This window comes from Strix uralensis, chromosome 11 (genome assembly GCF_047716275.1).
Source record: "Strix uralensis isolate ZFMK-TIS-50842 chromosome 11, bStrUra1, whole genome shotgun sequence".
NCBI classification, from domain to species: Eukaryota; Metazoa; Chordata; class Aves; order Strigiformes; family Strigidae; genus Strix; species Strix uralensis.
The window spans coordinates 21,725,999-21,959,652 of NC_133982.1; the positions used below are offsets into that span (position 1 = coordinate 21,725,999).

The 233,654-nt window shown below is 37.3% G+C and overlaps 5 protein-coding genes and 1 long non-coding RNA gene across 16 annotated transcripts; 3 read left to right on the forward strand and 3 right to left on the reverse strand.

Moving 5' to 3' along the window:
* Positions 1-9,454: 9,454 nt before the first annotated feature.
* Positions 9,455-26,947, reverse strand: DTWD1 (DTW motif tRNA-uridine aminocarboxypropyltransferase 1). 7 transcript variants are annotated; one of them, XM_074880902.1, is made up of 6 exons: positions 26,843-26,921; positions 26,270-26,405; positions 24,054-24,335; positions 22,842-22,985; positions 21,287-21,563; positions 9,455-15,623 (listed from the first exon to the last, which is right to left on the reverse strand). In XM_074880902.1, the coding sequence occupies exons 3-6, from the start codon at positions 24,327-24,329 to the stop codon at positions 15,394-15,396; spliced, it is 927 nt and encodes a 308-aa protein (XP_074737003.1). In that variant the 5' UTR covers positions 24,330-24,335; positions 26,270-26,405; positions 26,843-26,921; the 3' UTR covers positions 9,455-15,393. The 7 variants fall into 7 exon arrangements, with proteins under 7 accessions (XP_074737003.1, XP_074737002.1, XP_074737004.1 ...); XM_074880901.1 differs by having other exon boundaries at positions 26,270-26,462; positions 26,843-26,908; XM_074880903.1 differs by having other exon boundaries at positions 26,821-26,843.
* On the forward strand, positions 23,222-32,755 carry LOC141948457 (uncharacterized). The gene is made up of 3 exons (XR_012630480.1): positions 23,222-23,279; positions 23,925-24,003; positions 32,704-32,755. It is a non-coding gene; the product is annotated as an uncharacterized LOC141948457 (long non-coding RNA).
* Positions 32,756-48,201: 15,446 nt separating this feature from the next.
* On the reverse strand, positions 48,202-77,496 carry FGF7 (fibroblast growth factor 7). Its single transcript, XM_074880908.1, has 3 exons — positions 76,968-77,496; positions 49,741-49,844; positions 48,202-49,336 (listed from the first exon to the last, which is right to left on the reverse strand). Exons 1-3 carry the CDS (start codon positions 77,251-77,253, stop codon positions 49,142-49,144), a joined length of 585 nt encoding a protein of 194 aa, XP_074737009.1. The 5' UTR covers positions 77,254-77,496; the 3' UTR covers positions 48,202-49,141.
* A 37,174-nt stretch (positions 77,497-114,670) lies between these two features.
* On the reverse strand, positions 114,671-164,755 carry GALK2 (galactokinase 2). Its single transcript, XM_074880900.1, has 10 exons — positions 164,305-164,755; positions 161,644-161,732; positions 160,130-160,253; positions 154,479-154,569; positions 151,501-151,647; positions 138,663-138,761; positions 135,785-135,937; positions 130,651-130,861; positions 121,861-122,062; positions 114,671-115,154 (listed from the first exon to the last, which is right to left on the reverse strand). Exons 1-10 carry the CDS (start codon positions 164,355-164,357, stop codon positions 114,947-114,949), a joined length of 1,377 nt encoding a protein of 458 aa, XP_074737001.1. The 5' UTR covers positions 164,358-164,755; the 3' UTR covers positions 114,671-114,946.
* Positions 164,756-165,901: 1,146 nt separating this feature from the next.
* Positions 165,902-188,848, forward strand: COPS2 (COP9 signalosome subunit 2). 2 transcript variants are annotated; one of them, XM_074879889.1, is made up of 13 exons: positions 165,902-166,076; positions 175,929-176,042; positions 177,119-177,196; positions 177,637-177,762; positions 179,138-179,248; positions 179,360-179,437; positions 180,253-180,427; positions 181,501-181,679; positions 181,821-181,873; positions 184,171-184,268; positions 186,111-186,193; positions 187,251-187,309; positions 188,093-188,848. In XM_074879889.1, the coding sequence occupies exons 1-13, from the start codon at positions 166,023-166,025 to the stop codon at positions 188,235-188,237; spliced, it is 1,353 nt and encodes a 450-aa protein (XP_074735990.1). In that variant the 5' UTR covers positions 165,902-166,022; the 3' UTR covers positions 188,238-188,848. The 2 variants fall into 2 exon arrangements, with proteins under 2 accessions (XP_074735990.1, XP_074735991.1); XM_074879890.1 differs by having other exon boundaries at positions 165,905-166,076; positions 179,159-179,248.
* A 7,237-nt stretch (positions 188,849-196,085) lies between these two features.
* On the forward strand, positions 196,086-226,839 carry SECISBP2L (SECIS binding protein 2 like). 4 transcript variants are annotated; one of them, XM_074879866.1, is made up of 18 exons: positions 196,086-196,331; positions 206,707-206,885; positions 208,267-208,591; positions 209,103-209,238; positions 209,620-209,849; positions 209,934-209,958; positions 210,733-210,866; positions 212,741-212,872; positions 213,420-213,503; positions 214,582-214,749; positions 214,923-215,064; positions 216,705-216,874; positions 218,077-218,209; positions 219,179-219,341; positions 220,032-220,252; positions 220,893-221,047; positions 221,510-221,729; positions 222,293-226,839. In XM_074879866.1, the coding sequence occupies exons 1-18, from the start codon at positions 196,314-196,316 to the stop codon at positions 222,964-222,966; spliced, it is 3,309 nt and encodes a 1,102-aa protein (XP_074735967.1). In that variant the 5' UTR covers positions 196,086-196,313; the 3' UTR covers positions 222,967-226,839. The 4 variants fall into 4 exon arrangements, with proteins under 4 accessions (XP_074735967.1, XP_074735968.1, XP_074735966.1 ...); XM_074879867.1 differs by having other exon boundaries at positions 210,751-210,866; XM_074879865.1 differs by having other exon boundaries at positions 209,934-209,957; positions 210,729-210,866.
* The last annotated feature ends 6,815 nt before the right edge of the window (positions 226,840-233,654 follow it).

The window sequence follows — 233,654 nt, forward strand, 5'->3', positions numbered from 1 at the left end:
ACTCTGGCGGGTGCATCCACACTACACTCTCCCATACATAAGAAACAGTGGCTTCAAAAGAGCTGTTCTGGCTCTGTTTCTTACAAGTTGTCATCCCAAAATGTTCTAGCTCTGTATTTTTGGAAAAGACTTAAATTAGGTTAAAATTTCCTATAACTATTATATTTCTATTTCATTGTACGAAAAGGAAAACAACATTAAAAAATAAACAGTCCTTTCTTGCTCAATGGTCTGTTTATGCTTTCAGTATGAAACACAATGTAATATTTTATTTTGGATCTAAATAATTTAATTTAAATAATAAGGTCCTACCATTGCAAAATGAATTGAAATCTCTGACCTTCCTCAGCTTGTAGCTGCATTTCACAGTCTAGTTGGGTTGGCAGCAGCAGCAGCTCTTACATGTATCCCCAAGTACATAATTGAATATCCACACCTTGATGTTCACCCTTCTGCCAAGGTTCTCAAACCTGTGCCGTATCTGGGCACTATATTGGGATATAGCTTTCAGTGCTTCTCTAGCGACTTACAGAAAACTGCTGGGTACTCTTTAGTCTGTCATATGAAATTTAGGATGAAGTTCACTAGAAGCCCTTTCTTGTTTTCCTCAAAATACAGTGGAATCCTAGGAGGAATCTAGGGCTAATTCTCTTAAGTCCTTTGTGAGGGGAGGGAAGTAGCCTTATACAATTTAGCTTAACAAATTTGGTAGGACTGGAACACAAGGAGGAAGAGGTTAGTGACTTTGGCTTTTGTCTTGATTAGGAGAGATGTTGATGTTGGTCTCAAGGATTTCTTTTGCTGGATTTGCTAGAGAGTGTTTAACTAAGAGTCTGACTTGGATTCCATAGACCTTTGTTCCTAAGATTCTGATATGAACAACTAGTGGCTAGAGGAACTGTAGTAAGTGATCTTTTAGGTCCCTACATGTCAATTATCTCCTACTGCAATGATATACAGCTATTGAAGCTTTGTGTTTTGAATAATTACTGTGTCCTATTTGCTACTACAAAGCAATCATATATTGAACTGCTTTTGTTTTCCCATAATTAATTGGGCTGAAATAGGAATCACGGTGTATGTCAGGAGCTGAAGCATGTCCATTTCTAAGAATTCCCTCCTAAGGTATTCCTAAGTTTTTCTTTTATATCTTCAACAGGTGGATCCTTCTCCCAGCTAAACTAATTTCCAAGGAGACCAGTGTCTTTGGTATTTTTATTCTATATCTGTAGCCTGTCTTAATTTCTAGTGCTTTAGCATTAAAAATGTTTTAGTGCTAAAGTCAATACAGTGTTAGAGCAGCCATGCTTGCTTCCAGGTTTGCTGAACTCAGCACCATTTCTAATTGGGCACCACTAGTTGAATCCTGGCTTGCTGACAGCATCCATGGCTAGTATGATAATTTTTACATTGGATCCAAGCTACAACCCTGGATTAGTGTGCAGTCTTGGTGTTGCAGGACTTTACTCAGTTATGTTAATAGTATCAAGAGAGCAATTCTTGAACCTCTTCGCTGCAAATAAATGTAAGGTTTTTGCACGCACATCCAGCACTTGCTGAATGCTAGCCACAACTTAGTCTTGCATATTAGCTGAAAAATTTGGCATAAATTATGAGGAATCAACAAAGCACTCTCTAAAATGTTTATCTAGCCCTATAGAAATTCCACAACAAGTCTGCAAGACCCTGCAGGATCCCACAAACCACACTGCAAGAGATCCAAAACCTTTTAGCCAGCAGCAGTGCTGTAAAATAAGTTGTGGATGTTTATCCAGTCAGATGTATATGTAATCCTAACCATTGCTGTAACTGTGGAGTAGTTTTGGAAAGAAAATAGAGAGTAAGGGTCTTGTCCTGCAAAATAACAAATTATTTCAGCTCCTATTATGCCTGTGTAATCCTGCAGCAAAAATTCTAAAGGCATATCTGCTTACGTGACCAAACCCAATAATGATAGGTAACAATCTTGTGCTAACTAGATGCTTGAATGAACTTTTATTTGCCTTTGTTTCACTTATTTAATATTTTAGGAATGATATAATTTTGTGAAATGTCAATCTACTTTTTCTTTCCCTTATGTGGTGTTTACTAAATTGCAGGCACTGATGCTGACAGCTGTAGGTGGGGCAGATATGCCTGTTACTAACATACCAAAGAGTTACTCTGGCTGAGCCTTGTGTGCAGGAGGATTTCTTCTTGACAACAGCCTTGGCAATTGTGGGTGCATTGGTTGGTTCCTCTGGATGGAGCTATCCTGTCACGTGTTGTGTGTGCAGTAAGGAAATACCACTAGTTTGTCCCCTTTTCTCTGTGAAATAAGACTAGGGCATCTACTTTGGAAACTTTTAGAAATAAGATGTTGCAGGAGATTGGATGACTGGACTGGCTTCCTGACAGAATTTTGCTCATAATGGTAGTAAGTAATGAAAGGTTATGACAACCGGATAAATGTCTGGTGGGTTTTCTAGAATTTGGATATGGCAAATGAACTCCTTAGATGCCAAGGACAGCAAAGAAATCAGAATATGTCTGGGTTGCATGATGCGGAGCTATATAGAGATACCCAGCCGGCTCAAGGATTGCAAGCAGTATATATGTACTAGGAGAACCCTTCCTCATTTTTACCCTGCTTTTCAGTAGTTCCTTTACCCATAGCTCAAGTGCTTCCACATGGCACCGCACTGAACAGTGTAAATATGCTAACAATTCAGTTCCGGGTGGTCACAGGCATGGTGGGGTGGGCACTGACTGGCGTGGAGGTTAAACTACTGGCCTTGAGACAGTTGATTCCTTCGGATCAGAGTGGTGGTCTTAAGATGTAAGAGAACTTGCATAGCTTTGCCCGGGTTCTAGCCTTTCTGCATGTGAACAGTTCCTAGTACACTAAATCTGGCAACTGAACTTTAAAAACAACTAGGAAAAGTAATAACAGCAATGTGATTTACTCTCAAACCAACAATGTAAGTTAATATTTTATAAAACACTGAATGGCCTTCACTGAAGGATCTCACCCAGCAACTACTTTTAAGGAAATAGGAAATGTGCTGTTTCATAACAAGCAAGATGGGAGATGTTATTTAAACAAAGAACATCTTTGTTTTGCTAGGGAAAAATGTGAAGGTAGTTTAGGAAGGAGAAGAAAAATTGTTTAAAAATGGCTGAAAAACAAGATTTTCTCAACGGCATATCTGAAAATCTGTTTGAAATGTGTGATTTTTATGCCAAGTGGGATGCTGAAGCTCTCAAAAAAAAAAAAAAAAAAGCAATACTGAACTGTTGAACCATTGCTGTATCAGCTTCACAGCTTGTTAAAGTAAACTTTAATGAGCTGAAGAATAATGTAGTCTGCATTCCCAAACAAACTACATGGGAATTTACAGCAAATGAACTATTTATTTTGGGACTCTTTTAATGGACTTGGAACTGTTGTTTTGACCAATATGCTCATTTAATATGTTCACATTTAGGCCATGATCAGATCTTTGCCAAATGTCATTTTTGGGTGGATATGGCACAGCATCTACAGCAGGAAGGAAACCTATGGAAATTGTTGGAACTTGTACTGGAGCTGGATTAGACCAAGTTATTGCAATAACAGAGTCTAATTCTATCATTACCCATAGTCAGAGTTCAGATGTTTGTTGTTCAATTACTCAATAGTAGGCTTTTCAAGCTACCTCAGGTCTTGCATAACATTCTGTGTATTTCATTGTTCACTGTCACTTTAATCATGTCAGACTCTGGGTTGCACTTCCTTTGAATCTATCCAATTCATGCTTGTTATCCAAATATTAAAACTGTTAAATACCTCTTCTCTCCTTATATGCCACCTGTGTCTCATCTGATGTTAGCAGCTATTCCTGCCCGGGCTTTGCCCATAAAAGCAGACCTCTACAGTCATTAGTCAACTTCATGCCTAATCATCTCCGTTCCTATGTATGTGCTGTGCTTCCTTGGAAGCTGGAGTGTCCTGAGATTTCCAGCAGAGTACCATTTTTCTTGACCTTGAAATCTGCTCTAAAAGCCTAAGCCTGCCAAGTCATTTACTTGCAGACTACTTGAGTGCACACTATTAAAGCACTGCCCAGCTTCACCTTGACAAGTCTACTCTTCAGTCTTTGCTTTTATCCTTGATTTTAAGTGTTTCAGGACACAGATTTTTGCTTTCTTGTGTGTTGCAGACTAGTGCTAAGTATTAACTGTTAGTTTAGTGATGTACATATATGCAAGAGACTTGAAAATTTGCGTTATAGACATTAAAAAACCAATATAAGCTAGGAAGGAGGTTATAACAAATGTTTGGTCACAAAATATAAGGCTGTATTTCTTCTTTCCTATGTTTGCAGTGAAACCTTTTGTTCCGATGTATTTAAAAAGTACATTTCTGGGAGTCGTTGCCTACTTGTCACCAGGAAACCCATCTGATACAGTGTCCTGGATGTATGTGACATTAGTGAAAGCTGAATGCTTCCTGATGTAGTGAATTACAATTATAATTAATGTTATAGTTCTAATGAAAAACATTGATTAGCTAAAAGTATCCCACTTGATAACACAGCATACATCTTGGCAGTACTACAGTCCTCATCGTTTTGTAATGATACAGCACAGGGCAAAAGGTTCCCAAGGCCCTAGACCTAAGATTACACTAATCTTAATTTCATCGGGTTTACACTATTTGTCATATCCTGGACTTCTGAGGTTTTACTATTGATGTATATTCCAGCTATGATGTAAGTCAGACCTGTCCTTTATGATTAGACCTGAATGAACAATGCCTCACTTTCTGTACCTGTGAACTCTGCTGAGGTTTTTTCTCATCTTAAAAAATAATGAAGGCCTCTAGAACAGAGCTGGGGTAGTGGAAATACAAAGAATTTGAGCATGAACCTTAAACGGAATTTCTTTTTTTTACCCTTTGGTACTGGTTTATAGCAGAGAAATATGAGATGAAGTCACTGAAGTTATTTCACTGGGCCTCCCTCTTTGTGTTAATTCTCATAAAATAATAAATTTCTTGTTTTTCCTAAAAATGGGTAACCCACCACTGCCAAGATTTATGCAGGGTAATCAGCTATTCACTCTGAGATTTCTCTAAGAATGGCAAGCTTTGGCCAACATTCATTTTCAATTTGCAACAATAACAAAGTTTGTGTCATGGTATTTTAGGAGAGTTTAATTTCTGTAGGATAGCTATACATGGAAAATATTAACAGAGATCAGGAAACATTCAGTTTTCACATAGCCACTGAGTTGAAATGTGTCAGCTAATCATTCTTTCTTCATTATAACAAATTGCAAAAAATTATAGTATTTTATGAATGCATGTGAACAAAAGACTATGGTTCCAAATATGTAGGAGAAAATCCTTAAATACAACAGTTTTTATGCACTGGACTGCCTGAAGCTATGAAGCACTTGCTACATATCCAGTTGATCTGTTTTTCACCTCTACTGAAAGCTGAGGTGAGGCCGAAGTCTTCTCTCCCCTACATTACGGGCGTTAGAAGCGCTGTATATACCTACAGTTGTAATCAAGCAGATTTCTCCAGCTGACCCAAGAATACAGTTGGCTTCTTTCAGATGCAGCTGCATGCAGCCCTTAGCCAAATGGATGGGTCATCATGATGAGGGGCCTCTGAAAGGAGAGGGATATGGAAAAAAAGGAAGAGAACTGCCAAAGTGCCTCCCCCAGCAAAGCAGGCTGCTGTATTGTTAAGTGCTGTTGTTTTTGTATAGTCACATTAAAAAATCCGACAGAAAACACTCAAAGTCCTAGAAATTTGTATTAGTCAAGAAGTTTATGTACTCTTCCCCTGAAGATTAAAGAAATTATTTTTAAAAGGGTCAAAGGCTTTAGTTGCAATAAAATAGTGGATTCCAAATAGAACGCTGCAGTGTTAAAAACACACACACTCACAATCAATGTTAAGGGTGTTAATGATTTGTGGTTTTAATTTTCACTCACTTAATTGTCTCTTTTGGATTTTTTTTCTGTATAAGTGCTAAGTTTGTGAGGATGGCAAATCTTTCCTAATATATTCCCCACTGTGTAAGTAAGGAAGGCCGTAACAGCTGTGATAATTTCTCTAAGAGATGCATATGATCTGTAGCATTAGGAAGAAAGGCAAAAATGGCTCTACACTGCCTCTAGGCCTTTCCCCTCCTTCTCAGGCTGCCAACTATTAAACCAGAGACTACCAGATCCCCAACTGTCAGTGGCCTACGTAATTTCAACAACACCTTTTCAGATCTTTGTATCACCTTGCACTGGCCGTATTTCCTTCACATAAGAATTTTTCACTGCTTTATCTGTTTTAGAGCTGCTTTGCATCACTGAACCCAGCTTAATGGATGGGAGTCAACTATATCATTTTGTTCCAAGCAAATATGCAGGTGATAGCTCATAAAGGAAGGTTTACAAGCTAAATTTAGTGCTATTGGATCTTGAATTTACTGCCTCTGAGAAGACTCCATGTCAAATCTTTTCAGCTGACAATCTTAAAAGGTTTCTGACTCGCTGTCCATCCTATAAACTCAGTTTGGAGAAGCAAAATGATGTATCTACTTCTCAGAAATGTCTGAAATAGGTGTACCTTCATTGCTGTTAATGAGGCTAATCTGCTTGGATTGTTGTATATGATGATGTAAATTTGTTGACATTATATTTGCATGCATTTTAGGAACTTAGAAACAGCAGGGACAACAGACATTTCTGTATCAGACTGCTTTTATTCCCTTCTTTGCTCAAAGTAGACCTATGGTTGTCTTACACCTGGAGGCTGCTTGCTGTGTAACAGTACACTAAATTTCTTTGGCTCGTGCATCTGTCACTTGGAGGGCTATTGCAGAAGATATAAAAATGGTACAGCCAGAACATCGTTGCCTCCTCTGGTTGCCAGGCTCCTGGGAGGCATAGCCAGCCCTGTGGTTAAAAAGGTTAAGAGGAATGGAAACTGGAATGTGATGCTGATTTTAATAAGGACTCTAAGAGACTAAACAGATGTACAGACCATTAAGCTTGACTTTACTGGGCAAACTGTGAACAACTTTTTTTAAAAAAGAAAAGAATTGGTAGGCACACGTTTGGCAGAGGAATCACTGCTGCTCTTGCAGATGTCACATTTCACAAACCCATTAAGAGTTCCTTGAAGGATTCAGTAAGCATGAGAGTAGGGTCATCTAGTTGATACTGCTGCTGCTACAGCTCTAAACTAAGCCCCATTTCTTTATCAGTAGAGTTACTCTAGAAATACACCATTTGGGAGCACTGTGACTAGAGGTTTTAGGAATTATCAATTTTTAGAGCCGTGTTCTACCATCTTAACCCCAAGTTGTGGAATTTCTTGGACTACTAAAATGTTAATTCCTGGACCTACAATGGATTGTGCATAAATGGAGTGCTTCTTGAATGCAGAGCCATGGAACTGAGGAACTGAACAGAACAGAGATTTTAGATTTGGACTGTGAGTGGTGTTGAAATAAACTATATGGTATAACATAATGGACGTCATCCTCAGTTTCCACATATGCGCTCTATTTAGCAACCTCACAAGGGCCTTGTGTAAGACTGCCTCTTAAATCTTAGGAGTATTTATTTTTATGATATCTTACACAGAGAATGCACAAAATTTTTTTAATAGTTTTCATTAGCACATGTAACTGCCAAGATTCGATTCTAGGTTTGAACACCAACAGATGGACTTAATTTTTTCATTCAGATGAAGCAACAAACTGTCATCGTTTATTGTATGCTTGATTAATGTGCTTTGGTGTTGTCTTGATAACTTAAAGCAGTGGCTTTTCCTTTCATAATAACACATTTTGTAATATAGTTCCTTTTTGTCTCAGATACAGACTTGGCTCTGGCTGTTGGTGCAAATGACACAGTAAACTCAGCAGCCCAGGAAGATCCCAATTCTATTATCACTGGCATGTCACCACTGGAACTCTGGAAAGCAAAAAAAGGTACTAAAAAGCAATGACAGAGTTCAACAGTGTTAATTATGGTAGGTTAATTTCTCACAAGAAAAGTGCCAACAGATAGAGAGGAAACGTCTTTTCTAAATTGATGCCTCGCAAGATGAATGTACGTAGGTGCATGTTTAACTGAAAATGGCCACTGCCTATATGGAGAGGGCAGAACTTTGCAGGGGCCTAGAAAAAGAAATCCTGGCCATTTCCATAGGACTATCCATATGCTGGAACCTTGCTTGCTTGAATTTACTGTGTTAGTTTTCGTGGATTTCAAAAGATTCAAGATTGCTTGTTTCTTACCCCATTATATGTTTTCAATGAATCCTCCTTTTAAAATGAGCAAAATCAGTTAGGCTACGCCTATGTTAGAGATTATTCTGCATTTAAGAGTTCGGTAGTATAGTTTTGTTGGCAAATTCCCTGGCAGCTGCTTCAGGCGTTGATTTTAAACCAGTTCCCCAGATAAAATAAGCCATACTCAAGGAAATGAGGAAGCTTTTGGCAATGTAAAGGTTTCTACGTTATATTTTTTGCCAACGCAGTCATGATAGAAAAGAATGCAAGCATTTTTGTACCCTTAACTGACATAGGTATGCAGATTGAAACCAATATTCTAAACACACTTAGACATGTGCGAGGTTAAAAGGGGAAGTAGCGTGATCCAACTGCTTCAAGTAGACTGAGGTGCTTTACATGTTTCTGAAAATTGAAGCTGTATCAGGTTGCTTCCTTGTCTGCTGTAAATATGAAAAAAATTGACTCTGCAGATTGATTCGGCCCAAAGGAAGCCTACGAACAGAGAAAGATAGAATGTTTCAGCTGCACAGACTAATCACTAGAAAATGCAGGTTCAGGTCAGCTGGAATTCATGCTGCATTTGATGAACAATTTAGTCATGACACTGAAGCTCCAAAAATAATTTTTGAAAGAAATAAAGCATTTATGATGTGCTTGAAATACAGAATGTTTATTTAGTATTAGCAGCAACATTTGAAATTAAATCTGTAGTTTCAACTTGAGTAAACTTTTTTGCTGGAACACAAAGTATTGTTCTGTAGAACAGACACTAAGGATGCTTCTTTTAGACTTGCAAAGAGTCTGATTCTGCTCAACTCATTAACATCCGTCTCCAAAGCAAATAGCTTCAGAAATTGTACTAAAGCAGATCTTTTAAGCTGTGAGGGTGGCATTTATTGAAGTATGGTTTAAAAAAAAAAGACTCACAATTATATGAGGCACTTCAAAATGGAGTGCATCCCAGCAATGTTTTTTTATACCTCAATTTTTAATTGAGTAGAGGTACGGCTTTCCCTATGAAAACCAGCCTAAAAAGTCCTAAAGTATGTTTAAAAGCAGGACTCGTAAACATTAACAGATATAGACATTAATGTGACTAGAGTTTGTATCATTGTTGATAGCATGTCTATTGAAGATGATACTGAGACACAAAATGCCACCAAAAAATGAAGAGTCCATGTTATTTACCTCACAGAAAACTTGTTTTATTAAAGTTACATATTATTCCAGATCATATGCACAAAAATGTATTCTCACAGAGTAAAGGCCAGGTCTTATCTCACTTTGGTAGGACAGAAGATATATTATAAAATTTACAGTTACATTAATAGGTTTACATGCTGTTGTTTGTAATAAAATTACATGAAAATATATACTAGCATAAACCGAGGAATTCATAAACTAATTGCATATTATTAATAAAAAGCCAAAACACGAGAAACACTGACTCTGGTTTGATTATTTCATTCTCCAGTAAGTAATTGAAAGACAGCAAAGAAAACATCATGTTGTATGATCTATCATACGAGTTTTCCATCAAAGCTCATACACGTGCGTGTTCAGCACAGGCGTCCACGCAGGCACTTTCCTTAGTACGGGTGGGTGCGCTCCTGCTCCTTCCTCCCCTGCTGAACAAATGGCGGAGCAGGATCCATGGCATTTCCTCTGTGCAGGTGAGTCAGTTTCTGTGTAGTTCAACGCCCTAAATTTTTCTTTGTAGTTTTACATTTTTAATTGTTTTAGAATAACCTGTTTACCCCTTTGGCCTCTCTCAGCACGCCCTGTTAAGCCTGGATGGATGTGCTTAATTTTCTTTTTTTAACAAATCTAATACTTCACTGCTTCTTGGAGATGCAAAGAAAACATGGTACTTGGAGACAAGTAGGAACTACACTAGACTCATTAGCAGCGATATTCAGAATGGTGAAAAGGTACGAAATATTGTTTTTCCAATGTATTGTTTGGAGGGATAATGCAGCACTTGTGCTGGATAGTGCATCCAAACCTAACAAATGAATTCCCAGTCAAACTATTTATCTGTGTACATTAACAGGATCAGCTATATGTCTGTATCTGATTAAAGTATATATTTGCTCTGTACATAAAACAGTTTATTCTTTAATTTTGTAAACTCTGATACCACACTTAGATTTTATTTGTCTTTATGTTCTCTAAGACAGAAAGAGCATAAGAGAAATCTTTGGCTTGTGTCCTAATGCCTTTATCACTAGGAGGGAGGTACACATTTATTGATATGTACACATACTTCTGTGTAGCTCTTCTATCCCTGTTGCTGGAAAATTTTACCACCAGAACCTTTGAAGTAATAATACTCAGCCTTTGGATTTCATGCTGAGTTCAACTGGCTTATGGGCCCAGTTTCATATGTAGAGACATGTTATTCAGGGGCAGAAGTTAACTTTACAGGTAAGGGAAGTGAAATGCACAGGATAGTAGGTCGAGTAGGTCTCAATCTTGAGTATACTGGTGTGGAGCATTCTCTTCTGCTCACTCTTCTGTGGTATGTTTCTAAACATCCTATTGCAACACCAGTGGTCTGAAAAGTCAACAGTAAAATCATAGTTGATTTGAATGTTGTAACAGCACCAGTATTGCTAAAGTTAGACAAAAATTTCCATTTTCAGTGGGGTGAAAATATGAAGTCTGTTTTGCATTAGAGAAGTAGTTCCCACCTCTGGCTGTGGGACTCAAGAACTATCTGAATTTTTTTCTGGCAGGTAATAGTGAAGAAACCACACCACTACTGCGTGTTTTTAAAGTTTAATGTGACACACTACTTTAAAAACTCTACAGCACCTGATTTCTCTTCCATAAAATGGCAGCAATGTATTATCTTTCCCAACAAGTGAACAGGAAGAAGGCTGTAAATTTTTCATATAAACACTTTGAATGGTGGTATTACTAAATGTCACCAGTCAAAATTTGCATTTTTACTAATGACAGCATAGGAATTTTACTAAAATAATGTCCCAAGAGAAAGGACAACAGGTCAGGAATTAATGCTGAGTTGTTCAGTACCTTAATGGGTGACCACATATTCTGGTATCAATAGATCTGTGTCTTACTGCCACAAGATCTTTTCATCCTCGTGGGAAAGCTTTCCTGTTCTAACATTGCTGCAGTCACCATTAAGTTTTGTGTCATGAAACAAGATTGAATTCAGCCGATGTGCAGCTTTCTGGCATGCTTTGAGACACAAGCTAATGGTACTTGGGAGTGTATTAACTGCATTATAGTAAATGATGGTAAAGTAATATGAAGTTTTCCCCTCTCCTTATTTTGGTATTTTCAAGGATAGGGCTAGGTGGTATGGATTTTCACATCACATAACATTTTATATAAGTATGCTGGAACCATCATTTATGAAGACAGACTGATTTTTAAAGCATTCAGGCAAAATACTGAAACTCAGTGCAAGAAAAAAGCAAGAAGAGATCACTACAATACTCTGCAACTGGGCTTGAAAGAAACCTACGTGGAAAACCAGATGGACTCAAACTGAAAAAAAAGTGCAAGAAGCAGTGGCAAAGGATTTAAATCAGGTGAGATTACAAGTGCTTTGGAAAGTTCTGCTGTAGATTCCAAGTTGCCACCTCAATGGTTTTCAATCTCCATGTATCTTTACCCAATGTACTGACATGACCCTTTGTTCAACCTAGGCTTGGATGACACTTGTCCTGTCTTCCAGGAAAGGAATTGTTTTTTGCAGCTCCCTCTCTTACTCATTTTGAGAAGAGGATTAAACACTCCCTCTGACCAAGCATACAGACGTGCTAAAGTGAAGCCACTTCATGCTCCTGGCCAAACAAAGAACAAAAATACCCACAATAAGCAAAAGCAGATGGCTTCAGTGGCAGGAAATGAATGAGCCAGACTGCAGGTAAAACGGTTCTCTGAACACATCGTGGAGGTTTGTAATGACAGGTTCTTTGTTATCTGGGGCCTCCCCACAGGAGGCCAGATGTCTTCTGTTGTGAAAGGAGATAGACAGAGATGCTCTTCCTTTTCCTCCCCCTTTAACTTATGGCTGTTTAAGTTACAGCTAATGGAAGTGGAAGCCTGTTTTTCCCCTTGCTCTCTGATGTTTTTGGAAATGAGATAGTTAGTGAAGGGGTATTCTGATATGAAAGAAAAGGCCCAGAACTGGCCTTTACCTCCCCATGACCCTCATTTTAAAGAACAGGGAGGTCAGTGCTGCTAATTGCACTTGAAAGGATTAACCACTTGATCGCTTTCATTTGGTGGAACAAAATTATTGTTTATTCTCAAAGCTGGAAAGATGTATCAGTGGTATTGAGACATTTTCAGTGTGAGGTGGATGACTTTTTATATGACTTCTTGGCTTCTTATACCAGTACTGAAATTAAATAGAGGATTTACATATTTTTACAGAGGGGAGAGCAGGAGATGGGAGAGAAGGGGGAACTACATCTGCTGCTCAGACTACAGCAGAAGTGACAATAACCTCCTTCCTGCTCTCATAAAAGGTTATCATAGGAATATCAACAGACCATAATTAATTACAGATATTAGATGTGCCTCTGTCACTTGGTATAATAATGACTTTTGCATTACACTGAGGTTGCACTGGAAGAAAAAGAATGTGAACCCAATTCCTGGACACAGTGTTCCAGATTTAAAGTCTTTTCTGTACATTGATTTCACCTGAGAATTAAAATTAATTTACTTTTGGAATAGATTCTTAATTCCCATTGTTCAAATAAAGTGAGGTACAGAAAACTTAAATTTGGAAACCATTTTTAACCTTATGAAACTATTTTCCAAAAGTAACAAAGAACAGCTTATATAAGCTTTTATCTGACCTCTGCTTCTTAAATAAAAAAACATGTTTTCAGGGAAATGTGTCTTGGAAGTAACTCCCCCTTCCCCCCCAGATTTTTCTCTCTGGTTCTTGTAAAACATTAGGTCAGTGGTTCATTTTATTTTTGTTTGTTTAAAGTGGGTGAAAGTTTCCTTCTCAAGCTATTATACTTGTGTGATTTTTAAAAAATATTACAACAATCTTTGTTTAAGAAATACAAGAACAGATGGAAATGTCAAAAGACTATCAAAATCCATACCAAAGGAAATAGCATTAATCATTGTAAAAAGCCAAAATAACCTCTCAATAGCAGTAAGAACCAAATGAGTAAGAAATGTGTTGTTTCAATAGCATCAAGACATGACTGATGATTTTTCTCATTGCCTGGCACCTGAACTCAATATATATGTATATTTAAAAACAATCTTTCTCATTCTGACTTCAAGCCTGTGTTTCTCGTGGTGCTGTTATAGTTCATGCACACTTTATGTGCACTCATGTAACTTAACCAGCGCTTCTTTCTGCAAATGGAGGAGACATGGTTTGGTTGTCTACTGAAATGCATTCTTATATCATTCCCTTGTGCAGATAAGCATACAAATCTGAAGATAAGTATGACTTGCAGAGAGAGTGTATTTGTATCTTGTGTTTTAAGCAACATTAACTTTGATTTCAGTATCTTGAAGCATTTAAAAACTTAGTACAAATCAGTTATTTGAGCCTGTAGGGACTGCTGTGTAAGTGTAAAAATATTTTCTTGAAGTAGGCACTCTTTCTATGTTCACCAGGGTGTGAGCGTGCCTTCCTGGAGAGTATGCTACAGGTGATAATTTAGGCAGATTTTTTGAGGAAAAGCTACCACAAAAATTTTGGAACTTTTGTTTAAATAATCTATTATAATTTTTCAGTTTGTGTCACTTTGACAAGATTTGAAGTCACACGCTTCTGAGAATATTCAGAAATATTTCTCTATCTTATACTGTACTTCTAATGAAACATTAAGACTATAATTTTTACCAACGTGAATTTTTCTGGCAGAACATTGTCGTATGATAAAAATATATTCATATAACTCTTGTATAAGAGTTATAAGTCCATATAACTGTGTAAGAGTTACAGCTTAGGTCTATTACCTCTGCCAGCATTAGCTGTACTGGTACAGCTTGGCAAAGTCACATTTGTATAATTACATTCACATGGGATGCCTCTGCCAGCAGTGCTACACATACAGCAAAAATTTCATCAGCATAGGCAAAGTCTTATTTATGTTGCTCAAATTTGCACTATTATTGGAAAAGAAAAAACACAGCAGATTCACAGTATGCCTAATTTAAGGAAGTCTTGTGGGAAATGTTGTGGAAACCACCATCTTCCCTCTTTCTTGTCTCTGCAAATTACTTTGTCTTAGGTCCTGCAAAAAGATGTACGTTTTCAGACAACTCCTACAGTGTGATGAGCCCCTGCTGCTGTTTAGAATACATGTGGCATCTACAAAATTTTACTATGATATGCCATAGTGACATCTGTTAAGTTAGTGTTCACCAAAATAATATTATAGAATGATAATAAACACTTAACTAAATTAGTTTGAAGGAGTCTAAAATTATCGAAGAAGTTGAGAATAATCAATGTAACACTGTGTGAATGGTGCTATAGAAATCATGCACTGTTTAATGATGTTTAAACAGATCACTCTATTACTAGGACAATTTTCCAGAATTTATCTTGAAAGTACAAAATTTATATTTTGTTCACTTAATGTGGTCTTTCATTTTGTACTGCTGCCCACCATTAAATTCCATCCTAATAATTTCAGTAAACTTTTGATGTTATGAAAGTGAAATCAGTATTACTGGGTAAAACACAAAGAAAACACCTGAAACAAAGCATTAACAATAATAAAAAGCTATCATGCTAATTTCTTGTTACAGTTAGAGAGATCCATGACAAGAGGGGCCAAGTCCTCCTATCCCCACCTCAGGAAATAATCTCACTGTGATGAGCATATCAGGTCTGTAGGTTCAAACACAGCAGGATTTAGCAAAGCACAACTGTTTCCAAATAAGCCATTCTACTCAGACTGTTCATCTGAGTAGTTCTACAACATCAAGTGTGCAGGACATGAGGTCTGTGACTTCCTTTTGGACAAACACTGTGACCATTATCAAGAGTACAATCTATTTCCAGATTTCAGTTAGAAAAAAAGTTACGCTTGTGCAGTTCATCATTACAAAGAAACAAAATAAAATGCAGTTACTTACCTAGAAGCAGACATCTTACTCTTTTCCTGCACAACACTTGGCATTTTTAATCAATGTGTACATAAATGAAAAGAAAAAAAGCAGATTATCATATTGTCCTTTGTAGTTCTCTTTCAAAATCTCCTGATGATAGTCCACAAGGAAATAATAAATTGCTTCTATTGTGGAAAGGTATGTATCTGGCTTTCCCTTCTGATGACGCCAAAAGCAAGTTTTCCTTGTCTTCAACTCAATTTGCAGCAGCCCTGTCAAGAAAAAAAGGTAACATAGATTAGACAATGTGGATTGGTGGATGGGATGCTGTTCTGCTGATCGAGGATGCCAATTAAACTCAGACACCAGAGTGGAAAGAGTAGGCTGATTTTACTGTTAATAATCAAAGGATATAACTAAGTAATACAGAAAATAAGCAGTAAGAAAAACACAGAATAGTACACTTGCCTTGCTTAACTGTATGTAGTAAACGCACCTAATCATTACTACACAATGGGGAGAACAGCAATCAAGAAAGATCCCTCACCACCTGCATACGTTACCAACATCGAGATTCGCAGTCGCTGGGGAGCCCTGGCTGCAGTGAGGATTTGGAGTACCTCTCCCTGCAAGTGGGAAGTCCTACATGGTGCGTCCATCCCTAGGTGAGGCATCCAGAGTCGTGGCAAGCGGGTCCAGCCTTATATACCAAAAATCAGCAAGCCAGAATAGCTTGCACCTTTGTTTTGAGCAGAAACATCTGGTTTCATCTTCCTGTTGGATTCCACCCAAAGCCTGGCCAGGGCTCGGGGGGGAGAACCAAGGGAGTTTCTAACAAGGCCAAACACTTGGGTTCTCAGCCTTGAACAAGGCTGAACAAGAAGTTGGATACATTCTCACAGCATTTCATCCTCACTCCTGATTATATTCTGTCTAAACTACATCTATTCACTAGTGATCAGATACTAATAATTAAGGCTAATGGCAATACAGATTTTACTAATTAACAGATACTAATAATGGATAATGTTTGGTTGTGAGGTTCATCTAGAGGTTAACTTTGTTTCAGGGCCTATTATTCAGGCCCTAGCACTACAGATGCCAAACAAGTCTTTAGCTCTTTCTGACTTTGCTGCTAGCCTACTAGATGCCTGCATTTCTCTTCCTGTACATCCATTTTTCATCTGTAAATTGGAGGCAAGAATTTTATCCTCCTTTGTGGACCACTTTGAAATTTCATGGGAAAGTGGTGGAAGTTCTAGGTTACAATCCTCTTAATTGCAATTAAAACTTGTAAGTTATCTTTTCATTCATACAGACTCATAGCCCTCAGTAAACTGCAGGGTCTCTTCAGATGGGAAGAGTGAAACCCACACCTGCAAAGACTCCTCAATGTTCATAAAATGATTAATAAATTTCACCTTTTGCAAAGCTAATACCTTTCAAGTGTAAACCAGAATCCCTCACACTGTTAGTTTTCCTGAACCGAGGAATATTTGCTAAGAGCCAGACACTTTTCATTTATGTTTGTTAAGTAACTGAAATCTCACTGGGATTACTCAGGAATAAGTATGAGAGAAGCTGGTCATTAATTTTATTAGAAACTAAAAGCATTCCCACTTGAGAGGAAAGAAAGAAATTTGGTCTCTCTATGGCACATGAAAATCTTTTATCTACTATAGTCTCTGTAACTATTTTATTATTCAGATGAATTTTAAACATGTATCTTGGTTTTTATGTTCCTTAAAATGCACAAACTACTTGAAATTAAAGCCTTTTATGCATAAGCACTTTGTAAACAGGATAGGCAGTTGGATTATAAATAATAGCGTATATACCTGTCAATAACATCAAGATCAGGTTGTAAAATTATATTTTTCTAAAAGCTAAAATCAGATACTACATGCATGTCATGGGATAGTTTAGTACAAGTGATAGTATAAATAACAATATGGTTTAAGAATTGCTTGGAAGTTATGGACAGAGAAGCTGGCCTATAGCCCAGCACTTGTAATTCTGTACTTTTTACCTTCAAACTACATTTAATTCTTTCTAGTGTAATTGCAAGATGGATTTAGTTGTTTACTTTGCAGTTAGTAATGTATGATATCTCACATAGTAAAAGAAATCTCTCCTACAGCGAGGGTTTAAAAAAACTGAACAGGAGATTCCATCACTGAATTTAAATGTTATTGTTGGCATTTCAGAAAAATTCAAAATAACATAATCAGTATCTCTAATAATCCTATACATGTCTATTCAAAATAGTAATAGGAAAATGCATTAATCTTGCTTCTCTCAAGAGGTTTTAATACTTGAATACTCAGCCCAAACCAAAGTGAAAACTTTCATCGAATTCAGTGATGTTTCCACCTTAACAGCGGTGAACTAAGTTTAAGGGACAATTCCTGCAATGTAAACTCCCACCTATTTGTGGTCTGAATACAAACAAAAGTTCACTGAAGGCAAGACCACTGACACTGCTGAGCTTACCACAAATGCAGGAACGTTTAATTTCAAACACAGAATTCTAGGAGTTTCTTCACAAAAAAAGCTTAGAGGAGGTTAAGGGTTACAGTTTACCAAGCATGTTTTTATCATCTGTAGTGTATCTGTATCTATACAGCCAAAGGCAGGGTTTTATTACAAATACTGATTGTTCACGCAAAAGCTTACAGTACTAAGGAAATCAACATGTTGGGTTTGGTTTTCTTAGCATCCACATACTTCTGAGATCATTAGAAAGAAACATTTCTATGAATCTGGGATCAAGCACAATCGAAATACAGCTACCTTTAAATCTGCTAAGGTAACCCAATTTCCCCTACAAAAGTTATTCTCCTGTATATGTATCTTATGGTGCCTTTCAGAGATCTCCCACCTTTCCTTAAACCTCCTTTTTTCTCCTCATATGCTACATCCTATTATTACAGCACAGTCCCTGTGTTCCCTCCACTATAATAATCGAATGCTCAAACATGTAGGATTCTATATTAATCATGTTTGGTCACTGATGTTACATCTAAGAAAGATTCACAGTTCTTATATCAAGAAGACATAAGTTGTAAAGTTTATGCACATGCTGAAGCCTGTTGCTTACTCTGAGCCTTCCATCACCTCTTCGTACCTATAGTTTGTATAGTGAACTGGGAGATCCACCACTTCAAGAAATACTAGTGCTGAAAATTTTAAGTAATGAGTAATTATGGTTTTGCACCTATGGTAGCTATTAAGAGTCTAAGTTCTGCTAAAAGCCTATTGTTATCTTAATTATACTGTTAATTTCCTAAAGAGGTAGCAGCTTGAAAATGCTATTTCAGGCAGGCATTCTGCTCCTTTCCTAATCTTTTAGATTCCCAATGTTTAGGAGTAATTTAAGGATTTAGGCTGAGGAAGAAGGGGTTTACATACCTTGGATTCACCTTGCCTCTGCTATGGCCCTCTGAATGATGTCAGCATATATTATTTTAGAAAGAATGTGGAAACTCATGACAGAACTCCTACTTTTGCTTTGCATTATAACTCCATGTGATTTTGTGGGAAGAAGAAAGATGAAAATATGAGAAGATGACAAAAGATTTGTCAGAAAAAGAGGATCAGGGGAGTTTGCCTCAGAGAACATCAACTTACTGCTCTCAAATACCCCAACTGTGCATAGGCAAAGGCTACTGGTTTCTTGTGGAAATGAAAGGAAGCACAGAAACTAAAAAAACCCACAACCAACCAACCAAAAAAATCCCGACTAGAGCAGATGTATGATTCAGCCTTGTACAGGAGAATGTGTAAGCTAATAAAAGAAGCCATTTGGCTAATACAAAGTGGATCAAACTTACAGGAAAAAAAACCCGAAGCAATCTGTTTAACAACCATGTTGATGTTGCCAATAAGCTGCATCACTCATATGAGAAAGTAATCATTAACACTAGATGCAACCTTTCTGATCTAGTGATCACTTTTAATGTTATCAATCCTAGACATTGCCAACTTTAAAATATTTCCTGTCTTCAATACAACTGTTTTAGTTTTGCTTTCTAAAGATATATTACACTACTTTTGCAAGAAGATATAGAAGTATTTTTTTTCCAAGTTTTCTAGACTTTTGTTTTTAAAGACTGATGTACCTCATTTGCTTTCTCTTGCAGTACAATTAGTTACATTTACCCTCTATATAAATGTAGGCTTACAAAACACAAGGCTTTTCTCTACATTTTCTTGGCTTCATTAATGTTTCCATCCAGTATTTCTTGTAACTTAATCTTTCTGAATAAGTATGGCAATTACTTTTTATTTGGAATTATGAACGCTCCTTTTTGAACTTTAATATATGAGTAATATTTTGTTGGATTACTTCCTTTGCAGTTGAACTGAAAAATGACAACAGTTCTCTGTTTTTCATGTGTGTACAACATAAAAATGTCATCATTTTTTGCCTAAGTAAACTGCCCCATTCATCTCGGAAGTCAAAATTGCAATCTCTAAAAGGAATATTAATGCAACTTGGGACCTTTATGACAGGCACCAAGAAAAGCAATGAATCTAGGGGCTGTGCACACTGTTATGCCTGCTGTAGGGAGGGTAAAAATCTCTCCTGGGTGTGGGTAAGAGACTGACTTGCATGACACTAGTCACACCTTACAGCAATCCTGAAAGGTGCTCAGGGAAACAAGAGGACTGGAATATAGCTGGAACAGAGATGAAGTTCTAGAGAGGACAGAAGAGTCAACCAGATCAGCATTCACATGGGGTAACTGGAAAACGTTCTTTAAGAGCTCCACAGTAACACCAATCGTGATTTTTGACTAATATACTACATAAGCTTCCACAGAAATCTTCAGTTCCCCTGGCTGCCTGCTACTTTTCTTAAATTCATCCTTTTAAAATAAATTCCAAATCCTTTACAGTAACTTGCAACATGCAATTACTCTAATCTTTATTTGATAGAGTATGTTTTGTGTTAAACTAAATACTTAGTAACAGATTTTAACTAGCCAATAGATTATACTAACATGTGGGATTCTTTAATAATCTGACTGACAAAAAGGCAACATTCATCTTGCATGTAAGAAGTCTGTGAAACTCCTTGTAGGGCCCAGTGCAAAGCAGGCACTAGTAAACAATTATATAAATTACATATAAACTTGATAGCCTGCCTCCCAGCTAAGTGCCCTTTTTTAACTAATGAAAGTATTTTCAAACTCCTATTTATCTCCAAGGAAATGGAATGCTATTGCTAAACTGGTTTATCTTTCATGGGTTTTTTTAGAATACTTAAATGTAAACGTCTTGTAATGAACCTAAGACAAAAAAAACTTTGCATAATAGCAAGTTTTTGCTTTCAGAGATGAGAGGGTGCAGAGGGCAAGCAGGCATTCCCCTTTTGTCTGAAAAGTAGTGAGAGGTCATTGAAATGACCATGAACCAAAGACCTTTACTAGAAAAGAAACCAAGCCATGACATATGTGTGCTGTATCTCCTAGATCCCTCATTTCCCTTCTAGTGGCCTGCCTGCCACTATCATGTACAAAAATGCTTCCCTGGGTCTCCTGAAAAAGCAGCCAGCCACCTGCAGTGGAAATCTTTCTAGCTTCCTTCAGAGGTCATTCAAACTACTGTTCTACTGTCTAACATGACAGCTTCCATTCTGTGAGACTGAGGAAATTTGCTCCAATAGAGAAGTGGGAGAAATAAATGTAAATGCTTTCTTAATACCAGGGTTATTATTTTGCAAAACAAATTATATGACATGAAAAGTAATGGAGTCTTTGGCTCAGGAAGGCTTCTACAGCACTGAAACAGGCTGCTGAATCTTTCCTGTATACTCAGTTATAGGGTTAGTTATACACTTGTATCACACTCAGGTCTGTTATATAGACATATGTTTCCCTTAATCATTTCTGTAGCAATAACATCTCAAGATCAACTTTTTTTTTTTTACCTTGAAGTCGTTCATCAGTTATTATTTTGTTAGTTTGATTCCAGGTACTGTCAATAAATATTATTTTCTTCAGTCTAGTGCCTTCACTCTTGTTGCTTGAGATGCGTTTATTTACATTTTTTTCTTCTTCTCTAGGTTCTATTTTTGCTTGCTTAACAAACGGCTCTCTGGAACAGTCATCGTCATTATCACAACCACTTTTCTCAGTGTGCTTTTGGAGATGGGAAGCAATATCTTTTACTGAAACTGAATTGGGGCCAGGAAATATAAGCGCTATCTAAATGAAGCAAAGAAAGAAATGTGAGTGTCAACAAAATCTAATAAAACACCAGGAGCTGGTTCATTAAAGAACAGAAATTTTCTATCCCCACCCACAAACATTTAAGTCAGGACAAGACAAAAAATTATCTCTTAAAAACCATTCTACTATCTAAAGGGATAAAATACTATGTTAAACTAGTGAATAAAGATATTTGAAATATTTAATTTAATGTCACCTCCATGCCTCCATGCAACTCTAACAGTTTTGTAAAAAAAGCTTTTTCAGCCAAGAGAATGGCATCAGCCCTGAGGAAGTTCAAATTTCACTTGACATTGCAGTATATGGGGCAGGAAGGCCATAAAGAATAGTTTCTGATTTCATTCACAAATTTTAGATCAGAAGAAATAATCTCTTCTGCCCTTGTGTCTATTGCGGGTCCCACAAATACCTTGCATGAAAAAGACCAGTGATGGCCTTATTTAGTAGTTTTTCAGTTGCTTATTGCAGCATTCAGAATCTGTGACTTGGAAAGCCTGGACAATACAGTGTCACTGCACTCTCTTCTGACTTTTGCCTGCCTTCCCCAATGCTCTTTCTGCTTTTTTTCAGCTTTCTGACTCTTTGCCATCTTGCTTTCCTTAATTGTTCGTTCCCTGAAGAAAATAACGTTTCTATGAGATATGTGTATTACCCTCTTCTTCAGGTAGTCGTACGATAATGAAAGTGTTAATTATGACATCCAATGTGTAAATATTAGATTTCAGATTAATCACACCACTTAAATGCACATGTGACTCCAAGTTCATTGCTCACTTTTTTCAGGCTCTGTGCTGACTGTGATAGACAACAGTTGAATTTTAGTAGGTTTTCTCTGTAATAACAAATGTTGAAAATTCTAAGGAAGTTTAAATACTGCAGCTACTGAATATGATGAGCACACCACCAAACTGCTGTTTAACTTGCTGTAAGTCAGATACTTTCATATGTTTGGGCAAAATATTTCTTATGGTACACAATGAATCAAATTATCCATTATCTCAGGTGGTGAACACAGGAAATTCAAGGTGGTTAAATAGTGCTACAGGCTTTTCTAAGCTTTGGAGGACAGTCCATAACCACTGTACATGTGCAGGCCCAAGCTTTGCGAGAGCACAAGATTGAGTGGACTGGATTAACAGACTAGTGTTTTCCCTCTGCTCCCTCCCAGCAGAGTGCAGTACCACTGCAGAAGTACAGAAGATACCTCTGCATCTCCCCAGCACAAAGCCCAGCTATCTATATAGACTTTCTTACTTCATGTCTTTTTTCTTCATATTCTGGAATGCAGGGGTATTTATAAATTGTAACATCATCAGGTGCCAGGAGCTTAGCATGCACGGCAGTGCTTTTGCCATCTGTTTCATTTGGGTGTTTAATAATGTCAATCTTCAAAGGTAACTACAGTAAGAAAGAAAGAAAGAAAAAGAAATAAGCAATAGTTGTGATCATATATGCAGGTACAAATATTTATGCAAAAGCTAGGAGAAATCCCTATGGGCATGTAATTAAGACATATTTGACAATTTTTGACAATGTTTTTGTTTTAATAGGTTTAGAACTAAAGGAGAGACAAGTGACAAGAAGCACCTGTTACATTCTCTCAGTTCATGTAAATACTGAAGTATGCAATGAATGCAATTTGGAATGCTGCGGTACTAGTGTGGTAAAACCTCTAGAAATCCTATCAATAAGGTAAATAAGATGTGGTCTTAATTTGAGCAATATAACAGTCCCAGATATGAATACTTATCTGTATTAGGTATTCACCCTATTGCAAAAATGGCCATTTCAATGAAAATACACCTAGATCAAATTTCCAAAGTACTTCTAAAGTATTTTCAAGATGCTTTCAAATTACAGAGCGTCTTCAAAATGCCTTTTAGTTCCTAGGTGATTTTGCAAAATGTCTCAGTTCTCTTTGATGGTTTCTCCAAGTATTTTGGCTGAAAGGCATTATGCTTTTTGTTCTTTATTTATGTTTTAAGAGTAGTTATCTGAATTATACAACCATGACATTTAGGAATGCGTTTTAGCTCACGTTTTATGTAAAATTCACTCTTGGTTATGAACAAATCGTATTTTTTGTTCACAATATACTCTGTTCTGGCCAGAGTTCTTAGAAGCTGAAGAATGAAGGCAAGAGCACTGTAAAGAAGCTTTTAAGAACTAAGTGAAAACAGTAATTTGCATGAGAAGCTGAGTGACTTCAGCTCATCTTCTCATCTAGTAGATACATAAATGTTTATGTGAGGACTAGAACGTTGTCAGTGTTTGTACATGTAATTCCTCAAACAAGAACAATAATTTTGTCTAACTGTAGTTTATTCATAGTTATAGCTGTGTTAAAGATGACGGTCCAAAAAGAATGAATCAGAAAAGAAATGGTCACGGACGGACTGTCTGTTCTCTGTCCCCAGTAAGTAAAAAGCACAAGAACATTATAAAAAATCCATAAGAAATATTAACCTTCACAGTCGGAATTTCTTTGGTAGGGACAGTTTCAACAGGAACAAAGCATGTATAACAATAAAACATCCTTGAACTACTGCATCGGGGGCATTTTGATCTCCCACTCTTTTTTGCCTTTTCAAGTACTTCCTGCGATGCTAGCTGTAATTGTTGAAGTGGGTTATCTTGAAACGATGACGGAGTCTGCAATTCCAGACTTTCCAAACACTCGGTATTTCTTTTTGGTCCTTGAGAGTTTTCTTCATTTAAAAGTGTAGATGAATTTGAAGACATGGTTAACTGAAACAGACAATATGTTGTAGCTGTTAAATACAATCCAAAATATGACAAACTAATTTACTGGAAATGATTCTGTATGATCCTATTTAGCAAAAAAATACTCATCGAAGAAGGTACTTCCTATAACCGAAAGAATAATAAAATAATCTGATTTAGTTGTTATAGCACAAAGAACTACAAACAGATTTCAGGAGACCATGAGATAAACAGCTAGAAAGAACTTGAGCTCTGTATCCTTAAGGCACATTCATCATTTTACTAACGTGAGTTATCCCACTCACTTAACTTGTGCAGAATTGTATTTTTTTCTATTCATAGGATCAGTGTCTAAAAGCTTGTGAAAACACTGGTAGATGCTATTTACCTGGACGAGCAGTCCCATTATTCTTCAACGTAACTATTGACAATGAATTAAATGTCTACAGGACAGAAATCCCTAAGAGAAAAGTTAATTGTTACAGATTTAGATCTCTGCCCTGAAATTATTGTGTATGGGCAAACCAAACTACCTGAATGAAATCCCTGTTGACAGAACTTTGTGATAGAAGAAATCTTCCAAGAGCAAAGCTTGAGGCTGAAAATTTAGTTTCAAGAGCTAAAACTGTTTTGGTGCTCCATATACCAGATAGCAAGGGCTGACCCAGTCTAGACTCATCCTGCAAGTTTGTATTTATTTAGTAACATTGATGGATTTTTTTTCAGGCTTTCTTCAGGACAGATGTTGTCTCACCCTCTGCAGCTGGCATGAAATTTTCACTGTGGACTCTAAGTAATGTATCAGGCCCACACACGATCCAGACAGAATTAGTTTGTTGTGTGCAGAGGTTCATAGTCATGGTTTTAGTGAAACCCTTCTGACTAGGTCACACAGGGTCCTCTCTGGTCTTCAAAGCAACCCACAGGCTGGAGCCTGCACAGCCCGTAGTAGTTATAAACTGCCTTTTGCACTCTGTGCTGCATCGCTTAAAGTGAAAAAAGTCATTCTCAGTATTTACTTTCAGCTAATTTACATTTACTTTTCCATGTCAGGGATCACACTTGTGAAATGATGTAACAGAACAGCCACGTTTAACAAAAACAAACAAACAGTAATTCTTGAGATGTGGTCCAAAGTTAAGTGTTTAAATAAAACCAAGTGTAATTTAATTGGGAAATAACAAAAACAAAACACTCTGCTAACTGTCCAATAAAAATTTAAAATTAATCCCAGAAAAATTAGTTGTTATTTTCTGGTAAAACTAAATACTCATGCATGTTATGATACATTCCCCTCCCCCACCAACAAGCTCTAACTTTTGAAAGGTCAGGGACGTCCACTCCAATAAACAAAATCTAATAAGCACACAAATTTTATAGTGCAATTTGCTTTTAAATAGCTCTGAGAGAAAGCAAATACACCCTTCATCTCAGACTAACCCGTACTATTATCAAGTTTCCTCAAGAAGCAAGGAGGGTGAGAGGCCCTGTAATTTGACATGCATTCCCAGCCTACAAACTGATTCTTTTCAGTATAATATCTTATGGCACCGTGGTGTTCAAATAAGACACCCTGCAGCACTTTCATTATTGATACTGACAAGAGATACGCTGCTCTAAGGGCACAGGAGAACCTTCATGGTATCAAAATAATAGCTGTTCCCAAAGTTACAGCAGTATACGTGCAGTATACGTTTCAAAGAAAAAACAGTGAGTTTACACAACTTTAAGATCCAAATCTCGATTCAGACATAAAATTTTAGGACTGTAAGTAACAACTTCACCTACACCTAACCTCCAAAACCCAGAAGAATCACTGCCGCTGGAGGGTACCCTCCACATGCCAACGGCAATTCTAAAACAGCTTACAGCCTCAGTCAGGACATAGGGGGTTTGTGTAAAGTTCACGAGGTGTCAGGAAGCACGCTGGTGTCAGTTACTGCCATGTGCTCATGTACCTCCGCTCACTGAGCGATGTGGAAGGAACACGGTTAGGGCTCAGCCTCAGCGGTAACAGTGTCTGAGGAGGCAGCCGAGACCATCAACAGCGAGAGAGGGAGTGCGCGGCCTGGCCATCTGCAGGACTGGGCCTTCCTGCGGCAAGAAAGCCCCAGGAAGCACAAAGCAGGCTGTAGGAAACGCGGCGTAACTCTGAGGGGCACAGACCTTTGATGTTGTGATGTCTCACGGAAAATAACAAAGCAGTTCTCCTGCCTAGGCGTGACTGAATGGCCCCTGACACCGCAGGGAGACCGAGGCCTCTGCGGGCGGAAAGCCGCCCTACCGCGGGCCGGCCTAGCCGGCAGCCACCGCGGAGACAGTGGCCAGGCCGCCCCGCACACGGCCCCGAGGCCCCGCCGCCTGCCCCTCACGGGCCGCGGGACTGCCAGAGATGCGTTGGCTCCACGCCCTGCTCCCTCTTCTCTCCTTCCCACCCCCCCGCCCCAACCCCCGTGGCCTCGACGCCGTCGCGGCGGGGAGCTCCGCTCCGCTCCGTTCTATTCCTCACCCGCGCAGGCCCCACTCCTCACCCGCTCCCCCGGCTCCAGCCCCTCGGCGGGCCGGCGCTCGCCGCAGAAGGCCGCTGGGCTCTCCTGCGGCCCTCCCCGGCCCCGGAACGCGTGTGTCGGGCTCGGCGGGGCGGGGGAGGAGGGGGCCGGAAGAGCGCGCCCAGGAGAGCGCGGCTCGGCGGGGAGCGGTTGCCAGGGGCCCTTAGTAACGGCGCGCGCGGGCCCGCAGGCAGCGCGTGACAGCCCCGCGCGAGGCGGGCGGGCGGGCGGAGGGCAGGCCCTGAGGGCTGGCCACGGCTCGGGGCTACCCCCGGGAGAGGAGGACGGCTCGGAGCAGCCCGAGGCAGAGAGTGCTTCCTAACATTGGATTTTTGTGTTTGTTTGAGGGCTTCCCGCCCCGAACCGGCTTTTACGCGTTTTCTGTCACAAAAACCTGAGCGGAAACCACATCCTGGTACCTGCAGGGGAGAAGCCCGCCCTTTCCAGCTGGTCTCCGCTCCAGGTTTTCCCAGCCCGTGTGAAATGTCCCCAGTGCTTCGCTCTGGTTGAGGCGCTGCCCCCACGGGAGGGGGGTACGGCCCTGCGGGGTCTGTCTGCCCGGTGGAAGTACCTAGAAACCAGGGCGATGGGAGACTGAAGGTTTTGTTTCACTCCCTCGTTAACTTCAGCAAAGCTAGGTCAGAATACTTTACCTGGGTTTTTTGGTTTTGTTTGTTTTTTTTTTTTTTTTTTTCCCACCTAGTAGTATACTGCACACTTACAGTTGACACCAAGGGCTGGAAGAATTATGTTGCTGTATTCCTTCCTTCTTGTTTTGTATTTCTCTTTATAGGACACTGGATCTTTTCTGTGGAATTCCTTGGCCTGGTTGATACTGCTCTACAGTAGTATTTACCCAATATCCAGCGTTCAGTAACTGCGTTTTTAGGTTGAAGTGACTAAACTAAACCAGTAATTTTGGTATAGAGAATATTTCTCTCGACTTGGTGAAAAAAAGTCTGTGATATATTAGTTGTAATAGCCTTAGGGGAAAAAGTTGACATTGTAGGCAGATTTTATGCCAAACTTTGATCTCAGTTACGTCCCAAAAACCTCACTGACTTCAGTGGTATTACATTCAGTGGCAGAGGATTTCTACCACTATTCTGTTGTTGCTGGGTTTGTTTTCACTTGATCTATTTTTCATGCTAGCAGTATGTAATATATTGCAGTAGTAGGAAAAAATGGCTACATTTCACCATCTGTATTTTCTTGTCTCCTTACGCTGTGACAGTACTTCTTGATGCGCAGTGGTTGTGTCGAAATAACGAAATGTTTATTGGACACAAAGAAGACTTTTATAATAGCTTCTAAAATTCTTGCCAAACTTAATTATAGTAGGTTTTATTAAGTGTACTATCTCTTACTTTGTTTGAGTGAATTCTTGGTGCTTAATCCAGAGTTTGTTGTTTGGGAACAAACAGAGCCTGCTCGTTATTTAAAATCAGGCTCTGAAATCTGCATTACTTCTTTGTATGCTTTTATCCCATAGAGTTATTTGTACAAAAGCTGTGATATTAACAAAACCATTTTTAGGAATGGTTGCTATATAATTTTTGTTTGGGGTTCTTAATTTCACAATTTGCTAAAAAGAGAATTTTTTTCTAACCAGTATTTCTCACACTTTGTTTCTGCTCATATGTAACAGTGTGAAGTTTTTTTAATTACACTGGACTCAGAAGATAGCAGTTGATTGATTTCAGTAAGACTTTTGCTAATCTGCAGCCCTCACATTTCTTCCAACTTCTAAAAAAACTCTGAATATGTAAGAACAGAGCAGATTTGCTAGGTGATTGGACACTCACTTTTTCTTCAGTATGTATTTTAGAAGCACATAAATAATAGTATAAATATTTTGTATGGAGGTACTGAGAAGAAAATGCAAGTTCTGACTTTATGATTAAGTGTCCTTACATATTTTTCACATTTTTAGCATGTTTTTCGACATATAAGAATGTGTAGTATTCTTCTGTTTATTGGAAGAAATTACAGTGAAGATGCTCTATATATGCTCTATTGATAGCTTTGTCAGTTTTCGTTATCTACAGTTTAAGTGTTTGCTAATATATGTTATCTTAGGGGGTTTTTTAAGACATTCTGGTGAGAACAATTATTACTGTATGTCAGCAGAAAATGTAAAAGCTTCCTTACAGGCTCAAGATTTGGTGAGTCTGACTGCTTATTATTTTAACTACCCATGTGTATGGTGAAGTGAGCATGCAGGAGTCAGATGCTGAGCGAAGCCATGTGAGTGTAAATATTGAAAATTGAGTTTGGCCATAGATTGTATTTCCAAGACCCTCAGGCACTAGAAGCTAAGAGGTTTTGTAGAAATGGCAAACCTTTAAGAGAGCAGCATCTATTGCTAACTTCCCTTTTTCTCAATGCTAAACCGTGGAGGAAACTTTGTCCGCCGTAGAGCAATTTTCTATTGTTGGAAGCATGCTTGAGTGATGACATTGAATCAAGCTTTGTTTAAAATACTTGATCGGTCCATGGCATTACTGACATAACAGAAGGTCCTGAACCCAGAGGCAAAAAGTTGTGATGAGTATGAGAAGGGGAATAGCTAGTTTTGCCTTTTAATAAGCTTGCTTTCTTTTCTTATACTGATAAGACTGGTATGGAAATCTTTGAATATACCTGCCAGGAAAATCTCTGCATATACCTTTGTATTTTGTTAAAGAATCTAATAGAATGGGGTTACCAGTGATTTGTCAAAATGACATTATTTTTGGAGGAAACGGAACATTCTTTTTGACCTGCCTACATTATTTGCAAGTACTGATTCACTCAAAGCCTTTAACTACAGAGCTGTAAGAAAAATTGCTCTTTTGCTTTGAACCAGAACTTTTTCTCTCACAGCAACAAAGAAACAAAAAGTGTTTAAAAGTGTTTTGATGGGTGGAACTCTTCATTATAAAATTTAATTTTTTCTTTAAAAGGTATATTTTTAAGAGGAGCAGACATAAAAATGCAAACATTTTAATTTGGAATAATGTCAAACCAAAATATTAATATGTTTTATTTTTCTACTTGGTTTTACTCACCTTTTCCCTGTTTATCCTAAAGTAAACGTATGTGCATTGATAGTTTGCATTTAATTTGGTTTTTTTAAAAAAGAAATAATTTATCTTGCTGTCCTGCTATTAAGATAGAACATGTCATGGTCTTTCAGTTATACTAGAGGGTTTAAAAACACATTACTCTGTATTAATACTTACTAACTTATTTCAGGAAAGTGAGCAATTTGATGATTAACTTCAAATGACTACCATTGGTTTCAACAACTTTCTCAAATATTTAAGCTACTAGTTTAAATTCTTTGCTAGATCAAGGCACAGAGTTTCCTCCTACGCTTCCAAGGCTGTTCTCAACAGATGGAAGATGTTACTGTCCTTTCTGAGAACTTAAATTGCACATGATTTTATTTGTCTCTTTAGAAACATAATAACCCTTTTTTTTCTTGAGTTATCTCCTTCTCTAACTAAAAAGTTATAGTCTTTTTAATTACTCTGTGTATGCTGTAATGGGCCTCCCTGGCCTATTTTTGTTTTTCTGTCTTTTTGAGATGATGTAATCATCTCTGAATGCAGTACATGGGAGAGGAGGAAATTGCAGTCTACATTTAACAACGTTGCCAAAATTAGAGATTCTTAGAAGGTATATGTAAAATGCATTTATACTGGTATTACAAATCTTTATGCAAAATAAAGTTCACAGATTAGCTAATTTAATCTTTGCATTTGTATCATTTTCAGAAATAACTATTTTTACCATGTACTGATTGCAGAAGGAGTGGCCAAGTTGTATCTCTCTTGATGAGCCTTATTCTTTGGTAGATAAGTTACAAAAAAGATTATTCCTTCAATGCTATATGTAAATATCTGAACAAACGTTCCATTGAATGACAGTCCACTCTCAGATTTGCAGGAGAGAATAAGCACGTATGATATCATTGAACTAGAGAAACATGCTGAAAAAATATTTTCATTACACTGTGGACCAGCATATCTGGAGGAACATCTTACTGCCCTTGAACAGAGTAACTGACAGACATTGGCCCAGATAGGTGTTTACAACTTTTCCTCAGTTTGCAATTGTGAAGTGTCAAGTTTATAATTTAAAAGATTCTAATAAACTAATAAGCTAAACTTCCAGTTCTGCCTGGGCTTTAGGAACATTTTGTTTCAGGCCTAAACAAAGTGCAGGCAAAAGTCTACAAAAACATGTTGTTCTCCACAGAGTTTGGTATTATAAAAGAAAAAATGAGACATATAAAAAGACCAAAATGGTGATTTTTAAGCCTTCCAATCTTTCCAGTGATGCAGTAGGACTGTACAGTGTTAAGTTCCCGTGTACATACACATTTAGATGTAGATCTAGCTATAGAAGAAGTCTTTACCCAGTTAGAGCTCTTAATCAATGAAACCATCAATCCAGCCTCTGTTTGTAGCTAAACCTTGCTAATTTTTTTAAAGACACTTCTACTGAGAAAATTGTTGCAGAGGAAGTTCTGACTTGGACAAGTGAGATGGGGAAGACAAAAGCATGTTACATATTTCTAATTCTTCTTATGGATTAGACCAGAAAGACCAGATTTGCAAGTTTTTTCCTTGGATCCAGAAGTGGGATTGCACCTATATCTGTATGTTTGTTTGGGGGAAAAAAAAAAAACAACCTTGAAAAAGTACTTTGTTTTCTTTGTATCGCCAGAGGTATTTTGTAGTCACCTAACATCTCAATTTTGGACCTTGCTCTTTATCTGAAGTATATTTACAGACAATTCATGGTATGAATTGTCTTAGCTGAAAATATTGTTTATATCATTGTGTGAACTAGCATTAATTATGAATTGTATTTAAACATTTTTCAGGTTGCCAAATACATTGTTGCGCAGTCAAAGGGTAGAAATGTAGATATGATCTTATTTATGTTATATGTAAGAAAGCACACAGCATTCTATCTTATGAATATGCTTTGAATTATAAGTCAAATAATTACCCCTGATACCAGACCAAGGGAAGGAAAAGTTTTGAGATTCATTCATTCAAGAGCCAGTCAATTTTTCTAAGACTACATGATAGATATATTGGGTAATGGAAATCCCAAATACAGTGTAAATATGATGATTAATTTTATTTATCTGGTGTATTATGGTCAAATATTTGGAGCCTAGTGTCTGGGATTTTCCAATGTGCTAGATGAAGGACTTGAAGGAGAACAAATGTGTCTCTGGTAGTTTGGAATGTCTCAATCCTGGTATTTCTTGGATGTTGGTTAGACTTCAGGCATAACCAGGCATGAACAGGTTCTTTATTTGAAATATTAATGTGAATACTGACAAAACTGGGTCCTAAATTATTAATAAGCCATTGAGTTAATATGTTAAGTGATTCAAAATTTTTAACATAAGGCTATGTTGTATTTTTAATGTGGCTTATTAAAGGTCAATTAAAGTTTCTGTTGAAGAAAATATTGAGATATGCAAAAAATAAGAAAATCTTTGTTAGATTCTTCTGAGACATCTTGGAAATTTGACATGACATCTCGGAATTTTTTGAGAAAGTAGAAACAGAAAAAACAAACGTCAAAGATTGAATTGTCATTTCATGTACTTTGACAGACTCTTAGGGTCTTTAGCAACTGCTAAAGAAAGAATTTTTGTAAAATGGTGTTACTGGGAAGTGAACACATCTATTGTAGAATATTTTTAAAATTTTGCTTTATAAAAAAAATTGGTTGTATGTTTGATACAGTATTTTCTCACTGGAGCAGTTGTTTAACACAAAGGGAACGTAATAATTAGCTTTACTTGCTAAATGGTTTTATTTTCCTTTTAGAGCTATAACTACCCTGGTTTCAAGGTAAAACAACTTTCAGAATTACCAAGACATTTGGAAGCTCCAAAATTTTGGGACTTAGTTGTAAAAGCTCAGCATTTCCGAGTACATACTCTCTTCCGGTATCCTAAACTGAAGCTGCTGGTACAAGGTATTGCTAATATTTTGACACATTCATCTTTATGTTCTGTTTTCATACTCCTTTTAGTATCACTATTAGCATTTCTTGAAGCTACAAAATAGAGAAATCTAGCAGTCATTTATTGTTAGGAGCCATTATTGTTGAAGGATTCTTCTTGCTGCCCTGTCCTTATGGCCCAGAGTTGACCAATGGTTAAAGTACTGAAATAAATAATGTTAAACTAGTGTTAAACTTGGAAAGAATTTTAAAAGTAAGGTAAACCCAGAATTAGAATGTAGAATATGTAGTTTTATTGCAGTCCCCTTTGGCATATATGTTACACATCATCTTAAATTACATGATCAGGTTTTTTTAATGTATCATTGAGTAGACAAACCTGACATCGCTGAGGGAGTGATTTAAGATTATGCAGTGAGATGATTGTTTGTAACAGCTGTATCTGATTTGCTGCAGGAATTGTAGGATCAGTAGAGTCACAGATTGCAGCAAGTATGTAAAACACTTGAATGCTATTATGCAAATTAATTTCAAATTAATTTCTTCTGTGGGTGATGATTCATTTTTACTCTAGTGTAAGTAAGCATGAACCTCAAGGCTGTGAAACTGAAATTGCAGCAGCAGTGTCAGCAGTGGTATGTACATACTCCAGTACATACTCATGCCTCTCACCTGAGGGCGTAAAAAGTGAAGACATTCGTTATTTCTTTCATATGACCAACAGCAGCAAAATGAAGCCCTTACATTCTCAGCTACTTCTAGGTGCGCTAGTAATTAATGCCAGTTAACAGCTCTTTTTTGTCAGTCAAGGCAAGATTTTTATTTGATGATGTGCTAATTCCCTCAGTGTGCATGCACCCATCTTTTACATGACTAATGTGGGGTACTACTTATATGTAAAGATAACGCTTTTGCACCTGCCCTTGACTTAATTAACCACAAAAATTGTAAATGACAGTTTAGAGTATGATGGCAACCCTAAGCTTTCTGTTTTGATCTTTTTACTCACCTCAGTGGGAATTAGCTATGGCTTTAAATACTTTCATTACTTCACTAGCAGACAAACCAGAAGTCATAGTCTTTCCATGTGAATTCAGTATTTTAAGTAGCAGTTGGAAAAACAGGGCTGATGTAGAGCTATGTCTCTCCTGTCTTTGTAATCTGCTTCGGGCAGTGATCCCCATTCCTGTGGCTCCTAAGTTGACAGGTAGGTCAGGGTAGCTTTCTCCTTGGGAAAGTCAGTTTGGGTCAGAGTCAGGATTCATGACACTGTGAAAGGGCAAGATACAGTACATTAGAGTCTTTTTATAACTTCCAATTGAAGTGGAAATGTGTAAGCTTTCATTAATACTTACCTGTAAAAATGTAAATGTTTAATGTAATAAGATACAGATAGATAAGTATACATACTTAGAGTATAAATTAGACCATAAGGAAAACAGTGATTTATTTTATGAACAAATTTGAATTCTCACTATAGAAACATTTTTAAAATTTGCTAAGTATCTATCCAAAATTACTTACTTTGTGCTGTAGGATCAGTAGGATTGCATTGGTACAGAAATATATATAAACAAGAGGAACAGATTCCTAACAGTAATGTGGTCATAGTTGTCACCAACATAAAGTAATCACTAATTTGTTACTGGTATCAGATACTTTGAAATCCTGACTTTTGATCCATTTTGCATATTACATTGTTATTATCAAAATAAAATCTATTTTAATGACTTTTTTTCAAATGAACCTATCATTAAATAGTATTACACAGACTGAATTTCACAATCTATGTTAAAACAGTTACTAACTGGTAAGACTGAAGAATATTGCAAATGTTGTGTCACGTACTGCATTTTTCTGAATGAATTTTGAGTGCTTCAGATTTATAAAGGAAGGAAACTGTTAATTCCTGTCATTTGTCCAAGTCCAAATACTGTCAAGCTGATAAAAACAAGTTGTGCAGAGTGAAGGATAGATTTAAAATTCAAATTCTTGAGCAGCCTTGATAAACTATGGCTAAATAGTGACCTGTTGATAGTATTTGCTGGAAAACACATGTGCACGAATGTAACATTTTTGAGAAGTGTTTAAATACAAACAGAAACGTGCTGGGTGAAGTTGACAGTGAAATATCAATATACAGAAGTAATCGCTAGTCCTACAAAACATGTCATAATTTTTTTGCATAAAACCTAATGTCTTGGCCCTTGAAGAATGGCTGTAGATCTTACTACTTCCACTGGATGAAAATTCATGTGAGTTTATAATCTACAGCTATTCCTATTAGAGGCTTTTGTAATACACTGCCAGAACCTGGTGTAGCTTTCTGAAATGCTACATCTGTGTTTTTAAAAAAAACCTTTGGAGGCCTGATTTTTAAATTCTGTTTATTTGTGCTTAAATATATGCAAATGTACCCAGGTAAGCAAGGAATATGGAAATCCTACTAGCACTTCTGCAGACAGTTCTTGCACAGTTTAGAATCAATGCTTGCCTCCTAATATGAAAGGAAATAAATTAGTGCAGTGTCTTCATCTGCTTTGTTGTGGTTATTTACAATATTTCTGTCCTTACATGTTTTTTAATTATTTAATAAATTTAATGCAACAAGTGTGACTTGCTGTCTTACAAATTTTGTATACCTTCATTTTTGTATTTTAAACTTCAGATATTTAGACTTTTAGATTTATGAAAAAGAATAACAAAAAAAAACAGTAAAAAGTTGAGAGAGTTGCAGGTAGCCAGCAAATGCAGATCTGTCCCTACTTTTTGATGACCTGATGTTGAAATACCCAAAGAAGCTGCTTTTGTTCTTCTCAGTAAAAGCTAAGCGTTTCCCCTTCAAGTTTTTTTCTCTTCAGTATTTCTGCAAACTGAAAGAAGTTCCTATTTACTTGTGGATTGTGTTCCAAATGAAAAACCTTGTACTTTTTACCTTTGGCTAGTTTCGGTTTGTGTTGTGGTTTTAGCATTTTTTAAATCTCTGCATTCAGTGTAATAAATATTTTATTGCTGTTTTGACACAAAAATGTTCTCAAAGTTTGGAGAAGTTTGTTTCTCTCAAAATCTTCTATTGCAGTGTTTCAGGATTCTTTTTGGTGGTGGTTTCTCCAGATGTTTAATGTATAAATTAATTTCAAGCATTCTTAGATCTGTTATTATCAAGCAAACAAGCTGCATATTCTGCAAGCACAAAAATGCAGGTGTTTTACGGATTAAGCTCAACTGCACTCAAGTGTAGGCCCAAGACTAACTTTTAAAGCGGCAGTAGTTGAACATATGAAGAACTAATTTAGCAGGTTTATACCATGAAGCTTAAAAAACCCCTTTAGATCAAATTGACAATTTTCCTTTGCTTACTTTGTGTAATGGTTCTAGGATTTCTAAAAGGTATGAGTTTGGAATATTTAGGTTAAGAACATAAATCAAAAGTGTATGGGTTCTGTTACCTCAGGTGATCACTGTGTTCTTTATTAAGAAGAAAAGGAAAATATACATGTGGCAGGAGATTGTGATTATGTACACTGGCTTTGATTCAGTACAGCACTTAGATTCCATCTTAATTGTTGGCTGATAGACTTAACATATGCTTCAAATAATCCATGTTCTTAAGTGCTATTCTGAATCAGAAACTACTGCAATATACTGGAAAAAAAAATCTGTTAATACGTTTAGGAGAACTACCATATTGGAGTAAGAGGTGGAACTAATTTAAGAATATGTGTTTCAGTGGTATTCCTTTGTGTTGTCAGTGCCTCACATCATAGGGTAGATAAACATGAGCTTTAAAAATGTCATGCATCAGTATATTAGCACACAGCTATATTTGAATTTATGCTGATACCTGTTTCCTGATTTTTTTTCCCCTTGAAGCCTAACCAAGCAGATCAAGACCACTTGTTTGACAGAATTGCAGATTCTGTGGCACATTTTCTTCTTGTTCCCAGGGATGCTAAAGATGCTTTTTTTGAGGTAACAGTACAATTAGCGTTTTCAGTAATATATGTGTGGGTAGATGCTGTATTTCAGCTTATAAAAGTATTAACATGTCACATAAACTAATTTACATGTATCCAGATTGGCAGCATTTGGCTCCAAAAGAGAGCTGGAAGCACATGCGTGTAAGTGCCAGAGAGAGACCAATCACAAATGGTGAGGAAAAGCTAGAAATTATCATGGGCAATCAAAAGTAAATTTTTTTGGCTCATATAATGTGTGAATAGTAAAATTTAATGAGAACATTAAAAGATGTGATTTTTTTTAAAAGTCTTGGTTTTCATTAAGTATGATGATTAGTTAAATATTAACAAATAATACTTTATTCTGCATCCTAATTTTAACCCAAGTGACTTGTTCAAAGTATGTAATTTGTTGAAATTGGTATCCTCCAATTCAAGTTTAACTGGGAACTTTGATTTATACATTGATTAAGCAAATTTTTGCAGAGTGAGTTCCCCTATTGTTGATACAGTTGCCTAATGTTTCACATAAATAATAAAAGGTATAATAAGCACCTCTATGCAAACACACGTAGCCTGGGGAATAAACAAGAGGGGCAGCACACACCTGCTGGGCTATGATCTTATTGGCATCAGAGACATGGTGGGATGGCTCCTATTATGGAAGTGTTGGAATGGAAGGGTACAGGCTCCTTAGGAAGGACAGGCAGGGGAGATGAGAATGGGGAGGTCACCCTCTATGTCAGGAGCTCTGCCTGGGGGTGGGTGAGGAACCAACTGAGAGCTTATGGGTCAGGATTAAAGGGAAGGCAGGGACAGGAGACGTTAGAGTGGGGGTCTGCGACAGGCCACACAAACAGGAAGACTGAGCAGATGAGGTGCTCTGTAGACAGATAGGAGCAGCCTCACGTTCACAAGCCCTGGTCCTCTTGGGGGACTTCAACCACCCTGGTGTCCGCTGGAGGGACAGCAGAGCAGGGCATAAGTGATCCAGGAGGTTCCTGGAATGCGTAGTTGATAACTTCTTCCTTCAAGTGATAGAGGAGCCGACAGGGAGAGGTGCTGTGCTGGACCTTGTTCTCACCAACAGGGAGGGGCTGATGGGGAGTGTGAAGCTCAAGGGCAGCCTTGGCTGCAGTGAGAAAAGCATGTCAAGCAAAGTATGTAACCTGCTTTAGTTGTTAAACTATGCTGTGTAAATCTGTCCTGAGAGACCTGTTTAGTATCCCACAGCTGACACAGTGGAAGGGTACTGCATTCTAATTATTTGTGTAGCAAGATTAGCTGGACTGGACCTCCCAGTGTTCAATAATGATAAAGTCTTACAGCAAATATGAGACATTTCTGACAACTTGCTTGTGTTTCTATCTTTCTATCATGATACATATTAGATCCAGTTTTGGAATTGTTCTGTGTAAGGTGACTGAGGATGAAGCTAGATTGGCATTTTTCAGCTGAGTTTAATTAAATATTTTTCCCTATTAAATTAAGCTCTGATGTCACTCTATTTAAAAACTTATATGCCTCAGGCTTTGAGTGGATGGGAACTGATAATCTCTTTAGTGTTGGTTTCAGGATGATACTGAAAAGAAAGTACCGTATTTTTAAGGTTATATGTAGGTGCTAATCCAGTCCAGTCATTGCCCTATTGCAGTGACTCTGTTCTGTAGTAGCTCTTTTAGCTGTAAAAGTACTGAACTATTGCAGAATTAGTACTAAGGATATAATCATATCCAGAGACATAACTTATAATTGAACTGATGAATGCAGATTTCATTTTACTGCTTTCTTTGTGCTACTGTGTAGAAGTATTCTAGAAGAATCTATGGTAAGCACATAAATGCAGTCAGGAAGGAAGCTTTAAAATTCAGTTCCTTAGCAAAACTGTACTAATTCCTGGAAAAGCTGCTGAACATGATGAGGGTTTTTTTTTTTTTGGTTAAAACAGAAGACTAGGAGATCTTCCCCGGTGACTATTTGTAGGTGGCCTTGAAGGTATCTCTCTATAAAAAATGGTCACTTTGTATAAATATTCTTACAGGGTTCAGAGCCTACCTGTCCTAGAAGTTTCTATTGGAAGCAGTATTATATTACCATTAAATATCTGCATGTTTTAACAGTAACAGTTTATGATTTTTAGATTGTATAAGTCATTTAATATCCATTCCAAAACTTAGATTTAGAGCAGATTTAGTGCTCATTTATTTAGAGTTCATGACAATGTGGATTTCATTATCTTGTATGTTGAAGCCGATTGACAAAAGCAATAGAAATATGTTTTTGAAGTAGATATAAAATACAGAAATATTTTCTGAAAAACTTTTTTCTGTGTCAGTCACTGTTTGTTGGGCAGAATTTTCTTTTTAGTTACAGACGGAGAAAATTGTATGTAGAAAAAGATCACCCTGAAAAATTTAATTTAGAGAAGGTTTGCATACTTCAAAGTTATATATGCACCAAACTCCAAATGGGCCTTTAACTTGGAAGAGCTGGGTAAACCCACAGTATACTCTGTAATGTGTAACCACTATAAATAGATAATGGATAGAATTAACTGAAATTTAGTCAGACCAGAAAAATATTCCAGGAAACTAGGAGACCACTGCTATGGCATAGATTCTGCATCTGCATGAAACTTACAGTGTGGGAGCTGTGCAAAATTCTACTGGGATGACTATTGAAAACCACTGAATAAAGTAAATTATGTATTGCTGCCAGAATAATTCACAACCTCAACAGAACATATGCAAATGTATTAAATTACCAGAATTGGAACAACCACAAAGTAAGGATAGTCACCTATCTGCAAAACCAAGCAGAAGGGAGATAACAAAAAGTGCCCTGGTTGACTTTAAGTATATGAATATAACTATTTTCGTTAACAGGCTTGAATACCAAGCCTGAAGTTGACCATGGGAATAAAAATCTGCCCGTTGGGGACAGGAAATAAAGCAATTTTAATTTCATTTGGCAATATTCATTGGGTGATTTTCAAAATTAACATAAACATTTTTATAAAGTAAATTTTTCATTTTCAGGTCTAAAACCAAGGAAATGTGTATGGAAGAAATGGAATCTCAAAATCTTTAAGGCTGCCACAGTAAATCATACTAGTAAAGATGCTAGTGCAAACATACAAGCTAGTGCATCTGCTAGTTCTACAGCAGCCAGTAAGTCTTGTAAATATTTCTAAACACATAATGCACATTATTTTATGCATTTTGGAATGAAACTTACAGTACATTGTAAAATCTAGTTGTCCACATAAATAATTAGTAATATTTTCAGTTTGTTTTGCACAAAATAAAAATGTAGCAATTAAAAATGAATTGTGGATTTTGATCGACTCTAAACATATATCCTCCGATATATTTATATTTCCATTTGATTAAGCTGTAAACAATATTACAAGGTAATTAAAGAAGCTGATGATACTCTATCTAGTAAAATCTGATGGTTTTGATACTGGTATTAGAGGAACTGACATGACAGCTACTCTTTTTTCTACTCCTCTCTGGCACCTGGCTCGCATTTTCAGTATGTCTTGCATTCTGGCCTCTAACTTACAGCCCTTTGTCTTCGCTGTCATGATGGATCAGATCTTGACTTTTATTCTTTCATACTAGCCTGGTGTTCTTTCTCATTGCCACTATTTTAACACTTTTTTTTTCAAGCTTTTTGTGCTGATTTGCTTCTAGCTTGCTCCCTTTATGAATGTTATCCAGCATTTTGTTTCTTCAAGCTAGCCAGCTTCTTCTCTTTTCCTTCTGCCTGAAGTTACTGTTTTCCTTCTAACTACAGCCATCATTTTATGCCACCAGTCTTCTCTTACTCCTTTTTATCTTCCTTCTGCCCCCACCATAACAAAAAAACTTTTCCCATCCTTACCTTTTTTTCCCCATCCTTTTTTCCATGGGCTCATATGCTTTTTCTGGATTTAGATCATTCCTTAGTCACCAAGGTAGGCAAGCATTAATTTTGTTGCAGAATAATTCAGAGGAAAGTATCTGGGAGAAAACTCATAAATTTGCATCATAGGTGTCATGTAAGGCAGTGAAGTCTGTGATTCTTTGATTTTTCCATTTTCCTAGTGTATAAAATAGGGATATTCACTGTCAGTCTTAAAGATAAGCAGAAGAATTATTTTACAAATTCTTTAGTGATGGAATCTACCTGAATGGGAAAGATATCTCTCTGCAAATTTTCAAGGCTACTCACCCTGCTCTGTTGACAAGTCTTCCCACTCCCCAGCCCCTACCATTTTCAGTGATACCACTCTGACACATTTTCTCTACAGCTATGTTAAATGCCTAGGAAAAGATAGAGGGTTGTCTCCTGTATCTTTTAATGTTAAGGAGAGAAAGTTTGGAACGTGCTGTACTCAGGAAATCCTGAATTAGTGAAGTACTGCAGACATGTCAGAGGAAGGGAAGTGTTCTGGCATGTGCCATGATTCCTACAAAGCTTTCTCTTGTAACGTAGATGTAAGAGAACTGCGTGGGTTTTTCCCAGTGGAACAGGCTATCTAAGCAAAGAGGGGAGTTGCTCTTGAGACCTAGCTGAAGGATTTGGTCTCTACAAATGAATACAGCTTCGTAGAATCTTTGTATGGATTGGCTTTGCACATCTGTGGCTTAATGAAGTGAACTATCTTACTGTCCTTATGTATTGCCTGTAAGCTTTCCTGAATAATTTTCTTTTTTTACTTTAGTATTTCTTTCCAAGTACAATTAAAAAAATGAAATGTGGTTTCTTTAAAGTTGAAAGTCAGTGTTACTCTCATCAAGTTACAGTCTTGAAAGGAAACTCTTGTTTACAGAATCCATTTTTTGTGTGTTGCTCTGTTTGCAGTACCGTTTTTAGAAGCAGAAATGTATCTATGTTTTTGAACACAGGAACATTTGGGTTTGAAAAATAATATACTTTACAAAACCTAAAACCAGTGGAAACATTTGCATGTTTTTTATAAATTCCAATGGCTTTGTTCTGATATAATGATATTTCCTTTTGGATCTTGGTCATTGTAGTACTTTACTAGTATATGAAAACAAGAACATGAAACCGAGTAGAAAGTGATTATTTGTGAAGCAAGTTCAGTAAATCACCTCAGCTGTTGATTATAATAACACTTTGTACCGAAGGTAGTCTGTTTTAGTGACAGCAATTTCTGAAGTCACTAAAGCTATTGTTATCTTGATGTTTCTTTCCAAGATACAATGATTTGTTTTTTCCTATGACCATAAAATAAAAGGGAGAAGCCTTACTATTTTAGCTCTTCCTGATAATATCCTATTCTGTGATCTGCCTGATTGCTTTAGGCTTGCAGGATGCTCACAGTTTTGTTCAATAATCACTTGCTCTCTTTTATGATCACTGAGAAGTCAGATTCACCTTGGTGCCCAATTTTTGGTGAAATCGATAGTAATGGGGTGTATAGGCAAGTTAGCTGTCATATTAATGTGTTGTGTCTTACACTGGAATTGAGTGTCCGTGGCTTCCAAATGTTCCCTTTCCTCTAAAGGTCTCATCTGGTGTTCCTGTACTGTGCCATTGTATCACAGCAACTCATATAGACATAAACCAGCTAACCTTGTTAGCTAGCTTGAACAGAGGTAACAATCTAACTGTGACAGTGTGGGGTCCTGTGTAGCAACAGAAGTTGCTATGAGTGTGGATAGAAACAGCTCCATGTCCTCTGCTGACCTGTGCCCTGTTGTGATATCTGGCAATTTCAAGCTAGTGTGGGTATATGTTTAATGTTTTAGCAGCATGTACCAGACTCAAACTTCCTTTTCTTACTTATCAAATAGGACATTGAAAGTGGCTTGCTTAAAGTTATGTGAGAAATCTGTAGCAGAACCAGGTTTCAAAGGCCAGTAGATGAACCATGAAAACTCAGTAGTCACTAGCCAATGACTTGATTCTCGTCCATCAAAACTGGTGCTGTCCAAGGTAATAGTAAATTGTGTTTATGCTTAGAGAGCCAGTTGTAATTGTAAAGGGAGTCAGTCCTGAATTCTGATTAAAATTATACCACATAATATTATTAGTATGAAAACATTTCTAGTGGTAATAAAGATATTACTGAATTAGTTGGAAGAGTAGAGAGGGGTGATTCTTCCCCTCTAGTCAGCACTGGTGACACCACACCTGGAGTACTGTGTTCAGTTCTGGGCTCCTTAGTACAAGAGAGACATGGACATACTGGAGAGAGTTCAATGAAGAGCCACGAAGATGATGAAAGGACTGGTGCATCTCTCCCGTGAGGAAGGGCTGAGAGAGTCAGGACTGTTTAGCCTGGAGAAGAGAAGGCGCAGGGGGGGATCTTATCAATGTATATAAATACCTGAAGGAGGGTGCAAAGAGGACCGAGCCAGGCTTTTTCCAGTGGGTGCCCAGTAACAGGACAAGAGGCAACGGGCACCAGCTGGAAGACAGGAAGTTCCCTCTGAACATCAGGAAATACATTTTACTGTGAGGGCGACCAAGCCCTGGCACAGGTTGCACAGAAAGGTTGCGGAATCTCCTTCCTTGGAGATATTAAAAGAACATCTGGACATGGTCTTGGGCAACTGGCTCCAGATGGCCCTGCTTGAGCAGGGGTGTGGACCAGATGACCTCCAGAGGTCCCTTCCAACCTCAACCATCCTGTGAATGAAGTGATACAGAGATTCTTTTAAATAAAAGTTGGACAATGAAACATCTCGTTTGGGCTCTTCCCTTCAGGAAGAGGGATATAGGCTAGAAGTAGCACCTTTGCTGCTGTATAAAAACCAAAATATAGTAATAAGACATTACATAAGGATTTGCATAAGTTGTTCAGTTAACACCACACCATAGGTATGTCAGTCCATTGTTGGCACACGGTCAGAAAACAGAGGTACAAACCAATGAAGACTGGTCTGTAGAATGAGCTGGTTTCAGATTTTACCTTGCAAAGCCAAAAACCAATTTTTTTTGGTGTTTTAGTCTTACAGAATTCTGAACATGCAAGTGACACAAATGCTTCCTAATTTCACAGACTCCGTTAGCTCCAGAAAGAGCTTAGTCTTCAGAGGACTTAGCCCTTAAAATTAACCAGCGTAACTCCTCAAAGATGGGGACACTGTTGATATATGTAAAGTGAACTTGTAATGAGTTTCACAAAGCTATCTGGATACTAGGTGAGGCAGATACCCACTTTCCTTATGGAGGTGAGCACACCAGATATCTACTTCCTATTGAAATCCATTCAACTTTGGCAGCCTACTTAACCTGACACCTTCAAGTTCTCTCTAGGTACCAATATCCACCTTTTAGGTACCTGGTATTGTTTAAGATCTATACTTCATTGGAGAATGCTCAGTGCTCAGATCTTTAACCGTCTTTGCTATGACACTATTTTAGAAATTATCTTAAAAGTAAGGATTCTTATTTGATATTGAACTTCAGTCTGAAAACACTGTAACCTTTATGTGACCAGTTTATGTATCTTCATTCTAATTCCTCTGCTTTTCTGGTTAGCACTGAAGGAAAATAGTTCATTCTCATGAGGAAGTAATTTCCTCTGAATTGAGTTCTTTTTCCCCTCTGTGTTAAGAGTTAATCTTTTCAAGTGCCAGGCCTCTAAATAAAAGAGTTTTCTTAATGAAACAACCAATCTCGGTGAGCTTTCCAAACAGAATTGAAGGAAATCTCCCTTTTTAGGTCTGGAATGTAAGCAGTTATAGAATTTCCGTGTCTGGAATGCTTGAGATTTACAAGCAAGCTTTTCTCAGCCAGGTATTGTGAAGTTATTTACAGAGCTCAAGTTTTAACACTTGGTAGTTTTAATAGTACATGAATTTTTTCTTTTTTGCAAATATTTATAATGAAATTCTGCAGTTGTGTTTTATGTAAGACTATGAGTTTAAATGTATGGTGTTAAAAAGCTTGTTTAGAAATTTAGAAATCATTGAAATTAATATAAATGTCATGTTGAAAACCTCATGCAACTCCTTGAACATTTTCCCATCTGAGTTTCTGCTTCAAAGACAGACCTAATCTTCAAAATTATTCTATTAACAGCACAGAAAAGTTAGCTTTTTTTCTGCTAATAAATTCACTTTCTCCCCTGTTTTAAGTAAACATGATTTAAATAACTGTTACCTTTTAAAACTCATCCAGTGATGTAAACAGTTGAATTTCTTTTTTTGTTGTTAATAAATATTAGTTAAAATAAAGTATAATATCAGTTCTAAATATGGATCTCAACTCTGATGATGACCGTTTCCCTGATTTGGGGAAAATCATCTAACCTGTCACTTTCATTTTCTACATATGTTAAATGTTATGAAATTATTATGTTTTTTAAAAAGTTAGTATTGAGGAGTTAGATTGCATAGTTTTATGAAGTATTTAGATTACTCTGACACTGGTCGTTGAGTGCAGTGAAATACTGCTGTTCTCTTATTATTTTATTGATTTAACGTTAACTTACATTTTGCTTCAGCTCATTCAAAAAGTATATACATCTTTTCAAAAAATAATTTAAAACAGACAAGTGTATTTTAATAATTACTCGATTAATCATTTAATAATCTGATTATTAAAGATGCTATGCACAGTGGTGTTTTAAAGTACTTGCAACAGAACTAAAAGTGAGACCGTATTGTACCATACCATGTCTTTTAAAGGTCATGGAAATTGCCCAATTGTCATTTTTTATTGTTTTATGGAATATAATTACACCATTTTGCACACTTTTAATGACATACAAGTTATTATAGATAAACTATGAGGGAAACGTGTAATTATCCCCCTAAAATGGAAAATGTGTTTTGTGTAGTTGTTCAAAGAGGTTGAACTGCATTCTAAGTGGTTGTTTGAAGAAAAAACAGCTTTCATATGGAATCATAGTCTCGTTTGGGCTGGAAGGGTGCTGCAGGCCTCTTGTTGTATCTCCCGCTCAAAGTAGGGCCCACACTGATTTTAGACTGATTTGCTTCTGGTGTTTTCCAGCCAGGTCTTAAAAACCTCTGAGAATGGAGATTCTGCAGTCTTCTATGAGATTCCCCAGAAATGGGACTAGCTCATTTCTGTGTCACAGAGTATTTATCAACACTAGTACAAAAGATAAGTCTGTAGAACTTTGTTAATTAAATTTTAGAGCCTGCGTGATGGAGCAGTTTCTGGGAAATGTGAATGGTTATTGAAGGTGGCTAAATAGAATGGCTTTTTAAGCCACAGGAACTTATATTTCAGTTCTAAACCACAGTCTATTTACACTTTGTAGTATCTGTGGTGAACAAAGAAGAAAGCTAGATGAAAGCCAACGCATCTGAAGGAAAAACAAGGGAATTAAAATTGAGAGTAGCTTTTATAGCCCACTTTGTTTGGGTTTTCTTGAACCCTTAGTATTATGAAGGTTAGTAATGAGCCATGTCCAAACGGGTATATGTGTTTCTTTTTATACAAACACGTTTTCCTCCCACATGATGTATTGCATGATTGATGTTAAGATTGGATTGTGATATAATTGATGTAAAAGGCTTTTGTGAGGATTTCTGACATCTATTTGAATAATACCTCTTAAAATCTAATAGATTCTCTTTTTTTATCCTTATCTTTTAATAGTTTGCTACTGTAGATCATCACTATAAATTTTCTCATTGTTATTTTCTGGTTTCTAGCACTAAAATGATTTTTTTTGGAGACAGCTGAAAAGCAATATATTTTATTTCCGGAGAAACTTTCTAAGTTAAAGAAGCATTGAAAATTGCTCAACTGGATTGATCTGATCTTGCTTTTCTGTTCACCTTTTTTCCATTATGTACTGCAATAGAACAACCCGGGATATGTTCTAACTTCCAAGTCTGACTATTGAAATGCCAGAAGAAATGAAAGAGAAAGCATAAAAGAAAGGCAAAATTCTGATTTTTCTCAAATACAGCCTGTCCTGTGCTAGGTCAACGTAAGGAGAGTATTGCAACATGTAAGGCCACATGACTGTGCTTCAGTCAGAGGAAGGATTGTATCAGTTGCAGTCAGGTGTCTTTTTGTGAACCCGTCACCCACGCGATGCATTTCCGATAGGGCAGCTGTAAAATGTAAAGCAGCTTTGGCTTACCTGATAATGACGGTAATATAGTGGTGCATTAGATAGAGCATATAGTAGTAAGGGCTGATTACCGCTGCGGTTCAGGAATTCTTTGTATTCCTATATTCTTGAATTACATAATCAAAAGATCTTTACAAGAGCTTGTCTGTATCTGGATTTAATTTTAAGCTTTTTTTGCATATATATTCATATATTAATGTGCATATTCATATTTGAATTCAAACTACAGTAAAGCTTCTAAGCATAATGAGATTTTGTTCTTTTAATTTTTATTTCAAAGCTTCAACTAACCTAGTTTAGATCTAGAAACTTTTGCTAGTATGTAAATGTTGATCATGAGTGTGAACTTTGTTTCAGTGTTTATATATTCACAGAAAGTAGTGCAGGTAGTTATCAGCAAAAAAAGTTTCTTTGGTAGTATAGTCTGTTGTGTTCAGTGAACAAATAATAGATAAACTAACAAAAGCACAGTGGAGGTTTACTGATACAGCTGTATTGACAAATTTTTCTGCATAGACCCATTTATATCTACACGTGATGTTTGATATTAACAAGTCAAAATCATAAATGATTTAGAAATTATAGTATTTGCCAAACAAATTTATTTGAAAAGTATTTGTTGAAGAGATTTGTTGCTGTTTTCAGTGAGTGCTGTTATAAAGTGTCTCACGTAGGAAAAAATGGTTGAGTCTGGATACTTGTAATGAAAAGTAGAGCATTTAAGACCATTAGTAGCTAACTTGACTCCATCCCAGTCATCTAGCAGCCGTTTTAGCTAACTTTTTGTTGATCTTCATCTAAGCTGTTATCACAATACTGAGAAAACCTGTAGGCAAACTGAACAGAATTAAATGATATAATACATTAGTCATGTAGGGCTTAGTTGAACACTTTAATAGCTAGAGAATGAAGATGTCTTTTCTTCATCAGGTCACATTGATTTTTAGCTGAAGGTTCAAACTAGTCATGTAGGCTCTTACATATTTCTGAATCTGTGAGTATAGGTTCTACCATCTGAGGACTAGTTCCAGCACCTGCTGGAACTGTAACCTTCTTTCACCTGGTGTAACTCTGAGCATGTTAGTAATTCAATAAGCAAGAGTATGTGGCAAAGATTTTTTACATTTTTGCATTGTTTCTTTTGCGATGTCCATTGTGCGATTTGCTGCAGGCTGTCATTTTTGTCTGCCATCCAATGTATGTTGGCAAGAGGGTTGTGTACTAGTCTTTGTGTCTGGTCACAGAAAAAAATTCATGCATCTCAGCCAGACCATGTTGTTATTCCTTTAGAATTAAAAGCATATGAAACAGATGCAGCTTAATAAGTTTTTTTTTTTTTTATAAATAACATTTAAATAACTTAGAACAATAAAGTTCAAATACAACTTAAAATAAAGTTTAATGCTGTAACAACAGAAAAAGCATGTATAAGGATGGAAAAACAATATTGAAAGCTGTATGCCCTAACAGGAATTATACAAAAGATAGGATATGTTACATAAAAAACCTTAATATGTCTGAACTTTTGCTTCATCGTTATATAAAATGTTAATTTGTGAAAAGTGAGATGAAGTACATTATTCCTATTCTTATTTTACATACACTATTTGAAACATCTTTTAGAGCAGCATTAGGTATTTGTTTCATTAATAGATAGGAACATTTTGTAGTAGAGTAAACTTAATTTTTCCAAACTAACTCTTTTATCTGAATACAACAATAAACATTTACAAGATTATATTTTTTTTTCTGATCATATAGTTTATGTATAGGATACCAGTTTCTTGGGGGAAGTATTTAAAATACTGCTCAGCCTCCACATTTACTATTGACTTGATAATCTGACAACTCATTCCAGCAGCCTTAAAGTCTGACATATTTTACACAACATTATCATCTGCTTATTATTATTATAGCAGCCATATTTAAAAAGCAGATAGGTTTTTTTAAATAAAATATTATCAGATAATCAAGTAATGACTTATTCTTCAGGGTAAATTAATTTAAGAAACTACCCAGTTACAATGACTAAGATAATGATTGTACAACTCTTTAGAATTTTTTACAACTTTTAGTTAGTAAATCTGGTTTTGTGTATATTTTCAAATCTTTTTCATGTAGTCTCTTAAAAATAAACATAAATGCGCAAGTCCAGCTTGTTCAGTTTCTCAGTAGTATTCCAGCCTCTCTTGATACCTTGTCAAAAAGTCGTCTTAAAAATAATCTTCCTGCTGGAACTAGTTCTTTATAGATCATTTGTGATTAGGATATTGCCAGGGGAAGAAAGTGGGATGCTCTATGTTCTTTCTTTGTTTTTTTACCTTTCATGGGAACCCCTTTGTGGTTTAATGTAACAAACATCTCCTTTCCTTTGTGTGTCCATTTTGCAGAAGCGTATGTATTATAATGGTTTTCTTCAATAAGTTCTATGAAGTTGCAGTCCTCATTGCATACTTTCTGTTGAGAGTAAATAATAAAATAGGGTAAAATAAGTACGAGTCTTTTTTTAAATACTTAGATTAGGGAAGGTGAGAGAAGAATATGCATTATAAACCCTACATGTTATTAACATTTTTAATAAATTTGACTTCTGAAATCTGAGTATTGAATTTTTTGTTTTGTCTATTCCCCCTTATTATTATTCCACTTTTTAAAACTTATATAAGCTCTAATCACTGAATTTATTAAATGGACATAAAAATCTAATATGTGATGTAAGGGATAAGTACAGGATACATCTGAATTTTTTAGGAATCTATTTTATACAAATGATACAGAAGCTACATCTAAAAATAACCTTTATTTTTATCTTTAAGATTGTATGTAATGATTGTACACACAAGAAAAGTTTGCATCCATACCTTTCCATAGAGTCTTCCTGATTTGTTCATTGCCAGAAAGTATTCACTTTCCACTCCTTTGATTGCCACTATTCCAACTGCCACTGTTCGGATTTCTAGAATACCTGCAAATGCACAGAGTAAGGGCTGTAAAATGGTTGTTTGTTCTCCAGTCGACTTAGAAGGTTTAGTTGAACTAATATTCTATAATACTTCTGTGTTTATTGAAAACCTGCAACAATCATTCTTGGAAAACAGAAAAAATATGTATTCACATGAGGAAAGGGCTAGACTTCAAAAATTGTCTGTATGTGATCATGTCTGCACAAAACCACTTAAAAAATTGTATGGTGATAATTTTGAAGCGCATACCGAGGTTGCAGTTAGTATAAGTAATTCTTCTATTTTCAAAGAATCAGCCTATCTTAGAATTTATTAGGCTCAGAGTTTCATTTGGAAGAATTATATACACAGCCATCAAGGTTCACAGAATTTGTGCAAAGCCTTTATTTTGAAGACTTGTGTAGCAGTATCATCTCCTTGAAAGAGTGTAAACCTTAGAACTTGCAAGTGATAGAAAACAGACCATAGTGTCTTAAAGAAGATGAAGTATTTGCTTGACCTTTGTATGCTTTTATGACTGATCAGAGCTGTAAAGATATGTGTATTTGAAAATCATTAAAAGCTGCTCTGAGAACTTATTTATTCAAAACCAGAAAACATTTAGAGTTGTCTTCTATAAATTACTTCATTTTCATCTCGCTGATGTATATTTGCAATAGCTTTCTGTAGTCACTATGATACATCTAAGTTACCTGCAACATAAAAAATATTCTTATGTTAACTAAAAAAACCACAACTGAGCAAAGGCAGGAAGACGGTGCAAGTTCAGAACACCAGGTTCAAGCTTAAATATTATTATTGTTGTTTTAAGTAATAGTTTAGAGTTATACTTCTGAGTCTGAGCCGTTTTCTGCCATAGACATTCTACAGACTGTGTGCAGTAGCTTCTGTACTGTGACTCATTCTCCAAAACGGGGTCTTTCAAGGCCAGCCAACTCTAGGCAAATTCCAATAGCTAAGCATGGGGGAGACAAGTGAGGGGGGGGGAGAGAGGCTTGTGTTATATGTCACCTGAAAGATGACCTTCCTCTTGAACAAAATATTTCCTTTTTTTCTCTTTCAAGTTTGTATTGACTCTTCACATCCACCACACATGATAATAATTTTTCATTAATTAGTTTAGAAAGGCATTAAATATCTATTATATTTCTCCTCCCCTACCCTTTTTTTCTATCCTGATGTCCTTTGCTTTCTTTACTCTTCTGTTTTGCTTTCTTCCTTGATATTACTGATACATCAGTCCTAGTCTGCAATGCTTACTTTTTTCTTCCTATTTTCCCTACCAGTTACCTCTTCTCATGGTGTGTGCCCTGCTGGGTGTTCATCTCTGCACACATATTTCTGTATTTCTCTATAATGCTAAGCCAACTTTTGGTAAAGCTTTTAGAATTCTTTGACAAGTTCCACTGCTGCAGGCCTAGTAACAATTCTTACAAAGGGTAGTTTCTAACTTACAAAAATTATATTAACTTTCATTTAAATTTCACTTTAGAAAAACCACAGTGAGGCTGAAAAACAGATGAACATCTGCATCTCGCCAAACAAAGAACATAGCAGTGGAAGGGATCTCTGGGTCATCAAGTCCAGTGCTCTGCTAGCCTGGGAATTGCATCAGATAATTCTCTTTTCATAAACTTTGCCAATACTAAATTAGAGTTGTTATTTCTTTGCCCCCAGTGTTTCTGCCGAAGGCTGTTCCAGAGTTTGATTTATTTTAATGGCTAGAGTCTCTGTAGTAATTTGCAATCTGCATTTTTTCAGTGACAGCTTATATCCATTTGTTCTTTTGCCTGTGCTGGCCATTAACTTAAGGAAAGGGTTTTTTTAAAAAATCTATGTTTGAGTTTTCTATTTATACAGAATTTAAAAAATGTAAGATTCAAAATGACTTTTTAAAACAAATCATGCTAGTAGGAATTGAGATTTCCTTGAGTAAGCTGATGTTGGCTGAAGTTACAGTAGTAAGAAATACTACTACTTTTAAAAAGGAAATGCCAAAAGCTTTTGTCCAAGGCAATATTATTAATAGAATTTTTACATTATTTTCTAGCCTGTTTTTTTTTTTTTTTTTTTTCTGGAGTAGATGGTGGCATTCATACTAACTTGGAATTATTTTATTTTGGTTTTGGGTACTTGTTTTTCTGCTTTATTCTCAGTTAAGACATAAATGTCTTTCATGTGGAAACTTTACCCTCATAGAATTTGGTATAGGATAGAAATTGGGGGTGTAAAAACATTTTATAAGCCTCCTGTATAGCAAATCTGAATGGCAAAATAAAATGTTATCTGTCAAAGTTATAGGCTGCTTATAATTTACAAATGCACTACATGTGATAGATTTATTGTGTTCAGATCTTTACATGGCTTTTCCTCTTATTTGTTAAAATCCCATTGTGCATAAAAAGCAATGCATTTTAATTAAAGACAGATAATTTGAGATTCACAAATTGTTATGCATATTCAGTACTAGTTGCTATATTTTGTACTTTTCACAATTTTAAGGCATTATGTACCCCCAGAATTAGGGCTAGTTCTCTCATAAATAAAATTTGACACCCTGACTCAGAGGTGATATAAAATCCAAAGAATGTTTTAGGTCTTTGAATGGCACTTTTCTAAAGATACTGTGTCTGTGCATCTCTCCGTAAAGTTTAGTGAGGGAACACCACATGAACCCTCCAATAATTATGTCGCATTAAAAATGTAATACTAACAATGTTAAAGAGAAAGAAAAAAGACCATAGAGAATTCAGTGGAAATAGAGCTTGTATATTCTCGATTCTTTGTTCAGAACATGTCTATCTCAGAATTAAATGGCCTATCATAAACCGCACGTGCTCATTTTTCAGTTCCCTGTTCTAGATCATGTCTTGTCTGTTCTGATGTGTCTTTATGTAGCCCTGAAGGAGGTCAAAGCATGAATTTTTCCCTTATCAGCAAAGCATCTATGTGATTTAGGTCTCTGACGCAGCAGTTCACATGCAGTTTTCTATTTGATGTGCAAGTGATTCATCACCGAGCTTCTCCCTTCATTTTAAGGTGTATGACACATGTTCTGTAAGCTCCCTTTTCTTCTTCTAGAAGCTGTGCCTCAGTAATTCTGTTCATTTCAGAAATGTAGTATTGCTACAATTAATTGCATATTTTTTCTTTACATAGATTATATAGGAAATGGAAACATGATTTCTAGCAAACTGGGAAAAGTAAGAATTTACTGTGTAGTTAGAACAGTGATAGTTGATTTTAGCTGAGAATTTAATTTACAATCTTTCAGTGTATATAGTCTTTTGTATAGACCTCACTTGTTTCGTTAATTACAAAATGTCATGTGCATGCATGAAGTTAAAATTTCTTCCTTTATGTACAGAAACTATGGAAAGAGACTATGAAGGTTGAGAAGTCATACACTGAAAGTTTATCTGTTTACCAGTGTCAGCATTGCAGTGTATCACATGCTTAAATTTAGTATCCAGTATCAGAGGTCTCTCTCACACCAGGAAGAATTATTTTTGAGTAATATTCAATTTAATGCAGACAGAGATTTGAGTACTTTAACTGTTTTACAAGGTGCTTCTGAACATACAAGATTTGTAAGGTGACCAGCTTTTTTTCTGCACACCTGTTATGCGCTGCATAATTCTCAAAGCACAAGTTCTTTGATTAACTAGTTAATGAAATCTTTAATACTTATAAATAATAAAATCTCACTGTGAAAACATCTAAACTACTTTTCTATTTTTTTTAATAATCATCTTGATATATAAACACTCAACACAGACTTTGAAGTTAGAGACGTGGACAATGAAAATCACTTTCTCTTCCAATTATAATTTTATAACATATTTAAAATATTAAAATGAGATTTTATATTATATCATAATTATAGCACCAAAGCAGGAAATTCCTAAAGGATATACCAAGGAATAAAATATTAAATCCATAAAATAGAGAAAGTAAGTTGTATTTTTCCCTCTGTTTCATTTCCTTCCAGTATCTCTATTAAGTCAGGATACCACATTATATTACACTATATGACATTATAGTCATATTGGTCTGTCTTTATTTTGTGTGTGTTTCTGGTACTCAGTCACTCTAAGTGAAATTACATAATGGTAAATAGACACAAGGATGTGTTGCTGCAGATAGGAACCTAATCCATCAGTAGTTGTTGAGAGGTGATAAAGCTTCAACCAGAATTTTGGCCAACTGAATATATTTCCTGTTTCTTCTATACTTTCTGTAATCATCTGGTACGGGCAACTCTTGCTGACAGGATGTAGGGCTAAATTAAATTTGGATCTCAGGTGATATGGTTATCTTTGTGCTCTTGGTGTATATGGTCTGTTACACAGTTGTTACTGTTACATTCAGCCAAGTCTGTGAATGTGATTTTTTTAGTTATCTTGGGTTTTTTTTAAAAAAAAACCTCTTCTTTTTTCTCTTCTCTTTCGTTTTCAAATTCTGCATCATTGCAATGTATTTAATAAGACTAGCCAGGAACAACATTTGGTGTATTGAAAAGTAACCCAATAATCTAGTTTTTCTATAAATGTAGGAAGAGCTTTGATTCTGAGTAATTGATGGTATTAAAATCAACAACAAAACAGTAATATACTCTAAAGATTGGCTTTACGAGATAAGCTTTATGAGGATGGTAAACTGAGTTAAGCAAAACTCACCAAAGCTAAAGAGTGTGTTTTCTAGCATATCATTTTTGACTGCCTTTAAGAGATGAACTGAATGAAAATGTGTTAGTTTCATACCTCTTCTACTGTGAACCTAAGTGTAGCTGAGCTTCAGTGTTCATGCTAAGTCTTGTTAGCTGATTCACTGGAAGCAGGTAAATCTCTATATCCATAGAAAAATGCTAATAAAAGTAAACCTAATATGTTTTGTTATGTTTGTAGGCCATTTTATACATAAAGGCAAAAATGCTGTCCTCATTAAAGTGAATAGTAAGATTTCAGCTAACTCAGTAGAGCCAGGATTTTATCCCTAAGGTAGTTCCTTCAGTGAGGCAGGAGACGTACAGTAAGCAAAAATCTTTTCAGAAAAAAAAACACAAAGAAAGAGAGAAAAATGCTGAACAGGCACACATGTGAGATTTGTCTGTGCTGGATTCTAAGTGTTAGTTTATGTAGCACCAGATACTTCAGGTATAAATTATAAAGAACTAAAATCTACAGTCAGAAATTCTACTAAGGAGAACCTCTTCTCCCCAGTCTAATAGTATATCATTCTTTGTCTTATGTTAGCAAATTCATTCTTACATGCTTTGTTTTGAAGTAGAAAGTTCTAATACTTTCAATCGCTATTCATGAAAAGGAAAAAGTCACCAAGCTAGGATGGGAAAGAGAAATTTCTTATATGTAGATTGTTTCATTGAAATACTCTTTTAATACTCTAATAACCAAAATGACTTTAAAGACATGCTTAAATTGATAAGATGCTGATGATAAGTTCAGAAGGCCAAGCTTCAGCAAGGTCTTGAATATCCTCGGTTTAAAAGTGAAAATGTAAACTATGTTTTTCAGTTACTTCATCTAAAGCATCCACGTAAAAGTTCAGAACAGGTTATAGAGAAGTCTGGACTGTACCACAAAGTAACCAGGAAAGAAATCCGATTAAAGCCAGAAAGAGGAAAAAAAAACCTGAAAATGGGCATACAAAATTGAAAACAACTGTAATTTCTATAAAATCAGCATGAAATTCCAAACAATTTTATATGGTTCCATGGTCAGTGTATCAAATGTAGCTTATAATTCCTGTAGTGAAAGAAGTTACTACAGAGCTGAAATTCTGTCTGATGTACGTAAAAGACACTCAACTGAGATGGGCTATAGTTTCTCTTTAGAAGAAGATGACTGTGGATGCTGGCAGCAGGTTTTTTTAACCACTTGGTGCAAATTCAATAAAATCCAGTAGAAAAAAACCCAACAAAACAAAACAACCTTTGAGGTTGACACAACAGTTTTAGTGCATGAAATATATATCCTTTTTTTGAGACAATTTGCATAATAAATGAGGTGAGTTTCCTGCCATTCTGGTCTAGAATGACAGTTGCTCAGTACTTTACAAGTAGACACTTCTATGTCTGGACTTATTCCATGACTGTGGCCTGGAAGACAGGACAGTACCTCAGGCTGGAAATTTATGTAGAAAAATTGGTATTTAGCTACGTCATTGATACAAAATTGAGCATTCTTTTGTGAGATAATTCTTTCCTGGCAAGTGGTGTTTGAGAATTGTGTTTTTAATCACTTGATATTAAGTATCTTTTTCTGATTTAATTAATATTTTCACACTAACATTTTCATCTTCTTTTTATTTGTTAAACTTTTTTTGCTTTTACAACATAATAATACTGTGACATTTTATTTAACAAATCTTTGCTTTTATTGCTACACAATCTATTATATTAAACTAATTTCTAACTGTATGCAGCCATAGCTGAATAGGCAGAGTTTCTTTGAGTTTGTCCATAGTATCCTCAAACAACAGTATCCTATCTATAACAAAGTAGTGAGAGCCTTGTGGTTTAGCAAAATTGGAGCATTTGTCTTTAATCATTTTGCAGCCAAGAGGCTGAAAGAGCAATTGCAATTCTTCCTTCTGAGAGCTATAAGGAAACCAAAAAGTGCAGCCCATTACTGCAGGTCGAGCAGGTGGTAACAACCTGTCCAATGAGTCTTTGGAAGAGAAGAGAGCAAAACCACCAAGCTAAATATCTTCTCACACACTAGAGAACTACCCCAGTGCGTTGGGTGATAAGATTTTGCGGGGAGATTTTGGAAGAGGTTTTAAAGTACACGTTGTGTTCAGTCCCTCATCAGCTGGCTCTTTTTCCAAATGTTTCACATGTTGCTGATATCCCCTCAATTTCTATTACATAAAGTTTCCAGTCACTGCTCCTCAATTTTTTAGTATCCGTGTTTCTGTAGACATTAATTCAAAGAGAAATTTTGGTATCCTTTACATTTCTCAGCAAGGCTGACAGCAATTTCATCCCAGTATTTTTCTGTCAGGTATATATGTTATGAGAAAATGTTTAAGGGTAAGAAGGAAACTCCTAAGAAGACATCTGTAGTCTTCTCAATGCTGGAAAGAAGGGAAGAAGAAGAAAAGTATGGTTTTTAAGGAAAGAAAAGCAAAAGCAGATGTCCACAAGCTAGTTTGTTATTTTACATTCTTATTTCTTTTTAAGAAAATAGCTAACAGATAACACATCTAATGCTGATTTTTAAAATATTCTAAATGCTTTACAATACCAAATTTTGTGTGGTATTTACGGCACTTTATTTCTTGTGGCCTCTCTGTGCACTGAAATTGAAAAAACCAGTCTGTTGCTGATTTTTAGGGGTAAGGAGGCTGGCACTGACAGTTAAGCACTTCTGAGGAATGTGTTTGTGAAACACCCTTTCCTAGGCAGAATTGTCTGAAGGTAAAGTATGTGGAAACTCAAACAGGGAAAGAGGGGGCAGAAAAGACTTGGATGGAGAATAAGTCAAAAAAAAAAAAAAAAAGCTCTAAATTTCACTGACTTGTGTTTCTAATTAATTAAATTTGGAGCACATATTTATGAATTCAAGTGACCTTTGCAGATGATTCAAAGCCAAGAAAAATGCTCTCGTCATTGCTTACAAGACAGTGTTTAATGGTATTTAATGTAATTTGTTCTTTTGTTCTGGATTTTAATAAGTTAATATTTGTGCCTCTTAAAGCAAGAAAATACAAATCATAGTGGTCAATCATACAGTATTTTGGAAAACTTTCATGGTGGTGTCAGTGCATGTGTGCATTTGGTGAGCCAGCACAGTCAATACATTCATTAGCTGGCTTTTTGCACTTGAAGTGTTTTTCCAGAGGAGTCTATCAGTATTTGTTTTCTGAAAGTAAATTAATACTTTCATTGAATGGTTTTGAAAGTGACTGGTTTCAGGAAACATTACCCCTTTCTATCTCTTTTTTAAAAATAGTGTGTATATTGTGAATTTGTGCTTAAGTTATTTTGATTCTTAATAATATTTTTAAATGGATGCATCTTAAAGTTCATTTTTCGGTAGAGCAATTTGTGTGCTCATTCTCTTTCAAATATAAAATCCAATGGTAAAAAATTTACTGCAAATAAAGGTATTTAAGAGACATTGTAATATGATTTAATTCTTTTTTTTACCCTTCCTGTTATTAAATTACAATTGATAGAAAGTAGAATTTGCATTTGTATTTTGTACTTTTCCTTAGTAAGAGAGTGAGTTTCCCAGATGGTACTTCATAGAACTTATGTTCATAAGCTTTGTAAGTAGAAAGAGATATACAGTATATGTTATAATGGTTTTCAAAGCAGAGATGAGATTGTCTACACCCCAAGAATTTTCTGTCTATGGATATGAATTTAATAATTAATTAAGGTAACAGAAAACAAGCTGGTACATACATTCACTATCACTTTCTTTCTTTAACTGTCATATATTTGCTTCTCCTTGTGATACTCAGAATTTGGATTTATGGCATAAACACATATAAAATATGTTATTTGCGGCATGGTCCAATACAGAAGGCTAAAAAAGCTTTTATTTAGAGGCTTTGTGCGGTATCCATGCATGCATTTGCTGTGTGTGTGTAAACTATCTGAAGCACTCTAGATATGACTGTAAAAAATGATCTGCACATAAACAATGGATCTGTCAAGGATTTTCAGTAGAACATTTGAAGCTACTTCTTCAGTGAGGTGCCAGACATCTGGATATTATGGACAAATATTCAAAGCACTCAAAACTCCTGGTTTTGTCCCATGTGTAAGTTCGAAGCAGGAGGAATTTTAGTTGTCTGAGGAAACATGATTAACAATAGAGAGATATTCCTTGAGGACTTGATGCAGTATATTATTCTTCAAGCATCTTCAAGTAGTAGAATTTGCATATAAGGCTTAGTCTGTGTACAGAATCTGTTTGATTAAGCATAAGTAGCTGATATTTAATGACCTTTTTGCAATTCATTTGGCACAAAACCAGCAGGCATACTGTATTAAAAAAAAATCAACTAATTGTTAACAGAAATCCATCAAAGTATTTTTTGTACTTTGGTGGATTTTCATTTATTGGTCATTTTAAAGATTCCTTACTTGACATTACATTATCCATAAATTTCTCCACTGTTTGCCAATCCTACAAACCGATTAATACATGCATTGCTGCTAGATAGAACAACTTTATCATAAACCATTGTTTTCATGGTATTCAGTTGGCAGATATGTTAGTTATGGAATCTGAGCCATGTCAAGGTTTCTGGAAGAAACTGCTAACTTGATAACTCTATGAAGATAGTATGAAAAAAGTAAGATGAGAACCAAACGGAAGTGAGACAATACAACAGGGAACTAAAATGGCTATTTAGAAATGCTGTTATTTTACTTACAAGATCTGTTCCTTGCATGTGTACATGGACTTGTGAGTGTTTATGACAGAAAAGGAAGGAGTAAGTGGAGTTCCACTCTTAAGTCTGCATTGTTCCAAGTATTTATAGTTTCATGTGCATCATCAAATGTATAATCTGGCCTTCTGAATGTGTATTACTGGTACCACACCATGAAAAGAAGAGTCTGGTTTGAACTTCCAAATTGATGTTTAAGAAATACACCTTCCTTTTTACTTACAAACTTACCATATTACATCTGCAGTGGGAAATATGAAAAGCCATAATACCTTTTCTAGTTGTTTTTCAAAGTGAATAAGTGTAAAGCAGTGCTCATCGGTTTACAACGGTCAGTAAAGCTTACCTCCACTAATTACTGTAGCGAGGATTTCAGTGACCATATTACAATGAATTATTGCTGAAGAGAAATAGCTTAGAATTTCTGAGTATTTTTCCTTATTGTACAACCTGTTTGGCCTCAGTTTTGTATTAACTCTGCTAATGTTGGTGAGTTAGGTTTGTAGATTGAATGCTTCATTCTTCACTGAAAATGGTAGCGTAATAAGAATTGGTCTGTGATATTCTGAATCTAAATTGCCTTCTCTCCTTCTGTCTGTATCTCTAGAACATTAGCACTTTGAACCACTAACTTTCCAATATTTCTCTTGATTTGGTCTTCAAAACCAAAAGGGTGTGACATTTTTCACTGAAGTAGACTGTAAAACTATGGAACTTTTCAATTTAGAGCTCTGACTTGTGAATACCAGTATATAGTAATGACTGAATAACATGCTGCCCCAGGCAGTCATTCACTTGTGACTTTCTCATTAAACTTATTAGAACCCTTCACTTTGCTGATCTGCACTGTGCATTTCATATAAATATTTTCTTGATCAGCCTCTTATACGGCACATAGTCATTTCTCATTTTTGCAGGAAACTACATTTCCCTCCAATAAAAATTACCTTGGAGCTAAACATATGTTTATAATGAAAAATAATATTAGTTTTTAGAATTAATAGTGTCATGTAAAATCCAAGTCTTAATCCTCAGTCTGAAAAAGTACTCTACTATTACAGCATTAATACTTTACTGGTATTAAAAATGGGGGGGAAAAAGGGTAGAATGACTGATTACAAAATTGTTTCCAAGCAGTAAGAAAATTAATGATTTAGAGCTAAACTTGTACAACAAATACTTTCTCTACAGCTCAGATGAAGCATATTTCTAGTATTTAAATCTTTTGTGCCAGTTTCACTAGAATAAATGATCTTTTCAAGCTTTGTGAGCTTTTAGAATCTAGTGTAAAATGCTGCTAATTAACCTTTTCACAGCAAAATGAGAAACATCCATTTAGTGGTGCAAAAATTCCCAAATTTAGAGTTTCAGTGCCTATAGCTATTTTGATTATCTGAAACTTGGAAGATTCTACATAGGACCAGAGCCTCCTGTCTCTCCAAATTCTTCTGTAATGCAAAAGTCTATAAATACATTAATTTGTTTTTTGATATTTGTTACTATGCTATTTTGTGTTTTCATCTAGTAAAGAGCTGGTGTTTTGATGTCTTGCCCCAGCACCATTGCTGATTAAATTTTCTTCCCCCTTTCCTAGGCAGGATTAGTGATCATAGTTGACATAAAATTAGTCATGTCAGTTCTATGGAAGACTTTTTCTTCTGTTTTTCTAAGGAAGACAGGAGTGCATATTCACAAACCTTTTCTGTGTATAAAAAAATCAAATGATTCATTGTCTGAATCATGTTCTGAAGAACTTCAATTCCAGGTGCATTTCATGTGCTATTATGGGTTATCACCTGTATAAGCTGGCTGCAGGCAGTTGTGAAGATGGTATAAATATAACATGGCACTGTGTGCTGGACTTACTCAGTTAAAGAGGGCAAAAATACATCTAAGACAGAACCTGTTCTTTTTCGTACGAAGTATTTCCTCACCCTCAAGGTCTAGCTGGTTTGTTCTGCATATTTTACTGTCTCCAGCTGTTCCTGTGGCAGCTTTTCTGGTCCCAGAAACAAGCTTGACAGAAGGAATAGCAGAGCCATATTCTGGGGACAAACTGAATCTAAGAACTGACTTCTTGTTCTTTCAGGATAATTTACAATCATATATCATTGACAAACATTACTAAAAGCTATTATTGAATGCTCACAGAATGATCCTAATGACATTCTAGGTGCTGAAAACTGTATTATCAGTTTATATATAAAGTAAAATGTGTTTTTAATAGTGACAGTATTCCCAGATGTAGCTAATTGAATTATGTAAAATAAGTAAAATTCAAAAGTGGATGCATAAGAAAGAAGGTGGCTGCAGAATTCCAGAGCTTGAATGTATACTTAGGGGCCTCTGGCATAAGAGCAAATAGTTTTAAATGGTTTGAAATTTTGGACAGTAAAATTTTGTTTTACACAGAGCATTTCATTCATAAACACTGCAATCCCTATTACAAGAGATAGACATCTTTTCCCACTCTAAGTAGTTATGTAAAATGTAGGGCAAGCACTACCCAACTTGAATACATTTTAGTTCGATCTCCAGATCAGATCTGCCACTTGTCTGGTTTCAGCTGTTCCTGCACCATCTAAATATATCAATTACAATGTCTATAAGAACACAAGCAGGCAGCACGTAATTCCTTTCAAGGTACAAAATGCAAGAAGCTGTTAAGAAAATCATACTAACCCCTTGCTGCACCAGAGTGGGAATTGATAGAAACCATCTGGCTCACTCTTTCTGCCTTCAAAACACTATTGGACATATATTTATGATATGGTCTCTTAAATTGTTCTGGTTTCCTACTGACAAATAATTTAGATTTAGTTGACCTTTCAAAATCTCTATTAGACCAAACACTGAAAAATACACTAATAGAAGGAGAAAATTTAAAAACCCTGAAATTCAAAACCAATCTAATAATTTCATCCAATTCTGATAAATAAATTAGGATTTTTGTACCTGATGTTGCTCCTGTCTTGCTCAGGATCAAAAATTGATCAAAATGTGTCAGTTGTCCAACAATCTTTTTTTTTTCCCCCAAATAGTTTAATAATTCCTTGTCTTAATTTTGCCTAGTGTCATTAATTTACTTCTAGTTACACACTGGTTTTACCAGTCTAAAAATTTTGTCTAAGATGAAAGCCTGACTTTAGGGAAATCAACAGAATATTTGCCGTTATACACCGGTAGCACTTTGAAACCTCTCTCTTCATTTACGTGATCAAATATTTATAAATGTGTTACAGTCATCCAGTTAATCTTTAGTTGTCTTCTAGCTTTACAATTCCATATCAAAACTGAGGAAAAACAGCAGCAGTGGAGAGAATTATTCCTCTGATTCAGAACCAGTTGGTAATAACCAGAGCAAATATACTATGGAAGCTGTAGCCAAATTTCTCTTTTACTTTGTGTTTATTTGTGTGATTTTTAATCTGCCTTTTTTAATTCGGCTGAATTATCCAGTTTGAAAATCGGGGGTAGGGTGCCAGTTTTGACTTCAAATGCTAGGATGTAGAGGAAATCAGGTGTTAATGATTTTGAGTTTGATGATACAAATATCCATGCACACACTTAGTTTTGCCCATGTTCATAATATCAGGAAGTCAGTGAAAAAACTGTTGCAACTAGTGTCATGTAAATATTTTCTAGAGTCCACAGCCTTTCTGTGCTTTGCTTTTCTTAAGTGTTACATAGAAATAGTGTTGTGGCTTTTTAGTGAAAGCTACTTGTACCCTAAAAGCAGAAAGAAGGACTCTAGAACTAAGGGCTGCACACATTCCAGTGTTTTGTGATAGAATAGTATGATGTTATCTTCTGAAGAGAAGTTACCAGTCATAGCTAAGATGTAAAAAGTCATGGAATATAGATAACAGTACTGAACAGTTAACAGGGCATAGGATTAGCCAAATTATATGAAAAGTTTATTTAAACTTTTATTTAACACATTTTTGTTATGTTACTGGTTTGTACACAACCCAGTTTGCCATTGCTTTTGTTCTAATTTTTATATCTCCATGTGTAAATCAGTGCAGTTATGTTTATTTCAATTAAATTATCATTGTTTAGATCAGCTAAAGATATATAAAGGGGACATATAAAAGGGAAAACTATGAAGTTAGAAAGCTGCCTTGGGTTGTTAGCTGCTGTTTCTTTGCAGTATCACCAATAACCCCACTTACAGGCTAGTTTAAAAGAAAGATTTTCTAATGTTGCTTAACTCCACCTTTAGTTACTGAAACGTTCTTAAAAAACTAGCCCTTAGTGACTTAGATCAACTCTCTTAAAAGATTCTTCAAACATTTTGACAGAAATTCCCTTAAAAAATTAAATTAAATTAAAAAACATTAGTAAAACCAGTATGCCATAACAGTCGTCTCTCAGTTAACCAGGGGAAAGTATTTAAAATGTGATAGAAACTACTTCACTTTCTTTACCAACTAAGGGAAGTTTCTTGTGGTCCTGAACTGCATAGGGAAGGATGCAAGCTCTCCTGTGCCTGTAAATTGCAGTAGTTAGTTTTCTTGGCTCTCAGAGCACACAGGTACTACTATATCACTATATGGTGACTGTTTATTACAAAGTTATCTGTGACCAGTCTGTTAAAGGATTTAATATCTTAAATTCAGATCCATCCTGGCAGCCATATCATTGTATTGGCAGAATTCCAAATTTCCATCTCTGACAATAATCGAACAACCTGTTTGATAGAGTACAGTGCAGTGCACTGACATAAGTATAAAGACATCCTTTCTTCTTGATCTTGAGACAAATGGAAGATCTCATACCACTGAAGCATTTGATAACAGCTTCAGACAGGGGCCTTTGGGAATGCTTCATTTTTCAGTTTTTCTGCTACAATTCACCTAATTCTTGTTTTGCTTTTATATGTATTGGTGTCATGAAGTTTTGATGAGCTCCACAGAAGTAATACATAAGCAATCTGTAGCAAAATATACGAACCCCTTAAAAACCTGGAAAACAGCTCATCTGTGATTTGTAGATGTTTGAAAACATGCATTTCAGCTAATGGACTTAAGCAAGGACCTTGATCAAGAAGGGAAGAGAACATTTGTCCTCTGTAAGAAAGCAGAGTAACATGGTAGAGATTTCTTTCATACGTTCATAGAACTAGAGGACTAGATAAAGTTTAGTGGTTTTTTAATATTAGACTATGGGCTGGGTAGCAGAAGCTGCATGTGCAAATAAAGCGTTTGCAGTCCTTACATTTTTATTTTGTGGGGGATTTGCATTAAGCTTGTATAATTTTGTGATTGGCAGAATCAGTTTGCAGGCCTTTTTTGATTCTGCATTGTATTTATGATCATTTCTGCTCCTTATGGTACTGTTCTCTCCTGGTGTTTGTGACATTAGAGAAAAGTTACTGTGTAACACTGAACTCAGCAGGAAATTTTAGAACTGCCTTGAAGACCATGAAGTTACAACAGCAGAGAACTTGGCTGTACCTGTAGTGGTATGTTCTAAAATATATAAGAAACCCCTGTTCTTGGTAAAGAATTAGCCATGCTTTTTGCTCTGACTGTGGTTTTAACAGAGCTCCAAAAAACTTAGAATAAACTTCCATTTATATCTTTCATACAGAAATATAAATTTGCACATATATTTGAAAAGTAATAGTTAACTATTTTTCAAGTTAAATATCCTAAATTCGGTATATTCTGGTGTATTGCACTCTTAAGCTCATGTCTTGAATAGAATAAATAGAGATAGCAACATTACTCCTAGGTAGATGTTGGTAAGGTGTAGATAAGTCATCCTGACTTGAAAGTCAGGAAGAGATTAATGGTGGAACGGGAGTTTCATTTTTCTTTATGTCTAGTCTGTATTACCAATGTTATGAAACCGTATCTTAAAGTAAAAGCACATGGATTTGCAGAAGCAGTAGTTATTATTTGGCATCTTTTTTAATTAACTCCTTAAGCCACTGATAGGTATCCGTAACAAAACTCTTACTGATTTCAGTAGAGCCAGGCTTTTACAAGTGGCATATATTTGTCTCTTTCCTAATATGGGTCTTTCAACTCTTGAGCAAACTTTTCCTAATGAATCACAGGGTTAGATAGCTTTTCCACTAGTCAGTAACTTAACTCCTCCACAGCTGTGCAATATTTTTTACTTTCAACAGCAACTATTTAGACTATTAATGATAGTTTTCTATAGTTCATCAGTAAGTCAATATGAGTAGAACAGCCATATTTTGACTGTATGTTGAAAAGAGAGATAATGCTGTACTTCTCAACAATTACTTTCTCATGTTGATTACATCTCTGTGAGGTTGAGAATGCATTTCAATCAAATACCATGCACATAGAGAAGGAAATACTCTTTTTCATGTAGAAATCTATGTTAATGAAATAAATATGGCATAGTCTGACAGGGTGCAAATCGGACTTTTTTGTACAATACCACCTGTGAGGTAAATTGCAGCACGTGTGATTACAATAGATGAAGTATATGTAATTCTTTGGGGATCCACTAACAGAGGCTAGTTTGGGATGTAGCTGCCAGATAGCTGTTAAGAGGAAAACAAAGAAAAAAAACATCCCACTGTGTTGGGTCTGGAGTCAGAAAAGGGTGAACTCATGGAACGGGAGCTGCAACTAGCAATTCTACTTTGCTGAGTTCAACTGAAAGTACCCATTACTGCATTGTTGAACTATGAACGAGAAGACAATATAATAAGTTGCAATCCAAAATCTTCAGTATTTTCAGTGCTGTATACAGGCAGAAATATCCTGCATTTTTCTGCATCACCTCAAAGGGGTGATCACCTACATTCTAGTTTTGGAATTCACATAGTTAATTGTTTGGGGAAAGAAGCATGGTTACTTTCATGTACAATTTGTATAAAACTAATGTTTGTTAAATTTTGTCATGTATTGATAAGGATACTCCAAACAAAATGGTATCACAGAGAGAAAAAGGTGAACAGGTAATGTGAAGAGGGAGAAAGGGAAAAGAGATTTTTGTAATGGCAGTCATACATTTTAATTTAGCCCTAGCAGGAAAAAAAATTGTGTATCTTATGGATACAAGATGATCACTTGCAAGTTGTTAGGAGAAAGTCAGGAAATATGGGTTCTATTATTTATTTTGTCTCACACAGTTGCATAACAGTGGCTACTTACACATTTTTTAAAATATCATCTGAAGTGATTTAGAAATGTAAGTACCATATATATGCTATGGGGTTTAGGCTTAAGTATTGCTTTTTGAAATGTAATTTGAAATGTCCCTTGAGTGCTCATTAGCACTTTCAGAAAATTGTCTCTGGGATGTCTACAGATCCTATCTGAAAAGGACAATGTACAGAATACCTACTCATGTTTATGAAATATTTTGTTATATAAGAAGAAAAAGTGGGATCAGTATTTAGTCTCATTCTGGCAAAGATAGGTGTTTATTACATTCCAAATGTTAAACAGTTCTGAATAATTTCTCCAATAATTTCTCACAATAATAATGATAAATAAACCTTCTATCACTAGATCACTTTCTGCTTAAATGATATAGCCATTGGAACTCATCACATCCTCTTAAATAATCTGGTTGGATAAGATTAAAATAGATGAATTCAAATTAAAAACACTGGATTACTTTGCTAAAAAAATTAACAGACCATGATTTTCTTGAAAGATGTGGTAATAGTTTCCTAGAAAGATGTAGTAATCTTTTTTTTCCTTTAATTTTGTTGCATGACAGTTATGTTCAGTAATATAGACTGAATTTCCCAAGTCACACAAAGATGCGGTCAGAAATGAAGGCATTTTAATTTTAGTTTAGTATTTATAATCAAGTAGCCCAAGCACCAGCTTGCTAATTTGAACATTCTGATTGAAATTGGTGCATTAATTTAAAAGAACAGTTTTATTAATAGCTTTATTATTTTCATTGCTCAGCTTAAGAGGCATTTAAAAGGACAAAGTGGCCTAGGACTGTTGCCATTTACTTTATAAGTTGAGCAGACTCTCCTAAGGCTACTCAAAATTAATGTAACATTTGGTTTCCTTTGAACTAATAAATATTAACTACAGACTCCAATACCAATTCACCCAAAGATATGGCTGTTACACTGTTAGTAAGGTAGGAAAACATGCTAGACTGTTTGTCTTTTACAGCCTCAATAAGAAAACTTCCTTCCTTGCTGACTGCTGAAACAGATGCTCAGACAGGATGCTCAGCAGTCTAAAACATAGTACCAGTACTGTCGGGGTGGCGGGATGTAAAAGAGCAAGAGGCTTAAAACACCTGTGTAGTTGATTACATTAGTAAGTGGGAGGAAGGAGGGCACAGCCAGCCCCCTGTAGCTGGCCGGCAGTGAGAAAGGAGGGTTCCTTAGAGGGAAGAGGCTCTCCATGTTTCTTATGTTGTCTCTTACCTGACTAGGTAGGTGGTAGTATTTGTTTCCTGAGTGGATGAATGGGGTTTTTTTGAATCATAATTTGGATGTAAGGTGTAAGTTTCTTTTTTCTGACTTGTATACAGTGGTTCAGAGTGCTCTAAACAGGAATTTGCTTACCCTGGAGGTTATGTACCTTTTTATTTGGTTTTGGTTTTCAGTTTTGGATATATTGACCATGATCTCCACGCTCAGTAAAAAATGTAAAAATTTCAGTTGGAAGAATGGAGCTTACTTTAATTGGAAGAATGGCTTTTTGTCTCCAGTTAGTTTGAAAATAGCCTCTTGAAATTGTATGTAATTTAGGTTTTGATTAGTAACAACATTTACAGGCAGAGTACTATTTGAGTATTTGTCATGCTTGCAGCTTCTATGTTGTCAGAGCTGTGCTTAGTACATGGCAGATATCTTTTTGTATGATGTTATAGCATGGTATTGGTAAGATGGTGCTAAACTAATACAAGTAACAGCACTGGGTGGGGAATTCAACTGGGGTGAATCTCACTTTGGGCACAGGTATTTGTCCTTGTCCTTATGTAAAGGTAGTATTACAATTTTTTGCTGTACCATTGGAATGTGATATGGCTGGGATAACTTCATGGCTTCTCAAGTGCAGTTTCCCCACATAAGCAAACATAAAGGACTATTGCTGAGGAAGATCTTGTACCTGCCTTTCCCACAGCATAAATCTGTCTCTTGTTGCAAGGTGGCCCTAACAAGCAAGTCTAGTTATTTGAATCATTATGTGCTGGATTTACATAGCTAGTTCCCTAAATCCATGTAAAATCTCACCAAAAAGCACTCAACAACTGCTTGGATTTCTTTGTCTCATCTTGCACGTTATGTGCAGTCCCTAAGCTACGTAGGCTATTCCAAAGGAAATAAATTAGCATGGTGGAATTGAAGTTGCTTTTGCTGGTGAAGGTCGCACTTTCCAATTGTACCAGTACTGGCTGCACTCTTTAGGATTCAGTTATCCTTTCTATTTTACTTCAGGGTTTCTGTCAGGGAGTACAATTCCTGTTTTCACAAGGGCTTTGCTGCAGAAGCTACACAAGCACTGGATGGAACTAGGCCATTCCCCACTCTGTGCTGCCTTCTTCCCTTGACTTAGCTAGAGCCATATTTTGTCCCAAATCCATCTGCTTAGTGGCTAGCTAGAGAGCCCTTAGAGTTCAGACAGACCACTCAAAGGGCAAATCTATTATCATAATGCAGTCTTGTGTGCGTGTTATGCAAGAAGCCAGAAAGCTCTTCTACTGAGCATTTCCACACACCTGACAAGCATCTAAAACTTCACGTTTGCCACTACATTGCTTACAGCTGTGCAGAAACAGCCCACAGAACTATGGCACCAGTTCACCTGAGCAGCTCTGGGACTTCAGCACAGATTCACATGCAACCTTTTCAAAATTTGATGTTGACTGTGGTTATTTTTTTCCCCCCTAATATCTTCAGCTCTAGATAATATGTATGTTCATCTATAATAATTCCTGTCTTTAACAATTATAAAGTTGTCTATTTACTTTTTTTTTTTCTGTAAACAGTTACTTCTGATTGAAATATCAAATCCCACTTGACATTTAAAGTCATAATAAAAACTTATAAAATTTGCATGGGTTATTAATGAAAATACGCTACTTCTTAGCAGGTGGGGTTTTTTTCTGTTTTGAAGTACGTCACCTTCTAGTTAGAAAAATATCAAAATTCCGAGGTATCAAAATGGCCAAGGACAAGTCTGAGCAGCTTCTTTTCATAGTCTGTAGCACCTCCCAGTGTCTATTAACACGTTTCAAAGAAAGCAAGCCAGCTTACCAAAAATGGGAGTAAGGTACTTCAACCTTTAATAGCATACATGCCTTACTAACACTAGGAAACTCCTTCAGAAAACCCACAGGTGATGGGGTATTCAAAAAATGTTTTGATCAAAGTGGTGGTGATGAGTGGTGTTTGTTACTCCTTATTGAAGTTATTGTGGTTATAAATTCTATGAAATTGAGACAGGGAATGTAAACAATTGTAGTTAGATGTAGCTCTCCGCAAGTCAAAATGGTCATGTTTTCTGTGTTTGCATTTATAGTTTTGCATGGATCTATCAACATTCCAACTGTGCTTAACTTTGAAATATTGCATACTGAAGGAAAATTTAACAGAATATCTAGATTTTTTTAATCCATTCATCCTGGTTTTGAATTTTCAGATTCCTGCTATAACTTTAAAACAGAGCAAATGCTCAGTTGGAGTAAATTTGCATAGCTTTGCTGATGTTAACTGGGATTTACCTGTCTGATCATCTGATTCAACCTGTTTATAATATTGGGGTCTTCTGTTGATAAACTGTGCAGGTACTAGATTCATGTTATAGGCAGTGTGAATAGTGTGAAAAAAAAAAAAAATCCCTTTACAATTTAATCTTCATTTTGTTCTTTGTTTCAAAAGCTAAATAATAGTCAGGAGAGTATATTGATTGCATTGGTATTTTTATTGCTTTTTTGGTGTGTTTTCATGTAGTTGTGGGCCACATCTGTGAATATCCACTTCCAACTTTTCAGCACCAATTGTTACAAAGAATTTTTTCCATTTGTATAAATGATGTCATGTGTTATAAAAGTTTTAAAGTGTGACAGTTCAGTGCTATGATTGTTAACCTCTACTCTATTGTTACTGCCATAGGAATTTTCACTGTTAACTTTTTCTTAATAATGTTTATAAATTACATACACCAGAAGGCTAACTTGACCTTTCCATCAGCTCATATCCAGAATTAAAAATTAAAAATAAAGTCAAAGGTCAAAAAAGACAATTGAGATACAGTTGCCAAATATAGTCATAGACAGTCAATTATGCAATGAAAGCAGTGTGCCACCCAAGAAGAGTAACAGCCTTCATTTGCCTAAACTTATTCTGTTTTGATGAGGAAAGTGTTCCAAAATATACTACTAGTTGATGCATCTTGTAGTGTGGAACAGTATAATTATATGCTTTAGGATGTCTTGGTCTTCCTGAGCTTTAAGAAAGGTGGAGGGGAAAACCAACTTTGCTCTGTACTCCGGGATCCTAGAAATCTAAAAAAATCACTTTCAGATACTCTTTAACAGTACAGAAAGCTGGAAGCTGTGAAGGGAGATATCTGGATTTTGGTTTTGTTTTGCAAAACTGACTGTATAAGGAATTAAATTTTCTGCTAAATTCTATTTGCCTGTATGGAAAATTGCTTCCTTAAGATTAATCTGAGCTCTGTGTTTTTCTGTCTAGCTACTGAATTCAGTTATTTTAGTTAATATTCTATTAGTCAATTAATATTCTATAATAAAAGTATTTAATATCTTGAACATTAACACACAATTCTTTGTAGGTTTGGAAGTTTTTTGAACTAATAATTTTTAAAGCTTTTTACACAGAGGTGAATAATTCTTTTTCATAGAGGCACAGAGAGTTTGAGGAATTTTCCCCAAGTCTGTAAGTAAATTGCTTTAAAGTTTAGATTAGCCTCAAGTCTCTTGAGTCTCAGGTCAGGGCCACTTCAGCACATTTTCTTCAGGATGGAGCAATAACATGCTTAATGATACAATACTGAATTTTTTGTACATTCAGAAATTGTAAACAGTGGGGGAATAAAAGCTGTGGGGGAGAAGGGGCTGCAATTTATCTTTTTAAGTGTATCCTGTAACTGCTTTTGCAGTTGGCTGCTAAACTGGGTTGATGTTTTCATAAAAATGTAACTTTTCTCATTTCCCGTAAATCTCAATATTGAGAGACTCAGAAAAACTGCCAAGTTGCAGCTGAATTACAAAGGTGTATCAAGATCAAATGAATCAGTTTAAGCACGATGTGTATAGGTTCAGCTTAGATGTTTTTCACTGCTCATACCCGAGTTTTGAAGCACACACAGGCAGACATAGCCCTGTTGGTGTTATCTTGTGAATCTGCTGCCTGTGCCTGAGCCCAGAGGTTTGATTCTCCCCTCACAGAGCTTATTGCGATCATTTTGTGTTCAGAGTGAGAAGACAGTGGGTATAAACTGCCTGTGTTCTGACTTTACATGTATTTTTAAGCTGGTAAATACCACAGAATAGACAAGGTGATGTAGATTCAGGAGGTAAATTCAGAGGTGATGAATAGTTTTAATTGTGTTTTGTGGCACCCCTGTCGTATTGTCAGTTGAGCACTGATCTGGACATTGATACAAGATCTGAAGGATCTTGCTGCAGTGGTTCAAGACTTTACTCCCTCCTTCCTTCTCACTTCCCCCAAAGGGTACTCTTATCAAAAAAGTCAATAGAAACTGTAAGACAGGCATAACTCAGCTGCTCCTGTTATCTGCATCTTTGCTAAAACCCATCTTCATCAGCAGCTGATGGTGAAAAGCTGGGATTTGTGATAAGGTATAGGCTAAGGTATAGTCATAGAGTCTCTTCTGCTGGTTGAAACTTGAGGGGTGGTATCTACCGCCAGTGCTAGGCAAAGAGCTAGAGAGGGAGCAGGGAAATCTATTATATTTAGATCTGATTAATCGCTGTAGGAGAGAAAGTCATCCTTGGCACTGTAGGCTAAGTTTTGAGAGGATACACATATATTTCTATTTGAGTTAAATCTCTTGCTGTTAGAATTTAAGAGAGTAACAGAGTACTAATGTGAAGCAAAAGCACTTTCATATTAGTGAAGGTTTGTCTTCACCTGATGCCAGTGTATTGGTTGAACCAACCACCTCCTGAAAAATCAAGAATGCAGTTGCAAAGACAGATTTTCTGTTTGACTGGAACACACGTAACCCTTAACTGAACCTGATACATCAATACCTGCCTTGAAATATATGATTTTCAGATACCATGTAATATGTATTTAAGCAACAGAAATAAAGTTTATATAGGGCATAGCATACATAGTCCAACCTATTTTTTTACCCTAAGAAGCCTATATAAAATATATTGGAAATAATTTTGATTTCTAAGCAAATTTGATTATTTAACCAGTAAGATGCATATAAAGTGTATTTTGTCATCAGTTATGGTTTAGGTTTGAACAAAACTGAGTTAGAGTTCATTTAATATTGCTGAAAACTATGACTTGTTGGATTTTGATCAAAATAGAAGTAGTTTTCCAAGATAAAAATTTTAATCAAGTTTTCAGCCATTTTGTGCCAAAATCTCACTAGACTATCTTTTCTCCTTTTTTTTTTTTTTTTTTTAGTTTTTTTGGTTGGTTTTATCCACTGAAAAGAAGAGGAAATAGGCATTTTCTGGGTTTAGAGCACACATGGAATATGATAGGATCAGACATCTTAGGATTCAGGTTCCGGGAAGGCTTTTCTAGTAACTAAGAGACCCTTTGAAGTCTTTAAAATGAGATTCCAAAGGCAACAGAGCGTGGAAAGTCCTAAAGCATCATCCAGTCATAGTTGTAAATCCTCTTGGATAGAGTCAAAATAAACTCTGATTTTTGCTGCAGTTTTTCCTGAATAACATCAAATAAAATCTGCAAAATTCATAAACACAAACTTAAATGAAAGGAGTAAGTGGTAATAAGGAGAGATTTATTTTCTATCAAAGATAAAGAGTTAACAAATTGCCATATTATCTCCAAGATTTGTTCAGTTCACTCTCACTTTTTACAATTGTGAATTCAAAAAGTCTGTTTAGTGTGCCCACTTAGATTATTTTACACAAACAAGATACAACATTTATTTTTTAATAAAAAGCATATAGTTTAGGCTTGGACAAGCTATAATAAGTGTTTGTCAAAGAGAAAATTTTTTATGAATAATGACAGATTTTTCTGGGTGACCTCATCTCTTGGCTGCTTCCTAATTCTTGCTTTAGTTTTTCAGTATGTGACTCTCAGTTCTCAGTCTGCCTTTTAGTTTTCAGAATGAAAGCAAAGCTGTCAGGTGCAAAGTGATTTCCTCTGCTTAGTGGAGATCACTGTCCTCTGATATGCTTAGTTTGCTCTTGAGTTATCACCTTTATGTCCACCAGAAGGCTCTACTGCTTTCTGAAATGTGCACAGAATAATATTCTTCGGGTACCTAGCAAGGTCATCACTGTTGTAAACAGGATTCAACAATTTGCTTTCACTGAAACACTACACACAGATTTCTTGGACTAAGCAGTTAACTTCTAATGCCTTTTGAAACAAGTGAATGGTAAATAATCTTTATTTATAATTGGTGAGTGAGGATTTGGTTCAGTATTTAATTTTGTCATGGAATTTCAATCCTCATACATTTAATACAGTGGCTTTTGAATTAAAATCTTAGTAAATTTTAACACTTTATTTTAGTTGTTACTTTCATGGGATGTGTCTATAAATTTTATTCTGTAACTTACTAGAGAAGTTTGAAATACAAAGATGCTAATTCCTCACCGTCTTGGCATTCTTACATTTATAGTCTCAACTGATGAGAGAAGCTCTGTGAATTTTGGCACTTGCCAAAGTTATGATGAAGTTGTTATTCTACAGACATTTCTCAATGTGAAGATTGCTCTTCACATTATTCATGCTTCACAATTCATGGGCTGAAAACAAGTAGTTGACTCTGTCTGCAAAATTGTCAATGCAGCTTCCTTTACAAAGCTAAGTTATGATAGTTAAAAATATGGATTTTTTTTCTTGTTTTCATTTTAGTAGCACGTGTTAGTGATTCAAAAGGGAAAAGGATTCCTTTTATTTATTATGTAAGTGGAAAATTAGGATAAAATAAGGTGATACTTCTCGGAGCAACACTTTTTGTACCCATTGATTAATTTGACCGCAGCTGTTCTGGGATTCCATCCTGAGAAACAGGTCTGATTTACTAACTTTCAGAACTGGAAATCATGGAACAAGAATATTTAAACACCCAGGTTAATACATTTTTGTAACCGGTATGATTTTAAAAGGGTGCTTTTCAGAAATCCTGGATAAAAACAGATTGTTTAGCCTTCTAATGTGAAAAATTTTGCTTAGGGAGAGTGTATTAGTTCAGGTGGGGTTTCTTTTTGATTTTTTTGCTTTGTTTTTTACCCCTCATATCATATTATTTTCTTTATGGGTATTTTAGTAGAGAGCCATAAACACATCTTCAAAAACAGGCTATCACAAAACCAAAGTTTTTCACAATGCTGATTTTTTTTTTTTTTTAGTTTCTCAGAAAATCCAAGTTATCAGCGTTCACATTTTCCCAGTTCTCTTTGTCTATATTTCCCTATTCTACTTGTGCAACAAAAGCATTTCAATATTTTTTCCTCATATACAATAGATAAATTACAGCAAAACACTTAAATTTAAGATGGTGGGAGACTTCCTACATACATTAGTTAAATGTAGTGGAGACAGTTCATCATAGCGCACATCAGTTACCAGATAAACCATTCAAGTGTATTGATTGTTTTTTCTTCTGATACTCACTGCATTTACCAGAGAAAGAATTCAACATTTTTTTCACTGCAATATAAATGTAAGGGTTTAATGACTGAAGGTTGCCTTTCTGTAATTTCTAATAGTTACCATCACTAAATATTCATAAAGTGTTCAGAAAACTACAAGAAAATGGATTGCCTTTAGCTCAGGATGATCTGATATTCTCTAATCGTTTCACTACAGACTGTTTCAGGGTGTCATTAGTGTGCTTCAGCAGCATGGCATCCTGCAGGGAATTGAGAAACTTTAGTTGAATTTGAAATAATGCTAAATTACTAACAAAGTTTTTACTTAAGCATCATGGAACTGAAAAAAAGCAAATTTATGTAATTATTCAGCTCTATATGCTGTCATAATCTCTTTAAAGTGTTTGTAAATAATAACAGAACAAATTGGGTACCGTGGATACTCACTTATCTGCAAAAACTTCGAAGAAACTATTTCAACAGTCAGTAACAGTTTTTTTTCCAGTGATTCTTATGGGAGCAACATTTCACTTCAAAACTAGCCCTATGGATCTCTATTGTAGTAATATCTTCCTGAAACTCAATGGGAGTCGTCTTGAATATGGACCAAATAATTTATTTGGCTGCTGGCCATGTGTCGTCTTTCAGAGGAATATTGTTATTCACTACGTAATAGTGTAGGAAGAAAGGAGACATATGGAAGCAAATTTTAAAAGAAACAGTAACATTAGTCAGTGAAGTTGTAGCCACGCAAGTTGCCAAGCACTTAATGTAGTCATGAAGTAAAGAAATAAAATATAAAGCCCACTATCCAGGCACTTAGCATGCAAAAGTGCTGTTCTTATAGAAAATAAGCAGTCAACTTCAGCTGAAAGCTGAATCACACTAAGAGTTCTTGAAATTTGATTTATTGATTTATTTTGCTGCTGCTGTTATAAAAAAGCACAATAGTACGTACAACATACATTAAAACTGTATTTAGTAGCATCCTTGGATATATATTTGTCCTTTCAGTTGACTATAAACACTAGACCAGCATGTCTCTGGCCCCTTTTCCTTATAACTTCGTTTTGAAATATGCAATATAATCCTCTGTGTTTCCTTGTTGTATCTTAATAAAGTAATGTCTTTTCAAGTAGATGTCATGTTTCTCTAAATAAACAATATATTTTTAATAACGTGAAAGACAGAGTGGCAAAAATAGTGACTGTAAAATTAATGCCTTCAAGTGTAAATGGAGGACATATATATATGTATTTGTGTGAAAAATACAGATTAGTACAATTCTTTTTCCATTTCAAAAACCGTATTTGGTACAGCTTTGCAAAATATTGTATGTCCATTCTCTCTAGATGAGTCATGCTTTTGGAAGAAAGGGGAGAGAATATTTTTTCAGCATCATGATCATTGTAATAATGAACTGCAGAAACTATAATAGATTTTGTTCCTGGCTTGGCAAACTATCTAAAAGATTTTGCAAGAGAGTTTACATAATTCTTTCCATTGAACTTTCTAGTATTGCATATGTTTCAATTGTTAACTCAAACACACCAAACTTTGAGGTAGTTTGTGGACTATATAAATGTGGTTTAATGTTTCATAAGTATTTTATGAGCAGAGTTTGTGGTTATACATTTTCATACTTACAACCTTAATTCACTTGTTAAAATAGGCTCTCTCTTTGCTAATAGTTACCAGCTGTAACTAATACATTAGCAGATCTACAATGTAGTATTTAAAATGACGCATTTCAAAATCAATAGCAAATGTCCTGCTGTAGGATTAATTGGAAAACTTGTCTTATACAATGGTCAGTACACTATACAAAATTCTTTTGAAATTACGATAGATCAAGGAATAGGAAACAGTGATGTGTAAATTTCTAAAAACTTAAAAATAGGAAAAGCAAAATTACTTACTGTAGTTGTTGTTTGCTTCTCTTGTCCCTTTTACTTTGCCTCGCTTATCAATCCTCATATACCACTGAGTTCGACAGAAAAGTCTTCTCACTCTTACATCCCCCCCTTCCATATAATCATAGCTTCTGGTATGTCGCTCAGGGCTGGAACAGTTCACATTTGTAGCCATTTGCTCTGGAGTCATGTCATTGCAAGCTAAAGATATAGTGCCCATTAGAAAGATAATGTAAAAGTATGATCTGTAGAGCAAAATTGGCAGGATCCATGTCAGTATCCATTTGTGCATTATAGTGCAGTGTTCTGGGTGTTCATGAACAACATAATGAAAATTAAATCTCAAGTAGACTGTTGCTCTTAGGTCACCGACCTGCCTTCTGTCTTTACGAGTTACAGATTCATTTAAATGAGATTGTTCCCTCTTCTAGAATTCTGATCGTTATTCCTTAATAGTTAATGACGAAACAGAAGAGCTTCTTAATATCTCTTCAGTCAGAATATCCTTTAAAGACACAAGTTATAAAAACCTTTGTTGTCGTGACCTTCTGTACTACTTGAATTTGCTGCTTGCACTGGAAGTAAAAGATCTGTGAGAAAAGGTGCATGTATAAGTCTTTATGCTCAGTTGTTAAACGTGCAATGATACATTATGCTACAGAAAAGCACTATACATAAATGTATTGCATACTAAGCTGATTTTTAAAAATATGCAAAAGTATATACAATAGATATCTCTCACAACTTTTTACATAAACAGACATTTAAACTGATTATAAACATAGTTCTGTCTTCAGTTTTAAGTCCTTCCAAAAATCCCCTATTGATTCAGTTGAACTATTTTCTCATGCATTGTAAAATTCTGCTGATTACTTCATACCTATATATTCACTATTAACACAATCTATCAGATAACTTTTCTCTAGTTCAAAACAGACCTCATAGTCTTAGCCCTGTGTTTTTATTCCTACCCTTTTCAGTTTATTAATAGTTTTCTTATTGCTTTTTTAGCATCTAGCATATAGAAATGAAGATAAAAGTAATTAGCTGTTAGAAACTGTTGAATGTTCTTCTAAAGGACAGATAACTTACTTGTTCCTGTTGATAAGAGCTGGATACCCAAGTACTCCATTTCTGTTGTCTGGTTTTTGCAACATGAGACACTCTACTGTAGCTACAAACTTTCTCAGCTCAGAAAGACTCCACCAGAATTATAATTGTTTCCATAAATCAACACGCTGGAGAGATGGTGTGTATGTGCTTATGCGTGCGCGTGCATGTGTGTGTTGAGCCTGTTGTTCAGTCCTTTTCGATAAATACCTTTGCTGACCTCACTTGGAAGCAATTAGAATTTAACCAGTCAGCTGTCAGTTGAATGCACGAACAAAAATAAAAGGAGACTTGCATTGTATCGTGTCCAATGGTCATCAGAGGGAGCTATGTACATAGTTTATACTTTAAATCTCCAAGAATCTACTTTCTAAAAACATATACTCCGTGATGTGTGGACAGAATTGTTTTGCATGCTAGCTAGTGTTTCTCTGTTTTGATTTAGGTCAGTGTTTTTCTGTCCTTAAAAAATGCCGCCTCCTCTCTTTTGTACTCACATGCTTATCTCAGTTTGCTTTCAAATCTCTTCTGCAGTTCGGTGAATTCACAGTCTGCCTTTCTGATGAATATATAAAACATGTGGGTCCATTATGTACTGTGGAGAAGGGTGTGCTGTGGCCATTATAGATCATGCAGTATATTTTTATATCATGGACTTGAAAAGAGGAACAACTGCACTGAGATTTTTATTTGATCAGCCACTAGGTGAAAATGAGAATATATATTTGGATGTTTCAAAGTCTGACATTCAAACACAACCTTTATCAGCACAAAGGAAAATTTACTACCAGGGAACAGCCTTAGCATACGTAGTTATTAGTTCTTGAAACTCACAACACGAGAATGAAAAGTGGCCACAATGCAAGTAAAACCCTTATACTGCGTACCAACAGGCAGGTGACCAGCAGGCTTAAAAGACAGAGAATCAAAAGAATTGGGTAGATATGCCTGGTTTTCTGCTTCTGTATGTTTATTTCCATCTTTGGCACAGTCTGCTATCCAAAGTCCATGTTTCATTTCACCCTTAAATTCTGCTGAGTTTCTGGGGAATGTATTTGTAAAACATACTGAAGTTAAGCTTTCAACAGCTTCTTATCCTGTTTAATTTCCACACTGTTGATGTGAATACACCTCCGACCCTTTAGTAAAGAATTGTAACAAGGACAGTTTGGAATGAATCCACATATTAAGAACTGTTTACTTACCTTTAGTTGTCTATACTTGATAATATAATGCAGTTTATCATTCCCTGTTTTTATCCCACGCCCACTCCTTCCTTTCTATAGAAATGCATAACAGTTCTTAAAAATGAAGTAAACTGTAGAGAAAGTTAAAAATCATAGGGAGTACATATGTGCCACCTTGTGGTGAGGGGAACATAAGTAAATTGGGGTTTTTCCCTGGAGTGACCCAAAATGAGCATGAAGGTGTATGGCATCAGGGAACCTTGTATTGCTCAGCCTTTCCTACGCACAAACACAGAGAATGAGTCATTTCCTTCCTTAACAGCCTCAACTTCCTTCTCAGCACTCACTTGGATTAATCCCATTTGTCACTCGCTTTGCATTCATTTTTTAGTAATTTTCACCAAAGTCGATCAACTTTTCTTGTCGTTATCTCCATTTCAGCATAATTGGGCTGTTCCCCATATTCTGTGGCTCAGCCTTATTTTCCTAATTCAGCAAAAGGATCAGTATATGCACCTTTACAATATGAAAGGTATGGCACTTAGGGCTTTCAAAGGCTGGATGCCTGCAGTAGATACACAAAGACATGACTTTCATTAAATTAACCCTTGTAAACCGTGATTACAGCTATTTCTAGTTTGACTTGTATCTTGTCAACCCATGACCACCCCACATGTCAAGAAGTGGGGACTGAAGTGATTTATCCCAGTTGAGGTTTTTGCCAGTACGTTTGCTGGATTTATATCAGCATGTTCTCTGATCCATTCCACAGTCTGAATTCAGAATGATAGCAATGAAAAAAATTTGTGGTATTCAAAAGGCTTATCTGTTGTGTATTATAAAGAAAGCAATCAAGGATAAAAGGTAATCTGTGTTTTACTCAGCAAAGTAGGATGCAAGTAGAAATGCTTCTGTAAATATTCTGGGTCTTCTATGTGCAATACCAACTTTCACTTTCAAATCCATACTGTTTATAATTTTTCTTTTTCCTTGCTAACTTATTGCTTCTGACAGAAAAAAGGAGGAAAAAAAAATACATACCTGAGGTTTCAGTTCCAGAAAGCTGGAGCTACTCATGGTCCAGGCATAGGCATGTATTTCTCTTGGCTCTGAAAAAATAAATCACTTGCTGTTGGTGTGCTTTTTAAGTGGTGCTTCAGTTCAGATCTTTATGAAGTTTTGTATTTATAATAAATGAAAAGCAGTTTAAATAAGGCACTAGCTCTAAGGTTGGTCAGTGAACAATGCAGTTAATCTTTAATTACTGCTGATAACATTCATGTCCTCACATTTTCTATTTATAGAATAACTTTTTTCCACAATGCTTTAACTGCAGTTTTAGTTAATCACACAGTTTTATGTCTTGCTGTACAACTGCATATTTTTTAATGAAAGGATGCCATCTTGATCTGCATGTGCAAATCAGGATTCTTTGCATAAATCTCTGATGCCTTGAATGATCCAACCCACTTCTGTTTAAACCAAGCATAACTAACATCTCTCTCAAATTGAACTGGTTTAGTTTTATGGCAGATTTAGCTTGACGCGAACTTCTTCCTCTTACCTTCTTACGAATATGCATGCTCAGGGCTTTGCAAATCCAGTCCCAAGCAAGTCCTTAATGATATACAGAAATTGTCCACCTAAAATGCTAGTGATTTTGCATTTCTTTGGGATGATTGTATTTGAAGAAATGTGTTAAGGTACCAGGACCACATGAAACATGAAAATGTGCAAAATGCACGTGCTGCAAGCCATCCTTTAATATTTAAATCTGCCTTCTTTACGTTAATCCATGCATTGGTTCCTGCTTCCTAGTTCATAGACAGTTTTCCACAGCATTGCTACAGTGCACATGCTGAAAAGAAAAAAGTGGAAATGAATTGCAAGCACTGTGCTTCCAATTATGAAGGCTGTGCGTAGGCTTCCAGTTCAAATAGAAACAGTTTAATAAAGTCTATTCCCTTTTCCCTCACATAGGAAATTACTTTTTGTCCTTTTAGATGAAAACACGACTATAGGGATCCATGCTTTCCTCATCTCTAGGCCAGCCTGTTGTAATATGTACAACATATTACAACCCAGGTTTGGCATTGTGTCATGAATGTGACTTTTATAAAAAACTTCCATTTTGTCCAGTTTGTCCTCAGGGCAACACATACCTGCTAAGAAACTATCATTCTGCTGTTCCTTGTTCCCCAATGCATTTCAAATTTGCTTTAGAACATCTTCCAGAACTTTCAGAATTTAAGACAGTAGGAAGATAAAAATCTCTGTATCAGACTTTAAACCTAAAATGTTGCCCTGCAGCAATAGCTAAAATGGGATTGGAAGGTCCTACGGAAAAAATTCCTCAGATGTGAAGGTGCTAAATGTTCTCATGGTTAAATCCTTATGCTTAGTTCCCTAATTTAAGAAATCAGGATTAGATCAAGGTTGACTTTTGCTACATGCAAAAGATACAAGAAAAGTGCTACTGTTTGTGCAAATCTTCCATCAGCATTGATATCTGAAAAACACTGCAACATGCATGCAAAATAAACTCTTTTAACAAGGCAGTAAAAACAAGAGAGATGAGGAATATGGCACTTATTTGCATTTATCTTTTCAGGTTGTAAACTTAAGTGTAAATTTAAGATTAAAAACCATAATTATGAATCCTTTTTCTGCCTGAATATAAGAATGTCTTTTTGGTTTTGGTAACTGGTATGAGCTATTAAAATCGTATTGAAGAGAAAACAATAAATTTTTCCAAGCAATTTTCAAAGTGGTTCCCTTAAACATAATTAATTTCTTTGTTTTCTTCTATTCATCCAGATCATATTGAGCTGATTTAAACCTACAGGAAAATTGGAATGGGATGCAGTAGATAGTGTAAAAAAAAAAAGCGCAAAACCAAACCAAACTATCAAGTAGTTGACAGCTGTATAACAACTTCCTTTTTTGTTAATTAGCTATGGCAAATATTTTCTGTATAGCTTATTTTAGGGAAAACAAAGGCTGGGAATACCTTAGCTCAATCAGTAATAAACAATTAAATATTTATTTAAAAGTTTATTATATTTATATATTATTATATTTATTAAATAATATTTAAAAGGTAAAGCTATCCAGGCTTTTTTCACCAGGACAATGGAGTATCGTGGTACTGACTTCTGAAGGAGATAGAATAAAAAAAGAAGGCAATTTCAGTCAGGTTAATCCTTCCTTTCTGAATGGAGTTTGCACAGTATATGCTTATGATAGGTCTCCTTGTTATTCATAGCCTGATAACCCTTAACTTCAGCGAATCCTACTTGTGCTGACGTCAGGACGCTCAGACTGTGATTATCATAACCTAAGATGTTGTCGTAGAATTGAATTGCAACCGTATGTTTTTGGCAGAGATACAAAAAATATAGAACTGATATGAGAAAATACTGAGGAGAACCATTTGGTTTATCTTATTTATTAATAGGTATACGTTCGTATTCAAATATTACTTTTACCAGAATACTTACCATGTAGTGATTTCTACTGCCTGATTTTAAATATATTCTTTAAAAAAAAGTTTAAAAAATGTGTAGCATCTTTTTAGATACACAGATGGCTGGGTAAGAATTAGCTTTAAGACCTAGATTTGTGGAACTTTGCTGAACTACCTTCTTAAAAACTTGCAGTTAACTATTGTTCCTATGACTTTACATGTAGTCATTAAATTTTACATTCAGAGCAATAAATATAAAATAAGGTGTTCATGTTTAGCTGTTAACTCAGGTTGTGTACATAGGTATGAATATTGCATATAATTGGATTATGCAAATTACTTCTGTTTTTTTTTCTGTTCTTTTTAAATGGTCAAACAAGCTAGCCATTTTTAACCCTCCACATAGGTCCATACTATTGTAATTTACTTGATGGTTAAACGTTTTATGGATCATATAAAAAAAATTTATGAATAACATCTAAAGCAAGACTAAAGTTTTGTTGCCATGATAATATATATCCATTATCACCCTGTCTATCTGCTGCTCTTTTAATCTTAGAAAACAATTTTAGTTGCTTCTAATTGGAGCCCACCTGAAGGCAGATTTTGGAGGACAGTTTTCAGACTTTTTTTTTAATAGTTTTGAATCTGTGGCTTCATTGACCTGCTAATACTACCTATATACCTCAACAAAGGTTGATTGAGAATGAGAATGGAAAATTATCGTTTTATTATTTCTTTATATGTCTAATTAAAATTTAGTCATGGAAAAGAACTAGATTGTGCAAATTATATGGTCCTCTCTTTGATTTGCATCACAAGTTGCACTCCTTGATTAAACTACAGTAGAGCTGCAATTATTAGTAGACTTCCAGTAACTACCTGTTTGCATCTAGTTAGATGGCAGTGCACTAAGCACTGCATTTTCTGTTGTAAAGGTGCTACCAGTTAAAGTCAGAAAGAAAAGCCTGTTAAAAGGATTAGTTAAAATGTACAGCAAGTATAATGGCACATGACAACATCTTACGTAGATTATATGTAATAATGAAAGGAGTTGCAATGTCAGTTAGTAGTAGATAACCTTACATGTATATGTGTAAGGCAGTCTATAATTCATCTGACAGTGAGCTGGCTGTGCAAAAAGAAGAGAGAGCGATTGCTCAGAATTTGGGAAAACATGCTTTGGGTGGGAGAGCAACACTAGCATTTAACTAGGAGATTGGGATTGGGCGCTCCCAGGAATGTGCAGAAGAAGAGAGAAGCCAGCACTGAAGAGAGAAAGTTCAGAAGGGGAATGGGAAATTTGAGGAAGGGACAGGGACCTAAGTACGGAGGTTGTGAGTCAGCAGACAAGGAAAATCAAACAAGAATGTTTCTAAAATCATAAAGTGAAATGAAGCTTTACAGAGAAGCAATTTCTTCAGCTGCCCACGGGCCTACATTGCAAATCTTTTGGCATGGCCCAAAATACTATGTGCCTCTGTGTGCTTACAGCCACCTTCTACAGCTCTGAGTTTCTCCAATTAAATAGTCATGATAGATCCAATATGTACTGCCCTTATTGCATTCTGTAGGTGTAAAAATGCTCCTGTGATGGAACTTTAAAAACCTAGGCTCACACTCTACAATGAAACATTATTAATGCTGTGAAGTAAAATACTCAAAAGGCATAAAATTCTAGTTATCCATCTCGTACATTAAATCAGGGAGGGAACTTGTGAAGAAAAGAATGATGATGAAAATTAAAGTTTGTATCATAGAACATACAAACACAACTAAATCGATGTTATCAAACTAAGCTCTTGGCATCTCCATTTACTTCAGCAAGTCCAGGATTTCACCTGAGGTTTAACGTGGATTCCTTCTTCGTGATGCTATGATTCTGTGTTGTTTGCAAGTGTCTTAAGTCTTGAGATTTGACTAGACATTTTTTCAGTGGCTTGCTCTTTTCTATACAAAGTAGGCAATAAAGCAGGTTGATATAATCAGTGCGAACAAATGCAAAATAACAAAACATGAGATTGTGTATGGCAAAAATGCTGCTGGATTACTACTGTGTATTTAATATTTGATCTTAGGAAACAGCTGGAGTAAGACCTTTCCTAACCTTCAGCTAATTATATGGCCTATTACTACACATGTTCTAAAACCAAAATAATGTAGGGAAAAAGCGCCCTGTTCCCATGCAAAGCTGTGCTGTTTGCAGAGAGTTAAGAATTCACCAACAGATTCAGAAGAGTAATTGCATTATTTATTACCCACCTGTCAGAGACAGGGACATTACTTAGTCACAAAGATGTAAGGTTTTCCAGCTGTTTACCATCTGAATGGTAGATAAGCATTTGCTAAACAGGGAATCTAATAAAAGGGTGTCTTTACTAGAGAATCTGTGTAATTGGTTTACAGAGTGAGCTCCACCAGATTTCCTCACTTTTTCCATTCCCTCACTTACTGATAATGAAGTCCATGATATCTACTAAATCTATATAAATTCAGGCCAGAACAGTCCTTTGATAATCTAGTAAGGGTGTGAAAGGATATAAAGTGCTAGGGATCTGAGTGCAGTTCACCATATCAAGTACAGGGTTAGAACAAGCATGTTGGCATCATTTCTGAGGCATCTGGTGTGGGCCAGTTTTTCTAATTATAAAAAGAAGAAAAGAAAGTGTCAAAATACCTTTGCATTCAGAGTAGTAGGGCAAATTGAGACTCTGTCAAAACTGCAGTTTCTTTCAGAGCTCCCACAAGAGAGTTAGGCAAGATGGGACACTTGATTTCAAACTGACTGTATTTTAAAGATGCCTAGACTCAGGATTATCAGATAGTTTATATTGCAAGTAAATAGCACCATCCTGCTCCTCTGTGCATGTAGTTCTGTAGATTGAAGGAGTGATCCCTTCTATTTGTGAACAGCTGTACTTCCAAGAGTTCAAATGTCTCCCGCTGCAGCTGTTGCTCTGTTGGATGGCTATTTGCCTGTCTTGTGGTATCAGCAAGGATTGAATTTTGTCAGCAACTGATGAAGGTCAGGCTTTGAAACAGATCTTAATCAGAATTGATGTTGTTCTGATCGGCCTCTTTATTCCTGCCATACTTTGCTTATCATAACTATCACATTACTAAAATAATTTCTACCCTTTTAACATTAATTCCAGCTGCTAGTTTTTCACACTTACTTTTGACAAAGACTGTCCATTGCAACTAAAATACTCTCCATCCAAACCTAAATATTACTGTTATGTGAAGCTGGAATGCAGAACATTTAGGAGGTGATCGAGAGAAAGAGAGGCGGAAAAAAGCTAGGACTAAGGGATCTGTGTATTCCTTTCTCCCCTACGGCAGACAACTTTTTAATCCTATAAAAGAGTAGGGAAAACTTGATTCCCTGATAGGAGTTTGTCTAGTGTAGTGGTAACTTCTTATCAGCTGTTTATGTTATTGGGCTGAGTATATCTGCAGCATCTGTCCAGTTTGTACCTCTTGCATCTCTGTTGGCTGAGCCGTACTTGACAGTGTGTTACTGCAACAGAGACCTTTTCTGTAGTAAACTTCTTGACCTGACTATGACAGCAAACTGCGTGAATACAACCCTTTTGCTTCAAGGATTTAAACGGTATGGATTGCCTTGCCCTGTACATCATGGGTGAAAAACTGGCATATGTGTGAAAAACAAGTTTGAGGGGTAACTGTTCCTAAGAATGCTAGATATTCACTTAGGCAGTAGAAATAATGTGATTTTGGAGGCTATTGACCACAAATAGTAAGTTCATAAAACAAATCATAAATAACCAATACCGTGAAAATTTCTTTTCATATCTATTCCATAAATACACATACACTAGGTTTTTTCCAGATACTTTTTAATTATAAAAAAAAAAAAAAAAAAAAAAAACAAACAAAAAACCAACAAACACCACCACCCCAACCCCTTTTTCTTCCAGGAACAAAAGGTTTTGTGAAAGCTTTTTTCACAGTGAGTAGGTGTATGGGCTTCAGTGCTGAAGTTCCTATGCTGAACTACATCATGCTGAGGTACAGAAAATGGCAGTCCCTTGACATGGCAGTCAACTGAACAAGTTTGGTTTTGTTTTAATCCATTTGACTGAAAACCACAGAATAAGAACATATAAATATTTAAGAAAGTTACTGAAAAGCCCTTTTTAAAGTATTTTGACAAGCAGTTTTTTGCTACTTAACCACACTTCAATAAAATTCCTCTCTGAAGATCATGCCATTGTTTATTTTTTTGTTGCATAGCATTGTTAGACATGAACAATACGTTGGCAGTGCCTGGTATGAATTCTTGGTCTCTAAAAAGTCTCTGGTGAATAGTTTATCAAATTTAACATGTATTCTATAATCTTGAGTTACAGATTAGTTTCTCTGCTTGAGTAAATGGTCTGTGCCCTTCCTGATGGTTCCTGCTGGTGACTAAAACTTCTTGTATCTTTTCTTGATTGAGAAGCTTGTGGAAGAAAAGACAGCTTTCCTAAAATCTGGGGGCTTGTTACAATTATTAGATTCCTCTATGAGGATTGTGAGGTTTATTAGTAATCCCCAATACCACCATGATTTTGATAGCCATTAATTGAACAGCAATATGAAGGTATCTTTTATAGGAGTCTCTACTTGTACAGCTGTGGAAAAAAAAAGTGATAATGCAAAGAAAGATCACCTTTGTACACAGAAAAGTTGAAGTAAGTTTACATGAACAATGTTAATTCTGGTATTTCCTGAATTCAGAGTGCTTGACTTTGCAATCTTAATTTTCTTTTGATGTTGGTGTAGTTGATAGTTATAATTGTTGATTTACACAGTTTGTAGTGTGGGGAGGAGGAAGTGCAGGATCACAAAACTTACTAAAACCCCAAAGCTGCCATTTATTCCATTACAAATATTTTGCTCTGTTTCTTATGTTTCTTATGTTCTATTGTTTCTTATGCCTCCAGAGGGGTGTTTGCAATGTCAAGTCAAGGTACTTCTGCCTCTTTCTTCAATGCAAGGGGCAAAGAATTTTCCTTAATACTCTTCTAACCATCTCTGTAATAGTTATAGGCACCAGTATCTCAAACATAGTGTGTCTCAAAGAATGGAACTTTGATCCAATACCAGTCTTTCAACATTCAAAAAATACTGCTTCTCATGCAGGTTACTGTCTGAGTGTGCAAGCTCAGTAAACTTTTGCGTGAAGGCAGTGATGGATGTCCTCAAGTATCTCAAGGGGCCTGTTAATGTACAAGCAGGTGTTGGCATGTGGAGGAGAATGGAGAACTAGCTATGGGAAGAGGGAAATGAGGAGCATTAAAAACAGTGGAAGAGAAGAAATAATTGGAAAAAAAATGGGGAACTCCCAGAAACAGGGAGAGAGATGTGAGACCTGGGGAGGAACAGAGGAAAGTAATGAGGTCTTAATGTATGCAGTATGTCAGAAGAAATAGGAGCTAGAAAATAGGAGACCCCCGGAGGTAAACTCCAGTATCCTTGGGTCATTTTAAGAAGGCGCAGGGAGAGATCAATGAATTTCTCATATAAATCCTCTTTTCTTCTGTCTGTGTTTTCAAAACATATCTAAGAGAAATAATATCATTTGGCAGATCAAATGTGTTTTAGGCTGTACTGCATGGAATCTTTCATTTCTAAGTTCTGTATATTTAATACTCAATGTATTTTGGCTTTGGTAATCTGCAGTGAAGGACTTCTAGTCATGGAGTAGTTACTGTACCACATGGTGACAAAGCTTTGTTCACACAAAAAATAAGATACTGATATCCAAAAGTGTTGATGAAAACTAGAAATAAGTTATCTCTTCTGCTTTTATATGGTGTGCTATTTCAAGCCAAGTTTTGCAGGCCTGATTGTGTGGCCCATGCTTTTCCTGCTAGAAGTGACTCTCAGCTGCAGCAAAATGAGCTGGTGTGGCTGGGATGGTAGTCATTATGGTTGGTGCTGAGCAGGGCCAACCCGGTCTCTCTTCTAGTTCTTCTGAAATTAAGGTAGGTAAGGGAGACACATTCTTTTTTTTTTTTTTTTTTCCTACCCAAGTGAAGAAATCAATTCTTCTACATGTTTGCAAAGGAGAGTGCCGCCCTCTTCAGCGGTCTCTGGTTCCTGGACTAGATATAAAGATGCAGGGGAAAAAATATGGCTTCAGTAGGGTCACACTGATATCTGCAGTAGAAGCTGTTGTGTTGAAGATTGGTCCTGTGATTTCAAATTTGTGTAATTTCAAATTTGTGATTTGTGATTCCTGTTCCTTTGTGAATGGAAATGTTGCTCTTTTCTAATGCATGTGAAGAAACAGCTAGTCTACTCTGCAAAACAGTACCATTAAGTCATACTCAGTCTTCAAGATTGCAGATACTGGCCTGCATTTAGCACAAAAAGAGCTCCCATCAGGATTGGCAGGAAGATAAGACTTCCATTTAGTGGCTCTCTGGAGTTGAAGATAGATAATTTTTTTGGAACCTTGGTGTCATACTTACAGACCAGTAAACCGGAGTGGTATTCCTGTAAAATGCTGAGGTCTAAATGTAAATTAGTCTTTTTTATTTCCTATGAGCTTTCTTTCTTGTGGATTTATGAGAAAAACTGAAAATACTAGTTTTTCTTTTGTTTTAGTGTTGGCTGGTGCACCCGATTTTGAGATAATGGTGCATTGGAGTATAATCAAAATAGGTGTCTGAAGAACTAGATTGTTTCATGTTTCTTAGGGATTATTTTGTGAAAGAGGAGAGTTCTGGTTTTGAGTGTTTTTCAGTTCCTACCCCACCCTTCTAAAAGATACATACGGTCTCCCTCTTCAGTTTTGAGAAACACCCCCAGGGCATCCTTTTTATTTGAATTGATTTTCTGGTTGTTTATCTTTTTCAATCTGGTCATGAAAAGCACATCTGGTTCCTATTTTAATCAGTATTCCAGTGGGAGCAACATCATATTATAGAAGGCTAACAATGCTAAAATAATAATCCATAATGATGCAACTTCTGGTAATTTAAAACTTTTATCCACTGTTCATAGAAGTGTGTTAATGATGTAGGCCAACTGATCTCTTTGTAGATTAAACTCACCCTGGGTCCTAATAACAGAGAAATATCTGACATCCACATAGGCAAACCCTTCAAACTGTCAGGAATTCCTGTTTCTTCTGAAGTGTCTGAGCATTTTAGTACTTATGGAAAGTGCAAAACTGACAGTTGTGAAAACTAAAGCAATCAGTTGACAAAGAGATTGGGGAAAGCAGCCCCAGTGCTAGTTTATGTGTAAACTCGTTCTGCCTTTTATTTGATGCAGTTCTGTGTCTAGAGGTGATAGGGTTGGAGGTCTTTGTCTTGTTTTTCTTTACTTTGTTAGCTGATTTAGTATTTGGCATATATGGTAAGACCGCCAGGAAGCGACAGGGGTTATTTTATTACAAAACTATGTGCTAGCAGCTAAACTGAGACCTGCCGTTTCAAATAGGTCGCCAAACAACCTTCAAGTGGTAGAACTTGTTTTCTATATTTCTCATTTTGATATGAGCCAGCAACAAAGAGGAGAGACTGCTATCATTTCTCTGACTAATGCATACATACGTACTTTAGCAATTACGTAAAACTGAAACATGATATCTCTGCAGTTTTCACATGAGTTTGCAATAGTCCGGCAAAGCAGCAGACAGCAATACCTTATGTGACAAGGCAAGGAAGGCTTTGTTGAAGTGTGGACCTATCTCAGTTACGTTCATATTTGCCTTGCCACTTACATTAATGTATGTCCATTCTGATACCGTCTCCAGACTAGGCTTCCACAATATTGCAGAATAACCTGGAGAAGCTTCCCTTTGGAAATAACTTTTGAGAGGTGGAGAGAACATTCTTTTATTTATTAAGAAACCTCTGATAACAGAGTACTCTATCTAAGCCTTTCATTCAGCCTTCAAATTATTTCTTGGAATTGTCACTTTAATATATACCTGCTTCTCCCTTGACTCTAGTTCAGCGAAGTTTCCCAGTGAAGCTGAATGTAGCATATTTTAAATCGGAAGGTCAAACTTAATACTGGTATGATCAAATCAGGAGCGACATTCTTGGCAGGATGACAGTGTTACACATTAATTATTTTAGAGACTAAACTTCCAAGTGAAAGTTGGAGTTCATGACCTCTACTTCTTTCAGCTCTAACCTGGTTTTAGGAAAAGCTAAATCCTGAAATAAAAAGAAAAATTAATATTTTTCAAATTCAGTTTTTAGAACAGGAATGGTTATGTTTTAGAGCACTATAACTGCAGTCACCATCAGTGGAATTCTTCTAAAGGTCTGTGTTCTTGGTAGGAGAGCATAAAGAAGGTATAGAAATGAAACTCAGCAGTAGGTTTCTCTTCTCTTAGAAGCACTGCTCTTAATTCGTTTTAGCAGTTCACTTTCCTATCTTGAGACAACTGATTAATGGAATAATATCTTAGCACTTCCATGATTTCATTCTTTGGAGCAAAATAAGCTATTTTTCTCACAGTTCTAAAAGAGCAAATTATATACAAAGTCAGAGCAAAGCAATCCAAATTTTAGAGGAGCTAAGCTTTTGAAATGCTGTGTCTGAACTTCTGTAAATAATCTGTGATTGAGGTCAGAATATCAGGTCAGGGATATCCAATGACTACACATTAAAGCAGGGGAACCACAGTATCTCTCATCACTGGTTTTTGGTTTACATTTTTAAATAAACTAGGAACAAGTGCAGGGTATATATAGTGTCACAGCCCTGTGTTGGCAGAGGAAATGTCTTGAATAGCTTTGTTCCATCATCTTGAAACATGGAGTTAGTTTAGCTGTTGAAATGCTATATTTTCAACTACCCATTTACAAGAGAGAATCTCTATACAATTGTCAAGTGCTATTCATTGCTCTCATTTGAACTGATGCTGCATTCTTGGTGGACATGGATGCATTTCAGTGGTAGATAAATGGAAATATTACTACCTACTACTTGCAAAAGTACTTTGGAAACCTCATCATATTGTGGAGCTATTACATTTCTCTGCCAGATGTTATTAAAAAGTTTAAGAAATACTTTGCGTAGGGAGGAATTATAGAACTGAAAAGAATAGAAAAATGGAAGATTCTCTTAAATGTTACTTTGGGGAACTGGATTTTATTATTTGTTTGACTTTTTATTCCTATTTTGACACTGTATAATTTCAGCTGTATTTTATAAACTGTTCTCATCTTAAAATGTTCCATTTTGAAAGGACTTTCATGAGTCAAAAAATATTTTTGTTTCTACCAAAGAAGGGGGTGGAGAATCACTCTGCTGTCTGTTTGGCACTTTTAGATTTCCCTAGTAACCAGTTTCGAGCTGTAGGTACTGAAATAAGTTTCCAACCTGGGATGCTTTTCAAGTCATAAATGGTGTACATTGGCTAATGTTTGTGGTGTTGAAATTATACCATGAATACAAACAAAAATTGTTTTTTCAGATCCTTGGTTTAATTTCTATATCCTTGTGGTCTAATATCAAGTGCCATCCTCTAGTATTTTTCTCATGTGTATCACAATTTAACTTCTACATGAGTTGCATAAATGTTTTCAGGATACTTGGGCATAACTGTGTAAATAATAAAGAGGAAGAAAACCCTTCCCAATATGTAAATTAATGGTTTCTGAAACCTGACAGTTTTCTTCAGAAAATAAATTTATGAACTCCATACCAAGAGGCATATGCAAGCAGCAGTCATTCTGAAGAAATAACAGAGAAAGTCATTGTAACTTGGGATCATAGCTGGGTAAAGTGAGGTATAAAGAAGACAAGTACATTTTCCAAGGCTATGAAATGAGGTAGCCACAGACCTTGGAGTCAAGTTCAGGTGTCCTCACTGGAGGAGATCCTTTCAGAATGAGAGCAACCACTTAGGCTGTACCTTGGAGTGTGTGTTTCACTTTCTAGTTTTCCCCTCTTGTCATCATATTTTTCCTTTTTTTGTACTATTTACAAAAGTACATACCTGTTCAGTTTTCTATGTACATTTATTTAGGAACAGTATGTATGTTGTCAAATGAAACACATTCTCAAAATGGGATAAAGGCTCAGTAAATTATAAGAAGTCATGGAACTTCTGTGACTTTTGAGAACTACTTTTCCACCCCCCTCCAACATATTGCTCACCTAGTTGCAGCTCAAACATGTAGTTTTTCACAAATCTCTCCTTGACCTCAGTACCAGAATAGATGCTCTTTTTGCCACGTTTTATCAGAACACATCTCCTCCCTCTCTCCCCACTAAAAATCATTAGCTCCATCTTGTACTTTGGAAGATGCTACTGTCTTGTTTATGGAAGCCAGTTCAGTTTTTCCTTTGGTTCGAGAAATGGCTGGTTTGCTGAAGTTGTTCTTTCAGTATGCATAGTGCCAATTTAGAATTTTGCTGAGTAAATAAGATGCAGGGTGTGTAGGAGAGAGGCTGAAAGAAATATTTGGCGTGAACTCACTTTCTCCAAGTAGTTAGTCAAGCAAGTTAATAAATTTTAATAACTCTATGATAAAATGCAATACAAATTTAGGTATAGTCTATAAAGTAAAAATTATCATTTTTTCAATGGGCAAACTGTTTATAAATCAGTGGGATAATACAGCCTTTTCTTTTTAATTTTGTACAGTTATACATCATTAGTTTTCTTTCACTTTCTCACTATAAGTAAGATGATACCGGATCATATCATTCCTCTGTTCTGGAACAGAAAACCCGCCTGAATTCAATGATTTTGCTTAAAAACTGATGGCATGATAAAGTCACTCTATTGAACATCCAATATTATAAGATAAGAATATTAAGAGCAGCTTTATTGTACAAAATGAAACCAGATAAATTATCTCTGCTTTATCAAAGCTTTACACATTCTAGAAACAGATGCCTTTTCAAACCAATACAAAATTCCTAGATATTAAATTTTCAAACAATAACAGCTGTCAGGAATCAATCCCTTTTGATTTACTACTCTTGGAGTAGGCCAGATTTGTTTTAAAATTAAACACTATCACAGAATTAGTTTCTAAAATCAATATATTGTTTTCATGCTTAGTTCAAGGAAATTCAAGTTAATTCAGAATTTGTTGTATATTTCTTACCATATTTCATAATATGGGAAATCTTTTGTAACCTACTTTTGTCTTTGCTCGCAGTTTAAAGACTATGTAATGCAGCTTTTCTGTTTAATTTTTCTGATTGTTTTAATCTATTTGTAAGAGTGACAAATGAATTAGGGCTGGTATGGATTCAGTCAGTTGTATTGCTTGCCAGGATAAATTATTCAGGCACCTTCTTGAAGAGATGAGTCAGTTTGGGAGTTTGACCTAGTCTCCTCTTTTTTTACTTATAAACAGATAAATGTGTAAATTAAATGTTTGGAGATGAAGTTTCAAATTGTAGGAGAGTGCCTGATGTCATAGAGCTGGACTCCTGCTAGATCCTCTGCAGCATGCCTGCTTCCCTGGCCCACTGCACCTGTTCAAGCTTTTTGCTATTCTGAGAACACATTTGTGTGTGTGTAGCAACTAGTCTGCTTTTTAAATGGAGATGCGTTTCTAGTGCCTTCTGGGCAACAGTAACCAGTGTATTCAGAGACTCAGATAGCATGGTGCTTTCCCAGTCACAATTAAATTATTACATTGGGGGGGGGGGGGGGGGCGGAAAAAAAAGTAGTCAAACATTCTTTCCTTTGCTGCTGTTACTGCAATTTTACACTAAAAGGTTTGGGGAATTCAGATGCTCTAATCTATAAATTGATGGGACAGTTTAGTTAGCAGTACTAGAGATAAGGAGCAAAGCTCAAATGATTTCCCATTCATAACCCTCACTTTAGACATTAATTTTTATTAACCAAAACTAGCTGTCTTATTTTAGGTGATTAAAAGCAAGATGCAGTTTTCATGGAAAAAAAGGGTTTACTGTCCATTTTTGGAAGGATTGCAGTTCTAACTATTCAATTTAGAAGCAACAATAACTGCGTAACTGCACTAATGAAGCTTTACTTCATTTATTACTAAGTGATCCTTTACTTTGAAGACAAATACAATCAACATTTTATTTAACACCTAGTGCTATTTTCAAGCATGAAACCCAGTAATAAAAATACAGAAGTACATGTTATTTTCTCTCAAATGTTGATGTCTGTGTTCAAAAATTAATTACATATGAACTGAAGTGTCAGACCCTCAAAATAATATGAATAAATTTGTAGTGTTCAACTTGGATGCATCCTAAGAATGCATATTTTTAATAAACTCTTCCTCTGATAGTCATCTTCTAAAAGCACTCAGATTGCTGTATAAGTGGCAATAATTAATTAATGAAGGATTAGGAATTATAAGCTATTTTCTGGTATTCAAGCAGGCAAGGAAAAAAACCTGGTATTCAAGCAGGCAAATAAAAACCCCCAGGTTTTCCATTACTGTGAATGGAAATGATATATGAGACCAAATTTTCCAGACTTATATAAACACCTTCAGGAAAGAAACTGTTTTAGGTAGTTCTAGGTATTTACACTGACTGAGGAAAATAGACCTCAGAAAGATGTGAGTTCCACCTACAGCACCAGTTCTTTTCTGCTTCCATCTTTAAAAATCCAGGAACGTATTAAAGTGCTACCAAGACCTCATCACCTGATATTTGTTCATTCAAAATTAGAATTAGAACCAGAATCTGAGCAGCTTCTTTTTTCTAAGTCTCAAATAGTCTCAGAGAATAGAAAGGCCTTGGAGTGTTTCATCATTTATTGAAAAAATGGAAGAAAGCTGAATTCCTAAAGCCTCTTGGAAGTTGCTCTTTGGCAGTAATGGGGAACAGAATTTCTGTACCTGTTTCTTGGGGTGGTGTTTTTGCATGCATGCATATTTGAATGACCAAGATATCACTAACCATTTTTCAAGACTCGTATAAAAAACTGTGCCACTATGTCAAAAATGCATCAGCTTTTTCTTGCCAATACTGTTCCTGCTGTTAGTCACAGGGTTATATACAGTATTTAATCAGAAATAAACAATATACATATTTTCTACTCCTCTTCTACCATGCAAAAATATGCAAAAGCACTTTATATAGCCTGTTTGGTGGCTAATAAAAAAAGAGAGCAAATTTATTTTCATTGTGGACTGAGTTCACTTCTATGCCCTAAAATCTGCTGCTCTAGGTTGTTGAAATATTTTTCTAGTATCTCCCTAGCTGAAAATAAAGAGAGATTTTTTTTTTTTCTTCCAGCATGCAAATACTGCTCAGAAAGGTTCTGGAAGCATTCATCCACCGTGTAATCTCTCTGACAGTGCACACACTACTAATGGAATTTCCTAGATATGTGTACAACAGTCATTTGCCTCATCTCATAAAAGGGGGGGTGGATGGGACCCATCAAAATTGTGTCATACTTTTTTGACTAGGTAATTATAAATAAAGCCTGACTTTCAGTTGATAATAATTCTTCATTTCTTACTTTCATTTGTGGGTATTTCGTGGCATGCTACAATAACTACTGACAGTCTAGATAATCTGGTTCTTAAATCAAAATAATAAAAAACATTTTTAAGAGTTAAATGCTTTCATTTAATCTGGAAAAAAGCCCCAGCAGAGTAAAAGCTTATATAGTACAACTTGTGCATGATACTAGAGCAGGCTCAGAGTTCATTCTAAGTTTCTGCATGCTAAGTGTCTACTGAAATCAATGGCAGCTGCACATGAAGAGGTATTGCAGAACCCATTCACAGCTTAATGATTACTAAACAGTAAATATGAGATAATCTGACTCTACTTCATTTTAATTGAGAAAACTTGGATTCAGAGTTTGGGATAAAATTGTGCCTAGACTTCTGTATGAGTTTGTAAGGTGTCAATTTACTTCTGAACATGTCCTGTATGACCTGATCAGGTACTTATCTTGAGCAGTTTGCTCATGTGGCTTTTTCTCTACACACCTTCAATTTATAAGTCTAGTCTATTTTCTAAATCAGCTTTCTGTAGATATATTTTCAACAAATTCCTCTGAAAATTTATTGTAGCAAATGTGATGGTGTTTCCAGCTGTTTCTACCCAGAACTGATATTAAATACTGGAAGATAATGCAACCAGATCACTTTCTCTATCAGACTTTGACACTAGGTCATGGGAATTAATAATGTTCAAAATGTGTCTCAGATTGAAGCTGGAAAAGCCATTCAGAGATCTCAACCAGCAGCAGATGTTAAAGCCAAACTCTGATCCAGTTATTACCTCGCACTGCAAAGAGGAAAAATAGTCTGGAGGCCAGTCATGACATTTGGTCTTTCTGGGTGGCCTGCTTGTCTTCTCTTCAATGGATCTATTCCGAATATTACTCAAGACACTTTCAGGTCATTCAACTAGCAACACAGCATTTCATTGCTTCCTGCTGCATATTAAGATATTGGTGAGATAAGATGTGGGTGAGATATCAAGAAAGACAGTATCTAAGCTAATAGAATCAGATTTGTTACTGCCATATTTTGTTAGGGCATAATATAGCTGTTTAGCAAGTTTCCATACTATTTCCTAATTGTGTACCAGAGATAACACTGGAGGTGATACAAAAGTAATAATATTGAAAGCACATGAACTCCCAACTCGTTGTTCCCCAGAAGCAGCTGATTCAAAGTACTGGTGCTAACTACAAACTCCATATGCACTTCTAGTTATTGCTGATATTTCTGGTGTGATGAAAGGATCGACAGCCACTAATATGTGGCTACTTAAGACATTCATTAATGAGGTAAGGAATATATATTGCTCATGTGATATAATTTGCTCATATGCAGCATATAATTTGAAGTGGCCTCTGAAGACTTTAGACTTAGAGAACCCTGTTCCACAAACCACTCTCCACTTGGGAGTAGTGCAGTAGTTGTGCCACTAAGATGTGCCGTATCTATAATAACCTACTGTGAAAGATTTCCCATACTTGCTGGGAGGCAGAATTTTTTTCAAGGATCAAGGTGATCACTTAACTCCAAGTAGTTTTTATGAATTCAATATGTCTTGTACAGTAAAATTTGGCTTCCAACAAACAAAGTAATCAAGGAAAAAGGAAAAAAAAAAAAAGGAAAAAGGGAATAAATCCTTCTATTGACAGCAACAATATTGCTTCTATAGAAGCAGAAGTCTGGGCAGCAGTGCTAGCAGCAGGAAGATACTATATTGTGGTAGTTGGCTTGCACCCAAACATTCTAATGTTATTTTATTACTAGTTGATTGATCCTACCTGCATGCCAGGTAACACATTGATCATGGCTGGACACCTTGGGCAACAGACCAGTTTGTCGCTGCACTAAGTGTCCTTTGTTTTCAGGATGATGCATGTCTGTATAATTTATTCTCTAGTTTTCCTAGACAGAATTGTGAATGTCCAATGTTTTGTTGAAAGAATGTCTGCATAAAGCTAACAATCTTAATAAATGAATAGTTCTGCTAGGAACCAGATCTAGGTGAATCCTGAAAAATGGTTGTGGATCAGAGCTGCTTTGCTTTTCCGATCCAGTTTATTTGCTCTTTCTGCCTCTTTTCCTTCCACTAGCGTTTCTGAGAAGAGTAGAATTTAAATTGCTGTATACTGCCAGTGCCTCAGAATGAATAGCTACTGAGAAAAGCTGTTTACTTTAACCTCTAAGCTATTTGTTTTGCTTAAGGACTGAGTGAAGTGAGTGAGGTGTGATTGCTTTATTTAAGGACTGAGATAAGTGAGGTGCACTTTAACAGTTGTGCATCTTGATATCTTGGTCTGCAGACAAGCTCGTTGTTACAGTGATTTAGAAAAAAGTAGGGAGAACAGCTGATCTTCATCTGACTAATTAGTGTTGTAAAATCATCTCTCAGAAAAATATAGTCTAATGTTAAAATATTTGACAAAACTGCTATTAAAAGTCTTGGTTATAGTATAAGAACTTGAAAATACTGAATCCAGAAAATAGAAATTCTTATCCAGTGGTTTGGGAATATTAAATGAGCAGAATCAGGAAAAGGAACCTCAGTTCCTTCTGCCAGAGAACATTTTGGGAGAAGAGCTTTCTGTTTGCAAGATGTCTTAATATACAAGTCTTCAGCTATTACAACATTTTATATGTTACAAGAAGTTCTCTGATTAAATGAGACTAGCAGAATATCAGATTAAACTAAGTAAAATAGAAATAGCTCTTCATACAATATTGTTAAGCACCAAAGGACACGGTAGGTACTAAATTTTAAAAAGTTTCAAAGATTACTGAACTAGTTAGAAAAAACTCGTACAGAGCTATTAAATAGAGTGACTACCTCTGGTTCCTGAGCCACAAAATGTTTGTGGCCAAGAGAGATTTCTGTGGAAATACCACTATTTGCTTGCCACGTTCTTAGTCTTCCTTAGGCATCTGAAGTTGGTCAGAGCTGGAAGTTGGATACTGTGCTCTATGTACCTTTGGTTTGACTGAGTACAGCTATTCTTGTGTTCTTCTGTTATAACAGGAAACAATCCAGATATGTCTTATTTGTTACTACTGGGAGAAGTCAGATTTTCATATAACAAAGCAGATGCAGCATTTAGCACTCTGGTGACTTTTAGTCATACAAGCTCTCAATGTGTTCATTTTGATTTGTAAAATTTTCTCATCCAGTGATGAGCAGAAAACCTAACCTATAGATTCTATATTTAAATAAGAAGGAACTAATAGCAAATCTTGATTTTTAAATTATCTAATTCTACTCTTACTCAGAGCCTGCACACCTTAGCTCCAGAGGCTTGCTTAGGAAGCCATCTTTTTCTCATTTTTTTTCTTCAAGATTTTGAGAAGATTCAGAGGAATTAAGCGGTATCTGATGGTTGTCAAAGTTGTTCTTTTGCACTGGTGTTAGAATGATGAGTTAGTCACGTTTTGAAATATCCTTCTATTGTTGACCTCTTCATGAACATACAATTTCGAATGCCAGCCTCTGTCTAACATCTTGTTTTGTGGTTTACTTATCCTGCACTTAGTCTCTTCAGTATTTCTTTCCCTTTAATCTTCCTTGGGTCACCAATCCTTCCTTCCTTCAACAAATCCATTTTTCTCTGAGGCTCATAGGATCACTAATGTAGATAATTTCAAATTGGAGAAGCAGGTGACATGATGTTTGCACCATGTCTAATTCTGAGTCCCTTACACAGTGAGGAAAGAGGATAATCTGTTCGTCTCTCTTCGATGACAACATAAAAGCTCATGGATCTTATGAAACAGGTTCTCCTCTGTTAGAAATCTTACCTCACATCTCTGCACCAGGATGGCAATAGCACTACTCCTATAAAGATCTCCTGTTTGTTTCTTTTTCAACTGGAGTCATATTTTTGAAAGCATTTTCATAATTCTTGCACATAATACAGCAATACTGTTCTCTCTTCAGATAATCAGAGTCAGTGTTTCTCATTTTAATGACAAAGGTTGGTCTAGTTTTTCCCATGTTGCCATAGCTATAAAGAACTTGCACAAATCTGAGACACTAAATCAGATTTCTTCCAGAAAGAATTATTTTTAATTATATATTTTTAAATTTTAATTGTATTTATATAATATGTTTAAGTAGCCCACTAATGCTACTGTTTTCAAATTATTTGTTTATATTTGGAAAGCAAGGAGTAAAAAAAGGTGCATCTCCAAGCACTGATGATAGTAGTGTGTGGCTCACAAAATCTGTTGCCAGTCATGATCCAGAAAAACAGATTACAACTTAGTTTACAAGGCTGTCATGCAAAATAAGCCATTTGCTTTTGAACACTAAAAGGATGCAAATACTTCATGTGACAAGAATAGTTTAAAATCTCCACAGCTACTTTTAAAGATTTCGTTAAGAAATGATCTCGTGAGAAGTTGTGGCTGGTCTCTTTGCTTATTGCCGAGTCTGTTAGATAATGGACTAGCTATATTAGGTTTCTGTTTGAGGCTGATTGTTGCAGCACAATTTAAAGTTGACCTGCTGTAATTTTTTGCTTTCTTTTCAGAATGGCCTTTGTCATCCTAAAAAGAATTTAGTAACATGTTTCACTAAGCAAACCAACTTTTCCTTCTCCTTTCACTCCACTTCTTTCTCCTTGTTAGGAACTGAGTCTTGTTGAAGAGAAGGCACTAATTCCTCAGCAGTAAGGGAGAAATCAGATAAAATGAAAGCCTGTGAAGCTCTTCTCCGTAGGATGACATGTTGGAAAAATACAACTGTATTCTGAAAAGTGACTGTAAAGATGGCATCTTGGGAGTGAGTGGGGGAAGGTTATGTTTATTATCTGTTAATGACTTCCAGATCAAGTTTGCTCAGTTTGCAAGTAAAAAAACCAAGCCTTTTTTAACTGCCTTCTCTGCAGACTCAATTTGGGATTTAAAAATCAAGCTGTGCTAATTCTAACCCAAGTATTACTGTCAGCAATAAAAAGGTTCTTTGGGGTATATTGTGCCTTTAGTGAAACTGTCCATCAGTGGACTGTAAATGAATGTTAATCCTGTTGATGAGAAGCTTGTCAAAATCAGGATTTGTCTAGTCCTGGTTATGCCTGATTAAGTCTTCCTTAACTAATTCTTATTAATTCTTTTTAAACACATCTATTTAAATGGTTTCTGGACTTATCTACTGTGGAAGAATGTAAAAGGAAGAAGAATAAACCTCAGAGCTATTATTTGTACATTCCTGATAAGAATTGATGGGTAAGGTCATAGGAGTCATAAAAGAGGTCTTGTTGACATACTAACCATCTTGTCAAGTTTAAATTTCTCAAGGATTCGAGCATCTAGTGTTCATGTGTAACACAAATGAGAAAAGTTTGTGGGGAGAAGCAGTATTTTAACTGAACCAAACAATGTAATTTGGAAAACATCGGCTTTCAGACATGCAGGTCCTTCTTTAGATCTAGTTGTAATCAAAATGTTATAAGAGACAGAGCCAGCGATTCAGGAAATGTTGAAATGCATTTAAGTGTGGTCTCTGACAGTGCTTTTATGGCAGTGCCACTGAGCTTGGTGGTTACAGCAAAGGGAAAAGAGTGGTAACCCTGCACTCCTTCCTCTTTCTGACATATTCAGTGATTCAAGTTGTACTCAAATCTTGTCAACAAAGACCTCATTACTGACTTGACGGGCTGCAGGGCTCAGCCATGTTCTGAGACATGACTTCTCCACTGCTGTTCTCACTAGGCTGGCAAACTGGGCTGGTTTCCTCTCCTTGTCTCGCTCAGCCTCAGACTTTGGGATCCTTTGGGGATCAAGGTAGGAGGAGAAAGCGTTCATGTTCTTTGGCATCCTTTTTCTTCTTTCTGATCATCTAGCATTGTCTTTGACAGTAGCTTTTCTTTAGCCGCATCTTGTTAGTTACCAATCCTGTTCCACTCTGTCCACTTTATTCTTTCCAGGGAGAACACTATTGAGTGACAGGAGAGTGCCGCAAGGATTTGAGATCCCTCCTGGTTTTAATAAGCAATATAACTTCTGTCCTCAGTACTGCATCAGAGGACCTCTCCATTCTCTCTATTCCTGGTGTAAGGGTATTTCCTCCTCAGAGGTACCCTGCACCAGTGACATCTAAATTGGTTACTTCTATTGATCAGCCTTTCAGGCCCTTGTCTGCCTGCTTGCTGCTGCGTCTTTCCATGGAAGTATGTTTTTGTGTCTGTCACTTCTGCGTGCAGTGGGAGATTTTTGTACAGTGCACAGATGTTATTCCCAGATAGCATGTCTCTGAAAACAATGTTGTGGAAAAGGTTAGATTTTAATTCAGTTTGAGTCAGGACGTTACTTTATCCATTTTCTTTCCTAAATTCACATCTTAGGGCTAAAGTGTTTCTATGCTCAGTGGTTTCAGAAAGTCCTGAACTCTGTCTGAAAAACCAAGCCTTTTCAATGATGCCTTCATTTGGTCTTATTGCTGAGACATGCAACTACACACACCTCTGCAGAGGGAACGACCACTTAAATGATGTGCCATGGAAATAATTGCTATGAGGCAATCAGAATTGTTTTCTTCATTGGTGATTAGACCTGCTCCAGGAAGAGTTTACTACAACAAGGATGTGGCCAAAGAATTGTTCTACCTCACATCTCTGCTACCTGGAGCTGCATTCATGCTTTTCTGAATCTCTGTGCTTGAATACAATGCCTCATTCACACTCCCTGAATCATTGCTTTGCTGAGAGAACTCTCAGACACACTTTGAAATTATTGTTGAGCTTCTGGAGGGGAGTATTGCCTCCTCAGTTACAGCATAGAAAAGGACAAGTGAAAAAAAAAAAGGGAAGAGTACTTTCCAGTAACTACAGATTTTGTGTTGTCCAAATACACGATCACTGTCACAGATCTTTCTGTCTTTTTCTACAAGTCTCTTTTAATGCTTCTGAAACTATGAAGAACTGAGTATCCCTATGACTGTGCAGGGCTTGAAAAAGGTGGGTGACTCTCCATTATCTGTGTGCACTGCTAAGGCAAAAAGGAAAGTGGTGAGATGCAGGCTGCTGGAGTAGATGTTTGCCCATGAACCAGCATATCTCAGTATGAAGTCACCTTTCTTCCCATTTGTATTCTGACATCTTTCTAAGAATTCAGATTAACTGATCTGAAAGTGTATGGTACCTCCTTCCCCTTTTGCTAATTTTCAACAGTCTGGAACATTATTCTCACACGTATTCTTCTTGTGAATATATAAATTGTTCTGAAGCTCTATGGGCTAATTGTCATTGCTGGAAAACTTCTTTTGAGTGGTGTTTGTCTGCCAGCATCAGAACTTGAGGAGGTTATTTCATCTTGGCTTTCATTTTAGTTCTATTTTAGCAGTTCTTTGTCTTCAACTCCATCATCTTCTCTGTGCACTGAGCTGCTGTGTTCAAAGACATTTTTTAGAAATAAAATTCTTCACTTTGTGGTTCTTACTCGATGATGTTATTTCTCATTTTAGGAGCTTTTGTATTTCTTTAAGGCAAATTAGGCATGTTAGTGGTTATTTGTAATTCTTTTTTGTTCAGTGGATTTCCTGTTATGCAGAAATGTAAAGCTTTTCTCGCTGTTCTTCCAAACTTTTGTTTTTCTGTCTTGATAGTTTTGTACATCTGTGTCTGCTTTATAACCTGTGGCTAAGATGTACTTGCCCAGTTAAGATCTGGCTTTGTCTTTATGGATGCCTGACAGCTTACTGTAAAACTGCAAATTAGAACTCTCTTACTTTTTTGTTTCAAGACCTTCAAGAAGTGAACAGCTTTATTAAACAGCTTTTCTGAATGGACATGAGGGTGCTGAAGATCTATCTAAAAAATTCAGTTTGTCATGCTTACGTACTCCATTTGTTTGGTAATTGTTTTACTCATTTGTTGTTGTAACAAAAAATTACAGGAGGAGCTTTGTAGAACATAAGGCTTGCACTTGGACAACGTGTGTGCATATGTGTGCACTGCCTGAAGTGTAATGTTTCTGTGTGGGGCACAGGCAAAATCCCATCAGCCTGCTTCCTGTTCAAACTGCACGAAGTCCAATGCTCACATGCCTGTGTTTTACAGTTTATTTTTCACTTCAGTAGGCAGGCGGGGTGGGGACAGGCAGGCTGAAGAACGTCAGTCTTGTGAGACTGGATAGTTACTTTCTACTTTCTACCACCCTAGGAATCTAGGATTATTAATAGTAGCCTTTTAAAAAAATCTGAGATAGGCAGAGCTAAGGATCTGTGGTTTATCACTAGTATTAGTAAGATGTTGTCTAGTTTCCAATGAATGGACAGATCAGTATGTTCCTAATAATGTAGCTTAATCTTTTAAGGTACAGAAAGTGGATTAAATAACCTTCTTAGCACCATTTTTCATTAATTGATTCATTATCTGTAGTGAAATCTTTTTGCATAGCATTTTTGTCTGGAAAAACTTGTGGAAAATGTACTAAGGAGAAATTTGGTTTATTAACATTTCACTGAAAGTGTGATGTGTATCCCACAGTACCAAGAAAACTCTACATGATGAAAAGGGATGTCAGAAAAATTGGAAGACAGCAATGTTTATGTATTGCTAGTAAGTGAAGCTGTACAATCTTTATATTTTTGTTAGCAGAGGACATAATTTGCAAAGATCTACTTGAAGATAGGAAATATATGGCAGTTGAAGAAATAAGCGAAGATTGTGAACATATAAGTGATATGCCGAAGGAATCCAAAACCATAACAGAGGTTTGCCTTACATACTTCTGATATTAAAAGGAGCAGACTATGGGTAGCTCACTAACAATAGCCATGTTTCTGTTAATATCTATAAACTGTGCTACTAAAATACTCTACAGAGCAAAGTTGTCTACATCTACATCTATATAGACAATATCAGAATATAGAGTATTATGGAGAGAAAAGCAACAGTACATGTAACTGAAGAAAATAAACAGAAAAACAAGGGGATTTCTCTCTACTGATTTGCAGTTGCAGTAATTTTAGGTGTGATTTTTTTAAAAAAAAAGATTAAAACCAGGCATAAATGTAATCTTTGTTGCATATATTATACTGTCAGTGGTTTTGAATAGTGCTGCATTTGTTGGACTTTTCCTTTTACAACCTGTATTTGTGCTGGGATGTTTTTACATGTTTTATATGATTTATTTTTTTTTTTCAACTTTCCTTTCTAGCACATTTTAATGCTTTCAATGTTCACAAAGGGAAACCACTTTTGCCTTAGATAAGAATTAATTAGATTAAGGTGAGAGCCTGCTAGTAGTAAACTGCAGTTTAAAATGGGATTCACTAGATTCTGTCTTGATAAAACTAATTTATCACACACTTTGAATTTTTTTCTTTTCTTTCTTTTTTTTTTTTTTAATTACTGTGCATAAAATACTGCATTGACTTTAAAATAACTTGGGCTTACTTGCAGGTGTTCATAATCCATGCCAAAGACTTTTATGCCTATTGTAGTCTGCAGTTTTCCTGTTTGAAATGGAGAACTATCTCCCATAACATTAGATCATTGCCATCAGTCTTTGTCAGATATTCTGATCCCTTCTTATGCTGCTATCACCATCATGTAATATACTATGTTGTGGGTTTTTAAGTAAGATTTTTTTCACCAAAACATTCTCAGCATAAATATTTTTAATATGGATGTTGAAGTTCCTAGTCTGTTCTGTTATTATTTTCAGACAGTTAGTTTGGTAATATCCTTTCCTGACATTTCTCCCATTTTTACAGTCCCCTTGTATCAGTTCAGATCCAGAATGCAAGCATGTGCTCTTCAGACTTTGGTGGCCGAAGTCCTTTGGTCTCCTACTGTTTTAAGACACATGAAATAGATAATGCTGTGTCATATTCCTTGACTTGCAGGACTAATTGTACTGAAGTTTACAACCAGCCGTATCCTTTTTGACTCCCAACCTGTATTGTGTTTCAAAACCTTTCCTCAAAACTTTTTGCCAAGATGGTTTAAACCAGCTGGGGCAGGGAGGAGAAGAATGCATTACTAAATTCTCACCCATTTATTTTGTTTCCTTTTTCTGCTGTGATCCACAATAGCTGGGACACTTTTCTCTTTTCTAGACTGAGACAGACCACAGTAATGCAGACAATCTCAGCAAGTGGTTTGCCTAAAAGAGAGAAACTTAGAAATACAGAAAAAAGATTTGATTGGTCCTTCATCTTGTTATCCTTTAACCTAACATATGATTTCAAATGTCTTAAATGAGACTGCATTTCAGCTTGGTTACTTTATTTCTGTTAGGTTTTGGGAGAATAAGGCTGAATGAGAAATGTAAATCAAACCTCAAATGTAATGAAACTCCTATTGTATCTGGATTCTAGCTTTATTTATTGACTTGGTTCTATTACTGCTCTGAAATATACTCTTTAGATCCAAACATATATAAATCTTGAGGAAGTTTAGAGTCTTTCTGAATTTGGACATGTTTCTGTCTGGCGTGTATCTTTCCAACTGTGTAGTACAGATCCTCAGAGCCCTTTGTGTTTATGTCTTGAACTAAGGGGTTTCAGAAGCAAAGATTTCCTAATTAATTCTGTTCTTTTCCTGATGTACATAAAATGGTTCTAACTAGACTGTTTCTTAATGAAGAATCACTTGAGTTCCCCTGAAACATTTTCTAATGGGAATTATTAGAATTTCGATCTTCTGTATATTGAAGTATTCCCACACAACACATTAAAGAAAAACTAGTGTGCCGCTGCAAACTAGTGTATTCTAAATATAGTGTAAACTACAGTGTATTCAGCATAAGGAAGTCACAGCTTGCTTATAAAGAACTTGTCAAATCCTAGCAGCTTTTGTTACAACAGGGCAACTCTTATGCAGTGTATTTAGGTGTCAGATCCTGTGTTATAGTAGTTTAACTTCACTGGCTTCAACAAATTTCGCAACATCATATAGAAGAATGGAAAACTCCCTTTTTTTCCCCCCAACTTTCAGTGTGGTATTTTTATATTTGTCATATTGTTTTTATGAACTTTACAAGGAAAAATTGTAAAACTGGTTATTAGGCTGACTAATGGGATAAAAAGAAAATTTTAGACTTCATGTGAAACCGATTATGTTTTTCTCAGCAGATTTTAGGTGACTGTTCACATTATGAGCAGAATTCTGTCTAAAAATAAGTTGTGTCCACTTCTTTATGGGTTTATTGAGAACAGAAATTTCCACACCATTCTCCCTTTAATGTGACCACAATGGGCAGTTTAATTTGTCCATTTATGTAAAAAGAATAAATTAGCAAATTAGCCACCATAAACTGTTAGTATATCCACTTTTGCTGACATGTTTATTGTAATTTGCAATATGCATGATGTTGATTTTCAAAAATGTTCCATTTTCTTTTTTGAGAGTATGAATTATAAATTCATGAATCACAGAAAGCAAGACTCTAATAAAAGTTGGAAACACTACGTAGCACTCGGCTATGTCATCCTCAAAAAAACAGGATTTTGAAATTTTTCATAGTTTGATTAAAAGCCTAAGACCTTCTATTAATTTTACAGCTAAAACAGAGCAAGACAGATGTTTTTTCATGCATTTATGTAGTGAGCAAAAGGCAGCTAATGAACACATCAGAAAATGTCTAGAGAAAACCTAAAAATGGGCAAATAACTAAATTTCAGTGCACCACTCACAACTTTCCACATCATAGAATCTCATAAAGTAAACACATAACTTTGTCTAAAGACTTAAAGTATTTTTAATGGTTTTTTTTAGTGGTATGTATTTCAAAGGAGGGGAACTTATCTCCAAAAAACACATCCAGGAATTAAAGATGGCCCCTAATGAACAGACAAAGGGAGTAAAAAAGTAGAAGCCTTTGCAGCCATAAAAGCAGAGTTCAAAATATCATCCCTCTTACAAAATATTTCCTGAAAACAGGCTTGTGGAGCACAAAAGTCAGTTCTGGAAACTCTAGAACTATGAAAGCAAGTCCAGTAGTCGGCACTTTCAAAAATAAATAAAACCATCAGGCAACAACTGTATGCTAATTGCATTTAAGAAATAAGAGACCACCTACATAGAAATAAAATAAATCTCATTAGTGGAGCTAAAGCAGATAGTTGAGATTCAGACTCTGTTAACCCAGCCCCTTAGGCTTGCCTGAAAGAGCTTACAAAGTCACTGCCATTTTCTTAGTGATGGAACAGAAGTATAAAATGTGCACCAAAATCTCGAGGCCTCTAACTCAAGTGTGCTGCAGTAGCTACGTGCATTTCTTGGCATAGTTGTGCCCTCTCTTTCAGAGGACCCGACCAGATTTTTCTTGCTGAATGAGCACAGCTAAGACGGGGGAAAGAAGGTCACCAAGAGCAGGTTGCATACAAGAGGCTGCTAGTTCAGTATAATACTAAAAAATCCCATAAATCCTTACATCTTTCTGTCAGTAAAATCTTATTTGTTTAACCATTTGTTTTACCAAAAAAGCTTTGTGAAGGCAAAACCCTGAAATCTCATAATCAAGAAAGTTAAATATTTTTATGAATTTCAGACAAGACAATAAATTTTGGAGTTTTTCAACAACAATAGCGAGAGGCCTGTAAGTCTGTCTCTTGAAGCAGCTTATACTAGCCATGCTATTCCCTCTAGAGGAAGTATTGAAAATCATTTGCAACAGTGCCCCCCTCTCTCCCCACTGGCCATCATCAGGTTATAGATCTTCAGAAACAAAAGCTGCCCAGGCCTCCTCTCACTCTCTCAAATGGTCTTCTGAAAAGGAAAAAAAAAAAAAAAAAAAAAACAAAAACAACAACACAAAAACATCTCCAGGCTTTTGAAAACTCATCATCTGTTCTGCTGCTGATATAGTTGGTTTTGCTGTAGAAAGAATTGCACAGGAATTTAACTGGATATATTCTTAAGGTCAAAGCCTGACCATAACTAACTCTAAAAACGGCACAACAGGTATTTTTCCTTGATTTTTAACCCTTTGTCTCCAAATGTTGCCATTCATAGTGAGTATTTGTCTCTGATTAAGTTTATGATTCAACTGTGGAGCTTTATCTCATAGAAGGTCTGTAAATCCTTGCTAGACTCTTTTGGTTCTGATTTTAGCTTCTGTTTTCTGTTAGACTTTTTAATTCAGCTATGAAAGTTAGAGCTTTATGTTTCTGACATAAAATTAGGTTCAGACGTTCATAAAAAAATTATTATTCGTGCAGCCGCTATTGCTGCTTGAAAAGTGGCTCACTGAATTCTTCCTCAAGGATCGGGTCTTCTGGTAAAACTGTAGTCTTAATTCTTCTCTAGACAGAAGCCTGGACAGGAAGGAAACAGTTACAAGAAAGGATGTTCACTGGGAGAAAGCCAATAGAAAACTCTTCAGCATTTAATCAGAACAATTTAATTCTGTTGGTAATTGATCAATAGAAACACAATTTTAAAATCCTGCTCAAAGTCAGAATAGCTTAGCCAACAAAAATAAATATATATGTGAAGGACATGTGAGGGACAGACAAGAAACTAGAAAATGTAGACCAACATGAATAAAACCCTCCATTATATGAAATCTGGCAAAAAAATAAGGCCTTTAATAGTAACCCTCAGGAACTGCTCTAAGAGTTTCATACAAACCTGCTTCAGTGTCCCTTGAAAAATTAATTGGGATTTAAAAAAAACCCCAACCAACCCCCACATCTGGCCTGATCACTGGCTAATAGAACATATTTTTATTCCCACACCAAATCACACACAGCTTGTCTGGAAAGAAGACAGCTGCTTGGGCACCAGTGTGTTTCAGTTCGAAGTACATCTAATCTTTATTGAGTTATTTGAGCCTCATGTGCCAAGTGCAGAAAGGCATGCTTTTGTGGGGAGAGGATTTTTTTTTTCTTTTAATATTAATGTGTAATTTTGGCCAACAAAGTAGTGCTTAGGAGACAATAGCAATTCTCTAAATGCATTAGACTTAAAATCTAGTAAATGCACCAAATGCTTTTGTATAAATCCTCATCCAGTTGGTTACTTCTGCAGGAACCACTGCTGTTGGAAATCAATCTCAAATGTTTTATTGGTCAATTAATTCTGAAAGCTCCTTAATGTCCTCTCATCTGATTAGCTTCAACATCTTTTACTCCTCTGCAGATTTTTCCATTAGTAAGTCTTACACATATGATGAATTTGGCATGAGTGCCTTAACTACATGTGAGATTTTGGGCACGTCAGTTTTATGTGCAAACTCTCACTACATGTTATCCTACTGGGTGAACTGCTTGCTAGGGAGTATGGGCTGGGGCAAATCCTCATTCTGCTGAACTCAGTGACCAAATCTGCGGTCTTCAGGGGCTCCAGAAAATGTTCATCCAGAGATTTTACTGGTCAAACAATCGTAGCTGACCTGAGGAGAAAAAAAAAAAATAATCTGCCCAGGAAACAGCAGTTCCCAATATATCAATTACAGCTTGGTCCTACTACCTTAGACTGAGTACTGCAGTCCCACTGAAGTATGAGACATTACAGAGGAGGTTAGTATTGCCCACTGTCAGCACCGTGGCAGATTCTGTCCCCTAGTAAATATGGTGCTGTTATCAGAGGCTGTGATGTGGTATCTTGCAGAATCTTGTAGTTAATTACTTTTGACGCAAGTCCAAAAGCAGAGGGCAGAGTAAAAGAGAGAAGATCAAGAGCGGAATTAATTTTTTGTCTCTATTTTATGGGATATTGAATCTCAGAAGAGCGTTCAGTAAAAAAGCTGGCTAAAGTGAAGAGCTGAGGTAGGACAGATGTGACAGCTATATTGCTTGGCAGCGCTTTCTCTGCCAATCCTGTATGTGCTGCGAAAATCTGTCAAACAAGTCTGTAGCGCAGGGAGCAACTTTCAGTTACAGTTTTACATTCCCCATTGTACTCTTTTCTGCATTGTGAACTAGTCTCTTATCAATACCTAGCCTTCCGTCTCAAAATTAGCATCTAAAATATAATATGCTGCATGATTCACAGGTTTCATGACATTAAGCCTTACCAGTCTGGTTTTCATGCTATTGTTACTTTACAGTATAAATCCTTTCATAGAGTTCATTTTTCTTGATGAAGCATATAATTAAGAGAATCAGAAAGCACTACTTCAATCCTGTCCTTAACAGCTATGATTTGCAAAGTATCTTTTTTTAGAACAAGATAGCTCTTGTGAATGTTGTTCTGGGTGTATCTTTGTTGAACTAAGTCTGATTGGGATTTAGCACACAAATAAACTTCGTAGTTAGCTGAAAATACAAATCTTTCACTTGACTGAAACTGTAGCGCAGCAGTTGCTCCAACATATCAAGATGTTACTAGAGAGACACATGGACTCAGGGAGGAATTTCAGAAGGATTATACTGAGTAAGTACCCAGCAGTTACTAAAATAAAAGTTGGCATTCGGATCATATTAACTAGAAACCAATATTCCTGAAGATGTTATGTAAGTAATTGCTATACGTTACGTCGCCATATGTATGTGTCTGTGTGTCTCTGTGTGTCTGCTGTGTCCAAGAGAGCAAATGTCAAATATACAGTCATGATCCCCTCTCATCAAGTGAGTGGTAAAATTACTCTCGTTCTATTTCGGAGTGTGAACATGCTCCTATACAAGATACACAGTCAGCAAATAGTGATGAAGACCTACCTGTCAATGGGATTAAGATAATACAGAGCATTAATATGGCACCAGGCAATGCTGCTGCGCTTCGACATCTAACAGCGTCTCCATTCCAAACCCTTTTTGGAAAGGTTTAGAACCCATTTACTGCACAGTAAGGTTAAACTCATGATTGACTGAATTACAGTCTGACATTATAATAAGATAAAATCATACTCCATTGATAAGCATAGCTTGTGTTAACAGGACGCATCACCTCTGCATATATTCTGACATTTAATTTTGTTAGTTTTCCAAATATATATATATATATATATCTGTGGGGATGTGTGTATATATATACTGATTAGCATTCTTTTAGGTACAGAAGAGATTTTGAAAAGATAGTCAGAAGAAGCTGTTAAAAATACAGATCTGGAAAGCCTTTCTTAAGAAATATGCTTAGGAGTTGTTGCTTTATACACAGAAATTTTCATCCAAACCAAATCTTCTTGCTTTATTCTTAGGAATACTACTAATACCCTTGCTGCTTACCTTACATATTGTTGGTATATCATACTCATGCTCTGATTATTGGGCTTTTTACCATAATGTAGAAAAATGTTTTCAAAGGCTTAAAAAGCAAACAAAAAAAATCCCAAAACACAGATATTTTTGTTGTTGTTGTTGCTTAAAAAGAAACATTTACTTCCTATTGATAGTCAGTAAATAAAAATGTCTGAGTGCCATTTTTATGTATATAGTTTGAATACTGTAGGTCTTTCAATGGAAGTTATGTCCCAACTTTATTTGCGGATTTCAGCAAAAGTATGGGAAAGACATTGAAGCAACAAAAAAGGAAATAAATTAATCAGAAGTTTAGAACGTTTGGTTTTATTCTTTTATACTGTGCCAGTTTTCTGTTTTCCTTTTCTTTGTTTATGAGAATATAATTTATAAGATTCATTGACAGAAAACTTTTGAAATGTACTGCAGCCCAAAAACTTGCCTGCATGTTTTTGGTGCAATTCCATGACTTTGTGTGTCATGCTCAACTTAAAAAGGAGGGGAAAAAAACCCCTAATATATCTTTATTCTGCTCATACACTAATTAGTGCTTCCATGAATCCAGCTGAACTGAAGTTCAATGCAAACATATTAATGAAAGGATTGTTACGTACTGTGTTGTACTTCATTTTTATGACAGTATAAGAAACAGGAACTCGCTGAATTAAACTGAGGATTATATTTAATAAGGCAGTTGGTAACAAAGCCATGGAATTATTTCCTTTAAAAATCTCTAAGATTATCTTGGAAATTCTTGAAGATGTTTACCTACTGTTGTTTGATTTTTGGAGTCCTGTGTTTACAGGTTTAGTTGAATGTACAGCATATCTGCTGTACGTTACAAATGGCTTACAACATATTCAGTTTAGATAGTAATAGTGAATGTTTTGAGACTAAACCTTTCCATAATTCTGCCTCTTGTTCTTAACTGTCTCCCTGGTCCCTTGCTTTCCCCTTCTCAAATGCATTGTTTTAACTGTCCTCCCTCCAAATCCTGTCTTTTAATCTCTCCCCATCATGCCCAGACCCTATCATTTTCCTCTTGAGTACTTGATTTGCTTGATCTACAGCACTCTCTGTTCCACTTTTCCTGGTTGTCAGAAAACAGAAATCTTCTCTAGTGATAGTATTACCATTATATGTCCCCTCTGAGGTTCCTGAAAAGATCTGGCAGTTTGCGTTGGCTGTTGTTCATCTGCTGTGTTCAAATTTGGCAGAGTCCTCTCACAGAATTAGTAGCCTCTAAGAATTTGGTTTTGGCCTGAATTAGCATGGGTAATGTACAGAGGATCTCTTCTGAGCAATCTCTAATTTGACGCAGACTTCTGGATGTGAACTTGTACTTAGCATCACAAAAATGTGCAGAGGGACAAATCTTGCTCTGTCTTTTATGGCTGCGAGGGTTATGACACTAGCAAAACTTCCCTTGAGTTTTCATTGTAGATATCAGAGAGGTGGAAGTTTTTGTGCTGTGAGAGGGAGGGCACAGGAACCCAATTTTCCACTTGGAAGCAGGGTTAGGGCATCTTTGGGGTATCTTGATGTACAGTCACCGTTCTGCCATCACAGTCATTTCTCCTACTGAGGAGATGGGTAATGAATTGCGGGTGCTGTACTTCCAGTGCATTGCAGTTACAACCTTGAGATTGTCAGGAGTGTGAAGTGGGAGTGAGATTGGAGTTCGTCAATAATACATCAATGACATCTACTCTTGGTCTTGCCTATTTACTTTTGCTTAGTACAACTGAGTGAATTATCTTCTTAATGATTCCTTATAGATCTTAATTGCTTTTTTACATGGTCAGTTGATTATATGTAATCCTTTTTAATAATTTTGCATAAAGATGCAAATGTTCTACCTTATAGAAGCACAGCTAGGATTCAACAATTAGAATATGGTGTTTGTGTAACTCAGAACCAAACTTTGCTTCGTTACTTGTTCACTCACTTAGGGGAGTGGGTTGTCATATTGTACAGCTCACAGAGAGCATTCATTTTTGTCGAAACTTTCCTAACAAGTCACACTTGCACAAAGATGCCTAAGAGATGTGGCTAGAAGGAAAGTTTTCCTGCTTAACGTAATATATTTCTAATGTTTTACTTGGCTGCAGGTGCTTCTCTAATACTAACAGCAGTAATAATCCTATCTGAGGAGAGTATAAAGCTTCTAACATTGAGCAAGATCCTTCCAATTTTTTGAATGCTTCAGTTTAATCTTCCATTTTTACAGGACAGTCTAAACAAAAGAGTATCAGCCCTCGAAAACAATTAGCACTGAACAGCCCTGCAAACATTGCAAGGTTCCTACCCTACAATAAAATACTCATTGCTTCACCTGGTCTTACTTTTATGACAGTAAATGGAAAAGAAGAGAGATCCACTGTCACAAAGTATCATCTTTATTTCAGTTTCAGTTTTCCTTGTCAATAGGTTTTTGTAAATCAGTGTTTATACTCAAATATATTTTTAGTATGGAAAAAAGAAGACTTTACAATCAAAGAGTTTTCTTTTAATTGCTTCTTCAGGAAATATATTTTGATAATAGCCACTGCTCATTACAGTAAAAAAACAGAAAAGGCATTCGTTTACTGTGGCATGGGAAGTACTGCCAGTTCTAAATGCCCTACATAGTTTCTTTAAAATTTTTACGTTCTTTAGGCCTCAACAAAAACCAAAGCTCCTCTTCCAGGTTTGGTAGCAAACAGACTATTATTCTCCAGTGCTAGCCTTTGGACATCAGTTTGGTAATAAGCTTTTTTTACATTTTTTAGGAAAGTGTTCAGCTTGTCAGTAGGCACCATTGACACAGTGCAGCCACCCCATCCAGCTCCAGTCAGACGTGACCCGATGGCCCCAAACTGCCTAAAACAAAATAACGGAAAAAAATCATGTAAATAAACCAAAAAGGGGTAATTTGTCATATATAAAATTCCTATAGAAAACTCATGAATACTTTACTCAAAACCATCTATGTCATCTGATTTTTCTGAAGTTCACTTGGTTATATGCAACATTACAGCAATTTGCAGTTACCATTTTGGACCAAAAAAAATATGCTGACGCTTTAAACTGCAATATAGTCATTTCTGTCAATTCCAAAAGTCACCCTCTTTTATAATGCTTCAGCATCAGCCGTTTCAAGGATCACAGCACAGCTGAGATGAAGAAAGCAGGAGAAGAAAGGAATTGTGTTAGCAACATTCATAAGACATCAGAAGTGAAAACAGAAATACATGACAAAAATAACAAAAGAGGGTTCATAAACTAATTGCACAGGATGTAGGCATGCAAGCCATTTTCTAATGTGGCAAAGACAAATAGCTCTATTCTTCCAGGACAGATCTAAAACATGCTGAAGATTCACAGGCTTCTGCAGGACTGCTGAGCGTGCCTGTCAAGAAAAGGAGAGTTCAGAAACTCTTAAGAAGTCATACAGTCATTGCACTCAAACATCTGTTTATGCTGAATGGACAGAGTTGGGTATCTCTTTAGAGGAACCTCATGAACTTAACAGATTTACAGCAGTAGAGGTAAAATAAGAATTTAGTCCCAAAAGAAAAAAATGCTCTTAATAAGGAGGGTGAATAGAAAGAACAATGACAAATAAATGACATCCAAAATATAAACCATTCCCAGCCTCAAGATACTAGCCTGCTAGAAATGTCCTACAGCAAATCCCATGCCATTACTCTGCAAGATTCAGATGCCATCTCATTAGAATTTACTAGTATTATTTTCATTTGTTTACTTACCTGTGTTCCTGATCTTTACTTAGATTCAGAAAAAGTAGGAAAATACCACGTAATAAATTTTTGGGGGCTTTTCTAACCTAGTCAGAACAGGATGATTTAGAAAACTCATTTGAAATCTTATTCTCATGAGAGATCTAATCTGATTTGCAAACAAATACTTTTGATATGTTTCCAATAGCCATGCATGGAGAGATTTACGAGCCCTAGAATGTGTTTGAGGGAGAGACAGCATCATGTGAGCAACACTGGAAAACGACAGCTCATTCTGAGTAGGCTGTGGTAATTTTTCATATGTGCATTTTATGTTAAATGAATCTGGTATACTGCTGGGTTAGCAGAGGTTTAGGTCATATTTCAAGCAAGTACTTACATATGTGTTTGATTCTAAACATGCTTACATCTCTTCTTGAACAGAAACACTTTCTTCAGTGTGTCTGTGTGGTGCCACCCTTCATACTGACTCCATTTTATGTTCATTCTTTATTTCCTGTTGGTGTTTTACTTATTATTATTATTCCTGTAAACCACTCATTCTCTGATGCAATTTCTGATCCATGGAGCAACCTCCTAAAATAAACAGGATCCAATCCAGTCTCAATTGCAATCAATAAGAAACTTCCCATCGACTTCGTAAGGCCCAATCCACTTTTCAGAGTCTGCTAAATCAACTGTCTGTACTCATTTGGTGTGTTACCTCAGTCAGAACTTCTTATTTCGGATGGTGTCTGGCTTTTATTCTGGTAGACAACTGAAATCCCTTCAGAATTGTTCTGAACCTTTTATTGATTTCATAATTCCCTGTGGTCATGCTCATGCCTCATTTTTACTGAGTCATTTTAAAATACTTAGTTGAAATAAAGCATAATGTAGACAGAAAAGATGCCTGTTTCAGAGCTGAAGTCACTGTGTTTCAAAATACTGTGGCTAACAGTTTCAAATGTGGTGATATGATTAGACACTTGGGGCTTAATGCTGAGGAACTTGGCATTTTGAGGGCAGTGCTGTACACCTGAAAACTAGGTACCTGGTATTACATGAATTCAGAAGTGAGCACCTAATTCCACATCTACTGGAGATGCAGTGCATGGGAGGTATCCAGATCAAACACAAGAAAGTTAACTTTGGAACAGGTCTGCAACTGTCTTTTTCAAGTCTTAATCAGTTCAGTCCTAAGCCAGACTCCTCTGGTAAAGTGGGATTCATAGCCAGACACTCTTCTTGTGCACTGGCATCTAAATCATGCATTTATGAAGAGCAGTATGAGCAAACAATAAGGTTGTGGATGAAGTGCTCACCCACATGGTGGGCGACGTGGATTTTACATGTGGGAAAGTACCCTATGCACTGCCTGGGCTGTGCTGTAGCCGTGAGGACAAGTAATAGGGGAGAGATGGGGGCACACAAGAAAGAGAATGCATCTGTAGTCTAGTGTTGGGGGCACTTGGCTCCCAGTCCTGGGTTCTGGCCTTTGCTTCTTGAAGAGATTATATATCTTGTTCCAGTATTCACTGGATAAGAGAATTATCTTATGAGAAAGAGGGGGTGTGTATGTGTAAATGAGAGTAAAAACATGAGTACTACAGCAAAGGAAAGAAGAATAGAAATGCAAGTCCCATAGTTTGGTGTATAGAAGCAATAGGTAGGACATTGCAGTACCTAGTTTTAAAAATAATTGTGCTGTAAAAGGTGAAAATATCAGAGCAATATTGTTAATTCTAAATACTCAAAATTATGAACCAGCTATTCAGAAAGCATGGAGTTGACACGATGAGATTTAAATATATAAATTGGGGGGGCAAATTATTTTGTAGCTTAGTGTGCATTTGAATAACATCTTTAAGCCTTTTGGGCTCTGAAAGAGCTGCAAACTTCTTTTTGTAGGGTGTTTTTTGTTTGCTTTGTTGAATTTTCAACTTGTGCCATGACTCCAAGCTTTGCAGCTTTAAGAAAATCATCAGTGATAAGAGTCTTGATAAAATGCAGAGTTGACTTGGCTACCATAATGCACCTGGATGTAATATAAAAACTGTATCTTTTAAAAGTGATCAGAGAGGATTCAGCTATCTTCAACTGTAAGGGGCATGGCTGGTAACACAAAAATTATCAGGACTTACACCACCAAAATATGGAGAGTAAGGGAATGAAAGTTATTTGTAACACTCAAGGATTCTGAGAGATTTTTAAAAGTACCCAATGAATTCAGGAGCTCGGATCCAATTTTTTGTTCCTTAATTGTTTAGTAAATCTTCTGTGTTACTTACTTTAAAAGACTAACAGGTAAAACAGCTATTAACGGCATGAGGTAGGTTAGAGAAAGTATGAGTCTTCTGTCTTTGCAAAACCAGAAAAAACACAACTGACCAACTAGCGGTTACAGTTTTCAGCACTACAAACCACAGCAAGTATGGATCCCTTTCTGTCTTGGCAGAGGCTGTACAGTAAAACATAAAGATCTAGGCAAAACAGAAAACATCTGGATATGCAGATTATTCTTCACAGTTTAAACCTTGTAAGGAGAGAGCAGCAGTAGACTCGGGCAATTCTGTGGAATGTATTTTTGGAAAGGCTTTTTAAAGTTACAGGGCAGCTGTATATCATTGTAAGTAAAGAATGTAATTTATGTAGTTCCTGGCCATTTCTATAATCACATCAGCCAAGCTTTCCTAGAGTGACTAGTGATTTTATGTCCCTTAGTTTTTTAATGTACAACTTGAGAAAAGTTAAAGAATTTTTTTCCAATAGTTTCCAAAATTTAGATGCTGGCTTAAGCTGCATCCATCTAGAACAGCTATAGACTTTTAGAAATCTAACCACAGATTCAGAAAAACATTAAAGAATATCAAACTTCTAAAGAAGAAAGATACATTTCTTAGGAAATACTCTTGATGAGACAAGACTGTAAAGAATAATAAATAATGTACTTGTTTCTGTGCAATGAATGTAATAAAAAAACCCCAGATTAAATAATTTTAATATACCAATTAGAAATCGTTTCACATGAATGACGCTCCACTGTGGTGCTCAGCTATGCTCATCATATTAGCTGTGGGCTCTTTTGCTAGTAAGTTAGAAATCTGATGTGACGTGGGCACACACATTACTCTTTGCTATTTATATTTGGGTCCCTGGAACTGAAATGCTCTGATTAATTTAATTTAGTAAAATCCTAACGGCGTACTCCTTTCCTTTGGGTTCTGTGGCTGTGTCCATGCCACTGCCTGCAAGTTAGTGTCACGATACCCAAGCTAGCTCAGACAACAGCAGCTGTCTAGTCGTGAAAGCACAGAGCTCAGCATAAATGAGAAACAGAGAATTTCCATCCCCATGCTGAGCTTCGTGCTGCAATAGACTGTCACTAGCATCCATGCTAGCTTATTTAAATGTAGCACAGATAACTCCATGATGTAATGCAGATCTTATCAGTTTATACCTGTTTTCCCCTACTTTGAAACAGGATAGTTTTCTCCCCACATTTCTGACAACAGGCCCTGTCAGTTGACTCAAGCTGGATACCCTAAGTGAAGACACTTAAAATGGCTAGTCACTTTTGCCAGTTCAGTCATCAGATGCTATTGACTGAGGCATCAACACTGCGTAGTTAATATACCTAAAAATAATGCAGATTTTAAGTTTTAAGGCTTTTCCTCTGTCAGTGCTGTCACAGAACAGGCAGTGCTGATACTGGATCAAGACTTTGTAGCCTAAGATTTTTGATAATTCAGTAGAGCATATCTTCTGTCTTCAGCTAACGCTGGAGACAGTTCTCCCTTCTCACACACAGATCAGCAATTCCCTTTGAGTAGCTGGGATAACCATGGAGGAATTGCCCTGCTGAGTGACTGTCGTAGCTTATTCTATTATGTGATCATTATGTGATACAATAAACTGAACATAGCCTGTGAATTATGTACTGGATTGACTCCCAAGAGAAGAAACAAAAATTGTATTGCTAAATTGCTATCAGCCCGTCCAATGGCTATCATGGCTTCTTTGGTTTTTTATCACACAACAGCATGTGTATCCCATATGCAAAATAATCTGTGAATGTCCAAAAGTTTTCTGTTCAGTTTTTAAGTTTTGCAGTTTTCTGGCTCAGAGGCCATTCCATCTTGTCTGCAAAAGAAATCAGACTAACCTAAATAATCATCTGTATCATACTCTATCAAACCTGGTAAGTGGGTATTACAACTTACAAAATCTGCATAAGTACAGAAGTAAGAAAGCATATGGCAAATTGCATGTTTGTAAAATTCGTCTTTTCATTACAAGCCAGACTAATTTAAATTTTTTTTAAAAACAAAGGCAGTTGTGAAATATTTTTGTATCTTTCAGGTGATCTTTAGGTGATAAGGTATTCTTTTTTTTTTTTTTTTTTAGCTTCAAGTTGAAACAGTTTCTGTTTTCTTTAAGACTGAAAGATATATAGAAAGGATGGGATACTTTTATAGAGTATTTGCTTCTAAAAGACAGTGAAATGACATTTCATGGCTTAGGGCAGAACTTCCCAAACTAAGCACATCCTTCTCCAAGGAGAAGCAGGGACCATAACAAACGAGCAGAAATATGAAGGTGGCATCCTGAGGAGCCATGATGAAGTGAATGGGGGAAGCAGCTGGGAGAAGGTGGCTGGGGCAGAGGCGGGGACGGAGTAGTGGTGCGAAAGCTCGGGTGGGCAGCTGTTTATTCCCCCAAGCCACTGTTAAAATGATCACCAACACTGAACTCCTTCTATAGGCAATGAATTCCTTCTATAGGCACTGAATTAGCATAAGATGTCTGTCCCATGATTAAATGTACCAGAAAAATGGAAATAAAGAGGGCCTGAAATGTGCACATCCTTTCATGCTGGTCCTGTGATATGGATGAAATACTATGTAGAATGTGAATAATAAGAATTTGGTTTTACTTTCTGTATTAGCATATGGTTACACCAGATCTCATCATCCACTGTAGCAGAGTAATGAAAATAACAGCCTGCTACAAACAACAACCTGTGATTTCCAGCTCACTTCAAGCCATTTCTCAAACTTGGTTTCTTCTGGCTAGAGGATATGAAACTGGGGAGGAATTAAGGGAGAAGAGAAGAGACAAAATGACACTGGGGCAATCTGTTTTGTAGCTGTGAGCGCTGGTTTTATCGCAGCCAAACTGAGTGAGGGAACCTAGCTAAAAGAATGAGGCTGGGGTGGCAATGGACGCTAAATAATGTGGGGTAAGCTCAGACACACAGTGCAGAGAGAAGCAGAGTGTTAGTCATTGTAACAGTTAACACACTCATCTTTTAAATGGTGAAATGCTGTCCAACCTATCTGATACCCTAGACAACATATTTTTTGAATTGAAAAAAAATGCCATAGCATTTCATAATATGCCATTATGATTCCAAGGCAACCTAAGAATAGCTTGCCTATGCCCTGGAATTCCCATGGCAACAGTTCTGAAATGGTTAAGAAATGCACAAAAAGTAACAGAATTCAAATAGAACAACTAAGATGATGTTTTAAGAAAAACACTTATGACTTCTACAACTTAAAAAAAGAATAGCCAACAGTCTAACGTAACACTTGTGACGATGAGTCAGTACAAAAGCAAAGTCTGTAATAAAGCCATAAACTGCAGCTTTCATCTGAAAGTATTACACAGATGTCAGTAGGGAAACAATTGACCATGTAATGTCCCTGCAGGAGATTAATTTTGTAATAAGAGACAAGAATACTTTCATTTTAAAATTGCAATAGCCAACGATGTCATATTTTCTCATCAATTCAAACAATATTCTCAACAGGCGATTACTCTTCTTTGTGGTCAAAACTTACAGGCAGATGTCTACCAGCCGATCCAGTTCAGGACAGCTGCATTCATACATTTCCCTGCAGCTGATATAGCTCTGGTTCATTAATTCTCCCAGCAGCTGGATTGCATTGGCAGGTGCTTCATTGCATATCTTCTTAAATTCCAGCACTCTGGCAGCTTCACTATACACATGCGTTGCACGCTGGTATAACTTAAAGGTGGAAACTAAACAAAATGAAAATATTAGGTACTACAGTTATCCATTAATATTCACTACAAAAGGAACATACAAAACCACGGTAGAATTATTTTTTTTTTTAGTCATTTGTATTTTCTGTTAGAACTCCATAGGCTAAAAGTCTTCTGCAAAAGCTCACCTACATCTTCTTTAAAAGCCCTAATAAAATAGTATTTAGAGTTCATCAAAAGACAATGTACTTATTTTTTTCATGTTGATAACTTCATGCACATGCTCTGGTTATTTGCTGTGTCACTGAACAGACCCACTCTCTCTCCTTTTACTTTGCAGAAGGAAACCACAAGTTCGAATGTTAGCAGTGACATGCATCAGCTTTCACGTTTTCAAATACAAGCAAAACTGAGTCATGAGAGCACCAGGAAGGTGCCCTGTGCCCTGCAGGCAGCTGTCAGCCAGCACCTGCTGGCCCAGGGTGCTGTGTGTGACTGCTCCAGGCCAAATCTGCATCAGCTGTGCGGATGGACCTTTTCTTGAAAAAAAATAAGCATCAAACCACAAAAAAACTTTTTTTTTTTTTAAAAAAACCTGAGATTAACAAAAACGTAGTATCCATATTTCCTGGTGCATAGGTAAAGAAGTGCTCTCAAATATTTTCACAATGATGCAGCTCACTCTGACTATAAATACTAGATTAAAGGTACAGTGAAGAGCACAGGTGCTTTCAGTTTGGTCTTCAGGGTTTATTTTTGGTGTGTGTTACCAGCCAGAGTGTTAGTGCTGCCTGTGTGGATGTGAAGAGATACCAAGCCCAGATAGGTACTGCTTAGTATTGACCTACTAAGATCAAGGGCTAGTGCAAGGATTTGGGCTGAAATGTTTCTATTGTGCCATGAAAAAGCAGTTCCTCTGGGAAGGCAGGGGGGTGTGCCCAAACCTGCATGGCTGCTGGGGTAGAAACCTCCACCAAGCCTGAACAGTGGGGCATAAAAAGAAAGGAGGGGATGGCTGTGGATAAAGGCTCCTCAAGCTACTACTACTTACAGGAGGGTTTGGTTTGCAACTAATATCCAAGAATTGATCTGCCTTTCCCAAGCTATTGTAGTTCATTGTTTTACTCTCCCAATATGCTTTAATACTGAGGCTGCTATTGAGGAAGTATTGTTTACCAGAAGCATGTGTGACATAAATTATTATTAAATTGGTTTACTTGAGCTGTTTGGGTGGTAAAGATTAGATAAGTGGACTTTATTCTTTATGTGAGCACCTACTGCAGTATATTTCCTTATTTCATCACAACTCAAGCACACTCTTGTTAGAGCACTGCAGAACATCCTCGTTTTCTTTCTACGTGTAAATTCTCCTTTAGATCAAGGTCTTCCTCCTCATTGCAGCTTCTTTTTCTCTTGCTTTCTAAAATGGCTGATGAAACACTCAAATAGAGGTAAAAGGAGAAGAGAGACAAGCCCTGTATTCAAAACAGAACTCACTATCTGACCCAGACACGTGGAGTTCCTATGTGGCTGTTCTGTGGAGACAGCCCAGTTCTGGAACCACTTCTGATGATTTCAGCAGACTACATTTGCAAGTATATGCAGAAATCTTCCTTGAAAGACTGGAAATAAAATTGTGTCCAGTATTAAGTCTCTCATATGCTCCAGATTGCAATCCTTCCAGATGAAAGCTTCATCAGCACCTGTATAATCCCTCTTTATTTCTCCAGAGTAAGCGTAAACCACAACTGTAAATGCTGAAAATACAGTGCTGAGACACACACAAGTAGTCTAAAATGATAGAGGAACATTGAACATAGCAGTGTTCTGCTACTGGTGATGTTGCTTCTGGTGATATTTATTTTGTAATTCAATACAGCCTGCTACTGAGAAATCCTGTGTTGCTGTCTTTTGAACAGGCCTTCTGAATGCATTTCAAACTAGGACAGAAATGAGAAAATTGAGTGCCCCCCAGAAACATCATCTTGAGATTATCACACAGGAAGAGCATATTTTGGTTTCCTATTTAGAGGTGTGTTTTACCCCACTGGATTTTGTTGCTGCTGGAGTTACTTGCACTGTGTTTTGCAGAGCAATGCCTCAGTATTTTTAAATGGTGAGGAAAGGCAGCTTGGCCTATTTTAAAGGATGGTTTCTCTTTAAATACTCTCTTCTTATAAGCCATTGTTTTAGAGCAAGGAGATTTCTAAATGTGCATTCGTTTAGGGAATATCTAAAGTTGCGTGAGAGATTGCCATAGCTCACACTCTCTTGTAAATCACCATTGAACAGTAGTAACCCAAAGAATGAACTGAAAACATGTCTGGTTTCAATTGTAAGGCAACAGACTTGCCAAAGGCTGTGATTGATTCGGAGACCACCCTTTGGTAGAGCAATGCTCTACTGGCCAGATTACCTTAAAAATCTCCGGGGTTGTGTTGTGCTCGTCATGTTATGAACTGGCAACCCGAATGGGCGCTCCAGCTACTGGCTGCCAGCCAGAAGATCTGAGCTGTGTCCTTGACAGCATTCACTCCCCAGAGAGCCCCTCTCTGTAGGAGAGAATTTGCTACCTTGACACTGGCTTTCTCTTGATGCAAAAGCAATCCTTTCAGGCAGTTCTTAAGTGAGAAACAGTGGCTGTATGTTATTTTCGGACTCTTCGGTGGACATTTACCGAATTAGTATCGGCTGGTATCATTATGTTAGCTATTGGCTGGTTACAGGCAGCCCTTTATTTCAGAAAATTTTGTTTGTGTTTAAAAAATTTCTCTTATAGTTTGTTTTTCCTCTCTGGCAGTGCACTGTTCAGGTAAAATTATCTTCAGGACAGCAAACACCTCTGTACTCTGTAAGCCCTATTCTAAAATAATGAAATGATTCACATATTTTCATCTTTCAACACCAAATGCCTCTGGTAAAAGAGAAACCCTTTTGTATCTCTTCTGTTTGGATGGGTAGTCCAACTAACCATCTCCATATAATAAAAGATAGCAGAGCACATATGGTATTTCAAAAAATTACATCTATATTGGAATGTCCTTGCTACATCACAGCCTGTATATTAGCTCCACATAAATAAAATCTGAATTAACAGGACATGCCAAAGAGCTATGGAGGCTGTGGTTTTAGAAGAGTACAGAAACTGATCAAAATCTGCATGCTTCATGCGACCACATTTTTTACAATTAAAAAGGGATGATTTCCCAAGCCATACTGTGTCACAGTTAAAAGGAACAAAACCAAAGTGCGCACAACCTTCCAGTGTTGCACAGGACTGGGTTATATGGTCTCAGCCTCTGTGGTGCTCAAAGGAGAGAAAAAAAAAAGTAGGGTTTAGGGAACTAATGCCAGATTCTTAAAAGCATGTGGATCCTTAAATCTATTATAGTGTATGAAAATTAGGTACTTAATCTGACTGAAAATGTAAATAAACTTTCCTAATCCAGTAGACTATAAAGGCCTGGTTTCTCCCGCTTAAATTTATTTCCAGATTAGGGGTACAGGTACCCTCAGCTCCATCTTCTGTCAGTGAAAATGACAGGTTAGGGAACTGTTTATCGCACCCGAGAGGCGGATTGCCCTGTGGTACCCATTTCTCTGGCGATTAGAGAGGAACCTAAAACCTCTGGTGCAATGAAACTAGCTGGCTGCCACGCTGATGTAATTGTCTAGGGCATGTCTAAAGTAATGTTTCTTCCGTAAGGGGATCTGTGCAATATCCAGTTGAGGTGCTCTGCTTGTTTAAAATGACATAGCACCATTCAGACTGATATATCAGCTGAGGATCTGGTGTCTGACCAGAATCGTGCTCTCAAAAACTGTTCTTTGAGAATTGCTACACATTTCCTCTCTGCCACATTCTGCATTGCTCACTGCCATGCAGAAATGAACTGTTTGATTTTAGACCACAATCAGAATCTCAGGGTCTCTTTTGTCTCTTTCTGAAAAGATAGTATGGAGATTGTGATTTATTCTATATGGTATCAGCTGCACACCGAAAAAGTTTCTTGTGGACTCAAGTGAGGGTGAACGATACTTTTTATGGATTGAAACAGATACGGAGCAGAAGACGTTAAACCTGAAAAGTCAAAATGAGACCAAAGAAAACTTTAAGAAGGACAAGGAATCCTATACCCAGGTCTGCTCTTAGTGACATTTTGTCACTAAGTTTTTAACACATTTCACCTGTATTCAGCCTGTTACTGGAGCAGCTAATCCACCTTCCAGGTCATAGCCTCACTAACTGTGTTTCTGGAGTTTCAAAGAGGACACAGTGAATCTTCTACCAGGAATCTCCTCTACTGTTAACCGCTTTGTATTACCAGTCCTTATCTATTTTTCAGAAAATGTCAGCAACTCTCGTTGCCCCTTTGTGAGTTCTCTGCACCCTAGCTTTGCTCCTCTGCAGAGGGTTTCTGTAATGTCATCCATGAACAGGTAGCTTCAATTCACTTACAGACCACCAAATGCCCTTGAAAGAAATGGTGACATTTTCCAGTGCACTAATAGCTCGCACTGCGGCAAGAACCTTCCAATTTGTTAAGACACAGCAGACTAACATTAATGAAAGTTTGTCCAAAATCCATATAAAATCTCTTAAAAACAAACAAAAATCCTGGGCTATTAGTCCCAAATAACTGTGGGTTAATTAAATATAACAGAAAAGTTTGCTGTGGGTTTTCTACTGTATGGTCATATTTTTAATTTTAGCTTTACAAAAATTGTGCAAACCTGTACACTCCATTTACAGGGATTTTTTTCTTTATAATTAAACATTGTGGCTTCTCAGCAACTCATATTATGTGCTACAACTTCAACTTCAGCAGATTCCTTTCTTTAGAGGCTTCCTGTACAATTCTATCTGACCTTTAGCTAGAGACCAACCTCTTCAGGCTATATATTTTTTTTCTAGTTGCTTTGGCAGCTTCTTAAGATATGTTTCACTGTAGATTAATGAGCTACACATGGCTGATGAGACTGTTAGAAATTTACAACAGGAAAAACTCACCGATGCAAAATCATGTAGGGGACAGTTTCTACCACCATTACTCATGTGGAATAGTACCCTTCTCTGTTAGGCATCCTGCTGATTGAACATGATGAGGGTGAAGGTTTCTGGCTCATAATGTATATAAGAAAATGCTGCCAGATGGCTTTAATTTGAGCCAGATTGTGAACCCCCTACTCGAAGTGGGGAACAGTTACTCTACTGGGACTGCTCAAGTAACTGTTTGCAATCTGGCTTTCTGAAAATAAACCAGGGGACGAGTCATTGCTGGATTCAGTGACCCATTTAGCAGACACCTGCTTAGAGATTATGATAACTACTGGTTTGAAGTGACTTTTTCCTCCAGAGGAATGCTAGCTTTAACAAGGCTTTTGCAACTAACCTAGACCATTCAGTGCCTGTACCTAACCTGTGGCACACCCCAAAGGCCTGCATCCTCCAGGTAGCTGTTTGGGATCTGCCTGGAGCAGCCCCCTCTCTGGGGTTCATCCCAAGTAAACCATGTTTTTGCGGAAAGGGATGGTATATTCTCAATTTTCTCCATGACATGGATCAGGCTGAGGCTGGAGTAGGCACATGGACCCTCAGGCTGGGAAGTGCTCTTAGGTCTGCCAGTTTGGAGGTAACCTCTGTTCATGCAAGACGGAGCGCTCTACTAGTGCGCACAACAAAGCTTTATGTGTCCCAGAGCAGCCTGACAGAACATCTGAGAGTCCACCTTCATGTACACTTGTCTGTGCAAATCAAGTTGAAACTGTTCTTGCACTGAGATCACCGTTAATACAAATTACTTGGCAGTGGGAAAGAAAGGCTATTCAAGCACCACCCGTTGAAGCTACCAGCACAGATTTAGAATTCTCTTTCCAGGGGAAAAATAGGAGGGCAGTTAAACAGCCAGAACCACACAGCAAATGGATGCCTGCTCCTCCCATGGCGATTTCATTCCCAGGTTTAAATGTCAAAATTAGATTACAATTTTATACATGAAAAGGAAAAATGGGTTTAAAAATACCTCATTTAAGAAGGAAAAAAAACATTTCATGGTTAAAGGAATACACTGTTTTACAGGAAAATATCATTTTGTGGTGAAGCTTATAAATACCTAATGTCCCACAATCACCACACACTAAATGTTCTGTGAAGCACTGAAGTCCAAGCCAAAATTATGGCGTAGTGCACCTTAGAAAGTAATAAATATTATTTTTCTAGAGATGTTCAGAAGCCACAAGTGCAATCCATGTGTAAACATTTGCAAGGGAGATTTAAACTCAGGATTTTGAGTTGGCCAAAGAACAACTGCAAGAAGTTTAGAGAGGCTTTATGCACCATTTGTACTTATCCAAACCTGGGGAACAAGTGGGCTGTACAGTGGGGAACTGCAGAAATCCTTGAGTACCTGCCTATAAAAGAGAGGCAAGGTTGCTGTGTGCTCACTGGATAAGTAGAGGAGGAGAAGCTAGACTTAAGGCTAAAATAATATTTACATAGCACTTTCAGATCCTTAAACGTGGAATACAGCACCAGCACAAAACATTATTTGTAACTATCACTTGGCTTTGAATAATACCAAAAATTAAAACTACTGACAGTTTATATTCAGCCACAGAGAAAAGTCAGAATCCAGTAAATTATCTAAATAGTAATTCTCATGCAAATAATTTACCTTTAACATTAGAATATTTTATCAGATAAGTTGATAAAACGTGTACAAAGGAAGAAAGATACTCTAAATGTTATGGTTCTTTCTTCATGTTGAACAAAGAAGTTCAACAACGTTCTGAAATTCTCCACAGAGGTTGCTTATTTGTCGGTATGTTTTCTCTCGGATGAAGAAACCAGGCATTGTCATTAAAATATAGTGGGAAAGTAGAGGGGAAATAAGAAAAATATTTTTGTCAAAGAGCCTCTGGTTTTCCAAAGCCAACATAAAATGTAATTTGTTTAGTGTGTAACAAAAACAAACAGTGGATTTAGATTCCTTCTTTCTGTGTCTGTCTTGTTTCTTCTTTGCATATAGTTTTACAGAAATCTGTTATTTAATTTTATATTGTACGTGCAAAGAGGCTTTCAGCATAACCCATTTTAATTGGCCTTATCAAATGAAATCATGGCCATGCAAGTTTGAGAGATTCTGTTCAGCAAACATCTGCAAATGCTATTCAGAGCCATGGTATAAAATTTCCTTTGAGTTTCTTCTATAGCTTTTATGTTTAAATTTTTTATCCAGACTTTGATTTTTGAAAAAAATCAAAATAACCTGTATAAACAATTCAATTCTATAGAACTGTAGAATTTTGTTTTATAAACCAGGTATAAGGAGTATAAACATGTGTAAGTTAATAGTCTTGTATTGCTTCATGAGGGTAGGGTAAGGGGACAGCGTAAAACATTTACAATCTTGTAATTTTCCATGAAAATGTTGCAGAGTGCAGGTACATGGTTCAGTATATTCCTCATGTATATACAGCACAGAGCTATCATAACTCTTTCTATGGAGGTAAAGAGCTGGATTAACATATCATATTCCATTCTGGTACCCTCTACAGGTAATTAGACAATAAGATAGTTTCATATTCTCTGATACCACTGGGGTGCAAAACAGGTTATAGATTCAGGACCTGGTCCTTGGTCAATGTATAAAGTTTACAATCATTCCAGACATACAGTTTATTTAAATATAAGCATCAGTACAGATAGATATGTTACTGATTTATATACATCAAATATATATGTTCCTGAAAGCAGTCTTGGGAAGGACTGGCAAGGATATAATTCAGCTACGAAACAGTGGAGGTATTAAGGCTACAGAATGGACACAAGGATGTAAGGATTATTTTAAGTTCTCAAAGAAGGATTCTGATCTCAATTGGAAACCTGTTATGAATGCAAACAAATTATTTCATAAATGCTCTATTATTCAGCATCACTAGCAACCCTACTATACGCATCCGAGATCCATTCCATGTGTGCCAATGCTTATGACTGCATGGTATAAGCATAAGCAATAATACATGAGAGATACTTTAAACAGTAAATTCTTCACCTCCACCAACATTTTCCTAAAAGAAAAAAAACCTGATAGTGACAGAAACTTCTTTCTCATGAGAGCCCTAGATGACTTGCTGCCCAGTACATGTTTTAATGAAGTGATCATGTATTTATCAATTCAAAAACAGAAACACAAGCCCATCTGTGCTGGTGTTTAACACCAGTTAAGGGACAGCAAACAGGATTCATTTTAATGATGTTGTAACCGTACAAAATGTTTGGTTTTGTTAGAGCTATTGCCTAAAAAGGAAGCCTAGTTTAGTCCTTTCCCTCGAATAAAACCTGGGTTATTTGGAGTTGACTCTCAAACAGCACAGGCTAATCTAAAACAGTAAGTGATCTGCTACTTCTACCATTTTAGAACCAGTTTGATCAAAATCAAAGTTTTGCTCTATTTTAAGATAAAAGTTAGAATGAAAATCATTATATCACTTCTCTCACTTGTCACCCAAGATTATGGAGAAGTATTCTGGCAAGAATTCCACTTGCACTACTTATTAATACATAAACTTTTTATATAATACAAACATTGTACACTAAACCCCACCATTTCATATATGCTTACCATCTTGCGTGTTTTGACTAAGGATCTGAGAGCGGAGCTCCTCCAGGCTAATTCCCAGGCATTTACAAATTTCCTCTGTGCTGTAAGGCTCAGGATGTAATACCTCCTTGACAATGGTCAGCATTTCCTCTAGGCTAACTCCTAGCTCGGTTTGCACATCATGGAGTCTCACCATTTTTTTCCAGTCCAAGCCTTTTGACTTTGAGAGAAGCTAAAATTAAAAAAAAAAATAATAATTGTGCCTTCCTGTTTAAAACTATTTAATTGTCCATAAGCACCTTTAAGACCTATTTGCTCTTTTCACTTCTTAACTGGGAACCATCAGAAGCTATTTTCTATCAGCAGACAGCAGATAATAATTATATTTATTTATAAAAGGTCTGTGAATGACAGATATTCTTCCCTCAAATCAGATTGGATGTTGTTTCTTCAAGCCCTTATTAACCTTTTACAATCACATTCAGACAATTGCATATACAAATGCTATGATATTGTAACACTAGAAGTCCCTAAGAAGTCTGTTTCTGTACTGTTACAATTTGCTCTAACATTTAAAACTCAATTTGACCTTTCCAATACGCTCCTGGAGTTTTCTGATGAACATTTGAGGTTGTCATTAAAACCCTCTCTCATAATAGTCTTAAAAATATGAAAGTGGGCATAGGATTTGTGTGGGAGAATTAACCGTAACCTTTCTCAATCTCTAGAGTTTAAAGTAAATTTTAAGTACATTCTTTTAACATCCAATTTAAAGGAAGTTTCAAGCCTTACAGGAAGGTTATGATGTGTTAGTCAGAATCTGCTCCATTCCTACATGATTGCTATGATGCTAATTAGTTATAGACGTATCTGTTTTTCCCATTCCAGAAAATTATGTCATTCTTTGTTTATCTTTGTGATGTTTTGGCAACTGACAGTAGTTACTTCAACACACCAGAATGCTGAAAGGAAATATGTCAAAGAGGCTTTTCTCTGCAAGGTTGCTACATGTCTTGATGCTCTCATGTGCCTAATGAAAATGGTTGAGTAAAGCAGCTTTCCTCATAAGGTTGAATATTTTTATGTTATGCTTTATAGAATAATATTAAGTAGCCCCTGTGGGATCCTACCAACATACCATTTTTAATTTCAACAGATTACTACAGAGTAAAACACAGATTAGCAGGTACATGCCAATGTTGTTTTATGGTGTTCATAAGCACATGACATACCTCCACTTCTGCACCATTTAAATTGAGATAAAAGCTTCCAAGTATGCCAGATCAGGCTGTATGTTTGCAGAGAGTTTAAACCAGTGCAGCAAGACCAGGGAATGAAATCCTTTCCCTATTCAAATCGGCATTAAAACCTCTCATCAACAGGGCCAAGATTTCAACCACTGTGTTTTGTTATTCTTTTCAATAAACACTGTTTTTGCGTGAGATTGGTCTGAAATCATTTATGTCTCAATTCAGCAAAGCCATTTAACTTCCTGGGTTAAAAAAAATCAAGGGATTTACATACATGTCTGAAAAGTATTGTCGTTGCTTTGTGCAAAGTTACAGCATGAATTTAAGCAGAAGATCTCCTGCCCAACTATCTGCTATAGATCTCACCCTCCTGCTCTCCTCCAACAGTGCTTTTGCAGGGGCTCTTGCAGTTTTGCTTTAGTACAGTATATAAAAATTAACTACTTTTGGTGCCATCTAGTGACTTGCTAAGATTTATGTGAGGCTTAGTAGAGCAGAACAAACAAAATCTAATCAAAATCCTAATCATACGACTGTCGCCATCTAAAACACAGTTTTGAATGTTCAGTGGTAGAGAAAGAAGCAGCACTGTCTAGTGGCTAATGCAGAAACAAGGGTGAGAAAATTTTCTTATAAAAGACCGATTAAGTCATTTCTGGCCTGCTTTTCAAAGGCTTTGAGTACCTAGAACCCCACAGCCTTTATCTAATTGTGTTTTATCTTATTGATAAGTTAGAATAACAATTATTGCTTCATTTTTATACTTAAATACTCAATATCTCTTATGTTGGTGCATGTTTGTGACGTGTTCTTGAATCTGCTTCAATGAATGGAAATGTTTCTCCTCATATATTAATCCTAATGTTCAGCATCCCCTAGACTTTATTACCAGAAGTTAAACAGAACTAAGAATTTACCGAAAGAAATGTTCTATAAGACAACAACAAATTTTCTACTCCCTTTTTAAATAAATAATCCCCTGTAGAAATATGTCATGTGTAGTGTCACATCTGTTCCCATTTCTAGACGCTGTATTTTAGATGAGCTAACTACGCTGGGGTTTTACAGGTCAAATGTTCCAAATGGAAACTGACCCCACCAGGCCAGCAGGCAGGGCTTTGTTGGAAAGGTCTATACTGCTTATAGCAAAGTTTCAATTCTAACAGCACTGGGAAAAATGTTATGGGCAAACAGAAATGGTTTTTGAAAACAGTCTAGCCGCAGCAGCTCAAATTGTAATGGACACAGAACAGAAATGGGAAAAAATCCCATCTATTTAATGTACAAAAGTAATCCCAATACTGATCCCACAGTTGGATATTTTCTTGATGATCTCTGACTAGATGGATTAAAGATGTAGACATCATGCAGCTGGCTCTTAACTGCGAGGATATAGCATCTGTAGGCTTTATTGTCCCTTATTGTTCAACACAGGCACTCTGGAGAACTGAAAGTAACTGAGAGGAAAACATACTTAGTAAATGATGGGACAAATATAAATAAAAGAAAGTCTGACTAGGAGTAAGTATAGGAATACTTAGCCTTTACATAGCAATGTCACTTTCTTACACTTTACATTTTTATAATGTCATCTGAGCATCTTTCAACATTTAACAAACATTAGTTGATTAACTATATGGCATTCCAGTTGCAGACATTCTTGGCACTACTCTATAGCTGACAGTGAAGCGAACCACACACGGTGAAGCAGGGGAGAGCACAGCATTCACTAATGTGCATATTCATCCTGCAGCACCTACTGTGTGATTTTTCTGAAGTATAAAGTACAAGTCAATTTCCTTCGGAATTGCGAGCGTTCTGCCGAACATGAGAGTCTTTAATCATACTGTTTAATAGAGTACAGGAAAGCAATCAGAGGCTACAACAAGAATAGAGAAAGAAAAAAAATAACAAGCAAACGAATGACTGTCCAGAAGGGAAGGGAAAGGAACAGAACCTGAGAAAGATAATTTTGTGCGGATGGTCAGGAGCTCACTTGCTGTAGGACAGACTGACATCAAAATGTTCTACACTAATGCCAGCACAGGTACATTGTGGAGCTTTCTGCAAACAGTATGAAATTCTAGAATGACCTAAAGCAGAAGGGGGGGGGGGGGAAAGCCTATCCTAAGGCATTTACCAACAAGAATTTATTTTAACGCATTATTGCGAGGCCCAGCATGTTATTTCGTAGTTCCATTAGCTTAATGGTGCTTAAAAGACTTCCCTGCTTCCACTTAGATACCTGCCCTCCTTCACCCCACTGTGACCTGTTCCTAAAGACAGTCTTTTCCTGGCTCAACGTATTTTTATAGTGTGTGCAACTTTCCATCTGGGTAGCATATGTTTAAAAATAGACAGGTGTATGTTGTTAGACTCCTTAAAATCAAGCATCTGCTAAAGGTACCTTTTTAGAGATTGCATCATAGCTAACAAATAATCTTTTCTTACCACCTTTTCATTTTACTGCACAGGACCAATTTAGAAAGCAATTTAGAAAACTGTGATTCAATTCAGAAAATCTGGTACATGGAACAATGCTTCAAAAGGTCTTACAACTTAACATACCCGTTGTAGTTTGCCTTTTAGAACAGATCATCTGTGAAGGCTTTCTTGTTTCTCATGCAAAAACAATTTCCAAAAGAAGCTCTTCCTAAAATACATACTTAGTCAATTAACTATCCTGAATTGGAGGTTTATCAGTTATACCAGAACCAACACACAGACAGGTCCTTATCTTGATTTACTCAATGGCATAAGAATCTTTTTGACTGCAGTGACAACAGCTTTAATTATGGTCCTTGGTGCTATTATTTTTACTGTATCTTATATACACCTTAAATGAAGCTCTGTTCTTTATACTTAAGTTTAAAGCCCATTTAAAAAGTCATTTGAAGTTTAGCTTCCCTCCTCAAAAAGTATCTCAACACAGTATTTTATATTATATTTTATCAGCATCTGATCATCTCTTAAACTCTTTTTTTTTTAGCATTAGTTACGGTAATTTTTCATAGAATTATGATGCAGATGCGCAAAGCACTTTCGAGTATTGCTCAGATTTTGGCCAAATGTTTTGTGGCAAGTAGTCAGATGCTGCAGTTTTTAAAACTCTCATCTAGACTTTGTGACCCAAATTCTGTTCTTTCACACAGCACACTATGTTGGGTATAATTGCAGTGAAATTTTTATGCTTATTCCTCACTTAATCTAATCAAATAAAAATCCACTGTATTCCTATAACAAACTCAAATCAAACCTTACATTTACATATTCGTAAATGTATGGTCTACAAAATCCCATATTAAAGTGGAACTTAGATTTTTTTTCATGTTCAAATTCCATACATTTTAGAGATAATTGCAAGCTGTAAACTGGCAGCACAACCTATATGTTGGGTTTTGAATTCAAGCCTGTTTTTAAACTTTACACTGACATACATGCTGCTATTCAGCATCTCCAATATTACTTCCAGGCCTCCAATAAGTGGCTTTGATGTCCTCTAAATCCTAGAAAATACACATCTATTGCCCTATATACATATAAACATGTGACCACACTGGTTGCTTTCCATTATTTGTCACTATTCAGCCTTAATTAGAAACAGTCTATCTTATTAACTGAGAATACTTTTTGCTGAAAAATAAGACTTATTTCCTTCATCGAAATATAATTCAAAATAAATTGAACTAAATCACATAATCTGCTATATAAGGGCACAGTCCTTGCACTTCCATTAAACTCAGCAGGAGTTGTTTCTGCAGAGATGGAGGTGTCTGGTTCTGGAAAGAAAAATGCTACTTAAAGTAGCACCTAGCCAGGTGTTAAAGACACAGTTGGTCAGAAGTGGAAAACAGCACATATTTAGATGAAGGTTTCATTAGAGTTTGACATAAGCCATACGTTACCTTTGTAGCCAGACGACACTCCATTACCCTAATATTGTAATGAGAAGTTGCTGCTTTATTCATTTCAACACAACTGTTAGCAATAACAAACGCTGCTCCACTTGGAAGTCTAACATCAGTTGCCCTCAGAGGGCTGAACTCTATCAACTTGGCCTATTGAAAGAAAAATGAATGGTTAGTTTTAATTTACTACTAGCTAACAGTGCACTTAGTTCTATAAATCAAATGCAAATTTGCATGTTTTTTCTCTTGAAAATCCAAGGACAGTTAAGGAAAGAAAACTGACATGAAACAGTGAGAAAAGAGGTTTAACCTCATTGGCCAAGTTACACATATATTTCAAACCTTGCCCTTGTAGCTGGATTTTAAAACGTTTCCATTAAGTCTTTGGGTTTTTTCAGCATTTCACAGAACCCCACCCAACCTATTTTTCTTGCCTGTTTAAGACAACAGTTTTTCTTTGATCTACAGAAAAGTACCAGGCCTGGCTGAAGCTAATGTGCGTGCCACTAGAAACAAGGGGCTTCGCATTCCCTTCCCCTTCCCCAGCGTCCATCTCCCCTTTAGTTTTCTGATTTTCCACTAAATCAAGATTTGTTCACTGAGGTACAGAATAGCAACAAAATTTTAGGACTGACTGGAGACAGTGATCACGTTGCATACAGACAAACAGAGAAGTGAAATAAAACTATATATAAAAATGTAGTTACTGTCTCCTCCCTTCTGACATAAGAGACTGCCTTGCCTCACAGATGCCTTACACAGGCTGTGTAAGATGTTCCCAACATTTGTGACCTTTTCATGGAATAAGCTAGGCATCCATTAATTAAATAATTCAGGATGTAATGTAATCAAGAGATTAAATTCACATCTGTTTTTTCATTGGGATAAGTTGTAAATCATGTGCCCTGCTTTGGCTTCTTAGAATATACTGCAACTCTGCAAGCAGAGACATCTTACTGGTTTTGGCATTGTTCACCCCCAGAGAGTTCCTTGAGCAGCTAGAGTGCTAAATAAACAATGACAAATCTGCTTGTACATTATGTACAGCATGTGTGTTACTCCCTGCCATTGAGATTCTGGACCACGTCACAAAATTACTATCAAGACAGACAAGCTTGCTTACATTTAAATATACCCTTGAAGAACTGCTACATTAGATCAGAATTTACCACTAAGCTGGTCCAGTGTCCTGTTTCTGACAGTAGCCATAAATGGATATTTAGGGGGAATATAAAAATAGGACATATACAAAGCAATCTTTTTTTCGGGTATATTTTTCCAGCTTCCCATAAACAAAGATTACAGCAGTTACACTTACACTGGAAGAAACATCAGACTATTACATTTAATAGCTACAAATAGGCTAATACTCTATCAATGTGTCCAAGGTGGTCTTTTTTGAACCCTTTTTAAACTTTTGCTTTCCACAATGTATGGTATTTCTCAATTTAACAATTAATGTTTTGGAAAAAAAAAACCAACTTCCTTGTTTGTTTTGAACAAGCTGCTTGCTAATGTCATTGTGTTTCTATTAGTTTTTTGGTCATGACAAACATTGAATTCTCAATATACCTTCTCTTTACCCATTCTGGGGTTTTACAGAGCTTCAAAATATCACCCTCAAAGATACTTGTTTTCCAAGCTGAAAAGTTTTAAATTATTCAGTCAATGCTCATATAAAAAAATAGCTTTGATCAACCTCTGTGTCCTTTACTGTACTTTTCTCATTCAAGTATATTTTTTTTGAGATGGGAGGCCAGAACTGCATTCAGCTGCAAGTGCACTGAAGCAAGGATATTTTCTGGCTTGTTCACAATTTCTTTTCTAACATTTTCTTTGCCTTTTTGATCACCATCTCTGTATACCAGAAAAGCCTCCACTTATATAATCATCTGTGTGTATGCCAGGAGAATATGCTGCTTCCTTCAACATTCACGTAGCTGTGTGTTTACTACTAACAGTTTAAAGTGTGAAGGAAGGGTGTAGAGTAGGTACACGTGATGCGAAATTGAAAATATTTCTGTCTCATGATGGAATTAAACATTTGGTGTAATTCTAGGAAATAGCTTATTTTCTGTATAAGCTCATCCAAGATATAGCAGTAAAGAACAAAAGCTGTAAAGATATAATACCACAATCACAAGGAAAGTAAGGGTTGTCATGAAACACTACATTAATTTCAATATAAGTATTTTGACAGGTTTTAGGCTGGAACAGTTGCAGTCCTGTGCACCCTCTGGGACAGTGGATGAACTCCAGTGTAAATTCCACTGCAAGCACTCATGCATAACTTGGCAGGTCCTGTTTATCATTGCTAGTCCACCTTCTGTCACCACGTTTAAGACAGCTAAATGCCTTCTACATCAGAATCCAGCCACAGAATTGTCTGGAATTAGCAAAACTGGGGAAAAAAATCTCCATTGTCTTTGTAACTGGACCTGGCAAAACTTCCTAGAACTGTTTGGTTATAAGAAGTTTCAAGAAAGCATTTTTGCAATAATTATCCCATTTGCACTGAATACAAGGCATACCGACCATTCAGATTTCATTATATGGGAAACATTCTAAGTTCAGCGCTGAATTAGCCAAGCAGTGTGGAACCTGGTGCTCTTCTAGAGTACATCTTTCCCCACATCTTTTCTTTCCTCCTTCTTGCCACTTCTCATTTTCATCATCTTATTCCTTCACACTTGTCATGCTTGATTGTACACAAGTTTATACATATAATTCCTGTTTCATTTGCATACCAATGGTGTTTATACTACTTACTAAGGTATTTCAGTTTCTTGTCTTTCTGCTAGATACACAAAAAGATATTTTTTGTTTACATCAATTATTATTACATTGCTAGTTTAGATTACAAAGATCCACATACAGTTCCTTCTTCTGCCAGAAAAGAGATTGACTGGTCCATTCCTCCACCTTCTGTGCCAATATAACGTTCGCTCTTTGTGCAAATTTCTGCAAGTTCCACCTGAAAAAAACGTTAACATGTGAACCTTCAGCTAAGATTAAAGATGATACTTTTAAGCTGCTTGAGTATGAACTAGTGAAAAAACAAAGGAGATAATGATAGAGCTCTGAAACCATTGTCTCTGACACCCCAAGTAGTGTAAGTTGGTGTCAACCAGGATGCCACATGGCCCCTTTTTTCTTTTGTTCTGAAGCAAAAAAGAATCAACTATTCAGCCTCCACTGGGCCCACCATAGCCAGATGCTTTTCAGAGTATTCTTGTTTAGGTGCCTAACTCTTGTTGCTGTCCTCCTCTCACCTTCCTCATTCACTTCACACCCTTCCAACCCAATAGCCAGTATTTTGTTGATTTATTAGTTGAATCCATCTGTATATCCATCTTGGTAGCTTACAGAAAAATGGCAAGTTGTTACTTTATACTGTTTTAATGCACTGACTCCATAATCAGAAATTATGTATTGAATCCAACTCCGAAACCCTTTCTCACTGTAAATATTCTAATCAGTGGTGCTTGTCATTTCTCCTTGAGAGCCTGTAATCTGCTTACATTGTTTATCTGAACTAATTTGTAACTATATGTGATTTGCATTCTTTTGTGACATTTTAGGCATATCTTTGTGCATTCTGATATGTGCAGGTCAAAGGATACTATGGGAGGGTGGAATATCACTATCATAACTGTCAAAAATAATAATTTACAGTAAAGCTTTCAGCCATCAGGCCAAGTCAAAACAAAACACAAGAGAAGCCTTGGAGAGTGGTCAAAGAACATAGAGTAGTCAAAAAGAAGTCAGTCAAAAGGAAAGCATCCGTGTCCACCTACTATGACCCCTACCAGTTTGTTTTTCTAAGTACAAGGTAACCACAGGGAAGATGAGAAAAGAACTTTAGAAAAGCCACAGTCCGTTTTTCAGTCTGGTGGCAAAGTCAGATTCAGATTCCACGCTAAGGATGCAGCATCACAGGACTGTAACAAGCTAACCAGCAAGGCAGGGACATTAGCCAGCACACAGCTGTAAAAGGCAGCAGGCAGAGGCAGTAAATCACCATGCTAAGAGAGAGGTATGTGCAGGGTGCCTGCCTCCTTGCTGGTTCAATTTCTGTAAGGCACTACAGACAAAGTTGTAAAATTGGTGCTTAGATCGATGTAATCAGGCTGAACTGTTTGCAAATGCACAACCAACCAGTTTACTCAGCTCACAATGCAGATATGGCCAATAAGCCTTAGGCTGATAAGCAGAAGTTATCGAAAGAACATTAACAAAGTTACTCTAAAACTATGCAGACTGGATCTCTTTGAATCAAATATGGTAAATGACCACTCACAAGAAAAAGACCATTAATGAGAGAACATAGAAGGTACAATCAGCAAAAATACTCTCCTTTTCTATACTGCCTTTACTTTGTGTATTTTAAAAATGAGCTGAAATAGAGATAATGCTGCTTTTATTTTTCTTGAGAGGGTATAGGAACATCACACATTTTGGTGTTCTTTCTAACAAAAGCCATCTCACAGTGCCTGACTTTTGCTGAAGGTCAGGTTCATCAAAATTTGTTTTTCCTCCCTTGTCCCATGTCCACTCCAAGCAGTCCCATTTCCAGTTTGAACCTTAGACCCCTTCATCCTATCACTGAAAGTTTAACATCCAGTCACCGTGTGTCCCTGCTCCACTACAAGTTGGAAATAATTCTGAATGAAATGCTCATGAATGTAATGATGCTTTTTGTTCCCATTTAATGCTAAAATACTCAGCAACAGCTCCACAGAAAAGAACAAACCACCACACACAGTAGATGCTTGCTCCTTTCTGTATGTGAAGGCGTGCCTATTTACAAACATCTGTTGCTGGGATGTGGAAATGCCAGCATGTTTCAGCCTGTTCTGCTGAACCTGCCTTTCGCCCCTCTGAGAACCCAGCAATACCACATCCCTGATTTTCGTAGCCACTGGCAGGAGACATCAGACTGGAGTTCATGAATATTACTCGCTGGCAGCAACAAACTTCTCCACACTGGCTGAGAAGACCACGTCAGCACACTGGTCATGCACACTTTAACAGGAGTTGTGGCTCCTGAGGTACTCACAATGTATATTCCACTTGGGCACAGCTGCCTTGCACCTGCAATTGCCAGATAAAGCTTTGCAAAGTCAGAAATTAAGCATTTCACCCTTCACTTAGTCTGGTTGCATTTCATCTCCATGTTCACATCAGCTACCACTTGACTGCTTAAATCGTTTAGACTTTATGAGCCTGGGCTTATTAAATAAATATCAGGAGAAGTCTTGCAGAGGAGGAATGTTAATAATTAGGACAGTGCCACTCCCCTGTCCCTTTACATGGTCTGGTGAATTGTGCCTGGTTAAGCGTTGGGCCTTGCTTCGTCCCAGCTCACCAGCTGTCCAGCTGCGTATGCTGGGCTAACAGCGCTGTTCGAGCTTGAGCAACTTTTGTTTTGAAACTTAGCAAGGATTGGCAGGACCACCAAGTAGTAACTGGCAAGGGTTGAGAAGAGCCCTCTCCACAAGACAGCCCAAGGCATCCCTGAAACATTATTTGGTTTCTAATTTAAACAGGCCCTTGCTGACACAGGCTGGCCTTCTAATACTAGGATGAGAAGCATGTGAATGGAGAGGAAATGATCATCTGTATAGAAAACAGTTTCTACTTACTATTGAGACAAATGGGCAAATGTTTGCCATTTTGCTAAAACGAGTGAAAGGCCAAAGTTCAGACGAACTGAATTGTAGCACTGGAAACTAATATGAAGACTAAACTGGAGACCCTTGTGTACATACTTGATACTTGGAAAAGGATGATCATATGACTGAAATAGTGATCCGAATGTCGGGAGGTCTGGGCTCAATTTCTAGCTCCACATTAAGATTCTTGTGATTCAGGGAAAGTCCCTTTAATTTCTCATGGCTCCATTTCCTCAGTAAAATGAGGAGTATCTTCCCCCTCTTTGTAATTAGTAATTGCTACTTGGGATTCTTAGATGATAATGCTATAAATATGTCTGACTTCATTACTAGAAACTGAAAAAAACACATTTTGCTACACAAGTTCTCTGACTTCAGGCTTCCACAGAAAATATCTCTGAGGAAAAAATTTGCTAGAACCATGTAATAAAAGGAAATAACTTTTGCCTATCTCAGGCCAATGCCTTGTTTCCATTCAACTTGCAACGCTCAGAAGCTCTTTAGGGCAGGGGCTGTTTGAATCATCTGTTATTTCTATCTCTCTGTAGAGTATGTCTCGCCTGTAAAAATACAGAACTCCGATCCCAGATTTCACTGCACAGTTTGGCAACGTATCAAATGTAAGTCTGAACGATACCTACACGTGCATCACCTTCTTCCTCCTGGCTGCACTGCAGTTCTTGCAGAGACGTAACTCAGAGCATTCTCACAGCCACATTTAGGGGTACCGCACCCCAGGCTACACCACAGCATCCCCTGCCAGGCAGGTAGGTCAGAGGGGGCCAGCCACTCCTTAGTAGGGCTCAAAGTACAAATGTTATGCATATAAAAGGAACAGTGTTGCCCCTACTGAGTTCTGCAGGAGCTCTAAACAGGCTTTCCTGTACGGCTAGGTGAAAGCAAACATTTGTTCTTTGTGAAGCACCATGAGAAATATGCAGAAAGAATAAACGCCATCTGCACATAGACTACATTTCCATCCCACGTATTCTGATCCGTACAAGAGATCACTTCGAGCCAACCACAAAACACAACTAGTTCTACGCACCCAAGACTCATTAGCATGTTTTTTCCATCCCTAAAGCAGTATTTCAAAAACACTAATAAATCATAATTTAAGTCTTCACAGAATTTTACATACTTTACTTTAAAAGCATTCCTATAAGGCTGCTGTTATCTTCAATTTAGAGACAGCACAGATATTTACATGATTTGTTCAAAGTCATGTGAATCAGTCACAAAGCTGAAATGAGAATTCAAAAACCTCCCTACTTCCAGTATTGTGGCTTATTTCTCTAAAGAATATGGTCTTAGAGAAACCTTTGCAGGGTGGGTTTAAAATCCTTTTAAGATGATGGTAATGAAAAGTGGAACAAAAAGATACTATAATCAAACTAAAAATGGGTCTGAACAGTAGCGTTATGACTCTAGAAAAAAATGACTTAATCAGATGAATCAAAAATTTCCAACTGTTCTACGATCCACACATGCTACTGCCCTCCAAATTTCTGTATTATTGTTCCAGGAGGTTGTTCCAACAGGACTGGCTAGACCAGGTCATCTTTTGTGAATAACTATCATGCAGACAGTAAGTCCTAAACTGTCATCTACACTATTAAATAAGCAAAGTGATATATTTAATGGAGTAATTTAAAAAAAGTAAAGCTCAAACATCAGGAAATGTTTCCTTTGATCTTGCCCCCCCAACAAAAAAACCCTAGCCAGCAAAGGAAGTGCATTATAATGCCCATGAGTAAGGGGCTGTCAGCTAACTAAAATTCATTAAAAGACTTGGCTCAGAATAAAATTCTAGAATATATTAACATAAAAGCAGCCTTTGTGGGTCAAACCAATGCCACTTCTAGTTCTGTATCTTGTACCTGAAAGTGGGCGCTTAGTATGGACCAAAGGCCAAGTATAGATGATATTTCCCCAGACGTTATTTTTTAATAAAGAGCTTCCTGAGATGAATGTGAACTCTGCACACTTAAGTTACCAAAAGTGGCTTTCTTATATATGAACTTGTCCAGACTCCCTTTTAACTCATTCAAAATTTAACATGTAGAACATCCAGTAACAAGGACTTTTACAACCTGTCAGGTCTCCTTTTGTGGATTATTAACATTCACCTGACTAGCTTCATTTAATACCTTCTGGCTCTTATAAATGTGAGGGGCAATGAACAATTGATTCCTATCCACTCCATCAGTTACATTCATCATTTTATGGACCTCTGTCCCTTCCTCCAAGTGCCTCTTTCCAAAGAGTCCCAGGTTACTTTTACAAAGGTCATTCTGTACCTTTGATCATCCATGTGGTTTTTCCCTGAATCTTTTTCAGTCTGTCTTGGTTGGTAAGAAAGGACACAGGCAGACTTTAAGCTTTTCTTAAGACTACCTTAGAGAAAATGTCACTGTATTTTTTGCTATTTTTATGTGGCAAATGAGCCACGTAAAATGTGTGTTAATTAGTGTTGACACAGACATATGGTAATGCAACCTCAATCAGTTCAGCACTACTTTCCACCTCTTTCACTGAGGTTACCGTCCTGACACCACAGTCAACAAGAAAGATTATGTGACCACACATCAGCCCCTCCTGTGCAAAGTCCCTTTGTTTAAGCCTGCTTTGCAGGGACATGGTTGAAGCAAACTGCTCCCTTCTGCTGACTGTAGTGAGGTCTGTAAAAATGAGCAATAATAAGCAGGGAAGGTGGGATGGAAACTCAAGTATCTGACGTTAGTCTAGCAATACCCTGAGCTATTTTGTACAATTGGTCTGTCCTGCCTCTGAACACGGGAGAGGGATGAGTGTAACGTGACAGCAGTAGTAGCTGGTAGGTGAGTTAAACCTTCAAGTCTCCCTGGTGATCTCTCAAGAAACACTAAATATTGCAGCTTTTGAATGCCAGACCCAATATGATACATACAAATGCAAACAGTACTTTTATAGCTGTTGGCAAGTACACATGCCAGGTTGGCTGTGCTTCCATGGGAGATGTTTAGTATCAGTGAGTTACATGATATAGCAAGGTTTTTTTGTTGTTTATCCAATAAAAAAAGATACATTACATGGGACTATCCATAATTAAAACAGTACAAAGCAACATCATTAGGAGTAGAATCTCAGTGCATACAATTCACTCGCCTGATAAGCATAAAGAAATTTATGTGAAGTAATAATCTGTTTAAGGAAGCTGCTGTCTCTCAAGGATTTCAAAACTGAACTCTTAGGTTTTAGACACCTTTAGTTGGAGCATATGGATACATCTAAAACTAAAAATGTACAAAATGTATTTTTTTCAGGCTGTTCCTTTTCAGAGGCTTAACTCTAAAGTCTGCTCAGAGTGTATCCTATTGCAGAAGGCAGCGCATACTGGTTTGTCTACCAGGCAACTGGCCCCCATGTGCAGACCTAGGCTAGCCTTTGATCTAAGAGCTCTCCTAACTACCTCTGCTTTTTGTTTGAAACAATTTAAGGTTCTCCCTGATAAGGAGCAAGTCAATCTTAGGTTACAAAGAAAGAAATTACTACTACTTAAATCTGTTTTATCTTTGAGCCACAAGATTTCCTATCCAGCATGCAGAAAGTCTAATCTGGGAAATCATATTAGTGGAGATATAATTTAGTCTGACAAAGAAGGCTTGTGATTTTTTTATTATTAGTTGCCTTATGTGTAGTTACTCTTGATGGAGAGATTTCTTGTAATAAGAACTCATCAATAGCTCTGCATCATGTTACCTTGTTTGGGATTTTTAATGGAAAAAGTGGGTTTTCAGTAAAATGATACTTTTCACTAGTTTGTATTTTTCTCTGCTTGTTTACATTTCAATATGAAACATTTAAAATTCAGGTTTTGATTTTCAACTGAGTATTTTTGGTCTTTCAAAAATGTTGAAGAACTGATAAAAGAATATTTTTTCTGACTGTTTCCAAGCACAATCCAACACTGTGTTAGATTTGGCCACATATACCCTGATACTTCAGCAGCATGATAAATTATGAACCACCCAATACAGCTCATTTGATTCTGTCACCCCATCATTTATGTTAGTTTCAGTTTGATGTTATTTATCAATAACACGAACATGAAGGCTTAAATGTACAAAGGTATTTAGGTATCCAAGGAATAAGGAAAGTGAACACAGGATTGCTTACTTATAAAAAGATTTCTAAAAATAGAAACCTAAAGAATTATCTGAGTGAGAACAGATAAGGGAGTTTCACCTTTAATAGTCCCCTTGCTCACAAAGAGGCCAAGGGCCAACTGCTCTGATTTTCACTCATGCGATGGGCCTGGACAGTATGTAAATTGTGACAGAATTTGTCCCTATATAACTGTCACTGTCAATATGTTCCATATCAGTGATCAATCCCTTTCAATCTCACATAGACCTTTAAAGAAGTAAACCTGTGTAAGATTAAACCCCTTAAAAGAGTAAGACAATTAGTGAGTAGGAGACAGGCAAGTATTTGTTAGTAAAACAGAATTAGTGTTGCTTAGTATTTTTTTGGAACAGCTCACCCTACATTACCCAGAAACTTGATAGATACAAATCCAGAATGACAGCAGCCAAAATAAAGCAACCTTCTTTATAAAATGATAGTATTAAATTACATCTGCCTCAGTGGTTTTATATAAATTTATTTTGGCCAAAGTTAAACATGCTAGATTTTCTATATATAACAATGCAGGAGTGGTGATAGCTAATCTTTAAAATCAAAACCCATTTTTCTTCCTATATTAAATTTTATTGTTTGTGAAGGGAAGCTCCATGAAGAAAATACATTCATTAATATGACTTATTTTTAGACCGCCATTTTCAGTGCTCTAAAAGTCTCTTAAGCATGCAAATTTAACTAACTGAAGTATTTAAATATGTCTTGAGCCAAAAGTCCTGTGCCTACACTTCATCTCTTTGCAGTAATACAGTAATGGTTGCCCAGTGCACATTCATTAACATTTTGCCAGTTTAATCGGAAAAGTCAGAACTGGTCTGCTGCTTCCCTTTATAACAAATAATGTTGGTCATTTTATAGAAAATTTAGTGTAGATTTTCTGTTAAATTCCATACAGTTTGATTCACAGCACACAGGACTGAAAACAGAGAAGAAGCATTTATAGATAAAGAGTATTTTACACTAAGACGAAACCATTCTCCATCACTTAAGGCATATTTAAAGTCTAGTTAGATGGTGAATTTTTTTTTCAATCTGTGCGTGTTTTGTATATATGTATGAAAATAACTTCTGAAATATAAGGCATTATGTTTCATTTATTAAGGTATAAAATGGAGCCCAAATTTTGAGGTTATTTTTACCAACAGGAATGTCCTTATTTTTAGTATCTGGGCTTGACTAGGAATAGATTGCTGAAAGTTACCATCTGCTTCCAGTTTGCATACAAAATCCCAATTAGCTAAACTTCATATATGTTCTGCAAGGTAATTATGCTTACTTTTTTGCAAAATGGAAAAATATTTGTCAGATAGTATCTGGATGTCCTCATAAGCACTGCAATCTTAGCTTAGCTTCATCCGCACTCTAACATGCTCAAATAGAAGGTTATCAATTTGGTTGATGAGAGATTATGGCCTTTGATTACCACTGCTCCGAAGTACTCTGTTTCCCCTTGATTACAAACACACACAGTCAAACTTAACAAGTTAAAGAACCCTGGTTTTTAATTCCACAGGGAGAAAGGAATTTTAACATTTCTTAAAATTAACAGTACTTTAAAATACAATATCTATGTACCATTTTTCCTGTAAGCCATTTGAGTTTCTCATATAAATAACCTGAGCATGCATCTGTCAAACATTTTTGATGCCGCAATATTATAAAATAATCCTAATCAGTATTATCAGCACGTTATTAATTTCAAAATCACACAATCAGTATGAATATTCACAGATTTTCTTGCCACATAGCTAGATATTAGAGCCCTACTGCACATCAGAAAAATTACTAGGAAGTGGTAACGTATTAAATTAAAGCCCTTTCCTTATTATATATGGGCTTCAGAAACAAAGTGGAAAGGATTTCAGTTGGTCTATCTATTCTCCCACTGAAATCAAACAACATTACCAGGTATTGTAACTGTTTAAATACAGGACAATGTTGAATGTTTTGAAAATCCCACACTCAAATTCATCTGAGCCATAGTTTGAGAAAATTGAAGCCAATGGACGCTGTGCCATTACAGATTAGATTTAGGTCCTTTATTTATCATTCTGTCCGACTTAGATTTTTCTCAGTCTAGATAGAGCCAAATATAATTCAACTTCCTATGCTCAACATTTCACATCAAATTAAATGAACCCTTTTCGCTTTTGATCTGTTTTTCCCAATAAGTATGTGCACAGCTGCCCAGCCTTGAGCAACAGAAAAAATGTTAGGGTGGCTGAACAGAACTTAGTACCACAAGATTTAACATTTGGACAGCAACGCTATCATCACATCTTTCAAGTAAATCTAGTTATTCAAAAGTACTAAGTGATTTTCTGTACTCATTAATTGCTACCATGAAGCACAAAGCTGGGACAATTTAGAGCATTATTCTATTTCCTTTACAAAAAGTATCTTCTCCTGATGAAAAGTTGTACAAAAGATTGATTTTGTAACAGTAAAATAAAAATCACTTTAAAATCAAAAGCTAATACTGAGCATTGCTGTTCTTTGAGTGATGCCAACACAGTCTTAGACTGGTATCCTGTTTGGAGGCAAAAAATGGATTCTTTTTAAAGATCGCATTCTAAATTTTCCATCTTGTTATTTGAATGCTATTGCACTGCTGCAACTGGTTAGCACTGCACATCTGGCTGAATTGTCTTGGACTGGTATTTTCCCTAAACTATTGTGTATGTGTGTGATGGGTTTTAAAAAAAAATACTGTATGCACACTGAAACAATGCCCTATTGCAGACTGTTACACACAATAATTAGTGAGAGCATATTTTTTTTTTCTGATTTTGTTTTCAACGTCAAAAAAGTGCTATTTTTAAAGTAAGCCACCATGAAATTCTAGCCATGCTTTTACAATATTTTTCTTTTTGGTTTTTTTTGGCTCTTAATCTCATAGGCCAAACTTCACACTGGAAGTGTTATCTCATAAAAGCTCTGAAGTACAACAATTTTTACTCTACAGCTACTATTTTAAACATATTTATCAAGAAAAAGAGCATATAACTCAAATATTCTCATAAAAATAGTTTCACAGAAACAAAACAGATAAATGTTCCATTCAGTAAAAGGTCAATTTTTCATAACTTTGGCTACAGAAGCCCTACAGTTCAGCCAAATTTGATTCCAAAGCCAAAAGTTTCTATGTTCTGCTGCTACAGACCATCGTATTTAGATTTTGCAGAGTCCATCAGTCTAATGAGGGGCAAAAAGTCAATCTTTTCTCATAAAATTACCGCCATGACCAAATATTGTTACTTATAAATACTATCATTTACAACTTTCACAACTCTTAAGCAGTTGGAAAAAAAAAAAAAGAGAGAAGTAAAGCAATATTTCTTCTTTAAAAATAAACAAACACATAAATATCCAGAGCCCTAAAAACGCAAGGTCCTGGTTTGCTTTCTAGTAGAAAGGTTCTGGAAAGCCCCTATTTCTGGTCAGCTAAGAATTCCCCTGCCATGGGGGAGCGCCCAGCTGATACACAGCCAGCATTACTGGATCCTGCACAGATACCATTTGACACCAGCACAGGATACATTAGGAGCTGGAAAGAGCGGCCAGAGCACGTTTTATACTTCTGAGGGCTCACATCTTAGATTGCTCTAATTTATACTCAGACTAGCTCTGCCTTATACAAGGCAGTTCTGCAAGACTAAGCATAAATTCAGTGCAACAGAGAATCTGGATTTAGCTAGATATAAGAGGTCTCTAATGCTAAATCATAAATTAGCCAAGAACACTGAACTTGTTTTTACTGTTCTGTAAGGTTTGGCGAAACTTAGAGCCTGGACAAAAGTAATTAGTCTTCAGACCTGTCATCCTCTGTCTTAACCACCACAACCAGGTGTCTTGGTCTATGCAAGCACACAAAACCTTGGGTATGTTCTTAACTGCTCCTATGTTGGCTATTGGGAATTCTCATCTGTACATTAATTGCTCATTTTTCATCACAAGTGCAAAATATTTGGCTGCAGACAGCAGGATTTCCGGACAAAAATGTGCAATTGTGTCTCTTCCGTTTGTCCAACTATATTTGAGACACAAGATTAACTTTCAGCACATTTTCCAACCAGCAAGCAGAAGATATTTTGGGTTGATTGAACAGGACACATGAGGAGAAGGAAAGACATTCAGTGGAGTCTCTGTCTTCCTTCTGTTCCTCCACAAGTTTCTATGAAAATGCCAAAAGGAGTTTTGCACCATTCTTTAGAACAGGTCTGGCTTAACGCCGGCCAGTACTCCCAAGCCATGTGTAAATTCAGCTCAAGATACACACTGTATCATTTATTCTCTGAAGAAAGCTGTGCGGTATTTCTTGGAATAATGAAAACCTGGCTTCTGGTTTTCCAGATACAGATTTCTACTACCTAGTAAAATTTGGGTTTTCTGACCTCTGTCAGTTTTATGGATTTTGCAGATAGCCAATTTCTGAACACATGCTCTCCAGTGATTTTGATCAGTAGTTCCCAAGCTTAGCTTATTTGGTTACCACCAACAGAGATGGTGCTGACCATCTATGCAAAACCAGAAGCTTCTTGCCAGGCCAGGTCCACATGTATAAAAAAGCATGTCTGTCACCTCCAACCTTCTTACCGCAAAGTCTCGTTCATCAAAGTGGGATCCTCAATTCCACATTTTCATCTACCACTGCACTACATGTCTTACCTCACAAACTAGAGCCTCTGTCACGTGTCCGATCCCTTACTTACCTTCTGACCCCACCTCACACCAACATAAAACAGGGTGACGTTGACTGTAGTCACATCCTCCTACATAAAAAAGCCACCCTTTCTCACCAACCCTGCTTCTTTCTGCCCTAACGCTGCTTGATACCTTTCTGAAGCAAGCACTGTGAGCTGTGCAACATGGGACGGAGCACTTACTGCTGAGTGGATTGCTGCAGCTGCAGCTACATAGAGAAGCAACTCACAACTGATCAGCAAAAACCTTCTGCGTGGATCTGTTTACCTCATGGCTCAGATAAGTGCTTGTATACAAGCACAGTTAACAGCTACCATCATCATGTACCACTTTAAGTTGGCTTTGAACCACAATTTGGGAATGTCTGCCTTAGACAATAGGCACAAATATGCATACAGTCACATTTAGATCTGTTCTCTTCCTGACAATGTTCTAATTTAAGATCCTAGTTTCACTTAACCAGACATTTTTACTGGAGAGAACTTCATTCCCATATGGCACCTTCAAGGACGATGACTTCTCCAGAAATTTGTATTACATGAGCCAAATTCTACTAACAGTTGTACTGCTAACAGGTCACATACTTGGGGTTTGTTTTTAGACTAATGTTTGTTTAAAAAAGTGAGGAATACATTTTGGATTGTAAATACGTTCATTCCAAAAAAACTGTGAAGAGAATAAGCAGAGTCAGATGGAAGAATTTTACCTCTACTTTGTGCTGATTATATAATTTATCAAGAAATTGTTCCACAGGCCTCCAGCAGATGCTCTGCTGTTAAAGCCATGAAAAGTCATTCAGGGAGAGGGTAAAGGCCTCGGGGGTGTGGTCCACATGCTTCAGCACATATATCCTCAGTCCTGGCCTGCAGATAGCACATCTGGTCCAGGCATGGACCTGATGGTTGGCCAAAATACAGGCTTACAATAATGCTCCTTTTTTCAGCTTTAATGTAAGCCTGCTTTCTTGCCAAATTCAAATCCTGCCAAAATTTGGCCAAAGATGTTTGCTCAATTGTGCAATATCTTAAGTTTATATCCAACAACTCTTTGCAAAAACAATTGTATCGTGTTTTTAATGTTTACAGGCATTAACAATATTTAATTTTAAGTAGAATTTTACTGCTGACACTCTCGTGTTTTACAGTAAATTACCTTAGAGAGGGTTTTTCCATTAGCTCTTAGTGTCACGAGTCCTGCACAGCACACCAAAGCACTGGAGCTAGAGAGACCAGAACTTGGAGGGATGGTTCCATCTAGCAGACAATTCATTCCAGTTGGGTTATTAAGACCAAAATGTTCCTAACAATGAAAAAATAAACAATCTGAGTTTCAAGTACAGACAGGCTCAGGCTTGCAATTATCTGATACTTAGAAAGAGAATCTTTCTGTTGAGTTGCTGGAACCAAGGACCTGCTTCTGGTATCTCCAAAATAAAGCAAATTTTCATTCTATTCCTTAAGAACAAAGCCAATGGTAGGGCTTCAGCCAAAGGTATGTCTGTAATTCCTGTACACAAACATATATGAGCTGACAGAACTGTACCCCAAGCAGAATTCAGTATGGGCTAAACGCCCAATAATTTACCAAGCTTCGTGGGTGGGTTTTGCAGCAACTGGCTCTGCTCTGAGCTGCCGTGGTGACAGTACCAGAGGTTACCAATCATTTTATATCCTACTTTTGTCCTTTTCTTCACAGCTCCTCACTTAAGGCATCCTGAAGAGCTTAAAGTCCACTTTATGCTTCACTTCTAATGCTGGCATGTGGTATTAGGGAGCCACATCATGCTGATGGGGAACTAGTAGCCATGCAGCTGTATTCAAAGCCAGATACTCCTATCTCCTTGAAGCACCCACAGGACTGACACTGAGAAAACCACAGTGGTACTTGAAGGACATGTGGCTTTAGGAGGCACAAAGATACACCTACCAGCGGTGATGGTCTCTCTCATGCTATTTTTAGAATAAATTTCAAAATATTTTCACATACATGATAGGTATCACAGATAATACATTTAATTCAGAAGTCATAAATCCTCGTATACATACTCTTTTAATTACTCTTTAGTTGCTTTGTCTTTTTATTTATAATGACTTTACTATAAATTTCTCTCTGTTGTTAGTTTGAAATAAACATGCAGTACTTATTAAAAAATCATTGCATGTATATGGGGGGTATATGAATAGCTACAGATTTGTATGTCAATACTATATTACAATGTCAGTAATCAGAAAAAATGGCAGTGTTTCCATAAAGAAATGCCCACCTTCAAAAGATTTCTACTACTTTTCCCGAAACAACTTCAACCATAAATGGTAGAGATCAGCAAACACAAAGAGCCTCCTTTAATGTCTTCCACCATCACTTCAAATTATTTTAAATTTCTCTTTCTACAAATATAGAGGAATTCATACCTAAAATACTATTGCTGCCCATGCCTCTTCATGAAGAACACTAGACAGGCTTGTTCAAAAACAGAAAATGCTTGAGTAACCAGAAACTGATCCACAATTTCTGGATTGTCTTGAATGTGAATCAGGCTTGCAAACTTATCACGCGATGTTTAAATAGAAAACGTACTTCAATTTCAAAAATTAAAATGGACTTTGCCAAGTTCCGCAATAGTTCTGTCCCAAAAGGATAGCATGTTCAACTTAATATAAACAGATTATCCCGCTGGACCCTCTGAGTACTTGTATTTCAGTGTTTCTTAAGTCTGTAACATTTATGCTTATTTTCTGCCAGTGCTAGAGTCTGCAAACCTGCTTTGCAAATTAACCTTCAAGTATGAAAGCTTGTCCTTAGGAAACAAATCTCAGTAGCAGACTGCAAAATAAATAAAGTCAATTGGTCATGCTAGCCTTAATATAAGAAAGGATATATTGTACAGAAACCTAACCTATATCTCTACCGTCAATGCTATTTAAATGCCTGAATTACTGAGCAATACAAAATTGAAAGTACTCACGTTACTGCAAACATTAAGTAATTTATTGGGGTCTAAACATAGGGACGGGGGTCTGTTTAGGAACTGTGGATTGTCATAAAGGGATCTCAGGCACTGATTGTTCCAAATACTGTATTTTGAAGACTCTGGTGGCAGGTCTGAGGCAGGCTCTGTTGGCTGTCTGCAGTCCTTATCTATTGGATCATTCTGTGGGTGACCTAAATGGCCTATCCTGAGGCAAGCTTCATGTGCTTTAAAAAGCACATTTACCCATAATTTGGGCTGGCCCTGGTGACCTGTTCCTGACCTAGCCATCACTGTTTATCCCATCTGCCCTTCCAGAAATATCACTGGATTGACATAGAGCTGAGAAGTCACCATGTTTTTTCCTCAAAGGGCCATGAATCACCTGCAAACAGCAGGTGAGATTTATAGGAAACCTCAATTGTGGGTTCAGGCTGCCTCCCAGGACAACACTTGGTTTCACAAGCAGTTCAGTCTTCAAGTCAGTCTGGAGACAGGCTAGCTCACAAAGGAAAATGTCTGTTCAGTGTTCCTGCCTTTACTGTAAGTGTGCTGTTTCCTGCATTGCTGCATTCTTTTAACTCAGGAAATTTTGAAAATCCCATTCAAATTCTGAAAATGTGGATAAATAATAGTTCTGGAATATTTCTTCTCTATGCTGTATACTTACTTTCTACGTTTTCTTTTGCCTACTGCATGAGTCAGCTTCACTCAGCTGTTGTGCACAAGTTGCAGGTTTCCAACATTAATGGAAATCAATGTTTTTTAAAATGTCTCCATAGGAAGAAAAGTACGAAAATATGATCTTTGTGTCCTGACAGACAAGCCTCCAAACTTTTTAGAAACAAATTTTAATTAGATTATTCCACTGGAAACCATGCTTTTTAACTTCAAAATACAGAAATGTCATCTTGATAATGAGTTTGATCATGACTTTACTAAATAAATATTTGCTATTGTAATTTATGTAATAAAAATGAAAATAGTACTCTACAAATATTTTAAAACAAACCCACTCATATCTCCTCTTCAAATTTTAACATAAAAAACCTGTATGTCAAGAAGAGCTATAAAATGCAGGGAAGTATTTTGAGGGTGAATAGGTACACCTGGCATATTTTACTTCAGCATTTATTTCATAAGTTAAATGGATTTAGCTTACCTGGATACCCTTCAGTCCACACTGGAAGTAGTTATGCCATTGAGGTTTGGTTTTGTTAATCTGAATGTTATTAACACTAGTACTGAAATCCCTGCAAAAACAGAAAAACCTTGAGGCTTTAACTTGTCAGTAAATTTAGTTTGAAAAAAACATGGCTTATTACTGCCACCTGCTGATGAACAAAAACATTTCGATGTTTATTTTTTTCAGTGCAATGGTTTTCAGATTTTTTTTGCACAGATCTTACTTATTAATCAATTCTATAAGGATATTTTAGATGTAAGCATAAGAATTTTTGCTTAAGTTATAGAGTTTATTAAATAAACTCAGAAATTAAGCTGCCTCTGGCATCCTTAAGGCAGCACGCCTTCCGTCACAGGTGTGTATGTTCTCTTGATCTGTTAGAGAAGTGAAAATCTAAATAATTGTACCTGTCAAAGCTAGAATAGATATAAACACACTTCAGGGTCTCTGGTGATCCCTGAAGAGGAATTCATCTTCATTATCTTTGCTATGAATGGCACTCCACTAAAACAGGCCTAAGGCTGTAAAATTACATTATGTATGTTACGAGATATAATTAGCAAGATTTAGTTTAAAATAGTTTATGTATTTCCTCCAGAATAACTCTGAAAATGGTTCTCCTACTCCCATCTTCATTTCAAAATAATAAAAATGGTAAGCCTGAATGTTCCTAAAGAAACTAATGCTACAGATAGGTGCTGTCAAAATGGGCATGGAGTGATGCGCAGAGGCCTCAGAGGAGCAATCACCAAGAAGTGCAGATCGTTTAGAAGTCTATGCTGTTGAATGCCCAATAACTGTATCTACCTGATGTCACCACAGCAGACGCCCAACACAGGAAGAGGAAAGGCACTGAGAACGTCAAGAAAAGCTAACAAAAAATACTCATAAGTTGCAGGCTAAACTGTGCTTTACAAGGCAAGGTCTGCCAAACAATATGAACAGAGGCAGCTGAATTCCCTGGAAATATTTAACGGGAATAAAAACACTTTCAAGAAATTCTACCTCAGGGGACAGTCTGCAACTCCTAATAGGATGGAATTTTTCGTTCTTATGCTAGTCTCAGTCTGTTTCTGTAAACTATGTAGGTTAGTTTTTATTTTTATCCAAAATAATATTACTAGTTAATACCTGTAATGAATACCAGTGTGAATGTGGTTTTTTTCAGTAAAGTATTCTGTTACCTATGAAGAAACAGTTATATTATATAAAGCATCTTTACAATCATGTAATTGCCTTCAAAGGATGGCTGAAAACTTCACTTTATTCTGATGCAATTAAAGGCTGCAATTTTTGTGTAACACAACCCCCAAACCTGACAACCAGTGTAAAAATGGACCCACAATCCTGTTTCCTCTTCATATGGTCTAATGCTAGCTATGCTGTAGTGAGCTACTCCACTTGTATTACCAGTCTACAACCTACTCCTATTTCAGTGTTACTTGACAGATCTTACACTTTTAAGTATCAACTCAGAATTACCATTTTGTCAGTTATACATTCACTTTCAATATTCATTACAGTGCAGAAATACCAGATAGTTTAGCATATAAATTGCTGTCTTTCCATCTGAACTGTTCAAAACAGTGCCACTTACAGGACTTCATCAACAATGCGGCGCCAAAGAATTGTACAAAGTTAGTGTCAGAAGTTACTGAGGTTTGTAGAGTAACACAAAAGATCTGAAAGGGAGTATTGAGATTAGAATACATGGAAAGTTTGCGATAGCTGTAAATTCTTCCGATTTGAGATTCACGTGTATTTAGAACAATCTCCCAGAGAATAAAACAACATCATTTTGCTTATGGCTTTTGAATATAATAAAAAAACCAATTACTGGTAAAATAGAAAATACTTGTCAAAAGTCACGAAGATTAAAAAAATCATGTGTTTGCTTATGCTAGTTTTCTACAATAATCCTAAATTATTATTGTAAAAAAGCAATGTTGATGGAAATCAATGCGTAAAAGTGACTAACAGAAAGCAAATTTGAAGTGCTCTTTCTCTCAAAAAGGAGTTCTAAAATATTTTATCTTTGTAATTCTTTTTATATACTCAGACAAAGTAAAACTTCAGTGAACAAGAAGAGATATTCTATGATTGTATTTGCTGGTTCTCAAGATAAAATAATTACTTCTTAAAATGCATTTTTCTCATTTCTTCAATCTTCTCTCATAGAAAATGAAATAAAAATTGCCTTTGATTTTGGCAGGTTTCATATGGACATAATTCACACCAACACAGAATGTGAGACTCTCGAGATCACCAGAATCCTTAAGTCTATTTTTTTATTATCACATTCAATTTCTTATAAAAAACAATTCCTAAATGCCCAAGCTCTATCTTAAATCAGTACATCTTCAGGCTTCTGGAAGGTAGGCAGTTTGAGATAAGAACTTTATAATAAAATAAAATAAAAAGTTGGGGAAAACATACATTGTCTGTTTCAGCCTTTCTATTTTCAAGGATTCCTGGGAAAGGAAGCCCCTCCTCCAAGGCTAGATATAAGCATTCCAATTCTTCTGTATAATTAGAAGAGGTGACTTTTTTGAGTAGTGTGAAAGAAACATGTGGCTGAGGTGGTTTTTACTTCTGGAATAGTAATTAATCCTTATTTTTGGAAGACCAGTTTGGCTTTCTCACAGAACCTCATTGTCTGGTCAATCTGTTAGTTTATCTGTTTGAGTCCTCTGTAAAAAAATCTGTTGGTTTTTTTTTAATATTTTCAGATTTTGCCACAAGATAGAAACCAATTTATAATTATCATCCTCTAGTATTCCTGAAGGCATCTTGAGAAGTATCATGTCAGATATTATCTCTACACATACTTCTCAATTACAAAGATGTTAGGTGACGGGGAGGTATAGGGAACTTCAAAAGACTGTAACTTTTGAATACTGTTTTAGCGCAAATAACATAAAGGCATCTGATCAATTGAGATGATTTATGATGAAAAACATCTAGGGAGTTTCTCTTGCAACCTGTTCTCTGTCTGTTTTTCCTGAAAATTAACATGAACTATCAGGGTAGGAAAAGGCTACAGAACTGTTACACATTTTACCAGTTCACAAAACATGAATGAAATAGGAAATAGTGATTCTACAGACGCTTATGGTTAGTCCTAGTTTACCGAAGGCCTATATATATGCATTCACCACAGGCATAAATCTACCAGTGTAACAGGCTGGGAAAAAAAGATATACTGTCAACAGTTTTGTTATGTGGTGTAAGATTCAAAGTGTTGAAAAATACTTCTTTGTTATGAAATTATGGGCATGTTTTAGCTTTGTTTTTAAGCAACAGTGTCTCAACAAAACAGAGATGCTTAATGCTGTATTCTGGGACCTCTTCTTGGTTTCTCATTTAAAACATGATTTCCAACTGAAAGCAGGGCAGATATAAAAATATAGTGCTTGTGTATGCAATTTGAATTCAAAGGCTGTAATTATAGATTTCGTAGGAACTGTATGTACCTTAGGAGAAGGTTGTTTCAACTGCGATGCAATGTGCCAAAGCCTAAAGACCAAGTAAAAATGTTTACCTTTTGCTTACTGCTTTATTTGGTATCCATTATAACAACTTTTCCTAATCAGAGACATTATAATTCTTGAACTATTGCCTCTTGCAGAATGGTTTTGCAATACAGCTTATGCCCTGTTGGAGGTTGCTACTAAAGAAAGGGAAAAGTCCCACTCATGTATTCCATTTCCTTTCCCCTGCTCACACTGCATGTTCCCATTGTTTACCCCAAGTCAGCTTTAGTGCTGAGCGCATGGCAGTTCAATTCACTAAAATGACAGAAAATTAACCAGGCAAATGGGTGAACTGATGTTAGAAGCAGGTACAGGGAGACTGGGGGTAAAAGAAGCAAGCTATCGCCTTTTGGCGGTGGCAAACTTTTAATTCAGCTCAGCTATAATGTGAAAACATATTCCACAAAGTGAGTGAAAAATATGTATTTGTACTTATAAAAGTAAAAATTCAACTCAACTACCTTAGTCGCAGGCAGCAGCTCAGAACATATCTTTACAACAAACTGAGCTTTAAGCAGGAATATGTGATTAATAGTTCCCACTTTTGGCAGTATGTTCCTGTCCCTGTGCTGCCATACGCTGTGCTTTCAGGGAGTAATTTACCATTAGCTTAAACCAATGGCTTAATAAAAATAGCTTAAACTAAGCTTGTGCTGATACTGATTTTTGCAAAATGCCCAGAAAAGTTCATGTGGATGAGTGACCTGATCTGCACTGCCACGTGTCAGATAGAGTTAATTTTTCATCTTAGTAGACAGAATAATGCTGTGCTTTGGATTCAGTATGGGATTTGGTATGAGAAGAATGTTGATAATAACACTGATGTTTTCAGTTGTTGCTAAGAGATCAAGGACTCTCCAACTCTCCATGTCCTGCCCGTGCACAGGTGTACAAGAGGCTGGGAGGGAGCAGAGCCAGAGCACCAGACCCAGTTTGGCCAATGAAATATTCCATATCATGTAACGTTATGCTCAGTATATAGAGGAGGGGTGGCTGGGAAGGAGGGGATTTTCTCTCACTTCCAGGATTGCCATTTTGGGATCTTAGCTTTTTTGGGATCACTAGCCGGGAACAGGCTGGGTATCAGTCAGCAGGCAGTGAGCAATGACATTGTACATCACCTGTTTGTACTTTCTGTTACTGTTATTATTGTTTTATTTTATTTCAATTATTAAAGTGCTTTTATCTCAACCTACGAGTCTCCCTTTACCCGTCCAACTTCCTCCATCGCTGGGCAGGGGAGGGTGAGCCAGTGGCTGTGTGGTGTTTGGCTGCCGGCCGGGCTCAAGCAACAACAGTCCTTTTTGGCACCACACACACACACAAACCCAACACACCATGCAACCACATAACTATCAGTCTGTGGCAAGGAAGGAGGCAGAAGAACGTGGCTGAAGCTGGAAAGAATAGCAGGGTTATTTCCCTACGTTCAGCACTTGTGAGACCATTGCTGGAATACTGTGTCCAGTTTTGGGGTTTCCCAATGAAAGAATGACATTGGCAAACCGCGGGGAGTCCAGCAGGAGGCCATCAAGATGGTTACAGGGGATCTCCAAAGGTCCCTTCCAACCTAAATTACTCTATGATTCTGCAAACAAGCAGCTGTGGAGGAAGTGGAAGAGAGGGAATACAGATTATTTGAGCCAGGATTGTTGCTAAAGCCCTTCTGTTGTGAAAATACAGCCTCGGGTTCTCCAGAGCAGGGGAGCGTTAGCTTACACATGCGGTAATTGATTACAAAACATTTCACTCCCTTCTCCAGGAGAAACTGAACTGCTGCCAATCATGGGGATTACATCAAGAAAGATGAGCTAGAAGAAGGGAAAACAGGACTGCGCTTTTACAAAGATTGAAAAATCAGAGGCCTCACAAGAGAAATCTGAACAAATTGGTGGGAGGCAGAAGCAGTGAACCCACTGCTCTAAACTAATATGCACAGCATCGAGTCAACACGATTCCATCTGCTTATATCATTCATTTTACACAATTAAACTCTATATTGCAATGGAAGTTTCTCAGATCTCTGAGAAGTTAACCTGTATTGCAATTGCATAAAGAGGTTCATAAAAGTTAGTGAATAAACAAATTACTTACAAGTACATGGAATTGGTATTTGCCAGTTGTACAACTTGAGTTTTTACAGGCTCTACTGCAATTAGTATATCTTGTTCTATAGCCATAGGGAGCACAGCATAACCACAGTAGTCTATATGTTCTCCTACCAAAGAAACAGACAATTAAAATATTTTGGAATAATTCTTTCTAGAATTGCAGTAACAGGGCTTCTACAGGGGTTCAGTGTTGTTTACTGTACAAGACAATTTCTGAGTCTCAACTCTTATTATCAACTCGTATAGTCTCAACTCTTATTATTTAAAGTTCGAGGTGCATTTCCTTCATTTCATATTACTGCGCAAAAATTTTGTTCTTTCTTTAATGATTTTATCTATTCCATCCATTTATAAATCTTCATATTTTAACATTGGCTTATCAATATTTAAAAAACACTGTGTAGATTATTGTCCAGCAATGAGAACAGCCACATTATTTGTACACTGTTGTGACGGTACAAAAAAATAAGTTAAATCAATCCCATTTAACTGATGACTGGAAGAGATAAAGGCACCACGTGACTCCTCATTATGTGATCTCCTATAGCCACATTAGGTGATTCATTAGCCACTAGATAAGGCTTGTGGTGGAAATCTTATATTTTATTTTTCATAAAATTTCTGGGCGTTTTTCCAAGAAAGTAGTGATTATATTTAAATAATCATTAATACAGTTACATACAACACATGAAGCAACATTCACATAGAAAATGTATGTAGTAAACACCCTCTCTCTTGGGAATAATTCCCAGTTAGCATACTCTATTTAATCTATATGATATGTTAACACAATTTATTATGATAATAAAAATCATCATTAATTGCACAATGGACTAATTAATTTTCAAAGCTCTGTTTTGCAGGATCTTTTTACTTACAATGTCTTTAAATGCTTGGGGTTACTTTATGAATATACAAGAAATTGAGCTCTAGGGAGAGCACAATACTATCATGGATAGAGAAATCTAAAAAATAAGGCTGCCACAGAAATACAACTAAGTCCTAAATACAAAATAAATGTGTCTCACCAGTCTGCCAGTGAATCACAACCAACTGTTCTAAGTTCTGTGGACACATCTCTATGGATGGTAGAATCATTTCATGCTTCATCATATGCATTGCTATGTGGCTGGTTATATTTGGTAACTTATAATGGAGTAGGAAAAAATATACTCATTTAATTTGTGGATGCACTGTGCATCAACTACTTTAGATTAGATTTCCAAAGCCTTTCAAAAAACTAGTATCCAGCCATAAGCTGGCAAGTTACTCCAATTTTCAAAACCATCACTACCGTTTATAAATTTTTTTCCAAAACTGATATTTGAGTGTGAAGTTGTTTGTAATGAGGTGTAGTAAAAGCTAGTAAAGTATTATATTTTTTTTTTCATTTATCACAAGCAGCTTCTCTGAAAAATATATAATTAAGACTAACATTATTTTGATTCTATGTTTAAACTGACAGATAAAATAACAGAAGATTAATTTTTCTTTTACCTATTAAGTTGACTCGCCCTGGTGCACGAACATAAAACTTGGGAGCCGATCCAAATTTTGATATAAACATCTCCTTCAGTTTCTGCAGTCTGAAAGGCAGGTTAGAAACATTTAGAAGGACTGTATTTCCATAACAGGAAGGAAGTTTCAATGTTTCATGAAGTAAATTCGATTCAACTTTTTGCAGTACGTGGAATTTTCTGTTACACCAGGAACGACATTAAGCTGCTTATTTTTGCTCTTCACAGAACATTGATTGTGACAGACAAGACTCTCTTTAGACTATTCTAATTAGTAAGAAATGTGTATGTTCACTTGAAAAGGATAGAAGGGGCCTTATTTTAAGTCCTCTGTCTACATTGGTTCTAGACAGAAGAGGGGATGGCAGTTGCCTGCGGTAACAAAATATCATGGCCTCCACCTACCTCTCCTATGCCACAGCTCTGAGAAACTGTTTGCCATAGCAGAACCAATGGCTCATTTGTTGCACTGGGATTTGTAACATACGCACAGAGGCACTCCCTCCAAAGTCAAATCTGACCACATCAAGCAGGCCTGAGCAAATTAAATTTCTTCAAAGTTTTGACTTTTATCAATTTCCATATTGGACACTACTGCATTTCTGTACAAATGTGTACACAGAGAACTAAAATTCCAAACCTCAGATTAAACCTGTGACTTAGTATTTACACTACAGGTTTGCAGCACCAGTTCCCACAAAGTTCTTCAGGTTTTCCATTTGGAGGTGCTAGACATGCACTGAAAGTTCCAATGCAAAGAAAAATTTGGCATATTGCTTTATTTCCTAAGACTGTAAAGGTATCTAGCTTCTGCCCAGTGTTTGCAAAGTTGGGATGCTTTAGTGTGTCATGCAAGAACAGTGGGTGAACAAAGACTGAGAAGAGATTAAGCCATTATCTTAGTGAAGCATAAGAAATCTGATGGTGATTCACTTCAAAACTACCTTAAAGCAATTTAGGTTGCACACTCACCCACCATCATTAATGTAAGCAACAGACTAAAATGATGAAAAAGCAGTAAGAATACAAGAAAAATAGATCTTTAAATATGGGACTTAGAATATTTCACTGGCATACCCTGTTGGCTTTAAAGCATGTAGCCAATTAATATTTTGTTTTGTCCTGCTAAGGTTTCTACATTTAGTCTAAAACTAGAACTGGAAGCCTCATTAATGCAAAGTGTTAATAAGAAGACAGCAATGAGAAACAGATGTTACAAAATTTCACAATTATTTAGTTTATACTTCTTTGTAAAAGCTGTGTTACTGTCCTACTACATATATTCAAATGTTTTATAAGATTTCTTTAGATGGAAAGCTACAAAATATTACTTGCTGTGATTTTTTTAACACATCTTTCAGTACTTTTCCATCTTGGTGCCCTGTAACAAAGATGTATTAGGTCCCTCTGTGATTTCCCTTCTTATCGTCTCCCCTAGTACTGACTAGTTTATCACTCTTCCAATTAGTAAAAGTAATTTCAGCCATTTCATTGTACAGTCCCTTTCCTAGATCACATTAATAATATTACAGTCCATAGGGGAATCTGTTGGCAGAATTCTAGGTGTTAACTTTATTCCTTTTTGTGTCAGTATTTAGAATGCTTCTTTGTTTCACAGATTTTTATAGTGGTGTTGGTACCAAGAGACTAAGAACAAACAGAGCAGTCATGGGGGCATGTTTATCTAAGTGCTGATTGATCTCTTTTTTTAATGTGGGTTTTACAAGCAGGCCCGATGAAAGGCTATTTACAGGCTTTGGCCTTGATGTTGCAACACGCATGCTGCATTTTAAGCACCTACATCAAAGATGATTGTCAGAAGTGTTAAGCAAAGGCATCCCTCACAACTTCACACATCCGAGTCCAGGAATGCCGGACTCGTCCTCTGCACAGGACTTTCACTGAAACACAGCGTAATCATATGCAAGTAACAGAAGTTTAAAAAGGACCCTTCTCCAGTGCTAACACAGGTAAAAAGGTTTCTTTGAACTGCTTGTGCATTCTACTTCCACACAGCGGGTGCAGCTCCGCGCGCTGCCGTGTGCCGCAGGCATGCCCGCGCAGAGCCAGGCCGCCGCCCTCCCGGGGACCGCACGGGCGGTTCTTTTATAGCCAAAAGGTCGAGAGGATAATCGGTATCCCCACAATTATGAAAAAAGGAAGAACGTTAGCAGGAAAGATGAACGAATTATTCCCCCTCCAGCCACAGAGGCACTGTGCGAGGCAGCAGGGCCCCCCGGGCTGCAGGGAGCGGTGTCTGGCGGAGGAGGGGCCGGTGACGGGCGCGCAGCCCGCCGGCAGGAGGGGGGGGGGGGCCGCAGGCTGCTGCCCGGCCAGCCCAGGCCCGCCTGCCGCCGGGGGAGCCGCGGGACGCCCAGGCCAGCGCGGCTGCAGCGAGGGTGCTGCCGCCGCCACACAAAACGCGAGTGTCACGCTCTTTGGGCTGAGACGCATCAAAATACCCCCAGCCAAAGCCCTCTCAGCCCTCAGACGAGGGGCACGAAGACTGACCGTCCCGCCTGTCCTGCCCCCTCCCCGCTGCGCCTGCAGACCGCCCGCCCCGGGACAGACGGCGGCGGGCGGCCGCCTCCCGGCTGCGGACGTGGCCCTGCGCCGAGGCCGAGGGGAGAGACCCACCCACCTGGGCTGCTCCACCAGCTGAACCGGGAGGGTGCGGGGGGCGTCCGCCGCCATGGCGGCTCCCCCCGCCGGCCCCTGGCTGAGGCGGGCAGCGGCGCGGTGCGGCAGCTCCGGCTGGACCGCGGTCACGGGACAGGCGGACACGGGCCTTCCGGGCGGCGGAGCGGGCAGCCCGGCCTCCTCCCCGCCCCGGCGCACCGCTGAGGCCACGGTGCTCAGCGCCGCGGCCCGTCCCGCCGGCAGACCCACACCCCGCCGCGCCCCTGCGGCCGCTCCGCCCTCGGCTCCTCGCCCACCACTGTCCAGACGGGACAGGAAAGCTGCTGCGACGTGCGAGGGAAATGGGGTTTTTCCTTCATTGCTGTCGGAATTTAGCTGGAAACAGCGAAATTCCAAAGCCTGCCCGCGGCTCGGTGCGCGGAGCCGGGTGCAGGCGCATCGCGGGCCCTGCGGGCTTGGGCTCGCCCTCGGCGCCGGGCGTTGGGCCAGTGCCACTTTTCCGGCAAAATGCACGTGTGAGGAACACAACAAACAGGCAGTGCGCTCCCCTACGGTATTACTTTTTTCCCCTTGTTTTTTCGAGTGTGTGGTTCTGCCAAGTTCCCTCAAACAAGCACTCTCGTAGCTCCGCTTCCCCTCAAGATTAATTAATGGCTGCCATTAATTTGAGGAACTGAGCTTTTCAAACGCATTTACAAGCTTACTCGTTGTTACTGTTTCGGTATCTTAAAGCCCCTGAATCCTCCACTCATGAAGCTTTAAGTGCTTGGACTGGGAGAAGCAGAGTAACCTTGAGATTTCATTGTGGATTTAGGTCTTTCCAAGCTAAAACTGAAACTTTTTTCTCCCGATTAGTATGGTTGGCAGAATAGAAACACCATTTTTTAAAGATGCAGTAGCCATAGAAAAAAGGATGACTGTCAGAAACTATAAAATGACCAACAGCTGAACAATCTGGAGACCAAACAAGTACTGGAAATGTGCCTAGGGGTCTGTGAGAACCACAGGCCTCGTGAAAGTTGTGGAGAGGCAGAGCTTGTCGGGGGTTTTACCTCGCACAGTTAAAGGTGGCAGCAGTAACTGGTGTGTAAAAGCCTTTAGAGACGCAGCGCTTTGCAAGGCCCGTATTTTTACCGTCTAGGCCTTTAAAAACTGCTGCTACAGTATTATTTGCTTATGGCGAGTGCAGCGCGTATAAACCATCCAGCAGCACGGCGCGGGGCAGAGGAACTGCACTAACGCCTCCGCGACGTTGCCAGGACCAGCGAGCGGCCGGGCTTTTCAAATCCGCCCGCCAGGGCCGCACCGCTCCGGTACGGCAGCCGGGCTCGCGGCGCTCACACCCGCACACGCGGCGACCGACCCCGGCGCGCTCGGCGCTCCGGCCCGCGCGGGCGGCGGCAGAGCCGGGGCCGGGCCCCGCCGAGGCGCAGCGCCACCGCGGAAGCCCCCTCCGGGGCCGGGAGCCGAGGCGGTGCCGCAGCCCGCCCCCGCCCGCGGTTGCTAGGGGCCGGTCGCTAGCAGGGAGAGGAAGCCGGCGGTGGTGCAGCGCGGATTGGGCTCCGTGTGCCCCGGGCCGGGGGCGGGCTGCAGCGGGTTCCGGGCGCAGCGGAGCCACATTGGGCAGCGCCGCGCGGGGTTGTGGGAGAAGGGGCCGTCCCCGCTGCCTCCTCCCTCTGCCAGCCCCCTTCCCCTCCCCCCGCCCGTCCTCCGGCCAAGATGTCTGACATGGAGGATGATTTCATGTGCGATGATGAAGAGGACTACGACCTGGTAGGGCGCGGGGAGGCGGGGGAGGGGGCGGTGGTGGGGTCAGCGGTGCGGCGCGGCGAGGGGTCTGGCGGGAGCGGCGCCGCTTCGGGCCGGTGCTGGCGGGGCGCGCCCGCCGCCCGCCGCCGCAGCCCCACCGGGGGCTGCCCCGTGAGGGAGCACTGACAGGATGAGTTTCCCTCCCGGGGAGGAGGGGTGGGGGCAGCGGCTGCGAGGGGCGGGTGGTGCTTTCGGAGCAGGCCCCGCCACCTCTCCGCCGAAAAACAGGCCAACTTCGGCCCCGGGAAGTTCGCTAGGCCCCGGGCTGGCCCCCTCGGGCCCAGCGAGCCTGGGCCCCTGTTTGTCTCCCACAGGGGTCAGGGTGAGGGGAGGGCTCGGGCGCGCTGCCTCCCTCCCTCCTCCTGCCTCTGGCCGAAGTGTCGGGCACGAAGTCAAGTCATAAAGTTGTCTGCCCTGCTGCCCGCCCGCGGCTGCGAGAGCTCCGTGGGGGTCGATGTCTTCATGTGTTTGCGTGAGAGTCGGAGTGAGGGAAAAGTGGGGGGAAGAGAAAGGGGAGTGAGGAGAAACGGCCCCACAGCCGGTTTCTGAGGCAACACCCCAAGGGTGTACTCTTTTTTAAACTTTGTATAGTCTTAGTGAGCTTTTTGCCCTTCCTTTAAAAATTTTATTTTAATTGCAGGGTTTGGGGTTTTTCGTGTTGTATCTAGTTACATTTTGACATCAGGTTTTTTCCTAAGCTTTTACAGTTAAAAAAATGCTGCTTGCAGTTAGCAACAGACCAATTTATTGGGGGGAAATTGGGAATATAATGGGATTGTTTCGATGTAATAAGTCTCCTATAAATTAGTAAAAAAAAAAGAACTTTTACCATGAGTAAAGCCATCTTTGGGGTAGGTTAGTAAGCCAAATAACTGGCATATTTGAAGCAAAAAATGTTTTCTGTGCTGTCTGATTAGTTGTAATTCTGTTATCATTATCTGATAAGTTTGAGGTTTGGTTAGTTGGTGTTTTGCTTTTCTGCACTTTGCATAGGTTTTTAGAACAGAGACTTTTTTAAAAAAAAGATGTGTATGGTTGAGGCTTGCTTGAGAGTCTGTATTTCGTTCATTTCAGCTAAACCTGAATTTACAGTACTGCAATTTCACTGAAAAACCCCAGACAATTGCTTCTGGAAGATTGGCTTTCTAACAAATTATTTGATAATCATTGCTACATATGAATTCATTTAAAAGACTTGTCTGATTTTATTTGAAATAGCTTCTGGGCAGTTTTTGTTACAGGCTGCTCAGAATGGCTGGATGACATTGGATATAGAATAAAAGCATCTAGGTTTGGTTTTGAGTTTTTTAAATTCACAAAAGAGTTTTTGTTTGTCGACTTAACCTTATGAGCTACTTGTGTCAGTATTCCAGGAACTGTTAGTGTTCCACTTAAGTCCATGAATGAATTCACAAACTTTCAGAAACAAGGTTTCTGAAGGAAATACACTGAGACTATTAAAAATATTTTGTTGGTCCAGTTTGTTCCAAAATCAATGTCCATTCATTTTCATTAACACTGAAATATGTGTCCTGATTTAAAATACTATTTTACCATGTGATACAACCAAAGGAATACTAAACACAGCAGAATTCATGTTGAGTATCCATAACATGAGAACTGGACACATAGAGAAACCACTGGAATTGTATTTTTCAATCTTTAAATGCAGCTGTCTACATATAAATTTGAGTAAGAGTGTAGCTTTAAGATCACGATGCATTATGTCAGCTATCACCAAGAATAATTGCTGGTCTAATGTTTTTTCCTGTGTTTCTTTTTTTCTGAAGTACTTTCTTCCTCATTGGAAAAACCTTCCTGAAACTTCTTGCTTGTGGCAAATTTCAGCCCCTGACTGTAGTTACTTTTCCTGTGAATTTTTCATCGTAATTAGTTACCACTAGCCCAGACCTTTCCAAAAATTTAAAAACACTGCTTGCAATAATTAGGAGCATGTTAATTTTTTCTTTTTGATATGTAACCCCATGTAAAGCATCAAATAATACTTAAGCTGGCTGCATCTTTAAATAAAACAGATTTTTAAAATTTAATTTGGATTTGTAACTGATGGGAAGAAAACCCAACCAGAATTTGAGAATAAAAATATTCCAGCTAGACTAGTTCAAGCATTCTTGGACTAACAAACCATGATTGGATGTTGTTTTCAGATATGCTTGAGACTGTAATTGCAGCGTTACACAAAATTGTTTGGAAAAATAGTTAAGGGCCCTGAAGACAGGGCCTGATTTCTTCCTTTCATGTTGATATAAATCTAGTTAAATTAAGAGAAGACTATAAGGGGATGCATGGTTCTCAAGTTCAGTGTAAAGGCTGCTGCAGAAGGGTTTGAAACAAAAAAATGAGTACAGGACAAAATACTCAGATATCTAAGTACAGAATTGAAAATAAAAGCACATGAGTGTTGGTGAATGTGTGGTGGGGTTTTTTTTTAAGGAATAGGAGGAGAGGCAGTAATTACAGAAAGTTAACAAAAGAAGAAATAGCTATTTCGTCAAAATACAGTATGGTGAAACTAGATTCAGGTCTCCCAGGGTAGCTACTAGCATAAAAATAGTAGCGAAAAGAAGATGTCGTTTCTCAACTCCCCAAAAAGTTTTCATTTTGTCAGCTTTTATTAGAAGTGATTATGGCCTTTCCTCTTTAAATGTGCTCTTGACCTGCTGATTATGTAGAACCAGTCAGTTAAATTTCCTTAAGTATGCAAATGTTTCACACTTGAACTGAAATGTGAACCGATATCCTGAAGGCCCAGCTCATTCCCAGCTTCATCATGGATTTTTGTATAATTAGAGTAATTACTACACTGTTAAACAGATGAAGACTATCCACCTGACTGTTTCCGCTTAGTTTTTCATTGGTCAAGGTTTTGCATGTAAATGACCTCAGCCACTCGTATAAAAGTTAACTTTATCTGTTGGATGGAGGTCTTGATATCAGGTAAAAAATTCCATTTGTATTTGTGGGTGGATGGACCTAGATTTACAATTTGCTAGTAATGTACAGTGACAGCCTTGATTATAACATGGATTATTCCACTTTACGCTTCAATGAACAGAATAATGTTTACTGGTCATTATGAAAACCACTCACTTATAATTTCTAGTTTGGTGCTATTAGGTGCCTATATGATTTCAGTCCAGGTTCTTTTTCACTAGTTTCAGCTTGAGAGTGGAGGAGGGAAGAACCATCGTAAATTCCATTTTCATTTTCAGTCTCAGACAGAAAGCTATGTTTAGATTTGACTTTGAGACTAAACTCAGCCTTTCTCCAGAAATTGATTCTTCCAGGCACAATGACAACACCATTGACAGTTGTTGCACTACATCTACTTGATGTTGTTTGTTTGTTTGTTTTAAATAAATAAGAAATTTCTCTGTGGTGTTCTTTATGAGATATCTATTGTGTTCTGAAATTCAACTCTAAAATCAATCTGGGGGAAGGACAGACAAATCTGTTTGCTCAGCAACTTGTCTTTTTATGTTAAGGAGTTGTATTATTTCAGTGACTTCAGTAGAAGACCTGCATACAATTCCAATGAACAGCCAGCAGTGTACATCCTGGTGAGATGGCTACAGGTTTGTGAGGACTGACAGGGCTCAAATATGGGGAGCATGCCTTCAGATTACTGCGGATTTGCCTTTTCAGGCTGTGTTGATACTAGGAAATAGGCAGTCTTACTTTTTATTTCAAGCTATCAGAATGGCAGCTTAGTAAACGTGAATTGGTTCACTCTTTCTTTCCAACAGGGAGGAACATACTCCATTTCAAAAGGGATTTATATATGTTACCCAACTTGATAAGCAATCTTATCTGTAGACAGGGAAATTTGCATACCTTATATTGATGCATTTTAAATAGATACAGTTGAAATTTCATGCAGATACTGTCACCTCTTTCTCAGTATTGCCATAATTTTGAAAAATATATATATATATTGCAAACAAGAAAGTGATAATGCTGCAAAAACAAGCATTCAGAGGTAGGGAAATACCAAATCAAGCAGATCCACTTTACCCTCTTCCGTTTCTTTGTTATGTTTAATTACATTAGTACACGATTTTTTTAAAAAAATGGTGAGCTTAAGAGAGGACATAGTATATACTCTTCTCTGAATTAATTACTGTTTTGTATTTTACATGGGCTCAGCATGTGTCCTGATACTGTAGTTTACGCATTCTCTTCGGACTCATGTTTAAACACAGAATTAATATATTTGGGGCTTATTTCACTCATTACTGTAATATCTCAGAAGGAAGTATTGAGGCAAAAAGCATGAGAACAATTAATCAGTAAATTCTTTCCATTTGAACATCGACAAGTTCTGTTCAATAAGTTCTGTTGTTTTTTGTTTGTTTGGTTGTTTTTTTGGTTTGTTTTGGGGTTTTTTTGAGAGAGAGTTATTTAGCACTCTGTTCAGAACAGAGCTCCCCAGGAGCTGATAAGCAGTTGGGTGTTAAACAGATGTAAATTAGGTCTAAGTTATGCTAAAACCTGGACTTTTAGAAAAGAATGCACATAACTATAGGAGAGCTGTGTGATAGAGGTAGGGAAAAAAAAAGGTGCTTCTTTTCAATACTCTTTACACGTCATAATATCAGTTTTTTCTTTCTGCAGTCTCCTGACTCATTTCTGTGCACCTTCCAACTTCTGCTTAAAAAAAATAAAACAAAGTCAGAGCACTCTCTTTCCATGGAACTGTACTGACCCCATTGCAAATCGCCGGCTTCACTGACTTCTTACTCCTGGTGTCAGCTCCGGTGTGAGCCAGCAGGCAGTAGATGACTTGCAGAGTTAGCGAGTAGGAGAAGAAAAGCAGAGAGACCTGGAACGTGGAAAAGAAAACCAGGCCTCCCAGCGCATGGTTGAGTGCTTGCAGACTTCTTACACAGTTCACACTTGTTTTTACTCTCATGGTTTGTTTCTGTTCTTTTCCTCCTTACTCTTTTGCATTCCAGTCTGATTGCTTTCTTTATATTCATGTGCCTGGATACCAGTGGCAAATGCACATAGAAACTGTTAACTTTTTGTCCTGGTGCCTGGGGGCCAGTGGTCCAGGAAGAGCAAACGGCAAAGCAGGCGGTACTGAGCGCCGGGATGGTGTTCCCTTGGTCCCTTGCAGCCACTGCATATGAGCTGTGGGAAAATAGTGTATATTCACTGTAGATTAAGTGTTGAAGGAATTTAGTTGCCAAGCTGTTATATTAACATGTTGAAGAGGTTTTTTTTTTTTTCAGTTGGCCTCTTTTAGGCATTCTGTGTTTGGTTTGTTTTTTTTTTTTTTAAAAACACAAAACAAACTGCCCCCCTCCAACCCACATAACTAGTGCTCTTGCAAAATACCAGGTCTTCACTCCAAATCCTAGAGTTAGCAGACCCCCTAAATGTCATGGTTATGAAACAAAGTTAACTGAAGTAAAATCAAATTTGTACCAGACTTATTCTCAGAAACAATTGCACTTCATAAAAGAAGAATGGTTTGAGTCAGCCCAATGGTTGAAATTTGGTAAAATTACCAGCAATTGAAAATTGACAGTAATAAGTATTGTTAACAGTGTCCTTGAAGGATACATTTCTACAGAAATAGAAGTCTTTGTATTGGGTCCTTTGTCTAGAAAGTTATCCTCTGTATAGCTACTTTCCCTTTTTTAAAAAAGGTTTGCAAAGCAGGAGTTTGGTCCCTATACAGCCAGTGAATGATATACAGAGAAGCAAAATTTTAGATTACTGCTCCACTTTCAATGTAGAGGTTAGGGAGCTGCTTCAGACAAGAGAGGAGACAACAAAATTAGTAGCTAAACAACAGCAGTTTTCACAAAATGCTTATACCTTTGGTTTTGTACATGTTTAACTTTATCTGGTTAATGTGCCACTCTGATCTGCTAGAATACCACAAATCTCCTGTTAAATGTCACTGATACAGTGTTACAGTCTCCAAGTTCATGTACCTTACTCTGTGAGGAGAGGTGCTATGCTTCAGGAGCTCTATATAACCTCTCGAGACCACATTGACTAAGGCTTCTGCTGCAGTTTTCTGAAACCCGCGCTGGTTTTCTTACCCTTCCTGGTCCCTGCTCCTCTGCCATAGCTCACCAGGCTCAGGACTGTGTCTTTGTAAGCACCGGTGGGCCTGTTCTCTCAACCCAAGCAGGATCATCAAGGACTCATACAGCATAAAACGTTGAATTGCTGCAGTGAAGGGGAAAGGGGGTACTACGACCAGGAATGAACAGGGAGGGTCGGGCGGCACTGGATGCTCTTAATTTGCCTTTGCTGCTGGAGAAACTGCAGATGGATCCATGGCCTAAAAAGGACGATTAAAGCCGACTGGGGTGAATTGTCTTCTGCGTGTGTTCATTTTAGAAGCTGAGGCTTAATGTTTTAAAGCTGTTTACTAGATGAAATGAATTTCGTGAAAACTTAATACGTAATGTAATAAAGAATTTTAAATTAAATTGGTTACTTGGTACTAATTTAACTTTTATTAAAATTATTTGAACGAACTATGTTCCAGGCAGAGTAAGCTACATCAGAGGTTTTATCTCCATTACAGTTGAGCGAGTGTGATACTCTTTCTTCCCCTAAAAAATTATGTGATGTAATTGGATTGTTTATAACTGACTACATTTAGAACGTGAAGATTTTCAATGGAACAATGCTTAAATAATATCTTAACTTTTTTTAACTACATTTTTTAAAGCTGTATCAGGGCTTTCTAATTTCATGAGTAATAATAAAAAAACCCACTTGTTTTGATCCTCACAAGGGAGAACTAAATTGGTTTCAAAGATCAGTTCTGTTTACTCAGACTTCTGTTGTTTTCATTTGTACTGATAGTGTTGATGTCCATTTAAAAAATATCACCAAGATATTAATAAAAAAAGCTCTTAGGCCTGTTATTTTTTTTTTTTTTTACATCAGCTGGAGCTAAAGTAGATCACACAGGTGCTTTTATATCTTGAAGTTATTAAGGGTGTTCTTCAGTATGCAGAATATTAGGTTTAGATGGTACAGTAGAGATTTTTACAGTTATGTAGAAATCCTTTTTATAAAACTGATACTCTATTTAGTTTTTGTGCACTTCTATTTTGGTACAACAAACTTTCTACCGGAAAGGATTGAGTTGGGGAAGTTGCTCAGGCAGGAAGCAGGAGTGTTAAAAATGAGGGTGAGGAAAGGTTGGGTGTTTGGTATCTGAATTTATTGTTAAAAGAACTTTTCAGTACTGGGAAGGAAATGCATCTTTTTCTCAGTTTGAACTTTGAGGATACAGCTTCACACTTTTCCTTTCCTCCTTCTTTACTTTTGGTTTTGGCAAAAGCCAAATGTTCTCACATTCATATCATACTGCACTAAGCCATCTCTGCATCAAAAAAAGGATAGAGTGCTGGTCCTCCTGAATTGATCAGCACTGACATAATTAGCACTGATGCTTGAACTAAGATACAGTATCTATGTGGCTGATCTTTTTTTTTTGATTGTCTACAGATTCATGGCATCATCATGAGATTCCATTAGTTCATGGTTTTAAACCATTAGTTCATGTTTTTACAGTTTTCGTCACAGCCATGAAGTCTAAATATGTTTTTTAAGTAAGCACCTTACATTACGTTTCCTGGAAGTAGGAAAGCCCTATCTCCCTTAGAGCTTTGAGTCCGTATCAACATCCTAAATTCAATGTGAGGCAAATAGACATCAAGTGAAGGAAAAATATATCATAAAATATAACATAAAACACTACCTTTGCATTTCAAAGCATTTCTGTTAGGAAAAAAAAAAGAACTCTAGACTTAACACTTACTCTTTATTATGTATTAATATTATTATGAAAATAGCTTTATGGGATATTTAGCATTGAGAAAAATGATCTGAAAAAAGGCTTCCTGCATGAATCCGCATCCAGAATCACTGCCAGAGCTAAGATGAAAATTCAGATGTTTCTGGCTTTAGGCTAACAGCACATTGCTTTGTAAAATGAATTAATTTAGTTTGCTTTCCTTTCATCTTTACAAATAGATACTTCTGCCAAAAATATTCCCCATTGTTCAAGTTTAGTGTAAACAAGACATCAGCTGATTATGTGTATCTTAAATGCTAAGTTGTTTAAGCTTTGGCAGCCTATATTTTCATAAGGTGTCTGATAAGCTTACAGCCGTTGACATCATGTGCACGTTCTTGTAGCTGCTCCATCAATGTTGGATCAATAGGGTAAAGAATTTATGAAAACAAGCTAAGCAAAATGAAAGTCTGCCCAATGAAATAAGATGCTTGCTGTTTTCTTCAGTATTAAGTTTTATAGTTGTCTGGGAATTCAGAAGACAGGTTTGTAGAATTCTAGGCCTTTAAGTCCATTCATTTCTCACTAAATACAAACACTTGATGTGAGTATAAATAAATACATACGTGAGCAACTTTTCTACATGTAACAAATAGAAACATTAGCAGGTTGAAGGATAAATGTCTGAAGGACCAAGTTTAATAAAATTTGGGCCAACTGTGAGCTCCCATAATTAATTTTTCCATTAGAACCTCAGAAAACTTAAACTTTGAAAGATTGCTTGCACTGTAGGGAAGAGAGCTAATATAAAACTTCTCTTTTGCCTCATCTTTTTTTCATTCCTTTTCATGGTTTTGAAGGAGTCCATTAATACTAGCAATATATGAATGAACAAAAGAATAAATGTGCCTGATGAAGTACAGTAAAAGAAGAAATTCTAAATTAAAGAAGGCACCTGACCATGCATTGTTCATATTGTTACAAGGGAAGGTTATTCTGATGACAGTAACTTTGAGATTGAAACAGATTCTGTTAAACAGTTTATCTCCTAATAGTTAAGCACTCTGTTGAGAGAAGTTGGCTTGAAAATGCAGAGATGTGAAATATTTTTGGCTTGTGTAAACCTGAAATGAAATTATTAGAGTTTTGTTAGTGTTTTGCAATTCATACGTGCAACACTGCCCTTCAGCAAAAGAAGATTAGTTTTTTTCATCAGAAAAAGCCTTGAAGTACTTTTTTTTTTTTTTTTTTTATGAAGGAATAATTCATAGAAGTAAATTATTCAATTTGTTTGGTGCTCGTGTACATGATGGGTAATTATTTGATTAAATTATTGTGCCTATGCCCCACCCCACCCTCTTTGGCAGTATCTTTAGCATTTTCTCAATCATCTCCTGCTTCTCAGCACAGAAGCAGCTGGTGTTATTGTCATTATTCTTTTTTTTAATTTCCTTAGACAAGTATGAATCGTTATGGCATAAAAAGGCAGATTAGAGAGAGATTCATGGAAGCATTTTATATCCTCTGTTGCTGAACCATTACTTGTGTGGCAGCTCAGCCAGAGTCTTTTCTGTGGATAGCAAAGGTCGTATAATAGAGCACCTTTTAGAAAACTAGTGGCCAGCATGTTCTCTCCCCAGTGCAGGAATGACACATGCTATTAGGCATCTGGCCTTAAACACCAAAGTTGGCAGAATTTTAATAATACAGTCTGTACTTGTTATAAAGGCGAAGTTGATAAAGCTGTGAGTTCATTAGTGCAGAAAGAAATCTGTTGACAGGCAAGTGTTGTTGGATGGTAAGGCTGGCCTAGTAATGGGAGAGAGAGGAAATCATGAGAGTCCATACCTGTAATGTGCTCTAAAACTGAACATTTTCTGTTAATACATTAAGTATTGTGTCAGTTTGAGCAATATGTTTTGCTATATTTTATCCATTTTCAGCAGAATATTAGATGTTCTGAACCTTTAGCTATTTTCTCTGATTTTTATTTGTTTTTTTCTTTTTTTCTTAAAACGTAGGAATATTCTGAGGACAGCAATTCCGAACCAAATGTGGATCTGGAAAATCAATACTACAATTCCAAAGCTTTGAAGGAAGATGATCCCAAAGCGGCGTTAAGCAGTTTTCAGAAGGTTTTCTGACTTTATATTCTATCTCTCATTTTTATATTAATTCACATTTTAAAGTATTTGCTTACCATTTGAGTTATTTTCTGGAATTTTAAGAGTAATGTTTATATTTTAACTTACTAATGTGCTAAGTTTATCATTGGACAGCTTAGACTCCTGGCTGACTGCCTTTCAGGATCATTCTTAGGGAGCATAAATGGGACATAGAATAGTTCTATTTTATTGCAGAACTGAGTTTCGATCTTCAGAATTTACTAAATTAGTTAAACAGTCCTAAGTGTGTTTTCATATGTCAACTATAGAAGTCAGATCCATTCATTTTTTAAAATGAAATGGCGTTTTCCCCAGTGTCTTATGTGTAATGTATTATATTTGGTTTGCTATCTGATTCCAAAGTTTTAAATGTATAAATACTAAGTGACATAGAGTTTCTTTCCTTTGTGTCAGTTTTAAATTTTTAATGTTTGCACACTGCCACCAGAAAACAATATGTTAGATGCAACTTTTTACAGAAAAAATAGATTTTTGCATCTCTTGGCTTATTTATAATGTTTACCAGTATTATATACATGACTTAAAAAAACTTTCTAAAATTTTTATTTACAAAACATACCCTTAGCTATGTTACATTAAAGCCTAGAAGCCTTTCTGATATGTGAAGAAACTACAGTATCCAGAAGTGTGAATTTTTGACTAATTTAGTCAAGGGGTGGGTTGAGTGAGCTTTGCAGGGGGGAGTTACAACTTTTTTGTGTGTATGTATTTATGGTGTGGCATGAAGTTTAGTGTTTGGTGTTAGACCAACAACAACAACAACATCTTCAAGTAACAATTCACCCTCCCTACATCAGCTGAGTTGGGAAAACTGATGAGATACATACCCCTCAGTAACTTTCTCAATAATATCAGAGAAGAGTAAAATTGAAGAACAGGACAGAGTGAAGCATTACTTTGTAAGGGACAAAGTGGGGGGGGAAAAAAGGCATGTATGGGCTATGTACATTTTAAAGAAGATGCAAATCAGTTTAAGTTTGAATAAAGCTTTTATAAATACTGTTTAAAAAATTCTTCTATTTCAGGTTTTGGAGCTCGAAGGTGAAAAAGGAGAATGGGGATTCAAAGCTCTGAAACAGATGATTAAAATAAACTTTAAATTGGTAGGAATTACAGCTATCACTTGAGAGTAAATGGCATAAATGTGTATTTGATCCAGAGATCTTAAGTTATTATTCTGATTTATGGCTATGACAACTAAATCTGCCAGAACTTGTCTTTTGCGGCCTTTAATGGCTACTGCAGACGTGGCAGGGAAATGACGTGGTGGTTGGAAGTCAAAGGCAAAATGGATGCAAAATAGCTGTTGTAGTCAACTGATACTCTCTGAAAGTTTGAGGCTCAGTCCTTGCTATCCTGAGGTATCATGTCATTGAAACTGGTGATGTTTCTGTATGCGTGTACTTCACCAGAACAAATCAGTGAAAAATTTGTATGCTACATATGCAACCATTCCAAATAGTTGTATAGCCAACTGTTTTCTTTGTCGAGATAAATACTTTTAATAATTAAAAATTGTAACGTAATTTTGTTGTTCTTTTAGACTAACTTTCCTGAAATGATGAACAGATATAAACAGCTATTGACCTACATACGGAGTGCAGTTACAAGGAATTACTCTGAAAAATCCATCAATTCTATTCTTGATTATATCTCTACTTCCAAGCAGGTTAGATCATCAGTTCTTTCATGTTCGTGGTCTTCCTTTTTGCATTTTTAACTGTGGACTTTTTGTGTATGGTAGTCTGTTGGTTTGGGGTTTTTTGATCTTAATAGAGAACATTTGCAGTATTAATTTGTTGTCATATGTTAAAATATATTTCCCACACTTAATGGATTCTATCAACACAGATAACTTTTGATAAGTTTGTCTTCTTTTTGGCAATATTTACCTAGGATTTCTATGCTAATAAGTAGATACTTTTTTTTAGCCTAGTAGCTACACACTGTAAGTGCCTCCTCAAATATAATTTGTAATTAAACAATACTTTTTTTTGCTTTGGGGGGAGAGGAGAACCTATGGAAAACTTAGAAGTGACAACACCAGCGCTGTGTTGGTGTTAAATACTGCCTGTCTTTGAGTGTGCTGTGCAAGCTAGGTGCATGTTCACAGATCCACAGCCCAGCTCCTTTCCTTTTGTGGTGTTGTAGAAGCTTTACAGAGAGTAGAATGCTCCCCTACCTGACTACCTGGAAGTAGCACCTGCATACGGAGGATCACTGGTCTTTAGTGATGACTCCTCTGTCATCATCACAATCCTTCCTGTCTTGCCACTCATAGGAAATGAAAGTTTAACAGTTGAATGATGGTTTAGTCTTTAGGTCTAAAGGATTGTCTTAGACTATACCTCATTGGCAGAGGTCAGTGTGTTTGGTCTAAATACAGTTGGAGCCAGACCTGGAAGGACAATTGAGAAATCTTAATTTGATGTATAGCCACAGATCTGTTATCCCCAAAAGAACAACGGCCACAAACAATGCATTCTCTGGAGAACCTTTGTTAAAGGTCACACTCAGCACTTTCGATTTCCATTTTTGATGTTGTATTTTTGGGTTTTATGCAAAGAAATGGTTTGATGTGCTCAGAGCTTTCTTTCACACAGCACTGATAGTATAGAAAGGAGAAAGCATCTTTTCCTTTGACCATTTCTCTTTGTAAATCGTATTTTCTTTTTGATATGTAAATTATTTTTGTTTTTCTTCTTTTAAGTAGGAGCAATGTTGCCTGTGTTTGCCTTTTGTTACACAACATAAGAATTTTATTACTTGGTTATATAAGATGGGCTTCTGTAAGGTGGCTTTCATTTTTCACTAGCATGATAGATGGTTGCAAATCTTAAAATGTGAATACTTTTTAATTATATCCATTTCAGATAAGAAAAGCAAGTGTACTTAGTTTTGTTACTTTAGAACCTCTTTGCAATTTAAAAGCAGACATTCAGTAAGATGCACACACCTTTCTTATTTTGAAGTTCAAGCATGCACTTTTAGTTTGTTCAGATTGACTTTATTAACAGGTACAAATTTGCTGTTTACAATTATAGAATTCTGATTTTTTATGTCAGATGGATTTGCTTCAGGAATTCTACGAAACAACACTTGAAGCTCTGAAAGATGCTAAGAATGATAGATTGTGGTTTAAGACAAACACAAAGGTAAAATATATAACTTACAATTTTTTGCTTTTGTTTGTGAAACCTTCAGCTAACTCTTACAATTATGAAATCTTAATAGACCTTAGCACTTTAACTTCTCTTTCATTACAGCTTGGCAAATTATATTTAGAACGAGAAGAATATGGAAAGTTACAAAAGATTCTGCGTCAGCTGCATCAGTCATGCCAGGTACCTTTATATTCTAAATCACTGTAGCTTAGTAAACAACACTGATTTTTTGTTTTTACATCTGTTGTTGGCCTTTGGGGCATGTTGCTGAGCTTTAGTACAGAGGGAAGAAGTACTGTGCCTGCTTTAATTTGTTACCTGTTTGATAACATGAACAAAAAATTGTAAGTGTTCTATTCCTTGTTTAAAGATGACTTTAAAAAAATGATTTACAACTGCTGATTAAGTTTCGTTTTAGTCAGGTGCAAGGATGAGAAGCACAGATGAATAATCTATAATGCATAGACATTTATTTTAAAATATAGTGAAGATTCCAAGTGAGCTTTACTCAAAATTAAAAGTACAGCTGTTACTTTCCCATCTGGAAGGGAAAAAAAAAAATAGCCATGCAGCCTGCTGTGCTTGTTTGTGTCCCCTTTTCTTCCTCCAGCATGGAAAATGGGTTACAGATATCTGGGAAATGGTTCTGTTATAGGAAGCAGAAGAGTTGTATGTATTATCTCTACATATGCATGTGTGTCAGTCACTGCATTTATATACTGAGAGTGTGGTTTAAGGAAAGTGGTAAAGAATAAAAGGCAAAGTTCTGAGGAAAACATTTAATTAAACAAAAATACTCAAACTTGGCCTGTGATAAGTTCTCTGAGTATTATGTTTTGTGTTAATAGTTATATAAAAATGTTAAAGTTTTAGGAATATCCTTATTTCTGACAGGAAATTACTGAGAGTATTTGGTAATCAGTTTTTTACTAGTATAAAGCTGAAATTACTGTTCTCTTAAAATTTCACAGTATTTATTACTTAATCTGTCCTAGACTGATGATGGGGAAGATGACCTAAAAAAGGGTACTCAGCTATTGGAAATCTATGCTTTGGAAATTCAAATGTATACAGCACAGAAAAATAACAAAAAACTTAAAGCACTATATGAACAGTCATTGCACATCAAGTCAGCCATTCCTCATCCACTGATCATGGGAGTTATCAGAGGCAAGTTAATCTTGAATTTTTCATTTAACTTCTGTTGCATAGATTGGTTTTATGAAAATCTGATAATTAATGTTTTTTCCAGTTCCAACTGTAAAGACAGAGGATCCTGTCGATTCAGAGGCAGACAAACCATGTGTGAATAAAGGACTACAAATGCAGTGGCTACAGTCTCATCATTTAATCTTTGCCTCCTGTAGGACTTCAGCTCCGCTGTTCTGGTGCCTCAGTACCAGATGCACTGGTCAGAAGGGCAGGACAGTTGTCTACATAGAGTGTAGGAGGGAAGCAACAGAATAACAAGAGGAAGACTTTCAGCTGTTTGACACCATGGCAGGCAACAAAGGATAAATGCAAAGGCATTTGCAAATGATAAAAACAAAGGCTTGACAGGACTGCTAGTGGAAGGGAAGGGACTGCTATTTCTGCAATCCCCTTTTGTAAATTTGTGCTCGATGTCTCACCTCACTAAAATTCATCAGGAACTGAAAGGCTTTAAGATGTGTTTGAAAACATTATTTATCCTCTGTAAAGATGAACTGTGGTGGAAACATGCTGTGTGTCTTAAAAAACTTTCTCTAAAATACTGTTGTGCCTTCCCTCTTCCTCTGGTGTAGGCACTTGCACAGACAATCAGGCAGCAGTGGGTACTTTGGAAATAAAAGGAGATATTGAGTATTTCTCAATTCTTCTGTGTGGTTTTGCTCAAAAGATAGTGAAAATTCCAAAAATGTAGAAAGTCCGTTGCCTTTGAAATGGAGATTAATTCATTTCACGTTTTACAGTATTTTAACATAAGGTTAAATAATTATTGGCTGTGAGGATTACTGTTCTTTTAGATTTATGGTGTAGGTTGGGTTTTGTTTTTTCTTCTTTGGAATGGGTTTATTCAAATTGCAGTGCAGTATGTGAAGGCCCTAATGCTTTTTTTTCCTAGCAATTTCAGAGAATGAAAAGACTCCTGAAAATATTTCAGTAATCTATTTAGAAATAGCATGGAACTTCTAAGTACAATTATTGTAGTCAGCAACAAGCACGCAGTGTTCCTTTTCTCTTCATCTGTGTTTTCTTTTCAGAGTGTGGAGGCAAAATGCACTTAAGAGAAGGAGAGTTTGAAAAGGCACATACTGATTTTTTTGAAGCATTCAAGAATTATGATGAATCAGGGAGCCCCAGAAGAACCACTTGCTTAAAATACTTGGTCTTAGCAAACATGCTCATGAAATCTGGAATAAATCCATTTGACTCTCAGGAGGTATTTTTTTTTTTTCTTTTTCCTTCCCCCCCCCCCCCCCCCCCCCCCTTTTTTGAATTGATAGGGGAATTACCCAAAATAAGAAAATGGAGAAAAATGTTTAAATCTAAACACGTGTATTGTGCTTTCTGTTCTGTGTAGGCTAAACCATACAAAAATGATCCAGAGATTCTAGCAATGACAAATTTAGTAAGGTAAGATTTTAATTTTTCTGAAGAAGAGAACAAAATATCAAAATACTTAGTGTCCAGAAATGGAACATTTTTAGACATGGCTTTTCTCTGCACAGCTAACACAGTTATTTCATAAATATCGGGCTAATATTTATAGACTGTTTGTCTTAAGAAACTTTTATTTACTATGACAAACCAAAGTATCTTTACTATACGAGGTAGGGATACAGAAACATGCTGTTATCTTCTACTATGCTGAATTTCTTATGCAGTGGCAAAAACCTTATTTCTTCCCTTAAATAAAGTTGTCCCACCTTGTACTGCAACTGGTCTTTAGGGTTTGGCTGATCATAGATGAGAAGCTGAGATGATTGACATCGTATACCAAAGCCAATAGAATAATTGGATGCATGGATATGTCATGATTACTAAAGGGGTTTCACAATTTAGGAATACGAAACTGAACTCTCAAGCGATCTCCCCTATCCTTCAAACTTAGGTGAAAATCAGCAGAAGGCTTCATTACCTCTTAGAGGCAACTGTGATGTGAGAACTTTTAGTGTATTAAGATCATCAGGCAAAATAAATTGAACTGAGGCGGTTTTTGTATACTGTGCTTTGAAGCTAACCTGTTCCATCCACTCTGTCCTGCCTTTGCTTTATCAAGTAAAAAAAACGAACAATGCGTAGGAAAATTTTCCCACCTTTTCATTATGTAAGAAGTAATGCCTGCTGACATTTTGAAATACACAGTTGATCTCATGTTGGAACAAACCTTGCTCTGATACTGCTATGGTGCTCTACCATTGTATGCATACAAATCATTTCTGAAAGTGAGGGTGTTCATTCATTATTGACATAATGATGAATAATGATTTGGCAGTGACTTATTTCCAATAATTCCACTTTAGACATGTCTTTTCTACTTCACTGTCATAGTTTCATGTGAATTTGAGGCAGAAGGAACTCCAGATGGCCTTACCCAATCTGATTTTATTCATAGTCCTAATTTATATCTTTTATCTCGACATTTGAGTATAACGGATTTTTTAAAATTAATAATGCAATTAAAGCAGTGTAGGTAAGAAAAATGCAGACGATAAAATCAATTTCAAAGATTGCAATTATGGTTTTAATTCATATTGTACTCTACATTGGGAACTTGAATGTTTTACATATGATAAAAAGAGACTTCTGGAATAAAGAATAAAATATACTTAACTGAAATTCCTTTTAATTATGAAGTAAAATTTACCGGTTTCATGTGATACAGTCCATTCCACTCATGTAACTCCATTTTATAAATTCAAGTTCCACCTTAAATTTAACAGGTCTTTTTATTGCCCATTTTACTGATAATAAAGGATGACTTTTTTTGACCAGTTCAAAACCAATTTGAAAATGTATAGAGACTATGAAGGAAAAATAGATGTTGTTTTTGAAATGTTTGATGTTAGTATTAAACAGAAGTTGAAAGCATGTATTGAACACTATGTTTTTCAAAGTAAATATTGATAGCCTGTGGCTTAATATAACTAAATTACTGTGTAACTTTGATTAGTTCATAGATAGTCTCTGTTACAGCTGACTGTTCCTGTAAGAAAATATGATAATTTGAATTGTAAAACCATTATATTACAAGAAAAAGGTCTTGTTTCAGTGGTTACAGCTCTTACCTTTAAATGATGCTGTGATGCCACTACTGAACAATAGGTGTCTAAACCCACCTTTTTTTTGTAATCCTTTCTCACATAACAAGATTCACTAGTTAAATGATACATAGACTAAAAATAAGCTATAAATCTGAATCTAAGAAGTAATATTATGCCAGAATTAATGGATGGTTAATCCCGGAAGTCAGGATTTCTTCCATCTTCCAGTATTTTTAGAATTCAGTTTAAGATGGACATTCCAGAAGCAGCAACAGCCCTCTAGACTCTTTTTAGCTCTTACTTCTTCCATAAAGTATGGCTTCATGAAGCGAAAATTCAAGTAATGATACTTTTCAAAATTGGCTATTTTTAGGGCCTAGGCTTTTTTAAATAACTTCTTAAAGTACAAAAGTTTGGAAACTAGAGTGCACTTGTGGAATAACTAAATGTTCATACTAAACTTTTGTAAATGCTACTAAAATTGAAATAGGAGAAAGGTCATTTCTGTTGCATCTCATCTTGAAATAGTTTTTCCTTATAAAGGTTCTGAATATAATTATTTGCTACCAACTCTTAATACAGTTCTTTTAGAAGATGTAGAGCACAGTCTTATGAGTCTGTTTAACTTTTAAAAATAATAATTCAGAGTCTTTTTTTGTTCTGAAGTGCCTATCAGAATAACGACATCACTGAATTTGAGAAGATTCTAAAAACAAATCACAGCAACATCATGGACGATCCCTTCATAAGGGAGCACATTGAAGGTATTTGTGCAGGCTATTTTAATCCTTTCTGTTTTCACTACTTGGTAAGCTGCCTTTTTTTTTTAATTTCCCCATGTTTTTTTTCTTCTTGGCAGAATTAAGAGTTCTTTGTAAATACTTGTGAATTATTCCTTTACTGTTTCCAAGTTCTTTAGAAGTTGGACAAGGCCAACATGCATCCAGGCATGTAGAATGACTGCAAAGAATTGCAGGAACGATGGAGAACGTTCTAGCAAGAGTGGATATTCTAAGATAATATTTACGGTGGTGTTAGGCACAGAATATTTTGAGTGTGGGGTGTTTTTTTTTTCCCATTAGAAGGATTAAATGAGGGCAACCCTTACTTGTAAAGGTTGTTTGTGTCAATCCCAACAGTTAGGTATTTGCTAGTTTATAAGGTTAATTTTCTGCTTTAGATTAAAGACAAAATATGTATACAATGTAATGAAGGTTGCCTTAATAAATGTGTAGTAATAAAATATATAACAAGATACATAATTTGAATGTATATGTTGAAAACGATGTTTGGATTTATAGTACCAACACTTAATAAAACGGGGGAACACAGTAACACATGCCGTTCCATTCTATTAACATGATAAAATAAAGTTACCCCCTGCATTTGTCACATATCTAAGTATTTATGTCTCTTCACTTGAATATAGTGTCCAGTTTTTCAGATAGCTACTGTTTTCGTCAAGAGTAGGGCTTACTGTGGCATTCCAAGATCATTTAGCTGGATAGTTACATGAAAAAAAGAGTTAAATCCAGAGACCTGGTTTTCTTACACTTCTTGTTTGTAAAAGAGAACATGGCAAACAGCAGGGGAAACTAAATATAATCCCTCTACTGCTGTTACATGTCGACTACTGGTAAGCTTTAAAGTCTTGTAGGGGGAGACTCTCTAAGATTAGAGAGATGGATGCTTAAGGAAGAAAGTATGACAGAACTGGAAGGCAAGAGAACAAGGACAGTTGAATCAAAGGATTGAGGAGAATTTGAGTTTCACCTCTTACGATAATAGTCTGCTGGTGATATCCAGGGGGAAACAAAGACATTCTCATCTTTTTCACTCTGTAGTGATACAGAATATGTGTTCATGGTTATAATGTTTACATACCTTGCCTCATTTTTTTTGATCTCCTTAGTTTTATTGAGATGCATAATCTAGTCTTCAGTATTATTTTTCATTATATAAACAGTCCTTGTGTAACCAGTTCGGTAAAAATGGATCTAGCTCTTTTTCTGTTAATTTACAATTGTAATTTATGCTTTCGTTTTATCCAAATTTTCTTTAACAATGTAAAAATTTCTAAAACAATGGCTGCACTACCTTATCTAAGCAAAACCAGCCACTTTGTGCAGACTCTGTTTTATACTTCTTCAGTTCCTCATCATAATTATACCATTAGGCCCTCATCTTTTAACTTAAAATGTGAATATTCTCCATGAAGTTAAATGCACGCAGACTTAAGCTTCCTTAAGAATACCCCTTTTCACTTTTGTACAAGGCAAGCATTCTAGCCATAAATTAGAGGGGCAAACATACCATGCAATAATTGTATGATTTATCCAGTTAGTTTGAATAATTTAATTTTTTACCAGGGAATACATTGCTCCATGTTTAAACAGTTTTCAACTCTTATCTCTCCATCTTCAGAATTACTTATTTGCTTGGATCCCTGGAAAAAAAGGGTCCTTTGTTTTGCTGTGTTTCCCCACCTCACTGAATTACTACCTTAAAAGATCATGGTATTTAGGATATCTTTCAATATGGAGCTGTATTGCACCTTTATTTCAATACTGTTGTTTTTACAGTATTTATTTTTTCTTCTCTTGCAGAGCTTTTGCGAAACATCAGAACACAAGTGCTTATAAAATTAATTAAGCCTTACACAAGAATACATATTCCTTTTATTTCTAAGGTATGTGTCAGTGGAGCCTTGCATTTGCTTAAGTAAATGATTAATTGTGAATAAAAGCTCTTAAATAAATACAGTGCTTCCAGAAATAGAACATCTAAAATATAATCTAAACCATAAAGTAGTGCTGATGCACTCCTGGCAGCTTTGCAGTGCGAAAATGTAAATTTCAAGTGTTGTCCCAATGCTTTTTATAATATATACCATAATATATTTCTAAAATATTCAATTACCATATTTTTTTTGGTGTAGAAAAACACTTTTCTGAAGAGAAATATAAAAAGTGAAATTTGTATAATTCAAAATGTAATTATGAATGTAAATTTTATGAATATAAAAATCCAAATTTTAATTCCTTTTGTTCAAAAGATATCTTCAGATGTCTGTGTTGTACAAGTTACAAAACTGTGGTAATAGAACAAACCAACTATTGGACTAGAATCACTGATTTCATTCCCTAATCTGGAAAGAACAAAATTAAAAACCAGTGACAATAAATGACTGTTTCCATCTCCTGTGAGTCTAATTTTTCTTGCAAAAATTCACAGCATTCCAAAATATATCATTAAGTATTAAAGATGCCTATTTTTATGCTTAAATTCTATCTACAACTCTGTATGCTGCTTTTTTTTTTTTTAAGCTAGCCTTAACATTTGTCGAACTCGCTTGAGTCAGAAAATGCAATTAGCCCTCTAAATAGTTTTGAGTAGAGACTCATTCTTTTCTGATAAATATTGTCTTATTTTATTTCCTTGGGTTTTTTGGGTTTTTGGTTTTTGGGGTTTTTTGGGGGGGTTTTTTTCTTCAACAAGTCAGCAGAGGAACTAATTTCTGGAGCTCCCAAAAACTGTGCTTTAGCCTCTTCAGCCTTTTCTGAGAGCTTACTGATCTCTTGATCATTGGCCATACATTCTTTTGCTTGATAGATCATGATTGAATTGATACTTTTGAACAGTAAGAAACAGAAATCAAACCAAATTCTGTATATGAAAATAAAGATTGGAAGGATTTAATGTTGCAAAACAGAGTAGGAGCATAATGAGTTTTCTTTTTCTTTTAGGAGTTAAACATAGATGTAGCTGATGTGGAAAGCTTGCTTGTGCAGTGCATATTGGATAAGTATGTACTTTATTCTTAATTACTGATCTTTGATTACTTTAAAACAAAGTATACAAGAAGCAACAAAATATTTTTGTTCTTTGTGACAATACTGGTTGATTCTAGAACTAAAAGGTGATGTTGACTTTGTTTGGATTTGCTTGGCTTATGAGCAGTAAAGTACATTTGTAAGACGTGAGCCCAGAAAATTATACAGAGAGATTGAGTGGCATGTTTTTACTTTAATTTTGAATTATTTAATAAATTACTAGAATTATTATGGAATTATGAAAATTATTATTCTTAGTAACTGCTGCTTATACCCCTCTATATTTTTGAGTACATTTTCAAGTTGACAAATTAGTAGTCTGCTCTCCTTGACTGGAAAAACTTGCTACAATTTGTAAAATCTCTTTATTTGGAGGGTAACTTGTTATATATACTAGGAAAATATAATCCATATGTGGGTTTATATTTTAATTTCTTTTTGCATAAATCTCCTTTTTTTCATGATTCCTTGACTTTCAAGAACAGTCTACCTCGTATTGCTTTAGACTTCATATGTAGGTAATAGCTAGGCAGATAAAATGTGCATTGCCCAATGAATTAGTTCATTTGGTTTCCAATCATGATGATAACTAAATAGGCAGTACTACCCAGGACAATAGATTATAAAAGTGCTGAATTCTGAAATGGGCTTTGTGTGTCTCTTGTATAAGACCTCTTATTTTACCTCTGATTTATTGTTAGCTCCTATGTCCATGTGCATTAGTGATTTATAGTTATTTATTTATTTACTTCTAGCACTATACATGGCCGAATTGATCAAGTCAACCAGCTCCTAGAACTGGATCATCAGAAGAGAGGTGGTGCACGGTATACTGCGTTAGATAAATGGACCAACCAACTAAATTCTCTCAACCAGGCTGTAGTCAGCAAGCTGGCCTAACAGAAAACAAGCTTTTACAAACGTACTTAAGGCAACAGTGCAGTGATGTAAACCTTAAAAGAACTGGGAATGGCAAAACTACTGTCGGTTGGTGTGCCCTGAAATTATTGGAGTTATGGCAGAAGTGCTTTTTTGATCAGCTGGTTTGTGTTTTGCTGCTGCATTTATCCCAAGAAAAAAACAGCTTTAATCTCCAGAAGAAAACCAAAATGCCACGGGATTTATGCTGTATTGACATCTTGCCCTAAACATACAACATCCTAGTAATTTGTCAAAGGGCAATTAATGACCAGAGAGAAGATTTTTGTCATGATTTTAAATACACTGACACGTTACTGTTGGTTAAATTTAAACATGTTTTACCTGCAGAAATTCTCTCACAGAAATAACCTGCAATAACTTGAAATGCATACCCTTTTGAACACTTCCTTTTCTCATGTATAAATTGAAATGTTTGCTGCATTTTGCAAAATGTCAATTCTCCAAAAATGTGTCCGTATATTTCTGTATCTGCAGTGTAGTAAAGGTTTAGAAGAAACCCCATAATTATAGTGGCATACTGTCACTTAGGTTTCAAGCAGCAAAATAAACAGTGCAGTTCAGAAATTGTACAGTTTGTTTCTTGATGTGCTTTCATTACACTTAATTTTTACTTTTGTTATTTTTAAAAGAAAATAGGTATTATTTCATCTTCACCTCCCTTATGAAGGACAATATGGAGATTTTGAGTCTAAACCTTGGTACGTGTGCTGTTGATTTTTTTTATTTCCCCTTGAAATAGTTAATGCTACAGAGTATAAAAGCTGACATTGAGCATTCTTGCTAACTGACTTCTGTCTTGCAAGATACCAAACTATTATCAGTCCTGTCTAGCTGATGTTGGTGGATATTGGGCTTTTCTCAGGAATATGCCCATTTTTTATTTTGGTACTTCAAGAATACAGGTTTGCCAAGCAGTAACCTGGGAATAGAAACGCAGACCCTGATTGCTATCTCTTTGCCTAATCTGTGGTGTTTTTGACCACCAGCATATATAAAACGACACTCTGTGTATAGAGTGGGGACCAAGTACAGTGACCTCAGTAATAATGGAATCTGGTCTGTCTCAAGTGTTTAATTGTATTGTAGTCCCTTCAGAGCTGCTATTCAGATCCTGAAGTCCTACCACATAGTAGCCACTGCCTTTCAAGTCCTGAGATTTTGGGATCATCAGATCCATTTTAAAATATAGAGCTGCAGTGTTGACCACAGCAACTCTTCTTCCTGTAGCAGCCTGTCTGGAGCTGACAGAAAAATTCTCTTTCAGGTCTTAGAAATGCAGAAGAAATTTTGTAGGGTCACTTCTTCCATAACAGCAAGTACTCCATTTTAAAGCTGAGGGTACAGTGTAATGGTGCACAAAGCAGTGCCACACACAGTCATTGTTATAGCAGAGGAAAAAATATGTATGTAGAACAAGTAACACCACCCCAAAAATAATGAAAAAGCCTAATAAATGACACATGTCTATCACATACATGCAAGACAGTGTGGTAACCTCAGTGTTCTAGGGTGGGATTTAACTTGTATAGTTAAGTGTATAATTAAATAGGATAAAATTAACTTTCATCTGAAGGATAGTTATGTCCCTTAGAAAATTATTTTGCTCTGCATTTGTCAAAGCAAGTGATTTTTTTTTTTCCCTAGAGTTTACACAGTAGAACTTAATGTGCTGCATGAGTAGCATGATGCTGAATCTTGGGTGAGCATTTTTCCTTCACTGATGCATATTTTTTACAAAGAAATGTTTCTAATTTATCCACTTAAAATAATATTAAAATATGAATATAAACTGAACTTAGTTTTTAAGCAAAGTTTTTTTCCTTCATAAAACCCGTAGGCAACATTTACTAAAGCACAGTGTTCATATTGTTTCCTTACAGTGCTGTGATGTCTAACATAGAGGACTTTTCAAAGTAAACACTAAGATGTGGAACTGAACTTAATAATATTGCACAGTAATTGGGACCCTTATCTACAGATCGAGAGACTTTCATTTGGATAGCTAATCTTGCAAGGTGGTTCTTTCCCATGGGAATAGGGGACTGTGACAGCTATTTCAAGGTATTCCTTCCCATGGGGACAGGGGACAGTGACAGCTATTTCAGCATGTTTCCTTTCTCTGCCATTTCCTGCCACCCTTGCTGTGGGAAAGAACAACTACTCTCTTCTAAAGGAGGGAAAAAAAACTGTGTGTAGGCTTAGTATTGCTTAAAAAAAAAAAAAAAGTCGTCTTTGTCCTAACTGATGTTACCTTTCCCATCTCAGCTATGTCTGTTGGGGAGGCATGTTTGGATTTTTCAAGAAGGAAGTGGGAATACTGCAGTAAATCTTGTCCTATCCATCTAGTTCCCTTGTTTTATCTTTTTGTTGTGAAGGACTAATTGTAGTAGGACTAGTCCAACTAGTGAAGGACTATTAGTTTGAATAGTGAGGGCTAGCAGTATGTTTTTAGACCAAAAAAGCATCAGTCTACCTCTAATAAATTGTTGTTTTGGCATACTTTAGTTCTTATTCACGCATACCGTGCCTTAGCATCTGTGCTCTAGGCACATAATGAAGATTTATATAATCCCTAAGGGATTCTACCCCTTTTCTGAGTTCTTATAATTCTTAACTGGGAAGATGAGAATTTTCTGCAGGGAAAGAAGGAGGAGCTGTGTTGTCATACAACTGCAGCAGAAATTTCTAATAGTTGCTACAGCCCATTTAGTCCCTGGTAGATCTGGCTCTGGTGTCATTTCTACCTCCTCAGGAAAAGTGAACAAGCAGTTGAAGAAAGAGGGTGAATAAATTTTCTTTTTTCAAACATTATTGCACTGCAGGTTGTCCAAGAAGCACTAAGCAGCCTCACTGTATTCTCCAATCTTGGTTCCAATCATTAAATTTCTGTAATTGTCATTAATTGTCAGAGCCACACTTTTCACAACTTTTTAGATGTTTTTATACACCTTTTGTTGCTGTTGGTACAAGACAAACTGGCACCTTAGTACCAGTAACACTGTTTGCAAAAGAACATTTCATGGCTGTTGTAATCTTATGTAAGACTACAACAGTGATTAAGCTGTGTATATATAAACCCTGCTTTTAAGTTGCTGGCAGCTTATGCATTAAAACAGAACATCATGCAAATGAAATCTGGGAGGATGTGGGTGCTATGTCTGCATGCATTTTAGAATTATTTTTTTAAATTACATTTATCAAACATACTTTGGAGGAATGCATTCTTATCTCAAAGTCCTTCTCTAATGGATTGGATCTGAAACCATGATGTAGTGAAGATTTCATTTTCATTTTCAATAGGCTTAGAAATATATTGGGGGAAAAAAACCAACCAAACAAAACAGAAAAAAGGCAAGACAGCTGAAATGCACCTGGCAGAATAATATAATGAAGGTATTTGAATTGTAGTCTGTAAATAAACACTGTGATTTTTGTAATTACTCAGAAGTTGTCAGCTGTAAAACATAATGTCTGTATTTGAAGATTGTATTTTCACATTTACTTTTTTTTTTGAGAGGTGGTGAATTAATTTATTTGAGCAGGAACTGTGTGTATGTATGGATTAAGAGTAAAATGACATCACTCTGGACAATACCCCTTGCTTTCTCGAAAACACGGCAGTTATTTGAACTAAATTTCCATATATAGATGTTAACACTGACTTTAAAAATAAAAGTTTAGCTGTTACTTTATTATTTTCAACGTGCTAAAAATATGGTTTAGAACCAGATTAAAGAACTAGGTAAAATACTACATTACAGCTAGTCATAGTTAAGTGTTAATTAAGATACTAACAGAAAGGACTATCACCACTTGAAATGCTTCTAAACCTGTGGAAAGGTAACTGCATCTGCGTTACAATAACTGCATATTTAGCACTAAATTTTTGATGTAATAACTGTAAGTGTTACAGCAAGAGTAAAGGCTAATCCCTTCCTGGCCATATTACAAAGAGTTGCAAGGCAGGATCTGGCCTGGTTGGCTGTACTCCCTCTTTGCAGCTGCTCTCAGTGGGAGTGCTGGGCTCGCTCTGGCTGCTGCCAGGTAGTAATTGCACGTTGCTATCAGAATCGTGATTCTCAGATTCATGGACCAGTTCCCAGCTCACCTTCCCACTCTGGTTGCAGTATGTTCCCTGTTGTGTCTGCCCTTAGCTGCCTGTGCAGGATGCTACATGTTGTATCATCAGATACAAATGTTTATTTGCCAAGATATACTTTGCTTTCTGTACTTGTCTTCTTCAATAATTACACAGAAGGTTTAGCCCCAGTCCAGTAAAACTGTCATTTTGGAGTCAGCTTCACTCCTGCTGCCTCTTCCACTTGCTCACTGTGGCAGCCTCCAAACCTGCTAGTGCTGTTGCAGTCCACGCTCAGGCAGTGCTGCCGTGGAGCTCAGTCTCAGCCTGCTTCTACCTCGGGGGTGGAGAGGGGTGTTACTGAGCAACCCTTATTTCATACTTCATGCCAGTGCCATTAAGCTTATACGTATGTTCAGCTTTTAAGAAGCTGCCTTGATTTCAGAGAGATGTGCTTAATCACATCCTTACATGTTTTGTAGGACTTTATACCCACTAGATGTAAATAGAGCCTATGTAAGTGGAAAGCGTGAGTAGCCACACATATGCTGTTAGATTTGCCTGTAATCCTGTGATTTTTAATTCTGAACACAGTCATTACCAAGTGCCTTTCCATACTGCTGAGATATTTTGGTTTAGACTCCATTTTTTATTTTTGTGTCGACCTAGATTTTCATCTTCATTTGGCTGGTACCCTATGGAGGACATCTCGACTATCCAGCAGATGTAGCAATAAACCCAACAACTTATTAGCAAAGTTGCAGTCAGCACCCGCTAGGTACAAGTATAATTTTTGCTTCCCAACTATGCATTTATTTACTCCATGTTGCAATAAAGAAGTAGCAACAATTGTTTACAAACTGCCAGATTTGAGAACTGGACCCTTAGGACTGAATATTCAAAACCAGCTACTGCAATTACCATTGTGTTTAAATTGACCAGGGTTTTAAAATTTTTTTTATGGCTTCCTTAAGGACTGTAACACTGTCGAATTCTCTTACACAACATTCGATCAAGATGATGATGATGTAACCAGATACCCTAGCATAGCTGTGATAGCTGTGGACAGAGGATCTAACATAACTGGTTCCAAGTGCTTTGGTATGTTTTTGGTGATAACACAGAGTTAAATTTTATGGGAGACTGGAGTTCTTTTCACCCGAGTGGCCACTCAGGTCACCCAGCATGACTTTCTGTATTATGTATATTGTATAGATTTATGTAGATCTGATGTCTATTTAATCACTGCCCAATTTAGATCTTAGAACTTCTTGTTATTGTTGTTTAAGTATGCATAACAGCCCTTTCAAGTGTGACCTTTCTGTTGGTATGTATCTTGGGAACAAAAGAAGGATTTCATAATGAACAGCCTTGCCATAATGAGTCATTATTTTTTAAAAATACAGCAACTATCTTAAGCAAATGTCATAATATATATTCAGTGGTCAGCACCAATCTGGACAAATTACGCTGCATTCCACACTAAAATGCTGGTGTGCTAATACAAGAAGACAATTGTTCTAGTTGTTTCAGTGGGATTTTTTCACTGTTCTCTGTGCAGTCGGGCAAGCTCTCCCACATTACTTGGGAGATGAAAAGTGACTAGGTTTTAAATAAGTCAACCTAATTTTGCACAAATAAGCAAACCACATTCAACTATTGGGAATAAAATACATTTCACTCAGTAGAGATTTGTTGTTTGATTTACGGAGATTAAGTTTAGGTGGCTTATTTTATGTTTCATGATTATCTGTAGATTTACATCTCATATGTAAGCTCATCAGTGACTAATGAAATGCTGTTCCATTGCATCAGCTGAAAGCTCTTGATATAACCAGCTTAATGCCCAGTTTTACTTTCGTGACTTCTTGTGGTGAAATAACAAATGTCATTGTGTAAAAGCCCCTGGGAACATAACATCATAACCTCAAATTACTCTGTGTTACTACCTTGAAATGGCTTCCTAGGGTTATGAACACTTGTGTTAGTTCTGCTGACCATTTAATCTCATCAAGAAAAGTGCTGCAATACAGAAGTGCATGTAGAGTGTACAACTGCTGCAGCTTCTCCAGTTGAGGTTTCTGTACCAATTACAGTGCTGCAGCAGCCCTCCTGTTCTCTTCATTTGTAGTAGAACACTGTCCTCACTGAAGTTACTAGAAATCCTTATAGTTGAATTTAATTGCGATTACAACGTCACCCTCTCCCTTTCCCATATGATCCATGGGACCTATGATTTTGTTGGCTGCAAGCCCATGAAAACTTAAGTCACAGAACATAAGTAATGTTGCAGATATCTAGGCAAAAGTTACACTTAGATGGTAATGCCGCTGGTGCGGATGGAATAGCCCAGAAGGCAGTGAAGTCTGCACAAGTTCTCTGTTCATGTCATCTGTTTGCAAAATGAGATCTTACTGTGCAATGTAATAGCCATCCTCATAATACCATATGTTACATACAAAGTTTTAATGGTGAAGAGAAACTCTTAAGCAAATACAAAGAGATTACATGGATTAATCCAAGAAATAAAATTTTTAGAAAGTAGAACGAATTTCTACATAGCATAATGAACATAAGATGGAAAGATCAAATAATTATAAAGGGTAAATCTAGGAAGCTCTAGCAAGATAGCTCTGTAGAGACATTTTTGGAAGTTTTCTCTCTGTGAAATTCAGATAGAGGCTTGCTTCCTTTTTCCCTTAACCATTTCTTCCTCACAAGAACCTCTATCAAGCAGAAACCTGCTCTTGTATTAATACATTTTATAAATGTATTTTACCTGCAAGTGCTCAAGAGTCTGCTCCGGTATATCCTTTGCATATTTCTTTTACAAAGGTACTTAGCCTAGTTCTACTTTTTCTCTTTTTCCCTCACCATGATTTAGGAATGTTGATAAAACATTACCAACCAAATTGTAAATAAATCATGCTTGATTTCCATTAAACCCAAGGCAACAGACATAATAGCTTAATGCAATGTAGGACCATTGCATATTGAGTATGTGTATGGGAGCATATGCAGCGCCAGCTCGTCTCCCGTCCTCCGCGGTCTGAGGAGTGAACATGGTCTCATGGACTTTGCTGGCATTACTCACAAGAATTACACCCAAGTTAAAACCAGGGCAGCAACATAAACAAAGAAGACGTCACACAGCCTGTGCCAAAACCCATGTCTTAAAAATTTCCCTCCCGCCACGGGAGCGACCTGGTCACTCCAGAGGAGCTGAGGGCTCAGCTGTGGGGCTGGGCCGGGAGCGCCAGGGGCGGGCGGCAGCGCCAGGCCGCTTCACAGCCCGGCCCCGCGCTCGAGACGCTTGTGCGACATTTTTAGATTTCTGCCTCTAAATAAATCACAGATGGTTTGGTTTCTTTTTTTCGTTTCGATGTTCCAGATAATTTCAAGGACATCGTCTGCCTGAGTGTCCCCCGACACCGCCTCTGAGGAGACCGGGCCCCGCAATGCACCTGCCGCAGGCAGAAGCGCCGCGTACGCGACGGCCTCGGACAGAGGGAATAGCACGGCCCCGCGCCCGTTTATTTTTTAAGATTTCTTTAATGTTGAAGTCACAGCCTCGCCTGTTTTCCGGTGGCCAGAACACAGCCCGGCGAGCCACCGAGCAGGGGACGCCCGCCACAACCGCCACCAGCCGGGGGGAGGGGAGCGCCCGGCGCCGCCTGGGCGAGGGCGTTCCGCGCGGCTTGGGCCCGCCCGGCTTCCGTCCCAGATGATCCCTCCCCGCCGCCCTCGCCCCGCCGCCGCCGTCCCCCCTCCTCTCCTCTCCCCTCCCCGCCCCCGGCCGTGGCGTAGCCGGGCTCGGTTTCCGTGATAGCTGCGAGCGGGGCCAGCGCCGCTCTGGGTGTGTGCGGGAGCCCGGTGGGGGAAGCGAGCGCCATGGAGGAGGCGGCTCGGACTCTCCGCCGTCCTCATTAGAGCCGCCGCCCAGCCCAGCTGGAGCCATGGACAAAGCTGACAAGGTGCGAGGGGCGGGCTCGGCGCTGAGGAGACCGTAAACAGCTGCGGCGGGAGGGGGCAGCGACGCCCCGGCGCCGCGGTGAGGGAGAGGGGCGAGCGGCCGAGCGGGGAGAAGAGGGGAGCGGCGCGGCGGTGGCGGGGCGGCGGCCCGGCTTTGTTAGACCCGTTTCTGTCAGGCCCGTCCCGCCAGGCAGCGGCCCCGGGCTGCCGAGCGGAGGGGCAGGGCGCGGCCCGCGGCCTGCCGAGGCAGGCGGTGGCTCGGGGGGAGGACGGGGACCGGTGGTGAAGGGGGGGTTGTCGTACCGCCCCGCCGGCGCAGGGCCCCTCCGAGGCTTCGGACGAGGTGTCTTCAGGGCTGCAAGCGGGAGCTCGGCGCCTTTGCCGGGCCGGTAAGGCGGCCGCCGGCCCCTCTCGCGGGGCGGGAGGCTGGGCGCCGGCCTCCTGCGAGAGGCGTCGGGCCGTGCCCGGCCCCAGCCCCGGCAGAGCCTGCGCTTGGCTTGTCTGCGGGAACTGGAGAGCCGCGAGCATCTCCTTTGGTATGCGCAAAGGGATGCAAAGCTCCGTTTTGGCCTTCTCTCTCCTGTTCCTTCAGGCTTTGTTTCAGCTTAGGGAATAATTGCAGTTAGTGACTTTTAATTTAAACCTGCCTGGTCACTAGAGGAGACTTTTACAGGCTTCTTAAGAACTTCGCAATGTGAGAGGTGTGTCACTCTTGTTGAAATACTGTAAATTTCAGGTTGAAGTTTTCAGTGTTAGGACATACCTGATGGTCTCAACTGCTTAGCTGAGTAGGAAAGAGTTGGTTATAGCTCACTAGTCCTACAAGTCGCTATTCTTTTTCTTCAATATTTAACTTTGCTTTGTGAAGGTAATCAGTTTGCATTATTCTTAAGACCCGTCAAACTGTAGGTATGAAGAAGCTTAAGCTGGGACTTTAAGAGTTCATAGGATTTGTTACAGATATGCAATAAAATGTTTCGTCATCAAGAAGGAGTTCTAAAAGATATATCTGAAATGAATGTTACAAATCCATAACAACCTGATCTTTTAAGCTTCTCTTTCAGCGGAATGTGTTGAAAAATTCTTGAATTACTACTGTTTTTCTGTAGTTTTCATCTTTGCCATCTCCAGGGGTTCTAATAGTAGGGTTAAGCAATAAAATAACACAAACTCCTGTAGCAAAGTAGATACTGAGTAATAATGAACTATGTAGAGGTATATTGCTTTTCATTTTGTACATATGTCTGAGGAAGTTAGTGGGCAGCGTATCTTACTATAGTATGGCTCCCATTGTGTCTTTCTTACTAGGCTTTCTGGTGTGATAATGATTTTAAATTCATTTTTTTTTCATGCTTTCTTATTTGCCTTCATGTAGAAAAAAATGATCTTACTTGGTAAAATTTACATTTGTCTAATCTGTTGTACTTTTTGCTTTAAAATCTTGGTGTTTGGTGTGGGGTTTTTTTCTTACCCCCTTTGGTTCATCTGTAATCAGTACTGCGGTACACTTGTAAAATATTTATTCCTTGGTGCTTAAGCTCTTCGTTACTGGAGGATCACACACATGCCCCTGTCAAACTGTCCTCTTCTTATTTGTTGGAATAGCTCAAGAAAACTGGAATCATTGTATTTTTTAAAGTGTAAAGTATTGACTCTGTCTGTGGGATTATCTTGACTAAGTACAATATTTCAACTTGGAGGTGCAGTTAAGATCTTTGAGGCAGGAACCATCATCTTTATTCTGTTTGCAGCATGTTTAGTCCTGTGGGTTCCTTATCCACTAGTAAGGCTTCTAGGCAGGCAAATAATTAATAGCTGATGAGTTTCTAAAATGATTCAACTATCTTGTTGCTTTTGTCTTCTCATTATACAGTAGCATCTTGATTAGGAGCGCCCTAAATGCTTTGGGTTTGAACCTTTTGTGCTGTAAGAATTGAATGTAATCTCCTTTACCAGTGTAAGTGTTTGGTAAGGTTGCATCAGGTTTGCGTGCTGCTCCATCTTTTCTTTGATTGGGGTTCCTTTCTGCACCCGTATTGCATGGCATCTGGTAAATGAATATTAAAGCATGCAGATGTGTGTTAACAGTACTTAACTTCTTTTCCCCTTTGTCCCAGAATACTCTCAGCCACAGTTTGGTAACTGTACATGCTGATAGGGATAACTACTGTGGAATTAGAAATGAAGGAGTAGGAATATTGTGCTATGTTTAAAGTATAGTATTTCAAGAGTAAGAAGGATTACAAATACTTTTGATGGGGAGTGTATTTGAACAGTTTTGTGGTGTTGGCTCGATAAATCACTACGAGATGTCATGCACCAAGAACATTTGGACACCTAAATGACAAAAAGATGTCACTTGTAGATTGCCCTTGAGGTTTTTATTACTTAAATTCTGGTGTGACTTTGCTTGTTATAATACGTTCGGTGATATTTTGGAAGCTGACATAGATGAAAACATAATGAAGCTGTTTAAAAATAATTATTTTATGATAGGACATGTTACGATTTTTGTAGTGCGTTTGGAAATCTATTTCTGTCTATGCTAGAACTAAAAACTGTTCCCATTTAAAAGTGTATGGGTTTTGGCAGTTTAAGTGTAGGTTATTTTTCCTTCAAGAGATAAAACTCAGCACATGACCTCTGGCACTCTTTCTATTGAAGCTGATTGTGGTAGAAAACTAAAGGGAAACACTTCCCTTCTCAAAGAGGGGGTTGTGCTTTGATTTTTCTAAGCACGATACGTTTCTCTTGCCCTGTGATTAAGACGCTTGGTTCCATTAGTGCAGTTGAGAAATCGGGTGAAGTTGCAAAATCAATGACCCGTGTTTTGTATTAGTATTGCTTAAAGACAGCCTGTTCTGCTTGCCTCTGCTATTCTTGACCATTCAACAGTTGGCTTGATAATATGCTTGCCATAGAAGTAGATCTAGATCAATGTCTTCTGCTCTTTATCCTATACAACTTCCTTCAGTGTTTCTTACCCATGACAGAATTTTCAACTGAGGCAAACTGGGAAAGGTCAGTTTTCCTGTGCTATATGTTTTGCATGTTACTTTCTCTTGAACCTTGGGGTTTGTGAAGGGTTTTGTATTATGTTGTTGTTGAACATGTTCTCCAGTGAATTTAAACGTTATTGATATATGAACATAACCTTTTGTTCACAAATCTATTTATCATTGACTTGTTTGTGGAGATGGGGAAGCTGATTTACATGAATGGTTTGTATTAATACTTCTAGTACATAGGCTACAAAGCACTCAAATACTGCTACTTCACATTGATAGTGTGAGTGTAGAAGTTTGTACTGTTAAATGCTGTAAACCAGATAAGTGAAGAGGATCCCATTGGTAGCTCTTCTTATCTTTGGACAAGCTTTGTAAAATGTATTACATTTCATTCCCCCCCTTTTTTTTTCCAGAATATTCTGGTTTTGAGTTTAAACATGCCACTTGCTCATTTTCTACATATATGTAAAAATTTTAATAGCTGGCTTCATTGTATTCTGAGCATGGCACTTTCTTCTGTGAAAGGGAAGAGAATTATGCATGGTTCCCGTAAGAGCTGAGGGAAAAGGGAAAGACTAACTTCGTAGTGTATTCGCTTTAAGTGTTGCATTGAAATTACTCTGTTTAATCTAAATAGGGAGGATTACATTTTGTGCTTTGTTAAATGGCCTGCTGCTGGTGTTTCCAGTTGGACTGCATATTTACCATTCCTTAAGTATCTGCCACTTAGAAGCAACTAATTATAGAAACAATGACTTCCATATTTGTAAAGTTTCTCTTTAAATAGATTAAATGTGACCTGTCTTACTACTACAATTACTTCTAAATTATGAAATCCAAAATTCAGAAGCAGGGTTGTTTCTCTAAAAACAAAAGTTATTTGAGCTATGTTTTTATCTTACATTTGTGATGAGACTTCTTGTTGCCAGACTCTGAGACAGTAAAAACAGCTGATTTTATTATAGCCCTCTGAAATGTGGCATCTGTGTCTATTTTCTCACCCTGTAAATGGTAAAATTGATATCCAAGTGTTCTCTTGTAAGAGAGCAAGCTGACAGAGATCCTATTTAATGGAAAATGCTGAATGACATTAAGATACAATGAACAAAAACTTTTCCAAGATTAAACATACAGTCCTGTAACTATAGGACAAAGTTTACCATTCTGTTCCTGCTTGTGTCATCTTCTGTCTTTGCAGCTGTTGGTGACTACAGTAGCTTTTATATAGGAAACAAAGGATCGCTTCAGTATATATGCTGTCTTGAAAGAGTTGTAATTGTTGGACTGAAATATGTAATGAGCTACTGAAAAACATTTTGTAAATTGCAACTAGGGATATCTACAAAAGAGAATTTTGTAGAAATCTTGGTTTCTTCTGAAGGGGTCTGCTTCCATTAATAAGCAACTGATTGAAAATCTGGTGTTTCAGCATGACTTAAATTTATATTTAGAATTGAGTTTGGTTATCAAAGGTCAAGTCCAGTAAATCTTTGTTTAGCTTTGTGATGAGAAAGGTTGAATAAACATGAAAAAGTTCCACTCCAAAATAGAATTAAGTTTGGACTTGCAATATTTGCAATGTTTGACTTTAGATTGCCTGATCAAAACCATATATTACTTAATATAAACTATTTAGGATCTGATCCTGCATTTACTGATGTCAGTGGCAAAGTGCTAATTTTTTAGTGAATACAGGACAGAATAAATCTCAATACTGTGTGAGCAATTAGAGCATAAATTAGTATCGTAAGTGCTCTGTTTTAAGGATTAGGAAAAGTGTAGGAACCTTCCCCCAAATTCCTTAGTGTTTGACAGATCTTTCTTGTCTAATTCTTTTTATTTGCTTGTGGTTACAAACCAGTGGCATGATCAGTCCTGTTAGTTCTGTTCATCTGCACTTGTCACTCCATTTGTACTGTGTGGATGAAGTCTTTGAGGAATTGCGTTCATACGTATTTGCATGCGCTTTGATTTATGCACTTAGTATTTGCTTCTGAAACATCATGCTGTTTAAAATAGGATCTCATCTCTTGCTCTGGAGTTTCCTTCAGTTGTTATTCTCAAGCGTGTCAATATGGTATTTTAAAAAACAATAACAAACTGTTTTATTTGGCATTATTATTTCTGTATCTGGCCAAAGGAGCACAGAGACAACCTGTTCAAAGAAGAAGTTTCGCTATGTTTTGCTTGTCCAGTGCAATGACAAATTAGCAGCACCTTTACTTACTACTAAATTGATGATTTTCTTTTGCTTTTTGTTTCACTTTCCCTTCTTAAGGGAATATTGTCTCTGTTGTTCTGACAACATATTAGGAGCCAGGAGACCTAAAATTACATTTATTAAAAAGAGGAGTTACTTTTCTGTCTGTCTTCACCAACCCTTCCTCCTAGCCAAGAAAACCATAGTCCTAAAAAAATCTGTTTAGATAACTTTGGGCAAATTAGCATTGCTATTTTGTTTACCTTGCATGTCAAATGAAACCACTAGCCATCTGTGAAATGTATTGAAATGTCTGGATAATCACATAATCACATGTCTGTTTATATTTTGGTTTGGTTAGTAGTCTGACCTGACTTAGTTTTGTTTCCCTTTTTTGTTTCAAGTTTAATGAAGTTTATTGCCCTCCTTTGAAGACACATCCTATGTAAAAAGGAACTTTTAAGTATTTTAGAGAGACTGGTAAAATAAGGAAGCAGTATGTTGAAATTAATTTTGTTTAGTTGGCAGTACACTTGAGCTGTGTTTCTGTTTTCTACCCTGAAGTGGAAATGGGGCCTTGTTGTCTAATGAAATGTATGTGTTGTGCTGAGAATTGCTTGTATTATGTTTGCAGAATGAGTTTGAAACACCTGTATTACGGTTTTTAAGTGTTCAGTTGCTATTCTGGTGAGTTAGCTTGTCTATATGTACATATATATATGTATAGGGCCTACAGAACAAAATACAAAATTTAGAAACTGGTTTACCCTAAATTCTTCTTTTTGCTGAAACAAGTTTCTTGGAAGCATTTAAAAAACCTTCCACAAACCAAACAACCCTGTAGGTATAGATTAGATTGCACAAGGAAACAGTAAGGTATAATGCATGTAAAAGGTCTCTGAAATGCAGTTTTGATTCCTTTAAATAACAGACACTATCAAAGTTCTGTAGGCAAAAAAAATTAACTTTCAAGTACACCCATATGTGTTCATGATTACAGGATATGCTGTATCTTTATTTTACCACTATAGGTAAGCAAAATATATTACAAGCTGTACAGAAAATGGTACTTAAATCTTTTAGTCAATTGCTCTGTCGTAGCGATAGTTAATCATTACCTTTATAAGAGACTGGGCAACAGGAAAGGAAACATTAAAGTTGTCCTTCTAGTTTGGGCGTCTCCGAATTTTGAACCTAGCAAAATCAAGCAGAATAATTAGAATGAAATTTTCCTAAACTTGTCAAATTACATAAGAGTTTTAAAATAAATTAAAAAAAACCCAAAACCTAGAAGATGTATAATCCTATTTTTACTGGAAAGATTTAAATACTTTTCCATCCAAATATTTTGGATAAAATTTAAGGTGAGGATTATCTTTGCAAATTGACAAGAAATACTTTGCTTTGGCAGCCTTGCTGATGGGAGTCATTCGGCTCCTTCTTTGATCAGTTATATCTCCTTTTTTTAATACATGATGTGGAAGACTGTTCTCTCATAACACTAACAATGAATGATGATATAATACAATATCACAAAAGTAATTGTAACAAGACCATTCTGCATGTGACTTGCCATGAAGGAATGATTTTTGTATTTCCACATCAATCTCCCAAAATAATGTAGGGAAAGAGTAGACAGCCAGACAGGAAGGACCTTGAAAATAGGGAATCTTGTCCCAACCTGAATCACAAATAAAATGTTTTGACTATTTTCTGAGCTAGTACTAAAGTGGTTTATAATTAGTATCTTGGCTAAAGTTCACTTGACGTGTTGCTGGGAGATAGTGACCAGCAGATTAGGAATGGTAGTTTGAAAGTTTTCAGTGCTTCATTAAGAATACCATATTTGTAAAGCACTCATCTTAGTTTTACTGTTGAATTTTCTATGGATGAGACAGCCTTGGTGTTCCTTTAATGTTTATGCCATCTAGTTCTGTAGGCCAGTCCACAACTGAATCTATTCTTAAGCAAATATTTTTGCCTGGCGATCTTGAAATAGCATGAAAAAACTGTCTTGGTTTTCGGGGAGGGATTTCAGTGTCGGTATTTCTGTTATTTATTACGTGATCACTGTACGTAAGCACTTGACAATTGAAATTTTTTTTTTTTAAATGAAAAGCGTTTATCCTCATGGTGCTGTGTGTTGAGGAGAATGCCTTGGAGTTTTGCAGAGGGGGGTAGGTGAGGGATGTGCCCGAGCTCGGAGAGGAAGCTCTGGGTAGAGCACGGTGGTTGGTTTGTGTCGCACAAGTGCGGTGCTGCTGCTGCAACTGCACCACAGCTCTTCCTCTGAACGTAACTTCAGGAGTTGAAAAAGAGTTCATGTAGAAGGAAGGAATGTTTTCCTACTACCTAAAGGTCAAGAAATACATTTAATTAATATTAAGATGATTGTTCCTCTGTAATGCAGACCTTGTTGCGCAGCAGGTGTGATACTTCTGTATTGGTGCTTATAGCCATGGGCATTTTCAGAACAGTCGTTAATAACCACTTTTTTGACAAGGATAGTGTATCTTGTTCACTTGCTAAGACATACTTTTTTTTCCTCCTGCCACTCTAGTTCCACTTTTATCCTTTATTTTTTTTAGATGTTTTGTTTTTCTCTTTTGCTGCTAAAACTTCAGGTCTCTGATGCTACAATTTTATCTGTAAATGTCTGATGTTCTTACTAAATAAGCATATCAAAGCAGAGACTCGTTTTGTTGAAAGGGACATTTCTGCTTCCCCAACACACTTTGACAAGTCCAAAGGCAGGGAAGCTTCTCAAGAAATAGTTAAAAATAATCATGGACTCTATACTTCATGATTTTTTGCTACCCCCCCCCCCCCCCCCCCCCCCCCCTTGTATAGTTTTTTGAATTCTCAGTTCAGTGATAAACAAGCTCTGCCCTTGGTCACTGTGGCTTGCAGAATGTCGAACCATCAAAGTTCTTAAGGATGTAACTTTGATCTCACTTTAATACTTGCAGACATCCTGAAGACAATGGTCTCCTATCCTAAACAGTGTTTCACTTAGAAAGCTTCTTCCTGGGTTTATAAAGTTCATTTTTAGTGATATGCACAGTATTTGGAAAAAGCAAGTGGTGTTTAAATAGAAATTATTTGGTGAACTGATGTTTACAGGAAATGGGTGATGGTGAAGTTTGAGTTAATACTGCATAAAATCTCATGGAAGAAGTATGAATTAGCAAATTTTATAATGGAAGGGTGAAAATAAAAACAGAAACAGACACTGTCTGTATAATAACACTTTTTGTAGGAAAAGTTTGATTCCATATGTATGAGTTACCCAAATAGCTGTTCTAGAATGACTGGTTTTGCAATTACTTAGTTTGAATGCCCTATTTGAACTTGAAAATAATGCATTGAGCAAAATTTTTGGTTTATTTTTTTAAATTGGCAGGGAATTCTAATATTGCAATCATAAGTAATATGTATTGAAAATACTTCTGTATTATAAAAATATGATGCATCAGTCACTGGTAGTTATGATGATTTAATAGTGAATGTAATACTTAGATGAAAGTTAGGGAGCTTTTGCAGTCTCAGCTATGGTGTTTTTTTCCTCTCCTCTTTCTAAGCAAAATACTTAAATACCAGTTGGTTTTCAACTTGTTTGTTGAATTACAGTGTAACTCATGATCTTAGTAATTTACTTGATGATGATTCTACTTCTTGCTCAGTAATTAAATTTTCCTGTATGTGTGTCAGACTGACTAAACAAAGATCCAATACTCTGCATGAGTGGGTCTTGACCTCACTTTTCCTAGTTCAGTCATACATTTAAGTACCTACTCATTAAGTAAAAGTAGGTTTTCTTATTGAGTGGGGCAACTGTATTTTCAAAATCTATTTGCACTTGCCCCTCCCACCTCCTCTGCCCCCATGCTGCTAAACAAATATGGGATCTTATTTAAAAAAATAAATTTTGGGGACTTCTAAAATAAATTCGTAGAGTCAGATACTGGATAGTAAGGCTGCCTCTGGATGGCTTGTGGGTTTGACACAGAGCAAGAACGTGGACTGACCAGTGTGTGGTAGGCATGGGACTACTCGCCATGGTATTTTCGGAGCTCCTGTTCTTTGGCTGTTTCTGCTCATGTGGATGTTCTACAGGTAGTGGCAAGGGTATAAAACTGTCCTCAGCACATCAAACCTTCAGGGTCTCCTTTTTGTAAAATAAGAATATGTACTTGTACAGGTTATGCGTTGCCTTTGGAATTCTTTCTCAGATATATGGGAAGAAAAGTTTCTGGAGTCCTTGCCTGCTTTAGATGGAGTCTTCGTAGAAATTGGTATTCTATGAGATACTAATGTGAGACAAGTATAATTGAGCTGAAATCTTTGTACAAAAAGATGCTTTTCTGCTGAATATAACTTATAATGGGATATAGAATTAAAGGGTACTTTGGATCTGCAGTTGTCTTACTGAATAGAACATTTTTCATTTTTTAACACCCAGCTATTCTGCACAAGGCCAAAAGTGTGGGTAAAAACATCTTATAAACTGTTGAGGATACCTTCATGATCAGGGGAGATACTTTGAAAGCACAGTTTAAAAGTTATTTCTAAGCAGTCTTTAATGCCTTCTTCATGGCAAAATTTAATCATATTCTTAACACTTTAAAATATGTTAAAATTGTGCAGATGGAATGGGGGGGGTTTCTTCTCTGATACACCATCTATTTTAGCAGTAATACTGCTGAAAAATCTTTTTTATAATTGCCTAGGAACATGGTCAATTTTGTAGAGCAGGCCAGCCATTACTACATCTTCCATATGTTGGTTTCGCTTAAGCAAGCCTACACAACTGTGCTCCACCTACAGTGCTAATTTGATTTCTTTCTGTGCTCAGACTAGTATATCCTCTGCAAGATCTGAACTTCAGTCCCCTTTAAATTAATTAGTGTTTGTATTGCACTTTGAAAATTTAAAGGTTAATACAAATGCTAAATGTTGGTGATCTGTATTACACCCTGTGTTGATTGGAAGGATGTAACAAGCACTTGCCAACTGTTTTCCGCCTCTTTCAGTTTACTGCAGAAATCCTGTAGTCGTCATCCATTTGCCTGCTCTTTGTGGTAATTGGTAATACAACTTCATGGACCTAAATTTTCCCAAACAGTTTATGATTGTATTTAATGAAGACATTGTTTCTTTTCTCTTAAGAATGTCAAGCTGTCAGCTGAAGTAGAACCATTTATTCCTCAGAAGAAGGGTCCAGAAACACTAATGATCCCGATGGCGCTTCCTAACGACAGCGGAGGAATTAATGGCATGGAACCGACTCCTATCCCTAGCTACCTGATCACTTGCTATCCATTTGTACAGGAAAACCAATCTAATAGGTAATAAGTGGTTGTGGCCTTCATGAAAGGTGATCTATTTTTAAATGAGTTTAAACTTTTGGTAGACTTGAGAGGACTCAGTGACTGTTGACTGTATATTCATTTGTTCACCATATATAATCTTCTGACCCTTCATGGGTGAGGATGAAGTTTCTCTGTCCCCGATATTTACTTCTTTCCTTCCCTCTACTTTTCTCTGTTCATATTTTTTGCTGCTTTTCTTTCCCTGGCTACAGAGGTCTGGTACAAATCCCTCCCAGTCACCTGCTGTGCTCTTGCATCTTCCAGGGCAGTCAAGAGGTCTGTGCCTGAATCTCTGATGCTGAAGCAAGGCTCCAGGTGTCCAACTTAGATCCTGCCATGGCAAAACAGTGTGCAGCTGACGCTTGTATTGAGTGTAGCTGTATCCAGGTTTCTTTGCATAATTAGTTGTAATACATTGAGTTTAGGAACTCTTTTTATTCTAGCCCAAATGTGTTGTTCACTGAATGCACAACTTCAATGTTGATTATTTTGTATTGAAGGCATAAATAATTCTGTTTGGTTTTGAAAAATGTACCCAGTGTTTGCTTGGGACAGCACTTCAGTGCTACTGCACTTGAATAGGTGAGAACAGAAATAATCCTTTAGCAACTGCCTGCTGTGGATCTGTAAAGTTATCCTGAATGTTTACCTTTCCTATTCTATTTCTCTAATATTTGGGCCTCTGCATTTTCTGTGTAGATGGTCTCCTGGGGTTTGAAGAGAAAGAGAATTGGGTTCATAGTTTCCAAGGGGGTGGTCTTGTAGTATGGTGTATCACAAATAAACACAGGAAGAAGTCTCCGCACTTGGTTTCAGTAGTAAGTTTGTAAATGTCTGTTTTCATGGGTGCTTCTTAAGGCCTGCATTTTCATAGGAATTTTGAACAAGGGTGAGTTGGCAAGTTAATATAGTGAAGTACTTGGCCCTAAGTTAGATAATGAACGTCACTGTTCCGTGTGTCTGCTAGCTTACCTTGTGTGAGCTTAGGTATCTACTTAGGTTATATGTGTTTTCTGAAACAATGAAATTGTAATGGATCTGAAATACTTGTCAAAGGAAATGCCACATTTTATTTGTAAGCTTAATACTAGAAATTTAATAAGTTTATACAAATGCAAGATCAACAAAGATATTTATTTTGCACTTGAATGTAATGTGAGCTTGTGGATCATTTAATTGGCATCTCTAAGAAGTCCTAATAAATTTAAGTTCAGTTATTAAAAGCTAGGAGCTCATGAAACAAATGTTGTAGTTATTTGGTTCGTTGTTGGTATTATTTTAAGGGAGTGGTAGAGGTCTGAATTTCCTTGAGAAGGGAAACTTTACTGAGCAGTTGTCTTTCCCTTTGATTTTTCAGACAGTTTCCATTATACAACAATGACATCAGATGGCAGCAACCCAACCCAAATCCTGCAGGACCATACCTTGCTTATCCTATAATATCTGCACAACCACCTGTTTCTACAGAATATACATACTATCAGCTGATGCCAGCACCATGTGCTCAGGTCATGGGTTTCTATCATCCTTTCCCTACCCCCTATTCTGCACCCTTTCAAACAGCAAATGCTGTAAATACAGTTACTACAGAGTGCACTGAGCGTCCCAACCCGTCAGGCCAGGTCTTTCCATTGTCCAGTCAGCGGAGCAGAAGCAGTAACAGGGGACCAGTCATACAAAAAGTAAGTCCGTTTTTAATACGGTAGGTAGAACTGTATAAGTAAAATGTCTTTATACAGGAAGCATGCATCTCATTTGAGCAAGAACAGGTATGTCAGTAGTATCAATGGAAGGAAAGGTGTTAATCAGAGGGTAGCAAAACTCTGTCTATAGAGATATTTTGTGTTAAAATACTTGGTGAGTTTATAAAGCCTGCAAGTATAACATGGGAAACGCCCTTCTGCCTCTGTGCTAGCTTGGTCTGAGAGCTTAGAATTGCTTCATTAAAGAACAAAGGAAGTATACCTATACTTTCTTTAACTTTTTTTGACACTTCCACATAATAAAGAGTTCATGCAGAAAATACTGCAAAGAGCTTAATAAATCAAGTATTCTTATGAATAGTTCCCTTAATCTCTTGTCTTTAAACATGTGGCTTCTGTAGAGAGCATTAGAACTTTTAATTGCTTTGATTACAACTGTGAAGTCAAATCATATGACTTGTATGTATGTGTGGCTAATCTTTTAAAACAGCAACAACAGTTACAGACACATGTAAAAAACAAACGTCCTCCGGTGAAAAATGTCGCCACTCAAAAGGAGACTAGTTCATCAGGTCCTGAGAACAGATCAAGGATTGTTTTGTTGGTTGATGCATCCCAGCAAACAGGTAATTTCTTTCTTGTGTTCTGTGTGTGCAAAATAACTAGAACTACATGTCAGTTGCCCTCTTTCCTAAAAGAGGGTGGACCTGGTTTAGATGCGGCTTTAAAGATAAATCTTTGCAGATCAAAAAGATAAAGAAGAAAAGGTGCTGATGGTTGCAGAGACCTACTCAATGTATTACATTATAACGTTGCAATGATGGTTACTGGTTACTCCTGCAGAGACTTTGCCACTGTCAAAAACAGACTTCTTGAAGGAGTTGACTATTATTAATAGTTGGACCTAGACATAATGTGTTTAAATTCAATGCTATTATGACATGTAGGTTTTTCATGTCTTTTAAGAATTCCTGCACAAGTAATTATATTTTTATTGCTTTTTGCAGACTTTCCTTCAGATATAGCTAATAAGTCACTTTCTGAGAGTGCCTCTACAATGCTGTGGAAATCAAAAGGCAGGCGCAGAAGAGCTTCTCACCCTGCTGCCGAGTCCTCTAGTGAACAGGGCGCAAGTGAGGCAGACATTGACAGTGACAGTGGCTATTGTAGTCCTAAGCATGGCAATAACCAGGCTGCAGCCATGGCTTCAAGAAATACAGATTCTTGTGCGATGAATGTATGTAAATATAACTGAATAACTTAATTATATTTGTATCCTACAGACTAATCAAAATTACTAAAAACTTTTTTTCCTTTTCAGGTTGTCGAACCATCAATAAATACAAGTAAGCATTGTCTTAGCTGGTGAGCTGTTTAAAATTTGGCTGGGTCACTTTTGTATTTTAGCTTTACGTTTTGCTAGGAATCGCTTCTCGATCTACTTCCAACATGCTACTCTAACTGATCAGATACTTCTGAAGATATGTCTTTATTATGATTTCCACCACCTCCACCAAGACCCCTGTTAAATGTTGTTAAATGAACAAGTGTATAAATAGCTATCACTAATGATTTATCGACAGCTGCCTTTCTTTAAAGGATTAAAAAAGCTAGAGATTCCAATGGAAGCATTGAGACAAAAGCTGTGCTTCTGTTATATTTTATTCTCAAGCTTCCTTACCCTGTTGGACTGCAGTTCATACCTGGGTAGTAATAGAGCCAAAGAGTTCTCATTCTCTATTTGAGAAGTACTAATGCTTTTTTAGAAGCTTTAAAGAAATACTGTAACACAAACAAATATTTTGATTAGCCTAGTAGTAGTGGGTAATGCTAGTGGCTATTATTTATGACTGGACCAAAATTGGCATGGATATGAACCTGAGATTGCCTTTGTCTGCCTTCTTCCTGATGACCAGTTGTTGGCAGTTTGAATGTCCGTCATTTGACGCATCTATAAAGGCAATTCTGTGAACATCTGGAAATAGTTACAGAAGTAAATATTGTCAGAGGAGAATCAGACTTTCCCAGAGAGCTTTACTTGCGTTAAAATTGTGCCCCTGGCTCTGGTGGCATATGTGTCATTACGACATATTCTGTCATACTAATTCATTTTTTCATAGATGGTGTTTCTTTTTCAGCTGGTATAAGTTGGACTAATGTAAGTTCCCAAGCAACGCAAAAAAAACCCTGGATTGAAAAAACTCAGACGTTTTCTAGAGGTGGAAGACAAGCTGAGCAAAGAAACAGTTCACAGGTATGTTGTTAATGGTTCTGAATTTAAGTATTCTGTTTCTTGTAATATATGAAAATAAAGAGTTTGAAATTGATTATGAACTATTCTTTGTATGTTAATATTATATAAACAGTGAATGAAAAGTGTAGAAACTCAGTCTAAAAGTTCAGTTGCACATTTCTACCTTGTGTGTTTCTTGAGTTAGCACTAGATCATTTCATATATATATATATATACACACATACATAAAATTTCATGTACTTGGCAATCTTCTGCCTATGGCCTGTTCTTTATATGTATCCACCTAGGAAGAACATTGCATATATAAAGTAATTTGTGAAATGAAGACAGTGTGGGTGTAGAAAAGTTAGTTCAGTGTTTGACCCATTCACACTTCAGAAGAAAAAAAATTCTCAAACTTTCTAAAGAAAGATTCTGATGTGATGGTGAACTAGAATCTTGTGTTCTCACTCCTGTTGTCTTTGAAACTTTCTTTAGATTTATATTAGCATACCATATTTTTAGCATTTTTATTATTAATAAATGAATTAAAGTTGTTTTATGCTAGAACTTGAAGAATGTTTCTGTGAAACTTCCTTCAAGTGGGACAGGATTTCTGTAATTAGTATGTGAGAAGGTGACCTTCCTAATTTTGATAGTCTAATTTTATTGGGTGGGGGGGTGATGGTGGTGTGTGCAGAGGAGGGACAGAGAAGGCTGAAACATCTGACTTTGCTTAAACACAGGTTTAGCTTGAATTCAGTTACTGGAGACAAGAATAGTTGAGCTTGAAGTAGAAGCTTTATCACAGATGTGCCTGCATGCACAGATACATGTGAGCTGGCTTGCCCAGTTTAGTTTTTTACATGGAGTTGTTAATTTGTCTTGAATCTTCCCATTTGTTATTCATGGGTTTATTATATAAAGAAGCTCATTGATGCTCATATCTGCAGTGTAGCAGTTCTGAATCTTTTTATAACCTGTAGTCAGATCGGAGGCTTTTAGAAGCCACTATTTGTGTCTTATGGCATTGGGAGAGTAGGAAGAACCAGATTTCCTTTCATCCAGTCACAGTTTAGACTCTAAATCTGGCAGTTATTTTAGATATTTAAAAACAAAGCTGGCTCAAAGAGTTTTAAATAAGGCTTCCCCAGCCAAATACACTGTACCTCAAGGCAGAATTGTCCTAGAAACTATTTTCCTTTGAAACTAAATTTGTACCAGGTCTGTAAGAAATTTTCTTGAGAAATACATTAGTATGAGGGATCCAAAATTTGAGATTCAGATCATGCTTTGCTTTCAGCCAACCAGTCTTGCACATGGCTTTCCACCAAACTTTCACATAATAAACAAAAGAATGTTTATACCACTATACCAAGGTCTCTGGTCCTTAGAGAACTCTATGCCTGTGCATTGTCATAAAACACATGTTGAAAAGGCAATAATTGTATGGAGAATAATTATGTAGTGGCAGAAAGTTATTTTTATTGATCATGGTTACAGATGTTTCTCAGGATTTGTGTCTTGAGTTACATAGAGTCACTACCAGTTCTTGTGGTTTTCTTCATGTTTCGCCAAAAGGTCCCTATTTTTTTAAATTAGAAATTTTAAGGTATAGAGATACTGTATTTGGCTTGAGCAGGTAGGAATACTCTGATACTCTTTGTAGAATGTTTGTGCAGGTTTAAAGAAAAAAAACAAATGCACACACCCCCCCGCCAAACCAACCAACACCCCCCCTCCAAAACCACCAAAGTACAGCTTATTAAATGTAATTCTGTAAAAACTTGTACCACCTTAGGGGCTAACTAGCGGACATGAGAATGCTTCACGTGTGCACACACATCTTGAAAAACTAAAAATTGCAAAATGCCAATCACGTTCATTATTTTCAGTCCGGTTTCAGATGCAGAGACCACAGCACGTCTTCAGAAAGAAGGCAGAATTTGCAGAAACGACATGAAAAACCTCTAACTACAAACCAGTCAAGCAGAACAGAGCAGAGTCCTGAACCTCTGTATTTTGAGGTAGTGTTGTATGGGAACTGTTTCTGTGTGATGCACGTTGTGTGTGGAATAAGTGATATTTTCAACAGGGTGAAGTTGGAAAACATCTGACTCCAAAAGATGTATAGTATAGTGCGATAATAATTATTATATGATGCTTTCATTGTGTACATACAGAGACTTGTATTTGGGTGTTGTGGACAGCGTAAGAATTTAAAACTATCAGTGATTGACAAATTGGATAAGCAACTTTCAAGTAACTTTTTCTGTTCACTTGCAAACAAGAATTACTGTGTTCTCTAGTCTATCCCCTCTCCCATCTAATTGTAATTGGATTTCTTTTGTATAAGACATTAATAAACTGTTTTTTTTTTAAAAAAGGTTATTCAGATACAGAAATGCTTTGTTAATTTTTCTTAACTTTCTATTTGTGTCACTTTTAAGCACTTCTGGCTTATTTTGGGACTTCAGGATTAAATTCATTCTTCTAGTTTCAGCCATTTCAGTTGATGCTTTTCATGTGCCTTTTGGTTCCATTGTCTTCATTCTTAATCTGTGTGTTGTTTAGGATGAAGATGAATTTCCAGAGCTAAATAGTGACAATGGCAGCAGCAAAAGTAGTAACATCCAGCAAAAGATTTCACCCAAAGTAGTATGTAATTACTTTGTTTTACAATGCATTTTTAAGTTAAGTTTTTTAAGACTACTTGATTTGTGTATTTTTTTAATGAATCTCTGCTACAATACTTATAATGTGGTAATGATGATGGTCTAAGTGTATTTGCATTACCAGTTTTGGATGCTGAAGAAATGCCAATTAAGTTGTGCAGAGAACCCATCTTTACAAAAAGACCGGTTTTTGTCTGCAAAGGAGATTAACAAGTGAAACTAAGATATATATGATAGACACTTAAAGTCAGAGAATATCCCAAGGTGCAAGGGACACATAAGGATCACTGAGTCCAACTCCCAGTTTTTCCATCATCACTGATGGCTTCTCATGAGTGTTGTGCTTTTTTGAAGTTGCATGCTAAATTTTGGATGAACAGTAGATACAACAGGAATTTTTTTGAGATTAAAATTAGTTTTGAGGATTATCAAGCTTTCTTTGTCTTAATATGTAAATTACATCCTTGTTATCCTTTCTGACTCAAAGGGCTTGCATTCATACTGATGCTTTGATGCAGGCTTTTTTTAAAATTGTTAAATCTGCAATTATGTAGCAATGGTGTTGATTTTTCAAAATAACTATAGTTTGTGTAGTTTATTCTGAAATGAAAATAAACTAAACTATCTCCTTTAAGGCTGTAGAAACAGTTGTTGGAAAGATGCTCTTTTTAATACCTGATCTACTTAAATATTTATTTTGTCGCAGAACCATACATACAGGCTACTAAATCTATTTGGCTGTTTTCCAGGAAAGTAAAATTCTACATGAAGTCTTTGCAGGGAGGAGAAAAAAAACACTCCCTTATTTAGCAATCAGGCTAGAAAACCTTCTGAAGGCATAACTGGAGATAAATGTAATAGTTTTGCCATACAAAAAGGAAATATATATATATAAGTTTCTAGTTTTATTACCTTACTGTGTCATCTAGCTGTACTTAATTGGGATGTCATACTGCTGACCAAAGCAGTGGTTCATTTGGTTTCTGGAGTGCCATGTTTTCCTGTGGTCTTGAGAGAAAGGTCTTTAATTGTGGTTTTTTTCATTTTGTTTAAAATCCTAGTTGGATGACTTGCCAGAGAATTCTCCAATCAATATAGTCCAAACTCCAATCCCCATTACAACCTCTGTACCAAAGCGTGCAAAAAGTCAGAAGAAGAAGGCCTTGGCAGCAGCACTTGCAACAGCTCAAGAGTATTCAGAGATAAGCATGGAACAGAAAAAACTTCAAGTGTGTAGTGCTACATGCCCTCACCCCACCCCACCCCCCCCCTCAGTTGGTAAAGAGGAGTATCAGTTAGCTGTTGCTCATCTTTATTCTGTAATAGTAAAACCCTCCTTGTAAAGAATGTTTTGCAGGCACTATTTCTTTATATTTATCAGCATGTGATGTTCATGTTGTAGGAGGCTTTATCAAAAGCGGCTGGAAAGAAGAGCAAGACCCCTGTTCAGTTAGATTTGGGTGACATGTTAGCAGCTCTTGAAAAACAGCAGCAAGCCATGAAAGCTCGTCAGATCACCAACACCAGGCCCCTCTCATACACTGGTATTTCTAGTCTGCTTGACTGTTGCTGAATGCATTTTGTGACAATATAAATGGGATTGATTTGAGCATCTTAAATATGTTTTTTTCCCTGTCAAGCTTTAGTTTTTTTAATACAAACATAATAAAAACCTGGGAAGACTTTCTTAATCCATTTCTCAAAAAATTCACCTGTGTTGCCTGCCTCTGAGCTGCAGTATGCAATGGTGAAAGTCTGTGTAGAACTGAGGACAAACTTCTCACAAAAGATCTACTATTCAAAACTCAGGATTCATGTCTTGAGAGTAATTTAGTGCTGAAATTAGTATGTTTGTCTTGACCCAATACATTTCTTTTCACGTCTACTACAGAGATGACAGAATTCTCTGTGAAAGCAGCTTAGAGAGGATGCCTGTGACTATGATACAGAGGGATACCTCTCCAGGATATTCGTCCCACCTCTACTGGTTATAGTTTAGGGCCTCCTGACCCAAAACTTTCTCAAATTAAACTTGTTTCTTAAACTATCCATCGTTTCTATCACATGTTTTTACTGTCCATAAGGTCCAATGGCAGTGAATTACAACCTTACTACATGCTGTGTGGAGAAAGCTCCTTCCTTCTATTGGGATGGGGTTGGGAGATTTTGTACCCCACTCATAATTTCGTTAGCTTTCATAGCCTTTGTATTACAAAGACTGAGCAACCATTCCCTGTTCTCCTTCTCTATGATTCTTAGAGGTATGTCATCTCTTTTCTAGTCCGAAGAGTCCTAGGCTATTTAGTTATTCCACTGTGGAAGTGTGTCTTTCCCAGTAATCCGTATTGCTTTCTCTGTACCTTCTTGTAGTTCTGTTGTATCTCTTTGGAAATAAGGAAGATCAGACATGCACAGAATATTGTTATAGTTCATCATGAATGTATGCAATGGCTTAATTATGCTTTTTTTGTCCTCTATTTCTTTATCAACACTTAAACTAGCTTTTTTAGTGCTTGCTGCTAATACAGAATTTATGCTTTTGTAGTTATCTGTTATAACCCATGAATCTCATTCCTGAGCAGTAGTATGTAACCTAGAGTCCACCGTTATGCACATAGTTACCATTTTCCTTCTTGTGTGTTGCTTCATTTACCCACCTTGAGTTTCAGCTATGTTCAAACATTAATTAAAGTTGGTGAGGTTATATCAAACAAAGCTCAGCAAAGAACAGTTGGCATTTCCATTGGAGACCACATTCGTTTTATTTTTTCTTGCAGAAGATAACTTAACTACATGCTGCACTCTCTCATCCGTTTTGTCCTGTCAATTAATCAAGTCTCTGACAACTGAAAAATCAATGTTTGGATAAATATTTGCAACTTATCTTACTATTATCATTTTACTAGTAAAGCTACATGTAGTCATTTGAGAGAGATCCCTTACCAGTATTAAAGTAATTCCTTTCCTGGAATCCATAGCTTCCTAAAATATGAGGCTAAGTTGAAGAAAGCTTAAAACCATCTGGAAGCAACAATATCTGATGACGTAATTTTCCTGTCATTATGAGCTGCTTTTTTCCAAGGAAGGAAAATGTACTTTGAGAGTTCATCAGTGGAAATTCTGAAAACAGTGTTGAAATAAAGCTGACATGTCTTGGTGAAACTAATACCTTTCTTGTATTTAGTTGGCAGTGCTGCTCCCTTTCATACCAAAGAATCTGCCAACAGAAAGTCCTTAACAAAGGGACAGCCGTCTATGGGTTGCCTTAATCCTTTGGATTCAACTGCCCCAAAAGTGAAAAGAGGAAAAGAAAGAGAGATTGCAAAACTGAAACGCCCTACAGCACTTAAAAAGGTAAACATGTCAACCCTGGAGTGTTGTGACCCACACTCATACTTCAAAAATAAAACCTGACGTTTTCTTACTTGAGGACTAGTGACCATGAGCTTCTGCCTCTAGTTCGTGTTACACTGATGTCCTGTCCTTTGGATCTAGGCATGTAACATAACTTTTATACCCCCATAATTAGTTGAAGGTGATACAGATCTAGCTCAATACGGATTGCAAGGATTTTTTTAAACTACAAGCACTAAGATATGTGGGAAAGCTTGCATAGTTTTTCCATGTTGTGGAGTCCTAGTTTGTAGTGCAGTCTAGTATGCTAACCTTAAATTTTCCTACTATTTTTTTTTAGAGGTGGGTATAGAACTTGAAGTAAACCCATGATTTTTAACTGAGTAAATTTAGAAGTAATTGGTTGTATATATCTATATACATGCACACATAAAGTAGGTATGTACACAGAGAATACTGTATGTATAGAAATTGGGAGGTAAAATACCAAAAAACTAGCCCTAAAAAAGAAAGTGTGAAAGCTTTTCACACTTTTTAAAAGCCTGTACTCAGGCACCACATTTCTTGACAAGATCACTTTGATATGGGCAGTTAAAATCTGGTAAAGCTGTGTTTGTACAAAGGTTGGTTTTGGTTAAGTTGCTTCCCCCCTGCCCCCAGCAATCTTTTTTTCTGTCTTATCTATGATCTATCTGAGTTAAGAGAAATTCACAGCTACCTGTTCAGAAAAGTTTTCTAAATTCCTTGTTGTCAATGCCTTTGTTCATATTTATCATAGTAATACCAATATATCCATGACCACTTACCTTTGCACTTTCTTTTATAAAAAGGATTATACCTGTTGTGGTGCTTCAGAGATGACTAGTATTCTTGCATAAGGTGTTGGGTTTTTTTTTTTTTCCAGGGGTGGGGATGAGGAATTGTTAATGTGTTATGTATCAAGTTGTGAAAGTACTTAATACTTAAATTGTTGAAAGCACTATTTATGTAGAAGTATGAGAGTATTGAGTATACCATTGGTAAAATGCTGGAATGAAATCTTTGTAATCAGAGGAAGCTGAAATGATTTCAGGGTTTTCTGTACTGGCATGTGAGTAGAAAGGTTCAAAACAACTTGGTTTATTTTGTGTTCAGTCAAATGGACATTTTTCTTTACAGGTATCTAACTTTCAGATGCTGATAGCTATTGGTTTTGTTCTTAGATTATTTTGAAAGAGAGAGAAGAGAAGAAAGGCCGTTTAACAGCTGACCATAGCCTTCTGGGATCTGATGAACAGAAAGAGGTTCATATAAACTTGACTGCTGATCAGTCTCAGGAGCTGGCCTCTCAAGAAGGTTGGTCTCTATCTTGCTAGTCCCTCTTCCCCCCCCAAGTTGTACTATCTGCTTGTTTTAATATTTTGTCTTTTTATGCAACACAATATATTGATATCTTTAACAGTTTTTAACATTATAAAATACTAGAAAATGTAACCCTCCTCTTCTAAAAAGGTTTTGTCTGTCCCTCAGTTGTAGAAAGCTCAGACAGTGTGGGTTTTAAGTATGTAATCTCCATACAGCCCTTCAATTAATTTCTCTTGAGTGAATGTTCCCAACACATGTCAGAGTTGATAGCATTTTTGATAAGCGGACGAAATGTGACATATTGTCAACCATGCCATGTTGATCACAGTGCTTTTTAACGATGAGCATACTAAAAGTTTTCCAGATATAGAAGTTGCAAACTGTAAATAAGGTTTTCCAGTTTGTTGAACACTCTTGTCAATCAGCTGCAATGTCAGGACTGTCAATTTGCAGCAACAGCTCTGAGCAATTGGGGAGCTCCAAAGAATTCAATGTTGATGTGTGGGTGGGGGGAGGGGGTGGAGGAGGTGTCCATCAAGATTCCAGATGTACTGCTTCAGAACCTTTCTTCTGAATGACCTGACTGAAGATAAAGTGTGAAAACTTTAAATATTCTAGGAATAAGTTAGTTAAATATTATGTATAAAAAATAGTCAAGAATTATTGAAAGAAGTTGTAGCATTTAGGCAGGTTTTCTGTTCTATCTATTTTCCAAACTAAGCTCTAGATTTTTTTTAAATGAATATTCAAATATTGCTTATTTACCCAATCCATGCTGAGTGTTGGGTATGTGCTTGTTTTGTTCTGCCCCCTCTCAACTACCCCTCCAGGGAAGAATACTGGTTAGTGTTTTCAGAATGTAATTTGGAAAAAGCAAGGGAGTGATACATAAGAAGTGTGATGGTGTTTCTTTTATGTTAATGTCTTTGAATTTTATCATGTTTCAAAACTGTCTTTCAGAAACTGGACTAAGTATGCCTAGTGATACTTCACTTTCGCCAGCAAGTCAGAATTCTCCATACTGCATGACCCCAGTGTCGCAGGGGTCACCTGCTAGTTCTGGAATAGGCAGTCCAATGGCATCTTCTGCAATAACCAAAATTCACAGCAAGAGATTCAGAGAGTAAGAGTTTTTCAATATTAATATAAGTTCCAGGCTTGCACTTCAGTCACTGTCATCTTTTAAGTGTGGATAGGTTTAGTAGGCTTAGGAGGAGCTTAGTGAACATAAGCTATCCTTTCATCAATAGAATTTTCTGCAAGTGTTTTTTTTGTCTGCCATAGATGGATTGCTCTGTGTGTGTGTATATATATGTACACACATGCACTTTAGACTTTCTTTGGTTGCTGCAACAAACAAGCTAGGTGGAAATATTCTGTAAAAAAACATTTTTAAAGGAGGGCATGTATACTTTGGATGGGAGAGGAAGGAATACTTACGAACGCTGAAAATACTGTAATAGTCTTATTACATTAGTGCTTTTTTTATTAAAGTATCTGTATGGAGTACCAAATTAAGGAAAAGAAAAGTTGCTTGTGGCACTTAGTGGAGTATTTATTTGTATTTTTTAATATTCTTCTTGACTGACTTCTTGACGTAAGGGATGTTACTGGAAACAAAAATGTTCTCAAGATGTATTTTAAAGTTATAGTATACAGTCTGATTTCTAAATCCTTTTAATAACTAAGAGTTTTTAATAAAAGCTTTACTAACTGTTCTGAGGAAGTAAAGTTATTTGGTAAAAGAAAAGGCTCACTGAAATAGTATTGATTATGTACTATGCTAATATTTTATGTTTTTTTGAATTGACAGATACTGTAATCAAGTTCTAAGTAAAGAAATAGATGAGTGTGTGACACTTCTATTGCAAGAGCTTGTCAGCTTCCAGGAACGGATTTATCAAAAGGATCCCATGAGAGCTAAAGCAAGGAGAAGACTTGTTATGGGGTTGCGTGAGGTTACTAAGCATATGAAATTAAACAAGATCAAGTGTGTAATCATATCTCCCAACTGCGAAAAAATCCAGTCAAAAGGTATAAATGATAAAACAAGTGGTGCACTTAACTGTTTGCAGTTTTCTTGTGCTGATTAGCAAGATTAGAAGCATTTTTTTAGTTACTATGCATGACGTAACACTTCCAGGATCAGTTGTGTAATTCACTCCACATTTCATTCTCTTTTACTCCATTCTGGAAGAAACTTGTTCACAAGGGTCGAAAAGCTTAAAGAAGAATAGATTTTATAATGCATGTGATAGACTTAAGTTTTATTTCATTCAGTCTGATACACCCAGAGTCTTGAGCCCTGGGTGCCCTTAAGGAGGCTTCCTTAAGAGGAATGTGAATTGGTTAGTTAACCAACCCAATGCATTTTGCCATAAGCAGAAATATGAACAGAGGCTTCCTGACATGTGAGAAGAGCTTTGCTCAAGAAAAGAGCTGTGAAAAATTCTGGTTGTGTGCAGGACTGACAGAGAATACAGAATATCGCCTTGATCTATACTCGCTCGCTATACTTGAAACGTATAGCTTGTTATCCTTTAGGACATAGTAGCTGGTGATTGTGTGTATTGAAGTTTTACTGACTAACTACAATTATAGTGGGATAGAGTTGTGTCATGCCACACTATGACTTTAACTGACCAGATGTCTATTTAAAATTGCTTTCTTCAAGGTGGACTAGATGAGGCTCTATATAACGTAATAGCCATGGCACGGGAACAAGAAATTCCTTTTGTCTTTGCTCTTGGCCGTAAAGCTCTTGGCCGTTGTGTGAACAAGCTGGTTCCTGTTAGTGTAGTGGGTATCTTCAACTACTCAGGTGCTGAGGTGAGTAATTCCATTCACATAAATGGCTGGAGTAACCAATTATGTTCCTTGTAGGTAAGAACTGATTTGGCACGGAGAGCACACCGAACTCATACGCCTTTGATAATGACCCTGGCTTGATCTGTACTACGGTGTGGTTTTCTTTTAATTCAGTATTTACAGAACTGAGAAACTGTGTTGAAACATTTTGGTTGCAACATCTCTGTAGCTTTCAGATAGACTTAAATGCCATCTTAAATTCTCTGGAAGGCTTAAGACTCTAAGAAAAACAGTATCTTTAAGTACATGTCCTCAAAGTTGCATAAACATGAAGTGATGTTCTTTAATACAGAGAGGAACTAATTTTTAGTTGAAGTAAAGGTTAAGGCTCACTGTGTGGTATACCTTTGACTAAAAGGAATAGTTTAAAGTGGAAATTATTAGTAAGAACTACTGATGATAAAAACTTGTCTTCATACTTAGGACCTATTTAACAAGCTGGTATCACTGACTGAAGAGGCCAGAAAAGCATACAGAGATATGGTTGCTGCAATGGAACAGGAACAGGCAGAAGAAGCCTTGAAGAATGTAAAGAAGACCCCCCATCATATGGGTCATTCTCGTAACCCCTCTGCAGCAAGTGCTATCTCATTCTGTAGTGTTATTTCTGAACCCATATCTGAAGTGAATGAGAAAGAATATGGTAAGTGTGTTAAAACGTACTTTTGTAACTAGAAGCTGGAATTTTCCAAATGCTCCTTATTGCAAAATGTAGCTAAAAAGACAGTATTTCTTCATAATTTACAGTAATCTACAGTTTTCAGGGATAAGAGAAAATTGGTTAGTCTTCAGGTAGTTTTGTAAGTAATCTTTTTCCCTGAACTATATTGAAAATAATTTTAAATTCTAATCCTCAGAAGTGTTACAGTTACCTAACATCAGTGGAGGTGGCTTCTCCAGTTTTATCGAACTGGTACCAAACACAATTGATTATATGATTGAGGAAGAACTAATGATAGAGGGTAGGAATTAAATTATTGCGGTCTCTGAAGATAGGACAGGTAGCTTAAATTTTGAAACTTGAGATGGCAATGATTCTAGTGTGAGCAGAACATGAATTTATTTACCCAGTTGCTTAAGCCCAGATGACAGACAGGGTAAAATTAGCTCCTGTTGCTATTTAAACAATTCTGGGCTGTTCAGGAGAAGTATCTTTATATAGAAAGAATTAACGTTTCCTACTTAAACTTCTTTTGAAACTTGTAGAAACAAACTGGAGAAATATGGTGGAAACATCTGATGGGTTAGAAACCTCTGAAAATGAGAGAGAATCCTCATGTAAGACTGCGGTACCAGAGAAAGCTGGTAATGGTCAAATTGAAAAAGCCACTCTTAATAAACAACCACCTCTGGCTACAACTGGCACTACCTCAGCAACAAATCCTGGAAAATCCACACCAGGTGACAAAGATGAGGTGAAACCAGATGACAATCTGGAATGGGCCTCACAGCAGAGTACAGAAACAGGATCACTGGATGGCAGCTGCCGAGATCTTTTGAATTCCTCCATGACCAGTACCACCAGTACTCTTGTACCAGGAATGCTAGAAGAGGAGGAGGAGGAAGAGGAAGATGATGATGAGGATTATGCCCATGAACCAATTTCTGTAGAGGTTCAGCTTAATAGCAGAATTGAATCTTGGGTTTCAGAGACCCAGAGAACTATGGAAACTCTTCAGCTTGGGAAGACCCTTAGTGGTGCCGAAGAAGAAAATGCAGAACAAAGTGAAGAGGAAGAAGTAGAGACTTCTGAGCAGGCTGATCCGGTTACTGATGGTGAGGAATGGACAAATGATAAGCACGCAAGTAACACTCAACATAAACCTACCATCTGCAGTTCTTTGAATAAAGAACACACAGATTCCATCTATATGCCGTAAAAATAAGCAGCAACTCAGGAACTTTTTAGAAATTCTATTAAAACTAACTGTTGTAAAGGTTGCAGCCATGACTTCATATGCTTCATCTCAACATTTTGCACTGTTAAACATTTAATATGTGTATTTAATTCACAACGATATTTTTGTAGCTGTTACTTGTTTGATTTAAAAAACTAGCTTAGCTTTTAATCAGTATTTGTTTCCCAGAATAGAAACTGTGTGGAAAATTTGTCAGTAAGTACTCATTTGATCTTTTGTAAAAGGAAACATCTTGTAACTGACCAGTTTTAAGCAAAATTCTTTTAAGATGTGACTGACTAGCTCATTTTTCAAACAGATAACCTATATTAAATTACCAACGCTTTACATTGGTGTTATGCCAGGCACGTCAGTGTATTTGGTCGTGATTTTCTAGTTCTTTCTAGAAATAAAAGTAAAATTTTGGTTCTCTCTTTAAAGAAAAGCTAGAAAACCCCATTTGCAGTCTGAATGAAAAGTACATAGTAGAGAACTATATGCATGATCCTTATACTAAGATAGATGCAGCTTTTTCGTTGGTCTCGTGAAGGCATATTTAAAAAGCTGCTGATAGTTGAGGTGGTTACAATAAACTATAACAACTTTGATTCCAGAAAAACTTTAAACCAGAGGGATATAAGTGATATTTGGGGTTGGTTTTTTTTTTTTACAAGGTGGAAATACTGCATAAAAAAAAAGGAAAGAAAACAAATTCCCCATGCTCTTCACAGTTGCTCTCTGCCAAACCACACACAGTGAATCATTAACCATAATCCCTATCCAGGGCTTTTAGTAAACTGATGACTTCCTCTTTCTCCTGTCACTTACCTCAGGAATGCTGTTTTGCATATTGTAAGTGCATAACATTACAAAAAGCAAGAATAATCCTTTAACAGCAAGTGTGAATGACATGGTGGCTCAGTGTATCTACAAGTTCATCTGCATGCTTTGATTCTGGCCACCCTCCTGTTGAGTTGAGGATGTATCTTAACAATTCTCACTCAAAATGTGACCTCTTTTTGTCTGTCCTCAGTTGTAGCACCTTTAGGAGTTGACCTCTAGAGTAGAAAAGGAAGTAGTTATTCCAGGAAAGGAGGAAGTGCCCTATAGTATGGGGAGGTATTTCGGTGGTTCAGAGGTGAAAAACAAAAATATGTCCTGCTTGGAAACATACATCTTGCTAGAGAATTGTTTCGTGTTTTGTTCTGAATATTGATAGAAATCTATTAACTGATCATGAATTAATTTCAGATTGAAGATGGAGTATGTGTCTAAACACTGCATGTAAGGAGTCTGTTTTCCATCTTTGTCTTGTATTGGCAAGGGATGTACTGAAACTGCCAGCAGCAGGAGCTTCACTACAGGAGTAGCCAAAGAATAACTCACGTGAATAACACTTTTATAGCAAACGTATGTTTCTTTTAATTCCACTTAATTTTCCTTGATCACTTATATCAAAATGCATAAAAATCCTCTGGGTAGGCTGAAAACCACGAGAAATGAATAGCTTAGTTGGGTATTTAGTCCACACTTATTGATATGGGACCAACGCTTATAGTACTAGTGATGCTGGCATTTTAAGTTGCACTGGGAAAATACGACTCCAGGTTTAGAAATCATCTACCCCTGGGTGTTTTTTGGATGCTAAATGAGAATAATAGAAACTGTGTGTACCATGTAAATAATGCTTTGATAGGTATAGGCATAGCAAATGCTGTGTAGATAAGCAGTATAGAGAGAGCTGCTAGGACAACTGGCTGTTCTGTCACGTTCTTAGTTCCTTAATGTAATCTTCCTAGGTATTAGAACAGGCATTTTATAGGAAAACAAAGACTAAGGAATGATGCCTCCTGAATGTTAAACCTTTTACTGTATGTATGTTTTGAAAGAGTTTTTGCTTTAGGAAATGATAAGTGTTTGAACTGCTGACAAGCAAAACTTGCCCTTGGATGTGTAAGCACATGTCTCGACGCCAGCTGAGATCAGTGTATACACTGAGGGCAAAACTTCACCAGAACATCAAAAAACAAAGGTGTTTGTAATTTTTCCTTTTGCTTTTTCAGTGCCAGTGATTCAAATAACTTTTGATCTTGAAGTATTAACATCAAAAGCGCATCTTTTTTATATGTCTTTTCTGAACTTGGACTGTCATTTTAAAGTTTTCTGACATTTATATCAAAGAAGTCTTGTACTATTCAGCCCACTATTTAACTGCAATTTTGCTACAGGTTTAATAGAGTTCTTGAAGGTGATATAGCACTTCTAATATCTCTCAATTTGCCAGCAAATAAGGAACTAGTCTCTTTTTAACATGTGGCAGATCACCCTTAGAGGGGCAAACTGAAACTGAGTAAATGAAACTGGTTTTAGTGCTTCCTTTTTGATAAGCTGGGAATGAGCAATAACTGTGAGAATGAAATTGCAATTCCTTTGGGAGTGATCCATTTGCATCTAAATTAGGGAAGTTCCTTGCCACTTGAAGCACTTGAGGAGAGTATCTCACTGTGGTAATTTTGATTGTTATCACCAGAATTTAAAAAGAAAGCATACAAATGTTTTACAATACCATGATTTTTTTAAAAAGTAGCTGAATTTCTATTTCGGTATAGAAGTATGCAGTTTATTATACAGGTTGTTACTGTCCCCAAGAAAAGATGTTTCTGTAGTTATAGGTGTATAGATATTTTTGTTGTGAAAATAATTATTCGGAAAACAAATCTACTTTTCTTAAGACATTCTTTATAGAAATGATTTCACCGCTTAATTTATCTGGTAAAATAAAAAACAATGTTATCTGTGGTAGGGGTAGGGATCTTTAAAACTGATAGAGGTGGCTATGTATACAACCTATTTATATAAATACTTTAAGTATCTCTGTCAATAATAAAATATGGATTACAAATCTGTAAAAGGGAAAAATTCTGAAGAACTTTTGTCCTTAACTGGACCATGTAACAATGCCTGGGTAAGGTTAAGGACCTGATCCTGCTAACACACGCTTAAGAGCATTAGTTCCACTGGCTTCAGTCAGTGGCCTGTTTATCTGCTTAAGTTGTGTGCAGGTATCTGTGGGATGGTAGCTAAACAGTGACAGAGGGTATTGACCTGTGTTTTAAACATTCGTTATAGAAGATGTTCAGTAATGCACTTGTTGGTGTTCTGGTAAAGATAAGAGGTGTCTTTATGCTCATTTGGGTGGGTGGGAGCTTACACAATGTGATTCTGTCCAGTTCTTTAACACAAGCTTAAATTTTAATAATGTTACTTTACATATGTAAAAAAGTATTATTGTTTGAAAAGCTGCTGTTTGCTGAAACTGTCATCAAGTATTTCCTGTGAAGTTGTGCCAACTAATGAAGCTATTGAGTTGATTTCAATGTTAGCCATTTAAAAATTAGACATGACGATTTGTTAACGAAACAAAAACCAGCAGAACCAAGCCATAGAAACAAGTAACGTGGGGTTTCTACCCACCCTGCCACACACAAGGAAATGTGAGAATGTCTAACTTGAAACTTCCTTGCCAGTTAATGGTAACACTGAAAGTAGAAACCCTGTTGGCACAGCCCACCTTCCACGTGTTCATGAATAGTTCATATATTTCTTTTAAATAGATTCTAATAAGGAACGCTGTTTAATCGTTGATGTCTTAAAATTTATAGTAATATTTAGGTTAAAGCAGTAGAAAAATCATTATGAAATACAATATGAAGGGTTTTGTTCCATTTCTTTTTTGCTGTATGAAGGATAATTGTTCTGTCTACCGTACTTTCTGGAGTAATAACAGCTTTTTTGCACTATGTAAATACTAGTGGGGATTCTTCCATAACTAATAAAAATGATTGTAGAAAGTTACGGCTTTATTACAGTGCTATGTTTGTTCACAAACGCTTTATCCTGAGTCTGTAAATGCTGCCCTGGCACCACGGGAGATGGGGAAGGTCTGTGTTACACCGTGCTTGGCCGCAGAAGCCACGCGGTGGCTCCTTGCCTCGGGCTGGGGGTGCCCCGGGCCCTAGTGCAGGAGCTGAGCCCCACCAGTCACCTGGACTGAATGGTCACTGGCAGAGACCCTGAGGAGAAAAACAGGATTAGCAGAGGATTTCTCACATTACGGAGTCCAGATCCCTGTCATCATGCACCATCTCAATGATGACCAGAAAAATTTTACTTAGAAGAACCTACCATTCTGCAGAGACCATGGGACTGAACTAGGTCTGACATAGAGTTGGAAATTACTTTTTACTTAAGAGCAAATGAGTAAGAGTAACCACAGGCACCTTCAAAAACTAGGATTTCTTGCATGCTGCTAATGTATGAGAATTAAAGTTGACCTCCTTTATTGTTATCCTAGTGCATGAAGTCACCTTTGGAAAATAACACGAAGTTCTCAGCATGTTGTCCCCTGTTCTCCAGTGACTCACTGGTAACTGCTCACGCTTCCGTGGCTCTAGTAACAGTGTCATTAACTGGTTTTGCAACTCCCACGTGTGAGAATATTTGTAGCAATTCAAAAAGGATACAGCTTCATCCTGTAACTTTTGAGTTTTCTATTTATGTGCATTAACTTCATGTTTCAATTCTGCTATTGCAGTTGCCTTCTGTTGAGGGTGCTTGTTATAAACCTTACTTTGTAGGTGCTATCACTTGCTGTCAGAATTACTCCTCACATCTGGCTTTTGCCTGTGTCATCTTAACCTGATATGAATTTTTGCAAAGTACAAAATAGTAGGTGGCACCATGTGACTTGTGCTGTGGAAATGACAAGGAAATTAATTACCCCAAAGCCTTACAAACTGTATTTTCTTCTCTCTCCATTTCTTTACCATTTAAAAAAACACTAGCTGTTTTGTAGTGCCCTTGAAGAAAGTTCCTTGCCTCTAGTTAGAATTTTTTTAATGGTAGTTTGCATTGCTGCACAAAGAAGAACCACCACAAGAAAAAAATTGCTCCTTCCCTTGCTGCTGCACTGAAGTTCCTACAAGCAGCACTAGCCCTGCCTGCACTCCGAGAGCAGCCTCAGCTCTCGGATACCAGGGTTACAGGGACAGGGCTGGAAGCTCGTGAATCCGCGTGTCTGTAATGCGTGGAAAAACCCCAGTCAGACAAATTGCACTACTTATGCAACAAAGATTGGTTTTTGGATTTGCTTTCAGATTTTTGGGGTCTCTGTGTATAAAAGGTAGGGATTTTTTTTTAATTTTTTTTTTTGTCCAATACTGCTTTAAAAAAAACCCCAACAAACTCTAAAGGAGCTGATGCAGCTGAAGACTGTTTACCTTTTGGGGTCTTTTATGAGTTAGCAAAATGCAGGGAAGACTAATCTGGAATGTACTTTTTGGCAACAGCTACAGGCCCCTGGTACACTCGTAGCTGTTAAACGAGTTTTCCACTGACGCTTGGTGAGCGCTCTCTTGTGAGGCGGATGTGTGTGGGTGTCCATCTGGACGCTATCTAAAACGCCCAGCTATCACAGTGTTGTTTTCCAAGTTTTCCAAGAGTAGTACTTAAATGAGTAAAGAGGAATTTAGTAATCATGTAGCACTGATAACAGACTTGCTTGTAGAAAGGGAGATGGGGAGGGGGGCACAGAGTAAACTGCAGTTCCCACAGTTATCTGTGTGGCAGCTCTGCTTGGGCGCAGGTTCCTCTGGAGGCTGTGGTAGCACCACGCACGCAGGCGTTGGGCCTGTATTTATTGGGAAAGTTAACAACCACTTTGTGCTTCTATAAGGCTTTATGCCTCTATATAGTAGGTTACTCATTTCTTGTAGAGTTATAAAGCAACAATAAATATTGAAATTTTAAACTTGTGGGAGTGTTACACATCATCTGTCTCCTGTTGGGTGGCATCTTTAAGGGAAAAAAAGCTAAACAGAAGTTATTTAGAGCATTAAACTCTTCACAATGCATTTCCTGAAAGAGAAGGAGGCATTTTCAGATGGATTCTGCCCCTGAGAGTATTGTTCCAAACTGTTGTGGCTTTACCAGCTGCACTTGAGAAGGTAAATGCCCCTTCTGCCATCGACTGCCTTGAGGAGTAAGTGAGAACTGGAGAGGCGAGGATGTTTGGCAAAGAAGCTGTGGGTAGCAAGAACTGGAAGAAGCTCCTCTTCCTCATGGAGGGATGTTGACTGTAGAGGAAGGGAGAAAATTAACAAAAGCAACTGGAAATGCCCCAACATCAAGGTTTCCTGCCTGATTTATGACAGCCAAGTTAAAGACAACCACCTAAGGACAGAAGCAGGAGCTGCTGAGTGAGGGTATGTCCTTAAGTGTTTCCCTGGGTCTCCTCTGCACAGCTAAGGAGACACTGGGAGAAGTTCAACTGTGTTGTGGGATTTATTCTTTTCAAGTCTGTGTTAGAGGATTGCCCTACAAAAATATATCTTTAAGGTGAATTGCAGAAAAATATGTTCCCTGCCTGCTACTGCATGGCTGCCAAGGCCTGTGATGCCACTGAAGCGTGACTGCTTCCAACTTCCTTTTGAGCTGACAGTAGTTTTGTGGTGCTGTTGCTGAGACTTGTTTCATGTGGTGGGTAATTCTGTAGAGATGAAGCTTTAGGCTACTTAGGCTGAAATTTGTCTTTGTATCCCTCCTGCTGCGGGGCTGCGCTCAGAGCTGGAGCCAGGCACTAGATGCTTAATCTGCTGTTGCTTTCAGCACTTTGTGGTACAACAGACATCAGATGATGCTGGGTTTTGCCCATGGCCACTTGGCCTCCTTGCAAGTAGTGCTGAGGCCGGCCAGCAAGTGCGGCTGAATGTATCTTTGGTCTCTTGGTGTGCAGATGTCCTTTCAGAAAGCAGTGGTTAGGGCAATATGTTGTTTTCTGATGGCTTGCAGCAGCTCTGACAAGCTCAGATGTGTTCAGTACGTCCTTGTTGAGCATGCAGAGGCTGGCATCATCCACCTTGCAGAAGGGACAGCCATGGCGTGGGTCCCCCACGCTGTGCTCTCCTCCAGTGTTCAGCTCTCACCTCTTCTCAAGTGCTGGCGATAGCCTGGGGCATGTGGGGTTTATCTTTGATGTCTGCTTTCCCTCAGAGCTGCAAGGACTGGTTTTGTGCTGACTGTTGAGCAACTGCTGTGCCCTTGCACAGGAGTCTCCAGCTTTTTGCCCTTCCCCTCTGCTATGGTGCAGTCCTGGTGGAAAAGGCAAAGCCCAGCAGTGTTTGAAGGAGGACGTGGTGGTGTTACCAGGCAAAGAGGAGGTGAAAAGGAAGGGCATGAAGCACATCCAGCTAAACCCTGTTGCGTGCCATGCTGGGTCCTTCCACTCGCATGCTCAGCTGTAAGGATGCGCCCTTTGCCCAGGCAGAGCAGCCCTGACTTCTGCTGTCTTATCCCAGCCCCGTTCTGCTGTCTTGTAGCTGTCGTTGTGGACAAAGCAACGTTGTTATATAGGGTTAAACTGGGCTGAGCAAAAAAAAGGCGTGGTGCCTAAAAGGGAAATTGCAATTTGTCTCTAAATCACCCTAGGACAGGGTTTCTGGGATTAGCACTGTTGGATTCTTCAACCTAGAACAGAAAAGCAGCGATAGTCTAATCTCTGACTCTGCTTTTGTAGCCAGCGCCCTGCCTTTGTCCTCTTCAAACCCATTAGCTCTCAGCTCTGTGGTTCTAGCCCATGCAAACCCCCTCCGACTCTCCTGAAAAGTAGGAGGTGGGCTGCAGTTGTCAAATTTGCCTGGTTTTAACTCATTCAGAACAAGGGAAATGTACCTGTAGGAGATAAAATAGTGAGAATGATTCAATATGTGGCAAATTCTCACAGTTGAAATGAAACAGTGGCTGTGTGTGACTTTTGCTAGTGCAAATAAGCGTGCTCCAGGGCTTCCCAAAGGTACCTGCCACCACCTTGCCGGCTACGGGTTTTCCTGGTGTTCTGTAACACTGCTGATTTCTGCCAGCATCAGCCAGGCATGTCAATGAGGAAGGAAGGCGGATCAGCTCGGTGCACCTTAGCATGAATTAACTCTGCTGTTGCTATTTATACAGGAAAAAAAAAATCCCCCGTTTACTCCATGTTCTACCAGAAACGCCAGTCTCTGTCGTGCCAGTTGCAAGAAGCACGTAACAGCTTCCTCTGGGCTCCTGCAAGAGTGCAACTGCTTTTCAGGTGAGCGACAGCTTCACTCCCTGTGCTGCCCACACGCACTCCCGGTGCAAGACTGCTGAGCTGGCTGCTCTCTTCTGAATTGGTCCCCAGTTGGCCTTGAGCTCTCCTGTCACCGGTGAGCACCATGTGCACATGTCCCGGCATCCGCCTTCCCTGGCCCCCACGCTGCAAGGGGCAGCTGGTGGGGAGGTGGTAACTGCCTGCAGGAGCTGTGATCCCACAGCCCCAAGTCTGAAATGGTGTCACTCCCAAGGGTGCCCCGGGGGGGGCTTCTGGGGTTCCGGGCTGACACTGCTCCTTCCTGCCGCAAAGGCTTCCTGCAGTGATGCTGGTGAAGTGGCTGCTGCTAGCTCGCCTCCATCTCTGCAGCTCTTTCAGAGGGGTGTTAGAGGGGGCTGGAGCTGGTTAACTGCTTCCTCCTGCGCCTGTGTAATGGTGCCCTGTCAATGGGGTTACACCTGCCGAAGGTCCTGTCCCCTGTGACAACACATGACAGGGGGCTGCTCACATCAGTTTTTCATGCAGCATATTTGAGGCTGAGAGACTGTTTGGGGTTGTAAGCAGGGTGTGATGGAGAGTTTGGGTGTGATGGGGCTGGTAACATAGCGACCGAGGGAGGTTTCAGCTTCTAACTGTGCATCAGAAGAGCATTCCCACGTTGCCTGAGAAAATGCTCACGGCACAGCCCTTCGGCACCATGCGCTGTTGCATGTCAGCATCAGCAACTGTGTGAGGGGCAAAATGACTTTTCCCTGTGTCTTCCTGGGGCAGTGGCAGGCAGGTGGGGAGCGAGCTGGGGCAGCTCCCCAGGCCCTGAGCGCTGCAGGCAACCAGGAACTCGAGCTGTGAACAAGAAACACAGGCTCCTTTTAGGCAGCATACAAGGCTGTAGGCTCAGTTTCCCAATGCTTAAAGGAGCTTTGTTCTCAGTGCTGGTTAGAGGCCGATTTTTCAGTATCTTAAACAGAAATCTTGTTTTTAGCCTTGAGAAAAAAGCTTTTTAATTTACAAAGGCATGGCATTTTTCTTTTCCCTCCTCCCCCTCCCTGCAATGGCTACTATTCCTTGGACAATGCGGCTCTTTGCTGGGTTCTGCTCTTGAGCTTGTATTTCTTGATCACTGCTTAAAGCAGAGCTTGTCACAATTGCATTTTTCTCTGGAACTTGCTGTAAAGCACCAGCTATTCTTCACCTCCCACACTGTAATCGCACTTGCTTGTGCCTGTGAGCCGAGAAGTGCTGCTTAATGTACCGGCCTCCCCTACCTCTCTGGGGAAGCCCCCCCAGCAACCCGGGAGGGCAACAACACTTCAGCCAAGGGGCAGCAGGTGCTGCTGCACGCAGGGCTGGAGACAGCTCCTGGGCAATTAGTGAAGGACAGGCTGGTGTATTATTGCTTCTTTTTCTTGAAAATGTCCCCTTTCACCACACAGGTTTAAAGCCCATGCTGTTAACCCTTTTCACCTGGCAGCTCTGTTTGCTGTAGTAGGACACACTGGGGATTGCATCTCCTGAGGGCCAGCAGGGCCCCCACCTGCCCCTCTTCTCACTCACACAGGTAAGGAAGACTCAAATTGCCTCCTGAGGAAGGAGCAGCTGGCAGAAGGGCTCAGGGATGAGGACCAGCACAGGCCAGGGGCAGCCCACGGCCGTGAACTAGTCTCTACCTGAGCTAAGGCGTGGGTGAGCATCCTGGTCGCCAAACCACCCTTTCCTGGTGCTGTCATCTACGCTGAGGAGCTGCTGTAAGGCAGGAAGATTCTTGCTGTGTGCTCAGAGAAAAGGTGGGAAGGATGGTAAGGATGATCTCACAGGAAGAGATTTGGTTTGTCTGGTTCCATGTTTTTCGTGGTAGTAAGAAGAGAAATCTGGGAGGTCCCCCAAGACAGGAGCCTGAGGCATCAGCATCTCCCTGAATGCTGGTCCTTGGTGTCCTCTTTATGGTAAGCACAGCTCGCTCCCCCCTCCAGTCCCTCCTCCTCGCCAGCGAGGGCACCCTGCCCTCTCCATCCCGGTGGTTTCTTCCAGCCGTGTGTATGTCATGTTCTAGGGTGGTGTCGAAATGAAGGAGTTAAGAAAGAAAAATGTTCATGCTAAGAGAGTTTCTGTGCTTTATGTACAATCAATAGTGCTGCTAATCACTTCTGAACATTTTCTATCCTTTTGTGCTCAAAGCCATCATTAAAGCTTCATGAGAAATTAGTCACTCTTTGTAACTTGCGGCTGGTCCAGGTTTTGCCTTTGGGTTTGGTTTTGTGAGCAGTCTGAGCCATCCTCCCCAAAAAGGATTGATTCAAAAGCAGCCACTTCCTCTTTGAGCCGTGTTTCATTAGCAGAGACTGGGCTGGGGTTTTTCCTACTTTATTGTAGCAACTATTGCATCTTTTAGGATTAATATCAGCTTTCGTGCAAGAGGAAAAAAAATGCGATGGCTGCGTTTGAGCGCTGTCTCTGCCCCAGGCAGGGCAGCACGGTCTCTCCTCACCCACCAGCAGCTGATTTCCAGCACTGAAGGCGAGGAGAGAGCGAGGCCAGCATCACTGTG

Bases quoted from the DNA above. Each gene is read 5' to 3' on its own strand.
- GALK2 (XM_074880900.1), bottom strand. From the start codon at position 164,357: ATGGCGGCGGACGCCCCCCGCACCCTCCCGGTTCAGCTGGTGGAGCAG. The intron at 161,733-164,304 runs GTGGGTGGGTCT...CCTGCCTTTCAG, and splicing joins CAGCTGGTGGAGCAGCCCAG to ACTGCAGAAACTGAAGGAGA. The intron at 115,155-121,860 runs GTAAGTTTTGAC...ATTTTGTTTTAG, and splicing joins CGGCTGGTAGACATCTGCCT to GCAGTTTGGGGCCATCGGGT.
- SECISBP2L (XM_074879865.1), top strand. The intron at 214,750-214,922 runs GTGTGTAGTGCT...TTCATGTTGTAG, and splicing joins TGGAACAGAAAAAACTTCAA to GAGGCTTTATCAAAAGCGGC. The intron at 220,253-220,892 runs GTATAAATGATA...GCTTTCTTCAAG, and splicing joins CGAAAAAATCCAGTCAAAAG to GTGGACTAGATGAGGCTCTA.
- COPS2 (XM_074879889.1), top strand. From the start codon at position 166,023: ATGTCTGACATGGAGGATGATTTCATGTGCGATGATGAAGAGGACTAC. The intron at 177,197-177,636 runs GTAGGAATTACA...TTGTTCTTTTAG, and splicing joins TTAAAATAAACTTTAAATTG to ACTAACTTTCCTGAAATGAT. The intron at 180,428-181,500 runs GCAAGTTAATCT...TTTTCTTTTCAG, and splicing joins GATCATGGGAGTTATCAGAG to AGTGTGGAGGCAAAATGCAC.
- FGF7 (XM_074880908.1), bottom strand. From the start codon at position 77,253: ATGCACAAATGGATACTGACATGGATCCTGCCAATTTTGCTCTACAGA. The intron at 49,845-76,967 runs GTAAGTAATTTT...GTGCATTTGCAG, and splicing joins AGAAGCAAACAACAACTACA to GTATTCTAGAAATCCGAACA. The intron at 49,337-49,740 runs GTATGGATGCAA...TACTCTCAACAG, and splicing joins CAGGAAGACTCTATGGAAAG to AAAGTATGCAATGAGGACTG.
- DTWD1 (XM_074880904.1), bottom strand. From the start codon at position 24,329: ATGTCTTCAAATTCATCTACACTTTTAAATGAAGAAAACTCTCAAGGA. The intron at 22,986-24,053 runs GTTAATATTTCT...TTCTTACTGTAG, and splicing joins AAGAAATTCCGACTGTGAAG to TTACCTTTGAAGATTGACAT. The intron at 21,564-22,841 runs GTAAGAAAGTCT...TGCTTCATTTAG, and splicing joins ATGAAGAAAAAAGACATGAA to ATAGCGCTTATATTTCCTGG.